This window comes from Motacilla alba, chromosome 22 (assembly GCF_015832195.1).
Source record: "Motacilla alba alba isolate MOTALB_02 chromosome 22, Motacilla_alba_V1.0_pri, whole genome shotgun sequence".
In the NCBI taxonomy this organism is placed as follows: domain Eukaryota; kingdom Metazoa; phylum Chordata; class Aves; order Passeriformes; family Motacillidae; genus Motacilla; species Motacilla alba.
Genome location: NC_052037.1, coordinates 1,166,637 through 1,400,382, shown reverse-complemented (window position 1 = coordinate 1,400,382; position 233,746 = coordinate 1,166,637). Strand labels below are relative to the sequence as shown.

The 233,746-nt window shown below is 43.6% G+C and overlaps 3 protein-coding genes across 8 annotated transcripts; 1 reads left to right on the top strand and 2 right to left on the bottom strand.

The window, feature by feature from the left end:
• Positions 1-26,885: 26,885 nt before the first annotated feature.
• On the bottom strand, positions 26,886-38,863 carry BNIP3L (BCL2 interacting protein 3 like). 3 transcript variants are annotated; one of them, XM_038160332.1, is made up of 7 exons: positions 38,676-38,863; positions 34,153-34,339; positions 33,583-33,655; positions 32,210-32,313; positions 31,265-31,414; positions 30,011-30,102; positions 26,886-27,256 (listed from the first exon to the last, which is right to left on the bottom strand). In XM_038160332.1, exons 1-6 carry the CDS (start codon positions 38,755-38,757, stop codon positions 30,054-30,056), a joined length of 645 nt encoding a protein of 214 aa, XP_038016260.1. In that variant the 5' UTR covers positions 38,758-38,863; the 3' UTR covers positions 26,886-27,256; positions 30,011-30,053. The 3 variants fall into 3 exon arrangements, with proteins under 3 accessions (XP_038016260.1, XP_038016259.1, XP_038016261.1); XM_038160331.1 differs by having other exon boundaries at positions 26,888-30,102; XM_038160333.1 differs by lacking the exon at positions 38,676-38,863 and adding an exon at positions 38,227-38,420 and having other exon boundaries at positions 26,888-30,102.
• Positions 38,864-44,715: 5,852 nt separating this feature from the next.
• On the bottom strand, positions 44,716-81,186 carry PPP2R2A (protein phosphatase 2 regulatory subunit Balpha). Of its 3 annotated transcripts, none has more exons than XM_038160264.1 (10): positions 80,754-81,186; positions 78,217-78,291; positions 52,689-52,786; positions 49,635-49,800; positions 49,060-49,172; positions 48,659-48,836; positions 47,871-48,035; positions 47,176-47,345; positions 46,580-46,671; positions 44,716-45,791 (listed from the first exon to the last, which is right to left on the bottom strand). In XM_038160264.1, the coding sequence occupies exons 1-10, from the start codon at positions 80,758-80,760 to the stop codon at positions 45,512-45,514; spliced, it is 1,344 nt and encodes a 447-aa protein (XP_038016192.1). In that variant the 5' UTR covers positions 80,761-81,186; the 3' UTR covers positions 44,716-45,511. The 3 variants fall into 3 exon arrangements, with proteins under 3 accessions (XP_038016192.1, XP_038016191.1, XP_038016193.1); XM_038160263.1 differs by lacking the exon at positions 80,754-81,186 and adding an exon at positions 78,924-79,047; XM_038160265.1 differs by lacking the exons at positions 78,217-78,291; positions 80,754-81,186 and adding an exon at positions 72,738-78,146.
• Positions 81,187-112,696: 31,510 nt separating this feature from the next.
• On the top strand, positions 112,697-233,395 carry EBF2 (EBF transcription factor 2). 2 transcript variants are annotated; one of them, XM_038160300.1, is made up of 16 exons: positions 112,697-113,286; positions 115,557-115,713; positions 116,691-116,754; positions 117,021-117,076; positions 117,446-117,519; positions 123,359-123,427; positions 202,879-202,960; positions 213,468-213,585; positions 215,329-215,459; positions 216,339-216,465; positions 221,719-221,807; positions 222,892-222,957; positions 223,241-223,418; positions 224,799-224,984; positions 226,677-226,844; positions 232,703-233,395. In XM_038160300.1, exons 1-16 carry the CDS (start codon positions 113,156-113,158, stop codon positions 232,720-232,722), a joined length of 1,716 nt encoding a protein of 571 aa, XP_038016228.1. In that variant the 5' UTR covers positions 112,697-113,155; the 3' UTR covers positions 232,723-233,395. The 2 variants fall into 2 exon arrangements, with proteins under 2 accessions (XP_038016228.1, XP_038016227.1); XM_038160299.1 differs by having other exon boundaries at positions 232,598-233,395.
• Positions 233,396-233,746: the final 351 nt, after the last annotated feature.

Sequence of the window (233,746 nt, the reverse complement as noted above, 5' to 3'; positions counted from 1 at the left end):
TCCAGAGGAGGAGACAGAGCAGCCCCGCGCGCTCCTGCCCCTGGTGACAGCGACCCTGCGACAGGGGCGAGGGGAGGTGGGGGAGATGGGGACAAAGGGGACATGGGGGCAGAGGGCAGGGAAGCGAAAGGGAGATGGGGGCAGAAGGGAGATGGGAGCAGAGGAACGCCGGGAAGAAAGGAGAGATGGGGTAGAGAGAAGATGAGGGCAGGGGGGAGATGGGCAAAGGGGAGGTGGGGGCAGAGAGGAGATGGGGGACAAAGGGGAAATGGGGGATGGAGAGCAGATGAGGGCAGAGCGAGGGTGGGGAGCAGAGCGGAGATAGAGGGTGAGGAGAGATGTAGCGCAGAGGAGATGGGGAGGAGGGAAGATGGGGGCAAGGGAGAGGGGATGAGGTTAAGGGAGAGACGGGGGACCCGGTTGGTCCCGGCTCGGCCACCGGTGCTGTCCCTTCAGCACCACCCAGAGCCCGCCGGACTCTCGCAGCCCCTTCGCTGCTGGGCTCCAACCCAGCTCCTGCTGTGCATGTCTGGCATCACCTGGGACTTACTCCCCGGGGTTTGTACCCAAACGAGCCGCTCACAAGGTGGAGGGAGGTCTGGGGTCATTCCCGAAGGGCTGGTTCAAGCAGAGTCCACCAGACCCTGTGAGCCGGGGAGACCCCTCGGAGACCCTGGGGACTGGGAGCAGAGCCCGTCTGATCACAAAGGTAAGAAGTGCAGTGCACAATAGGTCGAACATGGCCGTCTCCACCTGATAATACGTTTTTCATGTGTGATTTGGGGCCTTTAGGATAATCCATATGCAATATTTGTGCGGGCCAAACCCAATGGCCAGGCTGCTTATTCCCATGCATTATTCATTGTAGGCATCTTTGCACACGCATGCATTAACTGTTAATTGAGAAGCATCTGTGTCCAAATGGCTACCAAGCACCTTTGCAAGATTTAAAAAAAAAAACAAACCTAAAAACCACTAAAATAAATAAATCAAGGTGTATTTAAAAATAATAATCCCAGAGCCATCTCTCCCTGCAAACCACACCCAAATCAAGGCATTTGTATCCAAAAGGTGGAAAACCACCAAAGCCAAGGTCACAGCTGAGCAAAGCCCAGTAATAAATGCACAGTGAGGTGATAAAAGACTCCAGACTAAAAGGAAAAAAAAAAAAAAAAGAAAAAAAAAAGCCTGCAGCTTGGCCCTGAAGGATGAGGATGATGTGCTCTGGTAACTAATGAAGGAGGGGGGAATCCAAAGTCAGGGGCTTTCCAGGGAAACAGCCCCACCTCCTTCCCCTCCTGGGATCATCCCTGAGGACCCAGCAGGGTTACAGCCATGCTGATCTCAGGTGCTTGGTTGGGGACTGGAGCCCAACAGATGGTCCCTCAGGTACACACAAGTGCTGTTTTATTTAAAGTTTATAAATATTAATTGCCAGACCACTGCTGATCAGGCAGCACTGGAGCTGCAGTGAGTGTTGGTGGAGGCTCCAGCGAGAGGAAAGCCTTGGAGTGATTGTGTTGACACGTTCTGCAGTTTGCTGAGATGAAGGTAGTGGCTTTCAAGGACAGCCTGGAATCCCGCTCATTCACCCCTTGGCACAGCCCTGGAAGAAGCTCAGATGGCCACAGGCACAGGCTCTGTGGAAGGGTGGGAAGGATCTGTCAGGAAAGCCCGAGGCTTCGTTTCCCTGGGCAGGGATCCAGATGGGAATGAAATCCTGCAGACAGGACTAAACCTCCAAATGTCTCAGAGCTGGTAAAAGTCACTTCCAAAGGCTGAGTTTTCCTGCTGTACAGATCTGACTCTTTTACAATAACCCCACCACATACAGATAACCTCACACTGAATATCCATCTCCAAGTGCTTCTCCTTTCCACAGACACTTGAGGACACACTCAGCAGAATTTCAGTTATTTGGGGTTTGTATTTCCAGCTGGGCTTATGGCAACTCTGTCGAAGACCTCACCCGTGTCTATCGATCTGCTGAGACTCTGGCTGGTTTCTCGTATCAAACCAAAGATGGTTTGGTCACCCAGAGGAAATTCAGGCATTCAAAAAAATTACTGAACTGCTAAAAGACATCCTCCTTTGGCTTTATTGGCTTTATTCTCCTTTTTGGGTATTTCACAGTGTCTGTCTACTAATTCTGTTTTTATGGTCCTTTCATGGACACTGGAAAAAAAAAAAAAGGAGGCAATTTTAAAAAGTATCACAGTCTGGCTTGCTGTGGTCCCTAATCTGGCTCGGCTGGGGGAAGCATGGCATAAAATAGAGGAATGGGTACAATGAACTTACCCAAAATTAAAGATATTTAATGGCAAAGTAACAAATGCAGAAACCACATCATTTGAGGGGCAAGATCCAAAGAGCCAGGGGCGTGGCAAACACAACCAGGTATAGGGATCTTTGGGGGCAAGGGTCCAATCACGAACTCAGAACCTTATATGTACCAGAACCAACTGAGAACAAGAACTAGAAGCCTGAACAAATACAGGATAGTTCCATTAGCATCCTGGCTCCCATGACCCCACTCCTCTCACCGTGACCTGGCTAGGTGTCCCCCCTCAGTATCCTGTTTCCCATGCCCTCAGGTTGATGCCTTCTGTAAATGCTGCTGAGGCAAAGGTTCCAGCTGGATGCAATTCCATAAAAAAAGCTTTTATTTCCACCTATGAAACCCAAGTATCAGATCTTGCAAAACTCCCAACTGTAGCAAATTCTATTTATTCTGTTACACTTGAACTGAAACACTTAAATGTGTCTACATCATTCCACAGCTTTATTCCTCAAATATTTCTTTCTCCAGGAAAAGTCTTAGCATGAGTAAAGATGCACAAGCCAGGGCAGTGAGAACTCAGACCCACAAAATCACTCTGAGTGTGGGACCAGACACAGAAATTATTGCCTACATGAGTCCCATTAAACCTCTATTATACCTGACACACAAGTCTTGTTTAAGATTCCAGAATTCCCAGTCAGGTATTATCAGATTTCCATCAACTTTGTTATCCTAAAGAGAATATGGGATGATGGGAATTTATATTTCAATTTGAGTTCACAGCTACATAACACAGAACAATTCCTGAGTAGTAACATATTAAACCAGCAACTGAATATGCCCATGCTCTAAGCATGGAAATACCAATGTTTTACTGAAAAATCACTGGGAGCTGATAATCCATGGGTTTGATAATCCCATAGGGTTTCTATTTTTACTGAGAACCACATGAATTACTTTGAGAATGACACTGACTCTCATTTGAATTTCATAAACCTGGCGTCAATATGAAAATTCCTCAGAAAACTGCTCATACTTGGCCCTTCAAAGGTGGGGAAACACTGGAGAAACCTAAACACAACCTTAGAAATTAATCAGAGCAGTTGGAATCACACCGGTAGCTTCAGTCTCCATGCAGCAGCTTTTTATTCTGCTCCTGTAATGAGCATTAATTAGTTCTTGCTATATCAGTTATAGGGGTGTGCAGAGCAGAATAAGCTGAATGCTTATTTGCAGATAAACCATTGAGCAGCACATGAAAATGGGTTAAATTTATAATATGGTATGTGGATACATTAATTGAAAAAAGGAACAAAAGAGGGAAACTAAGTAGAAACACATCTTCAGATTTTCTTAACATCCTAAAACTCTGGACACCTTGGAGCAAGAGACTTCCATCAGGAATAACACCCCAGAAAAGTGATGAACAGAGCGCTTCCCTGAAACAGCAGAGAAGAGCGGCAGAATTGGCCTAATTTAAGATCCTTTTATGCTCCTGCACAGAAGTCCTGAGTGCCATAAGTGCTCCCTGCCTTCAGCACTCAGCATCCCATGAGAGGAGACAATCCCCGTCTGGGGAGTTGCCTTGGCAGAGACAAGGAGAAGGATGTTATGAAGAGCCTGGATTGCACAATTTTCTTTTGCAAAAATAACTTTGCACTGAGAGAAAGGACATGTGAGCACAAAGATAGGCATTGGGCTAGCTCCTTGTCAAACAAGGGGAAAATTGTCTCTTTACTCTCATACTGAGACTTCCTTCATGCACAGAGCCCTGGAATCTGACTGGAAAAACTCAGGAGCACAGGAGTGATCCCTGTGTCACACCAGTGGTGATCAGCAATTTCTCATCTCCTGTTCCATCTGGCCAAGAAATCCCAGCTTTTACAAGAGCCTTGGAGTGACAGGACAAGGGAGAATGGCTTTAAACTGATAGAGAGCAGTTTTAGATTGGATATTAGGAAAAAATTCTTTTCTGTGAGGGTGGTGAGGGAGTGGACAGAATTCCAGAGCAGCTGTGGCTGCCCCTGGATCCCTGGAAGTGTTCAAGGACAGGTTGGACAGGGCCTGGAGCAACCTGGCGCAGTGGAAGGGGTCCCTGCCCGTGGCAGGGGGTGGGATTGGGTGGGATTTAAGGTCCCTTCTCACCCAAACTGTTCTGGGATTCTGTGATTCCACTCCCCATGAATAAAATGTTTAATGGTGCTTTATTCCACTTCATTTTCACAGTTACTTCCAAGGCTGAACAATCAAACTTGATTTGAATTAGAAACAAGGCAATATAAGCTCTATGTTGCTTTATTTGTCATCCATCCTTAGGTGAGATAATTGCTGCAAATCCAGATTTTTCTTCATTATTTAACAATTAAGAACCCAGACAGAAATTACAGCAGTATATTCCACCACTAAATTGCCATTATTAAACTGAATGACAGCAACTACTTCCAAATCTGGGGCTCCCCCTATTGCAATTAATTAATTATTAATACTTCCAGTGGGTGTAAGATTTATCAGGCAAAGCAGGATCCCAGTGAAATTTGGCTATTTGCAGAAGCAGAACTCTGTAACAGAACCCCACTGAGTAAATTCTCCCATGAAAATGTGCAAAGAAAGCCTGGAATGAGCCACTGTGGCAATTTAAGGGATGGCTTAGAGAGCCCCAGCCTAGATCTCTGTAGGGGATGATCTGTAAGGTCTCTTCCAACCCAAACCACTCTGATTCTCAAAGAGAAGCTCAACAAAGCTTGAATGTAAATCAACAAGGTTTTAGGGATGCTCAGAGCAAGGATCTGTTTTAGGCTGTGCTGAACTCTGCAAACAGCACTGCTTACAAAATTATTCAGCCCTTAAAAGCATCAACTTGTTGCATGTGCCATTGCAGTAATAATCCCCCTGCCTGGCCAGGAAAGCCACCTCCCCTCTTTCTGGGTGTTGCCTCACCCACTGCTGCTCCCCGCATCCCACCCTGGCATTTGAATTTTCTAAGGCACAGGCTCATGATCAAGAGGTGGCACTGAATAACTGCCCTTTCCAGAATATTCCTTGAGTATTAAAAATCCAACCAAATCCTAAAATGCTTCATTGGATTGGAAATTGTTCTGGCAGAGCACAAAATCTGAAAGACCGAGTTGTCCACAGAGAAATCATTAACCAACTTCCCTTTGGGATATGATAATTGCTGGAGTGGCTGACAGCTTTTCTTGGCGGTGAGCACTCAAAGACGAGACACATTATTTCAGGAACATTAAAGACCAGCAGAAATTCTTTTGATAAATGAATACAGTCCATTCAAATGCTGAGACAAAGATCTTTTTTTTTCCACAGTCCTTTTTATTTCTGTTTATCCTATGCCTCACTTTTCCTTTATGTTTTTTTCCTCAGTGACCTTAGCTAACATAAAGTAGCCGTAGCAAATTTCTGCCACCCAGGTTTTGTTGCCAGTGTGTTTTAGTCCATGCAAACAGTTTTGATCCATGCAATAGTACAAATATTGAGTCAATTACCAGAGAATTTTCCAAAGGCTGAAATGGAAATGAGGCCCACAATTCTCAGTGACTTCCAGAGGGAGAGGAGAGGCTCATTGCTACCAAAATCTCACTAATCCAGCATGTAAAAGGCACCAGCTCACCCTAAAATCAGATTTTTCTCAGCTATTCCCAGGATGATCATGGACAGAAGCAACAGGAATCTCTCAGAAGTGTTCAGTATTTAAGACAGAATTTCCAAAATTGTTGATTTCCTTGAGATCTGTAAGTGTCCTGTGACATTTGAAAGCCCCACCACAGCTGAATTACAGCTGATGACTGAGATATGCTTCTTCCAGACAGTGTCATTAAGAGAACTCACCCATCTAACCACAAAAAGGCAACATTAAATATTAACATTTCCTCTGAACTCCTCTCTCAGAATATGACAGCTTCTGGCTCACCATCACTGACATTTGTGTGGAGCTGGTACTGGGCAGGAAATAGCCATTGATTTGGGGACTGGAAATTATCTGAAGTTTTTCCAGCATCGTCTCAAAAGAACACAGAATTGATAATGGCAACCTTAGAATCTGACCTTCTAAGGCAGGGAGCTCTGTCCCAAAAGTAAAGAGGAGTGAATGAATATCAGTTCATGTCCTGTAACTGGGATCTCCTGACTGCTCCCCATCTCCCCAGATAAGGTCTTCCCATTGCAGACATGACAGAGCTGTGATCCATGTGACTTCACACACTTTCCAAGTACTACTTTAATAAATAATGATGTCAAAAATAATAGCAAAAGGGTCAGAAAGCACAGCTTGGCCTGTGATTCACCTGCTTGACATTGAGTGCTGGCTCCCTGGGTTCCTCTGAGACAGGGCACAACAGCACTAAAAATAAAAATCAGATGTAAATTCAACAGGAGGAGAAGCCCAGGCTCATGAAAACTAATTTCTTCTTGGAGTACCATATTGCAACTGCATCAGGGGTGAAGCCCAGCTTCACCTTTCCTTTCAGCTGCTCTAGAATTGCTCTCTCCTGTCCCTGCCCTTCCCTAGCAATTCTAGAGAAGCACTTCCCATTCAGTGAAACCACCTAGCCTTTTACAGGAATAAAAGTACTTAAATATAACATAATGATATCCTGGGACATCACCTGCCATGTGATACCAACATTACAGGATGCTGGCCTCAGGGAAGGCTTTCTTGGGCACTGGAGCCAGTTTTGAGAACCTAGAGGCAGCGACAGAATCCACACTTGGTTCAGAGCTGAGAATCTTCATGACACATTCACACAGGCACATCCCACCAGAACAGAAACCCTTCCCCTCTGTCTTGTAAGGAATTCACTGTGCACTGCTCCACAAGTTGAAAGAAAAGAGGGGGAGGGCCCATCAGGCCTCAGGGAGGAAGGGATGCTGGATGGAAAGGCCCAGGTGAGCTCAGGAGGTGTTGCTTGTGCTGATGGTTCTGTTTATGAGCTTCACTGGCTGGAATCTCTACCAGTTCATAGTGCGAAAGCATCTTACCATTAAGCTGCATTAAGCAGCTTCACCTCCTGTTTGGGGATGTCTTTAGAGCCTATTTTAAACACGGGGCACCTGTCTGCACAGGTAGGCTCTGAAAAACAGCTCTGAATGCCCTGCTGGCTTACATGCACACAATCACTGACCTGGTGAACCCAGGTGAAGGAAAGGAAAAATGTCTTGAGTCCATCAATAGAAGTAAACAGACTGTCCTGCTTCATTCTGCAATAAAAATGCCAACCAGAGGCAGTAATAGAGAAGAAAGAACTGCTACACTGGAAATCCAATGGCTATGGCTAAACAGGGCCATAGTGCCAGATAGGTATGTTTTTTCCAACTGGAAAAAAATGGGAAATAACTACACAAAACAGATTTTCAAGCAGTGCAACATTTTCAAGTGAAACAGAAAGAACTAAAGCTTCATTTATGCTTCACATTATTATTGCAGCAGGTCATGAGCTGTATAATATTTCAAACATACCCAGAAGCAGCAGCCTTTTCCAAAGGTGTCAATCAAATATTTTCTTGATGATCAGAGTTCCCAGGGAACTGGGATTTGGTTCAATATCAGAAAGAAGAACAGAGATGGCAAACAGTTAAACAAAAACTTCATGCTGAAAATTTCGTGCTGTAAATATCAAAGCAAAAATCAAACCAAGTCATTAAACCCCATAAAAGGAAAAACTTCCCTTTTCTCTCTTGTTTGCACAAAGATTTCTCTCCTCTCCACTTGTGATGTCTGGGAGAGCCAATGCTAACTGGAAAGATATCTAGTGTTGCTGAATTTTAATATGAAGCTAAGAAGAAGCTTCAAGCTTCAGTTTCAAGCAGTGATGGGCCCTGGGCTGTCTCTGCACTGCTCAGGTTCTTCATTTTGCTGACACAGCTTGAAAACCCAATCAGGCCACGCTGCCCAGCAGGAGAGCCCAGGCCCCTCTGAAAAGCCTTCATCCCAGCACTCGCACACAGCCCCGAAAACCATTTGTCATTTCTGAAAATCTCATCTCATTACAATTTAAACAGTCCCACAGACAAAGGCAGCATTATTGGCCTCACTGTACACATGGGAAATGAGGCATAGAAATTCAAATTCACCTCCAACTACAGCAACAGCCTGGGACAGGGGAAGACACTGGGCCAGGCTCCTGTTGTGTGCAGCCAGCCCTGTTTGGGGATCCTCCTCCACCACTGCTCTGCCCTCACAGTTTCCAGCCCTATTTCCAGGAAGGAACAGCATCAGTGGTAAGAAAAGGGGCTAAGCAGACTAACAGCCCTGAAGCCTCAGATCTCTTTGTGCTGCTGTGCACAACGCCTGGGGCATTGCTGTTGCTGCAGCAATGAACCAACGTCCTCATGTTGCACTTATTAAATAAATTTAATCTTATTAAATTTCATTACAAGCTTTTATTTCATAAATCTGTTTGCTTCCCAGATCACCCGGAGAGTTAACTCCTGCCTGGGCTCTGCTTTCCTCTCCATAACCTTGCAGATGGCACTCCTGACAAACCAGATATCCCTGTGATTCCATTGCTGCCAAGCTGGAGCACTTGGAATGGGCCACAGGGAGGATGGGAGTATCCAGGATGCTGCCTTAGCATCCCATAAACTTGGTACCAGTGTTTAAAAAGAGTACAAGTTGCTTGCATATTCCCTTCAATATGTGCTTTATAAATGGAAATGTTTGTTTAAAATCACCCAAACCCCTGTTGAAATGAAAACACGGAGTATCGCTAGCTCTTGGAGGGGAGCGGTACCAGGAGATGCAGAATTTCTGTTACATTTTGGGCAAGACAGCCTTTCCTGACCTGGTGGGCTGCGATTTTGTTTTAAAGATCTGAGGTCAACTCTAAACAATTTGTTAAATAAAAGTGAGTGAATCAAAATGTAAAGTTTCAGGTTTCCATCTGATAGGGATCATCTCCTCTGGAGGCCAAGCAGGTTGAATTGTAGTTTTGTAGGATCAAAGGAAATGTTAGCAGAGAAAGTTCTTACTTCAAAAGTAAGAGCTGCAGTTTAATAATTACTTAATTACCTGCAAAGATAATTTGAATAAATATTTTATAAATATTTGAATAACTTGAGCAAATTGATACATTGATATTTTAATTCATTAATTCTTTAGTGGTTAGAAAATTAGATGTGGGGATTAAAGACAAAAAGACATAAAAACAAAATTAATTGCTTAAGATGTCTACTGCATTAGGCACTAATTAATCAGCATCTCAAAAATCAGATTTAAGAAATATTAGTGCTAAGACAAGCAGTTATTTACTAATAATAACATGTACACAACTCAGCACCAACAGAATTACCTGAAATATCATCAACATCAGAAAATCCATGAAAGTTCAGTCAATTTGGTGGAGCAGGATTTTAAAGCACATAATTTTTCAGTGTATCTCTCTCGTTCAACTCAAGGCAAGACACATTCCCTGAGCCCAAAATATATTCCCGCTCTCTAACTTTAACAGCAGTAGAAACTGAGTTAAGGCAAATATTGAAGAATGTTTCACCAGTACCTGAGGGGAATAAATGATCAGGTCTGACAGAAAAGATGCTCTGACTGAGGATAAATTGCAGGGCACTGGGAGGAAACAGTCACCACTATCTCTAGGAATAATTAAGATGGGAAGCTGGGTTTGATCCCTTAGGAGAACACAAGGAACGTGGTCACTGGAAACCTGTCCCCTCCTTGGAGATGATTCAGTGTCTCTCACCTGTGACTTCCCCTCCCATCATGGTTCTTTTGGGAGTCCCTCTGTGTGTGCAGCCTCTAGCACTGGGTCATTTTCAAGGTAATTTGAGTTCTGTCCTAAACAAAGACCATTAATGTGGCAGCAAGGGCCAATTTCTGAGCTCCTTCCCCAGTTCTGGAGGAGTCTCTCCTCCTTTAACTTGAACAAGCCTCGTGCTGTCGGTGTTCCTTCAGTGGGACATGTCTGTTAAATGGCACGGATAACATCGACCCTCTGCTCTCACAGTTACAGGACAGACCATCCCTGATCTCTGATGTTTTCCATGGCAGCAGCAGCTCCCAGAGGGAGAGCAGTGCTGGCAGAAGGAAAAGAGCTGCATTGTGTCTGGAGAGGGGATGTCTGCACAGTGATAAAGGAGCACAAAGTCAGTCTCCAGAGCGCTGGCAGCTGCTGAGCCTACTGGCCCTAGTTCATCCTGCAAAAACTCCACTGTAAGCTGCTCCCTCCCTAGAATGCCACCAGCATTCTCTCCTGCAAAGATCCAACTGTACAAAGCTCCCAAATTTCCCCTCTTTGTGTGCTGTGGACATACGGTTCATTGTGGAGTGTGCAGGAGACAAAGGAAGAAAGCACAAGCTCACAAAGGAACACCCGGCTAAAAAGCACTGTGCACTCAGGGGTTAAAAAGGAAAGCGAGCTGTGAGGATGTTTGGAACAGCAGGGCATCAGCTGGAGCCTGCATGGAGGCTTTCCCACTGCCATTCATAACAAAATCAGGAGGCAGAAAGTTACTATAGCAATGGCAGCAGAATGCAGTTCTTCAGAGGCTAGAGAGCTCCTGCAGACGTCGGGGCTCTGTGTCCCCATTCTGCAGGGCTGTGAGCTCCCATCAGCTCCACTGCACCAACACACCCTCCTCTCCATGCAATTCTCACTGTAGATCACTGAATTTAGCTTAAACCTCACTAAAACAAGGCCCAGCTAAAGACAAAGCACAACCCTCCACCCCCTCACTCTCCACGTGCTGAAGCAGCCCTGAAGTCACCCATTCCTGCACAATAAAAATATTAGGCTCACTTTATATGATGAAAAGCACTGGGCAGTAAAACCATTCGTGGGTACAGACTCGTCCCCAATGCCTTTTTCCGGGCAGTTTATCAGTTGTGGATTAACCCACTTCCAGCAGGTTAAAGCTGTGCTGGTGGTGGCGTGTTATCCCACTGGCCAGCAGTGTGACAAAGGTGTGACAAGGGATTCTCAGGTGTCCAGGACCAGCTCCAAACCTGGCCATGAGGTTCCTGCAGAGCTGTACTGGGTCTGTGACTCAGCCTCTGGACCTGGGTTTGACACAACTTCAGCAGCACCTGGATGGGGCTCGTGTGAAATGAATTCAGCATTGTTGGGTCAGCTCCAGGGGTCACAGTTTCCATATGTGCTGGTGCAAAACTGAGCCCATCTCCCAGGAGATCTGATTGTCCCCACACAAACACGGGAAAGCCCTGGGGAATGTTGATCCAGAAGGACTGGCTGGGACAGAGAGCAACCCCCCGCAACTGTAAGAAACTCCAAAGCTAAGGTCTGGTTCAGATACATCCATACAAGATAATCTCCCTACTCCACAGACCATTCCCTAAAAGCCCAACATCACAACTTCTGTATTGACCAGGAGAGATGCTGAAGGGATATTCAGTGAAAAGAAAGATATGATCAGCCAAAGAATATCACAGTGTGAATGTAAATTAAAGCAGCCACAATACCTATTTACCCCCGGGGCTTTTAAAAGATGATGGGAATACAAAAATGTCTTAAAACACTCCTTGTGTCTCCTGCCTGTTTATCCCCATGTCCAATTGAGCGATTCAAATCAGACCCAGAGGAATTTTCCCATTCAGGGAAGGCTTTGGGTACATTTCTCCCCTCTATTAATAAACAGTTGCTGTCTGAGTTCTGCCAAAGATTCACAGTGTAAAAACAGAGCAGACTGGGACCACTTTAGCCAAAAATCTTGCAATCTCTTTTTTCATTTCTGGATTAGCAGAATCACACTCTTTCACCACTTGTGAAGCAATGACCCCATCAGCAATGACCATCCAGCCCCACCTTGTACAGCTCCCACACAGCTCCACTGACACCCTGCCTGATGATTTTGTCTGCCTCAGATGTCTCACCTTGTCTTCCCTAATTTTTAATGCTGACCATTCTGCACACAAAATGGGGGGCTGCTGCAAGCACTGATTTCCATCAGGCCACGTTGCCTTGGTTACCCATTGCCAAACCTCTCCTGAAATCGGCCTTTGCCTTGGATTGGTTCTGTTTTCTGTGTTACTGAGGAATTTCTGCTCTCAGACAGCTGGACTTACAGGAATCAATTAAATAAATAAAAAACCTGAGGGAAATGCCCTTGAATGTGCACCATTTATGAAGTCTTGTACAAATCCCCATCAGAAACAACAAAACCAGCATCACAGGATGCACTGCTGTATCACTTTGGCCACAAAGTAGGTTTCAGAGCACTCTAGGCTCAGCCTATGTCCCCCTCCTGAGGATCTGGAGCTGACACAACTCTGCTGTCCATTAGAGGGGAGACAGAACTAAAACTAGGGCATTACTGGTGCCGCCTGTGCCCAAAGCCTTTGGCTGCCCCTGCCCCAAAGCCCAAATCTCCACAGTCCACAGAAGGCAAGGGAGGAAAAAACCCGTCTGTGCCAACTTTACAGAGGGAGAACAGCAGGATTTTCAGGATTGTCAGATTTTAGGGTTACAAGCAGGTCTCCAGAAAGGGGTGGGGGGTGTTTGGCACAGGGACTCACACCAGGGTGGGTTCAGGGTGCTGAACACTCATCAACACAGCACAGACCAAAATTACTCACAGAGGTTCATCACAGGCTGCTTTTGATAAACAGACACATTGAGAAAAACTTGGATGTGTCACTGGGTAAATCCAAAGAAGAAGACACAGCCAAATCCAACAAAAGCAGTGCTCACAGTTTCTGTTCACTATCCTCCTGTTCCTAGAAATTAGCTATTTTATGAAGCCACAGTTAAAAATAACACCTGATTTAAATTTTCAACACTGTCTGGGAGAATTGAATCAGAGCTCACTACAATGTTAATATTTACTGAGAAAAGTCTCTTCATTCTTCTATGTAGAGAGCAAGTTATATTTGGGTAATCTCATTTTTAGAAAGTACAGGCAACATTTTCAGCACTGTAAACCAAAGGGTTATTCCTGTCTATGTTTATGATATTTCTAATTGTGATATCTAGTGAAAATTATTTAAGAATGTGAAATAAATAAGATATCCTGCAGCACTCCTGCTCCACCTATATTGAGTTGTAAAGGCCACCTCTAAGGCTTTCAGTTGAATCTTAATTGGATCTTCCAAACAGAAACAATCCACTCCTCACATAGGAGTTCCAGTAAGGAGAAAGAAAAAGAACAAGGAATTTTAATTGCACTGCAATTCTTCCTTCTTGCAAACACCACATTGCAGGGACCTAACAGACTAGAACCAAACGCAAAATTCGCTGGGAACCTCTTAAAAGAAAACACATTAAAATCCATTCATAGATGGATCTTCAGGCATTCGGCCATGCTGTTGTTTAAGGTAGGAAGTAATATAAATTAAACCATTTGTCACTCCTAACAGAAAGGAAAAAGGAGAACCAGCCAAATTGTCAGCAGATTTTGCCTTCATCATAATTGCTGTATCCATCTTTGCTGCCTCTCCATGGCCCACCACAGGCCCTGCTCCAATCTGCCAGCAGTTCTCACGCTCAGCTTTTTTGCTGGGAAAACATTTCATTCTATAGTTCATATATCTTGATGAGAGGCCTATAAATATACCCCATTTTCTACCCTTGTTCCTGAGCTGTATCCATCACCCTGAACAGCAAAATTACCTTTCAGCACTGCATTAAGTCACTGGGTCTCCACTGCAGAGCACAGATGTCGATGGGGGAAGAGCCCACTGAGCCACCCTGCACACTAAAACAGCCTGCAGCTCATCAGTTCCATCAGGAATGGTCCCAATCTCTACAGAATAGTCAAAGTTGACAACAGGCTGCCAACCCAAATTCCTGACGATTCACACAAAGATTTGCCAAGAGGATTTGAGATCCAGCTCCCATTTGGTCTGTGCTGCACCAGGCAGTGCTCTGCTGGGCATGAAGGTGAGTTGGGAGGATGGGGATTAGGGTGGCATTCCTAGGGAGTTATTGGACTCTGGTATTACCCACTGCCCAGACCCTGTCAGAACCTCCTACCCAAATTAAGTTTGGCAGAACTATATTCCAAGCCTGGGCTATGGACTTGTGTCCATTCACGTCATGGAGTCACAGAATGGTTTGGATTGGAAAGGACATTAAAGATCAACCCGTTCCACCCTCTGCCATGGGCAAGGATGCCTTCCAGTATCCCAGGGTGCTCCAAGTCCCCAACCTTGGACACTTCCAGGGATCCAGGGACAGCCACAGCTTCTCTGGAAATTCCATCCCTGGCCCTCCCTACCCTCACAGGGAGGAATTCCTTCCCAATATCCCATCTAACCCTTCTCTCTGGCAGTGGGAAGCCATTCCCTCTTGTCCTGGCACTCCAGGCCCTTGGAAAGACTCTCTCTATCTTTCTTTTAGGTTCCTTCAGTCACTGGAAGGCCACAATGAGGCCATCCCAAACCTTCCTATCTCCAGGCTGAAGAATCCCAACTCCCTCAGCCTTTCCTCCCAGCAGAGCTGCTCCATCCCTCTGATCATCCTGGTGCCTCCTCTGGACTCTCCACACCTGCTCCTTCATGGGGCTGTGGAGAGGACTCCCAACTCTTCCCTCAGCTTTAAAGCAAATTTTACAAGCATCTTTTATTTGTGACCATCACAATGTCAGAGTAAAAGTCCCAATAATTCCCAAGGCAGGGTCCTGACAGCCCTTCTGCAGGGCAGCCAGGCCTAGGTGGAGCAGTTTAGCTGTGCTGCTCCTCCAGGTTGCAGGATAGGATGCCTTGGGACTTCAAAGGGGTTTTGTATGTGAGGGTATTTTGCAACCCTTGTGAAAATCAAATTGCATGTGTTCCTTGTGCTTGTCCCTGATTGCCCCAGTTAATGAGTTTTTAGTGCACTGAACCCTACTTAATACATTGTCTAATAAAATGAGAGTAATTAATCAATTATCCAAAAGGGCCAGTTTTTGATCGTTCTTACGCACTTATCACAGCAGCCAGGGTCCTTTCCCCACCCTCCTCAGCATCATAAACTTCCCCTTTTTGATGATGTCCTGGACACAAGGAAGGGCCTCTCTGGTGGGGTAACCTGGCTGCTGGCCACGCTTTGTCCCTGCTGTGTGGACAAACACTTGGCCTTGCTGCCACTTGTCCCTTGCCCAGCTGCTCTCAAGTCTCCAGCCAGGACCACGCTGGAGAATGCAGTTATCGTGAAATCACAGACTTGTTTGTGTGGGAAGAGACCTTAAAATCATCCAGTGCCACTCCCTGCCAGGGGCAGGGATACCTTCCACTCTCCCAGGTTGCTCCAAGCCCCATCCAGCCTGGCCTTGGACGCTTCCAGGGACCCAGGGGCAGCCACAGCTGTTCTGTGCCAGGGCCTCCCCACAATTATTCATATACACTGACTGAGGACATATCTTCTCCACCAAAACTAAGCCCTGCTGAGCTCTCTGTGCTACCACCAGTTTGATATTCACACTTTCATTGCAGCTGTTTGTGCTCTCCATGGGAAGTGCAAACCCATGGCATGTGGGGTGACAGTCCCCACAGTCAGGCTGCGCCTGCTCCAAACGCACCCCTTGAAACACCGTTTGCTCCAGTTCATGGGACAGCCACTGCAGATGGAGCTCCAGGAGTGTCTGCAGTTCCCACATGGCGCTTTCCTCAGACTGTCTCGGGCTGCTGTGCTGACCTTGACAGATGCCAAGTTTCTCCTCCTATTTTAGTCCACTGAAGCTTCTGACCTTCTTTTATGTTCCCTCCTTAACTTAGGCTGCCCCCCTCTCATGGCAGCACAGCAGTACAACCCTTGGAAGTCATCCCAAAAGAGGAACTACTGCAAACAGCCATACTTCGCTATTTACTCCTCACAGCTGAGGAAAAAAGTATCTTCCTTTATTGTAGAACTAAGAAAAAGAACTAATGCTCCTGCAGGAGCCGATCTGTGAGGAAAGAAGGATTTCTTCCACCTTAGTGACAAATGCTATTTCATTTCTACTGGAGAAAGAAAAGGAGAAATCCTAAGCAAGCTCCAAAATCATCTTCCCAAGGCTTTTCTACACCTCACAACATATTTATTTCCAAAACACTTTGGGGGTTGATGCTCTCTACTGAACTCCACAGTGAACAGCTGAAGGTATATGTGTTTTGCCTGGGATTTTGTGGATGCTGAAAACATGCAGGTTTCATTTATGTTTTAATTTTTTTGGGTTTTTTTTTTTTTTTTGGTGGAAAGATAAAACAGCACCTGTATGGCCCTCCAACCTTAAAACTTGGAAGGGAGGAAGGGAATAAGCCTTGGATAAAGTAAAGGAACAGAAGGGACTTAAATATCAGACTTCCACTGAAAGAAACCTCACTGTAATTTGGATAAAGATCATCACAGGAGTCCAGACCATTCCATTTCATTCAGCTATGCCTGGATAAACCTGAATACATCAGGGTCAGGCCCTGCCAGAACAATTCATCCAGACTGAGTCATTCTGCAGTGCCCTCCTTCCACTTGCTCACAGACACAGAGCAGAGGCTCTGAGATGGACCAGTCCTGTCAGCTCAGCTCCATCAGGAGATTGGGAGGCTCAGAAACCTTCAGGTCTAGATAATTCCACTGGATTCTGAACAAAATAATCCTTCACCCCTGAATTAACACCTAAGCACAGATAAACTCAAGAGGAGCCCAGCCCCCGACACAAGCCTGGTCAGGGAGCAGCAAGCCAGTGCAAACAGCCTCACATTCCAGACTGGGTGGATCCCCTGGCGTTTGGAAATACTGGGTCTGATAGTCCGGCTGCAGTGCTTGAGGGCAGTACCTTCCTGCCAGCCTGCTTGTTTATCTTGGGATGTCTGGATCAGCACACTCAGGCAGCTGACCCTAGAAATAACAGCTGAGAGCAGCCCAGCACTCACCACCACTGTCAGGAAGGGCTCTTCTGAAGATCCTGATGTTAAAGGGAGGGCGCAGAACAGAAATCCACTGGCCAGATGCCCATCCTGACAGGAAAAACCCTGAAGTGTTTACAGCAAGGGTTTCAAAAGGGCTTAGCAATTAAGATTCCCAACTTGAGACGTCTTACAGAGGCCCAAATTCTTGGTGTGCCTGCCTCCTGCAGGCTGTGCATCCAATTTCCTGGCACATGTGAACTGAGACATGCTCCACGGCAAGGAAATAGCGGTGTGATCCAGGGAAGGAAGAAGGTTCTGCTTTTCAATTTTTCTTTGTTTCCTCATCCTCCTATTGGAGGGATGGAGCAGCTCTGCTGTGAGGAAAGATTGAGAGAATTGGGATTGTCCAGCCTGGAGAAGAGAAGCTTCAGGGTGACCTAACTGGGGCATTCCAGTACCTAAAGGGGCTGACAAGAAAATGGAGAGAGACAATTTACAAGGCATGGAGTGCCAGGACAAGGAGGAATGGCTTCAAACTGCCAGAGGGAAGGGTTAGATGGAATATTGGGAAGAAATTCCTCCCTGTGAGTGTGATGAGGCCCTGGCACAAGTTGCTCTGAGAAGCTGTGGCTGTCCCTGGATCCCTGGAAGTGTCCAAAGCCAGGTTGGATGAGGATTGGAGCAACCTGGGAGAGTGGAAGGTGTCCCTGCCATGCACTGGATGATCTTTAAGGTCTCTTCCAACCTAACACATTCTATGATTTGTCAGACAGACCCTGATAGAGGGAAGAAGAAGCCACTAAAGAGGGGGCTCAGCTGCAGGAACTTTAAGCCCTGAGAGACCCTCAGGCAGGGGGGCAAAGCCTGGATTGCTCTGCTGAAACTGAGAGCAGAGAAGCTCAAGTGCTGGCACGGCTCTGCTACAGCCACCTCAAGGAGTTCACCTTCCTCAGCAAACTCAGGGCATAACAGATTCTAATCTATCAGAATATATCTGCAATTTTCCCTATAAATTCTTGGAAAATGATCTTTCTGAAACAGAGCTATTTTAGCAGCCAGCCAGTGAAAGAACAGCCCACGGCAAGCTCAGGGAAGTAATTGACTCTGAGGAGCTAGGAGATGCTGCTCATTGGTTAAAGCCTGGGGACTCCACATCCCTCTTGGAACAAAGCTTGGAGTGGCAGAGGTGGGAGGATAAATACAGCTGCAATCCAGGGGAAGCAACAGCGATCCCTTTGGCAATGCAAACATTTTGGGTGATTGCTCCCTGGCCAGGGAAAATCAAACGGAGGCAGAAGTAACATAGGTCAGAATATTTAAGCATCTACCAGCACCCTGAAAGAGACCAAAGCTCAGCACAGACGGCTGTGACAAACTCTATATTCAATTGATGTATAAATGGCCTTATAAAAGTCTGTGTTGTCCCACCCTACAGTGTTTATAGAGGAAAAATACAGCTAGAAAAACCAGGACCTAATGAGTAACACACAAGGCTATCCAGGCTGCTGTGATTAAATGCTTTACAGAAGCATCTTTAGGCCAAATTCTATTCCTTACTTCCCTGTCTGAGCCTAATGCTACAAATGTGTATCACACCTTCTTTGCTCCAACAACCTTGCAAAGAGATACAGATTTTACTCATTTTATGCCTCTTCATCTTGAAGCAAATCTCCTTCTTCTTATCCTCAAAGTGAAACACAATATAGTCTATGCATTGAGGGAAATTTTCTTTTATCTCAAAGTATCCCCCATCATAGGAAAAGGAAAAAATCACCACTAGAATTGCAGACTTCCCTTGAAGCATTTCAAACAGGAACACTAAAATATCTCCACAGCTCTGAAAAAAAGCAGTGTCAGTTTTCCCAAGTTATAGGTGATTTTTTTTTAAATAAAAGCTTTTAAAAACAATAAATTGCCACTAGTTACAAGCCAAATGTCGTCTTTTCTTCACATTACCCAGAATCAACACATGCAAAGGTCATATGATGAAGAATCAGTGTTGATTGATTGACATTTTCTTTTAAAAATCAAGCTGGGATGAGAGAAAGTGTGGTTTTCCAGGGAAGTTGCTGCTTTATCAGGAAGGGCTGCAGCAGCTCCTGGTTAATCAAGCTGCTGAAAGGTTAATTATCTGTCAGAACACACATGGGGTGGGGGAAAATCCCTGTGAGCAGTTGCCAGGGAGTAGAGGTTCCAGGAACAAAAGGCAAATGTGTGCTTGGGGCAGGAAATCTCCATCCCTGGATTAGGGCTGGCTAGGGATGCACTTGTAGGGTTGGGAACCAGCAAGGCCACGACCCTGAGCATGTGTAGGGCCAGGACTGGACTCGATGATCCCTGTGCGTCCTTCCAGCTGAGAATATTCCATGATTTTGAGATTACCTGCAGGCAGAGCTGGACTAAGAGCTCCCTGTGCCAGACCCAGCAAATCCCACTCCAGGCTGGAACTGCGGAGCACAAACAAGACACAGGAGGAACAATAGCTGCCAGTTCAGCCTCCACGGCTCTGTCCCTCCCTGTGACTGCTCTGTCCCTCACCCAATGCCTGCACTGGGACAGTGGGAGCTCGCCCTGCCCTGCTCCAGGCTCTGTGCATGGCCATCACAACCCCGGGGGTCACGGGGGTTGGAGGAGGGCTCGGTGTGCACTTCAGCAGGCTCTGACTGAGCTCCAGAGAGCAGGCCTGGGCAGCTTCAGGTTCCACAAAGGACAGACTGTGCACAGGGAACCTGAGCCATGTCCCTTATCAGTGCAGCTGCTGATATTTCACACACACCTCCGGCAGAAAGAAGCCTTAGCTTGGTGCTGCTGAATTTGCAGCTCCCAGTGAAGAGTGAGCTGTAGCACAAACTGGGCTTACTGGGACTCTAACCCAGCCTGTCCAGGAGCCTCAGCTTCTCTTCCTCATGCTTTAAACCAGTTGTCTTCTGACAGGTGCTGATGCTGGAAAGCATCCTCTGCTCCTTCAGGACCCTTAGAGAAGCCTGGTTTGTGACCCAGCTCGAGGACATTGTCACAGGGAGCCCTCTGGCAGCACAGTGATGTCCCAGCCTACAGAGAGCAGCCAACACATGAGAAAGTTCAGCTCTCCTGTATGAGGCAACTCATCCATCCAAAAGCTAGTGTGCCAGGCTGTCAGCAAATTCAGGCAGAGATGGGAAAAAACAACTCTTTAGGCAGATTTTAACAGGCTGACCAAAAACCCATAGAAACTCCCTTCAGGAAAAAGGAAAAACAGCTGCTGGTTGAATATGATGGAAGCTCTAAGGAAGAAAGCAGCCCATTGCATGTGAATATTAGTCAAGCTCCATTCCTCTTCAAGTCAAAACATGAAGGTATTCACTGGTGTGTTGGAGAAAAGCCTTCAGGAGGTTTAAATTATCCTGTCCAACCCATATTCTAATGGCTCTGCCTGACCTCCAGAGATCATCACTGAGTTTCCGGCTCACTGCCCCGCTGCATGTGATAAAAGCATGTGGGGCTTACCAGCGAGGTTTTCACTGCTTTCCGCGGGAGGCCTGGGAAGGCCAAGGGATTTTGCCTGGAAAACAATGTACATTTCCCTGCTGATAAGAATGCTGAGGGACAGATTTGATACCAAGCTCTGTGCGTGCGCTGAGAAAGCATCAGAACATGGCAGCATCACTCATCCTGCTTGGAATCACTCGCACCCCGTGCACAGAGATGTCCAAGGCTCCACCTCTCCTGCACAGCAGAATTTGGCACAATCCCAGTTTGGTTCACACCAACAAGTTGGTATCACAGACCCACTGCTCTCCAGCGAGGCTCCACAATATCAAATCACTGCAGAAATGATGCAATGGATTTTCAGATCCTGACCCTCATGGCACAGCTCATGCAGCATTCCCCTTGCCTAATCCCACTGAATAAACATAGTGTTGTACTAGAGAGAAATGTGAAATACTAATTTTATCAAAAACAGAGATTAAAAATATGCTCACTGGCTCAGCATGCTGACACATCCAGTTCAGTAATTTAAGACTAAAGACCATCACCTCATTATCGCTGTAAGATATGGCCCAGAAAACCAGCCCTTCAGAAATCATGGAACTCCACACAAATTTGAGTCTCATAGGAAGATTCTTCTATAGGAATATAAATTCAGTAATTGCTTCATGGGTCATTAAATCTGGTTTTATAAACTAAGACAGACATAGCATATAATCCAAAACAAATCACACCAGAACAGGTCAGAGAGCAGACATTAGCATGCAATTGGCTGACACTGAAATTATCTACACTGGCTGGGAATTTGGAAAAAATATCCTTGGTATTTGGGATCATTACATGAAAGGATTATAGAAATCCTTTGCTTTTAACTAAGGTCATTAACATCTTTCCACAGCACGTTAATATTTCCATTTTACAGAGGACTGAGTCACAAAGGCTTTCCTACAGCCAGTATCAAATCAGTGGCATAAAGGCAACTGCTGCTTCAAGTACTCATCCTGGAAAACAAACACACAATTCCTATTTCCAGCTTAATTAAAAAAAAAAAAAAAAAAAAAACAAAACAAAACAAAAAAACCCACAAAACCAAAAAGACCCCAAAACATCCTGAACACTTGAAGAAGATCAAATTCAGCAGAAAGGGCTGGAGAGCAAATAAACTGGTAAGAGAAAGGGGAAGTTGTGCAGCCTGTGTGATTTTGGCTGGCAGCAGCTGTGCCAATTATACAGATTATGCAAATGTGATGCTCAGCTAGGTGTGTACAGCAGCAACAACATACAAGTGCTTTGGGGTAAGAAACACATGTTCCCATGTTTTGAGCATTAAGTATCACAAATCCCACTCAGAGAGTTCTGACAGACAGGGGCTGGGACGAAATATTTTCTTTTCTGCCTTTTCTCCTTATTTTCTTACATTTATTCTATTATCTATTCCCAAATGCTCCCAACTGACCCAATCCTTCCCGTGCCACTGCCTCTCCCTTCATCGTGCATTCAGCAGCGCAAGGCTTTCCGCAGCTCCCTGCCGCTCGCCACAAACCCGAAACTCTGCACAAGCGCTGAGATCCAATTCCACCCCCTCTAATTTCACGTTAACTTCGCTCCGAATGCACTGCTGGGAGGAGCACTGGGGATGGGAGGCAGCACTTTCAGCATCACTCTTTTCTCTTTTTTTCTCTCAGACCGTTCTGCCGGGAAAGAAAAGCCCCCGAAGAGTCTGGTGCGGAGGCTGCCAGGGTGACATCACCGATGGTGCCACCGCAGGAGCGACCAATTGGGGAGGGCTCTCTCGCTGCCGGCCCTCTCACCTAGCACAGGAGCCTATAGGAGAATGTTCCACACGGGAAACACTCAATCCTGTTCAGTCGATGCTTGTTCTGCAACTCCTCCCCTCTCTCCCCTTCCCACTCGCACGTACATCCTCAGCAGAGCGCAGCCGAGGCCAAAGAGCCGCGCACAGCGAAATCCCGGGCTCTGAGCGCAGACTCCAGGAAGCGATTCACATCAGAGCTTCCTGCTGCTGCGGGACAGTCGTACTCTTGTTCAGGGATTTCAGTGGGAGGAAGAACCTTCCTCCTCCTAGTCACCGGTGCTTTTACTTGTTGTTATAACAATGCAGCCAACAGACTTTGGGTTTCTCTCCTAAATGCGATAAAAGCAATTCAACTCCGGCCAGAGAGCCCAGCCAGGCCTGTGGCCTTTCAACACTGTGAAAACACAGCACAGAATTGAAAGGTGGGGCTCAATAGCCTTGAGCTGTGCCAGGGGAGGCTCAGCTTGGACATCAGCAGGAATTTCCTCCTGGAAAGGGTGGTCAGGCCTTGGCAGGGGCTGCCCAGGGAGGTTTGGAGCCCTGGAGGTGTCCTAGGAAGGCCTGGATGTGGCACTCGGTGCTCTGGGCTGGGGACAAGGTGTGGATCGGGCACAGCTTGGACTTGATATCTTGAAGGGCTTTTCCAACCTCAGTGATTCTGTGTTCTGCCTTTCCCTGGATACCTGTGAACTTAACAAGACCTAATTTTTAGCACACGGAAACAGAGCCCAGCATCAGACTGGGGCAAACTGCAGTGCTTGCAAGTACACCCCGTTTATACCAGAGATCATCACTGCAGCTCCCGTCTACCAGGAAATGGGCGCATAAAGCTGTTTATGAGCTGAAGCTATTAAAGCAATTTGTTGAAACCCCAGAGATCTCTTCTATCTGTCAGACAGTGCTCTTAAAGCAGCGGCTGTCATTGTCTGCTGCTTCTCACTCTGAAATGAAATGACAATTGGCACATTGTGGGAGCAAGTCTGGGGCGTCTCCTGGTAGCGGTGCAGCCTTCTCATGTGAGAGGCGAGCAGCCAGGCTCTCTGCAAGAATCCTAAAGAAGACTATTGTACTCCAGGCACACAACTGCAAACCCAACTAACTCGCAGCACCTAAAAGTCTTGCGAGTACAAAGAGATTTTTATGTCCCATTCTTTGCAATAAATATCTGAGCACTGCTTCAGCTCTGGCCAACCCTCACACACTACGAGGCTTTAATTCTGACTTTGCAAAGATGAAGCTGAAAAATCCAGCTCTGTGTATCCATGTCTGACTCTGGCAGGAACTTTGTTCCCATCTTACCAGTACTTATAAAAGTAGCTGTATTTTTACAAAGAATCCTGTAACTGGAGCTGGCTTGATGAGCCCAGGAGCAGAAATGGTCTGACCTTGCCAGGCCTGGGCAGCAGACAGACCCTGCCCAGCCCAGTAGAGCAGAGTCTGCAGCTCCTTCTGACCTCCCATCTGTAGGAAACTGCACCGAGAGGAATCGTATCTTACCCAGCACCACTGGGAGTAAACACTGGTCACAAAGCATTCTCCAGGCCTTCAGGAGGAATTCTCAGACAGAAAAATCCAGAATAGTTCCAAATTTGGAGCTGAATACTGGTTTAGTGTGCATCCCTCTCTTACCTATAAACATGATAGACCACTTCATAGAATCCTGGAAGGGGCATTAAAGACCATCCCATTCCACCCCTTGCCATGGGCAGAGACATCTTGCACTATCCCAGGGTGCTCCAAGCATACCCAACCTGACCTTGGACACTCACAGGGATGGGGCAGCCACAGCTTCTTTTGGCAACCTGTGCCAGGGCTTCCCCGCCCTCACAGAGAAGAATTTCCTCTGTATATCTCACTTAAGTTTCCCCTCTTTCTGTGGTGGGAATAGAGTCTGAGAAATGTGTAAAAAGCAGTTTTACCCCCAAAGAGTTGCAGCCAGGCCAATTATCCAAGATGAGAGACAGGCTTGGCTCACAGCTGTGACCAATACGAAGAACAGTCCTATAGGACAGGGAGAACTGGGACCCAGAGGCAGCTGCTGGCTGGGCTTTGAAGGAGAAGGAGCAGTGTTGAGAAGAACTACCCGTGAGAAATCACCGAGAAGGTGTGGGACTCTTGCAATAAGATAACAACACTTTTACACTGAGAACACAACATCTTTCAGTCTGGACCCATTAGTCCTTGTCCTGGCACTGCAGTTCCTGATAAAACTGTAAATTTCCTTTATATCCCCACCTCCTTGGAGGTGAAAACAAAGCAGTGGCCCCTGAACATCCCCGTCCTAGGCCGTGATAGCTCCAGTTACATACATCAACCATTAAGTAACAGTGTGCAAGACCTGGAGCTCTGCCAGCATCCACACTCCTACCTGATGGAACTGCAGGCTCATGGAACCAGGAAATCCACACAAAACAGGGCAATATTTTGTCTCAGTGTCATCAAAACTCCCCCTGACAGAGCTGTGGACTCAAAGAGGCTTGAGGTGTTTGAGCAGAATGGAGAAGCAGTGTGAAAACATCAGGAAATTAATGTTTCCCAGAGCCTGGGAGAGCACAGGAATGCAGCCAAGTAGGATGAGAATACCCCATCAATGACCTTCACAGTGAGTAATGGCAATAATGCAGAAGCAGAAGAGCATTTCAACCAGCAGCAAAGTGCAGAGGAGGTGTTTTTGTTGTTCCAGCTGCAAAATGAGAATGGTCCCACAAAGCTCTTCCCAGCACCTGGGGACAAGGACCCTGCCTGCTCCTGCCACAGAATGAGCTGGAAGAACCAGGGGTGCAGTTTGTGTCTGAAATTTCACCATGCACTGTTTACACCTTGTTGGCTCATAAGCTCATGCAGCACTGTTGAAATGAGGAATTACTATTTTTCATAAGGAAATGAGAAGCAAGGAACATGTTTCACTCAAAATTTTGCATATGAAGTTTTTTCTGTTGATAATTGACAGTCTCCCAGCTTGTATTTAGATGCAGGTTACATGCCAGAAGTAAAAGGCTGTGAGAAGATTGGTCTTAAAACAGAGTTTTTAATTAAAATGCTTACTTAGAAGACAAAGGAAAATGCACTTGAGAGTCAGAGACTCCTTGATCTACCATAGAAAGGCATTCCAGGATCCAGGGGCTGAAATTTAAACTTCAAAGTAAGATGGAAGTTAAAGACTGGAACAGCTCAAGATGTAGGTTCTGCACACTGTAGGTTTCACACACTGACAGCTTTGCAAGGATGTGTCCTCTTGTGACCCAAATTATACACCTTAATACACTAAAAGAACTTCAACAGCTGGAGGACTATTCTTTTTTTTTATAAATACCAGAATAAAGCATTTTCTGGCCTTAAAATCCACTATTCATTCAGATAACAAACAGCAAATTTGTTGCAATGAGTTACGCAAACTGCACCACTAAAAAAAAAAAAATCTTGAAACAAACTTCCCAGTTTTATCAGAAAAGCGTTAGGAAATAGTTTAAAATAGAAAAATGCATGTTTCCGCACTCTAAATTCTCCGGCAGCAGCTCAGAAAGTTGTCGTGTTTACTTTCCTTCCTGGAAAAGCACCCCTCGCTCTCCCCCTAATGTCAGCACTGCCTGTGCAGGGAGCACAGCCTGGCTGAGTCAGCTCAGCTCACACTGGGCAGGGCACAAAGAGGGACCTAATGAAGTGGAAACTAATTGAGCTTTCTCTTTTTCATGGGGATGCTGGATCCAGCACGAGGTTTTTCAGGAGTCCCTCCAGGTTTTTGTTTTGTTTTGAAAGTGCTGGTTGAACTACAGGGCATAGTTCAGGAATCCTGGTGGTTTATTTTGGTTTTCAAGGCCCAAACCACAAAGGAGTCTTCATAAATCATAAACACAAGGCAAAGATCCTACAAACGCTTGCAGGGAATCAGGGCTTCACCTTCAGATGGTGAAATGCATACTTTACAGGTATGCATACACACAAAAGTGTAAATAATGTTTTTATAGCAAACTTTGCCATTAAACAATTCAAATTCGAAGCTTTTCATTTGTGTACAGTGAAGCCTGAATCCAGTGTAAGGAAGACTCAACATCCCACCACTGAACTCAACCTGGAGATTCCCTCAGGTCACAGGAGAAGGGAACTTTCCCAGAATCTGATATTCCTGGACAAGAATGAAAAGAAACTTGAAGACAGTCCTCAACTCCATCAAAATGTGATTTACCCCAGAATAATCCCAGAGCAAAGAAAGTGTTGCCTTATGCAAGATAATCTTGTATTTATTCTTGCATTATAACTAAAAAGGTTTTGAAGCAATTCAAAAGTTCAGGCCCAAGTTTCACTGTGAGACCCAGAGAGAGAAACTTCCTGAAAGTAGGGTTTATAATTTTCTCTTATTCCTCTGGAAAAATAAAATCCCATTTACACAAAGTTCTGGATTTACAGATTAAAAATATAGAAAAGAATAACTAAAATGAGTGGTACCAGTAATCAGAATGGTGCCACTTCCACCTAGAATGAACTGTCCTCTTGATAAACAGAAATAACCTGTGCTCTTGAACCAAGAACATGGAGGCAGATTAACAATTAGGGTTTATGTCCCTTACTCTTTAATCTGCAAACCCAATTAGGAAACAGACAAGAAATACAAGGAATACAATAGAGTTGACCAATCATACAAAATCTCAGCAATTCTACTTTACATTTAATATGCTACCACATTATTTTCCTTCCAGAGTTTTTCCTGGACAAGGTACACAAAGCCACCCAGGGGGAGTATTTTCATTAGGTGCTTCAGGAAATGAAGCGGATGATCCCATGTCACTAAAAAACAAAACAAAAACAAACCCAAGCAATCTTTCAAAAAAATTATTCCAGTCTATAAACAGCAGCTTCAATGTCCGTGTCACCCAGAACAAAACAGTTCCATGAAACATCTTAAAAAGCAGACCTGTAAAAAAAGGGAAAGAGAAGAAAGACAAAAGAAAGGCGCAGCATGAAGTAATTTCAGACAACCAGTTTTGTGAGAGCTTTAATGGCACAAAATGTTTATAAGCTACAACTTATACATGTAAACTGTATATAATGTTACAAAGTGCTAACTAATTTATGAAGAATGCATAATCACTTTGGCTCAGTTAACTCCAATATTTCAACAAATGTCAATTAAAAAATTTGAATTTCTAACAATCTTCAGCTTTCACTTTTGAAAACAGTAAGTAAATATGCATTTGCTGCAGTTAGGTCAGCCTGCATCTTTAATGTGCGAGTTTATGCATTTTTTCTTGATCCTATTTACAAGTCTAGGCCAGTTTTCACTGAATATAAGAAAAATGAAGCCTACACTTTTTTTTTTCCAAAACTGTAAACAGGTATAAAGCTTTTTAAACAACATTTATCTTAACAAAACTTCAACTCTCAATAATTGAAACCCCTTTGTGAATGATACAACACTCTGTTCCTGTTCATTGTAAAAGTGGAAGTGGCAGATTTTCCTCCAAAGCTTAGAAGAGGGTCTCAATAAATACTGCATTGTATCCCAGCCTGTGTTACACTGACCACGGGCCGTTCCTCAGCTCTGCGTTTCACAGGCTTTACTCCAAATGTCATTAGTGGTCTTGACACTCCAGCCACAAGTTTGAACTGTTACTTATCAGATATTCTGAAGAATTACCTTTTAATTTAGAAAGGTGTAATTTACTAGGTTTTCCTCTTTAAAAAGTATTCCCTACTTAGTAAAAATCTCTTTTTCCACTGCTCCAATTTCATACAAAACAAGGTGCTGTGCTAGAAGTGAAAGTGGTCCAGCCTTTCGCCCGTCCCCTCACATTTTAGGGCTGTAAAATGAAGTATTTGATGCTCTCTAAAACGCCCTCCACCAGGTCCCCCTGCCCACCCCCACCTCTGGGTGAAACCCAATATCCACACCCAAAACAAACCTGCACTTGTGGGCAGCTCAAGTGCCACTAAGTACTCACAACTAAAAGGAAAAAAAGCAGATTACTCAGGAGGATTTGCTGCTCACCCTGAAAGCATTCTGACAGCATTCAGAAGCAGAGAATGAAAATAAATACAGTTTAGCAGTGGATTCATACTTAACTTTTTCACTTCCTGGGAGCCAACCGAAGTCTTTTTAACCCAAATCTCAGCTGGGATTTAGCTTCTGTGCATCAACTGGTTCATGCAATCACTGCTCTATCAAATAATCAACTTTACAAAGTCTGATGCAAGCCAACAATTACAGGTAGCTGTTTTCTCCAAATGGCTGACTAGATTTTCTTATTTTCTACAAGTCAGCCAACTAAAGTTTTTATTTAAATGAGATTTTTGCTAGTCTAAAAATTAGCATTGGTTCCCTAAATACTTAGTATTAAAGTCTATATCATATATATATATATATTCATATATATATATATATATATAAAAGGAGTTTTCTATCCTTCAGAGTTCATGCTACATGTTCTGACATCCAATAAAATCTATTTAGGGACAAGACTGTCCCGATGCTTTGTAACAATTTGGTACTAAAGCTTCACATTTTGAAAAGAAGCATCACTGAAGGAGGACAAGGCCTAATGTTCCCTAAGATAAAAGTTCAACAACATCAGTGAGAAATCTACCCTAACATGAGACATCACAAGTGACTTTCAGGTTCCAAGTATCCCCAAAAAGGAGATTGTACAGTAAACAATGAGAGAGAGGAATATTGAAAATTCATTTGCAGAAGACATTTCAGAGCTTTTACAATTTCTGAACCTTTATGCACCTGCAAGATTGTCCCCCTTAAGGATGAGTCAAACGCTTTTCCTGCCGAAATTGCCGGATCTTCAGAGATGTAAATGGGTCCACCACAAACAGAATAATTTCCTTTTACACAGAGCCTACCTACACTACAGCTGCTGGGTTTCTCCTTAATTTAGAACTACTGTGAAAAGGAAAATTTCACATTGAAAATTTCCCTTAAGGTAAAGAAAAAAAAAAAAAAGCTTCTTCACATGCAAACAATGCAATTTTTCTAATATTTCCTAGGTATCAGACAGGTTTTCCTAGAAGGAATAAGGAGCTGACTTCATAGAAAAGACAAGATTACAACAATTACCTAGTATTAAAATATGCTGATGGATTTAGTTATCCTACTTTAAAATTTATGCAGTCTTTGCCTCCTGCAATTCAAATGGTGCTCATTAGCCAATACAAGGGGCCGAGTGAATTCCCCCTGAAAGCAGATTTAAACTGGATCTTTATTGCCAGTGATTTCTTAGTTTATTCCACAACCAGCTTCTTTTTTACAAAAGAAAAACTCTTTCCTACTTCAATCAGTAATTTCCTTCCAAAGAGAATGTTTTATCACCACCATGCAGTCAACACTTAGACCATGCACAAGTGCAACTGAAGCCAGGTTGCACTAAGGAGGCAACGGCATCACTGATAAAATTAAACTTGCTGGTGGCATTTTGCATTGAGAGAAGCCCTTGCAACATAGAGACAGTTGTAAACTCCATCCAGCAACTCTGACGTGTCTTGCAGGCCAAGAGGCAGGGGAATGGGAGAGAGGGAAAGAATGTGGATAGCCAAACACCTCAACAGAGTTCCAACACAATACTGAATTCCAGAGTTAGCAAAAACCTGGATATGGAAGGAAAGGGTGAAGTCAGGGTCATGCTTAAAATGGTCTCAAGTCAAATGTACTAAATGAGACAGTAACACCTTCACAGGTCACATGGGGTCCAGGTTTGCCCTCCATGGCTTCAGTAAGTGCTGGCTGAAGGTGTGGTCAGGCGTTTCCCAATGTAGATGCTGAAATAGAAAGTATAAGGATATCGTAATTGCACAGGAATACTCCCTGCTTTCCCACAGTCCCCACACACCTAGCTGCTCTAATCCCTCTCTCAAGTCTGAGATCCATCCACAGACTTCACTTCTCCTCTATAAAACTATTTACAGTGAGGTTTTGCATGAGTCTGGAAGGATCAATGCTCTCAGTACTCACCCAAAGTGGGCTTTCCTCCAGTCCCAGGCTCATCTGAAAACCCCAATTCAAAAGCTTTTGTGTTTTTTTTTTTGAGTACCTGACACAGCAACACTCCCAGACAACTGAGGTAAAACATATCAAGTGCTGCCTATAGGGAGAGGGTGAGCTTTAAAACTCTGAGCATTGGGGATCTATGCAAACACTGACCACAAGCAAGATTTCAATCACTGCAGAAATGCACAAGTTTGCTGTAGTACAAATATTTCGCAGTACATCCTCACATATTCTATCCTAATTTATTTGAAAGCTAACAAGAATTTAAAGAGACACTTGAACTACATCCACAAAACCAAACACAAAGCTAAATAAAACCATGTTTTGAGTACGTGCCTTTGTCTCATCCCAGAATTTAAGGTGGATAAACAGAATGTAAGGATTTAGGCAAAGTGAGAGATTATATTGGATTACACAGGCAATAAAACACTGCTGAGCAGAGACACGGCTGATCTTGAAGGACACATACAAGTTTTCATCTCTCTTTCTCTAAGTACTCAAACTTTGACTTTCAGTAACACCACCATGCAGCATTAACTGGAAATTACAGAGTTTGTCCCAAACACACCACCTCAGCACCATTATTTGTACAGTGTCATTTCATACTGGTCAGTAGAAGTTATCTTTCATCTATTCTGATTTTCCCCCTTATAACCTGAAGTGTTTAAACAGAAGGCACATAATCAAATTGTATATGTTATAATTGCAAAGGTTATTTGCAAACTCATCCATGCATATTCAATATAACTTGATTTATTCTAGAAATAAAGCACATTAAAGGCTGCAAAGTTCTAATTGCTGCAAAGTTTTCCTGCTTTTGTGAAAGTACACCAAGTTTGAGTGACGGACAAAAATCATTACTCTAGAAAAAGACCCGACATTCAAGCAAAGTGGAAAGGCAAAAGCTGAAGTGAGAATTAGGTTAATACTTACCCTAGTCCCAGAGCCAAAACATGAGATATGAACAGGGATGGAATGAAAACTTTAAGAAATTCTGCAGAGAAAATGCCACCTTTTTTCATTGCTCCACTTTTTCTCATACTTAGAGACACTGAACGTTTAGGATGTCTGAAATGGAATTCCCTGGAAGAAGAGGGGGAGGGGGGAAAATTCAACAAGACTTTTTTATTTCTTTTTTGTTTCTTTTTTTTTTTTTTTTTTTTTTTTTTTGCACACAAATGCACAGATCTCTGTAGGAATTTTTTTTTAAGTACAAAGATCAAAGAGATCAAAGCCCAAGATCCCTTACACAGAGTAAGGAATCAAAGATAATAAGAGGAGGGATTGTGCAGAGACCACTTACACAGACAGTATAGACACAAAGGGAGCAGGAGCTGCAGAGAGAGGTAGGTCCAAGAGAGGGAATTTCAGGATGTGATTTGTTAGCAAGAGGCCTCATTTTTTGTTCCAAACACAGATACAGAAGTCTGCCAGATTTAGACAGCATCCTCTATTTTAATAAAAATGCTTTGCATTCAAGGATCTCAAGGTTTCCCCTTCCGTGGATGAACATTACATATTTTACATAGAAAGAAAAAAAGGGACAGAGAATTTAGGAGACTTGCTCAACACTCTTCCATTCAATAAGCCAAGACTAAATCCCATGAATCCCAGCTCCAAGTACCCAGCTCTCACACTAATTATAATTTTGTCAAGAAACCTTGCAATCAGCTTTCTGTGGCTTTTCATTACCTTCAAGTCATTCTGTTGCTATTTTGATTTTCACAGTTCATTGTTTTGACCTTTTTAGCCTCCCCACAGAGAAATCAATCTCTTCCTAAGATGAACTTATTTTGATTGTGAGACTGTGACGATCCTTTCCTTTATCTATTCATTAAAATACATTAATATTCATGAAAAACGCAGAGTTGAACTCACTTGGGAGGAATGTTTTCAGGCCTACTTGACCAGTCTGACACCCAGTCTGCACTTTTCTTCAAAACTTCCAATTCTTTTTCTCCTTCTACTGCTTCTTCTTCCGACTGAAACACACAGGGGACAAGCCTTGTAACACACAATTAGCTCCTCCTTAGGGTGTTAAACTGAGAGTGACAACAGTGGCGACACGATAAGCACCAAATGGTGGCACCTGATAAACGAGTCAGTGTTCTTGGACTGCTGATTATTTCAAAGAGATTTGATTTTGCCAGCAGAAGTCAGGAAACCACAAATTCTATTACTATAGACAGGATTTCCACATTATTGCAAGCTGTTTGGGTTTTTTTTTTAACTAACAAAAACCAAATTATTATTTTACTCCTAAATGGAATAAACCAGAACTGTGCAAAAATTATTTACAAATGGAAAAAAACATTAGGTTGATGGCGTTCCATTTTAAGACCACAGAATATGACTAAAAGCATGGCAAGACAAATAAAAAGGCTTCAAAACCAGTATTTTGACTTTTTAAAGGTGTTATTAGTCATTTAAAATTTACATTACTTGCAACTAGTAGCTTCTACTGGGTGAATCCCAGATGCAAGAGGGAAAAGCAAGCACTCACTCTAATTGTATATAAAGATTTAACTTCACATCAACAGATGTTACCATAGAAGAAAATAAATGAATTAGGAAGAGTAGAGAACACCACTGACTTTAACTCCTACTTAGTATTAAAACATCCTCCTGAGTGACTCTTATTAAAATAAGATAAGCCACTTACAACATTAAGTGAGAACCACAGCAAACCCGGGGTAATCAAATAGCACAGTCGCAAGTGAGATGCAGAGCTCACCAACACCTTCATTCAGAACCTTTTGGTTCTCAGGGCAGAACTGCAACAGTCCCAGGTCTTTGACAAAATTAAATGCAAGGTTTCATTCTTCCAGGAATGCTTTTTATTTATACTGCTGAAGACAGCAAATTTTATTAAATGATCAAACTATGAGTTCAGCATTAGTATCCTCTCAGTTTGTGTTATGGAGATTACTCACTGTCATGTGAGTGTCTGCACAGCAATCACTGAACACCCTGAAGTCTTGTGCAGAAATATGAACATTTAAACCCAGCTCTGACAGCCAGTGCCAGCCGGGGTACACGGTAACATGACTGCCAGGAAAGAAGCATTTCTCAGCTGCACAGATGGAGACTCGTTTTTCCCTCACCCCAACACTATTAATCTCTCAGTCAAATTTCAATTAATAGAGAATATAAGTCTTTTGACATCACAAAGAGTATGTTCTACCCCTCATGCCTAGATCAAATATCCATAACTTACAAATGTATATTTTAAAATTTAAGGAAGAAAATACCTGAGAACTACTGTCTTTACTTGTGTGCATTTCCACATCAAAAGTTATCTGTCCATCATCTTGAGGTGACGGGCTAAAGAAAAATTGATATCATAATGTCATTTTGTCAACTAAAGAATCATCAGTGTAGGTAAATCTCAGCCGAATCATTTCCTCATGCACTCCTGGACATTATTCAGCTGAGTTACAGACTGCACCACCCTTCAGATCCCAAATACCAGCATTACAAAGTCTTCCCAACCCCCCCGCCTTTTCAATTTTTTTAGATTTATAATCCTACCGTTCTCGGCAGAGTTCACAGCTGCTCCCGAAAGCAAAGAAAGCACTGCCCAAAAGTTCAGCTGCTACAGAAAAGATGCAACTCCCTTTGTTCTTGTAGGGAGCACTACCAGTACTGTGAATTACATGTGTTTTTGTATCATTACAAGTGGAAGCATCACACAGTTACCACGAGCCAGCAACTACTCCAAATACTGGAGCACAACAGACTTTTCCCTGACAAAAAGCTTTACCCATCCACAGGACATAAGGGGCAATAAATCACAGGCAGAGTAGCCAAGAGTCCTTTACCTGTCACAGTGGGAACTACCTCTTGAACTGCTCTGTCCTGACTCGTGCTGCGCATCCAGGAGGATTTTTTCCATGTCTCCATTGTGGATGGAGGAGGAGGATGGGACGTGCTCCAGGCCCCCGTTCTTGCTGTTGCTGTTGTCGTTGCTGTTGCCATTGCCATTCATCTGCAGCTCCACCCAGGAACCTGTAGGGCAGCCACACGTCACGCCACGGACACCCCAGCACTGAACACACCTTCGGTTTATCAACTGCACCCAGAGGGAAACACCAGCGTGCTGGGTTCAGATAACACTCACTGACCTGAGAGAGCTCATAAACAGGGCTAGAGACAACAGCGACAGGGTCCTTCTTCTTCCAGCAACACAAACACTCCTGAAAGCTGCATTGCTGCTCCCTAACTCTGGAGCTGGTCAATAAGATGTCTCCTTTCTCCCCAACTGTTAATACTTTAATCAGCCACATGTCTCTGCAGTTTGGAGCTTCAATTAACTACAGATCACTCCATTACACCTCACCCTGTTCTACATTCCTTTCTCAAACAGAAGTTTCATCCCTATGCCCCTACTACAAAACTCCCCCTGTGCAGCTTTATATTCTTCTTTCCTTTACTTCCAAGGGCCTTGGATCAATCCTCGATTTTTCTATACCTCAGGCAGGCTGCCATTCTCAGGTCTCATTCAGCTTGCTTTGCCCTGGCACAAACATCTCCCATAAAGCTCTGATTTACTGTTTTCTCCCCATTTTTCTGGTAGTTTTACCTATGGGACATCTACACGGGCACTAAGATTCAACAAAGAGCAAGAGTGTACTCTGGATGACAAGAGCAGCTGCTAAAAAGTTCACACACTGTGTAGATAAAGAGAGGATTTTTATTTTAAAACGCATTTCACTTATATTTTATGTGCAGATTAACTAAATATGAGAGTGTATGTTCTGATACATTCTTTAGTGATATGTTCCAACCGGTGACATATAGAGATACGTGTCACCACAACTCCTGCGTAATTTAGTTCCTCCTGAAGGTAGGAGCTTTCAGGGTTCTTTTTGTATTTGGTTAACTATTTTTTAAAGTTTGGACATCATCCCCCAGGAGGTAAAAATATCCAAGTAAGAAAAGCAAGTCTGAAGCTAAAAATACAACATTTTGAGCCTTATTTGTACAAGTCCTGCATTTTAACAGTGATTTTTGATTTCTGAAATGCACCTGGGAGTGCCTGCACTTATTTTTTGTAGCATAGTTTTGTCTCTGGGAGCTCCATCAGTGACACAGAAAGGGATGTTTAATAATGAGCCTGTTTTCAACTTGATTTTGTGAAGAATTCTCTTTCAGTACCAATTATTCACGATGCCATGACAGTGATGTCCATGAAAGCATCATGCTCTGGTGCTTCCCAGCCTAGTCTCCACAGGCTGGATACACAAACAGGGAATTTTGGGAGTGCACAGGCACCAGCTCAGCACTGCACATTCGGCTTTTCAGACAATCAGGTGTTAACTGGGAAGAGGCAGCTTTGCTCCGTCAGCATCAGACAGAGACTGTGTTATTCCACACTGGTGATTGCTGGTGTCTGAACTCCTAAATAAAATGGCCAAACTATTAAGAGCTTCATCAGGAAGGTTGTTCTGCCTTGCAGCAGCAAGAGACCACACCTGCAAAAAAGCAGGTGGCAAATGCAGTTAGCAAGTGGTCAAAAGTTAGGTAAAAAAAGCTTTATATTCCCCAACAACCGCTTTTGGCTATTGGAAAAATCAGGATCTGCAAAGCCATCTAGGATCAAAAAAATCAGCAGAGGACAAAAGCGTGAGGGGAATGCGTTCCTCTGACACTAGAACACCCAGAGGATGGTGAGCGCATCTCCTTACTCCGACACACAGCTCTAAACCCGCTGTCACAAATAAAGCTTTTACTGATTTACCTCGGGCTGCCAAATTCTGTATTTATCTAAAAGACACCATGGCTGTAGTAGGAAGAAATCCCAAATTCTCCTGTGAGTAAAGAGTCCCTGGGAGCTGAGTAGGAGTTGACATGAGGAGCAGCACGTTCCCAGCTGACCTCACCGGGAATGACTCAAAATGCATTCAAGGAAGCACAATCTGCCATCAAGCTCCTGCACGCTACCAGGGAACAGGGAACATGACTGGGTTCAGAGACTGACAGAGGAACATAAATCTCTGTTTCTTTAAAGAGATGGACGGGAAGGTATTGGAGAATAAACTGCCCAAAGAACAGAGAATGGGATTTGCCCCGAGCTTTTCTGTACATTAATCACTGCTTGAGAACTTTTAATTTCACCGTATTTCTACTTGAAGGTAAAACAGGAAATGTGGCAAAACGAAGAGCAGTAGAATTAAGAGTAATACAATTAAGAAATGGGGCAGCATCTCCTCCCTTCACAAATCACATAATACACACTCTTCAGAGAAAAAAACCCCAAACAACAGTTCATGTGAATGGTGTTTTTCTCCAAAACTGTTTGAATTTTAGCTTTGCTATATGGCTAATTATTTCACTACGAATTTATATACACTGACTTTAATTCTATGTTTTCCCATAACTGAGTGAACTGTTTAAACAGCAAGAGTTAAACATGTTGGGGAAGACTGGTCTCATTTCATTTATTCCCTCTGATTTCAGATCGGTGCATGAAGTGGAGATATCAAAAGCAATATATAAATTAAATACCTGTATACATTTTATAGATATAAAAATACTCCAAGCTGCTACCAACTCAGTAGCTCACAAGTAGTCTGAGACATGATCAACCTGAATAAACTAATAAATATCACTTTTACAATAAAGTACAACATTAACAACAACAAAACAAAAAAGGTAAAGAAAGCCAACCAGATTCCCACAATGGTAATTATTAAGCAGATTTTCATGACAGAGCTAGACAGGCTCTTGCATAAGGTAGGATTTTTTTGTCAATCTGTAACAGAGCTTTATAATAATTAAAATATAAGAAGCATCCAGAATTCCCAAAGCAACCAACTTGGGTTTTTTTATCTCTTTGAACCCAACAAAACATAGGTTGCTGGTTTTATTCCCAGCTCTTCTGACTTCCAAGTGCTAAGAGACCTTTGAATAAAAGGCCCTAGACACGCACAAATGACACACAGAACACCATGAATAGGTGTCTCAGCTCATCAGCCTGAAAAGTTCACTGAAAAGTTGAGAGAATGGCAGAAGAGGCACCTCTCCCACCAAAGCATTGTGCAGGGGCTGAACATCTGAAAGCAGCACTAAGCCTGTGGGGAACCGACTGGGTGCATTTGTTTTGTTGCTGGAGCACAGAGTGTCAAACATTTCCTCTCCTCCCTTGTGCTCAGCTCCTCCAGCAATCTCTGAGCTCGCTGAGCCTCTACGTGCTGCCCCAGCAGCAACATCTCCGTGGGCAGATCCAGCCCTGGCTTACAGAGCTCTCAACTCTTATCGCTCTGATCACCCAGCAGATTAGTGAGTCCCAGAGCTACTACATTGCCAGAAATGAAAAATAAAATATACAGGCATCAAATATGGCCATTTCTGAAGTAAGTATCGAGTCGGGCACCCAGCATGTCACAACTTTGACAGCCTAATTGTTATTTAAGTATAACAGGCCTCAATAATTTGCCAAGATTATTGACTCAGGTAGCATTGTTTAAGGTGCCACAGTTATCACACGATGCAGCGTTACCACAACACAATAGCAGCGCTATGGAAAGGACACAATTTATTCTTCCTTTCGTACAACTTCCATTGAGTTATGGAAAAGCAACCAACGAGTTTATTTTGTGGTCAGCTAAACTGCATCGTAAACCACGGAGGTTACAGTTAATCGTTAATGCAATTTATTCACCCCTTCTATCCTTAAAATTCAGAGATTAAAAGACACACCGAAGGAGCTGTTTGGCATTGGCCAAGTAAGTATCAGAGCCTACATGATGTGCCTTACTAGTGTTATCCCAGGAACAAAAGGATGCAGCAAAGCAGCTGACAGAGATGCCGGATATAGAGGGAAATAGCTCACGTCAGTGCTATTGACTCAGCCACTGAATAAACTCATTCCCACAGCCACGCTCCTCCCCTACCCCGCTGTATCCCCATCGTCGCCGTTCGGGTAAACTCCGTGTAACCACGCAACGAGCTCGGGCCGTTCCTCGGGGGACTCGATCGTCCTCAGCCCCCTGCGAAAGGAGGAAGGTCGGGTCCCGCCAGGCGCCGCGCTCTCACAGCACCCGGGGCCCGTTTTACCCACCCCGGCAGTGCCGCGCGGCCCGTCGGCTCTCCCGGCCGCACTCCCGGCCGCGCTCCCGGCCGCTCACGCAGCCCCCCGGCGGCGGCCGGCCCCTCACGCAGCCCTCCGCGGCCGCTGCCGGGCCATTTATACCCGCTCCGCCCCGGCCATTGGCCGCCGGCGGCCCGCGCGCCACGTCCTACGCCAATGGCGGCCCGGAGCGGCGCGCGGGGGTCGCGGCCCCCGGGGCCCCTTCAGGGCCCCCCGCGCATTCCCCGCCCGCGCCCCCGCGGCCGCACTCACTGTTGAGGCCGGGCTCGCCGTGCGTCCCGTCCGCCGGCGGGTTGTTGTTGTTGTGCTGCGGCTGTTCCTGAGGGCTGGACATGGCGACGGCGGCGCAGCTGAGGCGACCGAGAAGCCGCTGGGGCAAAAACAACAAACCCGGACTCCGTTCCGGGCCCGGCCGTCCCGCCCCGCCCCGCCGCCCTGCGCAGGCGCGGCACGCGCTGCTCCCGCCCTCCGCCTCCATGGCGCGACCCGCGCCCGCGCACGTCCCGCGCGTGCGCAGGGCGGGGGATGAGGGAGCGGCAGCGGCGGAACGGAGAGGGGACACCGGGAGAGGGAGTGACACCGGGAACGGGAGTGACACCGGGAGAGGGGGTTACGCCGGGAGAGGGGGTGACACCGGGAGAGGGGGTGACACCGGGAACGGGAGTGACACCGGGAGAGGGGGTGACACCGGGAGAGGGGGTGACGCCGGGAACGGGAGTGACACCGGGAGAGGGGGTGACACCGGGAACGGGAGTGACACCGGGAGAGGGGGTGACGCCGGGAGAGGGGGTGACACCGGGAGAGGGGATGACGCCGGGAACGGGAGTGACACCGGGAGAGGGGGTGACAGGGAACGGGAGTGACACGGGGACAGAGAGTGACGCAGGGACCGGGAGTGACACAGGGAACGGGAGTGACACGGCCCGTCAGGCTGGGAGAGCCCTCCCAGACCGCCGAGTCCGAGCCGTGACCGATCGCCACCCTGTCCCCAGCCCAGAGCTCTGAGTGCCACATCCAGCCCTTCCTGGGACCCCTCCAGGCATGGGCACTCCAAACCCCCCTGGGCACTTCCAGGGCCTGAGCCCCCTTTCCATGGGGACATTCCTGCTGTGCCCACCCTGAGCCCCCTTTCCATGGGGACATTGCTGCTGTGCCCACCCTGAGCCCCCTTTCCATGGGGACATTGCTGCTGTGCCCACCCTGAGCCCCCTTTCCATGGGGACATTGCTGCTGTGCCCACCCTGAGCCCCCTTTCCATGGGGACATTCCTGCTGGGCCCACCCTGAGCCCCCTTTCCATGGGGACATTGCTGCTGTGCCCACCCTGAGCCCCCTTTCCATGGGGACATTCCTGCTGGGCCCACCCTGAGCCCCCTTTCCATGGGGACATTCCTGCTGTGCCCACCCTGAGCCCCTTTCCATGGGGACATTCCTGCTGTGCCCACCCTGAGCCCCCTTTCCATGGGGACATTCCTGCTGTGCCCACCCTGAGCTGCCCTGGCCCAGCCTGAGGCCGTTCCCTCTGCTCCTGTCCCTGTTCCTGGAGCACAGCCCGACCCCCCGGCTGTCCCCCCCTGGCAGGAGCTGTGCAGAGCCACAAGGTTCCCTCCCCCCCACCCCCCACCTGATTTTCATCTTGTTCTCTTCATTCTGTTTTGACATCACTTCAAGATTTATTTGGAGCCTGGACTCCTTTTGGTGTAATTTTGTGACTTCAGTCTCCTCTCTCTCACACGCATATCTACATTTATAAGCATTTTGCTTACCAAAAGTTATAAAGGAGCCTTGTACACCATAAAGTCCTCCCAAGCCACAAGAGTATAAATCGTGGTTTTTTCATTACTGTACTCACTGAAGATGTTCAGTAACAGCAGCACCATCAGAGTGAAGCCACGCAGACACAACTCCAGCAGTGTTCTTTGCTCCCCATTACAAATGTGAAGAAATCACTCATTTCTGTGTCAGAACTATTTTTAGCTAGAGAAAAAGCTTGTATGCACACGTGTCACAATCATCCTGTACTGCAGTACCTGTTATAAGTATTTTTTGTCTTCTATTCATCTACACTAATGCTGGAGGTTTGAAATGTACCTTTTGTAACACCAACACTTCTCCTGAATTTGACTGCAGGCCTTGCGTGACTGTACCGAATGTCTGACCCTGTGGAAAATCTGGATGTCTCTGGGATAGCACGGGGAGAGAATTAGCCATGTTAATAGTAAAAAGAAAGCAGCAATTGAATTGATTTGATAAAACATCTGTTTACAGGTGGAGGGGCTGCAGAAACATTTGAGATTGAAATCGGAACAATGAGCTACTTGTGATTTTGAATAAAAAACCTGCCCAGGTAACCTAATACTCCTTTGTAACCCTCAAATCACAGGCTAACATGAGCATTTGTCACCACCCTCATTCAGGAAGCATTTGCCACAACACTTGTGGCATTAATATTTATCAGTCAAGTGGGACTATTAACATTTCTGAGTCAGAAATAAATTGATCAAGATTATAGAGTGAGTCAATGCCGAGCCAGAAATAGCATTCACAAGGCCTGACTTCCAGCCCTGTGCTCGAACCACTGCACAGGTTCCTTGAGGCACTCGAATGATGTAATTAACGTTTGCAATTTGAATCCTCGGATGGAAAATGCTGTGACAATGGCAGCGTTGGATGGACACAAAACCACATATTAATAGAAGAGAAACAATGGCCACAGATTCCTGGGAAAAGCTTTTTGTACTGGAGTGCAATACAAAGGTTTATCTTCCAGGAAAAAAAAAAAAAAAAAGCCTTTAAGTCAATTGAAATCAAACAATTAACATGACCTGTGCCAAGATAATCCCACTGGTTTATCTCATGGTTCCAAGGTATTCTAAATGTTTGAAACAAGTAAAGAAGGAGAGTTCTGTCTGCCCCCGGATCCCTGGAAGTGTCAGAGGCCAGGTTGGATGGGGCTTGGAACACCCTGGGACAGTGAAAGGTGTCCGTGCCCCTGGCAGGGGGTGGCACTGGATGGGATTTAAGGTCCTTTCCAACCCAAACCATTGCATGATTCTCAGGTCTAAAACATGCCATGATTACTTTTATTTTCTTTGTTTAGTATTTCTTTTCCCCAAAGCTGAAAAAGTGCCCTTTCCTGAGCGGGACACACCCAGTGTCCCCAACACGAGGGCTCATCGCCCTGCACACCGCGGCTGAACTCTTTGTACTGCAGTAATCCACTCTGGAAACGCTTTTATAGCGTTTCATATTTAGCAACAATTGATCACTGTTGATTCCGGAGGTGGCTTCGAGGGATGGTGACCACACCTCGCCGTGACCGCTCGCCGTTCCGAAGCCTCCACGGCCTCACGGTAACGTTTGCCTCCTAGTGGAGAGCCCGGCTCAGAAAAGCCTTATGAAAACCAGCCAGGGCTGTTCTCCTGTTTCCAAAGGTAGAGACTTAAAATTGGATGGTAAAATTCACTGTGTAGAGAAATTGAATTCACAGTTTTTATTCTCTCAGCTGTGAAACAAACACTGGTTTTAGTCCACGGTTTATATTTACAATCCCGAACTAAGTTAAATAAGATGTTGGCTGCAGGCACACAAACAGATCCAGACACCCGCAGTCATTACACAGCAGCCTCACTCCCAGCACAGCTCGATCCAAGACACCAGTCCTTCCCTTTACAACAGCCAATTCCGTGGGAAAGGGCAAAAGGAGGCACCTTTTATTCAATAAAAGGAGTGTTTGATGGGAGCCAGGATGTTTTACACCTCTACAGCCCGAGGGGAAGAGCAGAAGAGCGGCACAAAGGAAATTGCTTCCTAGCTCTGCTGTGCCTAAGAGGATGACAATAAAAATCTCTATTAAAATATTGGTATTCCATCATCCATAGCGCCTCTCCAGAAGGGGAAATCCCACAGGTTTCTGCTTGTCAGCTCCACCTGAGCTTTTTCCAATCAGGCTGATAATAAAAGGATCTGTAGTTAAGCAATAAATGATCCTGTCCTCCCTGAAGAGAGCAGGAGGGGAGCAGGTGCTACTGCATATCCAGGGTGTTTTCCAGGCAGCAGCTACATCCTAGCAGGGAAGTGACAAAGGACTTGAGGCACAGGGCTCTCCTGCACTTCGGCATGGTGTCAGCTGGATAAACACCTCGCTCTGAACAGTAACTGGAGGCACGAGTGACACTGCGGTTGTCACGGGTGGCTGGTGGCACTTTGGTACCATCAGTGGCATAAGGACGAGTGTGGGGAGGAGAATGCCTTCCCCTTGTTCAGTCTGGCGTTCAGGGACTGGGAATCGCAGATTTGCACTGGTTTTACTGGGCACTGAGGATGCCGTGCGATTGGAGCAGCTGAAGGCAGTGACCAGCACCATCCAGGCTAGGACAGGGATGGGGGCACAGCTCCCCAGGCACAGGGAAGAGACCCCTCATTCAAAAATACCTGCCAATGCAGAAAAGGGTAGGGGCAGGAAAGAGCATAAAAAGCATCCTGACAAAGTGTATTCTCTGTGTACTTTTATTAATAAAATATATGATTTACAGCATGTATCAGTGGACAGTGTGCTTAGAGAATTCTCCAATGGATAGTGTGACAGCACAGGCAGGAGCTGGGTTTGGTGAGGACAAGTTAAACCTCAGATGAATGACATCTCAAGGATCATCATAACCAGCAAACACAAACCCTTCCCCAAGGCAAGCTTTAACCCATGCCAGCAGGCCCAGGTGTGGCCCAAGAGGAAGCTGTACTGGAGTATTGCTCTGGGTGACAGCACCCGCTCACTCTGTGCCATCTCCACAGGCTCAGCTCCACGTGGGCTGAGCTAAGCACCTTCAGTGCACCCCTGGGCTCTGGGTGGCACAGGAACAGCAGCCTCAAGACCGTGGCCCTCATCTTCCCAATCCAGCATCATTAAAGCTGCACCATCACAAAACATGATTTTACCAGCTCCACAGCAGAAGCATCTCATCACCTCAGTGCCCTCACGGTAAGATAAAGAATAAGCTTTGGCCCTGGAAACAGCTGCACACGTGATTAACACCACTCAACAAGCTGTTTCTTGAACTGTTGGAAAGTCTGGCTGCTGGAGTAAAATTAGTCACATGCTACTAAATAGGAGTAGGGCCCACTCATTTATTCACTCGCTGGAAAACAGCTGCTGTCCCTGGGGCAGTTCATTTGTTTTACAAGGCTAACAGGTTAAAAAAAAAAAAAAAGGTGAAAAAAATCCTTACAAAGGCTCATGGTCACGCATGCATGGTACAAGACAAATACTGTATTTAGGAGAACTGGATTAATAAATATTCGAATTTTTACATTTTCACACCACTGCAGAAGGACTTAAAAAAAACTGTACAGTGATTGCAATAATAACCTTGTTAATAACCTCTAACCCAGCCAAAATTTTACAGCAGAAACAGTATCTCAGTTGATCAAACCATGTTATTTCAATAACTACTCTAAGCCACAGAAATAATTAAATACAGGTAACTCGAAAGCAAAAATTCTCCCAGTCAAGGTAAATTCACCATGAATTCAAACTTCACTGAACATTTCCATGAAGGAGGAAGAAAACCTAAAAGCACATTTAGCAAAATACTGGAAGTAAAAACTCATGAGCCTTATAAAGCATCAATATCTAGTTAATCTTTGGATAAGCCTTATGTGCTGAGGAGTTGAAATCTCTCACATCACTATGAACACTTATTTCATGCAGCTTCTGTACTCCACGTTTGGCTCCTGGCACCAGTGAACATTTCTGTAAGTGCAGGAACTTTGCAAAGCCAAAAGCCAGAAGAAAACATTTGCATGGTTAAAACTACATTTCCAGTTAGCAATAAATACAGAAAATAGAGCAGCAGAACGCAGTGCAGTCATTAGCTACGGAACCATGGTGCTGGCTGGTACTACAGAACACCACACAGGAGCCTGGACAATTTCTCACAAAGCCACAGGGGACTTGGTGCTCTAAACAAGGCATTAAAGGTACTTTATCCTCAAACAAGGCATTGAAGAAACCAGGATGAAACTAAACATTAAGACATCAGTCCCAAAAAATGGAATTTAAAACCTGAAGATTCTATTCCCTTTCCGATTAAAGCAACAGGTTAAAAAGAGGAGCATTCCAGGGCACAGGAAGTGACTGCTCAGATTAAAACCTGCCAGCAGTTGTGGCGCCGAGATGGAAGCGGTCATACACTGGCTGGTGCCCAGGGCACTCAGGAGCGAATGCATGTACCTGTGAAATCCCTCCCTCTCTTCATTCCCATGAAAAATAATTAATACTGGTTAAAATCATTACAAAAAACATAATTTTATTTTCATGCATCTAAGGTAAAACACAGAGTATTTGCATAAAGAGGTAGATTAAAAAAAAAAAAAGAAAACAGATTCTCCATTCTTTGTCACTTTTATTCAGTAGTTTGTTTTTTTCCTTATTTTCTCTTTTTTTTGGTGCCAGACATGGCAAGGAGTGATTACAGTCAACTGTTTATTAAAACATTTGTTGCAACACAGACCCCCTTTACCACTGACCCCAAACGGACCCATTTTATGTGCTTTATTTTGTTTATTTTTTTTCATACACCACCACCGAGGCAAGGTGGAGGGGGGACAAAGGGGGAAGGGGGAGTCCAGGAGGCCAGAAGGAGGAGGAATGCTACAAGCCACAGCAAGAATGAGCTGTATTTAATAAAAAAAGGGGGCCACAAATGATACAGTAATGAGGTTACACAATTAAATCCCATAGCATGATTGAAGGCTTTCCCTGTGTCTGACGTCATCACAATGGAAGGCATAAAAAGTGGAGTAAACCGATGTTGAGACAGTCCAGTCTAGTCCATTAGGCAAGATGGTGCAAGTAGTCATTTAAATTAAAAAGTGCCCTATCCTCACCTAAATGGCTAGCAGGTACGGAGACAACAGAGCCACAGAGCCTTCTCCATGGAGCTATAAAAGTGTGTTGTCATATGGCACATTTTTAAACACTGGAAAGGGGTGCCATAATGGACCTCTCACTTGCTTTTGTTACAGGTACAAATGCTAGATTCAACTATTTCAACTATGCAGGAAGTGACTCTTCAGTTAGGAATGCCAACCCTAATTCATCTTGTCTTGAAATATATACAAGTTGTTTGTGGTAGCTACAGCAATGATGTTCTCCTTAGGGTGCCAGGCTGTGTGCAGGATCTTCTTGTTGAAGTCTAAGCTGTCGACACTGATCTCATCCTTCTTCCTCTTGCCACTGGCGCACACCTTCCGCGGCTTCAGCACCGTGCGGGGCTTGTTGTTCTCCCGGGACGCCTCCAAGGTGATGTCTCGCTTCGTGTTTCTGTCAAACATCCTGAAGAAGTTGTTGTAAGACCCTGTCATGACAATGCTGCGCAGGGGGGAAGGAAGAAAGGTGTCAGTTAGGAATTCCTTCTCCTCTTAGCAAGTGGAGGGTCTCAACTGAGATCATGCAAATGGAAGGGAGGTGGTCTCACCCACGCCTGCTACAGCTAAAGGGAAGCAGGTACTGCCCTCCCAAAAATACCCTTTTACCTTCCCTGGGCCCTTTGAGGTATTTTGTTATCAAAGCACCTCGAATGTCATTATTTAATTTGCTTTTCACACACGCAGAGGAGAGATCCAACACGTGGATTTTTAGCGTCACACGAGTTGTGCAAATTTAGGTACTAAGCAGCACACCTAGCTTGTGAAAATCCCTTACAGCCCCTGATTCTGCATCAGCTGTTCAGAACAAAAAATACACTTACAAGTTTCCCTGTCCTTCCTTTGCCTTAAAAAGTATTTGAGCAGACAGATGCCAGATTTAAAAAAAAAAAAGAAAAAGGAAAAAAAAAGGCGCACCACGTCTGACAGCATTGACAGGGAACCAATGGGCTGCTTTAAATGCTGCAATAAGCAGTTCATGGCATGATCAGCACAGAAGCAAGAGCTGTCCCAGGTGGTGTTACTGACAGGTCACTACCATAGCAAATCACTGCAGAAAGAACCTTCCTGGAAGGTTTCCCCACGGGCTCCCCTGGAGGTCTGGTGCAGGTTGTTACAGTTAATAATGCACATTACAGTCTACTGCAGTACTGCTGCGCTGTCCAAAAGCAGGTACTGGAGGTCCACTGCCCATCCAAAGAATAAGTGCACAGGGATAAGAATTCCACTTGCCTGTCTGATCCATTCCAACAGCATTCAAACTTGTCAAAAATGCAATCATTCTCATACAGTGAGCAGAGTTTACTTCTGAGGTATTCATGCACCTGGAAAAGAGGGATCAGAGAAACTGAGTGAGCATTAGACTCATACACCTGTAGAACAGCCTTCCCAGACTGTTCCAAATCAAGGAACCTGAGACTGCTCACAAGAGCTCTTGCTTATAACAAAACCAGCAATTTTCAGTGGCAGCTACAAACATTTTTTTATGAAAAGGAAATGTTTCACCTCCTGTTTTCTTCAGGATATAACACAGAACATAAAGACAGCCAAAGACTTGTCATGGTTCTCATGGCTGGAGATCATCTCTCCACCTCCCAAATTCCCACTGGGTAAGAGGGAGGCTTTTTCAGCCCCAAACACAGGTTTGGGTTCTGCCACCACCCTGCAAATACCACAATCTTTCAGCAGGAGCGTGGAATCCCCAAACCTCAGGGATGCTCTGCCTGAATCTACAGACAACACTGTAACTGCCACATCAAGACCATCAGAAAGATTCAGCCTCTGTGCAGGTTTTTTAATTTCCAACCCACATGATTTTCAGCCAATACCTGGTATGTTTCCACAGGTCTATTTTCCATATTTAAATCCCAGATCTTTACTGACAGATAATCTCTAGTCATCATATATCGACCACTGTGGCTGAATTTGACATCTGATATGGAAGAGATGATTTCAGAGAAAAATGATCTGTTGCTAGGATCTTCTGGTTCTTCAAACACTGCCAGAAAATAAGACAAGCATTTCAAGAGTCAGTTTGTATCTCTTTGATACAAGATACACCTGAATTACTTTAACATTGTCTCGATAAGCTTTCTACCTTGTGTTACTCTGTGTTATATAAAATAACTTTTAAGGAGAAACACTTGTAATACAGTTGCCATACCCTCTTATGGTTGTAGCAAGCCAAGGTCAGCTTCTTAATAAATGAATGCTTTGGTAATATGTGAAGTCTTGATTCACACACGCACCAGATTTCCAGCACCAAGTACAGGCCAAATTGCCTTTAACCACCTGAAGTCTGCAAAAAGCCATTCCTGGTGTCCAAACAGAAGCTGCTACTCAGTTTATTCACTACTTTTACTCCAGAAAAATATAAATATAAAATTGATTTAGATTTTAGGCTTTAGATCTGTTCAATATACAACAGGAATCCTACACAAATCCACACAGACAATTCAGTGTTTGATATACTCTAACAGCAAACGTCCTCTGGCACAGGGAGACACTAAAGTGCAGCACTCACACTTTGAATGTCTGTCACAGAGGGCTGATGCCCTCATGTCACACAGGCGAATTGTGCCTTTGCTGCTGCTGTACACAAACGTGCTGCAGCTGTTGGGGTGGAACTCTGCAGCGGTGATCACCTCTGTCAGCTCCTCCATGTTGGCAGGCTTGATATCTACAATATCTGCAGCAGCTCTTTAAGGAATTGCCTCCAGCTGAATGGGTTTTTCCCAAGGTATTTTTTAGTTTTAGACACTTTCAGAAATGCTCCTTCAGGCTTGTGGGACCCAGGCCCAAGCCAGGTAAGAGTTAAAATCAAGCCACACAATTTGTCTACAAAGCAAGGTGGTAACATCACATTCTGAATCAGTTTCAGGATAATTCTCACAGTAGCAAAAACCTGCCTCAGTCTTGCTCCACACTCCAGTAGTAATTAGTTCTATACTACAAATTCTCTCTCAAATATTTAATATAGAACTTTATTTTGCTTAAATTCTAATTATACTGCTACGTTCTAAAATGCTATTTTGTATTAAAAACTTCACACAGGCGTGGCTGCTCTATCCCTGGAAGTATCCAAGGCCAGGTTGGAGCAATTCAATTTCTGGTCCTGCCCACCTGGATGAGCTTTAATGTCCCTTCCAAACCAAACCATTCCTTCTCCAGAAGTAAAAGCCCTCACAATTACTAGGGAGAAATGACCAGGATTAATGGAGATTAATTCTCTGTGTATATACTAAACACTTCCATGAAAAAAACCCAACTGTTTTCCTGCTCCCATCCCACAGAACAATGGCAAAAGGATACTGAAACTTCTGTCTGTGATTTCTAGGTGCCACAGGTTGATCCGCAGGTCGTCTGCGGACAGGTACGTCTCATAGTCACTATTGATGGAGATGGAATTGATGTGATACGTGTGGGCATTGGCAAATATCCTTCGTGGGCTGGCTTCCACCATGAGGTCCATAGGCCTGAACACTGGCACCTGCAACACACAGAGCAGGGCAAGACTGACATCCAAACCTACCACAGACACCAGCACTGCTCAGCACAGTCCTTCAACCTCCCGAGCTGGATCAAATATCTTAAAAGTCAGTATTTCTGCCAAGTGACATCACAGGAAAGATTAAATTAATGACGTGATGGGGCGGTTCCTCCTGGAGCTGTGGGCTGGGAGAAGAGGAATTAGCTTATGGTGAGCTACTCACCCGTAGTGTTGTAACTGTAGTAGGATCCCTATACCGTCCATCCTCCTCCTTTAAATTATAACCCTCGGGTCTTTTGTCCCTTTCACTGATTTTCCATAACTTTATTGTTTTATCTGCAATGAAACAGCCACAGTTTAAAATCAGAGCTGTGGACAGACACCAGTCATCACTGCTGATGCCTTCAAACAAGACAAGGCCGCCCACGTGCACCAAAAAAGACAAAAATGCAGCTTGGGGAAAACAAGACAAGATAAAAAGCATTAAAAAACCTCCTCCACAGTTTGTTCTTTTATAAGAGTTAGAGCAAGTTTCGGTCAGGACAGGGATTGCTATGAATGATTACTGTAAGCTCTGACACAGGGACTCACATACACACGAGGGTCTCACATGGGCAATACACACGGGCTGTTCAGCAGCTAAATCCCAAATACCCCACCCTGTGCCCAGGGAAGCCAGAACCACATCCCCAGATCCCTGCAGTTAAACCCTGCTTGATTCCAGCCTTTTGGAGAGGATTTAGACCAAATCCTAATAGCAAACCTACATAATAACATGTTATGGTGCAAAATACTTACCATTTGTAGACAATAAAAACTGAGCAGCATTTTTCTGGGGTAACCACCTAATTTTGTTGATCTTCTCTTCGATTTCTAAACTTTTCAAGTAGTCAAACTCTGGTTCATGGCTTTGAAAGGTACTGTAAACATTGTATTCTCCCCTACTGTGAGACTGCGTTTTGTTCTAAAAAGAGAATTAAATGATCAAGACACATATACAAGGTACATCGGGGTACAACATGCTTGATTTTCATGATCCTGTCAACCAAGTAAGATGAGCATCATCTCTGTTGCAAGAAATTTATTAAAGCTTCTACTATTTTGGCTAAGAAAACATCAGAGAAGAGACAGTTTATGCAGCAGCTTAAGTTTCCAGAAACTCCCCACAAATGTGAATAACATCTCCAACAAGTTTTCACGTTAATGCTGAGCAGCTGAACAAACTAATATTTTAGCTATTAAAAAAAACCCCGAAAACAAACTACAACTTCTTTCATCTTCAGTCTTTCCATCTTTGCTGTTTAAAGGGAATATTCCTTCCCCTGCAACACAGACGAACAAATGGCAAATCTACTCTGCAAGTACATTCAGCTTTCCAGGCACACTATGGAAATCCCATATGGCACCTCTAAATTTATGCCAGCAGCTCCACTATTCTGATTTATAATTTCCAAGTCCCCTGAGAGCTTCTGAATTGCTTAAGCAGCTTTTTCTTCCTCATTCTAGAAGGGTAAAACGCTCATCACCTCTGCTCTGGCATTACAGTCACCCCTGCAGTTAAGTTACCTGACCAGGTGGAAATGTTTGCAAAACTGAAAAATCTGCACAACTCCTCTTTCCAGAAGCTGTGTCTGAGGCACCAAAATATTGCACTGCATAGACTGAACCTTGAATTTCATCCACTGGGTGCAGAAAATAGGATCCATTTCTGGTGCAGTACTCCCCATGTTCACCTGTAGTGGTTTCAAGCTGAATTTTGTGATTTATTCCTGTCCCACTGACTCCAGAGGTTGCACCATCAGATGCCTTTGCTGTGATATGTTCCTGGCTGGGGACTTTGCTCCTTCCTTCTCTGGTGTCTCATGTCCACGGGCTCATTTAATCCCTCAGTACCTCACTAAAACACATCTGATACAACCCTTGCTGGCCCACATTTGTCTCATTCCTTGCATCATTTTCTCGTGCTTCACACCCTGCGAGCTGGCAGGAATTCTTGCACTTTAAAACAAGCTGGGCGCAGAGAAGGGATAAGGGGGCAAAATGCTTAGAAATCACATCTGGCACCAGAATTCTCTACCACACCTGCCCCTTACACTGCTTTTCCCACCCTGGAGAATGGAAGGGACTTTGTTCTAAGCCTCAGCCAGAACTAACAAGCGAAGCTGGGTCACTGCATGAACAACTTGGAAAGGAAATCTATTGTGCTGTAGGAAATGCCTTAGGAAATTCAGGGAACTGGGAACTTTCCTTCAATTCCAAACTTACCATAATGACTGAGGCTTAAATATTCCATGTGTGTATTCTAGTAAAACTTTACAGGACCAGAATAATACATAAACCCAGTAATTTGTGAAATCCATCCTTGGGATAAAAGCAAAATTTAAACTCTCAGTCTCATGGTGCTCAAAGAAAACAAAAAATTCCAAACAAGGAGAGGTGTTGGCCCAAGCACCTGATATTAAATTCCAGTTTAGGTAATTGCACCGTGCCTACGCAAATTCCTCCTCAGTTTCTATGAGATGCAGGATTCACTTCCTGCCTGGCACTGAGCTGATGTCACTGGCTGCCACATTCCAGCCCGGAGGTGGCAGCAGCTTGGCAGTGGGTGAAGCCACACAGGTTTGCACAGCTCTTCAACAGCCCTTGTCAGTGTTTCTCTTCCTGTAGGTGTGGTCTGCAAAACTCTCCAGTGCAGTGCGGCAGAAAGGGGCACAGAATTCCAGATAAAACACTTATATTTTGTAAACTTTCACATATAAAATCTGGTATAGACAGTTTGTTGGAACAACCAACTAGCAGTATATCAGGGAAGTAAGGCCCTAAACACAAATCATTCCCTAAACACAGAGAAGTCAAAAAATGCCAAAACCAATTCTGTGAAATTTCATCTGACAACCCAGCTGTTCTTCCAGCCCCTGGATCCCGGCTCCTAAGGATGCGAGCTTGGATTATGCTCCAAAAACCAAGGAGTCATTTAAATACAGCTCACCAGAGAGCAGACAAGGAACTGCTGCAACTTTAAGCTACACAAGAGGATTCTTAAAAGCATCAAGCTATAACTCAAGAATTAAAAAAGAAATAAAAGGAAAACAATAAAAAGCCACCAAATACCCCAAGAGATGGTGCCACGCAGCCCCACTAGATGTCCCCACTGACCGAGGGGAGCTGCTGGCACAGGCATGGTGCCTTGCCCAGAGATCAGCCCTCTGGTCTGGGAACCAGAAATCCCAAGCTTTGGGAGATTTAAAATGGAAATTGAAGGAAAAACTAAACAAAAACTATCAGTGGCATCTCTAGGCAGTGAGGTGACATCTCTCTGAAATACATTTTAACCACAGCAACTCCCAACTACAGCCTCGGTTAAAATCGGGCCCTGCAGCTCAGCTGCCCACTGACGTGGAGGCAGAGCCAAAAGACCAGAAAACAAGGATAAAGGGAGAAAAGATACCTCTGCTGTGGGGATTCTGTGGTTTTACTTGATTGATGTGGAAAAGGACATCTGAGGTCACAGTCACACACTTACTTAAGGGCAACTTTTAATATCCCCAGTTAGAGTGAAATCTGAAATCACCGTCACAGCCAAGAAGAGTCATTGTGCAAAAATCAACTTCAGCTCCCTCAAGGGTCTTTTGTGTCCCACCTCTTTTTGGTCTTCCCTTTCAACATTCTTTACACCACAACCAAAGAGTGTTTAAAATAACTTCTATCACGAAGTTCTCGTTAAATTTCAGTACTGCAATCACTTATCACACAGGCATGCACTTTGTGTAAGGGGTTTTATAAAAACACGCTCCTTGTCTTTAAAAAGGAAATAGAAAGAACATGTAATAAGTGTAATCAGACAGCACTCACCTCCTGCTCCTGTTGAAAGATGACAACTCTCCCTCCCTTGTCTCCTGTTGCTAACAACTCTCCAGAATGGTTAAATTCTACTGTAGAAATTATATCCGCTGCAGAACAACAAAAATAAATCCCACAGATTAATCATTCTTCTAAATACCAAGTGGCCAAGAAAGCCACAATTAAAAAAAAAAACATTAAAAAAATCATACTTTAGTTAAAGGACATCTATAAAATGCAAGGAGAAGTTACTTCCAACAAATAACAGTAGTTTTTAAGCTGTACATTTGAGAAGCATTTCTAGATCACCACACCAGAGCTACAAGCATGGAATTGTGCACTACTTTGTTCTTAAAGGTTTAATATCCTCAACTTCTTAGAACTGATTTTTCTACTCTGACTTTACTTTAGATAATACAGACTGTACCTTCCAAGAGCAGCTGTGTACCTTTATTTTCTCAATTTTTCCTAATGCATGATTTAGATACAATCACTATCCATATGATCTCAAAGCATCTTTTTTTTTTTTTTTTAAGGACTCAGTACACATTTGAGAAGGCAAAAGATATCAGGGGAGAAAAGTTCAGATATCCACATTTAAGGAATGCAAGGAATAAACAACTGCAGAAAACCAGGAAAAAACCTCAACAGTCTCCAAAACACCCGAGTGCCTCTTCTGGATGAAGAAGGTTTACATTATCACAAGTGTTTTTATAGGGAGTGCCAAAATAAATTGTGAATATACACTGACAAGAATAGTAATCCCTAGTATCAACCTGAGCTTCATGCATGAGAAAGGACAAATTAAAACTGAAGCTCAAGCCCACCCATTCACATTTCCAAAGGTTCAAATGCTCCCAAATAGTTGAATCAGAAGCCAAATAATTTGTGAAACACCAAACTGAAAGACAACTCTATAAATCTAATTTTCTGCTGGAGAAACTACTTGAGAGTTTTACATACACAAGTCTCATTTCACTTTCATGCCAGTCAGCTGTAGATAAACAGTATTTTCTGTGGGATGGTTTCTTTTTTCTCCATTGCATTCATAACATTTTAGACTTAAACAAGATCAATACCTGCTTGACTCAGAGCCAAACACCAGCTCCACAGAGTTTTGTATTCCTCAGCACAAACTGCCCTAGAGATCCCCCCAGCAACTTCCCTGCCACTGTCACCTGGCACTGCTTATACTGGCTGGAACATCTCCAGACAGAGTTAAGGACAGAAATACAACTGCAGCCTGTATCTCACTGAGCCAGGATCCAGATCGCACACAAAAAAACTTTCACTCCAGTGCTCATTATTTTTTCATCCCAGAAGGCAGCAGTTACTTCAGGCAGTCATTCTTCTATTTGTAACCAAGATTTCGTGATTTATCTCATATCTGTAAGGCTTAAGATGCAAAGCACCGAGCTGCAGATCTGGTATTGAACAGGCACCTCTCCCAGGTGAGGGGGCATGAGATAAGAAACAATTCACCAATGTGCAGAAAGAGGGAGGTGCAAACAAAGCAGTCCTATTTTGACTTGTTCACACAATGCAAAGCACACGATTGTACTCCTCCAATAGGAAAAGACCTTAAGAAGTTATCAATTAATTGAAGAAAAACACACTAACATATCTCAGCAGTGAGAAGTACACAGAATAATTACTGTTGAGAAAAACAAAGACTCAACACTCCAAGCTCTGACAGTCTTGAAACTGGTAAGACAATACAGTGAATTATTAGCAAAGTGAACGTGTCCATGTATGTGAAAAGAGGAGAGCAGATAAAAAATTGCCTTAGAAGTCTCATATATCCATCTAAGAACAGATGGATAAATTCATCAAAGTACTTATTCCATGAAAGTCACTGGAAAGTTTAGAACAGGCAGCAACAGCAGCCAGAAAAACCTTTGTTTAAGGATAAAAATCTCTATTTTCCTAGGTCTGATGATGCTGTATATTGTATTTAATAATAATACAAATCTCACATAGCAGAACGACAACCACTTTTCTGTAGATCCCAGACATTCTTGCCTTTTTTTTTTTTAAATTTTCAGGAGAATCCAAGCTTTCCCCCAGTAATTTCCAAGCTGATACAGATCCTGCTTTATCACAGACTCAAGTGCACAAACAAACTTTCAGCACCCATATCCCACACCTCCAAGGAGTCCAGCAGGCTCAGGCAGTGGTGACAAGGTACTGAAAACTCTCCAGTGCCTGACTGACACCAAGCAGATCATTCCAATTATTGGATCAGTTTTAAATGAAAACCAAATACATTCCTTAGCAGCACTCGCAATGGAAAAATATTAATTCGTTTTAAAACTCAAGATATATCAATAAATCCAATGTGCCTTGCACAGTGTAATCTTGGACTGTTCCCTCTCCAAAGGAAAAAAAAGGTGCTAAAAACGTGACAGAAAAAAAGTGGTGATTTCTGCTTAAGTAATCCCAAAGCAGGGCCTAGATAAAGATTTTACAAAGAAATCTGTAGTAGAAAGCAAACAAGCAGTTGTACATGCAAAGCCAGTAATGCCCTGTTTGGAATTCCACATTCCCACACCTTCGTCAAAGCAAGAGCCAGACAGAGCACTGGTGCTGACCTGGGGGGATTTAAAGGTGTTGGAGAAATGACAGAGGCAGCTTCTCAACCTCCCCAGGGCTTGGATTCGCTCGTGGATTCTCATCTGTGTTAACATCCTCATTGCCCAAAACATGTACCCATCTTATCCTTCTTTTTTCCAATGGTAATTCTAATTCCTTGATAATTTTAGCCCTTCAGCACCACAAGAGAGTATCCCCAACCCGTGGTGTTTTCCCTCCTCTCCCTAGGTGGGTGCCTGCAAACACAGAGCTGCTCCTGCTGGCCACATGCTGGGAATGATCCTTTCCCAGTGCCAGGAGCACTTCCAAGGGATATTTCAAGGAGAAGCAGATGTGTAGTGCCCTGCTGTCACCACACTGATGCCTGCTGGAAACAGGATGCAATTCAGTGCCCTTTTCTTGCAGCACAATGTCAGAGATAAACAACCACTGACCCCTTATCTGATACCCAAACCCCTCCTAGGCCGCAGCGTTATCTACTGTCACACCGTGAGCTGGACATCAGATTTGTCTTCTCCTCCCCTCAAGCATCTCAGGACATCTCTGACACCACGATGCAGTGTGACGTTGCCAGTGCTGAGGGTTTAAAACACCACATGGCAGCATCAATCACAAGAGATAAAGACACGAATGTGACAAAGACAGATCAGGACACAGCAAGGTACACCCACATTCCTGCAGGGCACCTGCAATACCAGCACCAAGTAAACCAGGTTTCTCCTTCTTGCACAACTTGGGACAAAGAATTCAGAGGTTATTACATCATTTACAAGTGTTTCTCTGCACAGATCTATACAGATCCTTTAGTTCCATTCAATATCCCTTCACAGACACTTATTGTTGTAGAAACACTTCTGAGACTGCTAAGTGCTTTCAAATAATGTTTTTTAGTGACCTGAAAGCAAAGGGGTAGTGGGGTAGGAATCACCTACATAACCTGAAATCTATTTATGAATGAAAATGTTCTGCAGCAGGTTGAGCAAAATACTGTGGAAACACAAAGCTCCCGCACAGTTGTATCTCCACCTCAGAGATATAAAACTCTATAGCCAAACCAAGCCACTGGTCACAAAAATCTCAAACTAAAGAGAGGTTTTGGTCCCTGATCCACCAGCACACGGAGACAGGGCAGAGTCTGCTTCCCTCAGAGCCATATAAAGCTTCCTACAGCTCTCCCACATCCAGCAGCTACGATCTGGCAAAACGTTCCTCTCCTACTGCACATCATCTTTATTTTCACAACCTGCTTTCTCGAACAAAAATCAAAACCGCCAGCAAGTTCTGACTGGATTCAAGCAGGACTAAATTCTCCCATGGCAGACAAGGAGACAGAAACCACAGGAGCCAATAAAAAAAAAAAAATCAAAACATGGTGTTTGACTTTGACAGGGAATAGGAAAAGGATAACACATTTCAGAGCTTCAGGTAAGGCTCTGAGGCCACTGGACCAATGAACTGCTCTGGAAGGAGAACCAGCTCAAATTAAAAAGAAGAATAAAGGAATCCAACAGATCTCAAATGCCTTTTCCCCTGTTAAAAACAGTGTTTTGAACAAGAAAAACTCAGTGACAAATACTTAAACACACTTTCCCACTCTGGGGGCCCTCCACATGTTGCAGTGAATGCAGAAATGTGCACTGTCACCATCACGTTTCCCGAAACTTTAAAGAAAGGATTGTGATGAAGTTTTACCACTGTCCAAATGTCTGTGGAAAAAAGGAATAAGCCAGCTTCATCAATCCAAACCAGCAAAAGAAAACTGTAATCTAATGACTTCATTCCAGAAGGCCCCTCACAAACCTGAAAAGCAATTCTGTATCAACTTTGTTTCCAATAATATAATAAAGAGGATTTTATTAGCAGAGAAGAGGCTATCTGTTTTAATGTTCCATGAACTTTATATAAACTCTGCTTGGAAAACATGCTTGGTAGGCAAAACATGTCACCTACTCTGCAGCAGCGAGTCAATCATGGCAGGAACAAAGAGAGTCTTTATTTCACCAGACCCAAAAGGTTTCTGTGCAAGTTTTTGGAATCACGTTGATCTGCTGCCTAAGCAGAGAGCAAGTAAATCAGAGTATTTACACAAGTGGAGCAATCTCTTGATGTTTCCAAGGACTGAACAAAGAATTGGAACATTTAAAAAGCATTCTAAAATTATTTAGAAAGTATTGTTTATATACCTTCCCAGTGGCTCAAAATACTGTTTCTGGAATTTCCCAAAGGAGCAACTCAAAATAATCTTAAAAAAATTATAAAAATCCATAAAGCAGAGCAGATTGTTTACAGGTTGGCAATTCTGTCCTGGCAAGTGAAAACCGAATTTGCTGACCTAATGTGGAGACCACATCCTCAGTTTATCAGGCTGGAAAAGCTATTTTCATCAAACTAAACATCAATCAATCATTCCAAGGATACTTCAGAAACGGTCTCAAAAGAAAAACATTAAGAAACCAACTTTTAGGATTAGTATTAAAACCCATGGAAGCTCAGACAGCCTCAAACTGAGGAAGCAGCAGAGGAGTGGATAAACATAATGAGAGATAAAGACAGTGAAATATTTGAATTCGATGCACAATTGCTGAATATTCCTGAGCCATTCTTCCTCGAGAGAGCAAGAGTATCTGTCCAGCAGAACCTGCAGATGTTAAGTGTCTGGAAATCACTTCTGGGTTGTTTGGTCTTTTCCAAGCCAGGGTGAGGCAAAACCTCCCTGCTTCAAACTACTGAACAGATGCAACTTCCAGAAACTCCAGCTCAAGTCACAGCTAATGACAGAAATTTACAGCTTTTGACTGGACTTTCCAATAATGGTTTTGTTTTGGAATTATGTACTTCATCATTGGGAACAAACCCCAGTCAAACAATGAAAGACACTGGAGAGAAAACAAAAGCTCTTCCAAGGCTTCAAATATTTTAAGTAGCTCCACAATGCACTGAGTCATCCCACCAACACCCCCCTGTTTGTGATTTGGATATACTCCTTTATCCAGAGTCCTGATCTATTGTGTATTTACCTCTGAAGGTGGATAGTGAAGTGTTAATCCCAAAGTGAACAGGAAGGCTGTTTAAACAAGGTTAAGGCAGGGTGACCACACATCTGTATGCAGAAAAGAGCTCCCAACACAGGGTACCACAACTTCACACCCCAGGAAAAGAGAGCAAAATGCCATGAACTGTTTAGTGCTGCTGGTGTAAAAGAAAACACCCTCTGCATTCCAGCCTCATCCCTAATTTAAGTCTGTGGAGAGGGGAAAGGGAACACAAGGATTTTATGCTCTTAAGTTACCATGACCAGTTTTACCATTGACTTCATTTCCCTCTTCTTCATTCACTTGCCTGAAGGACTCCCTGCATTCATTCCATCTCCAGGAAGGGACTAGGTAACAAATCCAAAGGCAGTTGGCAGAAGGCATTCTTACTGATCAATTTACTACTTGAGACTCGTTCCAGAAGTCCTTTAAATAGATATCTTCTCTACTAGAGAGGGCACTAAAAATATATTAATTCCTTAAAATATGGGGACAGGAAGAAATGCACATAGACATAGAAAAGCCAGAAAGGGGTTATTGCCCTTTGTGGCAAGAATCCTCCCTCCGTGCCATGCATCTCTGCCAAAGCCAGCTGGTTCCTTGTTCTCTCCCAAGTACCAGCTCTGGAATTTTGCAGCACAAAGCCGCCCTACTTCCCAGGGAGGGGAATTTGTCAGATGGCCAACTTGCTTCTCAGTGCTGTTGGCCCTGCCGGGGCAGACACAAACACACAGGAGCCCAGGGTGCAGCTCCAGCAGACAGTAATTAGGCTGGGTTTGCTGGGTTTTGCTTTGCAAACGTGGGAGCTGTACAGAGAGGAGGAAGATTTACAAAGTGCTCCCTGCCCTGCACATTCACTCCAAGTGAGTGAAATCACTTGAACGGCCCTGGGAGGCTGACAATTAAAAACATGACCATGACAAAGTCATCATTCTCCTGCTGATGCCAAAAGCATTTAGTGCTGTTTGGTGAAGATGCACTTCAGTGCTGAGACTCACCCAGTCCTGTTTACATCCCTACCCACGTGTACCATACACAAGATACCAGTGGCCAAACAGGGAATACACACAGTATTCCACAGCATAAATTACTAACCTAAGTAAAATAATCAAATATAAACCTTGTCAAGCAGGCCTAAGCCACCATAACTTTGCTCTAATTTCTGGGACTCCTCTATATTCCCATTTCTTTTCTTTTATTCACCCTTTCTTCTCCCCTTCCTTCTCCAACTCTGCCAATCCTTTGAGGAAAGATACACCAGGGAAGTTCTAGTACAACAATGAGCTCAACTTTGAATTAGAAAGCCATTATTTTTACTCATTATTATTACTACTACACATTTAATTTTGAACTTTTTATTCAGCTCCCTAAAATAAAAGTTTGATACCGCTTGATTAAGCTTTTCCTGTTACTTCCTAAGTCACATCAGCACGCCCCATGCCTGCCCTGCTCACTGTGGGCTCCCAGGCAAGCAGGACTCTACTCCGGCATGACAAAGCACAGCCCAGTGTGCCACATCCTCCTGAGATCACATGTTGTGCTGTCAAATCCATGAACCAGCAATAACATCCAGAACATTCTGTTATCACCAGTCTTCAGAAGCAGGAGCTGGAATTAGTAACTTTTTTTTAATGGGAGGTGGAGCTGGAGGCAAGGGGAAGAATCAGTACTCCAAGATTCCGTAGGATTTGTGTGTATGAGGACAGCTTAGAACTCGCAGCTGCATTTGTAACACTTTGATAGTCTAGAGATAATGCAACTTAATACTCAAGTACAAAACAATGCTATCTTGGTGGTTTTGCAAATTCATGCAAATAACTTTTGTTAAGCCTCGTGGCTTCCTAGAAAACACAACAGCAAACTTCCACCCCGTCCCACAGCAGAACAGCGGCACCAGCCCTAATCTTGCTGCCGTTAGTTTTATGTAAGGCCAGTAATGCTCCTAAACAGCTTTCCTGGGCTCAGCACTGACCAGAACAACTCCAAATCCATCTGTCCCATGCACCAGAAGCTGCTCCTCCTGCAAAGCCAAAGTGAGAGGATGGCTTTGGAACTGCAGAGAACAGCATTATCACAGAAGCGACTCAAAAGCTTCTACAAGTTGGGATAGGAACAAATGTGTAGATGAGGTGCTTTACAAGGTAAGACTAAAGCAGAGAACAGAATCACCATCTGCTAATCTCTCACCTGGAACAGCAGCTTCTTATGCATTCAGAAATCTTTACGTTAACCGTGGCATCCAAATGACATCCTCATTTAAAGAGAATTCATAGAAAGCACCAGCTATGATCAACGTTACAATCCAGGCTGCATAGGCAGCAGCACACTGAATGTTTTAACTCTTGTGTTCGGCACACACTTGTGCCTCACTTGAGCAACTGCTTCAACATCTCCACTCAGGGCAAGTTCCCACCACTAAATTTACCATTATTTTCTCCCACAGTCCATTCCTGGGCCAAGGCAAGAGACCAACAAAGAACTGTGCAAACTCAGCAACTCTCAGAAGGAGCAGAAATCACTACAGGGAACACTTATAATAATCTTCCACAGGCACTGCTGCCATCTCAAACATCTGTGAACAATGGTAACACATTTCATTTCTGTTCGACAATTTGTCTTTTGCTAAGCTAACAGTTCACTGAGACTGAGCTGAAGGCATCAGACAAGCAAATTTGCTGTGGGGGAAAGCAAGGAACACACTCAGGAGCAACCACATCTCCAGCTAGCACAGCTGGATTTACAAATGCCATCGAGCCCACATCCAAAATGCCAATTAAATGCATTTCTGTATGCAGCCTCCATGAGCTTCCATCTACAACAAGGCCAGAATCTAGCTTTGCTAGAACAGAAAGAAAACTTATTTAAAGCTCAGCCCCCTGGCTTCCTGTCTCCATCTATAGTAGGAAAATCAAGTCTCCAGTACACAGGACTCCAAGACACCTGTGGTGGCAGGGGAAAAACAGAGATGACAAACAGCAGCACGTCAAAGCACTCTGAAAACAGATGTGTCAGATACTGATGTGTCCCTGCTTCCTACCACTGAAAACGACATGAAATTGCGCTGAAATTTTATCTTTGTGAAAAGAAAGCATTCACACTTAAAAATAATACCATGAGCTTTAGGAAGGAACTTTTACACCTTAAATTGATTTAGAACTGCGATCCACTGGGCAATACCTGTACCACACTCACTGTAATCACTGGGCTGTAGGTTTTATTTCTGCTCACCAAGTCTGCCACTGCACTCTGGAACTCCTCTCAAGTCAACTTCTCTGCAAACCTACAGAAGAAAGAAACCCTATGGGGTGAGGATTTCTTATCGGGAAACAGTCCTGAACTTGGACCCTTGAAACCATTTCATCTGATGAGAGAATTTAATAGTTTTGGGGTTTTTAACCCCAAATAAGTTTTTATTAGTAAGTATTTCAAAAATTACTGTGAATAATCCTCTCCTGGTACAACAACAGCAGACAGAAGAATGTTCTCTCTATACAAACAAATGCAAAACTGTTTGGTTTCTGGATAGAAACCATTAACCCTCATCAATCTGATTAATTGCTTTCTATTTTTAAACTTTAAGACATGACTGCAGTTCTCTTCAGAACACATGCATAGGAGATCAAGAGGAAAATTCCCTCCTTCCACCAAACAAAAGAGTATCAATTGAATTAATTTAGTTCAAAAGATGCTGCAAATCAGAGTTCCCAGTACTTGCATTGCCACTTGGCTGGACGTGATCTAGTTGGGAGAACAGAAGAAGGCACAAGCAGCCTGATCACATGCAGAGAAGCAGGAAAATAAATACATTTACAACAGACCAGACAAATAAACACCGCAAAAAACTCCAGCTAACTGGGCTGCCCACACCCAGGCACTGCATATTTAACAGGCAAGGGCTAACGTGGGTCCAGCAGTAGTTGATGTGATGTGAAAAATGTAACGCCCAGCAAAATCAGCAAAACCAGGAGCTGTGGCCCTCGCTGCAGTTCCCAAGTCCTTGGGAGCTGCTTCTACCTCTGAGGATGTATTTTACAGGCACACCCAAAGCGATCTACCTACAGTCCTTCCCATCCTGGAAGTGATGGGGTGTGTGTCTGAAGCTTCTTCCAGAGCTCCACAGCTCTGGGAGATTGCTGCTGTCCCAGTAACTCCATGTGAACGCTACTGCAAAGTGGGAACCTTACCTGTTCAAGACAGAGCCATTTTTCAACTCAACATGAGCTACATCAGCTCATGAAAATACTCCAGACTCAATAATAAAGGATTATTTAATACCTGACAAGAATTCCCTGGAGGCTCTAAAGGCATCTTCTGCCTGGAAAGCACACGGAGCAGTTCCAGCTCTCTGTGAAAGGCAGCTCAACCTCGAGATGAGCTGAGGCATCACTCCATTATTTCACTTCATCCTAACAGTTTCTAGTCTTTGCAAGAGGCCTCCAAGTTTTCATTCCAGGAATAAATGCGATTAGGAAAGCAATAACTAAATTAATTCCCCCTTTTAAATCTTCATTACGCAGGTATTGAGTTTTTCCCCCAAAGAATATCCTAAATAATGTATTCAAACAGGGGATTCCACCTTACGTTATCAGCACTGTAAACATATTTAGGAAGGTAACAGAAATCCACATACACAGGGAACAATTTGCTGGGGACAAAGAGCAAGTGATGAGCGTTTAGTTCACATGTCTTAATAAACACGTTTCCCAAACTCAAATATTCCTTCAAATATGACAGGAAGTGCCTATTTGCTTTTCCTATTCATACTAATTCAGGTCTATTGTTGGCTGAAACAAAGGTCTTTCAACCTGCAGAAACCGTTCCCAGGACATTTGACACCAGTTTATTAATATCATAAACAGGAGAGGCCGGAGTGGCAGAAACCCAGCCTCACTGCTGGTACCCAGCCGAAATCACCTCAGAAAGGAGGGTGAGTGGTTCAGTTTGTGGAACTACAACATTTATCCAGGACCAGGAACGAGCAGTTGAAGGTCACAGTGTCTCCTCGTGCCTTTTCTTTGCAGCTACTGCAATATTACAGAACAATAATATTTTTTTTTAAAAGGGCTCAATCCGTCCACAAGCTTTCCTCCTTCCAAGTAGAATTGTTCTGCTTTTAAACAAAAAAGTAATCAGCAGTAAATCCAGCATTTCAGCATTTTTAAATACCAGGCACCTGTTGGATGGAAAAGCTACTGTGGGGTTCAGTTTCCTAACATCACAAAATTCAGCTGCTGAGAGCTTCCAGCTCCTGAAGCTTAAATCTATTTTCAGGCAGGGAAGAGGAAAAGAAGAGTGGCCCTCCTACTGAGGATGTGAGACACTCAGTGTTGCATCAATCCCCCTTCAATTACAGTGAAAACTCCTCTTCACTCACAGTCTAGGATTACCAAAGAAAGCCTGGGAACAGTAGTTATGCAGAGGTTAGATAACACCACAATCAGGGGCTATGCACCCCTAAGCACTCCATGAGAAATGATGAGTTTGATAGGAAATAGGAAAAAAAACCAAAAGCAGACACACGAAATATAAAAAATATCCTACCTAAGCAACATTTGTGTTAAATGCATTATAATTCTTAAGTCACTTTTTTTCAAAACTTCATCTGCCATAAAAACCCATCTGACATCCTGGGTACCTGGCCTAGGCTTGCTCGTGCCCTGCTGCTATCACAGGCCACGTCAATTACACCTAATCTGGAGAAATTGTGTCCCTGCTTTGAGGCAAAGCAGCCCAGAGCTTCAAGCTTCCATCAAGCACCACAGAATTCTGGGAACCAACAAAGTTTTTAACAGCCCACAAGAGTCATAGAACCAAACCTTCCTTGAATGCACTGAAAAAATGAGCATGTACATGTTCTTTGGTGCTGCAGCAATACAACTCTACCTAAAATCAAATTTCTTTTATTCCCAAGTGAAATATTTGCTAAAAGGCAAGAATATAAAATTTATGGTTTGTTCGAAGGGGGACTGGCAGTGTCAGGGTACTCTGCTTCTACAGTTTTGAATACAGATAAAACATTAGGTATTACTGCAACATAGAGATAGTTTGGCTAAGATACACAAGAAAGAGCTTCCTTTCCTTGGAATTTTCCTGTTTCAACCACACCTTATCCCTTTAAACGAAGTAGCTGCACTAAGTGCCACACACAATCCATACCAGCTCTAGTTCTTTCAGAAGCACTTTCAGCTACCAAAACCTACACTGATTTCTGAGGCAAAGATGACAGAATGGTTTAGTTATATTTGTATTGTGTAGAATTTAGTTTGAGAATTACTCATAATTTCTGTCCTTTGTACAACTGCATCCAGATCATACATATCTAATTATAGGCGAACAAAATTAACTCCAGCAGGAACCAACTTCATGCCCACAATTGCTTCATCTGAGATCCCCTCAGATGCCTGAACATTTTGCCACTATCACTCACAAAACTGGGATTTGTTGAGCAATAGAAGGAGAACTGAGACAAAAAATGTATAAATAACAGATTTGATTATTTATCCTCTAACACAGCATTTGCCTGGTTTTAATACTCTGGTACATGACTTGTTCCAACATCTTTTCTGCCTGAAGAGCTTTAACTTACAACCTATCATTAACAAAGTTGCAGCAAAACTGCATATCTATTTCCAAGAGGGTGACAACTCAATTTTAGCACTGCTGAAGACAAAAATTCATGTTCACTGATTTTCCAGAATAAACTTCATGATGAAACAAAGAAATTAAATGTCTATTTATGACATTTGTGAGCTGTAGAAAACACCCTTGCAGACCTGGAGATGAAGTGCATCCTAGGAATCTACGAAGATTCAGGAGACCCCAACTCCATCTCAAGCCACCACTCCCTGGAAAACTTGTATGCACAGAGCTACGTCACAGTTCATTCTCTCAAGGCTCCTCAGGGTTTATCCTAATGCTCACACAAGTGCTCCATAATTCTCCTAAGGCATGCTTTGAAATGCAAGTTATACAGAGTATAAGGATTCCCCAAAAGCATTAGAAGTATTTGACTGAGTCTTATTGAAGCTTTAAGGCTTTATTCCTTCTCTCTGTGATAAATATGTTGGCAATGTATCTGTTTTGCAAACCCAGGCTAATTACCCCTCGGTAGCAGAAGAGCTTCGCTGAGTGCAGAGCTGCTTTATTTATACTTCCTAGTTTCTCAGGGAGCTACTCTCAATGTGCCTACAAAGAATGAAAAAGAATGTTCATGAAATAAAAAAATGTGAACAAGCTCAGAAATACCACCTAGGCATTCAAAAAGAAACAGCAGTTCAGCTGTTCTGCCCATCAAGGAAAATGGAGAGGGACTATTTACAAGGGCCTGGAGAGACAGGACAAGAGGGAACGGGTTCAAATGGAAAGAGAGCAGGTCAAGATGGGATATTGGGAAGAAAATCCTCCCCGTGAGAGTGCTGAGGGGCTGAGATTGAATTCCCAAGGAAGCTGTGGATGCCCTAGACCTGGAAGTGCCCAAGGTCAGACTGGACAGGGCTTGGAGCACCCTGGGATAGTGGAAGGTGTCCCTGCCCACGGCAAGGGGTGGCACTGGATGGGATTTAAGGTCCTTTCCAATCCAAACCATTCCAGGATTCTGTGACTCCAAGTTTTCCCAGTTCTCAGCACAAAGTCAGTGCCTCAGAGCTGATTTCCATTCCAGCCTCGTGGGCACCCCACACCCAGCACCGGTGCTCCTTCAGCAGAGGCCACTTCACACACACCAAGGCTCTGGGCAGCGAAGATCTCAGAGACCCTTCTGACACTGCCCAGGGGCCACAGCTGAAGGTTTGAATAAACACCCAAGAGGAGCAGGAGGTACAGCTGAGAGATCTGCATTGAGACGATGTCCCAGCGATCTCTTGTGGGCTGTCCTCAGTGATCCTCACTGACACCTGATAAACACATTTGCTGTGATAACCAGGGGTTAAGGACACTCCAGAGTCCCCATTCTGAGCAGGGATTTCTCAAATGCCAAAGTTATTTTTATGCTCTTTGATTGCTTTTAAAAGGGGATTTATTCTTTCTTGGGAAAAAAGTTTGTGAGCAACAGGAGCAGAGGAGAATCAGCCCTGTGACCCAGGCAAAACACACAAGTATTTATTAATCTCTTTGCTAATTCACAGAATGTTTACAAGTTTCTCCTCAAGACTACAAATTACTTAAGACAGCTTACACCAATTATAACTGAATATTCCATAAAATATTACTGTATTACTTATACAGGTGGGTGTTTATCTACACAGCACTGAAAAATACAGCCCATTTCCTAGTGCAGGTATTAATTCACATAACAAACATCCAATCAGCACAAATTTTGATGTCTGTTCATGGAAAGAATAAATAATTTTAATTTCAAGTTGCATTTACTTGAACCCTAACCTAATGCTTAGTTATTACCTAATAGTTTTTATTTTAAAAAATGCAGAAAGAGAATTTACTTGCTTCTGCTCATATTTATTAATTTTTATTATCCTTTTTCCCCCCTATTCTCAAGACAGGTGATTTGTGAGTCCTTGGATGTAATTTGATTGGTAATTATTTACTTTTTAATTCCTGCTGACAGCCCCTACATAACCCTATAGAAAAATTCCTCACATCCACCATAATATCTGCCCTGAAGTACACACTAATAACAGGCTAAACAGTCCCTACACAGACCTTACTTCAGATCTTTTCAGGGTTTGTTTGTGTTCCCAAGTAGTACAGAGCTATTTATGGAAAAATCTCTGCTGGAATCACAGCCAGAATTTCAATAGGCTGCACAGCACAGTGCAGCCAGGAGCTGCTGGTCTGTTTGCAAATAACAATATATTTGGAAATAACATACTGGGCCATTGTTCTGCAGACAGAGAAAAGAAGCCTTCAGGCAATGCCTTTGTCACTGAGAAAGCTACAGACAGAGCTCTGCAATAGCTTCATTTTTTTCTTTTTACTGAAGCCAATCCAGAACACACACCGCAGGTTAAAATTTAGTAATAGTATTATTACAGAAAAAAATAATACTTTAGCAATGCCTTTCAAATTTAGAACTCTGTGACTTGGTGTGCATTCCTGTTGTAGATATAAAAAAACCAACTCCTCCAAACTACCCTGCTGTTTCAGACTCTCTTAACACGCTCTTTGACTAAAGGATTTATTTCAGGTGCAAAACTCAGGCCAAACATTTGGAGGCTTTTAATCTTGGCGTGTAGAATGCAGGAGGCTGTTGTGGCTCAGACAATGCATGAAGTGCCTCCTTCTACGCAAGAAAAATGAAATCAGAAATTCCTCTTGCCTCCATGAAAGGCAGGGAGGGAGGGCAGGAGGAAGGGCCGCTCTCCAGCTGCATTTCAGGCAGCCTGCCGGGGAGCACGGGGCCTGTGAAGGTCACAGGCACAACTGAAGTTTCCAGCAGAGATAAATACACAGATCTGTGAAGTGACTAGAAAATCAAAACTTCTCATTACTTCCCTCACTCTGGCCACTCATTCAGCTATCAGTTCCCTTTAATACCTAATGCATCTTCAGTGGCACTTGGAACCCTAGAGAACATCTTCCTTTGCCCAGTTGCCTTTTCTTCCCCCGCCCCCCAACTTGGCAAGTGTTTTCCTGTGTTTCTATTCTGGCCCAAGCATACATGCCTCAGCTTCTTTAAAAAAATCATTATTAAACAGAAGCCAATTCTAATTTCTGGCCTGGACTTTGAGAATCCTAACACATGGAATCTTGACAACTCCGAGGCATATTTATAACACCTCTTAAAATTATATATATAGTCTACTAATCAAAGCAAAATACCAACCTTTATTTTTAGCCGTTTGTTTCAAATATGTCTGTTTATAGATCAGGACCTTTTCTGTGGGTTTTGGAAGAGTTGTATAACAGATTTTATATATATATATATATATATATATATATATATATATACATGATTTGTTTATATATGTTGTACATATGTTTTATATATAAAAAGGTAGAGAGTATTTTGGTAGTGCTACTGTCCTGCAAGGATGTCAAAGATCATTACAAAAAAACTATCAAAGGCTTTGGAGCCTTATTTTAAGAAACACCACACAGGTCTCACAAGTAGGGAAAATAAAGCAGGGAAGGGTTAAAATTACTCCAAAGAAAACAACTGCAAATAATTACTTTCAGTTATCGCCATTTCTAATTCTCCATTAGTCTCCCCACTATGGCCTGGGACAATGACATTTAAATTCAAACTTTTAAGCTGGCAAAAAGCAAAAGAGTAATAAGAGCTCGGTAAGAAAATGGACCTCAGATCGAAGACCCTGGCTAGAACAAACACTGGAAGATGCCAAACAACTTCCAGCTGAATGCAACATAAAATCCCTGGAAAAAGAATTTCAGTGCATACATTAAAAAGTTTACAGGCACAAAGAAAAGTTTATCTTGACAACTCCTTCAGAAGGACAGTGAGCAAGTAGCAGGAAGGAAATGCAGGATACAACCCTACCAAGGTGTTTTTCTAACACAGACGTGCTCCTAACCAGGGTGGAGAAACACCTTGCACCAGCGCTGTGCCAGCACTGCACCGTAACCTGGCTGCACAGCTGCTGATGCCAATTCAGAGCCAGCAGAACGATGAGCATCCTCCAGAAACTGGCAGATGTTTGGTACTCCCAGGCTTGGGATGAGCTTCCTCAGGTCACACCAAGCAAAAGCATCCCCAAGCTGCAGGGAGCCAAAACCTCACGTGCAGAATACCCAAGGGATTTTGTTTTGTTTCAAATGCTCTTTGTCTTCCTCCTGCTCTTTCCTCTGAGGCATCTCATTACTGTGAGACAAAAAAGAGCTGGGTTAAGCACAGCACGTGTCCTGCTGCAGGAACACAACCCTGCTGTCAGCTCCTGCTGCTTTCCAGAGCAGGTTACCACTTCCAGAAGGATCTGGAATAAAATGAAAGACCTTAGATACTTCTTTAACACGCACACACACCAAAAAAAGGATTGCAGGATTTAGCTTAAACAAACAAACAAATAAAACTAAACTAAAACCATGACATGAAGCTGTGAGGAGAACTGACTGAAAAAAGGCAGAAAGGATTATACAGAAAGTTTTAAACTTCTGGGCAAAAAGCCATTCCTGCCAGTTCCACATTCCAGTAAAACAGCTTATGAATGTTTGACTATTACCTCTATAAACAGTGACATTTTCTCACTGCTGAGCTATATAATGAACACTGCAGGCTTCAACTTCAGCTGCTGTTTGTTCATATTGATCTATGAGAAGAAATGTCCTCAAATACAAATCTCGGTGCACTGAAAGCTGAGTTTTCATGTGAAAGGCAGACTATGAACAAGCAGGGATCAACTGTGAACGTGAAAAGGCTGAGGAGGAGGCTGAATTGTTCCCAATTCCAGAGTTTCCCATGTTGCCTTAGAACCACTACCAACTCTCCAAGAGAAGCAATCCATCCCTTCACCTCTCATCCCATTCCTGTAGAACTACCACCTATCCCACCACAAACACTTGCTAAAAGCTGGACAAATTAATTCCGGAGAAGCTGATGTGGAATAAAATGAATCCAAAAGGAATCCAAGAGACGTAATTTTCATTTGGGTTGGTTTCCCCAAGTGACCACTCTGGAGCTCAGGGATCACCTGGCTCAGCCCAAGGCAGTGACAGGCAGAGGCACTAGGAAGGACCATTTCTCTCAGCAGCAGCTACTCAAAGTGACAACAAACCTACAGGCAGGCCGGGGTGTAATTTGAATTCTAATTCCTCTTCCCACACCAAGGTCACACTTCAAAAAAAGCCACACTGCGTAATTATTAAAAAATAATCCAAGTTTTTCTTTATTATCTTTAATTATTTCTATATATTATTCCCTACTCTATGCACCAAAAGCAGTACCAGAAACGTCAGGGGTTTGTTAGGCAATTCCACCGGAAAATAGCCCAAGAACTCTCAAACAAGTGTCTTTGAGAGTCATGGTATTTTTATAAAAGTCAGAACTTTATTTCGGTATGTAGTTCTTGTCCACTGGACCAACTCACTCCCAAGTCATTGGAAAATAAAGCCAGACCTTCAGACTACATTTAGAAGCACTACACACAAACATAGCTCATGACTGCTCAAATCACCATTTAACAATAGCACAAATGACAGCTAAAAGAACTGAGTTTAAGGATCAAAGAATGATCTCTGAATTACTTTTTATTGTCGTTGAAAAAAAATGGGAAAATACAGTTACTGGCATTCAACAAACACGAATATATTAGAAACTACACCGTATTTACCATATTTTAAATAAGCAACTAGAATATGAAGTCTCAATTACCTCAACTGTTCCTGAATTCACGCAATTATCTTTTCTCAGGTTCTCAAAGCCAGAGTGCCAACTGTGTATGTTTGGAGCTCAAATTAATACCCAGAGCATTAATTTAAGAACTGCAATTGAAAATGCAAAAGGAAACATTTCCACACAAAACACCTTCTATATATTTGGGAAAATCCATCTTTCTTACAATACAACTCTTCTAAACCCTTTTTTCCTGACCCTAAAATTTTCTTCCAAAATGAGATGCAAACAGAACTGCCTCAGGGGCTTCAGATGTGACCTAAATATGCTGGTTCCCTTCATGGTGCTATCACTTGTGGATTGCTGAGAGGAAAATACATTTTGATAAAGAATGGCTGACCAAATTAATAGCTTCTCCTCCAGTGCCTAATAAAAGAGTGATAAGTTAGGAGTGGAAAGCAAGAAGCTTCCAGCCACTCCTGTTTCTCTCACTGGATTACAATCATGCAGAGAAGCCTCAAATAATTGTTTGCAATAATATCAGCGCACAGTAGCAGAACCTGATGGTGGTACTTAATTTCAAAGGAAAATTAACAACCCAAAACCTTCCAGTCACTAAAGACCCAGGCGAGAGCACACTCATGGAACACTGCCTGCTGCCCAGAGCAGCGTTCCACAGCAGGCCTGTGTGGGAAGCCAGAAAGTGAGCAACACTATGCTCAATGAAGGAAATCCTGCTACATAAAATATTAATAAGTGTGCACACACAAGGTATCAATATTTTACCTCTTAAGACTTTTTTTAATGCTTTCCCCATTTTCAAAGGTATAGAAGAAGGCAATGTCCCATCTATTTCCAGCTCACAGACACACTGACCTTACAAAAGCAGCATTTAGAGGGTTCATGTTGCAAGAGCATAATTGAGCAGTGGCAATGTAACAAAGCTATAATTACATGTGTTCCACTCAAATTTAAAGCCCAGAAAACTGTCCCTGCATTGTTATTTTGACTGCAAGATCTACCACTGCTTCTTGAAAGAGATTACTCCAAATTGGTTTGGATTAATTAATACTTCCTGCATTTATCTGCTTTCATCTTCATTCGAACAGGGTAACTGTTCACATTCACAACCTAAACATCAACCTAAGCCAAGGCTTTTTATTCCTTTCAGTAACTTCTCTGAGTGCAAACCACAGTTTCACGTGATTACTGAACTCTGATTTGTTCTGCTAAACTTTTCACTCCATACTAAAAATACTATAGACACGGTTATGCTGCTGCATACCACAAAGCATTGAAAACAGGAAAAAAGGCCTGGGAAATACCCTTAAGGCAGTTATTAAAACATCTTATATAATGAAATTATTGTGGGAGCACAGTGTTTCCTACAGATGAAAGGACAAACTACAGCCTTAACTCGGTACCATCAGTAATTGATGTTTTTGCTCCATGAGGCACACACAGAGCAGATTTAATTGAACACACACTTTAACAGCAACTAAAACAAAGGCAGTCTAATTCTGCAGCATTTTATGCAAGATAATACATCAATTTAGGTGAAGATGAAACCCCAAAGAAGGGATCCATTTTTCAAATCATATTAAGACTGATAAGACACGACAAGAGAAGATCATCACTTGTCAGATTATCTTTTTTAAGTGCTTTACAATAAAGCAATCAGTAATAATCCACCTCCCATTCAACTGGTATTATTTCCTACAACAACTTCAAAGAAACTAACTTGCACTGATATTAACAAGCTCATTTTACTAACAGAGCTCGAAACAACACCGAATAAATTCCATTTCCACAGACTGCTCATGTGGACACAGCAGAAAACCCACTCCATGTTACTACAAAAAAATCCACCCCCAAAATAATTCTGATACTGTCACTGATTTTATTGCTGGCCTGCAGATAGCACACGTTCAAAGTATGGATCTTGAACAGCAAAGGTTTAAAGTCCTTTTTAGCAGCTGATTTTACCCTTCATAGCACTCAGAGCTCAATCAGGGTCTTGCACTGCCTTTACATAAAGTCCTACAAAGAGACCAATCTTCTTCCAGAGTTCCTCCTGCTCCTCTGAGCCACTCGATCACTCTCCACACTGGCATGAGCACATGCAGAGCTCTGAGAATCACATCAGGGTTCAATTCAGCCAAAAAATAATCCAGTGAAAAACCACAATTTTACCAATTTTTCAGCTGGATCAGCTTCTCCAACAAGTTCACTGTCCTCTTAGGTGAACACCCATGCCAGGGAGTGGGAAGGAGTGCCTCTTTAAGCAGAAATGCTGCCAAACATGCAGCTGTGGCCTAAATAGGCAAGTCAGGGAGAACAGAAAGAAGGGGGGGGAACCAGAGAGTACAGCTTGGAACACCCAGCTTTTAACTCTTCCTTCAGCTCCACATCCACTGGGAGCTTTGGTCTTCATTTTAGCTCTTCAAAAATACATTCTGTGAAGCTGCAGCTATCACAGAACTCCATTCCTACAGCAGAAATAGCCAAACCAGAAGCATTTAGGTAGCACCTATAAAATGAAAAGCTAAAAAGTTTCACAAAGCTGATCCACAGCTGTAATCCATCTAGATTGCTGCTAACAGCCCAGCCTGCACTCATGTGTGCTGTGGAGTCTGATGGCTCGATCACTCTAGCAGTGCATTTCCAACACAAAAGCCTTTTTTATAACTAATTTTTAATTTAAGACAGAGATTCCAAGAACAGCAACACCTCACAGAAGGGACAGAAAAATCCCTGACTGACAAGCTGAAGTGCCCCAGCTCCCAAACCCATGCAAGAAAGAGGACTGAATTACTGCTGGGGAGCTGAACAGCCACTGCCTATTTATCTGTCTGCTCAATGCTCTTTGTTTGCAGGGACTGCACACTTTAAATGCGCACTCTAGTCCATCCAGAGCAGCAGTTCCTAGAACACAGTAGCCTATTTATCTCTCTAGATACAGACATCCTCTGAGCAGCTGAAGAGCTAAACACAAAAGCAGACTCAGGAATACAGAACAGGACTATAACCTTGGGTCTTTTTTTTTTCTTTCCATCTACAGCATATTTCAAACTACCTCTTAAAAACAAGCCTATTACTAGGCCTTGCTCCTTGTAAATGATGTTACCTCATGAGCATAGAGAACATAACCACAGCCCTCAAAAGCCCAAATTAGCTTCCCTCCCACAACTATATCCTAATCTTTCCTCAGCAATATTACTGCAACCTCACTGTCATTCTTATTCTTTGAGAGTTTTTTCTCCTCTCCAATTCCATCAATCCTCATAAAAAACAAACCAACCAAACAAAAAACAACCACCAAACAAACAAAAAACCAAACCAAAACAAAAAAACCACCCAAAAGCAAAAACAACCAAACCAAAGCAACCAAAAAAACGCAGATTGCGGTTAACAGCCTTTTTATAGCCATCCTTACTCCTGCCTTCACTTCTCTTTATTCAGAAATAACACTTTTCATGCATTCAAGACAAACTACCATTGCTGAAGCAACATCAGTCCCCATTGCTGCTCTGCAATTCTGAAACCTGTCAGAAGTCAGTATCAAACTACATTTGACAGACATAACACACCTAGAACCCAACAGGGAAAGCATTCCTGAACCAGGGAAATGTCCACTTTAGTTTCAATCTTTGACCACACACAAGCCAGGGACAGAATTTTATCTGTTCATCGTTTTCACTCTAAAACAGACACAGCCATGTTTGGTTCTTAGAGGAGACATGAAGCAAATCACAGATAATTAACAAAGCATCACAGAAAGCCTAAGCACTAAGTATTAAGCATAAATAAAGTCAGTAATTAGCAACCACAGCAGATATTCAAACGCTTCTTTCAGAGACAATTTGGGCACTAAACAGTTAAACAACTTGTCCAAGACGAGCAGTAATCACTCAGGGTTAAAGCTTAGGACATAAGTTCCTGGCTCCCAGCCTTGGACCCGGACTATCAGACTTTTACATATCTTTGAATTACACGTGAAAGAACACTGAGATAGAGCTGCTTGACGCTTCTCCTTCTGTTGAGCAATTACACAAATTGACTGAATTTGTTCTGAAGTACAAACTCGCTCCATTAAGCAAGTGTGTAGTTTCCAGAGCCAGTTTAAACTCACAACTCTTAGCTGCTCCCAACTGCAGTTGCTATTATGCCACATTCTGAAGAACAGCAAAAGAGTTTAACCAACAAAACTGCTGCTGCAAATCTTTGTAATCCTCTTCTATAATTATCCCCACAAAGGAAGCTTCCAGTAAGAAAACACCGGAGTATTTCTGGGCAATTAAGTCTCACTTGTACCAAAACCGTGATGGCACAAAAGAAAGAAATCTGCGCATTACAGACACTTTTGATAACCCGATCACTGAACTTATCACAAACAAGCACTCTGCATTCTCCACCCCAGAAGACCTCTCTGTGAAATTACAAAAATATGAAACTAAGTAGGGAGGAAAGCTATTTCAGAAAGAGAGGCAGCACAAACTACAACAACCTTTGTCCTCATACAAGAGACTGATAAATCACTAGAATCAATTAAAATTAAGGACCAGAGTTATAATGAAGCTGACACTAAGATTTCAATTTATAACCTGACTTCTGTGCTTAACTGTGATCTGACGCAGCCAGGCCACAGCTTACAAGCAAGGGTAAATTCCATACACACCAAGGGAAGAGAGGCTACTTCTGCTACATTCACATTTTCAGTAGAAAAGCTTTGCCACAGCAGTGACCCAGGAAGGCCCCACATACAAGTTCAGTGCCATCTTTCCCCAGGCTTTAGTGACACAATTTGCCCCCCTTCCCCTTACATGTCACATCCATCCATCACACAGCGGCTGGAAAGACAGAAAATTAAAAACTCTGATACAGAGTTCATGTTTCAGCCACCAAAGCCACCAAATATTGACTTTGTAACAACCAGCCAGCCTAGTCCAAGCATCTAAAGAATTATAGGTTATACGTGTGATGGGAAGGCTGGCGGTCAGGTCCGACCTTAAATATACTGGAAGCTACACAACAGCATTCTTGACAGGCTTTTTAAAGTTGTTACAACTGTTACTGTATTGGAAGTGTTACTGTCCAGAATGTTATTCTCCAAGGACCTGTTTTATAGACAAAAACACCGCAGGGAGACCACTGGGTTTGTATCCCATTGATGAATGCAATTCAATGATGTAGTCTTCCTGGTTATCACTGCTTTAGCTAGTTCAAGACAGCTTTCCAATATAAGTGTTGCAACACTAACTTACCAACAGAAAGAAAACAGAAAGTAAAACTCCCAATTGAAATTTCAGCATTCCACAACAAACTGCTATTTAGATTTTGAGCTCTGCAGCCGTTCAAAAATCAGATCTTCACAGCCTTGTACTCCTTGTACACAAACTAGCACTGTGCTCACCACAGGCATGACTGGAGTGCAGACCTGTTCTCTGGCAGACCACAGCGGTTAAAGAGTCATTACAGCTTGAGACAGTAAGATTTCCTTGAGCTTTCACTGGGGGCGTGCCCCAAGAAAGCAGAAGGAAAGGCAGGGAACAAAAAAGGTCCTCAGACCGCACTTGGACTCACTGTCCATTTGTCACTGGGTATTCCAAAAGACCCGAAGCCGCTGCTCCAGCTGGTGCAAGAACCACACAAGGCTCCGTGTCTGTGTGAAGTGAACCATGAAGTAAAACCTTAAAGCCACAAATATTGCTAGGAAATGGAGAAATGCAACCATCCTGATACATAATGCTTCCAACAGAATTACAGCGAGACACTGATGTATAACAAGAAATCAATATAAACAACTGCTTCCACCAACTTCCAGTACGGATTGTGGGAGCCAAATACACGGGAACAGGAGAGAATTTCAGCTCAACACACTGATTACAACCAAGCACAACATCAATATTACTTGGGATCTCTCCTTAGGCAGCTCAGTTTCACAACATCTTGCAGCAGAATATACTTTGGACCTCAAGACTCATCCTAAGGCAGGTATAACTGACAATGAAACAAAATTTCTCTTCACTCCTTGGGTCACAGGATCAGAAGGCTACACTGTCTATAAACCAAAAAATTGACATTCTTACAGTGTTTTGGAAACCAAGCTGCCTGGCTTGCTGAAACTGAAGCCAGTTAATTCTCTCAAAGGCTTCCCTAAAGTCCACCCCAGGATTCCAGCAGTGCTCAGGGCAGCTCCCAGCCTGGCAGGAGGCACAAGGCTGGCAAGGCACCTTTTCCTAACACTAAGTGCAACACTTGAAACAGCTCAGTCTGTCCTTCCTTCCTATTTCCTCACTTCTGCATTTCCAGATCCCTGTGAAGGCTACTTTTCCATACCTATATATAAGTTCATTACTGCTAGAAGCATATCAACATCTATTTCAATGAAGAATTATTTGCAAGCACCACAACTTCACCACAACCACAACTTCTTCAATACTTACACTTATTAAGGATTTAGCTTGATACATAAATAAAACAAAGGTTACAGAATTTTGAATCTGTCAGGGAAAAAATTATACCACATTTATCAGCACCTTTCAGTTCAAGCTTTAAAATCTACTTCCCAAAGAATTTAAAATTAAACTTGAAATTGTTACAGCTCTCTCATTTCCAAAAAACATATTCCAGCTTGCAAACAACAGAAGCCTCAGTGCACTGTTTGCCACATGCTGCAGCTACTAAATAAAAACAACTCAGTTATGTTTGTACCGATCTTTTCTTTTGGCCTTTGGAAGCTAATCTGAACCACATGTCAAGCAGGGAAATAATGGAAAATGTAGTTACTGCTTTTCTAAATATAACGTTAATACCACTTGTATGCCAGAGCATTCAAGATATGCAAGAAAAAGAAAAAAACAGGAATTACATAAGTGACAAGGCCAACTGCTTGCAAAAGACAACTTTTAACTCATGATCTTAAAGGCTGCTTTGTGCCAACAGGACTTTATGGCCAAAGAAATTCCTAAGTCAGGAGACCTTTCCTCGAGAACAACCACAGAAGAGATTTTGCTCTCCAGCACAGAGAAAAGCACCATTCCTCCAACGATCCGAAATCCAAGGGAAAAACAGTGCAGTTTTTGCAGTGAAATTCAGAGGCAGCCATCTTAGTGTAACATGACACTTGTCACTGCCAGCTCGCAAAAGTTTCAGACTTTTTGTACTGAATACAACTTCCAGTATTGATTCAAAGCCAAACCTGCTCCTTACGTACTAAGTAGGAATGCACTAATATTCAGATTTCTTCTGCCTCTTGTTAATAGAGCTAGAAAGATTGGGATGATTACTTCATCTAGTACTTCGTTCTTCAAAATGTACAAATATTAATTCTAACAACACCTCCTTGTGGAATTTAAGTATCACACTCCCCATTTTGCAGATTAAGAAAAAGCACAAATCAAAAGTCAAAAAATCAGAAAAAACGTAACAATCTCAGAAAACAATTCCAGAAAAAAAGTTAGGAAGCCTGAACTTTTTTACAAGAGTGTTGAATGACACTTTCAAACCACAGTTTAAACCTGAATCTGGATATGGGAATGCATATGCAATGTCCATTTGCTTTGCTCAATGTGTACTCAGCAGCACTGGGATACTTCACTGACTGCATCCACATCTCCCTACCTAAAGAATGGTTAAAAAGCTAGAAAACAGTAAAAAATATTACTCTTACCTTCTGCTACATCATCATCTACAGCGCCTTTCACCTGAGAAAAACACCACTGAATGTCATTTCCTCCTCCAGCTCCTAAAAAAACGAAAACAATTCAATTAAACGAGCCCCCCCAAGAGCAGCAGCACAAGCACACAATGGTTCCAGATTGCACATTTCAGAGCCTGTGCACGCCCACTTCCTCAGCAGTGCTGAGGCACAATCACACACCACCCTCCCCACCTTTTTCCTTTGGATATTGTTTCTGTCAGCCTTCAATGCAGTGTTTGTCAAAAACAGGGAAGCACAAGCAGTGTAAAAGCTTCACTCAACCAAAGCTTGCTGGACTAAGCAACATTAACTACGAATTTAAAATTCAAGTGCACTAACGGCTGTGTTTCACACAAAGCTTTTTCCTACTTGAGCAGTCAGAACCCCCTAAACACACACACACACACAAACAGCTTAAATATAAACTATCAGAGCTGTGCTTTTTTACAAAATTTCAACCTCCCATCCAACACAAACCAAGCACACAATTCATTTCCTCCTTTCACCAACCCACTGCACTGACCCTATGCACTCAAGGCTAAAGAAAAAGAATTTTACCACAATTTTAGAGTCTCTTCGCAGAAGTAATGAAAGCAATTATCAGCCTTAAAAAAAAAAAAGCAGCAAATCCGAGCAGAAAAGCAAACAAGGAATCGAAGAGGGACAAGTTCTACTACCATAGAAAACGGATCGGAGAGAAAACTTCAGGAACATTACTGCCTCAGCTGCAGGCAGTGATTCATTTGAACCGTGCCACCAAAACACACACCAAAAATCACCACCCATTTCTTTTGCATTTTATTCTGAGCAAATCACTGCAGGGCTGAGGACATACAGGAAGAGCCAGAAATGGGCTTGCCTCGGCTGGTTTTTTTTTTTTTTTTTCCTTTTGTTTTTTTACTCAAAAGCCACTGTCAAAATGGAACTTTTCCTCCACACAACTCAAACCGGCTGAGCAACAGATGGCATTTACACATTAATCCCGAGCTCTGGTAGGGCTTTGGAGATAACAAAGAACACAGGAGGAGACTCTTCCCAAGTTAAGGGGGTCAAAAAAACTCAAAGAGAAGGAAATCAGAAGCCTGAAAATTATCTTTCCAGAAAAGATGAAGCGCCTCAGAATAAGAAGTCCTGGAATAGAGTACAGCTTGCATTTTTCGCTTGCTTTAAATTCTTCCCTGAAGGATTACATCCAGCTGCATAACCCGAGGAAGCGAAGGCAAGCAACAGAACCGATTTATGGAGGAGATGGCAAAATGCTTTCCCTCCCCCCATCATTCCCCCAAAATCCTACAACCCATTTTCTTCAACTTCTTCATCTGTCATTTAGCAGCCAGCACCTTAGCAGCACTTAAAGGGAACAGCTTGGAGAGAATCACTGCTCCTGCTACTTCGAGCTAAAGTCCTCTTTTCCATACGATTTACTTGAACCAAGTTGGCACTTTTTCCTCCCCCTTTTGCCACGAAAACGGCAAAAGGAGGGTGGAGCATGTGCCTATGGTGTAGGGGGGAAAGCACAAGCCTCACAAAGCCTCCCATGCTTTGCTCCTCCACATGCAAAGCACTGAAAAGACAATTCATGTGCAGAGGAGGGGGATGAATAAATTTCCAAATGAAGAAATTGCCAGGAAAAGTAAGAGGGAAGAGATCCGCTCTGCACACACACTCCCAAGCCTACCAACAGTACTTCGGGATGTAAAATGGGGACCAAGCAGCGGAAGGAATGGGAAAGAAAACACAGCGAGACCTGTGCTGTTTAATTACACCCTGTGCCAAATTTTACTGGCATTTGCAGATGCTCAGAGGCTGCTCCCTACAGAAGGGTGCGACTGCAATCTGGACACCGCCTGCACCTGGAACCTCCCCGTGCACGGCAGCGCTTCTGAGAAATAACCACAAGCACCGACCCCAAAGCCTCAAGGGGGAAACTCTTTACCAGAGCGTGTAGTGACAGGACAGGGGAGAAATGGGTTCAAGCTGAAAGAGTAGGCTGAGCTGGGATATTGCGAAGTAATTCTTCTCGATGAGGGTGGAGAGGCCCTGGCACAGGGTGCCCAGAGCAGCAGTGGCCGTCCCTGGATCCCTGGAAGTGTCTAAGGCCAGGCTGGACGGGGCTTGGGGCACCCTGGGAGAGCAGAAAGTGTCCCTGCCATGCCAGGGTGCGGAACTGGATAGGTTTTAAGGTCCCTTCCCACCCAAATCATTCCTTGATTCTACGAAAAGGCAGCAGACCCACCCTGCCTGCAAGCTCCTCAACTCCAAAACACACCACTTCCCGCTCCACCTTGCTTCTTCCATCCTTTTTTTTCCCCCCCGGAGAACGGAGGGAAGGAGGGGTGGGTGGGAGCAAAGCACGAATTCCCATAAGGCAGGATAAAAAAAAAAAACCCACCCCACAACCAGCAAGGCGCAAGCGAGCCGGAATAGAAGAGGTGGCCGGGAGCCAGGGAGGCAGCGGGGAGAGCCCCCCGAGCCATGCTGGGGCGGGGGGGGCAGGCTGCCCTTACCTGCCATGTTGTGCTGGCGATAGCGGCCGCGGCGGGTCGGGCGGAGCGGGCGGCGCGGGCGGGGCGGGCGGCGCGGGGCGGGCGGCGGCGGCGGGCGGCGATGGCGGCGGATGGAGGAGGCGGCGGCGGCGCGGCCGCGGCGGGGCTGGGGCGGCCCCGCTCCGGCCCCCCCGGCGGTGAGCGTCCAAAATGGCGCCGGCAGAGCTGGCGGTGACGTCAGCGCGGGGCGGGAGCGAGCCGCCCTCAGGAGGGCGGGCGGCGCCACCACGTCCCTGCCCAGCTCCTGTCGGCCGCCATGGCGCGGGTGCCGCTCCTCCGCTCGGCATCGATCGGCCGCCCTCAGCCCGACTCCACCCGCCCTCTTGGCGGGGTTGCCGCCCTTCAGCCTAGCATCGACCACCCCCGTGACGAGGCTCTGTCCCTCATGGGGGGGCTACCGACGCTCGCTGAGCTCGGCCCCTGCCCGCCCTCATAGAGGGGTTGCCGCCCCTCGGCCCGGTATCGATCGGCCGCCTTCATGGCGAGGCTCCGTCCCTCGTGGCGGGGCTGCCGCCCCTCGGCTCGGCCCCTGCCCGCTCTCATGGAGAGGCTGCCGCCCCTCGGCCCGCCATGGCTCGCTCTCAGCCCCTCCGCGCTGCGGTGTCCGCCACCCACTACCCCCAGACTCCCCTGCAGGAAGCGCTTTCTTCCTTGACCCTTCTCCCGCAGGCTCGCCCTTCGTGAAGTCGAATATCCTGAATTGGAAGGGACCCACCAGGATCATCGATCTAGCTCCTGGCCCTGCACAGACACCACAAAATCCCACCCTGAGCATCCCTGGGAGCGTTGCTCAAATGCTCCTGGAGCTCTGGCAGCCTTGGGGCCGTGCCCATTCCCTGGGGACCTGTTCAGTACCCCACCGCCCTCGGGGGGAAGAATATTTCCCTGATAATCCCTTCGTGTCTCTTAGGGCATCTCCCTTTCATTTGTCCTTTGGTTTGGGGGATTTTTTTCTTCCCCCTTCCCTTTGCTCCCTTCTGCCATCTCCCCGTGCAGCAGCCACAGATAACCTGTTCGCTTGCGCATTTTCCACCCCCTTGGATGCTTTCCACAACGTCCAGGGCTCGGTCTCTGATTTCACTCCGTTCTCATTGCTATTCCCTGCATACACCAGCCGTGCTCCTGAGCCATTTTTAGCCTCCATCCACCTTTCACACTGACAGCCAGCAAGATCCACAAAGAAAGGCTTTCAGCCGAGCCCAGCTTGGCTCAGCTCCTGCTGGCTCAGAAGGGATGGAGGCTCCTTTTTAGCTTGCTGGGTCCCAGTTACAGTCTCATCTGTAGTTAACTACAGGACTGGGATAATTAATTCAGTACAATCTATTTAAGATCTTGTGAAAGTCATCAGTTTCCCTTAAAAGATGTTTGTGCAAACATTTTCTTCTCGGGCTGGGTAGATCTTGGTAATCCAGATTTCATTTGGACATTCATAAGCTCATCCTGCAAACCCAGCGCTGCCACAAACTTGAAATGTGACTTGAGATAAGCCTCCAAAACCATCCCATACACTGATTTCTACATTTCCAGGTCTAAACACCTAAGAGGATGCTTTTAGGCCATTGAATTGGCCTATTGAATTGCTTCTCAAGTCCAGCTTGAAACAGAGCTGTGGGAACTGGATGCCACTAATGAACACAAAAAGACAGACTCCCACCAAAAACCCACAACTGGCCCAAACTACAAGTTATTTTGGAATTCAGATTTGTCTCTGCATCCCCAATTAAAAAAAAATTGCACTGGCAAATAAATTAAGCTTGGAAAGAAAAATAACATTTGAAAGGACACTCAGCATGTATGGGATGTTCTAAAGAATTGTAACTTATCCAAGTCTGGAAATCTCCAAAACAAAGCGTTTTGCTTAGGTTGTTTTGAGAGCAACCCCAAAAACCTAAAAACAAAAACACTGCACATTTGGAAAAAATCACAACAAAGACAAACTCCCTGGTCCCAAACATCCCAGTCCACATTTCCCAGAGCTCAAGAGAAAATTCACTCAATTCTACAAATTTGTAGCCATGTTTACTTGATACCAAATTCAGCATGAAAGCTGGCATTCCTCTCTTTTCATAATTCCTTAAATTCTGAATTTAAATAATAAATAAAATTAATTCTTTAGACATACTCTTTTCAACCTGAGCAGAATTGTCCTGCAACTATTTAGCAGGAAAATTTGCAAATCTAGTCCAATTCATCCATTGCCTTCTGTATAATTACAGCAGAATTTGTCCTCATAGTAGAATAAGCATTGGTTCAAGAACCTTTGTTGCTAAATAAGGAAAAGAGACCTGCAATTAGCTCTGTAATAGAAATTAGTGAAGCCGTAGTACAAAGCTTATAATTAAAATAAAATTTCTCCTAGAAAAGATATCATGGTGCTAGGAGGATGGATTGTACTCCAATATTTCAGGTTTTTGTTGTGAACTAACTGAGCTACAGAAAATAATGGAGCGTAATAAATAAATAACATTAAATCACAGCCAGAGCAAGTAGCAAGACATCTTGGGAACCGCAACCTTTGCCTGGGTGTTCACTTTCTTGGTGGCTCAGAGCGTTCACACTACGAACGGTTGGTGTGAATGAGGCAGAGTGTGTTCCATAGCCCTGATCAAAGTTTGTGAGCACATACTTGGATTTCTCTGGAGCTGGAGCATTTGTTGAGGTGCTCTGGGGAGATTGTAACTGTATGATATTAAATTTATACACAGCCACCAACAGCACAAAGCTTTAATGAGCATTTATGTACTCTGATCATGCTTTAATGACTAATTCTTACTCTACACACAAACTCTTTCAGCTGAGACTGAAGAACACCTCTGGGAAGTGGGAGGGACTTACAGGAACAAGGACTCACAAAACAGCATTTCTGGATCTGTTTGCTGTGATATTTGTCAGAAAACTACATAAAGAGAGGTCAGCTGACAGCAGCCTAGACCAGGAGCTGTGGAAGTTAGAACAACCTAAAAATCAAAGTGTAACCTGTGACCAGCAACCAATGAAAATATATAATAATGTAAAATGACTGATCAAACAACTGAGGCTCCAAAGAAGAGCACTATCGGCAACTCATTTTGTATCTGCTTTAGTTTTCTAGTAATTTGACCTGTTAGACAAGACTGTAATGAATTACAACAATCCAGTTTAGAAATAAAGGGAACAATTATCAGCAGAATTTTCATTGGAGTTTAGTAATAGCTGAGCCATCTGAGGCCATATGCACGTTGACATCAGAGCAGTGTAATTCCCTACTCTCTGTACTTTATTCTGTTCAGCTTCAAGTGTCTCACTGAGAGGTTACCATTGTGTTTTTGCAGAGCATTTCAGAGAATAACTGCCTTAACTCCTTGAAAATATTTGCTAACGTTCACCCCCCATTTCCCACTCTTAATTTCACATAAACAGCTATCATCAAACCAGCACTGAGTCACATCTTGGTGCTGCTGCCGGAAAGCTGAACAAAAGGTCAGGCAGACCCTGGTTCTGCAATGAGTCTCAAGCAAAATTACCTGTGGGACAAGTCCCAACCCATCCACTCTCTTCACCTCTTACACCAACCTGGCTCAGGCAGCTGGGTTCCTGCTGCTGTTTTTGGTGCCAGCTGCCAGCCTAGGGCCTCTTCTATGGGCACACAGAATTTCATTTGCTTTTTTTTTGGCTTTACTCAACCCAATTTCATCTTAACCAGGTTCCATCTGCAAACCCTCAACTGCCAGTGGCCACAATTTTTCGGCTAAAACCAAAGTGTGAATAAAAGTTTAAGCATTTCCAGTTCCTGCCACACTGTGTCCTAAACCTAAACACTATAAAGATATTTCTTGTACTCTATATCACTGGGGCATTTCCAAAGTCACTGGGTTTTATTTTTGGAAAGGGAAATGTTGAAATTAAAGTTTCTTGCATGACTGAGCATCTGTACTGTTGGGGAAATCATGGAAGGCTTTGGGATGGAGGGGACCTTAATGACCATTTACGTCCATCCCCTGGGCATAAAATATAATCTGATCAGTCACTAGGCAGTTTAGTTTAAGTCTTATTAATGATAAAAAGTTGAAGAGGATAATACATATCTTGCAGCTGCCAGGAATTTTTTAGAGACCCAGTTCCCAGAAAACCCAACCTAACAACCATCCAATGATTCTGGAATTGAGTGCTCCGAACTACTCCTCATTGAGCAAACCTCTGCCATGGAAACTCTCTAATTCTGGTAACAAGCAGTTTGTGTCATCCCAGAATGTAAAGTTCATTGGATTAAAGCCCTGCTATTACAAGAGGAACCCTCAGCATTTTCCCCATACATTATTAAGACTTTTATTCTTAACTTTAGCCTGATACAAGCAAATAGAAGAGGTAATTAGGCTTGGAAAAACAATTCATATGTTCATTACAGTAGTAGTAGCTCGCAAGACAGATTTAAAACCAGTTTCAAATTTGATCTGTTTAGAGCAGGGCTAAGACACTGTTACTGAAATCACAATTTGCAACCCATTACTTTCATTGATTATTTAAGCACATTTTGTAGAGGATTCATGCACCTGAATTTTATTTTAAAACAAATGCAAAAATACAGGGAAAAATAAAGGGGAAGCGAAGCTTTGGGAAAAGAAGGGAAAAGGTGTTAGAGGTAGTCAGGAAGCACCTGTCTGGAGGGAAGAAAACAAGTATTTTTCAGCTTGGAGGGCTTGTTGGTGATGGCAGGCATGTCCCAGTATTTCAGGATTAAAAATTAAGAGAAGAGGGGTAAATTGAGGTTTATAGAAAAATTTCATTCTTATTTCTATGTATTTTACTATTGGGTTTTTTGGTTGGTTGGTTTGGTTTTGTGTTATGGTTTTTTTGGTTTTTTGTTTTTTTTGGTGGGTTTTTTTGGGGTGTTTTTTTGTTTGTTTGTTTGTTTTGTTTTTGTTTTACAAGCTGTAGTTAGTTCTGTGGAAAGATAAGCCCAACCAAAAAATAAGAGAACTGATATGGGATGCTAATAGTCCTATTGAAACTAAGAGAGGAGCCATAGGAGAAGATAAGAAGTTCATGAGGCATATGTTTAACCCTCCCTAAAAAGAAGTAGCTACAATTAAATGTTTGGTTAGGGATAACCTGGCACTTGGAGTCTTCAAACTCAGGATAATTTGGACATAACTTGGAACTCTGAAAGCTAAAACACTAGGAAAACAGCAACGTCAATGAAACAAAATGAGAGTAGTCATCCCAAACTCCACACCATAAAGACAACATAAGGCCCTCACAAAGTGGTTTTATTCTAACAAAAGTGACTAAATTCTGAAATACATTGCCAGAAAATACTTACAGCACATCCACTACAAGGCACTCTTGAGAGCAGATTCCCTTCCTGGGAATAGGCTAAGTAGAGCTTCTTCCTGCATAAGGGTGAGGGATACTGCTTTAGTCCTTTCCAGTCCCAATTTCACCACCCAACAGAGAAACAGATTCTGCAGTTGAGAACACAGGCTCTTTGTACCAGTGACAAAATCAAGTTACACCAAAACCAATAAATCCTTACTCAGAGAATCCTTTTAAAGCTATTAAATTCTCCTCCTATTCAGTCTTTAGAAACAGGATAATGAATACTTCTTGACTCTGAGTACATATAGATCAATGAAAGGAACATAACAGAAATAAAAACAATAATAAGAAAAAGTTACCTTGGGGGAATGCCACCCCTTGATGCACAGCCCTACCAGAGAGCTTGGTGCATTACTCAGGAGCACAGGTAACTCTGAGATGAGAGGTGCCTCAGTCATCCCCACCACCTTTAGGAGGCACTTTTCAGGAAGGGGAGGAGCTAGTAGACACAACTCCAAAAGCCTTGAGGAATTTTCATTCAGCGTTGGGTTATTTTTGCTTTTTAAGCCTTCAAACTCTCATGGCCTATACACAGAAATGTTTCTTCTTTTGGGTGAAGGATTGCAGGGTCATTGAGGGAAAAGAAGTATTAATTTTATCTTACTAATAAACCTGCCTAGGGGATCTAAATAAGTGAAAGAAAAACCTCAGAGACTTTCATGGAACATTTTTGTTTAACAAAAGCAGGAAGCTGAAAAGCAGCATGTTAAAAACACTGCTGTCCATAGGATTTCCCTGTTATTTTTAACAGTGAGCTTTAACATCTTGTATTTTAGATTCTTACTAAGGCAAAGTGCTTTTACACATTAATTGAGTTTACAAGCTATTTATTGTACTTCAGTAGAAGCTCAAAAAATTACACCTGTGCAGGTGTATTTCAAAAGGGTGATGTAACTACAAGGCTTAGCTCAGGCCCTGTAGTTATCTTGTATGTGTAACTGAAGCTGCTGTTACTAAAACACGTCTAAAAAGCCAACTGATCTAGAAGGAGCAGGATCAGCTCCTTGGAATCATGTTTTTGCACTTTGAAGAAGCCTGTAATTTCAGTAGCATTTTGCAGTAAGAAGTTAATTGGTAGCTCTTAGTGGTGCTAGCAGGGAGTATGAACTTATCATGTCAAAGATCCCACTTTGCCAGAAGAAATGCTCCTTAAAAACCATGGATTGTGGGGAATGATGATTAAATATATAATTTGGGCTAAAATGTCACCTTAGGCTTTGAGCTGAGGCATTCTCGCTCTTGATCCCAGGCTATCAGCTTGGTGTTACCAAGTTCCCATGGTATTTGAAGGGTGCGAATGCACTGATGTCCTAAGCCCTGGAATCACAGAAAGGCATGAGAAATTTTCAGATGATATTTTTCCAGGAGCTTTTAGCTCTTAATTCCAGGAAATGTGAAAATGTGACTTAAAAAAAAAAGAAAAAAAAAAAGAAGAAAGAAAGAAAAGCAAAGGTATTGTCTCTTTAAAACTCTGTTGATAGTAACTTACTCTGAGTAGTAACACTATCGCTCTAGTGTTGCTCAAGTCATGTGTACAAAAAACCACATGTGCAGGTAACTACCATGATTAGTCATTCATTAACTTACTCCTTGGTTTAGGAGCTCATTTACCTTTTGGTTTCATTTTTCATTAACAAGAGCACCACATTTTGAGGGTATTTCTAAAGTGTTTCAAACTTCTTTAAGCAAACAAGTATATAAATCAAAATTCAAGTATTTGCAGCCGAAACATTTGTTCTGAAATGTTCTTTTCTTGCTTTGCTTTGTCCCACAGTGCTCCTGGTACCATATTTGCAAGAACCTGAAGGTAATGCCAGGAATGAACTGAGAAGGGAAGGAAGGGAGGCCAAAATAGCAGAATTAATTGTTCCATTCACATGGCTTTTCTGCTTGGGAATAAGTTCACATTGTAAACAGGAGAGAGGTGTGGTTTGCAGATAGGACAGGAAATCCTTAGTTCTAATCCTTGCCGTGTTGTTAGTTCCCTTGGAGACCTTCAGCAAATGCATTCTGTCCCTGGATTTTTAATTGGAAATAAACTGGGGATGAAAGCCCTTAACGAGCTCAGAGGAGCAGCCTTTCACTTTCATAAACATTGATAATGTGTGTGAAAACAGCTCATGGCACTTAGGCTTGAAATCAACTCATCTCCTGCTCTGAGGGTAGCTCCTTACCCTGTCTGCTTTGAGGACCAGGGGCCTTTGGGGCTGGAGTCACCAGAGCACACACGGGGCTGTGTTTCTCTCACTCATTCCGGTGCAAAGCAGATGCTTCACTGGGGACAGAAGGAAATGTGACCTCCTATTGTCCGGTGTGATTTTCTCTGTCATCCTCTGGGCCAAGTGCAATCACATTTCTTACCTTTTTCACCTTGGATTGCATGCCTGTGAGTGAGGGTATGTTGGGGGGAGATCTCACAGAGGAAAGTGCCTTTGAAGGAGGGTGTCTGACCCTCCTTAGAAGCCTCAGCTCTGGCTGCTGACGGTGTGGCAGTGCCCTGTCCTCTGGAGCCCCACACCCCTGAGGCAGCTGCCTGGCAAGAGTTCAGCCATGTCTGATGGAAAGGGTCCTGGAACAGCAGAGGATGGTGCTGGGAATCCTGCAGGAGCACAGAGCCTAGAGGTGTGACAGTCCTGCTTGGAGTCAGGGCAGAGATTCTCATTTTTGTTAGTGTAGATTCTCTGTATTGAGGTAAATGATGGTGTAATTGGTGAATCAGGCTTACAGGCTTGTCATCCTGCTTTAGTTAGGAACTGCAGTGACAGAGTGTGCTAATAGTAGCATGAAAAGGCTGAAGTTCAGGCTCCTGGAAAGTGTCCGTACGTCAGGTTCCTCACTTTTGTTTCTCTCTTGCTGCTTACAGACACAATTTCAGAGCTACTGAGGACACACAGCTCGTGCTACTCCAGAAGAGTCATGGAAAAATATCTAGAACTGAGTGACAATTTTCTTCCATCACATAATTAGAGGAGGAAAACTCGCTAAACTCGCTAAAGAGTTGTCTGTTACTTACCAAACCTTGTTGGCTTTTCATTTGACTGCAAACATTTTGAATTGTCAAAACTCTAAACTGTTGCTGAAATTTAGACAACTTTCTCAGTGCTTGTTTGTGACTACTGGTATTTAAAAACACATTTCGTCCTTGCCCTGAAAAGCTTAATTAACTAGGCTAAATCTGAAAAACAACATTGAGAGCCTAAAGAAACTTGGTTTTGATTTGTAAATCATTTGTCCTGAGCCTGGTATGATGTCCTGAATTTAACCATGAAGTTTTATATGTGTAGAACCCTATTCTCTTTTATTGCTAAGCTATAAGAATTGTAGAATCAGATTCATAAAATAGTCTGGGTTGGAAAGGACTTCAAAGGGAAGGGAAGGAAGGCAGGGAAAACTTCCACTATCCCAGGTTGCTCTGAGCCCCATCCAACATGGCACTGGACACTTCCAGGGATAGAGCAGCCACAGCTACTCTGGGCAACCTTTGCCAGGTCCTCGCCACCCTCACGAGGAAGAGTTTCTCCCCAGTATCCCATCTAACCCTTCCCTCTGGCAGTGGGAAGCCATTCCCCCTTCTCCTGTCACTCCAGGCCTTTGTAAATAGTTTCTCTCCATCTTTTCTGTTGGCTCCTTCAGGTACTGGAAGGTCCAATTAGATCACCCTGAAGCTTCTCTTCTCCAGGCTAGACAATTCCAAGTCTCCAAGCCTTTTCTCCCAGCAGAGTGTTCCAGCCCTCTGATATTCCTGGTGCCTCTTCTGGACTCTCTCCAGCACCACCATGTCCTCCCTGTGCTGGGAGCCCAGGGCTGGAAGCAGCTCTGCAGGGGAGGTCTCAAGAGAGCAGAGTACCCACCTGACTGTCAAAAAGCATTGTTTGCATGATCTGTTCTTCCTATGCTTTTCCATTCCTTCTTCTGTATTTTCCAAATGTTCCCCTACTTCACTTCCTCCCCTTCCCCTTCAAAATCCAAACCTTTGTATGTCAAAGAAGCGAATCCAGGACAAAAGTTCCAGCAAGCCCAGACATTTTCTTTTCATTTTGACTGCACTGTGCTAGTTCCTCTGCAGGGAAGGGCCAGTACATGCAGAAGGCAAGGCCAAGTAACTCCTGTACGGTTTCCAAGATCAGAACTCTGATCACTGAATTATGTGCTCGTGCTTCAGACAGCGTCTTCTCAACTTGGCAAATGGGAAGCTAATTATAAGACACCAATGAAAGACACAGTTATTTGTAATTAAGCCTGGCAATACATCACAATGGTACTGCCACAGCCAAGTGCTGCCATGAAGGAGAAAAAGGTATCCCTTTCTTCAAGGAGAACTGCAATGTATTCATGATCTGCAGCAGAAGATACAGCTCAAAAGAGCAGTGAAGGGAAGACCCCTGAGAAACAGGAAAAGGGCAAGTTGTTTAATGTGATCCTTAGTTGACCAAACCTAGATACTGTTTGAAAATCATAGGCAAGAGGAAGCCCTGAATTACTTTCCTTATTGACCTTTTCTCCTTTCCCTTTCTGTGCCTGTATCATCTTTGCACTTCATTATGTGGAATAGAATAAATTTTCCTTTGAGGTTCCCTGTACATACTGGTTGGATGTGATCCTGCTTCTTGCTTTGCCCATCAACAGAGAGACCTGGGTACTTATATCCCAGGGGAAAAAGCCATTTATTTTTTAAACTGAAAGTTACTTTATAAAAAGACTCCAAGAGGGACGGAGGGATAGAAAATAAAAACTCCTTTACTGATACTTAACTATCAATTCATTCAAACCATTCTCGGGCAAACGCAAGTGTGCAGAATGCCAGAATTAGGTATCCAGGGGTCTTTGAAGAGAGCCATCCCTATAAACCAGGTGGAATTTAGAATGTGGTCACACAAGGCCACAAGATCCAGCTGACAATGTCTAACAAGCACAGCACCGAGCTGCAATAATTAGTCATAGAACATCTGCCCAGCCCGCTGCATGCAAAGAGAAATTAATTCATCTGAGCCACTAGTGCAAGTTTTAACTATTAAAAAGTGGTTCCGGTTGTCTTCTTTCACTTTGCTTAACAGCAGATGAGAGTTTTCATGGAGTTCCAAATGTTATTCCCAGTCTTGAGCCAGACCACTGGATAAAGCTATATTTCTGTAGTGTCATTGTTTTTATTTTGTAGTCACTGAGATTAAAAGTAAACTTCTCCTATCTCCATTGCTTCAACCAACATGAGGCGTACATGGTCATGGTCACTATCTCTATAGATAAATTCCTATTTCTCTATTTCCACATAGGAACTTTTGACTCAATTATCCATTCCAATTAAATTTTATAGTAATGGATGTTCCAAGAATATTCAGCTGCTTACAGCGTCAAGAAAATTAAATTGAATTTTTGCCTGCACAGTGAATTTTGGCCTGGTAAACTCCAGAGAATATACACTGGAAAAGTTGTATTAAAATTATTTATCTGTGGAAAACACCCTAATCAAAGTTTGCATCCTTCTGGACAGCAGAGAATCCAACTATGAAGAATGTGTATCTCTGAAAAATATGTCTTAGTGACCAGACTTGCCAAGTCCTCCTGCTTCCCAAGCTGCTCATTTCTGCTTTTTGTGTAGAACCCTCTCCTCTTGGTGACATTGAATCCTAGGATGAGCAACGTGATGGACAAAACCACAAGGTTAGAATAAGTCAGTTTTCACATTCGATATTTTAACACAGTTGCAAGAAGTGATAAGAAAGTGGGTGGCAAATGAGAGTTGCTCTTTGAAAGTACAGAGCTGTTCTCTGGAAAAGTCTGAGCCACGAGAGAATGCACATAAATATTCAGTGGCAGAAAATTACCCTCTACCCAAAAAGCAAAAGTATTTCTGGTTTGAGAGAAACTTCTTTCCAAAACTGGACAAAACTAGGAATATTTCCCAGAATCTGGAAGTTCCCTGGACTCTGCAGGGACTCTGGGAAACCAAGAAGTTGATCAGTTGTGTTCCTGGTGGTTATACAAGAAAGGCTGCAGGAACAATCAATCAGTTACAGGCAAAATGTGAAAGTTTAAGAACTTGCAGTGCTTCAAATGGAACATCTGGGGCTCAGCAAAACAGTGTTTGGTTTCTCAGAGTGTGTTTGAGCAGCTCTTGTCAATATTGTGAGCACAATAGTAAGTTTAATCAAGCACATTGACAGCAGCTATATTGTACCGTACGTGGATGTTGCAGCCAAAATAGCTGGTGGTAAAGTCCAGGGTAAGGAAGCAAAAGAGGCCCTTGCACAGTATCCACAGATGTTTAATTCAGCCGTGTGGTAAGATGTTCAGGGTCCCAAGGCAAGAATCGTGGGGCGAGTCCAGGTTTCTGTGTCTCAAGAGGTCGGGGCTGAACAGTGGCATGGGGCAGTACCCAGGTGAGGGCCAACAGGGGACTAGCAAGGGAGTGGCTGAGGTACACAGGAACAAGGGGAAGGAGCCAACGGGCTCTAACAGCTTTCCTTGTGTCTCCCTAACTCAGGGAATGCCTCTCAAGGTCTCCACACCTGGAGACAAAGCTAATTATAACATGCTATTTAAAGAAAGGCTGTGATCTCAATGAAATGGTCCAAGATAAGAGGGGGAGGTAGAGTGTTTTGGTTTTTTCTAGCAAGGGTTTCCCATACACAAGAGGGTCAATTTAAATTCTTGTTCTGCTTGATTCTGCCCAAGTTCTTAAACTTAGTCTGTCACACTGCAAACCAGTGCCCTAGTTAAATTTGTTGCTGGCCATCATCAGCAAAAGCTGAATCTCTTTCTCTGTACTTTGCCAAGTAACAACAAAAGGGTTTTAAAAGGCCTTAGTTTTTCTACATTGTAGGGGAAAAAAAAAAAAAGTACATTTCAAAGCTTGGAAAACTTCCCGGCATAAAAATAAAACGTAAAACTTACAAAATCCTCTCTGCCTGCTCTTACCCAACACTGTGGAAACAGACAGATTCTTCAGGGATCCTCAGCAACAAAGTAGTTGTTGCAATCAAAACTTTGGTTTACTTGGACCCTCTAAAAATCAGGTCATTTTGAAAGCCAAACATCTAAACCCCTCTTCATAGCAGGTTACTTGAACACATTAACCATAACTTCAGTTTAAAGCACACTTAAAATCGTCTGTCCGAAGGAACCAGCCACTAGTGAGGGACCACAGCCCTGACACTTTGCTTCTGCTCTCCTGCTCAAAAAGAGCCTTTTATCCCTTAAGTCACATACATGTCCACTCTTATTTCCCTGCTTTCTCATTTTTTTGGCCATGTTTTTGCTCAGAGCTCCTCTTCTTGCATCAGCTGGGATAAGGACGCAATTATTTTCTCAAAGCACTATATTTCTATTGTTCTCTTGCAATAGTGAGGAGACAACTGGACTTTGGCTCTGCCACGAGAAACCAGAAGCTGCAGTGTTCATTTTGCAGCAGCCTGAAATAGCTCCTTCCTCTGCCTGCTGCTCCTCCTGGCTTCCCTGTGCAGTGCCAGCATCAGCAGAGCTGTTGCAAACAGCCTGGCTGTAGGACCAGTTTCATCCAGCGTTGCCAAATGTGCAGCTCCCAGAGCCTGCCCACTCCTTCCCCCCAAACTGGTGGCATGATTGCCATCCTCACAGCTTCTGCAGAGTGCTCCAGATCGAATGGGGCTCCTCTGGAATGAGCACCTGGCTTTTACTTTCCTGGGAATGGGTGGTTGTTTTACCAGGAGAGCCCTGTGAAATCTGAAATGTGTTAAATTGTGGATTCATTGCCACATTCCTCCAGAGCTGGAAAGGGACATTCCCGTGAGGGGGAGGCTGGAGAAGCAATAAACAGGGCATTGGAAAACACCATCCACAGGGCCCAACCTGACATCCCTAACTCTGCATGAACCTGGAGGATGTTTATCCAGCACTACTCCCTGCATTTGGAAAAGTGGTTTTGGCCACGAGACAACTCAAACTGAGAGCTCTGTGAGGAGCATTCCAGTACACCTAGGACTTCTGTTAACAGCAGTAATAAACTATCAAACCTTTGTTTTCCCAGTCTCTGATATTGCCAGGACTCCTAAAGAGGGTACAGCGATGTGCACTGTTAAATATTGTTCTTCCCCATTTTGTTCTGATCCACACCAACAGAATAATCCAGGCAAGTCTTTTCACTTGCATCATGTCAAAAATCTCCGGAGCTGAATGTGAAGATAAAAAAAGTTTACTGTACTTGGAAACAAGCTTTATTCCCTAGAAATCAGCAAACCCAATGATTCTATCATGGTTTCAAGCTGAAACTGCCCTTTTTGCTTTACAAATTTCAGTTGTATCTATTGTAGGAGCTGCTTCATGTTGCGCTGAAATGCAGCCACTTCTGGGGTAGGTTTTGAAATCTGTTTGGCGAAAAAGATCGCAGCATGGATCAAAAAGAAACTGATCCCATAATTTTATTTTACAGAAATGAAGGGTAAGTTCTTCATTAGAAGATTGACAAGAAGCTTAAGTGATCTAGATTTTGTTCTCTGTTGTGTTTCATGTTTGTTGTGCCAGCTAAGCAAATAATCTCATTTCTTCCTTCCTTTTTTTCTAAAAGAAGGAACAATAATGGCTTCTTTAGCCAGATCCATGCATTTGGACATCTTACTGCACCTAGCATTCAGGCGCCTGACTTCTTATTGCCACATGAATGTCTAGAATCGCTATTTACTAAGAAAGACTTGAAACTCTTTTGGATCTATGTGTAAAATAAATTCTTTGTTAAGATTTTATGTGATCTCAGAAAAAATTATAAAAGAACACAAGATGAAAACATAAAATGAAGAAGGTCAGGTTTAGATGAAATATTAGGATGCAGTTATTGCTTGTGAGGGTAGTGGAGGGCTGGGATGGAATTTGCAGAGAAGCTGTGGTTCCCACAGCCCTGGAAGTGTCCAATGGATGGGGCTTGAGGCTGGGACTGGGAGGTCCCTGCCCATGACAGGGGGTGGCACTGGATGGCATTTAAGGTCCCTTCCAACACAAACTATTCCACGATTCCGTGATTCTACGTGAAACTGGGAAACTGAAGGCAGGGAACAATGACCCTTGGTAGAATTCAGCTAAGAACAATGAAAATAACACGCTGAAAAATATGTATAGCTATAAAAACCTCTTAAAAAACACTAAGCAGGTGAAGGAAAATGAAGTCATCATCCCTTTAAATGTATATACAAGGCTCTTGGTTTTTTGTTTCCCATCTGGGAAGGTGTTGAGTTTCCAGGACCGTGCCAAGCACTAGGACGTGCTGCTGGATGCCCCCAGGCTGAGGGGACACTTGCTGGGTTATTTTTGGCCACATGAGTACATCACTCAATGCTGCCACTGTTTGCAGCTGTGACAAAGAGAGGCCTCTGTGTCATAAAATTCGAGTGGATGCATGGAGGAGGGGAGGAGAAAATGAGGAAGGCATGACCCAGACCATGTTTTGCTAACAGCATTAATTCCTTGTTTAATTAAATAGTTAAATAAATTCAATCTGCGTAGTAGATAGAATAATTAATCGCAGGCTAGTTGCATTTTTCAATTTCTTTAAAGAAAACAAAAATAAATTCATCATCATCACTCCCCTGGATTTTGTTTACCTCCCAGATCACGGATCTGATTGATGTAACAGAAAGTGCCCTTTCTAGTAATTGTGGGTCATGGCAGAAGAGATTCCCATGCTTTAGGGAGATTATTCAGAAAACACTGGGAAAATGTTCTAAAACAGGAATGGAAGCTTGTTTTGGTCTGTTTTTAATACAAAGAATTTCAGTAATAGTTGAAGAGGGGAGGAGACTATGGAGAAGAGCTTTGCTGGAGAAAGGTGTTGGAGAGTAATGAGAACAAACAAAAAATCAGATTTTTAAGTTTTATGAATATCTAAAGAACAAATGCAAACTTTCCTTATTTTAAGTGGGAATGGGTGCTGTTTTGTTAAAATGCTGTGAAAGAGGAGGGAAACCTAGAGAAAATACCACTAGTTTTCAGATCTTTGTAGTAAAACTATTGTCAAAATGAGAATTTATGTGAGATTTTCAGTTACTGGGTTGTTTTTTTGGTTTGTTTTTTTTTTTTTTTTTTTTGTAGGTAGGAGCTAGGAGCCCCAAAATGCTCCAAATCAAAACTGAAATGGGAACACCCTCAGCCCCCAACTGTGAAATTTGTTTTGGATCCCTTCAAAAAGAAACCCTGGACAGACTTGGTTAGGTCCCTCTCATTTGTGTTCACTATGTGGAATTTAGTGTCATCCAGGAACACTTCCAGGGTCTTCAGGGCAACTCAGGGCATTTGTCCTTGAAGGTTAACATTTGGAGTGGGTACAGTGTCGGCTGTGGCAGGAGGTTTGAGGTGGGATTTCACAAATCCTGGATAATTTCTGTTCCAAGTTTCCATTGTCAATGTGGTTTGTAGAACAGGGAATGTCTTCAGCCTCCTCTAAAAGGATTGGTTTATACTTTTGCCTTTTCCTCCTTACTTTTGGAGATGAAATCAGCTAGAAGAGGGGAGCAAAAGCATAAGTGGTGGCGGCAGCTGTGACACAGCAGCAGAGAGATGCCAGGCAGCTTCCTTTGGGACATTTCTGTACCAGTGTCCTAAAAAGAGATGAGAAAAGGGAAGGAGGAATTCTGAATCACATGCACATTATGAAGCTGATTAAGCAGCTGAGGAAAATCAGCTTCTGGAGGCTTCTGCTCCTCCTGTGGGGTTGGTGGTGGGACTCTGACTTTGGAAATTACCTTGTAAATGAGCCTCTGTTTGGGGTAACCCCCCTTATTCTGCCTCTGAAAGTAAAAGCCGAGTTTATTGATAATTATAGGTCTGTTAATAGCCATAAATTATCAATCCAGCCATAAATTATCAATCAATTATCATTATTAAGCCTTGTTTGGCTGGAATTCCTTGCCCTTCATTTCTGTAAAACAAAACTATAGGATCAGTTTCTTTTTGATTCATGCTGTGATCTTTTCCACCAAAAAGATTTCAAAACTTACCCCAGAAATGGCTGCATTTCATAACTGGATTTTAAAGTGCATTGCCTAGCTTTGTATGGCAGCCTGGTCTGGGTGACAGCACTACAGAAATAAAGTAATTATTTCGTAGAAGGTTTTTTCCATAAGGGAGATTCCTGCTGGTGCTGAAGCACCATCCTGCTCATCTGGATTTCTCCGTAAAATCCTGCGGTAATGCTGCCACCTATGGAAGATTCCCCAGCCCCGACCTTTGCAATCTGCCCGATGTGTTCACAGCTGTGAAAACAGGAGCTGAGTGTGCTCCTCTGATCTGCTGATAAAACTCCCTGTTTTCTATTGGATATTTAATCCTGACATGAAGAGGCACAAATTTGCTTCCTCACAAATAAATCAGTTTTGAAATTGAAATTGCTTCAGGAAATTGGCTCTTAAGACAATATTTTTGCTTGACAGTGACAGCTCAAGGTCCCAATGCAAAATATCATTTTAAGTGCTGCAAAAATACCTCAAAAAGCTGGGCAGCGTTTCTAGTTCTTTTTTTTTTTTTAATGATACCGCTAAGGAAGGTTTCACAAAAAAAATTCCTTCTTCAGGGATATACTTTAACTTGCTGAGTGTATATAATATATTTTCTATGGTGTACATGATGGGGAAGTTCATGTGGAATTGGGGCCTTTTCCCTTAAACTTGTGTCATTTTGGGTATCAAAATGGAAACCTGTCAGGAAATTTGCACATTAGGTCTTGGAAGAGGCCACATTTTTGGAGTTAGGAGAAAGGGGAATGTGCTTGACCACCGCTACAGGTTCTACAGTCAAAAACAGTCTCTTGGCATTAGTGCCTGTTTTCCACCCTGGGACTCACAAGGTAAAAGTCAAGATGCTTAAAAAGTTCAAGAAGTGTTTAACAAATGCTGAAAATGTGTTTTTCTCTCTTTACCAGGTGCTGTAGAAACCAACCCCAAAGGCTTGAGGTAAAGCTCTGTCTGCAAGTACCTTTTTCTTGGAGGAAAGCACAGCTTTGACCACCCCCCACCTTGTACATGGCCCCAGAACAGAAAATTGTGATTAAAAACTGATCAAAGCATTCATATTTCTCTGCTGGTGGGGAAGAAAGGGAAATACTAGGAGAAAGGGAAGGGGCAAGTTAGCTTTAAAGGCTGTAGGGGGAGGATGAGAAAAGTTCCATCAGGTGTGATCTGTGCCAGGTGTTTCCTCTGAAGTGCTGATGACTGAGGGTGTGCTGAGGGGGCTGCAGAGCTTTCCAGAACTGGGGGGCAGCCCCTGGCTCCTGAGGTGTTGAGTCCTCCTCTCCCAGACCACAACTCTGCCTGTCTGGGGAAGAAGGGGGGGGGGGGGGAGGGAAGGAAGGTTCTCTGGTGGAAAAACAACTGTTTGAGAATGTTCTCCATGGAGGAGCTGATTTAATTTGCTGCAGCAGGGTGGTAGGATGGGGTTATGCCTGTATGTGGTGCTGGAAGTGGGTTTTTTCCCTTTGGTTGTGGCTGATTTGCAGCTTCCCGTGATCCTGCCCAGATGGTGCTGTTTACTTTTGAGCTTCTGGAAAGTTTTGGGAAGGGCTAGGCTGCCCCTTCTTTTCTGTAAAATGGTTCTTCAGCTTTCTTGTGGTGTTCTTGGGTTGTTTCCAGTTCAGTGGGGTTTACTGTAATTGGTATACTGAAATGAAACAAGGAGTAGTAAAACTTCTCCAGAATGTTGGTGGGGTTCCTTGAGGTGAAGCACCAAGGCCAGCAGAAAGAGGAGTTTATAAATACTCACAAGTGGTTTTGTTCTTTTGTTCAGTCCTACTTTCTCTCCATAAATATAACAAATGGAAGATGCTGTTACTGTGGGATGAAATGTGGGCAGGAACACTACAAAGTCCAGGGGTAAATGAGAGCATTGCTGTTGCACCTTTCAGCAGGAAGGGACAAATTTTCAAATACTCAGATGCTGCTTATAAGACAAAGTTCAATGATCACTACCATAATGGGGCACTCATTTGCTGCAGATAAGATTGGAGACTTTCCTGTGTTTATGATCACCTCCAACTCCCCGAGATGTGATTTTCCTTTCCCTGAGAGTTTTGAATATGCACAAAAATACTAAAAATACAAGTTTTTAGCAAAATTCAGACATGCTGTTATCTGTGTTGCATTTGATAAAGCATTTCCTGCTGACTCCTTGCTCTGCCAGCTATTTACAATGCCTGTAAATCAAATTCAAGCCCTAGACCATAAGGTTACTTTTTTCCTATATATGTGTTTTTTATACTAATAACTGTGGAAATGCCTGTTGGTGATGAGGATCCTGTTGTCTGGAGTGTACTAAGAGGGCTGTAAAGAGGCTATAGAGTTTGTAATTTAGATTAAGAGGTTTAAATATAGCATGTGAATGTAGCAAATGCCAGTGGGATTTAGCGGGAAGACTTTAGGGGCTAAAACTTTAAAAGAGAACCAAGGGAATAAGGTGCTCAATTGCCTACAGAGATTGGACCCTAGAGCTTGTCTGAGCAAGGAAAATGACAGGAATGACTCCATAACTGTTCCTAATCACTCCCAAAGCAGATGTTTCCAGTCCAAGATCCTGGCTTAGATCAAAGATCCCGGTCTCGCTCTGCTTTAGAGAAAATGAGAGCCCTTGTAAAAGGCTGATTCTGTAATAAACTGTTCCAGCCACCCTTCCCCATGGAGCGTGGCCTCTGTTGTTTCACTGACAGAGCTCTGAAGCTGCTCAGCTGAGATGTGAAAGAAGCAGCAAGGTAAAGGAAGAGAAAGGTAGTAGCTTTCAATGTTTTTGGAATAAGTTTGACGATGATGTAAGACTCTTTGAGGTCCATGACTGTTTGGCAAGTGTAAATTGGAACAATGGAATTAAAAAATTAGCTGGTAAAAGAAGTATAAAACTGGCAAGGGGGTGCTTTTGTCCAAGAGCTGCCATAAAAACAGAGGATATAATCCTCTGAGGAGGATGCTGCAGGCTGACAATGTGCTGTTCTTGGCTCTGATGTTACCCTGAATCAGTTCTGTGTTGATCAGAGCAGGAAAAATTGTTGTCAATGCTTTTGTGCACTGGAAAGCAGTCTGGGCTTACATCGTACAGGATGTCTTGACTATATCAGTCAAAGATATCCAAAGTATTTTTATGTCTTTATGGCAGCTTCAGATAGGCTTTTTCTTCTTAGGATTTTGCAATAAATGGTCATGTGGCCAAACATGAGAATTTTGATATCCACTTTTTTTTTGTTTTTGCCTGTCACCTGAGAGTCTTTAGTCACACTGCAAAGGCACAACTCCTTAGCAAACCTGGGATTGTTAATCCTCCATTTGATCTGTGTAGGCACTGAAAGCTGGATCTAATCCAGAAGGAAATCCACCTTTATGCAGAACTGCTCTGGAGTGGGGGGGCCAGCTCTTTTCTTTCCTTCTGTATAGAGCATCCCTTCAAGCTGTGCTGCCATTTGTGCTTGGGGGACAAAAGCCTGGTGTGGAGGAAGGCTTCTTGTATCCTGGCCTCTGTGGAACCTGGTTTAGATTGAGGCCATCATGTCTCAACAAATTTCACTGAGTAGGGCTGTAAAATCGGGCTCCTGCTCCAGTGACCTGCAGGGCGAGTTACTATCCCAGAGAAACTGCCTGGTGGAGATGATCTCGTGCTTGAAACAGGCAGCATGTCCAAAACAGCCAAAAGATGTGCTTCGAATCCATCAGAGAGGCTGCCACTAACTCGCAGGACAGTAATTTGTATGTGGTTTGTTTAGGTTGTTGTTTGAGTTTTGGGTTTTTTTTCTATGGCCAGCAGCTATCCAAGTGTTCCCTTATCTTTCTAGGTGATGCCTGACTAGCAGGTGGTGGCACCAGGGTACTGTGACAGGAAGAAGTCAGGCTTGAGGTTAAAATATTTCCATTTTGGTGAGGACTGACTTTTGTGGTGCTGCTTCTCTGACTCTGCTGCCACTGCTAAAGTAATTCCATAGTTTCAAAGTCATTCTCCTGTGTGTGCCTGGGCCACATGGCAGGAAAGGTTCCATCCTCTTGGAGAGCAGACAGTACTGATAATCCGTAATTCCAGGCAGTAAAATAGTGACAGAACACGGAGTTTCTGCTCTGGACACAAAGAGCAAGCAAACATTTCTATGAAGTGTCACTTGAGAAGCAAAATATGTACCTGCACTGCTCAAAGTGGTGAGTGGCAAGACTTTATGGGGATCAGTTTGACCTCAAGATGCTGTAAGGAAAAAGAAAAGTTTGTATGGGAAAGCCTGTTGGAATAGAATATGGTTCAGAAGAGAGAAAAGGAATTCATGCTGGACTAACAGTACAAAAAAGGCCTTCTTTCAGGGTTACATGAATAGGAGGTGTTGTGCTCACTAAGTGTAACTTTGCGTTGAGAACAGGTATTAATTTGTACTAACAATGGCTAAATAATAGTATTTCATTAAATTGCATCAGTGGCACCCTGATGGGGCTGTTCAGCAGTGGAGTTTGAGCAAAGCTCCCTCAAAAGAGAGCAGCCAACAGCTGCATGTTCAGTCCCAGTTGAAGGCGTCAGGATTGGAGCGAAGAGTTGCTGTGCAGACCACAAGGTGGTGGCATTGTCCAGGTAAATGTTGCGTGAAATATCATGATTTTAATATTTCTGTGTGTTTGAACTGCAGGTTTGTCTTCTGTACCAGCATTATTATGGGAAAAGAAATACCATTTAAAATATTTGACTCTGTTGCATAATTAATCAGGAATGTAAAATACTTTTCTTGATGCTAGGGACTTTTATTTTCTCTTTTAGAACATTTTCTTCTCCAGCTTTCCCAATACTAAGCAATTTGAATAACATGTAGCTGTGCTACAAAGGGACTGAGAGCAGTTGTGCTCTGAAAGACAGCTCTGGAAAGTGGGAGAGTAGGGCTGAGTTCTTTTGTTCCTGTATTTTTTCAGGCAAGTGGCTTAAATTTCATGGACCCCTGTTTCTGATCTGTAAATTGGGAATGTACCTCTCCTCCTTCTGTTCTTCATGTCATGTGCAGGTGCTGCCTCCCTCACTAACACCCTCTCCTTTCTTGAGTGTTTAAAGTGTAATCCTTGCAGAATCAAGAGCCAGAACATCTTTCATGTGGTTGTTGTTCATAAATTTGCACAAATGAGTTGTGTTGAGGTTCAGTGCTAGGAGCAGCCTGTGCTGAGAGGGTGCTGAGCCCAATTCCTGGACCCGTGCACTTGAAACATGAATAAGCCTCAAAACTCACAATTTAATAATATTTTAAAGATCTGAGTTTTGTCTTTCTGCCTGAATTTCCCATCTTGGGCTGTAGGACAGGGATGTGCTGCCCCTGTGGTCGTGTTGGCAGTGCTCCCCATGTTTATGGTACTACTGAGGGGGATCAATTTAGGTTGTTGGTTCAGCCACACTGCCTCCTTCTACTGTTCCCTAATCCATCCTTTCCCAAGATCTTTCCATAGCCTCTTTCAGGGGCTTTGCCCAATGCTGTCAGAGCTGCTGCCTTATCAGCCTGTTTACCATCACCTTTCAGCTCACCCCTTCCTCCTGCAACATCTGTCAGTGCCTGAGGAGAAAGGTGCCTGACAAACTCTTCAGACTTTTCAAAGTTTCAAACGAGATTGGTGATCTTCTCCCTTTCCTTTTCTAGGAGTTCTCTAGATCTGAAGGCGAGTTTTGTAGTAGGATATGGGGAAAAAGCAGATCAGAATTCATCTGCTTTGTTCTGAAAAGCTTTAAAACTGTGTTATACAGATTAAATCACAGAATTGTGATTTTATATTGCTTGTTTGGATTCTGTCAACTGAATGGACTTCTGCTTTTGTACTAACTGCTCTTTTACTCTCAACCTGCAGACATATCCTTTTTACTTCCTCTAACCTGTATTTCTTGAGTTGGACACAGATTCGGAACTCCTGGATATTTGGAGTTTCTGGGCCACACTGCACAGCACAAGAGAAATTTGGTCTGGTGCTGGGGATTTCCCTGTGACAAAGGACAAGTCTGGGCTGTGTTGTGAAGTCAGGGATCCAAGTGCAGCTTTGCTGTCGCTGAAACTGAGGGTGAAACTTCACCAGCCCATCAGATCCCTGATTCTCACCTGTTATACTCATGAACAACAAAGGTACCCGAGATCTGGGGACAGGACGTCAGTGCAGGTGTTAAAACACCTCAGATGAACCAATATTTAGTTCCTATCTTACCAAATAATTAGGCCAGGTGTAAAACAGGAGTTCTGCAAACTCTCAAGGCTTGTAGATCATATTTCCTATTTTACAAACGGTGTGGTAGTGGAAACCTTCCAACCCTTGAGAGAACATTTTATCAATAGCTGAAGGTTTACCTGTAGTGGCAAGCTAAACTTTATAGTTTTATGTTAGAGATGTACATATGTTATACATGCATACCATGAATATGTAAGAGTGTGGAAGTGCAGTAAATTCAAGTTTTTAGATGATGCTGTCGATCCAAGTGAATGCCATTGGCTCATTTAACCAGCCTTTGGTGGAAAGGCAGAGGTTGTTTTGTTCCCAGCCCACAAGGATGTTCCTTAAAACAAATGTTTGTGTTTTGGCTGTCTTTGGTACTTTTTCAATGTTGTTATTTTGCAGGGTATTCGGCAAATGTGCCAATAATTGAGCCCTGGGGACATGTTTGCACATGTCCATGGATGGCATTGTCCCAGGATTCAGGAGCTCCTGAAACCCATTTCCATCCCTGCCATTGACCTGCAGCAGCTTTGACTTCCCTGTGTTCCCACTTTGTGTGGGACAGGAATGATGCAGCAGCATCTACCTACAGCAGATGCTAAGCAACAGGGCTTGGTGTTCACTGAAGCGTGGTTTGTCAGCTTGTGTCTGGATGATGAGGAAACAACCCATTTGACTCTTACTGGATTTTATAATTTTATTGAAACTACAGTGGTCAACAAAGCCAGGGAAAAAGAATCAAGAAATGAAAACCTAAGGGAAAATAGGAAGAATCTAACTGTGTCAGTTCTCCCAAACTGGACTAGTCACTGAAGAAAACTTCTTTCTTTTATGGTTTGGAGCTTAGAAGTGTTTCTTAATATGATTTATTAGTTAATACAAAGTATTTTGCCTGATTGGTAATGCTGCTTATCCTAGATGTTTAAAAAAATAAAAATAAAATAAAAAAAAAAAAAAATAATAGCAGTGGAAATGGTAGAATGTGGGTTTTTTGCTTCAAAATGCAGGTTGTTGCCACTTGGCCAAATCTGCTCAAGCTTAATCTGCAATAAGCTTAAGCAGGACTAATAATGCCCAGAAAATTCTACTTTCTTACTTATTTCATCCTGTAGTGTTATTTCTTCTCACACTCGAGTTCTCATTGGAACTCTTTACAAATTCCAATGAACAACTTAGCACTGGGGACCTCTGGATTGTTGGTCTGAGCCTTCATGTGCTGTTTGGACAAAGGATGATAATAAAAGTAGGGATTTTTTTCATTGGCTTCCCAACCTATGTTCTTGTTTGGAGCCTTGGCAGCTGAATACGTGAATAATAACAATTTCCTTATTCATTAGAAATATATATTAAAAACTGGGGCAGGTATGTGTGAAACACAAATTTCTTCCTTTCTGGTTTTCGGAGGATTTTTTGAAAAATGATGATATAATACATTTTTCTCTCTGTTTTCTCGCTGGAAACTAGTAAGGCCATGTAATTCCTAATGGCCACTGGTCCTAGGCTGGAGTAGGAAGTGCTGGCTGGCTGTGGCAGCTGGCAGGGAGCCAAAGCTAAGTTTGGAGCTGTTTGATACCTGCCAAGGCCTTTTATTGCCTGTAGGCTCTGTCCCCATTAACATTATTCATGTTCTGCACCAGGAAAAATCAGATGCCATAAAGCCTCCTGAGGGATGGCCTTCCCCTCTGGAGGCTGCGCGTGCTGTGCTGTTCTCCAGCCTGGCCTTCCCTGTGTGTGTCCCACTGCCTGGTCACCTTCGAGGTCCGTGGAGAAAATCTGGGGCCTGGGGGTGCCTGTGCACAGCTCAGGGCAAAATCCAGTGCTGAGAGGTTTTATCCTGGACTACAACCCTTGAGCATCTCAAATTTTGTAGCTCAAATATCAAGCCTTGGGGCTCCAAGCCCTTCAAACATCAAGTGCTTTCTGGGTTTGATCCAGGGCTGTCCCTCCTGTGGGGTGATGTCCTCTTTCCTCCTGTCCTGTGGGTACTTGGATGCTGCTCTGACCAAACAGGACTGCAGGGAAGGGGAAAGTCAATGAACATCAAGTCCTTTAGTTGCTTGCTGATGATATTGTGTCATCCTAAGTGTTCTGAGGTTGTGTTTTCTCCTCCTGGCTTTCCTGGCTGCGCCTCTGCCCCATCTTCATTGCCCTCATTGTTTCTTCTAAAGTCTGGATTGTGAACAGTGCAGTGAAGGAGCTTTATCTCACCTGGGTTAGACCTTGGATACTAGGGTGGTATAAAAGCACAAAGTCAATTGAAAGCATGATAATTTGGTGCTTTGGCCTCCAAAGTGAGGTATCAGTGGAGGCAGAGGGCAGATACAAAATCTTAAAGGTGTGTGAGATGTCTTGAAGAGGTGTGACATGCATCTGACCAAGCAAATGGTTCAGTCCATCCATAGCAAAGGTCACTGAACACTTTCCTGATACTCACATGCCTCAAGATGATGCTGAAGACAAAAGGTAACCTTGGCTGATTCCAAGTCCACAGGACATCAATGACAACAGAACAGATGAGCACGTTCAGAGGGTTTCAGAGCATCCTGAGCAGACACAGCTTTGTGGTCCACATGCATTCTTTGGCCTTAGGGAAGGAAAACACCCTCTGTTGTTTTCAGGAGCACGTGTTCAGAGCATTTGAAGGCTGGAATATGTTGAAGCATATGGCATATAATTTCCTTTCTTCCATTCACAGCCTGCAGCAAGATCAGTCCTGGTAAGAACAAGCTCCAAGCTTTCATTTGAAGATATTTCTGTATCCATTTCTGTCTAGCAAGCAGAGCTTCCTCTTGAAATTCAGAAATAGAATCATGTTATTTAGTAAAAGATATTATTTTACTCACTTCACTGATGAAAAGGTGATGGTTTACAATCAGGCTGAACAAATTCTTTTAAGTATCAAAACCGTTTAGGTGTGAGAAACTTTCAAAGCATTGCTGTTTAGCCTGTTAAAATCAGTGATGAAAGAAACAGTTCAAATGGTAAACTGTAATTAAATAGTGCAGGAGGCCTAAAACTCTGGAAAGATTTCTTTCCTTCTGGAAGATAATGTTTAGACTAACCTAGATTCTGATGACTTAAATTTTGAGCTTTTGTTTTTGGTGTTTTTACTGGAAGTAAACATGGAAAGATCTGATGAGAGGAGCTGGTGTCACATAAAATCAGCTTCCCTGCTTCTGATACAAGGGCAAATCTTCTCGGGATCAGAATCTGGCTGTGTGATTTGGCAGCTTTTGAAGTGCAGTGTACTGAGATCCTGTTGGCTTTCTGGAGTGAGGTGTGTTAGTAGTTCTGTTCCACAAAACAACCTGAAGTTTCTTTGTTTAATGTGCTTCCAAGAAGAGCTGAGCTGTCTCTCTCCAAGGTTGTAGAGCTCTAATTGTAGAATATTGGGCTTTTTAAAGCCTCTTTCTTTTAGCTTTTGGAAAGAATGTAGGAATAGTCAGATTAGATTAGATTTTTTTTTTGTGTGTGTGTGTTTTATTTTAGCTTCTGTTACCAGACGCTTTAAAAGAAGGCAGAGGACACTTTAAAAGAGGGAGATGTTATGATTTTTGACCATCCAAGTGATTTTCCTAATCCTAATGTGCCCCACCTTTTCTACCAATCAAGGGCAAAACTGGCAAATTTGGAATTAAACACAATTTGCATATTCCTGCTACAATACTAGTTTGCATCAGAGTAGTTTTATATCCCTGTCACTTGAGAGTATTCTTGTTTAAATGTTAGGTTGTACTTCGTGGAAGAACTACAGAAATCTGCAATTCTTATATTTTTAAATACTTTTTAAAAGAAGGGGTTTTGTCTAGCAAGTTGCTTAAGGTTTGCTGACTTTTGAGCTGGCAAAGCGTCCCTGTGGCATCACTTGAGAGTGACTATTCATGTAATTAAAGTGAGACACCTGTTTAAGGCAGAGCTGCATTCAGCTGAGTTAAGAAATAAAAATTAGGCCCTCGCTGTGCAGATGTTTGAGCGTGATGTTAAGCATGTCTGTATTGTCAAGTAATTCTTGTAAGACCACTTGAGTGACTGTAGTAGGTTAAGTGCCACTGTAACAATGTTTGTGATTCTAGGGACCACTTTTATTTGGTTCATATGTTAATGAATTAATTGAATTCTGGTCTTCTGTATGTCTGCATTTATGCAGTTGCTTGTGAAGACTCTGTTTGACAGCTGGGGTTGGATCCTAAGCACACACCTGGAACTGGAAAGCCTGTGACAACCTAAACTCCTTCCTGCTGAATATTTCAGATAGTTTATACACAAATACATATTGAAAAGTTTCTTTTGATTGCTTTCCATAAAGTGCAAAATGAGGCAGAGGATCCCAGCACAAATATTCACCCGCTTCAAGTGTTTTTCCTGAGTGTGGTTGTTGCTTCAAGCTTCCATGTGGTTACAAAAACAAACTTCAGTGCTACAACTCCTCAAATCTGCATTATAAAATAAAATGGAACACACACTCCCCATGGTAAAATATTATTTGCTAATGTGTTCCAAAACTATGCTAGGCAAAAGGCAGTAAAAGTATCTTTTAAAATAAAAAAAAAAAGTTGGATATAAAATGTAGCAGATGTGTTTTTCTATTCTAGTGAAAAGAAAAACACCTACTTATTGGAATGAACAGGATACTCAGCAGTGGATCTGATGGAGACAATGTTTTCTCTCTTTTGGGAAAGATGAGGCGGGGAAGGCGTTATTAAATGTTTACTTATGCATTTGTAAGTTTGAAAGCATTCCTTTGTTCACTGCTTATAAATATGATCGGAGAAATCTCTGCAACTGGCAGTTTGTGAGGGCTGGTGAGTGTGGAGAGCTGCCTCAGTAAATAGTGCCTTTATGGTGCTAGAGGGAAGGGGGAGAGAAAGAGGCAGAGACCAGGTAGGGTTCACAATTTTACAGCTATAAACCCATGTTTATGCTTATTTACTGATGGTGTGGGGAGGCTGTGATGAGGATCTATTGTTTTATACTTGGGCGCTCAACTTTTTCTAGTAATCAGATGGAGAGTTCTCTTCTCAGAAGGGTGGTGATTGTATAAAACCAGGTTTATAACACATCTAACGGAAAGCACTGCAACACTTTGGACTCTGTTTTGCAGTTTTCACAGTTAAGAACTCAAGTTGCTTTCAGGATTTAGTTGCACCCACCTGAACCACTTTAAACCTCCCCTGTTAAGAAGGGTTTTTTCATTTTGTATGTGGTTTTTTGTAGTTAAATGGAGAGTCTTGTAAATCCAGAGTAGTCTTGCATCAGTTGGAGCAGTTTTCTAGTCCGGTTCTGTATGCAGTGCCCTGACTGCCCTCCTCACACTCGTCACTCCACGGCTTAGGACTCAGCCTGCTCCTGTTTTTTGTAGCCACATTTCTGTCGCAAGCTGCAAGCTATCCCATGCAAGTAAATATTTTGTTTATGCTGATGTTCGGCACTTGAAAGTTATTTTCGGGGACTGCTTTGTTTGTTAAATACCGTTACTATATTGCCAAAAGTGCAACTGATGTGTGCTTGAATGCATGACTCAGAACTTGAAGCTGTTACCAGCTTAAGAAAACATTTATTTTTCTGGTACAGGTGTACTGGAAAAATGAACCTTCCAGTGAGATTAGTGGATAAAGAGGGAAATATATTAGTTGTCCTTCTCCGTTCTGACGCTCATAATTTTAACCTACAATTCGTTCCCTTGAGGCACCTGAAGGTTGGTGAATTCTCACAAATGAATAGGAACAAGAATTAAATGTTTCCTTCCAAGTGTCGTCTTTAGGATTAGTTTACTTTTTTTTTTTTCTTCTTTTGACATTCACCCCTTAAACGTGAGAGGAAACAATAGTAGTTGAAGGTTATGCTTTTAAATGGGTTAAATATTATCTTCTATCCATCTTTCTTTCTGCTGGGAGTTGCTGAGATGTGCCGAGGAGTTAAAGTTGACTCCTGTGTATGAAACGACACTGCTAAAAACCTGCTAACAAAGACGAGCGTCTCCACCACGTCAAATCTGCCTCACCTGTCATTTGGACCCCTGCACGTGGAAACGAGTGCGGCAATCTGGAGGGGAATAACTCTTCCTGCAGAAGGAAATGATCAGCACTCACCGAACCAGTTGCTTTCCACCTTCTCACACGCCCCCCCACCCACCCCGCGCTTTCTCTTTTAGTCCGGGGAAGAAAATCGCTGAAGGGATTGGCAGAATGAGCCCCGCTGGATGGAAAGCTGTGGGGATTCGGGGGCGGCCGGGAGGGACCCCCGATTCCGGGGGATGCGGGGAGTGCCCGGCCCGACGCCCTTCCCCTCCCTCCGCCCGGAGAGCCGCGGAGTCGGAGCCCCTCCCGGCGCCCCTTGGCTCCGGAGCCCCTTCCCAAACCTGCGGCTCCCATTTGTATCTGTAATTGTATGTACGGCAGGGCAGAGGCTCTGCTGGACGCTCTCCTCGCTTTCCTGGGGTCTGGAAGGTCGGTTTGGGGTTGTTTTCCCTCCCGGAGTTCCGCGGTGCCATTTACCTGCCGCTGGATCCGGCTCCCCGAGCCGAACTGCGGAAACCTCTTAAGGGCAAATCCAGATTTATCGGCGTTTGCGCGGGTATAAACATTGGTGGGGTTTTTTTTTTTTTTTGGTTTTTTGTTTTGGTTTTTTTTTGTTGTTGTTGTTGTGGGTTTTTTTGGTTGATTTTTTTTTTTTTTGTTGGTTGGTTGTTGGGTTGTTTTTTTTTTTTTCTGAGTGTATTCGCATCAGAAGAGTCTGAGCGAAGGATTTTTCGCTTGATTTAAATACAGTTTGGGCTTGAAATGGGGAGTGTAGATCAGCAGTCTATACTTTCAGAAGTATTCAAGGACTCCTCTGCTTTTGCAGCGTGTCTTAAAGGCGACGAACTTGGTTGGGGGACCAAATTCTGTCCCCGAAAGCGCTTCCCCTGCCTGCAGCGGTGCAGCTCCCCCGCCATTACCCAAGCCCCCCGCGATCGTGGGGAGGGGGCACCCCACGGCCCCAGCTCCCGCGGGGCCAGGAGGGGACGATGTTCCCCGCATCTGCGCCTCGGGTGCCGAATTCTGGTGGCAGCTGTTTGGGGCGAAGGGAGCGCTGCTCCCCTGACCTGCGGTGGTGCCCTCTGACCCGCCCCAATCCCTAAAAGCGGGGTCCCCCGGGGCCGCGGCACACGGCTCCCCTTTGTTCGCGGCGCGGGCCAGGCGGGGCTGGAGCCGCCGGCCTGGGGCTGCCACAGCGGCTGCTTGGACCCGACCTGCGGGGACAGGCTCGGCTTTATCGCCAGGGAGAGGGGCTCGGGGAATCGTGGAGCTCTCTCTCCTCGCGAACGCACCGGCCAAGGTTGCAGCGAGAGGGGATTGCGCCCCCTCCCCTCCCCTCCCCTGCCCGGGGTTTAGGAACAAACGTAGGGACGGTCGGAGCGGTATTGCCAGAAATTATCTTAGTACAAAGAGGGGGCTTTTATTCGAGGAAATGTCCCCAAGCCTACTGCGAAATGGTAAAAAAGCCCCACTACAATATGCCTTACCATCGCCCGTATATTTATCTTACATGCTCTGGCTTTTCACTTTTTTAGAGTATTTTTTTCTTAAATATCTTGCCCTGTTCGGGCTTTTAAATACACAGAAATTGCAATTCAGAGATGCTAAGATCATATCTTGAAAGATCAACCTCCACCCTCTAGCTCTGTCAAACTGCTGCTGCTTTTCTCTAATGTTAAAGTAACGCCAGCCTTGCCTTTTGCTAACCTGGCAAAATCATTTCCTGCATATTTATCAATTTGGGGAGGTGGGTTAGCATGGCGAATTTCCTCGAACAAAGATTGGGTGAGATGTATTAGTTCATCCAATACCATGTCTGTCACTTATGTAGACAGAATAAATCTGAGTCCTGGCTTTGCCCTCGATCGTGCCTGAATTAAGGAAACATTTTAATGAAAGTTTCATGGGAAGATTTTAATTTGAGATTCTTTTTGGAGAGAACTGTATAAAACTCCGTGAAAATAATCTTGCATTTAATAGGTGGCATTTTGAATCGCGGCTGAACGTGGATGGAAGGAGTTCCGATTTCTTCGGAAATGGAAATTATAGTTCGATCCCGTTAAAAAAAAAAAATAAGTAGGGTAAAGAGAGGAGCTGCACATAATGAGTCAAGGAAATCCTTGAATCCTTGCGCTGTGCCTTTAACTACCGAACATCTGATTCCCTCATCTGGCAGATGGTCTCTGAGCACAGATTTGCATTCATTGTCTTGAAATCTGTTTTCGCGTTGGTGTTATATAGATTTCAGAGGCAGATCTATACACAGATCAGAATACAAAAGGGCCGGGAGGAAAATATCTCCAAGGCAGAGCAGTTTTAACAAATAAACTGAAATAAATGCAGACGTAGGTATGGTCCCGGGTCACCGCGGGCCGGGCTGGGAAGAGCTCCGGTTTCCTGTAGTGGGAAATGTTGCCTGCACGGGATGTTATAAAAAGTTTTAAGGTGAGACCTGACAGCTCTCAGCGTGTAACTTTGGGGTCTGCTGGCTCTTGCTCGGCAGGCAGCCTCTGCCTACACCCTCCCCCAGACCCATTTCTCTCCCTCTGAGCAATTTTTAATTTTAAATCCCGCGCCTGAGAGAGAAGCGGCCACTGCCCGTGCGGCGGCTTCGGCAGCGCAGCGCGGTCAGACGGACAGAGATCGCCGCTTTCGGCGCAGTTTGGCCGTTCTGGGGCAGGCCAGGCCGGGCTGAGGCTGCCGGGACACCACGATGAACACGCGCGTCCCGTGCCCGGCTCCGGCCGTCCCGGGACGGGCGCGCTCCTCCCGCTCCGGCCGCTCGGTTTCAGCGCGCTCTGTGCGGCCCGGGGCAGCGCCGCTCGGTGTGAGGCTGCCGGTCCCCGGCCATGACCCATCGCGATAAACCGTCACGATAAACCCGCCGTTACCCCGTCCAGACTTCGGCAGCCGCGAGGCGGGCGGCGGGCGGGCTCCTTCCAGCCCGGTCCCGCGGCTTTGGTACAGTTTGTACGTTCTGGGGCAGCACCGTTTGGTGCGGAGCTGTCGGGCAGTGGCGATAAACCCATCGCGATAAACTCGCGGTTCCCCTGCCCGTGTTCCAGCTGCGCCAGCCAGGGCGTGCGGCGGGCGCGCTGTTTCCACCCCGGTCCCGCTGCTTTAGCACAGTTCGTGCGGTCTGGGGCAGCACCGCCGGGCTGTGACCATAACCCGTGCCCGGACCTCGATCGCGACATCCCTGTCGCGACATCCCTGTCGCGACAGCCCCGCGCTCCCCCGGCCCCGCGCGCGCCCTCCGCCGCAGCCCCGCGGGGGGCGGAGCGCGGCCTCGCCTCTCAGCCAATCGCGAGGCGATATGCAAACGAGATGTCCTTATGCGGCGCGGGGCCCCGCCCCCCGCGTACCCCGCTCGTGGCGCGCGGCCGCCGCGGGGTCCGGTCCGCTCGTGGCGCCGCAGCCCCGGCCGCGCCTCGCTGCCGCCGCTCCCCCGCGCCCGCCGGCTTTTCCCTCCTTCCTTCCTTCCTTCCTTCTTCCTGGATGAGGCAGCAATCAATCCTGCTCCCCGCCTGGCTGCTTGAGGAACAGGTGATCCTCGTTAGCGGCGGTCGGTTTCTGGATGCGGCTCCCTCGTCTGCGTGTGAAGGATGATGATACCGGGCAAGACTGAATCAGCGTAACTTCTACTTGGCAAGAGGAAAAACTTTCTTCCCCGTTTGAAGGCGTTAAAAACACGTAGCGTTAAAAAGCAGAAGAAGTTGGTTTTAAAGCTGAACTTCACTTTCCTGGGATTTGTGTGTCAGATTCAAAGGCTGCGTCGTTTTTTTTTCTTTTTTTTTTCCTTCTCCCTTATCTCCCAAAAGGAAACTGTTGCTAGTTGGCATAGACTTTTTAAATGTTTGGAATTCAAGATACTTTAGGAAGAGGACCAATTCTGAAAGATAAATCTCTAGGTTCTGAGATGGATTCCGTCAGGTCCTGGGTCAGAAACGTTGGGGTTGTGGATGCAAACGTAGCAGCACAAAGGTAACCGTGACTATTTCTCTCCCACTTTCCCCCTGCTTGTTTTTGGGTTTTTTTAAAGCAAATATTTCCATTATGCCCCGTTGTTTGCATTTGATATTAAATTTATTTTTTTCCTCTCTGTCCCCCTCCCGGTCTCCTCCAGTCAGTGAAAAGTGAAGGTTGGAGCTAGAGCTAGGCAGCAGCGCTCCAAAACCGGAGAGTATCAGGAGTCCTAAAAGCCGGTGCGGGGCTCAGATGACAGCGAGACGCGATCACCCTTTTATTTTCTGCCCCAGGAAGATGTGTGGGGCCCTGGATTGGTCGTTCCCAGCGATCCAGGGTACTCCTCCCTGCTTGCTGGGCCAGACAGCCGAACAGAAGAGGACCAAGTTAGAATTAACTCAAATGCAGATGTCAAACCCGAGCTCCCCCGACCCATCTTGTTTTGCTTAATTCATGGTGGGCATCGCCGAAATCTTCACCCGCGGTTTCAGGGCAGGCAGAGCAGGGTATGAGGGAGCAGGGGACGGCACAGACACAGCGGATCCCCGCGGGCATCCCGCAACCTGCGGCCATCCCGTGCCTGCCCGCCTGGAGCACCTGCCCGAGCGTCCGAGAGGTCTCTGCTGAGCTGAAACGGCTCTGAACATCCCGAAATTGGGGCCTGCCTGTTTGCTTTCTGCTTGTTCGGGCGGGTTATCACCCTTTACGCCCCCTTTTTATTTTCTCTTCCCAGCCAAGTCGGCACAGGACTGTTATCCCAGTCTCTTCCCGTTAGGACTAAGATGATAAAAACTCTTTTGGATATTTTTTTCCTTGCTCTCTGGATAGCTTAAAAAAAAAAAAGTTTAAAAAGAAGGTAGTAGTGTTGGGGAAGGCCAAATTGGGAACCCCGGGAGTAAGCCGGATTTTATTTCGTATGAGAGACAAGGTGAAAGGCGTGAAACAGCAGAGGGGACTTCAGCTGAAACAGATGTTTTAGAAATAGTACATCCATGCCCCCACCCACGGCCTGATCTGGCAGCAAGGTTTTCCAAGAGCCATGGGAGGAGTTATCAGAGTTTTATGAATGTCGATAGAGCGTTTAATAAATACGGTTGAGGGGGAAGAGGTTTATCCTTGAGAAAACTGAAAGTAAAAGGAAACAGCTCCTGACAAGACTCCAATTCACGGGAGCGGTGGAGGTGCAGCCGCGTTGTGCTGCCTGCTGGCATCGCCAGGTTTCTCTCCCAGATATTCCTAACAAGCCAACAAATCCCAATTTTTACACGCAGAATGAGAGGAATCCCCAAGCTAGGTGCAGTAGCGGTGGATGTGGTGAGTTCACACCGTACCTCATTGGCAAGGAAAACACAAGGAAACATCTGTAGTTGTCTGAAAGAGTCAAATACTTTTGCCAGTGCTGTGGAACTAAATTTTGGGGACTAAAACCCAAAGATGTCCAACTTCCAACTAGCCTGGCACATAGACTTAATCTGTCTATTAAGTAATTTGGAGGTGCTCATGTGCACCTATTTTCTTCTCAGTAAGTAGAAATTGGCTTTAGGGGGAGGGAACTGCAACTAATTTCACAAAGAAATAAAGCTGCAGTCAGGGATATCGTGGGTAAACAGAAGCATTTGAATCTTTCGAAGCCGGGAGATGCGTGGGAAACATCACAACGTTTTCTGCAGTCAGGGACAAGATTTTCTCAAGGGCTAGTTAACCCGAGACTAAATTCTTTCAGTTTAAATCAGAGTTTTAGTTCGCAGGAATCAGTTCAAGTAAGTCAGCGACTAAAGTCAAACTTCGCTGCCGAGGGAAGTGGCTGCCCTGCTCGAAAGTCGTTGTCTCTGACCAAAACGGAGGTGTCCCCGAGTTGACGTCCTGCCCGTAGGAAAGATTTTTAGGGTCACTAGTTTTCTCCTACAGGAGAAGAGACCAGGACCAGGATGTGCAAAAAGCCTTTCCAGACCCTCTGCCGCGTTCCGGCCGCTGCCCACCCTGCTGCGTTCCAGCAAGGAGCGGTGACAGGCAGGGGAATGAGCGGAGGAAGGGAAACACGCGCTGCCTTTAGCGCGAACCCCGCTCTGTGGATCCGCGCTGTCCTCGGGGTGTGCAGGGAGCGGGGCCACGCCGAAATTCGGGTTCCGGTGACCTCGCCCCGTCCCGGCCGGCTGCAGCCCGGCGGTGCCCAGGGACAGTCCGGACGTGCTCTGCCTGTGCTGTTGTTGTTTTGCCGTTACTGCTGCACAACCTGGTAATGTCTTTGTCTCTCCCCCCTCACCCCATCCCGTGTGTTTCCTCCACAGCGGAGTAGCTTTGTCCAGAGCCCACTTTGAAAAGCAGCCACCTTCCAACTTGAGGAAATCCAATTTCTTTCACTTTGTTCTGGCTCTCTACGACAGACAGGGGCAGCCCGTGGAAATAGAGAGGACAGCTTTTGTGGACTTTGTAGAAAATGATAAAGTAAGGCTCCTTACTCTTCTTCTTCCTCTTTTCCTCTCCAATTTTGATCTTCCCCCCTCGCTGAGCTGCCAGCTTCTAATACCTGTTGTCCCTAAAAAACACACAGCCGTGGTTTGGTCAGGGTTCAGGTGCTGTGGTAGAGCTGTAACCCTGTGTGTGCTGCTGTAGTTAAAAAGGGTTGGAAGCCTCTGCTCTGTATCGCAAATTTCATTCACCCACTAAAACCAAAATAAATCAAATTCATGGAGGATAAATGCACTTAGCTTTTTTTACCTACCACATCTGCCAGGTTCTATTAGTACCCAAACAGAAGAGGAATCTGACCTGTAAATATGTCAGATTGTCGTTGAGTGTGATTATATGGATTTCCTAAGGCTCTAAAGTCAATGGCAGGGCTTGAAAAGCATTTGCTTTTGGATTTTAATTCCATGTCTTGACCACTTTGCATTTTTTCAATTATTTTCTTAGCCACGAACAAGGTTTTTTTGAACTGTGAATCATAAATAATTATCTTACAGGAAATTACACTTAAAAAAGCATGTAAGAAACATCCCTGTAACACAACCTTCAGGAAATAAATATAAATTTTGACTCAAAGTAACACTATTGAAAAGCAATGATCACAGTAAAATCACAAGCCATTGTGTTTTCCTGGTGTCAATCTGCTTTATATTAAATTATTTGAAATGCACAAATTCTTCTCAATGTATTCCCTTGAAAAATTTGAGAGCATAATGGCAAATGAGAGAGGGAAAGAAGTTCTTGAACTCCTACAGGAAAAGATGTCAGGAGTATTTTGTAGTTTGTCCTGGGTCACTCGGAAGGTTAATACATCGCAATCAGTGGATTCACCTCTTAGAATTTTAATCAACTTTGTTGTCACTTCCATCACGATTATCAGCTCTTGCATTTTAAACGTGCCAAGTGTAAGTTCTGGAAGGATTTTTCCCCCCTCCTTTTTTCAAATTCCCTTTCAGGAGCAAGGCAACGAGAAGACGAACAACGGCACACACTACAAACTCCAGCTCCTCTACAGCAACGGTGAGCGCCCTTCCCTGGCACCTCCTGGGGGCTGTGCAGCAAGGCAGGGTCTGCCTGTAGGTGCTGTGGTTCCTAAAATACACTGAAATTCCCTTGCACGAGGCCCCTTCAGTGCAGGGATGGGCCCTGGAGTTTGCATGGGCTTGGGGAACAGAGCTGCCTGGGATGCCGAGGGAGTCTGATATGGCACTGGCTGGGTTTGTCCTGCTGCTCTTGGGGCAAGATGCCTGTAGAATGTTATTTATCCCTGTTCTCCCTCGCTCTAGGTGTCAGGACAGAACAGGATCTCTATGTGAGGCTCATTGATTCTGTCACCAAGCAGGTGAGCAGGGCTGATCGGTGCCATGCTGTCCTGTCCCACCTCATCTTTCCTGTTTGTCCAATGTTTCCTTGACTGTTTTTTCCTCCTCTGCTTCATTTTGGTCTCTTGCTCAGCTGTATTGCAGACCTATTTTGGAGAGTAATTGAAAATTGTGCTCTTAAGTCTCCTTTTTTCCTCTGTGGACTGTTGGTTTTTATCCACCTTGTAGTGATATTTATGTACAGCTGTTTCCCCTGCACATAAATGGGAAGGTGCTTATTTGCAGGCAATGGTGAGCAGTGGTAAAATCCCTTCCCCTCACATCTGAATAGTCTAAGGAATAAATAACCCCTGATGCTCCTGGCTTACCCCTTCTCTTTATTTTCATAGCCTATAACCTACGAAGGCCAGAACAAGAACCCTGAGATGTGCAGAGTCTTGCTCACCCACGAAGTCATGTGCAGGTAAGATGACTTTATTAACACATCATTTGTGAGCTTTGCTTCCCAAAATGCTGGAAGAGCCTCTCCAAGGAAATTTTAAGTAGGGAGACTTTGATTTTTTTGTTTGTTCATTTTGTTGTTGGCTCAGAGAGGGTCTTTGTGTAGGAAGACTTTCTCTTTACGTGGGTAATGCTTGCTTGGATTCAAAACAGATATTTAGGGGAGGTTTCCTATTTTTTTGCTATTAATTTTTCCTGTAGGAGATTCAGCAACCACAGCTGCACTATTTTTGTTTAAAGTAGGCCTTTGCATATGTTGTTTAAATCAAGACTTCTATATGCTTATTGCTCATAAAACTTCTGCTCACCTTATGGGAATGAGAAGTTTAATTTATGTATTTTTGCCCGGAAACTGCAGGATGTTCATTATGCAATTTCCTTTGGTGAAATATTTTCATTTTCTCAATTAAAGTGGCATCATTACTGTTCTTTATTTTGGGCAGTTCTACCCCACAAGAAAAAACCCTCAAACCCTTCCTTTCTCTACATGTGAACAATATTTAGGGGCCTTCTAATTTTTAATTAAAACAAAAAAAAGGACGTTATTTTTAGCATTAAAATTTATGAATTAGAGGGTGAAATGACGTGAGGATGTTTTTAATAACTTTTGTATAAGTCTGAACTTACATGTACCTTATGTATGTATGTCGTGCTTCCATGGTAACTTATTACTTTTCCTGTTCTCAGGTAATTAAATTTTTTTTCAATACATATAATAATGCAAACAGTCAATGTTCTTGTATTAAAATGTGCTAAAATGTGCATAGAACGTTCATAAAACAAGAGGCAAAACCCATTCATGACCTTTATTATACACAGTTTGTGATTTATTGTATCAGCGGGAGAGGGTTAAGCTGGTGGACTCAATGTTGCTTCTTTTAACGGCTCAGCTTGCTACTTGATTGTTGTTTTTCTTTAATTAAAGTGGACTTTTTAAGTTAATGTAGCACTGAGAGAAGCCTATTTGGGCATAATTTTTATCAAGGGGAAGTCGTAGTTTCAGTTCTTAATTACGTGAACAATTCCGTTACTGTTTAATACAATATGACTCGGGTGTTCAGTGTGAAACAAATGCATTGTTTCTCTGCTGTGCATAGCTCTCATTAATTAAGTAAATTAGCTTTTGACCAGTATTTTCATATTTACGCCCAAACACAATGCATATCACATATGAGGGGTGCACTGGGTGGGCTTTACAAGGGCCTGGTGATGTCGTGGCAAAGATCAAGGTGTACAAGGGACTTTCTGGCACATCTAGAACCCACGTATATAATTAGGTATTTATATACGCAAGTATGCATCCACGCTGTTGAAAGGTTTCCGTATAACCAGTGAAAATCAGAGAAGAAAAGTCTGATTTCTTGTGCAATTGGCTGTGGTTTGTGATAACATAGGAGCAGTGAGCCCATTTCTTGGCTCCACTCACCCTGCACAGAGTGCAGTTCTGGTTTGGAAGTTCAAGTATTTCAGCACCTTCTCATCCAAATGGACGTGTTTGATTTAAAATTACCTTGGGCTTTCCCCCTGCTTCCTCTCCCTGCCTTTATGGTATCAAATGCTCGCTCAGCTTTGATATTTCTGAGCTCCAGTGATGCCTGCAAACCTCCTCTGTGCTTGATTTAAGGTAGTGTTGCACAAATCTAAGCTATTATTCTGATTATTCTCAGCTCTGCTGCTTGATAGATTAACCAAGGAAGAATTACAACTCAGGGATGTCCTTCCCATGTAAAACACAGATTAGTGAAGGGAATCAAAAGCACTCTGTAACCTAATGAAGACATTTGATTTTAAATGTCGTGTTTTCCTGAAGTATCTCTGAGCAGGACGCTATGTATTCTGAAGAGGCATTACACACATCACTTTGAATAATGCCAGGGGAATGGCTCCAACTCTAGTTAAACTTGACATTTTATTTTATTTCTTTTAAGTACAATAATCAAATCTTCCTCATTGTGTGCTGCTTAAGTGGCAGCATCAATTTTTAAAGCCTCTAGTTTAGTTTGCATTAGGAACAGTACATAAAATTTTAATGCACTGTACCCACTCTGCTGTCGAAATTGATGCCTACTGCTTCTGAAAAGGAAAACAAGAAGGGTCTGTCTGTCTTTCTGCTCCTCTTCCTCCCTAGTTGAAGGCAGGGTTTTTAGGGGGGATTTTTCTGTACATAACCGCATATGAAGATATTTTTTGCTGTGTGGAGACAAGCTCCTCTGAAAGTGCCTGTCTCTCCCTCAGACAGTGACAGATGCCTGCTTAGCAGGAAAGTTGTCTAAATATTGATACGGCTGCACCAATCTGTCATAGCCATTGAAAGTTCAGCTCTCAATAATTAGTGCTTTCAGGGCTTCCATGCGACGCTCGATTTATTCATTTCCAATCGGAATTTTTTTCCATTTGCTTCTTATGGCCTAATAGGAACAGTTCCTATTACGTGTGTTTGTGTAGAATAACACAATCCCGAGGGCTGGAAATCAAGGTAAAACACCTTCCTCTCCTGGAATAACTTCCCCCCCCCCCATCTTCTTCCTTTTCTTCCAATTATCCACTAAGAGGAAACTCGTTGTTATGCTGCTGCCAGCAACCCCCTCCGCCCTCAATGCTCAGAGGGTTAAAAGGTATTATAATTCGAACAGAAGTAGTCTCAGGGTCTACAGCTGGCTAATAACAGAGTTGTATTGAGTGGAGTGAGCCCCACAGCTGTGACTTTCGCCACAAGGCTCAGACTAGACGGGAGCTCTAATCAGCTGGGCCAGGCGGCCACTGGGGCCCGTGTCTTTATCGGCCAGATGGTGTGAATTTAGACACTTTTGTTATGCAATTGCAGGGAGGAGTTGGGCAGAAGAAAACAAAACAAAGGCCACCATGCTGTGAGCTTATTTGAGTTTGAAATTAGAGACAGATTTTTTTTTTAATTTTTTTTTTTTATTTTGGTGTTGGGGTGAGGGGAGGGAAGTTGAGGGATGAATTTTAAAACCATTTTAGTCAAGTACGAGAAGGGGAAAGGATGGAAGTTTGGCTTTGGCATGAGGCTTCTGGGGTGCTCAGTTTGTAGGGCTGGGGTTGTCTCTGAGAACTTTCTGAGTTTGGTTTTAGTTTTTTCTGGATCATTCTTTACATAAACCATCATTTTCACCAAGTAGATCTCACTAGAGGAGAAAGTATAGCAACAAAAGATGTAGAAAATCATCTTAAGCCTTGATATTCTTGTCTTAAGCAAATGAGCATCTCTAAAAGTGTGTTCTCTAAAAGTGTGTTCCCAGCCCAACACTGTAGCAGAAATGCCAATGTTGGTGAAATCATGCCAATAACTTGCTTGAAGAGAATGTTGAAGGCTTGATCCTGGACAATCAGTTTGGGGGTTTTGGCTTGACTGAAATTGGAACCAGTCAATTCTGTTACAGACAGCACTTGTGAAACCAACCAGGTGGAAATGTTACTGCTTGGATATGGGGTGAAACTCTTGGAAATGGGGATTTAAAGATTTAAGAAGTATTTTTGCTATAATGTTGGGCTGAAGCATCCTCAGTCCCACTCTGGTTTATGTGCAAACAGTAATTCCTTCACTGGAAGTGGCTCTTCTCCCTCATCAGGATTTTTTTTTTCATATATTTGGGCTCAGAAAATACCACGGTCAAAGGGGAAGACGTCTATCACCTACAAAGATCCTTCCCCATCTGTGATAGGCATGCAGGTATCAGTAAAATATATGGAGAACTTTAGCTGCAAGCCACAGTTTTAGAGGGAAAATATTTGAATATTACAAACATGAAGTTCAGAACTGCAATAATAGTGGAAATAGAAATAAACCAAGATGCACTTGTTTCTGAACCCAGCCACACTGTGCTCAGTCTGACAGAATTCATCCTAAAATGCTCTGTCAAGAAGTGGCACCATCCCTGGAATCACTACAGAAATATATTTTTTTATGCTTTGTTATAATGGCCTGTAAAGCAGCAAAGATTTTATTCCAAATGTTATTTTCCATGTGTTGCTATAGTGGACATGTCAAAGTACATCCCAAAGTGATGTCCCTTTGAGAGGATTTTCTGCTTTTTTCAGGGGTTTATTATAATTTTCTCCTTAGAAAGCATCTCCCATCTTGGCTCCTGGTATAAAAACACTTCATTCTTTCTTAACTCTGATTAGGCAGTGAAATCCATAAAAGATGCACTTAAAATGAAGTTGGGAGAAGGAGGGAGGGTGATGTTGTGTGCTGGTGTGAATTACCAGAGCTGCACTGAAGTCAATGGAGCCATGACAATTTACAGCAGCTACAGGGACTGCCCCAGGGATTTTTAAATATTTAGTGTATCCTTTTATTTTAAAAGGAGTAGCATCGATGAATAAGTGCAGGTTTGAAGCAAGGGGAATGTAGGAATGTTGAAACAGTTGGAGCTGTTACTCAAATAGATCTGCTCCTTCCAGCTCTTCTGGCTGGGCAATTCCAGCCCCAGAGCAGGAACTCCCCCAAAACTGGAGGAAATGTTGGGATTTTTCATAGCTGAAAGAGGGTTTTTTGTCTAAATGCTCATTTTAGGCATTTATAATTAAATATTAGGCATATCAAGAAAAAAAAAATCCCCACTTTAATATTTTATCTGCCCTTAATGAATTCAAGTATTTTATTTATTTCTTCTTTTAATATTTATTTATTACTTAAAAAAAAGGTCTTTATTTTATTCTGCTTGGAATTGCTGCCCACTTGGAAAGCTCTCGTACTCAGAGTGCCTGAGAATTCTGCAGATGTATTCAGTACCCCTGTACAAAAATCCACCAAAATTTCTTCATCCCATGTGTGTAAATTTGAACAGAAACCGCTGCAAAATATGGAAAATATCTTCTAGAAAGGTGTCTGATCTGGAAACTTGTGAGGAATGTGGGATTTCTGATAGAGACTTTTCAAACTTTTGGGTGCCTCCATCCTCCCTGTCCCATGTTGGCTTTGACTGGAACAAAAAACCTGAGCATGAAAACAGCTGAAATCTTCTCTGTTGCTTCAGATGATTAAAAGTGAGGATTTCAGACTGAGGACTGTTTTTAAAGTCTGTTGAACTCCTGGTACTCATCTACAGTGTGTGCAGGAGCATCACCCATGTCAATGATGATATCAATGGAAATAATGAACTGTCTCTCGATTTTTACATTTTTATTATTATTTAATATAATTAATATTATCATTGAATGTGTATAAATTAATACTCAGTCTTAAGGGTTTATCACTAAAACAATTACAAAGGGATTGCAAAAGCCAGCCTGAAAAACATCTCTTCAGATCCTTTGTAGGATCTAAATATGTTCAGTTTCTGGCTTTTCACAGAGTGCTGAAGTCTTCAGTCACCATATAAAACTTAGATATTTATTAACAAAAAAATACAGTAATATAAAAACATGTTATTGGAATACACCAAACCATTAGGTTGCTTATAGTCAGTTCTAACACCTTTTGATGGACTTTTAACCCCACATAACCCATTTGGTCCTGCCTGTAATGACATTATGGCATCTGTTAATCACTTATTAGACCTTTATAAATATCACCTCAGTCTCAAGTGTGGCCATATTGCTGTTCATTTTTGGCAGGGTAATTCAGAATAGATTACAGGGAGCGAAGTGCCAGAATCCAGCTGGAACCAGCCAGGACTTAGGCACCCAATTCCCTTCATTTTTCCTTCTGGAAAGTAGAATTTTTATCCTTCCAGGCATGTATCGACTGCTGAAGGTTTTCTGACAGACTTTGAGCTGGTTCTTTGCTCTCAATTGTCCCAGTGGTTCTTTAATTTTGGTTTTCTTTCCTTCTCCAGTCGGTGCTGTGAGAAGAAAAGTTGTGGCAACAGAAATGAGACTCCATCTGACCCTGTGATCATTGACAGGTAGGAAATGAATTCTCATTTTCCAGCAAAAGCATCCCAAAATTGTTGCTTTTCACTTTGAATCACCAGAGATTGTTGTTTCTCACTGGTTATCTGTTGATGTCTGCCATTTGAGGACCTTGACCAAATTGATGTTTATTTTTAAAATGAAATTCTGTTTTTATTGGGACCAAATATTCCATGTGTGCACCTGGAACGTTCTCTCCTCACCAGGGATGGGATCCAACTGGATTACTGAGACAGATAAAGCTCTGGGCAGCCTGGCAGCTTCACTAATGTTCTTTAACAAAAGAGCAATATTTTTGTAGAAATGTGGGGGGAAAGGGAGGGGTAGAAAGGCAAAAATGCAACATTAAATCTGACAGATTTGGGATTGTGAGCAATTTTATGTAGAACAGCTTTGTGTATTACTCAGTTTCAGGTTTAGGTTCTTTTGCCTGTTTTTAGGTCAATAACATAAATGGGGAGAACAGCAGCTTGTTAAACCATGAAGTGGCACTGTAAAAATTGTGTGTATTTGGGGGAGCTTAGAAAACTTCCTCGTGGAACTCAATGACATGGAAGGGTTTGAAATCTGGAGTTCAGCAAGGCTCAGACAGGGAAAGTAAAACCAGGCAGAGCTGCTTCAGAAAGGAGCACACACACAAGGGCTCCAGAATGGGAACAGTAAATAAGAAAAAGCAAGGAAGAAAATGTTTTCACCCAGATTATTCTGTAGTAACTGTCAAAGGGTTCCTTTTCCCTGAAGCAGATGCTACAAGAGAGCTGATGCTGGGGTGGATTTATTTTAGAGCCAGTTTTTATGTCTATCTGTGTCTGGCCTGTTCTAGCTCCTTTCTAATAAGCTTTATTTGTCATAGTGTTTCTTGTGGACTTGTTTTGGCATTCAGAGCAGTAAAGCTGGATCTGCAATAATTTCCTTATTTTTTTAAATCACAGAGTTAATCTAAATAATTTTGGAACTCTGAGGTGATGAGCTCTCCTTCTCCCTTTACCCCATGGTTTTCCCTTTCAATTCTGTGCTCACAAGCTGTGGCTGGGGCCAGAGCAATCCAGAGCAATGAAATGGGCTCTTTGGGGAGCAGAAGTCCTGGATGTGCCATCTTGACCTTTCCTATGAAATTTCGAGCTTATTTTTGGCTGTGTTGATGCTTGGTATGAATGTGCTTTTGGGAACTTTCCAGCCCGAAGTCTCAATTTGCTGGGAAGCAGCTTGGGATGGAAAGCCCTGGATTTGCCTCTGGATTGAGACCTTGACAGGGACAGTTCCTACCCCAGTTGAATTTGTAATCCTGAGCCAGCTGCTTATCCTCATGCAAAGTGAAGATTCTGATGCTTCCTGGGGGGCTTTGGGATCTGCTGATGTAAAATGAAATGGAAGCTATGAGAAAGGACAGGGTTTTTCTTTCGAACAACTGTGTGTAAAATGTGCCTCACAAATCATCTGTTGTGCTCAGTGAGTCCCAACCTTTTCTACTTTGCTTTAAGACCTCTCCTAACTTAGTCTAGACCTCTCCTGATTTGTTCTGAGCCCAGAGCCCCTTTCCTGCCTGCCCTGCAAACAGCAATAGACATTCTCTTGGCATGGAAGCATCCTCCAGGCTCAGTCTGGCAGCTCCTTTTTGTGTGTTGGTTCTTCCCTTTCTCTCTCTGTGTGTGTGTGTGTGTGTGTCTCCATTCCAGGTGAACTCTGGAGCTCAGTGAGGGTAGATGAGAGAAATATATCCAGGGTGCAGCCTGATAAAGTTGCTCCATTCAGTGTTAAAGGCAGTCACTAAATCAGATTTAGGCCGCAGAGAGAATTTATCCCAGCTCTGCCCTGCTGTGTGGAAGAGGCTTGGCTTGGTGAAAGATGCAAAACTCAAAGCTAAATATTTTTCTTTTTTCTACCACTAACTGGTGGTGCAGCATCAAGAGAGTAACTCCTCCTTCCGGCAGAGTTATTTCTGCACAGTTATTTCTGTTCCGCCTCCTCACCCAGCGAAGCAGGGCCTGAGGAGTGAGGGATAATCCTGTGTGCTACATCTCTATCAACACATGTAATGCAAATAAAGTCACAGAGTTGTGCTGTGCCTGTCTGTGCACAGAAAAATCCTTGGCTTGTCTGTCATCCTCACACACCTCCACAGCACCGAAGTACAACAGCTCAGGAGTTTAACTGCACACTCCACTCACCTAAAATGCACCCTGTGGGGTAATTTTTTATTGTCTTTCAAATAAGGAGAGTCCTGTGTGCTCTGGACTAGCTGGGCAGCAGTGCTGTGATTTATTTAGGGGGTCTTTCTATAGCTTCTTTAAAGGAAAACACCTCTGCTTAGGGACTTGGCAGCAGGTGGAATGTAATTTCTGACGTGCACCTTGCAGCCATGTGGATCAATAAATATGGTGATATTTTCAGCTCAGTGATGCCTTCATGGTGGGTTGCTGTTAATTTAAAATGAACTACAGGTTTTCTTTAAATAGTGATTGAAATACAGGTGTTTTTCCCTGGTGTGAAATGATAGGTCAATGTGAAAATCTGCCATGTACCAACCCAGCTGTAACATTGTCTCATGTCTCTGGAGAAGGGAAAGAAGGAAAATGGAGAGAGGAGAATTGCAAAAACACCCTTGTGTTATACAGAGCTCTGCCTAAGCAGTGTGGGCAAAGTGAAACAGAAATTGCATGGAATAAAATTCCAGAATCTTGGAGATTGGAAAGGTCCCCAAGGCCACTGAGTTCAACTGTAACACCATCATCAATATAGTGATTTCCCCTTTATTTGTTTCTCTCCCCACTTTTTTACCTGCTGTGTGCTGGAGGGAGGCACGGTTCACTGGTGTTCACCAAGTCCTGGGGACTTGAATCCCTGTTTAAAAAGGAAGAAATAGTTCAGTGGGAAAAAAATGTCAGCCCTGTTGTTGTTGTTGTTGGGCTTTTTCTTCTCCTTGAAAGAATTCCAAAAGTTCTGATGCTGAATAAAACATTTTTGCAGTGACCTTTGCCCTGGGGACTGGATTTAGATCCGAAGGCCCTTGCAGTTATTTTTCCACTCCCTGTTGGAAATGAGAATGTTTCCATATGAAAGGGAACTTCTCCACTGAAACGTAGTTTGTGCCCTCTCCTGCTGGCAGAGATCTGCAGGATACATTGGAATATTTTGGTTCCTGTGATGTTCTGAGCCAGAATTCCAGTGTAACTCTGGGCAGAATTGGATTTCAGAGTGACGCCTCTGATTTAACGGGGATGGCAGAGCTCAGATCCTGCAGTGCTGCTATTACAGGAGTCCACAATTGGGAATTCCACTGGAGCACAGGGCTGGAAGGGCCCGGGATTGCATTTTTAATCCAGAAGCACTTGCACTCCAAGGTTTTGGACAAGATGAGCCACAATCAGTTCTCAAAATGTCACAGCAAGCTTTAACTTTGTGTGCACAACCAGAATTAGTGAGAGCTAAGTTGGTTCTGATGTTCCTGTGGTGGATCCCAGCAGTTCTGGTGGATTCATCCTGGATTTCTGATTGCTTTTTGAAGTTGGTATCTGTGGAATTGATTGGTTTTAGAGACATCAAATATGTAAATATTATCTTTTTTTCCCCTTCTCTCATGGCGGAAATGCTGGCTCTTGATGTTCCTGGTAGCTCCTAGAGATTGGAGAGTGAACTTTGTGCTTCCTTTACGGAAATCACAGGCAGGGATATGAGGTGCAGGTGCTGGGGAACTTTTGGATGGAAGGGTGGAAGCTCATTCCTTTGAGGATGGCACTTCCAGCTGAAGACTGTCTTTTGTTACACCTGTGCTGGTATTACTCAGTTTGTTGCCGTTTCTACCCTGCTTATGCAAATAAAAAGAACCTTGGTATTAGGATTAAGAGGTCGTGGAAGATGCAAATTAATTTAATTAATCACTTTGCTGCAGATTTTCTCTCTCATTGTAGGTGAGTTGTGTAATTTTGGATATAAATTCATCAAATGGCAATAATGTTTGGATTTTTTTAGTTTTCTTTGTGTTGTTGAAGATTCAAGCTCTTTAGAGGAGGTTATTTTGTGTACTTGTTGCTCTTAATGCTTTACTGAGTTTACTGAAGCTGTGGTTTAATTGAAGCTTCTGTGGTACAGGGGAAAATTGGTGTGACCTTTTTAGTTGAAAAATTTGCTTTTTTGGTTTTTCACCCTTCCCCTCCTCCTTTTCTAATAGAGAGAACCAGTCAAAAGAAATTTTCATGTAATTCAAATGAAACCTCTTAAAGAGTCAAAAGAAATTTTTATGTCATTAAAATGAACATCTTAACTCAATTAAAAATGCAGTGTCACTAGGGTGGGACAGAATTTTTTGTTCCTACTAGGGAAACTCCTCAGAACAGCACGAAAGCCTGGGAGCACAAACCCTGTGCTGTTTGTAGCTGCTGCCTCCACGGTTCTCTGCTCCCTTTGGGCTCGTGGAACGAGGTCTTTTAGCTCAGGTTCTTTTAGAATCCGAGATACTGGGTCCAGTTTCTTCTACTTTTAACTAAACTCCTTTTCCTAAACTGTTCCTAAGTGTCCTGGGAAGGGTCTGGTGTGTGTTGCATGTTTTATTAGTTTATTTATTGTGATTGTTGCTGGGGAGGGAACAGAGGGGATTGGAGTGGATTGTTGGGATGGAGACCAGTGTCCGGTGTCTCCAGCCGGGCCAGCATCCAGTGGCACCAGCTAAGCACAGGGCACTGTTTGGTGGGTGGTGAAGGGCAGCATGGATCAGCTGCCACATGCTGCAAGAGAAAAAATGAAGCTTTTGTAGTTGTTCTTTAACAAAAAGCTGAGGCCTGAGCACAGCTGGCAACTTGTCAGCCTCTCTGGGAAGGAGCAGCAGAGCCTGGATTACATCCCTGTGCCATGGGGGTCCATCCCTTCACATGGAATTGGGGTGCAGGGATGGAGGTTCCCATCCCTGCTGGTGCCCTGCCCTCCCTGCTGCAGGGACAGAGGGCTGAGCTCTCCCACATGCACTAAAAATCACTTCAGGGTTAATAGGGATGGGCTTTACATCTTCTGTGTGTGTGTGTGAGTCCCTCCCTGCCACCCCACTTCCCTCCCTGCCCACTTCCCTCTCCCTAAGAACCGCAAAAGAACACATAGATTAATTTTAATTTTGAAGGATCTAACTTCAAATAAGTGCAGACTTCTGACTGGGTTTTTTTCTTTTTCTTTTTTTTTTTTTTTTCTTTCTTTTCTCTTTTTCTCCCTTTTCTCTTAATCTCAGCCATCTGAAAAGGACTTATTCCCTTACACCTCCCTTTGGGGTGATTCCAAAACCCACTGGATAACACAAGGATGTTTCCTCATGCTCAGAGGCAGAACAGATGGACCGGAGAGGCCTGGATTAAATTCCCACTTACAGCGGGTTACCCCGTCACCTTAAGTGACATAAGTCCGTGCCTCAGTTTCCTCCTTAATACAAAGCATTAGCAACTACCTGCCTGTGGAAAGTGGTTTCAGATCCCTGAATAGGAGTTTTTTGGGGTTTATTTTTCACATTCCTGGTGCCAGCAGGATTTAATCTGCAAGGCAGAGTTTGATTGCTCCTGTTCTGCCTGTTCTCTGTGGCTCTTGTGGGTCTGCCAAGGCAAAATGAACGTCTGGGATCTGTTGCTGCTGTGGGGTGAACCCAGGACTCTTGACAGCTCCCTGTGTGCCCCAGTCCCCCCTTCCAAGCCCCCAAAAGCTACAATGATCTCTCCCCTTGTCCTAGGGAGTCAAAGTCCTTTGTTCACTGCTAAACCCTGCTCTCCTGCAAAGAGCTGCTGTTGTGCCATCTGTCTCTTTATGAATTTTTTAGTAGACTGGATGTTTGTGGGGAGTCAGTAACTTAAAATTGCACTATCCCAGCCATTTGACAAGTGGTTCTCTTAGTGCCTAATTTGTTTGTTTCTTTTTATTTTCCCCTCTCTTTCAGACAAAAAGAAAATTCTTTACTAGTTCGCTGTCCAAAACATCTTGAAATCTTTGATGTGTGCAAACACTTAAAGCTTGTAAACAGACTAAACTGGAGAGTAGCTTGTGTCATTTAATCTTTTTCATTTAATGTTGACAGACAACAGATTTTCCAGCAAGCTGGTGAGTCAGAAGACACTTAAATATCTTTCTGAGTGTGCTGGAAAAATGGAGAATGGATTGGTTGGGCCCATGGAAGTCCTGGGTTCTGCTCCTTTCTCCCCATTGCAGTCCCTGTGTTTTTGTAGCCATTCCCAGGGTCTGTGTTTAACTATAAACTATGTATGTGATTTTCTGACTTTCCCTGATAACACCAAGACACAGTTGCTGAGAACTGACGTGTGGAAATACTCAGGTGATGTGCAGTCTTTAAAGTTTCTCTCCCCCAGGACTGTTGGTTGCTGCTGCCTGGGCTGGAGGTGCTGCTCCTCCTGGAATGGAGCAAGAAATGAGATGGGTTTAAATCACTGCTGGTTTCAAGCACAGATTGTTGGGGAATTAAACAGAGTTGGAACCTTATTTCCACCTGTTTCCATTTCTGTTTTGTGCAGATTTTCTCCTGCCATGTGCTGTCACTGTGGGCATCTCTGCCCTCCAAAGAGAAGATGCCTTTGGGGATGTGTTAGAGGGAACACGTGTGTGGGAGTGCCCACCAATATTGATCACTTCAGTTCCATTAAATCTGTAACTGGAACAGTTAGCTCATGTCCTGATCTGAGAACTGTGAGGGAAACATGGCTGAGCCTAAGCAAGGGCATATTATATAACTTAAAGAAATAAAATCTAACTATTGCTGCTGCTGCCTGGAAGCCTTAAGAAAATAAGTTCAGTGAAGGCAAGACCCAAAGGATTTTAGCAGTTCTGCATAAATCAGATAAACTTTCCTGATGCTCTAGAGTGTCTTGGACACAAGCATGGATGGATTCCAGTCTTGTTAGATTAGTTGAGATAAAAGCATTGATGGTGCTCAGGCTAAAGCCTGCATGAGCAATGCAAAGATGGGAATTAAGTTTACACATGGTGTAGGAGAATCCTTGTTTCTTTTTAAATTGAGGCTTTCCCTTGTAAATAGGGAGAATTTGGTCCAGTTCGTGCTCATAAACAGTGAGTGAGGAGGTTAAGGGGCTGCTGACCTCAGAAGGACAGAGAGCAGACTAAGGAGCCATTGGAGTCAATGGGGTTGGTAGTAGTGGAAAGGGGAATGGAAAACAAGTTTCCCATGGACTAAAGCACCTCTGGGAATAGAAGCTGAGGATAAATTCACTGTGCAAACAGCACAGAAGAAATTCCGGGTATGTAGAGCAGCAGTGTGTGACATGGAATCTCCACAGCTCCACTCCTTGGCTCTGTGTTTGCCTGGCTCCATCTGCACTCATCAATAAAAATGCCAATATTTCAGAGTATTTGCATCCTAATGAAAGCATCCTCTGTGTATTTATGACCTGAAATACTCTTCTCACTTTTGCACTCCTCTCGGCCTCTGTCTAGACCTGGTTTTATGGACTTGTCACTTCATCTGCCCTAAGCTTTTTAGTTAGTGCCTCTTGCTTTCCTTTTGAACCTTTTGTTTTTCTCTTCATCCCTTCCCTGTGTGTTCCTTTCACCATCTGTTTCTGATGGGATCTCCCATATTTTCTGCCCTGTAAACATCCCAGAGTTTCAGCCTCTCTGAACTGATTTCTTCACCTCAAAGTTCTCCCAATTACTGTGTTCCTGCTTTCAGATGGGATATGAAACAATTTATCCTGCTTGGAACATCACCCCAAATTCTTGTGAAGTGAAGAAAAGATTGAGACTGAAAGTAATAATGTGCATCTGAAGCTTAAATCAGTTGGAGATGTGATTTTCAGGCTGTGTTTTGCCCAAGAGGATGTAGGAGACAAGTTGTAGGATACACTCCACATGAAGGAGTGGAACCCAAGTCTTGTATTCCAGGCTGGATCATGTAAGCATGTCCTGGAACAACATTTCCCCTCTGCAGTTATGATTCACATTCCCATCTTTCTCCCGGGCTTGGATCTTAGTAGGCTGCTGTCATCATAGCCATCCTTCTTTTTCCTCCTTATTATTTTTCTTTTTTCTCCCCATCTCCTCTGCTACTTTTCCTCACAAATAAATGCTGATGTCTCCATGGGCATCCCACTCACAGCTCCACATTTCGTGGCTTTTCCTCCAAGTGGAGTCCATCGAGCTTGTAAATTGTGTTGGATCAGTGAACCCATAATGAGGCTTCCAAGTCCAAACAGTGCAAGTCTGCTAGGATTTTATTGTTCATAAAGCTCCTTCCCTGGGGAGTGATAGAGCCATTAGGTGTGTGCTGTGTTTAATATTTGGTCATGACAGGAAGCAATAATTTTCTATCTTTTACTGTGGCTCCTGAGTTGTTTTTAAGCAGTCAGCTTATTTAGTCTCAGTGGCTGTGAACCCATTAGGCAAACAGCTCTTCCCTCCACGAGTTTGTATCTTCCTACAAAGGCTTGTTTCAAGGAAATAAAATCAAGTGGCAACTGGTTGCCCTGTGGTGCCTTTTAATTCCTTGCCCTTCTCAGTGGCTGTCACTGACAGGAGTTGTCACAAGGCTGGTTTCACCAGAAAATGGCATTTTTTTCATGCTGAATGAGATTTTGCTTAAAAAAAAATTCCAGCAGAGAATAACCACCAAAGCTCCCATGTGCATGGTGTGTTATGGGTTTGGGTATTTCTCTTGTGCAAATCCAATATTTATTTCAGTGGAAGCAGGAGGAAGGTTGTATTTAAGTATTCCAGAAGTGGTTTTATATCTATATAAACAGAAAAAAAGAAATGAAAGCAGTAGTTTTGGGTGTAGCCTGTAGGAAGCTTCTCTTCTGACCGTCCTTCCCCTGCATTCCCAATGCTTCTCTCAAAGAAGCAGGCAACTTGTGTGAGGAATTCTGCACATTCTGTGTTCTGATTGTACTGCCAGGCTGCTTTTCAGCCTGATTATTGCAGGTGCTCCCTTGCTCTCTGCTTAGGTCTCTTCCTTTGCTCCAGGGGAAAAGCTTTCCACTTCTTCATTTCCCCTCTTGGTCCTTCTCGTGGATCTCGCCGCTCAGTGGGAGAGGTTTGTATCAGGAAGGGAAAGAGCACTTGGCTGGCTCTGTATCCCAGAGCTGTTGTGGGGGCACAGAAGCACGGGGTGGGTTTACATTAACCAGGAACACACAGGCTCTTTTTCCAAACCAAACCCAAGAGGGAGATCCTGGAGTGTTTGGGAAGAGGGAGGGCAATTCCAGAGGTGCTTAAAGCATTTGAAAACAGCACACAACAAACACATGAAACCAGCTCATGGCATAAAGAAATTAAAGCTGATGTCTTACAAATTATATTTAGTTAATTTTTAAGAGATGTGCTTAGGTTTTCCTATCATAAAAGTTAAATGGATCCTGGTTCAGCAAAGCAATTAACACTTTCTATTATCTAGCATCAGCATCAAGGGTGTTTGTAAATAATTTAAATGAAGTAAGTACTGAAAAGAAAAGTGAAACTGAAAAGATTGATACTTGAGATCCTTCTTTCTTTCACAGTCACAACACCTCTGTAAGAAGATTCAGATCTTGAAGTTGCCTTTTTTGAAAAGATGAAACTTGAGGTTCTCGTGTTTGCATGACTCTAAACCACAAAATGCAGTTTGGGGTGGCTGATAAAGCTGAGTTCTGCCTCCTTCTACACCCATTTACATTTAGTTTTAACTGTGGAAATGATCCTGGAATATATGGCTGCTAGAAAGTTCCCTGGGTCTTCAAACTTGCATGTACTAGATTGTAATCTGGATTAGGAGTGTTTAAACGTAAATGTAATTTGTGTTAGGAGTGCTGGAATTTGGTTTTCCAAATCTCTGCTCTCTTTGGGAACATGGGTGCTCAGGGCCTGGAAGAAAAGTGACCACAGCTTTTCCAGCTGAATCCCTGCCAGTATAAATCCTTGCCCTTGTTGCTGACAAAGTATCTGCTCAGTCAAAATTGCTCTGCAAAAGAGGGGAGAAAAAGCTGTACAGTGTTGTGTCAGTGTCCCACAGAGCCTCAAAAAGCTCCCCATCCTCTGGGATGTTTTGGATGTTTTGGTTCCCCCCCCCCCCCCTTTCCTCTTTATCTGAAACCTTTCCCAGCATTCCTTCAGGGACATCTGGTTCTCTCTTTTTCCAGCTTTCCTTTGGCACCTTCGAAAAGTGTCACTGTCAGTTCTTTCTCTTCAGCTAAACAGCACAGGCAGGACACTGGTTCTGCCCAGGAACTTGCCTAAAATGTAGCTGCCCTCCAGAAGCAGAGACTGAAACCATTTCTGGGATGGGTGTGTACCCCTTTGGTTTATTTTTTACAGGGAAATATATATATATATATATATCTAAAAATATGCATACAATACAATATATTTAAAATAGTTACCCTATATATTATGTGTTGTTATTCTATATTAAATTATCTATGTTAAATTATTAGATTAGATTTTTTACAGACAAATATAACATCTTCATGAAGTTCAGACTTTTTTTGGCCCTCATAAGTGGATGGTTCTTTAGAATAATAAAATATCATAATGGAGTGCGGGGTTCTGTTAGATATTTCAAAGAGGATTTAATTTAGAGTTATTTCTTTCGTCCTAATTCTAGCATTCTGTAACCCTGAATGAGTTTTTATGAGGAATATTCCTGTACTTCAGATCTTTGGTGTGTGACAGATTTCCCTTTAACATTGCTGCAGCCACAGGAGGGTATGAGGTTTGATCTTTCTGCAAGCTTTAGTAAGAGTGTTAACAACAATAATAACAATCATAATAATAATAATTCTTCCATGTACTTTACTTTTCTCTCTATCTAAGAAACCTAGAGCTGTTTCAGAGCTGTTGTGGGGCAGTGCAAGCATTGGCAGAGCAGCGCAGTGGTGGTTTTTAACACTCCAGTTCCACATCACAGTACAAGAGCCTGCAGCACAACCGAGCTCATTCCAGGTACCAAACCTCCAGGATTGTACCGAAACTCCCAGAGTTTTGCTCAGGTCATGATTTGAGCCTCTCTGCCACCACCACCTCCTCTCCCAGACACAATATCTCAGATCCTTTGTGCCCCTGAGCAGTGAAGTTAAACCAAGACATGAACTGGATTTGAGTTTCAGCCCCTTCCCCTCTGAGACACGGAGCTGAACTTGGAAAATTCCCTGAGCCGCTTTCTCCCTGCAGCTGCTTCCAGCCCGCTCCGAAGCCCTGGGCAGGAGTCTGCAGCAGGGAGGGAGCCGGGCAGCTCCCTGCTGGAGCAGCGCAGGCTCCAGGAGGGAGGGATGGCTGTGGATCATGCACTGGTGTGTCCAGCCCCCGGGGGACTGGAAATGGGAAGTGGAGCCCACTCCCTTCTCCTGTCACTCGTGGTATGTCAAGTCCCCTGGATGCAAAGGGCAGGCAGCTCTCAGTGACATAAATCTTCAGTTTTCAGTCCTAAGGATTCATCCCCCTTTGTCTCCAAAGGCCTGTGTGAGATATTTCATCCCTGCCACGATCCCTGTCCCTTTGACACAGGGTGATGGCAGCACACCCTCTCTGTGTGTGCAGACCCACCTTGGAGCAGCGCTTTATCCCTTTCTTGCATTCCTTAGACCCTTTCTTGTATCTTTCTTGCATTTCCCAGTGTAAAAATGTCCCTTTCTGAAGGTTTGGCACTGTTGCAGATGTTTTTTATTGAGATTTTTGTGTTTGGGTGGGGAAAAGGGCTCTGCACTCTCGTGCTCTGTGTCTCTTTGTGTCACTGACACCGGCTGTCACCTTGTGCGGGTTGGTTTTTCCTCTGGAGGAACTGTCAGTAGATGAAGGGTTGTATTCCCATCTCTGCCTGAGCCCCATCCAGCGCCTGGTGTCAGAGGAATATTGGAAGTCGTGTCCTGTTGTCTGTATGAACTCTGCTGTGTGCTGTCTCCTGCAAAAAAAGGTCTGATGCAAAATTTATTTAATGGAGAATTAGTCTGCAGAGCACTGTGCTGCAGGAATATTTTGTAATACATTTAAAAGGAGAGTGTACTCAGTTAGTGACTAAAAAAAAAAAATCAAGATCCAGCTTGTATGCTGTGCATCCTCTGCACTTCATTGACTGCATTAAAAGCCTCACATTTGGCTCTTGCTTATATTAATTTAAATATCTCTTTTAGGGTCCTCATATTTTAGGGCTGTCCAGGACAACTGTCCTGTTTTTCTTGTGTTTCAGCTATTCTTTCTCTATCCTTTCTCTCTGGGAAACTCTGGAATGCAGAGGGTTTGTACTGTGCCTGAAGAATTGGGATCCCGCTCCAGACTGAGTCTGTAGCTGCTTCTTAAATAATGCAATAATTTCAACTTGCCCCTAATAATGGCTACTGCTGTACATGGAAATGTGTTTGTTTATTAAATGGACTCAAACAAAATGTTTATTTTCTCCCCGCACCGCAGCTGTTTGAACCATTGTGTGTAAAATAATTCACAAAACTGAATAACCGTTTAAATATTTTTGGAAGTTTCTTAAAAATTGTATTCTGGAATTCTTCATAATTTTTTTGTATAACTGGCAAAACATTTCAGTAGATTTTGTCACTTGTTGAGACTCTTTGAAAATAAGTTTTTCTTTATAAAACCTGGTTCTATACTCAGCATGCTCATGTAGCATTCCAATTGTCTCACCACGATAAAGTAATCTCAAATTAAAAAGTAGGGATAAAATACTTAATGAAAATTATTCTAGTCTTATGCCCCAAATAATCCTTGCTAACGATGGGGTCTCTTGTTTCCAGACTGCTGGTTCTAATTGATGTCATTTGATCTGATCTGTTTGCTGGGCACTGAGTGGCAACTGGAACATGAGATGGGTTTTGAAGGGTCTGTGTGAAAAAAATTTACTGCTACGGTGGTGTCACTGCAGGGTTCCTGGCTGTGGAGGGAATTCCTGTTGTGGCCAGACACAAAAGCTGGCTTTTAGTCCATTTTTGTTCGGCCCAGGTCTCGTATCACCAGATATTTGCTGTAAATGGCAGTAACATCATTGCAGAGGGCCCAGGTGGGACACGTGAGCGTTCTCCTGCACTCAGGGATTCTGTGGGATCAGTGATTCCATGTCACCCTGAAAATCCACATGGAAAACTTCCCCTTATCTTGTTATATAAAAAAAACCCTCCTCCCTTATACCACTGAAAATTTCCCCTGTTCCAAAGTCCCATCTCTGTCTCCTAAGCCATGTTTCCTCCTGGAGTTCACCATTGTTTTGGCAGCCCACCCCTCACAAAGCAGAGGTCACATCCACACGACCTCTTTGCTGGTACGAGGAGGCTGCTAAATAATTCACGTGGCCAACTTGATTTCGGGGTCCACATTTGTTTTTTCCACTCTCCTAATCAAGATGCTCATTTAATTCTATTCCAGCACCTGTTCAGCAATTAACACCCTACAATTTGCATCTTACCCTGACATTTGCTATCTTTCCAATTAGTTTTTATATCAGTATAATTAGGTAGGGTTATTACAGTGCATCAAGCAGGGTCGAGGATATTCCCAAGCCTTTAAGCTCTTTCCCAGATTTGTTTAGGGAAGCCACTAAGGGTAAACGGTTGATTAGGATCACTGTTTTTCTTCTTCATTCAGATCAGGCGAAAACTGTTTCCCCATGTGGCCCATGAAAGATCAGGGAAATATGTCAGTCTGTAAGAACTAATATTATGTAGTTCGTGACTTTTTGGGTGAATTTACAGGGGATTAGGGGTAAGGGTCAGGCTGTGCAGTCCCTTGCAGCAGGATTCACCAGTAGCCTTCATTATGCTCTTGCTTTATGTTAAGCTGAGCAACTTGCAACAATTATTTTAATTTTTAAAACAATTTTTTTTTTTGAGTTGACATGCGGGTGGGTGAAAAATCCAAATTAAAGGGTGACCTGACCATATTGAACACTCGGCTTAATTGATAAAGACTCTGGGAGTGAAATGACTACTCTTAACACCTTTTAATTTAAATTGCACAGAAGGAAGGTCTTGCTGTTCAGCTGTGACTGGTTTGGGTTGTGGGCTCCTTGAATCAAAAATGGTCCTGCAGCCAGTGTGGCAGGAGAGTGGACCTTCCTAAACTTGCTGAACTCCAGCTGATCCCCCCTCAGTACCCAGCGCTGACAGAAGGGAGAGAGATGTGCGTGTGGGGAAGTGGGACATGAGGAGGGGAGCTCTATAGTATAGATCAGAGGGGAGAGGATTTTTTTCATACCTCACACCACTCAGCTCTGCATGTTCTCCTTTTTTCAAGGTTCAGTTTGAAATCATCTCCCTGCAGCCCCCAAATTCCCCTGCATGTCTCTTCATTCTGGAGGGGCACACAAAGGCTGGTATTATCAAGAGGCAACATTGCCCGTGGCAAGATTGCAGTGAAGGGTGGGATTGGAGGAAGATTCACATTGTGCTGGGGAAAGTGAAGAGCTGGATTAAAAAACCCCAAAACTGCCACATTTCATGTCTGAATCTGGGTGTTATTCTGAGATTTTCTGCAATGAGCCTTAATGATGCTCTCCAGGCCTTGGCAGGGGCCTGCTGGGACCCCAAAGGAGGGACCAACCCAAATTCCCCTGCCTGGAAAGGCTGGAGAGAAGCAGAGCTCTCCTGTGCTGGGTTGGTACAAGAAGTTCCAATGTTTGTAAGTCTGCAGTACATTCACCCTTGCTCAATATTATTGACTATAATGAGCTTCATGTCCCCCCATTCTGTTGGGGCTTTTAATCTCCAGTTGTCTTATATTGGTATCTGAACAGGCTTAGAAAAATAGCAGGGTGAAATACCCTGGGGACCTGGGGCAGCAAGGAAGAAGTGAGAGGTTGTTTCATGGAGGGGGAGGAAGGGGTTGGATGTAAAGAAGGCAAAGCAGGACACAGAGATAGTGGAATTCACTCCCTCTGCCAGTGCACAGAACTAGCCTGGCTCATCTCCCTCCTTAGTCTGTGAGAGCAGAATCTGACTCAAAACCCCAAAATATTCCTGTTTATTGCTTGGAACTTTGGGTCAGACTGTACTGGTAGAAGGTATCTCCTCAAATTACTAGAGTTAAAAAGGAGAGCAATAAAAAAAAAAAAAAAAAAAAAAGGGACAAATTTTTGTGAGGGTAAATGCTCCACTTGCAGAGAGCAGAATTGACAGAAGCCCCTCAGTGGATGCTGTGCCCAGCAGATTTCAGAGCTCCTGCTGTGAGCAGGCAAAGCTGCTTACCTGTGCTGACAGGAACTGTGGGGCGTCCTTTTCCCCAGGTTTTGTCTCAGCCAGGATCCTTGTTTTTGGGCTGAGCTGTCTGGATAAGAATGGCCTCTTCATACATTAAGTCCTACACATGAATGGCTGTAATTGTGCTCTGAGAAATGGGGACAGACAACTTGTATAAATCTGATTTAAAAGGAGGAAGGGTCTATATTGAGGAGACTTTTAAAGAGATTTTTCAAGCTCTTCTGCTTAGCTGGATGCTCATCTAAGCTAAAGCCTGAGCAGCAGAAGTTTTCCCTGATGTTTACCCCTGTATGTTCTCTTGAAATCTGGAGCCTCGTGTACTGGGTGGGTAGGTGGAGGAGAAAGTCACCAAACAATTCTATTTGACATAACCATGCCCTGTGTTGTGCAGGATGATGTCATTATCTGATCAACTTATCCACACTGCAATCTCACACTTGGTCCTTTCCCCTTCATAGATTTCAACTTGGAATGTAAAAGCACTTTGTCACGGGTGGGTAAACTGGGTAGCACAGAGCCTGGTTACTGTGGGCCAGCAAGACTTTGTAACCATCCTTCATGTAGGAGTTCTAAAAGGCTACAGGAATGTCTGATGGAGTGGCAGGACGTCTTCTTACAGTGACATCGGGACAGGTTCTGGTGACAGCACTGAAGGCCTGAATTTTACCATTGCTAGTGGCAGACTGTGTCTTAACCAGCAGTTGGGAACCTTCTCTGAAGCTCACCTGCTTATTTGCCAAGGTCTTGGACTTCAAAAATTGAGTATTTAGCTCCCCCATCACTATTTAGACCAGATCTGCCATGCTGCCTAGGAGTTTAAAACAGTAATTATAATCCAAATCTAATGACTGGCTTGGAAAAATCAGCCTAAAGGCAGCAGTTAATGTTATAGAAATTGCTGGCTCTTAAGAACTTTTGAAAATGAAGCCCTCTCCAGCATATTGCTTTTGAATTTAAGGATTCTGATCTAGATCATTATATCTAATGTACATAACGTGAGTGGCCTTGTTCCAGGAGAGAGAGATGCACCTTTTATCAGCGTCCAAAGAGAAAATGGAACCTGCAGTGTCCAGAATGGGCTTGTGGTGTCTTTCTCTGGGAGTCCTTCAGTTTTGGGTGGCTTTGTGAGTGGAATCAGAGTTATAAAAGCTGGGCCTTTTCCATCTGGATTAGGTCATCCTGTGCACTCCCTGGCGTGGTCCTGCTCAAGAATTTCTTGCTGTATTTTATTAATAATCTGCTGCCTGGAGAGTTGCTTCCCTGACGGCAGGTGTCCAGCATTGATGGGAGTTGCATCCACTGGCCCAGGGATGTGTCAGAGCCTTGATGCACTGTACCCAGGAATAGGAGAAGAAAGAGCTCAATGAAGTAAATGAATAATCACATTAATGATGTTTGCTAAATCTCTCATCCAGTGCACCAGCCAGTGTAATTGCTTCAGAGCTTTGTGTGAAAGCCAGCAGGCTGATGGAGAAATATAAACAAAATTATTCCCTTCCCTTTACCCCAAACAAGAATTTACCCATTAATAAGGGCTCTTTGTTTCCTAAAAGTCTAAAAATAGAAGCATGATGTGTGAGCAGGCAAGGTTTGTGTGTGTAATCAGTACTGGCTGCACTGCCAACTGTATTGAATTTCCTCTGTTTGGGGGGATCTTCCAGGGCTTTTGCAGTTCATAGAAATGAAGTTTCTCTGCATCAACATCGGAATATTTGTGTTTGAGAACCAGCAGTGATCAGTTTTGAGCTGTTTTTCCAACCCCAGATTTATCAACATTCTATTAAACCGAAACAATGCAAAACTCTGCAAATCCCTTTTTAACCTTTAAAAGCAAATTTGAGGGAAACAATAATAATAAAGGCTTATGTGTTCAAAGTTGAAAGCCAAGTTTAAAACAAGACAGGAATCCCACAGGTTAGGTACCATCAGCTCCTGGGTGTTTGACTTCTCAGTTTTCTTCCGTACATCTCCTTGGGTGAGCTCAGTGCTTGTGAGTTGTCAGGTACAGAAGGAGGTGGCTGCTGTTTGGAAATAAATAAATTTGTAGGATGAAAGGTCACACAGAATATTTGGGAGTTCTGCAGCTGGCACTGGGAGCAGCTGCCTGGATTGCCTCCTCAAGGTGTTGCTGTGTTATTCTGGGGGATGTTTAGGGGGGAAAGGGACAGGGAAGGGGGAACCTGGTGAGTGTTTTGCAGCCGGGAGCAGGTGACCAAATTGATGAGTTGCTTCTGTGTTCTGTGTGAGGAGGGGTCACGGAGGGAAAAAAACAACAAACCGAGTGCAGGGAAGGCTCTGCATTTTAACACCTTCCCTGCTAAGCAGGAGGCCGGCTCGGGGTGCTAAATTCCTGTCTGTGAAATAAATCCGAGTGTTGTGCAGGCCCGAGCTGTCAGCAGCGCTTTGCAGTGATGGGCTTTGGAGAGGTTTGCTCCGGCTCCCGGAGCAGCCGCAACCACTAGGGAGCTGTCTTTAGCTCGGATTTCAGAGTTAGCTCATTAGACCAATAACAGCAGACGCTCACTGGCTTTTTCTTCAAGAATTTGTCAAGCCGGGATGTATTTATAGAGTTATGACTTGACAACAATAATGTTACACCTCCCTTTACCTGTTGCAATGGTTTTCTCACAGAAATCAGCTTTCCCATTATTCCTGCATGCTTCTCTCTGTGCTCACCTCATATTGGAAAAGGAGATTGAGATTGCTGAATTCTTTGGCTCTTCTCAGATTTGGGAGTTTGGCCTTCGATTTTGAACAATAAGGATCGAAATGGGAAAATATTACACCATCACCCCAGCCATTCAGAAAATCTATCCTGTAGGATATGAAGAGATGAGACAGCCCTGCTAATTATGATGCAGGAAAAGATATGGAATTACCAGAAAAGCAGAAGCCAGTGACTCCAGTTTTGATTAATATCTGATACACTTCCACTTAACCAAGTAATTTAATGTCTTTACTTCCATTTTAGCAGACCTGACTGGTTTGGGTAGGAAATCCTCAGTTACATTCCATAAATAAGAGGGAGAAAACTGTGAAAGAAAAATAATAGAAAAATTAATATTTTTCAGTTTCAGCTCTGGTATGGGAAAATTGTGACTTGCAGCTTTTGAGCCTGGTCTAAGTCATCACAAACATCAGCCTGGCTCGTTACCAATGACATTTGGGATTGTTAAAGCAGAGCTGTGGTACCACGGCTCAAAGTGGGAGTAAAGAAAGTCTGGAAATGTGCTGTGCAATCCTGCCTGGAACTTGCAGAGTGCTTGGAGTAGGTGGGAATGCTGTGGCAGAGGAGGCAGGATAGGATCTGAGGAGGAAGGATGTGAATGCACTGTGACCTCCCAGTGTAAAATGTCAACACCCAGTGCTTGGCTGTGACTGGGGACCCAGGGATGGACATCAGGGATGTGTCTGCTCTCTCTTCCAAAGGAGAAATTGCTCAATCTGTCCCCTTGTTCCCAGGCACCTGATGGGTTTAGGACTGGAGTAGCGAGAGGAAAGCTGGAAGCTGAGGGGAGCTAGAGGTGAATATCTATTTAGATAGAAGGTGACAGTGTTGGAAATTCAATGGTGCCTTTCATGCCTTTTAAACAAGAAAGGAAAACCCCTGAACTGAGCTAATGCAAGTCTTATTTCTGCTCCATCAAAATACTCTCCCAGCTTTGGATCTCAGCCCAAAATTTGTCCAGCTGGTATATCTCTGTATGGGAAATAGTCCAAATAGGACTGACAGGCAACTGGTGTCCAAATTTATTTTACCAGAGTAACATAACCATAAATAAGTTTGAAAAAAGTAATGCAATGTCAAGTTGGTTAGGAGAACATGATAGTGGTGGCCTTTCCTTATCAAACAGAAGATTAGGGATTCCCTTGCTGACCCTTTGGCTTCTAATTTGCACTTGTTTTCCTGAGGAAAAGTGAGTTTGAATCTGGTTCTGCAGCTGGAGCTGACACCAGAAATGATTCATTTGTCACAGCACCTCCTAAATTCTGTGCTGTGCTCCGGAAAATCTGTGAGTTTCTCTATGCTGCACTGGAGGCACCAGTGTCCAGTTGGCATTTGGGTTCATTCCCTGCAGGAGCCATGAGATGAGCGAGCCCAACGCAGCCATATCTGGCAAAAAAGCACTGGCAAACTGAGTATTAATTAAACAGCTGATAAAGTTTCATTTGGTTCATTTTCCCTGCAATAAACCACTAATTATGTCAGAATGGGAATGTTTCCTGAGCACAGCAGCAGGATGGGGTTGAAATGGCCGTGACGGTTGTGAGTGCAAAGCCACCCACACTCTGCTGCTCTGGGAAGAGCACAACAATTCCAGAGCCAAGGGATGAAGTCAGGAGGAAGTGGTGGGTTCTGATGGTCAAATCTTTCACTGAATCTCTCTGGTTTCAGCACACAGCTCAGCATCTTTCTGCTTAAGCTGACAGGAGGAAACTTCCACTCAGATGGTTGATAAGTAAAATGGGTTGGAGGCTCTTTGGAACTCTGTGTTTGCATAATAACTCTAAAAAGTAAGAGTGACAAAATTTTCCTCTCTTAGCAAGAAACTCTCGGAAGTTGTAAGTGTATTTTCAAATATTGCAGAGAAAAAAAATAACATTTTTTCAACCAGTAAATGCCCCAAAAAGATGATGAAGTGTTGCACTGCAATTCTTCTTGAATCCTGAAAGGAGCATAACTAATAATGCAGATAATTTATTATGACTGTTGAAGATTACTTTTGGTAGATAGTTTGTTTTTTCCTTCAGATCCCCAAGCCCTTTTCAAAGATGAAGTTGCAGGATGTGGACTAGGATTGATTAGCAGTATTTCTGAATTATTAAAACTGATACCTTCTGTAGTAATAAAAATATTTTTCAGTTAATGTTTCCCTTATCAGCTTCCCATTTTGGTGATTGGTGCTAATTTCAGGACAATTTTCCTAATAAGAACTACTTCTTTTGCAATTTTCAAATTGGGTTAATGGATTTTGCTTTTGAAAGTGTAAAATAGCCCCCTCCAAGTGTCCAAATTAATCTGTGATTGGGACTTTGTTATGTGTTTGAAATATGAGCATGTGGCATGTGAGACTCTATGATAGGGCTGATGTTTAGGGAAAGATCCATAATCCCATCTTGAAAGAGTTACAAAATTTTTGGTAGGAAGTTTGGACAATGTTGTTGTCTGAGCCCAGGCCTGAAGGCAGAAGAACAAACTGATGTCCCTTCAAGGTCTCTCTCGGTGTTATTTTTTACAGATTGAGGGTGATGTAGCCTAATTTCCTCCAAAAAACAACAACTCTGAGTGTTCCTGGAAATTAAGCTTTTTGGGATCCATCTGGCAGCCTGTGTTCCAGGCAAGGTATTCCCAGATGCTCCCAGATGTGTGGTAGTTTCATGCATGATTTTCTGTAAGGCAAACCACGTTTTTGGGCTGAGTCTCATCTTCTCTCCTCCCCCATCCTCATCTGGTTGTTTCTCCTCTGAGGTTAAACTACAGTCAGAGAGAATAAAATAATTAATGCAATGAGGAGAAGAAGCTGGGGTTTCTTTTCAGCATTTTGGTCTTATTTCTTTCAAATGACACTTGAGGAACTGAAGCCTGTTAAAGCTCTCTCCAAGGAGCAAGGTTTCTTTTGAGAGGAGAACCACAGGGAAATGCAGCAGCAACAACAAAAGTGCACCAGAACCCCTCAGACCTGGGTGTTCTCCAAAGAGCTCTGCCTGTCGTAATTCACACACCTTGCCTAATTCAGAGCACATGTCTCAGCTACAAGAGGCATTCAGTAGACATGCTGCTGTCTTCCTCGCAGTGGGCCTGCTGTGAGTTTGTCAGCAGTGCTGTTAACAATGACAAAGTAGTTCATCAATGTATTTCTTTCTTTCTTTTTTTTTTTTTTTAACACCAATATCCCAGAAGCAGCGAAAATCTCCTGTGTTGTTCCTGTGCTGTAGCCTTAGGGAGAAACTCAGCAGCAATAGAGCTGCTGCTGCTGGGTGCTGAAAGCCTGTTCTTTAATCAAGGAATTGGCAGTTTGTCCTTTAATATCCCTGTCTGAGGGCCGTTCTTGTATCCAGGTGGGATTCCTCGGGCTGCTGGTTGTGTTGGCACAGAGCTCACAAATGCTGCTGGGCCAAGGGCTGTCCAGCTCTGGGAGCATTAAATGCATTCCAGGCAGAACCACCTGTGCTCCTGCATCACTATTTTCCAGCTCTGCTGGGTTTGGAAGGGCTTGGAAGGGTCCAGCCTTTGGGCCTGAGCCTGCTCTGTGTCTTCTGTGTGGAGCACAACCAAGTTAGCAAATACCCATGGATCCAGAAAAGCTTGGAAATGTAATGTGGAGAGATGTCTGAGCTGGCTCTGCAGGAAATCCAGCTGGATTATTCAATTTCCTGGTGATTTTCATGCCACTGCCATACCCTGAATGGCACTTTATAATCCAAAAATCACCACTTGCACTTACCCGTGGGCCTCTAATCTGCCCCAAAATGACCACTTCCCCTTTCCCTAGTCCTTTAATATGCCCCAAAATCATCACTTCTCCATGGACTTTTAAGCTGCCTGTTTGCCTCTGTGGGTCTGATGGGAACTGAATAGAAATTTGTTGAAATTAAAGACTGATAACCCAACAACAAAATCAAATTGAACTGGTGAAAATTTCTGGAAGTCCTTTTAGGAGTAAGTTCTGGAAATAGATGAGAGAGTAGATAAAGAGTAAGTAGGAGTGGGAAAGCCAGTCCAGAGCTGGGAGCCGTGGATTTCACTGTGTTTCAGTATGAAAGTGTTATCTAAGGTTTATCTTCATCTCAGGCTGCACTGAACCCAGGAGACACCAGGTACTGACCCTGAGGACTTAGGCACCCACTAGAAAGTTTATCGTCAATAAAAAAATGAACTCCACCATTTTCATGCTGATTTAATGAATTCCTTAGTAGTCCTCAGTCTTGAGCTGCCTGATGGGACTTTTTGAGGGGGAGTATCTGTACTGGGGTTTGGAATGGGGAGTCTGGGAACTGACCCCTCTTAGCTGATAAAGGAACCTTCCCCTCTCCCCCTCCCCACAGCTCAAGGAGCTTGGTCTGACTCATGTCTGGCATCTACAACATGTGGTAAGAGTTAAGAGAAAGAAAAAAAGGGAAAAAAAGAAAAAAAAAGTGGGGGAAGGGTAGGACGAGAGGGTTCCACTGAATTTAGTAAGAGTCCTTAGAATTTATGCTAAAATCCTACAGGGAAAGTGCACACACAAACACACACAATATTTCTGCAAGTTTAGAGCCAAGAGATGTAAAATTTGGGTGGAGGTGTTCAGAAAAGACACAGGGCTTGCAGGTAGAAAAAAAATGAAGAAAGAGATGTTAAAATGAACATGAAGTTAGACCCTGGGCTTGCTGGAAATAGTCCTAAAGCCGTTGAATTCCCACTCCATTGGATACCAGCTGGGGGTCTGTTCTTCTCCCAGAGAATGTTTGGGAAGAACTGGTGGAACTTGCCTTTGGCTGCAGTGTTGGGTGAGTGTTTAAGGAAATAAAATGGATGCTGTTCAAGCCAAAGTTGCAGAATCCATGTTTCCTTAATCCCATCTGTATTTTTTTCATCCCCATGGAAAGTGGTTTGGAATAATTTCTGAGTGAAAAGATTTGTAGAGCTCAGCTGCAGAAGTCTCAGGCCTGGGTTTGCTTCATGCCCAGCTTTCCCACTGCCTTGATCCCAAACTGTGGGAATTGCTCTTGAGTCAGGTCTTCATGCAGATCCTACAGGGAGAGTTTGTGCTTCCCTGCAATATCTTAAGGCTGCATTTGTTGTGTTACCTCTGTGTGGGCTTTTTGGCTGCCCGTGCACTAATTTGTTGACATAAGAATAGAACTATATTTTCAAGCAGCATCTGCTTGTCTTTCTTCCATGAGTTCTGCATATTTTCTGCTCTGTTTTTCCAAAAACTGTTGGGCGTACATCCAGTAACCTCTCCCCAGCTCTTCCAAAAGTTGATTCCTGCAATTGCTCAAGGGCCTGAATAAGAATGAGAAAAAAAATAGGTTATCTGCATGAGAATGATAGATAGATAGATAGACAGACAGACAGACAGATAGATAGTAAGAGCACAATAAAATTGGAAAAGCAAAGTCCTCCCTCCCCAGGAAAATGTGTATCCATGGAGTCCACAGCCATGGAGTTTTAAAAGCAAGGCCTTGGGGTGTAGTTTGAGCAGTGCCATAAAATCAGTTTGAAATCTGCTCACTTAGGGCTTTGATTTGTGTTTATTTACAGTACGTTAGCTCAGATGGTGCCTCTTCCCCACTGCAGAGCTGGGGGAGTGAATCACAGAATCCCAGAATATTTTGGGTTGCGAGGGCCTTAAATCCCATCCAGTGCCACCCCCTGCCTTGGGCACGGACACCTTCCATTATCCCAGGTTGCTCCAAGCCCCATCCAGCCTGGCCTTGGACACTTCCAGGGATCCAGGGGCAGCTGGACCCAACTGATGTGCCTGAATTTCACTCACATTATGGACAGAGATGTGGCTCAAACTGCAGCTGAGCTGGGTTTAAGCCAAGCTTAGTTCCTTTTACAGGCAGGTAAATACTGTTTGTTTCCCTCTGCAACTCTGCTCTGAGAGGAGTAACCCCCAAAAATCAGAATTATGAACTGCTGAGGGCAGAAACTTCTTTCAGCCCTCCCAGGTGGGTGTGTGAGGACATCTCTCAGCTGTTCCTGGTGCAAGTCTAGTGATAAAAACCAACTGAACAACACAAAAAGTGCGTAGAGGATGAACTTGTGGGCCACCCTTGTGCTCCATGAGTTGTGAATGTGGATCATCAGCTCCTCTGGAAAGGAGATGAGCCTTGTCATGCAGTGCCAGCTACAGCTCTTAATTGCCCTGTGGTTATGTGCTATTCCTTTGCTAATAGTTTGAGTTATTTCTTTGTTAACCTTTACACAGCCAATAACAAATTAAACATCATTATCTGAGTTTAAAATCGGCTGTAAATCTTGAAGCTCTGCTTGGTTCTCAGGTGCTTCTAACGAGGGAGCAATAAAAGGGCATTTATGGCACTCCCAAACACAATGTGGGAAGTGTTACAAGCAAAAGGGAGGAAAACAGGGCAGTTCTGAAGTGTCCATGGGAAGATTGGTTTGCATAAATGATTGATGGAAACATGGTGCTGATCAAAGTAAGGAGCTTTTAAAGTTGAGGGCAGGTAACGTGGTTCCAACACTCCGAATGGTTTTGATTAAGCAAAATTAAAGGCCTATAGGAACATTTGCCACAAAGTCACTCAAATAACTGCCTGCCTCATCCCTGGAAGCATCCAAGGCCAGGCTGAATGGGGCTTGGAGCAACCTGGGCTAGTGGAAAGTGTCCCTGCCTGTGGCAAGGTGTGGAATTAGATGAAATTTAAGGTCCCTTCCAACCGAAACCACACTGGTGTTCTGTGAAATGCTGTGGGCTAAATATCCCAGTGCTTCCAGACTAGGAGGTGGTAGGAGAAGGGTGGGGAGGGATGAGTTTGGAAGGTGATTTCCCTCTTGTGTAGAGAGAATGCTTCCTGCTCAGATGTGCAGGAAAAGCCCTCCCAGACCATCGTGTCCAAGCCATGCCCAATCCCCACCTTGTCCCCTGCCCAGAGCACGGAGTGCCACATCCAGGCTTCCTCGGACACCTCCAGGGATGGGGACTCCACAAGAGTCTTCTCCTCTCCCCTGCAAAAAGCACCTGTAAAAAACCTCAGAAACGACTTGTAAACCATCCACTGATATGCAGAAATGCGGCGACAGAGAACCTCGGTGTGCCACGGCATTTGTCTGGCTGTGGCCTCTCCTGTACCAAATAATTCAGAATAAATAAGGACCAACCACCGTCTGTTTCTCTCAGCATTTCATTCACTCACTAAATCTGGGAACAAGAGGGTTAACAGAGATTTGGCCGCATCCTGGGGTTGCAGAGCAAGTGTCTGTGGGATTGTGCACCAGCTAGATATTTTTTACTTGTTTGGAGCACACCCCTTACAATTTTTGGCCAGTCGGCAAAACCTTTTGGTCTTGTTTTTATTGTGCCTCAGGGGTGGGGACCTGGAGCATGGCCTTCTCTGTGCTGGGAGGCTCCCAGTTCCCATCATCTCCAGCCCTGCTCATCCACAGGAAGCTGCTTTCCCCTGGGAAGATGGATTAGTGGGATTTATCCTTTTACATGCGATCACCTGGAAGAGAGTTTTCAATGGGATTTAATGAGAGAATCTGTCCAAGTTGAGGATGGAGGGCTGTGTGAAGAAAAACTCTTCCTAGCTGAGTCCATTTCTTGGTGTTTTAAATATTTTTTAAATTATTACAATTACTAATTGTAATTTATCCCTTTTGGGGCATCAAGTCTGTCCTCCTGCCACCTGACATAACCCAACAGAAAGGTAAGTTTCCTTCCTGCAACACAGAATTACTTTGGTTTCAGGCTCAGAAATTTTCTCACCTAAGGGACAAACCCATTCACAGGAGAAGAGCTAGGCTGGGGAAGACGTGATAGAAAAGCAAGCACAGATTTTCAATAGTTTAACAAAATATCTTCACATATATTTATGCTCCATCCCTGGAAGTGTCCAAGGCCAGGCTGGGCGGGCCTCGAGCAACCCAAAATCATGGAAGATGATTTTAAGTTCCTTCCGACCACCTAAACCATTCCATGATTATATAATTTATATATTATGATGACAGAATGCTGTTACTTTGCTTGTTGCTTTGATTACTCCCTGGCACAGCCAGCTGCGAATGGTGCTCAGGGTTTTGAGGATCTGAGCTGTGGGATTGGTTCCCTTGGCCAGGTTGGGACTCTGTGGCTGTTAATGGAAATTGGCATTTCTGAGTTGTAATATTTTCCTTCAGCCACCTCACTGTGGCATCTTCTCCCTGGTACTTCACCCTCGTGGTAGCAGCTGTAAATCAGAATTACTGCTGTCTAAGCCTGTTTTGCCTGCTGTAGAACTGTGTTGCTGCTGAGCTGCAGCCAAATCATAAGTCGTGTCTGTACAGAGCCCCAGAAGCTGAATCTTAAATATTTTCTTCAGCAAAATCCAGGATCAGACATCAGGAACAATCTTGCCTGGGACATTTCCAGGCTGGGCATGTCCCACATTTGTGTTGCAAAGGGAAATCCCACCAGCTCCCACCCCAGTTCTGGATGGGTGGAGTTGGCTGACTTGGTGGAGGACAGATTTCAAGCAGATTGGATCTTTTCCTTACCTTTCCAGAAGACCAGAGTGTGTTAAACCCTATTTTATTTCTATTCTATGATGAAAATACATTGTGGCATTACAATACTGTGATGGTTTGCTTTGGAAGGGGAATTGTTGGTCCTAATGTCCTTGGGGCAGACCCTATTTTGGGCACTGGGTCATCCCATTCTACCTGTGATTCCTGATGAAGTTCTTCACTAGCATTTGTCCTCTGTGCTGTGACCTATACAAGGCTATAATTCCTGCTGGCACTACTTGGATCAATTCTTCTGTCAAAGTTTCTTTACAACCTGTGATAGAAGGTGTTGTGTGCTGGGCTTGGCTTGGGAGGGGAATTAGAAACTGTTTTTCTTTCTGTTTTCTGCTCTCGGTGGCTTTGGCTTCCACTAGCCTAAGCCAAAGATGACAAAAAATGTCAGGGAGGCCAGACCTGGAGTTGCTCCTAGCTGAGGCATGGACAGCTCCCCTGACCTCCTGCAGCTCTGCAGGAAACATTTGCTGGGTTGTGCCTACAGACAGGACTTTTATTGATTTCATTTTTAAATTTATTTCTTTGTCAAGGTGCTAATTCAGCTTTTGAAATGTTTAACACCTGTTCCCTCTTATTGCTGCTTGAACTGGAAATGCTTTTAGAATATAGGTATATATATATAAGTTAGTTTTTGAGATTTGTGCTAATAATATGGAGTTTGCTTTTTTTAACTGGAACAAAACCTACACAGAGGTTGCTGTGGTTTGGAGATGAGTGACAAGACCTGAACATCTGAGCTCTGATGTCCCTTTGAGGGGCCAGGAGCAGCTTTTGGAGAGGCTCCTCGCTGCTGCCCTGTCTATTTTTGCACTTGGAGAGACTCTGGAAAGTTTATGGTGCTCGGGGAGGGGGCAGCAGGACCTGGAGAAGGAGCCGGGCTGTCATTAGAGGTGTCAGAGGTCGGCGATCCTAGAACCGACAGACTTGCCCCATTTCCCTGCCCCGCCCGGGACAATTCCCGAGGGGCCAGCGCAGGGGGCTGGGAGCTGCAGCCGCAGCCCTGCCCTCCCCTGGGGTGGATAATTCGGTATTTATGGCCCTTCTCTCCAACAAGGTCTATGGCACCTCGGGGACCCATTGGGGAAAGAATGCTGATTCCCTTTATGAATTTTTGATGGGGGAGGAGGAGCAAGGGAGGCCACAGGGGGAACTTGTGAAATGTTAATATTTTTTTCTTTTTTAGCGGTGCTGTGAACATCCCCTCTGATTATGTTTGCTAGGATAAACTTCCCTGAATGTCTCTTCTCTTCATTTCCCCCCTTCCTGCCTCCAAAGCAAGAAACAATAGCCAGAAACTCTTATTTCCATTCCACAACTTCAGTAATGACAGAACATTCAGCTGCTGTCCTCCTCCAAAAAATCGAGATGCTCAGTAAACAGGATATTTTCCTTGAATGTGCTCTAAATGAGCCTCCTTTGTTCAGCTTTATTTTGGTGGTCCATGGGGGTGGCACTCCTGGGACTGGGAGTGTCTGAGTGTGCTTCACTGCAGAGGAGGAAATGAAGGGTTTGCTTTTATTAGAGTGTATGAATGCACATTACTCAGCTGTAATTTTTATTCTTCCCATCATCAGCACAAACAAATGTTCACCCCTGCCTTCTTTTTGCAGGTGAAATGTTCCCCCAGTGTGACCTTAACCACAGCTTTAATCACAGAGGGGGTCCTGAGGGGTTTTTTGTGAGGTGTTTTTTTGGCGTGTTTCCTTTTTTCTTATTTGTAATTTAATCAAAGCTTTGCAGAAGTAAATCTGATTTTGTGCCTTTCTCTTCTGATTTTGGTTTTGTATTTAATTATAACTTTCTTTGGTTTAGAGTGATTCAAGATCTATGTTGTAACAAAGAGGAATCAGTTATGCTTAATTTTTGTAAGGGACCATCAGACAAGGGTTAAACAGGGCAAATGGATCCAAAGTTTCATTGATAAGAAAAGACAGAGTTAGATGTGGTGAAAGAAGGTAAATGATGACACAAGTGTTCAGATAATGATTTTGGGGGGAAGAATATCTTTGATTTTTAGATGAAAAATGTGTGCCTCAGAAAGGAGGTTTGACGTGATTTTCCAGAGGTGCCGTATCCTTGTGGAGGCAGGGAGTGGATGAAATAAATGCTGTATTCCTGATTGTGCGAGCAGCTCCCTGTCTGAGTGGCCAGGGCACGTTTCCCCTCCCATCTTCCCCTCCCCGTGGGGGTTTCAGAGGGTGCGGGGCAGTGCCCTGGCTTTGGCTGGGGCCTCCTGCTGCTGCTGCAGCACCCCCAGAGCCATGGGGCTGTGCTCAGCTGAATCCAGGGCCATTTTGGACTGCAGCCTTCAGGCCGGGTGTTGCTGCACTCCTTTCGCTCCTGTGAACATGAGGATCTGTGATGATGGCACTGCAAGATGCGGGGCCAGGATGCAGCTTTAGGAACAGGCACAGCAGCATCTGCTCTGCTCCCTGGGAGGCTGCAGGACACGGGACATGCTCTGCCTCTGTCCTCTCTCCTGCAATCCCTGCACCTGGGCTGGCTCCACCCTCAGTCTGAGGGCAGTTTGGGCTCTGGCAGTTGTGTTTCCCCCTCTCCCTTCCTGTTCTGAGGGCAGGGTGTCAGGCAGGGCAGTTCGTGTGATGCTTTTTTGGGTGCAGCAGGTTGGCAGGTAGAGCTGGTTTCTAACAGCACAGCTCACCTGGGGAATTCCTGGCTGTGTGGTTTCACGAGGGCCTGAGCACTTTGCATTACACAAGACTTTTCATGGTAGAAGAAGGAATAAAAAGGAAATAAAATTTAAAAATAGAATAAAATAATCAGATAAAATAATCAAATGAAAAGGAAAAAGAAACCATCTCCTCCCCATTTGGAGCTGGCTGCTCATTCTGGTTTAATTTGTGTTCTGCTTTCATTCACATTCTGCTTCTTCGTACCTTGAATTAGGATTCTGTGTGTGCTTGAGAGTGCTATTTCTGTCCCCAGAACCTTTATCCGCTTTTTTCTTCCTTTCATGAGAATCAGAGCTGCCCTCCCCAAGCTGTGAAGACTCTGAGATGATGCAAAATGATGTTACAGAGCTCTCTGTCAAAAGCTTTGCATGGTGTGGTGAGTTGAGCCTCCTTCCCAGTGCAAGGTGATACGAATACTGCTCTGATCAGTCAGGAAACTCCAAATGCCAGTAGGACATTGAGATTTTGAGATTCTTATTGAGATTTTTGATCTTATTATGGGCTTTTAACTTTGGGTGGGGCAGGTAATAAATCTAACATCTGCCATGTTTTGCTTTTCCTATCGATTGATTCCCAAAGCAATGTGAAAGCAGAGGCGATTCCCAATGCAGCCTCGATGCTGGAGATGCTGGAAACGTGTGTTCAGCTTTGCTCTGGTGAGCAGTCCTGGGGAATCAGCCAGGGCCTGCACCTTGGGGGTCTTGACCTGCTAGATCAGGAAAGGGGGAATCAGAGCTGCTGGTGTCCTGCCCCGCTCTGAGGGGTGGAGGTCGTCTGGGAGTGGGATGAAGAAAAGGGCATCAGGGAATACAGAAGGTCTGCTCTGTTTTTGACTTCAGAGGAGTCAAAAAAAACCGAAGGGGAAAAAAAACAAGAGAGAGAAAAAGAGAGGTCTGGACCTCTGCCTTGAATTTCCCATCTGTCCCCATCTGAAAGATTAAGATACTTTCTCTGCCTCTCATCAGGGTGTAAAACTTAATGGATTACATTGGCTGCCTTTTGATGGCACCTGTTAGGTACTGTATTTTCAAGACTGGTGGGTGCTCTGTTCCCTTCTGTGAAATCTTTATCCTCGCTGCTTTTTGCAAAGTCAGGACAACTTTATTTTTGAGTTAATTTTCTCTTCTCAGACTGGTCCTCCACAATTTGACTTTGTTTCAGTGTTTTCCTTCTCTAAACCAATCCTCAGATATTTTTTCTTTGTCGTGTTTCTCATGCTCCCTGCTTCCCTTCATGGTCAATGCTTTGCAGCAGCCTTGCAAGGTAAATTTGACTTTTATTCTGATAATGATGTCAGATTATTTTCTAAGAAGTTTTAGTGCTCCATTATCTTCAAGAATCACAGGCTCAAGGTGAATCATTATTTCATAATTCCTTTTTGCTGCACCAGGACCCATTTCTTACTTCTCCCCTGTTGTTGTCCATTCCAGACCTCTTCATGAGGTTTTGTTTTTTTTTTTTTCCCAAGTAGTTAAAAGCCTTTGGGAACTTAGAAAAGATCTCCCAGACTCTTCTATAAAATCACTTTTAGCACTAACTTTTGTGATGATCCACTTTGTGATGATCCATCTCTGCCTTCCTTATTTCTTCTGGAGTGTGCTGCAGTTTGTGTAGGAAACCCAATGGACAGGCAGTGTTTGTGCAAGGCATTGCCAAACTCACTGAAACTTCTGCCAGTTCTTTGCAAATATTTGTTTCCTTACGTGGAAGTCTTGTTGGGAACAGCTCTATGGATGTGGAAAGCTTTTAGTATCAGGAGGGCCAGGGACAACAACTCTTCTACTCCGTTATAGCAGCAGAATAGAAAAAGCCTTCACACAAATGTGTTAAAAGGAGGCTGTTAGGACCTCTTAAATAAAGCCTCCAATATAATTAGAGTGAAGTAGGCTGTTAAAAACATTCATTCCCATCATGATGAAAGTGGGCTTATGCAAACATTGGTACAACCCCTTCTGTCACACAAGCAGAGAGTCCTGCAAAGCCCTGCAGGAACCTCCCCATGCCCACAAACGTCCAGCAGACCGCCAGCATTTCACAGGAGCCTTGCTCACCATAATGAAAGCAAACTAGGCAGGCAAATACCACAGGCATCTGTCAGTAGAATCCCTGATCTATTTTGAGTAACTTGGAGCATCTTGGTTCCCAACAGTCATTTTGACATGTGGCTGCACCATAAACTGCTTGGGGAAAAAGCCAGGCATTTAGCAGTTGTAAAAGAAAAGGCTTCCTGCTGCTGCTGGGAAGGCTTTGCTGCTCCCCACACTCCATTTCCATGCTCCTGCAGCAGCTCAGCTTCCTGCTGAGCTGCAGGTAAGCCTGTCTCAGCTTTGCTGGCACGCCTGTCTGTCTGTCTGCCTGTCAGTGTTCCTTTCAAGGAGTGCAGCTCCTGACTCTGGTTTCCATGGCATGACAAGGCTTCAGTGACGCTTGCGATGTCACCAGCCTGTGACAATGGGCTTTGCTGCTGGATGGGGTTTGTGTTGCTTCATCCGCTCCTTCTAAAGTGACTAGGGTAATTTTTCTGAAGTGACCAGGAAAAGGGCAGGTCAATGAGGATGAGAGGAGAGAGGGAGATTCACTCCTGGTTCCTCTTTCCTGGTTGTCTTCTGGTGGCTTCCTCCACCCATCACTCATGGAGACAAAGTGCCACAAGTGTTGGGACCTTGGCAACTCCTAAACAGGTTTGACATTCAGTTTCCAAAGCAAGAGCAAAAATTCCCCTTTCCTGTCCCAGCACATCATAGGAAATCCTTTATAACTTAGCAAAACTGGTAGCAAAGTACTCATCCAATTAGGGAGTAAGACAATTCTTCAGTTTTGATCCTGCAGGTACAGCTCCTGTTTGGTTTGGTGGCAGTGAGGCATAGAGCAAAACCAGACACCTGCCCTGCATCCCCAGCCCCTCACAAGGGGTTTGTGTCCCCTCTACACCCTCCTCCTGTTCCACAGGAATTATAAATTATTATATCTGCGTAAGTTAATGGGCTCCTTCATGCTAAAATTGCTGGTGGGTGGCAGGAAAGCACTGCCTGAGGTGTTATACCAGTCCCTGTGTGTTGTATTAACTGATTGGAGAGAAACAGTGTGTTCCAGTGGTTATCACAGGACAATACTTGTTCTACCGGGACCCTTAATTTTATCTGGTGTGGAAGAGGAAAAGAGGGAGGAAGTTAAGACGTAATGCTTAAAAGTGGCCTGCTTTCAATTGTGAATTTTGCCCTGAGCTTCCTTGGTGACTTGGGGTGACTCAGTTCCACAAAAACTTGGTTTTCCTGTTCAGGAAATGGTTTCTGTAGCCTTTTCTTACAACTCCTCCTTGTCTGAGATTCTGGGGTTCAGTACTCATGGTGTTTCATGTATGAGGAAGATCCTAAACGGGCTGAAAGTTGATGATTTAGTGCAAATATTTCCCACAGCTTGCTTTGAAGATGATTCAGTGGCTGGAACGCTGCTCCTGTTCTGTTGGGCAATTATTTTGGAGGAGCTGTTGCTGTTCAGGATCTCATCTCTTTCCAGTGTAACTCCTTGTGAGTAAACAGCGAGCATCGACTGCTGCTGGTGGTTATCAGTGAGTTACTGCTCTGGGTTGTTTTGTTCAGCTCCAGCTTTGGAAATGCCTTTTTTCTCTATTCCCTAATTGGATATCAGTCAGAAAACAACCCAGCCTTGGGAACATGAGATTTTAATGTGCAGTGAAAAAGTACCTTGAGACTGAAGCCTGTCACTAGAACTCATCTGGAATTGCTTACCATGGAGTAAATTTACTAGAAGCTGTGCTTAATACTGGAGTTTAAAAGGTGGCACCCAAAGAAATCCTCTTAATGTCTCAACAAGCTGATGTTGACAAGTTCTTTGCATTAAGGACTTATGGCAAAGTCCAAACCCCTCCTCGGTGCGTTAGACAAATAATTATAGGGAATTTTTATCTGGATTCTTTGCTCTGAGGTATCCATTCATAAAATATTTACAGTAACCACAGAGAAAGCAACAATCAGTTTGAGGGTTTTTTTTCCTTCCTTTCTTTTTCTTCTCTCTTCTCAGAACTGTAGGAATGAAACCTAGGCTTTAAGTTTTTAGCAGAGACATTTCCTAGGAGAAATTGAATTTTTTTCCCCTGTAAACTTTAATAAATGCAAGAAAATATGGGGAATCATACCCAAGTAATCACTGTGCTCAGAGGGTATTTTTTGCAGCTCGTTCCCACTTTGTGTCATTTTCCAAAGTCTCATGCCCAGAATGTTATGAGAGGTCCTAAAGATGTCAAGTGACCACTCAGCACCTACCGGGGCCCACAAACCTTTATGGAAGTCAGCAAGTTCAGCACTTGGCTGGGCTTTAAGAGCAGCCTGTGATGGGAGATTGCCAAATTGGCCAAATTATCCTGATTTTGAGTCCGAAGTGGGGAAATAACATGGAAAAAGTGCCTGCGGTTTGGAGGAGCTCTGTTCAATAATGATTTAACCATTTTAACCACATCCTATTTAAAAAAAAATTAATTTCTTTGTGTGAAGCGCAGGATGCAATGTTTCATCTCCTGAACATCTCCATCAGAATCATAAATTACTCATAATTTGTATTATTTAGAAATCTTTGCATGGTTGTCTGTTTTTAAATTGAATATTGGTTTAAACACTATTTAAGAATCTGGAAAAGATTTAAGCCAGTAGCATCAATTAATTTTCTGGCTTTAAATTTTTACTTTTCACTGGTAGCTACATAAACTCTGACAAACATTTCTGAGAAACCATTGCTATTTAAATACAGTTCTATGGCCTCTTGGTGTTTTTCAAATACACATTAAATTTGTATGGTGCCTAATTCTCTGTTTTGAAAAACAACATTGATGTAAAGCAGTTGAATGCTTGGGGTGCTTTTTAATTATTTTGGATATTATTTTGCGATGAAAGTAACAACATATTTTGAAAACTGCTATTTAGATAAATATAAAAACATGCATTGAGTGTCTCTTCTCAGTTGTTTTGCATTGGAAGTTTAAAGTGCAGATAGAGATGGAATACATAAATCACATGATTTAATTAGGGAACATATTGAAGGAACGCACAACTACATGTGTTAGAGAATGGAAACACTGACTCTGATCTGGATTCTTCGCTGAGGTATGCAAACAATTCCTTATGATAAAAAGGAGGAAAATTTGCTCTTCTACCTATTTGCTCAATTTTTTTAATTTTTCCCAGCAAATTATTTTGCTACCTAATTCATCAAGCAAATGCTGTTAGTTTATAGCCAGGAATGAGGGAATCAATGTGAAGAATGACAATAATAATAACAGTAATAATTAATGATAATAATTATAATGATGGTGGATGTCACCCTGATTTTCTAAGACTTTGCTAAGCCTTCTGATGTTTGCATTCTTGTAACAAACTTTCTCACATACAGTTCTGTAAACAACTTATGTTTTGCATTCTTTCATGGAGGAGGAGAGAATTGATAGACTCTTGGTCTGTCCAGTGTCATTGGAGAGGTGGCACTGTCACCCTCCAATCCACTGTCACTTTTGGAAAACTATAAATGTTGGAGTCAGAAAATAAAGGTACCTCTTTATTGTTCACCTGGAGAGCAGCAGTGTCCGTGTCGTCTTTTCGTGTCGTATTGCGACAGGCGATAATGATAATGTTGGACTTGGTGGTTTGAATTTTTCACAGGACCAGAGGTTAATTTAGCTACTACTGGATTTCCCAAACACGAGTGTCTTTGTTCCAGGTGTTTTCAGAATGGCCCAGAGAAAAGGTCCTTCCTGTCCCAGGGCACTTCCAAGAGTTTCTAATTTTACATGATATAAACCCATAAAAAAGCAGAAATTCTGCCCCAGCTCAGCTCCCAGAAGTGCCCCTTTGGCCTGGAGTTACTTTGAGCTGGATATAAACTTTCATTTGTATTTTTTGGAGGGTAGATGTTGGGTTATGACTTAAAAGAATGAAAGCGCTGAGGGAAGGGGTCATCCCCAATTAATCTTGTGCCTCTGGGTTTCCCACTGCTCGTGGCTGTGGCCATTCCTGTCCCCCAGTGGCAGCCCGGTAACGAGGGGGGAGGCACAGCCGGGAGCTTGATTGTTCTGGATGAACTCTCAGCCATCCACTGGGAATTCTGGTACCTTGACCTCTCTGACCCCCAAAGTGCTGAGTGTGGAAAATGGGAAGTCTCCACGGACCTCAATATGCACAAGATGTCAGAAAAAAATGCAGTTCTTGGAAAACTGTACCTTTTTTTTTAAACATTGCATCATTGTGCTAACATTACAAGTTTTCCTCCTTTTCGTTTGGTTTTGTCCCCAAATGCGTGTTTTCGGGGTTTGTTGTTGTTGTTGTTGTTGTTGTTTTGTATCCTTTCAGTAATGTTCACATTTTTATTGCATTTTTGGATGTTTGCAGCTGTCTTAAGAAATGAAAAAAAAAAAAGTGAGAGAGGATTTTTAAACACATTTACATCGCAAAATTGTGTAGTGCTCCTTCTCCTTCCTTCACCACGGCGCTGGGATCTCTTTTAATAATCTCTTCCCCACATTCAGCCAAAAAATCTCTGCTGAACTTGAGTAAACTTCCTACAGCTCCTTTTGGGCTCATTAAGGGCTGAGCTATATTTCAATTTTGATATTTGGGTGTTTCCTTGGCAACAGTTTTTTTTCATTTGGACGCGGGGCAGGTTATGGATCCTTCACTTGCTGCTCTGAATTCCCAGGGATTGTTCGGGATGGGGGAGCTCAGGCTGGGGCTGGACAATAACAGGGCTGATTGCAGAGGGGCTGCTTGGCACTGGTGTTGCAATTTCTGGCTTCATAAGAGCTTCCAGATCTTTTCTGCCAATATCCAGAGATGTGTATGGTGAGCAGACAACTCGCAGAAAGTTTAGTCAACGGTTTAAGATTTCAGTTCTTGAGCCAAGGTTTAATTTCTTTCACCTCCCCCTCCTCTTTGGAGGACAGAAGGGTGTATTTGATTTACAGTTTCTATAGTGCACTTCTTCAGGGCTTGGGTTTGTGGTTTTTTTGGGTTTTTTATCTAATTATATATTTTTCTGATGAACACACCTGCCCTCCCTCTTACTTCACTGCAAGTGTATTCTCCCCCTTTTCCCAACATGATCCGTAATTCTGGGCATGGACTGAAGAGTTGAGAATAAAAGTTCAGCTTAGGCTGGCTTGAATAAATTACCTTTTCACTGTCTGTGCTTTGGTTTCTGTATCTTGAAGGAAAACCCTCAGATGTTTAGGAGGAACTGAGACTGGATTTTGCAGGAGTTTAAATGATTTGCTGTTGCAAATGAGCCCCTTATCTCAGTACAGATGCTGAGGCAGCAGCCAGGCCAGGCATTGTTCGGGGTTTGCTAAATTATTATCAACATTCCCTGGCTCTTGATGGGATTTCATTACTGGAGCATCTTAATAGAGAAGGTGCACTGGCTTTTTAATTTGAATACTCTTGACATGGATGATGGGGTTTGGTTTTTTTAAGATGCTGTTCTTGATGGGGTGTAATCGTTTAGACATGCCAAAAAATTCTTAATTAACAGAAGAAATCAGCAGACATAACTAATATAGTTAAAATATATGTACTGTATATGCAAAATCCTAATCTTTTATTCTTGAAACAGGAATGATTCTTTCTGTGTCTCGTCTGCTACTTGAAAATAAAAATATAGAAGGATGCTGAAGACTAACACCCCTTTAAGGGATACAGGAAAAACAAAAGGGCTTCCTTCTTTACCATGGTCACTTTTGACTTTGTGAAAGTTTAAATCAAAACTGCCTCTGTTTTTCAGCCACTTCAGTATTGTCAAAGCATCGAGGCCCTAACAGAGAAAAATCAGGTTTATCGTGCTCCACTAGAAAAATAAAAAAATACATTCACTACTTTATCAAATGAGCCTTAAAAAAAAAAAAAAAGAATTCTTTATTCATGCAGACTAAATCCTTATTTACCTGAGAGACCAAACATCTCCAGTGGTGGTTTTCTGGTCTTCAAGGTAAATAATGAACCCTTTACAGAAGTGCTTACTTAATATCCTTAGCTGAGGTCCCTCCCAGCTCCCTGGCGTAAATTATGTGTTTTATGAGGCTGCTAAGAATTAAATACACAAACCAACATTTAAATAACATAGGGAGGGTTATGAGAGTGTCCTTGCACTCCCATCTGTGCACAAGTGGGCCTGAGCCTAAAGATGAAAAGTTCTGGCAGGAATTATTTATAGCTCAGATCATTTTGTCTTTGCCTTTTCTTTTCCCTACAAGTCAGAATTTGTTACTATCAGCCTTAACTTTCAATTTCCTGAGCTTTGTCAGCTTAAGCCAGACACTTAACCTCATTCAAAAACTTTTTTATTTATTTAACTTTTTTTCAGATTTTATGAAAATTTGAAAAAAAAAGGCTTGGCTCAAAATATGTTAAAGAGCAAAGTTATTTTTCATTTTCTTGAAACAAAGGGAAGGTGAAAAATGCTGGTTTTTTTACCACTACTCCCCCAGAGAAAAAGGGGAGGTTGAGGCAGGAAAATGGCCTGGCTGTGTTTGAGTTTGCAAACACAATTCCAAAATCCAGACGTATAATGAAAGTCAGTGAGTCAGAAAACTGTAAATATTGCAGTAGACTTCAGCAGCACGAAGGGTGTTTATCTGGGGCTCAGAGGCTGCAACAAAGACAAGATGAGGGTATTTTTTTGGTTCAGGAATCTTCAGCAAGTGTGGCACACACACAAACTTATCAATTTTAGTGAGACATTTAAAATGCCAACCACCATTTGCCTGCAATCATTTTTCTTGCAAACTGCTCCTTCTGGACTTTGCTACAATATCATTGAGGGTTCATAAATCAATACCCAGAGCCACCAGTGGTGTTTGCATCCTGCCCTGGCATGTTCCTGGGGGTTTTCTCTCAGGAACCCTTTTTGGAGAGGTGTGAAGTTTCCAACTCCCTGCTCTTCCTGCATTTCAAATACCTCAAGAGAATGCAACCAGTAAGTTATGGAATAATTCGGGTTGGGAAAGATCTTAAAGTCCATCTTTTTCCATCCCTTGCCATGGGCAGGGACACCTTCCACTAGCCCAGGCTGCTCCATCCAAACCATGATGGGTTCTTCAGTTGAGCTGAAGTATTTCAGGAAGCTTCTGATCAGCTTTTCATAAATATTGGTAAATCTGGAGAAATGGCAAATTAAATCAATTGTGGGCATGGAGCAGTTTTTACACCACTGGAATATGCTGGTGCAGGAGAATGTCTGTGGTGAAAAAAACCCTGATTATACATGGACTGTAATTGCCAGAGGTTCTTGGAATAAAGAATGGGGAGAGCAGCCGTGGAGACAACGCAGTTTTAGAGACAGCTCTGGATTCAGGGACACCTTCTAGGCTATTTTTATGGCTCTGAAAATCTGAGGTATCTGAGGATGTGCGTAGAGTCCAGAAAGATTTTTTTATAAAAATGACTAAATAAGCTGGGTTAGAAAAGCCCAGCCTTTGCCTCGTGCACCTCAGTTCCCCACGTATGGATCCTACTACCTTGGCATGGAGAAATACAAATATTCCTGCAGACAGTGAGGAGAAATACAAATATTCCTACAGATTCTGAGGAGAAATGGACAAATGATGACTTCTTTTTTAGCAGATTAATGGTGTTCTTTCCACTGCAGTGCTCCCAACACTCCATTCTGGCTGGAAGGGTTGAGGCAGTGGGGACTACGCTTCCTCAGGAGTTTGCAGGATTCAGAGGTTCACAGCAGGATCCTGCCTTCTGATGAGGGATTTTCCAAGCCACAAACTCAGACGAGGCCAAACCAATTCCCCCAATCCTTTCCTGAGAATGGAAAACCGTTCCCAGTCTGTGCATTCCAAGGAGGCGTGAAAGCATGGGAGAAGTGACCCAGGAGCGGCTCTGTTTGTTGTGGGATCTTTTACTGGGGGAAGGAAAGCAACTCTTCCAGTTTGCAAGTCTGAGGAGAGCTTAATTAAACTGATTTTCTGTTATTTAAAGTACCCCTCCACCTGCTTCTGTGGGACTCGGAGACGCTCCTGCTCCCAGAAGGCCGGGGCAGATGGGGGAAACTGGCAGGAGAAAGTCAGATTTGGTTTTTATTCATCCAGGCTCCTGAGCCTTCAGATGCTGTGTTTAGATTTAAATATAGAGAAATAAAAGTGGAATTTAGGTGACTTTCATGGGGAAAATTCCCAAATATAAGCAAATTCTGTATGTGTTAAAAAAATATTTCTTATCCAATAACACCTTAGATTTTTCAAAATGCTGTGTTTGCTGTTTAGTTATTCACAGATTTTTAAAAGAGTAGCCAGAGAATTATTTTTAATTTGTTTTATTTTGTTTTATTTTGTTTTATTTTGTTTTATTTTGTTTTATTTTATTTTATTTTATTTTATTTTATTTTATTTTATTTTATTTTATTCTTTTATACTAGGATCTTTATATGGAAAAATTGATTTTCGAGAAGAAGACAGAAAAAGGAACAAAAATTTAATAAAGCACTGTCTTTCTCCCTCTTGCTCGATCACAGGAAAAATGTGGGAGAGGGTACCCTCCACAAGTTTGTTCATTTAAATGAAAAAAAATAGTATTTCACCAGCTCTGATAGTAGAATAAATTATTCCTTGTACAGCCCAATCTTCTGACGGAATTTTGGTGTCATGATGCAACGTGATAAGCATTATAAATAAGTATTGTATAGTATTTATTGATTATAATGGTGTAATAATAACTCGGGGAGCGTGTGGCACAGGTGATTGAAGCCACCTGGTGCGATGCTGAGGAACTGCAACCGGTGCGATCCTGATCCTCAGCATCCTGGTGACCCCAGGAAATCATGGAATTCTGCTGGAGAGGTCAAGGAAAGGGCTGGCCTTGGTCTGCTCTTCCCATTCCCAGCTTGAGGGGAGGCGGAAGGAAGTTCTGGATTCATTCCCCAGAGTCTGGGTTGACTCCAGGAAGGAAAGGATTTCCCAGAGGATCTGTGGGTGAGGAGATGCTGCTTTGGGACCCCTGGAAACTGGTCTAGCCCCTCTGGCACAGTCCCTGAGGATTTACAGGGTTGGCCACCAGCCAAACCAGCACCCAGGGCAAGCTGCCCTGACTCTGATGGAGTCTCGTTTATCTGCTGCATCACCACACCCTGCCATAAACTGTTAACTACTCGAAAAGCTCATTAACATGAGTAGTTCCATGTAAAACTGGTGAAGATGCAAATGCTGCCTTCATGCAAAATATTTGCAAGGCAGTGTCCCAATATCGAATTGTCTCACTGGTTCCTGTCCTGCCTCTTTAAAGCAAATGTTTCTCTTGGTTGGGGGATGTGTGAAAATTTGGGGTGATTTCTTTCTCTTTTTTTAAAGTTCCTTTCCTATAGTGCTGTGGCGTCTTTGTCTTCTCCTCGGTTCAGCCTCCGCAGCAGATTCCCAGGCTCCTCGTTCCCCCTCTGTTCTCAGCAGTGATTTAATAAATACATTTCAAAATCACTTTTTTCCTTTCTCCTCCACCCAGCTGCCAACTCCCACCCCCAGAACGTGCATCTGAATGTGAACTGAATTCATGTCCACAGGCACTGATAGCTCTGATTCCACCAGAACTTGAGATGATCTGGACTTCTTTATTTTGAACTAGTTCCTTTTTTATTTCTCTTTTCCCTTCTCCCACTGCCTGTGTATTTTGGATCTGGGGTGAAAGTACATCTGACAGTTAGAATGTGAATTAAATATGAGACTGTGGAGAAAGGGAAAATCAGGGTGACCAGGTCACAATTACCACCAGATACTGTGCTGATTCTTTTGCCAAAGCCTGCTGGCACTCAGCAGAATTCCCTAAATTCCCTAACCAAATTTGCTCAGTGGTACAGTAAATATTTCAGTTCTTGTTGGTTAACACTTAGCAGCAGGATGCTCAAACACTGTGGGACTGCCTGATGTGTGTGTGCAGCTCTGCTTTCCAGTGCTTGGATATTTATGGGAATTTTCTGCTTCTGAGACCTCAAATTCAATTTCCACTGGCACTGATCTGTGGCAATTCCCACGGATTTGGGTGGCACTTACAGCATGGAATCTCTGAACATTTCAGTGGAGCACTGGAGGACAGGGTCTCTGCTTTCCTTCCACTGTCCCAGGTTACTCCAACCTGCCTTTGGACATTTTCAGGAATGGGGCAGCCACAGCTTCTCTGGGAATTCCAACCCGTCACAGGGAGGAATTCCTTCCCAATATCTAATCAAGCTGCACCACTAGGCTGCAATCCTCAAATTTCCCTCTCCCTGGACTGCTTTATCTAGCATTATCTTATCTTTACTTTAAACTTCCTTTCGCTTCTTGTATGCAATAAATTTAGATCCAATTAATGCGTAACAAGGAATTAAATAGCAAAGTTCTTGTCTTCTGTTCATTCATCCCCGTGGCTGTAATGAGTGCAATAAAAATTCATGAAAAGGAGGGAGTGGTTTGCTCTGAATAAACTCGGGACAGAACATGGCCCCAAGATTCCTGCATTTAATGTACTTTAAAACCTGCATTTCTGAGCTGGTCCTGCTGCCCTATTGCTAAAAAGCAAAAGCATTAAAGACCTGAATATAAGTGAAGTAATGCAAGACAAGATCTGTCAGCACAGGCTTTAATGTTGCTTAACAAAATATGTTACAGTAAATCTTTATAGACTGTATAAGTACGTCGAGTTCCAACTAAGTAAACCAAAGTAAACATTTCTCTTATGGGAAATTGAATTCCATGTGGTTAGTGCAGAGCCATGATTAATTCAGAGGCAATGAGAATATAGTAAAGTTATTGACTGTGTCTGAAAAACAATTTAACATCAGCGAGAAAAAGGGGGAGAAAAATACAAAGTTTAAATACCAGATAGTAGGAGGGGAAAATAGAAGTGGAGTTTCTGATCTTTAATTATAAATGAAAGCATGGATGCTGTAGGTATTAAAGGGGCATCAATTATTGATAATGAGCTCACTGCAGTAGTAGGGAGGAATTCTTTGCACTGAAGATCCCCCTCTGAGGGGTGGGTGTGTGTGTGAGCACACGAGTGTGAATTCCCTCCCTGCCTTCCCCAGGAACAGTGAGACTCTGAAGGCTCTTGGACAGCAGCCTCAGCCCCAGTGCTCAGCTTCATGATGTTCGTTTTAACTTTAAATGATTTTTAATATTCCACATATGGTTTCATGGTTTTAAGCCTCCTCACTGGGAATGAACAAGGCTGTGGTATTATGATGAATAGTGGATCAAGTCCAGGAACACCCACTTGCTTCCCTACATATCAAACATGTGGCGCTCCCATTAAATATGGGAATCTCCCTGGGGATTAGGGTTGTCCTATCTAATCCAGTCCTATTTTGTTCCCCTGACCCGAATTGAGTAGGATGCATTGTTCCCATACATTCTTCTTTTAATTAAATGCAGTAGATATGTCATGTCAATGAAATATTCCAGGTCTGTTTTTACATCTGTAGCCATTTTCTCCTCCTGCACTTCCATTTGCCTTCTTGGAAAGAAACTCTCCATTAAATACAGCCTTGGATTAGTTGATTGGCTATGTGTGTGTGCTGCCAGAACAGTTCAAATAAAAACCTTAATGTTGTTTTTTTATATTTTTTTTATTTTTTTGCCTATGTAAAACTAGACCATAATGTCATAGAGACACTGCTCCTCTGAGAAGCTGGAGAAAACTCAACCTCCAAATTACCTGTGTTTGTTTTGCCAAGTGGATGGGGTTTGCAGCAATAGCACTGAGCCTTTTCCACCTTGTTCCTGCTCTAATCCCTGCAGGAATTAGCATGATGGACACTGAACTGAGCTTGTTTTGTAGATTTGCTGCAATATTTTGGTAACTGATCCATTGGATACAAAGATGCACCGTTATTTAAAATAAAAACCCTCTCTGAGTATATGCCACATGGATTATCCAGGTTTGGAAAGTGATCTCCTTTTAAGAACCCAGTGTTCAATTATTATTTTTAAAATGCTGGATTACAGCTACGAATTCTCTGGAGGTTAAGCCAGAGCCTTATTATAAGGGGAACTACAAGTAAACATTATTAATTATAAAAAAAAAAATAAATTGCTTAAATTAGGTTTTTTTCACACCTGCTTCTTTCTTAATTAGCTCGTAGTCCACATATTTCAGTCAGTTGAACTCTTTAGTATTTATTCAAGCATACTTGACATTAACATACTGTTTGATGTTTGATATCCCGAGTTTTTAATTTACCACATGACAACAAATGGTATTTATGAAATATCAGTGAGCTGGAAAAATATCCTGTGTTGCAGTCGTGTGCTGGAGTGAGCTGAAAGCTGCTTCCTCTCAGAGGTTTGAAAAGGGCTTAAATGCACAGGGGGGAATTTGTGCCTCGTGCTGATACCCCTGGTTTTTATCCTTAGCAAGATTTCCAGGCTGCAGGGGGTGCAGAGCTGCCAAGAGGGAAGCAGACTTGATCTGGGAGGGTGGAAGAACCACCAAAATACTTTCAAAATGATGTCATAACTTGGAGGTTTCTTACAAAACGGGAATTTGTTCTGACATACGAGTCACCAGCAAAATATGTGGCATCTATTTGTCTGGGTTTATTCACGTTGTTGCATTTATTTGGATTATGCTTTCCCCATCTTCTGATAATTTACAGTGATATTTACAGTTATCTGCATCAAAATTTACCAGTTTGTGTCCCAGCAGTGCTGGGAGCTGGCCTGGCTCTGTTGGGTGCTGTTCAGCACAGCCCCTGTCAGAGAGAGAACTCGCTTTCAAACCAGATTGCACAAACACAGAGCCCAGAAACCACAGCAGCCCCTGGAACAACTTCCTGAGGATTTCACAGCAGGGCAGTGGCAGCACCAGGATTAGTGTATATTCCCTAGATCCCAGTCTGTTGTGACAGCATTTTACCACGGTTTATTTATTTGTTTGTTTGTTTATTTTTAAAGAGGGCAAGCTGAGGCATACAGGGCCCAGCTGGATTTTTTTGGTGTTGGGGACAAGCCCCAGTCCCTCCACTGGTCCTTGGGTGCAGTGCTGGCTTGGGGCTGGCTGAGCCCCTCTGTCTCTGAGTGAAAAAATCTCCCATTTGTAATTCTTGAGATCCCGGCCAAAGATGACAGTGCTGAGCACTGGCCAGTGTTAAACTTGCAAAAATTATTGCCAAAATCTTGATACCTGCTGTGCTGTGCTTCGTGTGTCATCTCTGCAAGGTTACAGGGGCTGGCTGGGCTGGAGGTGAGGCTTTCAGTGAAGGGTGGGGAGATGTGAGTAATTTGTTAAATCTGCTGCAGATTCTCTTGTGCAAGTCTTGTCCTCCTCAGGCTCTTTCCTCTCTGCAAAGTTTTCTTGTTTTGCAGAATGGCTCTTACATTAAGCAGAACTTGGTGTTTCCCGCAGAGGTGTGCTGTTGATAAATTTCTAGGTTTATTCACTAAAATATTTCAGAGGTCCCGAATGAAAAGTTTTGAAATACTAAAGATGGAAATTTCAAGCCAATTTAAGATTAGAACTTTTCATGATTTTGAGTCTAAAAACTAAATTCTGTCTTAAAATCAAGTTCTTTATTTTAAAAGGTGATAATAAAATATTTTTGCAGTCTTAATGCCTTTGGTCCCTGTGAAAAGTGTAACACATGGTAAACCTCCTTTTGTTTTTGTCACACTGAAACTTGAGGTGTATTGAAACTGTATTTGTAAAAACTCTGTTAATCATGATGATGACCTTTTTAGGTTTTTTCCTAAGCCATGTGGTTAGAAGATTAAAAATGCAAAATTTTTGAGGATAAATATGCATCACTTTTGTGACCCTTACTTCTGGGTCAGCAGGAATGACCAGAATTCCAGCAGGAATATCCTTCTAGCTAGGAGAAAGCTGGTATAACACCCTAGCTTCATGATAATACTTGTTTTTTTCAAAAAAGGCTTGCTGGTTGTTTTAGCAGACACAAGTTCACATTGATCTTGAGCACCTGTAAATCACTTTATCTCCAGTCAGGTGGCGGTGAGAACACACCTGTGTTATTGCTGCCTGGCTGCTGCTCCAGTTTGATGGCAGGGACTGGCTCTTTCTGTGCCATTTAAATGCTGGTAATCAATAAAAGGAGGCAATAAAAGAATATTTGTGCTTGCAACTCCTATCTCAATGCCCCACACCAGGAGATACTGCTGGGGTGGGCTCAGGCTGGGCTGAGTGACAGAGGAAGCATGTAAAGAAATATTAAACACAGAGGTTGGAGAAAATCCCTCATGTTAGAGGAATGTTCTAAACTGAGGACAATATCTTCATAAGAATAAATGGGAGACAGATGCATGGATTGCGAGGGGCAGGATAAATGGAGTGGAGAGGAAGCTCAGGTTCAATGTTCACACTTGTTAGCAGGTCAAGATAACAGGAGAGGGGACGAAGCTTCATTCAGAGTCACTGGAGCTCATTCATACAAAGCTGCATTCTCTTTGCTGGGATCTGCACTCTGCATCCTAATTAACATGGGATAAGGATGCAGGTAGCTGGAATTGGGACTTCTGAAAAGAAATTATGTCAGTAGAAGCCTTTCACTAACCTTGACTGACTGGGTCTGGAATGTGGGGTTGGAAGCTCTGTCAGAGTGCCATTGACACACCAATGTGGGTAAAAAACTGTGGGTTTAGGGATTTGGAATAGAATAATTTAGGAATAGAATAGTTGCTATGATGAGTTCCCAGTCCAAACTGAGAGAAGAACGAGTACTGACCTTGAGGAGGAGGTGGCAGCATTGCAGGAGAGATGAGCAGGAGAGCTCAAACCAGTCCTGGGGTGTTGCTGTGGTTCGTGAAACCCACACTGCACTTCACACCCTGTTGGACTGTCTGGTTCAGAGACACACAGAGAAAACAGTTTTTCCAAGGCTTACTCTTATCCCTGGCCTGCCAGGCTGTGTCACTCCCTGTCTGGAAGCTGAAACCTCACTTTATTCTCCTCATAATTACAATTTGTCTCTGGCAGGTGGACTTGGCCACACAACTGTTGCCTTTGGGCAAAGCTTGTGGAAGAGCTGTGAGAGGCAGTGTCAGCCCCCAGCACTGCTGAAAAATGAGGAAACAGGACCAGAACTGTGAAAAACCACGTTGCTTTTAAAATTAACTATCATTACTTTGAATAGAGCAAATAAGTCAATTAATAAAAAGGCAACGTCATGAGGTTTGCAACACCTTTGTGCCATAAAAGCTTCCAAGGAGGCAAAACTGCCTTTGAAAGGCTGAGCTTGAACAGAGAGCAGCTCCAGCCAGGGACAGGGAATGTACTGGAGCACAATGCACACTCAGGGCCTGAAATTTTTATCTGTGTCTGGGCGTGTTTTGAACCTAAGTGTTGCTTGAGTTCTCTCTCTCTCACAGGGAGGTCAGTGAGAAGCTTAAGGGACAGAGTGGGATTCTGCCAGCTGCAAAACCCAGCAGCTCCCAGCAAAGTGAAGGTCTCCCTCAGAATCAGATCCTCTACTATCTGAAAAGGAGAAGCAATATTTGAATAATGGTAGTTCACTGTCCAAAGTTCAGATCTGCAGCTGTTAGGTTAAAGGGAAAGGCCCAAATCTAAGAAGGGGTGAAGGTTTGAAAGCTGCAGGTTGAAATTCTGAACTACACCAGAGGGGAAAGAACAGAAGGACCTAATTCTGCCATTACTTCTTGGGTGCAGGAGTTATTTTGGAGAGGGGGTGCTGCAAATAGTGATGCCAGGGATATTAATGTAAGTTTAAAAGTCCTGAATAAAATTGCTTATGGAGTGGTCAGCTCTCATAAGAGCGGCAAAGACTTAGAGAGGGGTGGAGACGTTTGTGAGGATGCTTTGAAGTGGGAGTCCAAGAAAATGTATTGGGATTGCTGCAATGAGCTCACCTGGAGCAAGGAGGTGTTGAGAAGCTGATCTAGAAGAAGACGTGATGATTATGGAAGAAAGGCACCAAGCCCAGCAGTCAGGAAGGGAATAGCCAGCCTTTTCCATTTGCAGCTTGAGGGAAACATTTCCCCTGTAACCCTGGTTTGTTTTACCTCAGTTTTGGGACCTTTCCCTGATCCTCTGTGACCTGTTGGTGCCTGACACCTGCTCAGGGTGAGTGGCAGCACTGGGACTCTGTTTCCCATTTATTAACAGCATTTTCTTTATGTGTGAAAAGGGGAGAGACTTTTTGCAACCCACCCCCAGAATAATTCTGTATAATTTAGAACCTGGAAAGTTCTTTTACTCTGGACAGTTTTAGTGAGAACTTCAGTTCTGCTGCAGTTCAGCTTTTGGGCTTCACCTGCATGAAACACACCCTTAAATGAACACTGAGAAGATGATTTTTCTTTAAAGACCACAATCCTAATGCCAGATTATTCCACATGTCCAGAGTTAGATCAACAGACTGTGTAAACAAGACACCACAGACTCTCTACTTTATTTTTTTTTATTTTTTATTTTCAGCCATTGGAAAAAAAAAAAAGTATAAAGAGGCTACTTCAGATTCTGCAGAAGTAATAATAAAACCAGACCTAATGGGTCACCATATGTGGAGAGGAGTTCTCTTGGGTCTTAGGATATACACTTAGAGAGTGAAGTAAAGAAAAGGAAAAAAGCAGTAATATTGGCAACTGTTGTTAGGTAGTATAAACAATAGCCAGCCATTGGCTTGGAGCAGAGGATCAAGTTCCAATAGCACTCAATAGGGAGCCTTCCTTAAAAAATTAGAAGAAGCTGGGTTGGAGCTGGTCCATGCTGGGAATGGCAGAAGAAGCAAAAACAAGAGTAAATGAATGGAAATTAAGCAGCAGGAAATGGGGATTTGGCACAAGGTTGGAATTTGAAACTGCAGAGAGGTGTCAGTGATAAAGGTTGGATAGAGTTTCTGGCCAAAAACAGAAAGAAAGAATGCAGATGTGTTCATTGAATAAAGTACAGATGTAGAAACAGGGAGAGGGGGGCTGATGGGGAGAGAGGAATAAAGAAAAGAAAAAAAAAAAAAGAAAAAACTGAGGGGAAATAATGCTGAAAGTAGGTGCATTCATGTTTAATGGTTTTTTTGAACAATTTCTCTCTGAGTCTGTAGAGAACAACAGGTCTGGGCTCAGCTCGAGCATTGCATTCTACAGGGAGCAGATTTTTACATTTAACTTCTTCTTGCCCCTTGTGTGTTTTGGCCCCACATTCCTTTGGACTGTGCACTGTTCCACATCGAGGTGTGAGGTGGGACTGGGGATCTGTTCATTTATCATCTGACAGAATCTCTTCAGGAAGAGGAGCTGATGTCATTGCTGGGACTACACAGTTTATGTTCTGGACCTCTCATAAAGAGCCTGAGATGTAAAGTCTTCTGTGCAGGTTTTTATTGGTGTTATAATTTTCTCAATTGTTTTTGTTCCTTCCTACCTCTCTACAGTGGAGTATTTATGCCTAACTCCAGGCATATGGCAGCACAATCAAAATTTATCTTGTATTATTTAAATGAGCCCACATTGTGGCAATTGACAGTGGGTATGTTCTTGCTAATTACAAAGTAGGCTGATTTGCTTAAACTGTTGTGAGTATGAGCCCGTTTCCCCCTGCAGTTGGGCAGGCTAATGACAGTTTTCCTTCCCTTTCTGCACTTCGTCTGATGAGTGATGCTGTTGTGTTCTTTCCCCAAAGTCCTTTTATGGCCCTCTCTGCAGTTGCTTCTGATTTCTGGTGTGGAGATCTGGCTTCTCACTGCTCCAGTGATGTGGGGAAGTGCTGTCACTCCTGCTGAACACCCAGTAAACTCAAAGCTGGGAGCTTTGGAGGCACTCAGCCATTTGTCTCCTATTGATCTGAGCCCACAAGATAAGAAACATGATGTTAGCAACTTGCCAAATAATCCCATAGCCTGGAGCAGAGCTCAGGGGAGGATCTGGACTTTCTAAACTTAGGCTGGGCTTCAGCTGTTGAGCCAGTTCCTTCAATGCTGTGCTCACAGAACTGGAGCTCAGGGAATAACCACTCCAGGGATCAGGCTGTGTCCTCTTTGTAGGGGAGCTGCCTCACGCTGGAGATCCTACCACGGTAATTGCTCTTAATTGATGCTTCATGCCTTGAACTCACAAGTTAAATCGGTGTAAATATAAAATCTGTTACAAATGTTGTGGTGGGTTTCTGGAGGGCCTGATTCCCCGCTGACCCCTGTCCTGTGTATCATTTGCCAAGCAGCAAGCTGGTATTTTGTGTCTGCCCCGCAGTTAATATTAGTAAATGACCTGTAGGGCTGCATGAGGCCAGAGCTCCCTGCAAACAGCAGCCAAAATGAATGGCAGCCTTTGAGTAATGTTGGACCAAACAATTCCGTGGCTTTTGGATTTGTGGTGTTAGACCCTCATCTTATCATTCAATCTGTCCCAGGCCCTGTTGACTTTAAAGAGCCTGTCCAGGAAAATTGTTTCCCTACCCAAGGCAGTTGCAAAACCTACCAACTGATGTTTTAGGCCTTTCCATGTGTGAAGATGGATAACCCCTACAAAGGACTGGTCATTCGACTTTTAAATTCAGTGCAAAGTTCACAAAGAGGACTTCGTGCATTATTGTGGCAGGTGAGGGAAAAAAGATACAGAGAAGTTGAGTAAAAAGCAAGGCGTGGAGAGATTGAAAGGAAAACAAAACATGAAGAGGTTAAACAACTGCTTTGATAAAGATGACAGGAAGCTTAATGGAAAAACAGAGATTTAATAAGAGAACTACTTGTATGGATTTAAATCTGTTCCCTCCCCCTAACCCTCCTACCAAGAAAGATGCAATTCATCAGTTACATTGATTAATAAAAAGAAAGCTGTGAAGAGACATTAAAGCTCCCATTTCAAGGCTTTATGATGAACTTTCTTGCTGCCTTTCTTCCGAAATAGCTCCTGGTGCTGGCTCAGGTCAGAGGCCAAGTTTGAGGTTAAAGGGCCCAGTGTTACTATAAAAGAACATGGAACAAGGTAGGATTGGACGTGATGTGCCAATCCCTGTGTTTCCTGGTTATTTGTGTTTTTATGTAACCACTGGACAATTTTCTGATTAAACCCCCTGGCCTCTTGCTGGTGCTCAGTGGAACCAACCCAACCTCCCTGCATTTTTTTGGACTGACCCTTGAAAATCTGTGGCTGGATTGTCCTGATGAAAACTCTGGCAGGTACTGTCAGCCTCAAAGGCTTGGATCAGGGAGGTGAGGCCAAAATATGGACAATTGGATTGTCTCTGAGCTCTGTCCTAGATCTCTGTGCTTTGTGATATCAGTTTCTACAAAATATTCCAATATTGTTACCTGAGACTTCATGAGAGCTTAGATCCCATGATATGGCAATTAACGAGCCTGGTTTTACAGAAAGGAAGACCTTAATTAATCTAAATCAATAATAATAAATAAAAACTTCCATATTACTTATACGATATTCACTTTACCTATTAATAAACTCATTGTAGGTTGTTTGCTATTTTACTTCTAATATTTGCAGTCTGGGACTTGGCCATCTGACTCTGGATTTTATTTTTTATTAAACAGAAAATAAATGATATTTTGGCATCTAAGCATCATTTGATATTTAGCTCAAGTAGCTTCACTCCAGAAAGTCTTTCTTGTCTTTTGAGCTCTAGAAGGAATTTGTAGCCTTTTCACAGCTGTTGTTTTGCTCTTAACTATGACTAGTGGTTGCACAACATTTCCTTTATGTTTCAGGGTATTGTTTAAAAAAATAAACCTGCAAAATGAAATGTGTTTTTAACGGATACAAAATTTAAAGGAGTGTTATCCCAGGTTTTTAAGCAGCATCTGGCCACCTTCTTTATTCTATTTCTCCATTTCTGCTTCATATCTCATCCCCTCTCCCCCCATCCTTCCTTTTACGGTATCTCTTAAGTGTAGATGCTACTTACATGCCTAAACAGCTGTAAAACTACCAGTGCAAACCCCCTGGAAATGCTGAACAGATGTGCAGGGGTGGGATACACATGTCACCACATGGGAGCCTGGACCCTGCACCTTTTCCCTCACTGGGAGGGCAGAGTGAAAAAGGGCTCTGCTCGAAGGTTTAGCTCCTTTTGCCGAAGCTTTTCACTGGGCAGACTGGGAAGGGAATTTATGCTCATGGAATCATGGGATGGTTCAGGTGGAAGGGACCCTAAAGCCCATCTAGTCCCACCCCTGCCATGAGCATGGACACCTCCCACTACCCCAGGGTGCTCCAAGCCCCATCCAGCCTGGCCTTGAAACTTCAGGATTCTGTGATAGGGTCTGATCCTAGCCCTGGATTAAAACTTGGACCAGATGAAAGTAACACAGGAGAAATCCTGTAGGATTGTGAGTGACAAAACTCTGTGTGAACACAAGGCAGAGATGCCAGATGATGTAAAATTAATGCTTAAACCCCCTCAAACCCTGAGGCTGGGGTTGATGAGATTATCTTGAAGTACAGAAACATCTTTGAAAAAAAAAAGGCAAGAAAAAAGCTCAAGAAAGCAAGACACAAAAAGGTGAGAAATAAGAAAGGTGTAGAGGGTTTACGTTTGGTGATTGTTTATCAAATGCTTTGAAAAACTGCATCTGAAGACACATGTCTGCTGCTGGGAACATATGACCACACTAATAGTGACCTATGGATTATAGTATTTGGCACACGTCACCCCAAAAATGTTTCCAGGAGAGTCACAGGCCCATGGAAATGCAGCCAGCCCGAGAGTGGGGGAGAGCAATCAGACAGGCAAGAGCTGTCACGTGAGGGCAAAAATAACTCCTCAAGAGAGCACCAAACCCTTCCCAGCTCCACCAAAAATTCACCCCATGAATACCAAAGTTAATGCTGGGCAGACAGGCCTTTCCATCTCTTTCCATCCGCTCGGAATGTGGTGGGATTGTTGGGGGTGTCCTGTGCAGGACTTTGATGATCCTTCCAACATATTGGATGATTCCACGATTACACCCAGCCTTTCCACCCCTGTGTGCTGTTTCCACACCCTGCGTGGAGCACAGGAGGGCAGGTCAAAGGAAGGAGATGAAGAGTGAAGAGAAGCAGCAATTTATTGGAAAATAAAGAGGAAAGGGGAATAGTCTTTGCAGATAGAATAGGCCTGGAAAAATCCACCTTCTGATTCATGCTGGCAGGGAACAGATGTGGGATGAGGGTGCTCTTGGATGTGGTTGGCGTTGCCATCTCTTCTGCGAATCCCCTCCTCAGTGCCCACTGCTCTCTTGTGCCTCTCTGTGCCCACTGTGATGAGGTTGGGTTGTGTTCCCTAACTAAAAGCCCTGCCCCAGTGAATTCCTGACTCATTCCCTTTCCACAGACTGTATCCCACACCAAAAATGAGTCAGCTCTTGCATGACACCTCTTCCTAATCACCCACTTTACAATAAAAAACCCCTTTGCTGCCAAGCAGTAGTTGTCAAGAATCAACCTGTTAATTTATCTGAGAATGCTGGATGGAATCTGTATCAGTGACCGAAAGGTTTTATCATCCACTGGAATCAGAAATGTTTCCACAGCTCACATCTTGCTCTGTTATGTGCAACTCTGGCTGTGACAAAATTGACCTCAGTTTTAAAACTCCAGATCTTTGCAATGTGCTCAAAATGGTCTGATTGAATTTGGGCAGTTGTCTGAGCTGTCTTTGTGTGTGATGGGATTCCCATTTAAGCCTGAATCATTCACTGGTTTGATGGGTACCCAGTTTTTGGGGACATCCAACTTTCCTGACTTAAACCTTTGAGATTGTTACCCATAGGATAAACGGGACATGGTGGGACTCACCTCTCATCAAGGTTCTGGGCAGTTTTATTCTATTAACAATGGAGGGAGGTAAAATTCCCAACCTCTGCTTTAAGGCACACATAAAATTCTTTAAATCCTATATTTTGTGTAAGATGGGAGACTAGCAGGGCGACGACTGGAGAAGAAAGATGGTGCATTTCCACACTCAAAAATAGGACCAGATTTGCAAATAAGGTTGAGAGGACTTCCTGACCTGCGGGGGTGGCTAATGGGGCTGTTTTTGTGTTGAAACTATGTGAAAACTGCAGTTATGAATAAGGATGTGTCTGAGCCACAAGGTTTGGATTAATTTCCAGATTCACAGGCATGGGCGTTGGGATGTGAGGTTGCAGTCTGAGCTACTCCTTGGGTTGGATCCAGTCTAGATCCTTGTGTTTTTCTTTTTGAGCTTGTTTTGTTCCCTTCAATTTGCAGCCTAAACTGGTGGAGGTTTGCAGCCCTTGAATTTCCAGCGTGTTGTCAGGGAGAGCAGAATTGTGCTGGAGCAAAGGAATCGTAAATGTCCTTCTGAGGAGGGGCGTGGGTCCAACGTGGAGATCTCACGTGCCTGATGAAATATTTGTAGCTTGGATGTTAAAGCAGCAATGCTTCGACTGGGCATGGGGCTTGCATTAAAATTGGAATAATTGCTCCCTGCCTCGCCTCTGCGTGATCCTTGCACATTTCCCAGATTTTGGATTGCAGTGTGCAAATTGCAATTCCTGCTGCAGGGAAGCTCTGTGCAGCCTCCCAGCTCAGCAGCTCTCTGCTGAGGCCGAAGTTCTGTGCAAACCATTACTGCCCCAAACAGATCCCTGGAAATGAGCCTGCCTGCAGCAGGGAAGTGGGATTTGCTTCTTCCCCCAAACTGCAGCTCCATCACATCCCCCTGATTTCAGTAGTTTGGCCAAATGTTTAATTACTGCAATTACAAAAGGGCATCGTGCTGCATGTCAATCATCCTGCTTGGCAAATATTTGCACATAACCAAGATTGAGAAGAAAACAAATACACAGGATGTGCATATGTTCAAATTTCAATGTGAAATACTAATCTTGGAGCCTGTTAATGTGCAGCAAGATTGGAGCAGCACTTACAGAGACTCCCTCTGAACTGGCTGAGAGCTCCAAGCTGGGATGAGCATCCTTTTGTTAGGAATGTTAAATATGAGTTCCGTGACTTTTTTGGAAAAAAAGCTCCTTTCTCCAAGTATTTTGACACTTCTGTGAACGTATCTCTAAATTTTGCATCAATGTGATTTAATTCACCAGAGTAGTAGCTGGAAAAAATATTTATTTTTTCCCCTCTTGGAATTCTACTGAGTAAATATCCATAGGATCCTACATGCTAAATTATGATAGAACCATATGGTTTATTCCCAACTGAATATAGGACTTCTGAAAAGGAGGATGGTGGCATAAATTTTTTTTCAGTACAACCATCATTGTCTATTTACATCAGTTTCACAAGTATATGTGAGGAAATGAAGCTGTTAAAATATTCCATTTTCTGTTTTTTGTGGTTTTTTTTCAAGGGCCACTGTGGGATGGTGGGAGTGGATTTTGATTCTAAGAGAGATGTTTCTGACAGTCAAGTGTGTGAAGAAATATGGAAGAAAAATCTAGAAATGCGTGACTTTTTTTTGTTGGCTGATATTTGATTCTCTGTCCTATCTAATTTTTTTTCTAATCAAGAGACTTCTTCCTGTGCAACTGTTGAAAAATCATCTCTGGGCAGTGACACAGTTGCACTCCCACTCCTGTGGCTTTTTCCTCCATTAAAAACCAGATGATGTCATTAGGATTTCCTTCCTAATTTAAATTTCTTTCAGGTATTTATTTGGTTCTTTTTAGCTAAAGCTCTCCAAGATACATCTGGATCTGTAAAATTTTGCACAAGGTTAAGATAGGAGGCATCTCGGTGTATTTTAAGCCAGGCAGACTTTTTAATAGCCATGTAGCTAAACTGATTCATTTTTTTTTCTTTCTCCTTAATTTCTTTTGACTCTTGGGGGGGGGGGGGGGGGTGGGCAGGGACAGGCAGGGGAATAAGCAGAGAGGAAAGAGGAAAAAAAATAACATTAACACAAAGGAGCACTTCTTCTTAAGAGTAGGTGGGTAAAGGCATTGGAAAAATAATACCTCAAGATGCATTGAAACATTTTAGGGAATTAGGGAATTCTGATCTCCTGCAAAAGAAAAAAAAAAGGAAGGGGGGGAGAAAATTAATATTAAAGACAAGCTGTGAGTTTCCATCTGGCCTTGCCGCTTTCGACTAACGCTTCCATGACGGAATTCATCTGTCCATCAACTGTCAAAAATTCTCCTGTCAGTAAATCCCTGGGTACTCTTTCTCCAGCCCACCCCACTTAAAAATATTCCAAGCCACAGAGTCGTCCGAGTTCTGAACGGCCCCCCTGGCTCCCTCCCTTCCCCACTCTGCTCCCGCTGCTCCCAGAGTTGCAGGGCCCAGTTGTTTGTTTGTTTGTTTGTTTGTTTGTTTACGCCTATCCTCCTCCTTGGAACCAGGGTTCGGGGGGGAGAGGGGTGGGAGGAGAATGGGGGAGCCCTCAATCATCTGGAGGTTAAATTCCCACCAAGAGCCGCCGTAGTCTCCCTCTCGCAGCTGACAGCAGACAGCCCACATCTGTTTTAAAGCACTGAGTGGTTGTGAAGTGTGAGCTCCCCACTGTTTAATGTAACTACATGACTATTTAATGTACACAGTGGTAGAGCAGCCCCGAATGCCAAACTGTTGTGACATGCCTGAAGGACATATATAAACATAATATACGGTGGTTTATTGTGACAAAGTGCATCTCCACCACAACCAGAGAGGTATTGCTTTGCTCCTGAGTGGAGTCAAAGGGGAGCAGAATACCATTCACCACGGGTTGTTTCATGGTTTGCTTTTTTTTCATTGCAGGCATAAGACAAATATATATGAAACTTATGTTCCTTAAATTGTGTGGAGTCTATTGAAATTCTCCACAGGAAATTTTTTTTTTTTTTTTAGTTGAGGATTCATCCAAATTTGTGCGTTCTATACTGTTATTTATTGTGGGAATAGGAGGGAAGGAAGCAGGTAGGGAATTTGGACATCTCCTGTAGGGCTCCATCACATCACATGGCCCAAAAATCCTATTTCATAGTCATGATTACAGGGGTTACAACTCCCAAAAATTTGTGGCTACTCTAATCTTAACTAGAGTATTGATTTTTTTTCTTTTATTACATTGTATTTTTTTTGACTGAAAACTCAACTGCCTTTGAAACAGCTGCCTGTTGGGGGGGGGGGGGGAAGAAAAGTGGGAGAAACATAAAATCTTTAAAACTACGTTTTATTTCAGTGTTTTCCCTTCAAAAAAGTGTTGGTTACTTGTGGCTTCTGACACCTCATTAATCAAATGATCAGAATTCTGTATTTTACAGCAGCAAACCCAATTAACCTTTGCTAGCTACATAGCAGCCAAAAATAATTTCCAATTGTCAAAGGGGGAAAAAACCCTTACCCCAAACACTGCACCTCTGAAGCATATAAAGATTTTAAAAAAGTGAGATTTTTCTTTTATTTTCCAAGCATTTAATCAGAGAGGAATTCTAAACTCTGCATACGTGGGTTTCTTTTTTGAACTTCTAAAAAGAATGAAGAAATGTTGCAGTGGGGAAGGTTCAAAGGTTTGACTCTGCTCGTTGCAGAGGGCCAGCCCGGAACGTCCCCAAATCCCTTCGGATGCGGGCCGGGGCTCCCCTTCCCGGAACCTCGAGATGCTGTTGGCTAAAAACCCTCCCTTTCACAGCGAGGATGTTGCTGGGAGACAAAAGATGATGGGAGAGTCTCCGCTCAGACCGCTGAACTTGGGTGAAAATTCCATTTTAGCCTGTCCAGCGCTCTCTGCGGCGCTGCTCCCCCTGGCAAGGAGTTCCCATCCTGCAGAATCCCGGCAGGAGCATCGGTGGCAGGTCCTCGTGGCTCTCAGGGAGGGAGTTCTGTCAGCTGCGCTGCTCTGAGCGCAGCTCCCGACCTGAAGGGTTCCTATTACACCCGAATATCACCACTCAGGGGTACTTTTCACTCCTGCGCTCCTCAAAATTAATCAATTTTCAGTTACGGGCTGTATTTATTGTTCGCAGGGAAATTGCAGTTTTAGAGGCAATCAGAACTAAGCATTCTCTTGGGCAGCTTTAGATTTTGAGTGAAGATTATCTTAAAATGTCTTTTAAATATTAATGGAGGGGAAGGATACTGTGATAAGTTTTTTGTAGAGGCGAAAAGTTATCCAAATGGTCCTTATTTTCTTGTTATTATTTCTCAAGAGTAAGGATAAAGATTTTGTCAAAATTCCATTGTGGATCTTCAGGTACACCCAATTAACCAGTTTTGAAGGAGGGACCCCCAGCATGCGACCTGCTTGTCTACCACACAGCCATCTCCTGCTTATTTCTCCCTCCTCATTTCTCTATTATTTTTAGGCTTTTTTTTTTTTTTTTTTAATTTAGGCTATCAGATCTGACTGCAAAGTCACGCTGAAGTTCAAATTCTGTATGAGCTTATTAATGAGAGTTCTATTGCAAGCTTTTAGTTAATGTGATGAAATTTGCAGTCAAAATAGAGCTCAGCTTGTAAATATTTTCATTTATTCCTGCCGCTTAGTATGATTTTTTTTTTTTTAGAGAATGGTAACTTTCACTTTTTTAATATGGTAACTTTCATTTTTTTAATATGGTAACTTTCACTTTTTTAATATGGTAACTTTCATTTTTTTAATACGGAAACTTTAATTTTTCTCATACATTTATTACGACCCAAAATTTGATTCGGGCATTCGAATCAAATTTTCAAACGTGTGGACTTACCTTTAAGAAGCATTTCCCATTCTAGGTATTTTTTCCCTGTGAGTTAGATTTCACCAGCCACGCTTTTCATTACAAGCACGGCATCTGCATCCCCACCTCGGCCACAAAGTGCATCCCCAAACTGTGTCTCGGGGAGGACCTGTGAGCCTGGCGGTGGCTTTCTTTTATTGTGTTTTATTTTTTCCCCTCCTCTCCCTGTTCCCCTTCTCCCCCTGCCGGGGTTGCTAGAGCCCTCGCAAGCAGAGGGGGTCACCCACACCGGTGCGTACGCGGCAGCCAGACAAATCGCCTTCCTGCGGGGTGGGTGCCATGTGTCGCCCCTGCCGGGGCGGAACAAGGGAGGCAGAGCGCTCAGACAAAGCGGGGCGGGCCGGCCCCGCCCGGGCAGCGCTGACCCACACGCGGGGCTCGGCGCGGCAGCTGCCGCCGCTCATTGTTCCCCGCGCCGCTCCCGCCGCCCCGACAACAGCCACTGCCGCTGGCATCCCACCCCGACATCTGCTCGGCTTTATTGATGCTCTCCTGGAGGAATTCCCAGTGTAAACAGGGAATTCTCCACGGGAACCCCGTGTTGTAAAAGGGATGAGCTGCATAATGCAAAGATTTAACCACTATTTAAAGGTGTGACACTTGATTGAGAGTGACTTGATTTTTTTTTTTCTCTCTCCCCCTCTCCCCAAGCACCCTTGACTGTATTTGGCACAAAATGTCTGGGTTGACTCTTTTTAATTTTTTTTTTTAATTTTTAAATTTTGGGTAGGATTTCTCCTCCTCCTCTTCCTTTCTCCCCCTCCTCCCTTCTTTTGTTCCATTGTCGGGATGAATGAAAACTAGAAAAGGGAGAACACCAAAATTGGAAGATGAAGCAAAAAAATTGCAAAGGTGTGAGAGAAAAACCTGGTTTGCATGGAGAGGAGTCTGGTTACTCCTCTAAAAGCTGTCAAAGCCCACCTACTCCTAGGACTGACAACAAATGGCTTGAAGATCTTTGTGTCTCTCTACTGAGAATTCCTTCTGAGGGGGCTGGAAACTGGGACACTGTGTTCAACATCCACAGTAATAGGAGTGAAAATCATGTACTGAGCCATAAACCCTCTTTATTCCTATCCTTTCTCCCAGTCCTTTAAAAGGGAATCCTTGTGCTTCCATTGTGCCTTGGCTTTCCCCACGAGCAGCAGCAGATCTGCTCCTGTGGAAAATACTCCGCTGGATTTTGGCACCCAAAGAGCTGATCCAAAATCCACGGCAGCTGATGAGGATCAGCCCATGGCCTGGAACTGGCTCTGGGGCGGGAGATGGGATGCTGAGGTGGCTGGAGCAGCACGAGGGGCTGGGAATTGCTGTGTGTTCTCATCCAGGGAGCACCACGAGGAGACCGGAGCTGGCAGTGCTTGGACTGCCTGATTTGTTTAAATTGATATGTGACAATAAACAGGGAAGCTGGAGATGCAAACAGGAGGTTCTCTGCTAATCAGATCAAGCAAAAACGTACTAAAAAAATCACTCTACAAAAGTCCTCTAGAATTTTAACAGGATGCAAACTGATTATTATTTTGCTGGAAATGCTCTAGAAAGCATTGTGTCTCAGGCTGGAGATCCAGCTGAGGTTCCCCAAGCCCAAACACATGGTTATTTAAATGAACTCTGGATCTGGCCTATAAATCCTCATTCTTTGTTCAATTCTGGTGTATTTCATTGTTTTAAGTTGTGTGTTAGGTATAAAAATTTCTGTTATTGGATGACACACAGGTAGAAGAACAAGCCCCCAAACAGTGAAGTGTAATAAGAGACACCAAACCTACACTAAAAATTACACAGAAGGAAATCAAATGTCATAAATGTTTAAGGAACAGGAAGAAGGGCTTCAGTAAAGAGAAATCTCTGAAGTCTGAAAATGTTCTACTTAAAATCAATTCAAGGTTCGACTGTGTTAGGCATGGAGAATACTCTGCAGTTATTTTGGTTCTTCCTGGGATATAATCTTCCAGGCTGAGTTTTTATTAAGTTTATGGCATCACTGGGATGAATAAAGTAATCTCAAACTCGTAGCAGAAATGCACAGTCTGCATTGGTTTGGATTAATAAAAATTTCTGAGGTGGTTGTTACGAGGAAAAGTCTTAATGAAATGACAACATGAAATTTTACTGGATTGTCTATAGAATTTCAGTTGTGGTTTTATTCCATAATTCCATTGGATTGTTTAAAAAAATCGCAAATCTACTGATAGCATCTAATTTTTAAATTAAATTTAAATTTAAATTGGAGGGATCTTCTTAAATTGTAGGAATTTCTTTTGGGAATCTCTGGCTAAGTTATATTAGTGCCTTTTGGAATTCTTTCCAAGAAGGGGGATAAATGTCTGAGTTTGTTAAAAAGGAAAAAAAATCCAGAAACATCCTCCTTCCCTCAAAGCCAGTGGCCAACTGAACATCTTTTTGTGGAGCTGATAGGAAATGTGTGTTGGCAAAGATGATCTTCAAGGTCCTTCCAACTGGAACCAGTCTGGGATTCTGTGAAATGAGGGGTCTCAGTGACCAGAGGGATCATCCTGTGCCAGCATTAAGTCCTTAGCAAAAAGAGACAGAGCTCCCAGAAAAGTCAGAGCAAGATCAGTTCCTGGAGATGATTTTGAAACTAAACCCAGGATTGTAGGGAAAGAAGCAGGAGACTCCTAATGAAGTTAGAGAGAGGCGGCTTTGATGGCATTAGTAGGAGTGTCTCTAATTAGAATGTGTCATTTCCCCCCTCACTTCTGCTTCCCCCTGCTCCTGGTGGTGGAAAATCAGGAATACAAACACCAGGGGCGTTGATGGATGGCCAAAGTCGTGGCCAAATCCCACTTTGTGCTTCCTGTACAGCTCAAACTCAAACACAAAGAGAAGTTGCTACTGGAATTCTCCTCAGCAGTCAATCAAGACCACATTTACAGTGGAAAATTCAGCTTCCCCTCAGAACAAACCACTGAAAGATTTAAGGGTGTAAACAATTCCCTTGTAAGATTTCTTTGGAGCATGAAGTGATCACTGTTTCATTAGAACCTGCCTCCTGCCGGTGTCCTGAAATGCAGCTTTTCTCCCCTACTAGGTGTAAATATTTGGGGAAAATAGTTTTTTTTCCTAAAAAAAGTTAGCAAACATTCTGTGTATTTGTCCTAATGTGGGAAAAGTGACAGAAATAGTATGTTTATACACTTAATAAATGTGTGTATAGCACCTATATGTGTATGAATGCATATTTGCACAAATCTATTTGCATCCAGGTCAAATAACAGCTGTTATTTTTAAGTTCCGCTTTTATTATCAATTTGTTGGTAGATTCAGGCACTATTTAAAACCAAAAAAACCCTCCAAACCAGAAATCCACATCTGAGCTTTTTCCTAATCAGTTCCCTCATTTTGCTAATATTCTAACGACTGTCAATTTACTTCAGTGGTGCCATTTGCAGAATTTTCCAATTAGCAGGAAACCTGTTCCACCTTCTCCCGTAATTACAGGGGACTCGCTTCAGATCAGCTGTGGCCAGACAGCATCTGATGCACTTGCCAAAATCTGTGCTCTGTGGGCTTTTGTGTGTGTGTGTGTGTGTGTGTGTGTGTGTGTGTGTGTAATTTTTTTTTAACCTTTGCATGAGCTGGCACAGATTTCACATCTCTGTTGTAGGCAGAGATGTCCCTCACTAGTGGCATGTGTCAAAATATCCCAGTAATTCCTGATAAACACACCACAGTGAGAACACAAATACCAGTCTAGCCGTGCTTCGCTGGGGTGTGATGGATGCTTAGTGCCTTGTACTGACACGTCTGTGCACAGCTATGAAAATCAGGTAAATATTCACTCTCGGCTGTGTTCCACCCGCACCAGATAATTTTATTCAAAAAAACATTTATTTGGTCACTTTTTGTCACCTTCATCTGCCGGTGTCTATCACACAATGTCCTGACACTGATATTACCCCAGCTGATCAAAAAGCAATCAACCCCTTTTTTTAGAGCTGCTTAACCAGCTGATATCACAGCCTTAACAATGGAGCGGCAATAACTATTATTGTTACATGAAAAGAAAATATATTTAATAATAAGCTCATTGATTTTTAACAGCATCTCTGTGTTGCCTAATTGATGGGAAGTTGTATGTTTGTGTAGCCAACGGGGGTTATGAATTAAATATGGTCGTCGTTCCTTGAGGGATGCATGTCAATGCAAGAAGGATGGAGGATCTACATCTCCCCCAAGCTAAACAATCCCCTTGTAAAAGACATAGGAAAGCCTGGAATGGGAGGAAGGGGGTGGGTGGGGGAAAGGGAATAAAAAGCATCCATCACTGTTTATTAAGTGCTGCTACTTGAAGGTAAAAGGGGTATTGAACTGTTTTCAAACTGGAAGAAATGTAGCTAAACAAAACAGTGATGGTGATATTAGTCTGGTGACAAATTTTATTCATTTGTCCACATTTATTACAGCAGCAGTTTGGAATGATTTATGCCTCTTGCCCCTCTGAGCCTCTCTGCATATGCACACTCACCAAAATTCGGTGTCTTCGAGTAAGAAAACAAAACTCTTTTGGTGGCAGCCATGAAAATATTGGGTAAAAGCATCTGGAAATGTTGGATTTTAAATTTAAGACACTGAAGAGGCTGGTGAGAAGTCTTGGTAAAAAATAGGCTCATCTAAAGATGTCTCAAAGTGGGCACTTGATAGAGAATCTCTGGGCACTTGAGCAGACCTAGGCCAGACTGTGCTTAGTTCAGAGGGACGTGGGCAGTGCTGGGGGATGCCAAGGACTGGAGTAGGTTATTTTTTTTGAGATTTTAAAGATGCTAAGCTCACCAAGAAGCCCAAGTTCCCCAGGTCTTGAGCCTGAACTGTAAATTAAAGGGAAGCTCTGAGCTCATGACACTTCTGACGAGCAGTGGTAAACAGATCATGGTTCAGTGCTTGTATGAGCCATCTCCAGCGTCTCACTCATGTGTGTACAGTCTGTCATAGGACCTAAAAACCCCCAAAATGCCCTCCCATGCATTTATTGGCATGCTTTCCTCAGGAGTATTCTGCAGACGGTACATTTCTCCCCTGAGGTGGCAATTCTTGGTCTGGAGTGAACGTGATGCTTGTTACCTGCCACTTTTAAAGTCCCTCTTGCCCGGGTTTTATCTCCTTCCCCCACTGTAGGATGATTTTCTGCCTATTCAGAAGTTCAACTTGGCCAAAGAGGGCAAAGTTTGGTGGGTATCAGTGGGCAGTAACTATTTGACCATAAAATGCACATGGGAGGGTAATAACAGCACAAACTTTACTGTCCCCAAGGAAGTTCTGAGGGCTGCTGGACCATCCAAGTCTGGGTAGGGCTTTGTCAAAAATTCCTGTTACAAGGTCTCTGAATCATAAATGCCATTCTGTTTTCTTCTGTCTGCTGCTGTCCCATGGTCAGATCTATGATTTTGCTGTGATTAATGGGGATAATGTGATGCAGAGCAAAGTTTGGGGAGATCCTGTGTGTGTAGGGCATGGAGTTTGCAAGTATGACTCCGACTGCAGTAGAATATTAATTCTTCATCATCACAGAATTCCTGCTAACTTTTGGTAAGAAATGGAGCTGGAGTGTTTGTCAGAGCAGGATTTGCTCTTGGTAACAGCTAGGACAAAAACAAAACCAGCACCACTGGGCTGGTAATTAAATGGGTAGGTTGCCACCAAGGCTGAGACAGGCAGTTTGAGACATTTAGCCCAAAGTTTAGCCTGAGCAGGGAGTTCCCCACAGGATGCTACAGGAAAATGAAAATCACTCTCCCACCCAGAAAAGGAACAAAATGCTCATGGTGGGAGGATCAGTTCTGAGAAAGCAGGAGGGTTTGTTAACCAGGAGAGTCACAGTTTTGAATAATTTCTTATTGTCAGCTTCACCTCCCACTTCAGACACTGAGGTGGGAGCAGTCATTGGTAAAACAAAACTTCTGCTGGATGCAAGCGAGGCTTTGAGGCTGATTTCCCCTCATTGCTGGATCCTTAGAGGCTCAGGAAAGGGACTGTTCTGTCTCCTGCTTTGTTGTAACTGCTGGGACAGTGAGGCCCTGATCCTTCTTTAAAGGTTTTGGAGAGTCTTTTAGTAAAAATAATTCCTGTCACTGAGAGGGAAAGATGTTCACAAGTCCCCAAGCATGGCCAGCCCAGGCAGTCACAGCCACACGGAGCCAAACCAAACTATGGCAGGGAATGGGAGAGGAAAAGCCACACAGAAAAACAATTTCACCTTTTCCCAGAGTTTTGTCCTTTTCTAAGCTCCATCACAAACAGTGCCAAGCATAATAACTGCCTATTATTTTTGCTCAGGTGCTCAGGAATATGAGCTTACTCAACACAGAAAGAAAATGAGCAGGCTTTTATTTTATTAGAAAGAAATGCTCTGTTGTGTGTAAAAGACACTTTTCCCCTAATATTTTACTTGCTAATGGGTAAGTACAAAGTAATTATGTAGGACAGATTAAATGGCTTCTAATGCCTCATTTCAAGAATTGTAGTGAATGTTTTCCTAAGCTGTCCTCCAAATTGGTAGTCTAATTAAGCAACAAAAAAATAAGTTGGCATTCACTGAATTATTACAAAACCAGAATTTAGACTGAAACAGTTCATTTTTTTTTTTTTAATTTTTTTTTGGTGGAAGGTAGAGAGGAAAAAGAGGACTGGAGAAGGGAGGGATTTGGGATCTATTATTAGAGGAACTGATTAATTGTCTAAAATTTTTGAAGTGTCCTGGCAGAGATCAGAGTTTTTGCCTTGGCATTCCTTGGTTTGATGATTTCTTGTGACTGTGATCAATAGATTTAAACCCCAAGAGCGTCAGAGCTGTGGCACCTTCTTGTAGGACAAGTATTAAGACGTGCAAATCCTTCAGTTCATCTATATTAAATCCTCATCTTCTGGAAAGAGATGTAAGGTTCTGGTTCTGGGTCCCCAGAAAAACGCATTTTGCCATAATTAATGTCTGTGAAATCACTTAACCCTAAATCTCTGTATTGAACTGAATTTTTGGAGGTAAGGTCTCACGAGGCAAATGTTGCTGAAATTGTCCTACTAAAAAATGATGCACAACTTCCTACAGAGACCCTTTAGAAGCATCTCCAGGCACTGCCAGTGCAAACCCAGCTCAGGCTGGGCTTCTGGGGGCTGTTTGAGTCCACAGCTTTCACCAGAGCTGGAATTGTACACTTAGGCACGAAGTAACCTCGCAGAGTTCATTTTCTTGGTAGCAAAAAACACATTTGAAAATCTCTGGTCTTTTATGGAGCATTTTCCCTCTCCTGCTGGCTCCTTTTAAGATGGATTTTGGGCCCAGTGGACCATAACTCCTGTAAAATTGCTGTTCCACACATACTCCAGGAGATACTTCCTAACAACTCCAAAGGAGCCTTTACAAGGGATTACATCATGATGTGGAGTCATGGAAATCTTTCTGCATACTGGGGGAAACCTCAGTTGTGCAATGGAGCGGAGAGGGACTAGACAGGAGCTGATTTCATGGAGAAAAGACTTTACCTGCTCCAAATAATTAGAGCTGAACAATTGTTGTGTGACTTTACATTGCTGAGAGTATTTCAGAAAATCAGGGAGAAAACTGTAAGAAATAGTAGAAAGTTCAATCATCACAAGGCTGTCATCATTCTCAGTTACAGCAGTAGAATTTGAGGAGTGATTTTTAAAAATCAATTTATCAAAGCTACTTCAGACCTGCATATTGTGCTGCTTCCTCTTACTGACTTGACTTCAGTGAGGTTACGGTTGGTTTTTAGGAGGTTCAAACTGAAACAAAATGAGAGTTTAACAACAGAGGGAAAAATTAGAACAGCAAATTCCAGTGCTTTGAGTAGAACCCACATTCCCTCAGACTGAAAGTTTCACTGTCAATCCTTAAACCTTAAATCAAAGCAACCCTACTTAGGCTTAAGTCAAGCAACAACTGCAGCATTTCATTTGGGAGCCTCAGAAACCACCCCTGCTGTTCGATGAGCTTAGGGAGAGGGTCTATACGGCGGAGAAATGGGAATATTCATTTTTTAAATCTATTTTTTAAATCAAACCATATGAAGAAACAGAAGCTTCTACAATGGCAATGCTCAGGATCTATTTTCCCTCACAAGTTTTGTGCAGTTTGTGTCAAACCTTGCCCAGCATCTCTCTTAGTGTCAGGGATTGCACTGATTTAATGTTTTCCAACAAGCTGCACTCCTTCCTTCCCCTAACCCATCCTGACAGGGCAGGGACTGAGTCCTGATCCAGTGTCTCATCCTACAAGTTCTCCCTAATGGCAGCGCGACTCCCATTAGCCTTCCTTGATGTCTATTTACCATAGCAGCTTCTCAATTATTTAAAATGTAAACATCTGGATTAAATAAATGAAGAAAACATCCAGTAAATGTTTCAGGCACTTGAAAACTTTTCTCCAAGAATTATGGCTGCAGTAGAACTTGGGAAGGGAAAAAAAAAATCCAAAATTCACTGCACACATCAGGCTCTTGTCACACCAGGGATGTGGGCAGGAAGTCCTAAGGTTGGGAACTGCCAAGAGACCTTTTTCCAGTGAAGAGCACATTGTGATGATGCATCTGGAACGGTACCTTGTTATTTAAGGCATCTAAACAGGAGGATTTTCCAGTCAAGAAGCCAACTGTCGGCTGGCAATCTGTGCTCTTGTGGATGTGTGTGTGCCTGCACATAAAACATGTAGTACATATGCACAGAAATTTATTGGACATCTCCAAGAGATAAAGGAGGTTGGCTTTTCTCCTTGAGAAGTCTTTCAAGAGCAGTCAAGTGTGGGTTTGTGTCCAGTTTTGTCACTGCCAGACTCTTGACAGAGCCTCATCTCTGACTTTTGAAACACCTCCATCAGCACCAACCTCAGTCCCTGGGATCTCCAGGGGAGGAAAGGGCAGGAACATCAGGATTTGAAGTGAGTGAAGAATGTGTTTGGAGACGTCTGGAGCCCTTACACGAGCTCATTAGTCTGGTCATAAAGCAGAGTCTTGCAGAAGTCTTCCCTTAATGGAATTAACACCAACCCCAAACAACCCCCTGTGGGATTGACCAGCTCTTGGTTACTTTGGGAGGCTGTTGGGGATTTGGGGTCCTTGTCCATCACTGGATGCAGTTGTGTGATCAGAAACTGGCTGGGGATAGAAAGCTTGGTCACTCAGCTTGTCCCAAACTACCCACGGTGTTCAGCCTCCTGCAATTCCCCTCAAGGAGATGCAGAACCACGGAATATCCTGAGCTGGAAGGGACCCACTGGCATCATCCAGCCCAGCCCCTAGCCCTGCGCAGACACCCCAAAATCCCACCCTGGGCATCCCTGGAGCGCTGTCCAAACTCTCCTGGAGCTCTGGCAGCCTCGGGGCCGTGCCCACTCCCTGGCGAGCCTGGGCAGGGCCAGCAGCCTCTGAGGGAAAAACATTTCCCTAAAATCCATCCTGATCCTCCCTGACACAGGTCCAGCCATTCCCTGGGTCCTGTCCCTGTCACAGAGAACAGAGAGGAGCAGCAGACCCTGATGACTCTCCCCTCAGCCTCCTCTTCTCCAGCTGAACCGTCCAAAGCCCTCAGCTGCTCCTCCCGTGGCCCCTCCAGACCCTTCCCCACCTTTGGAGCCCCCTTTGGATATTTTGAGTCCAAAGCCAGGTCTGTAACCACCATGCAAAAGGGGCCCAGTAATGGGATATATTTGCATTTGGTGCAAAAAAAAATCTGCACTTTCAGTGGGTGGAAGGTCAGGAGCTGAAATTACCAAGTGTTAACTTAGGGTCTCTCCCAGCAGCCCTGGGAGCGCTCTTGGTTCCAGCCAGAGGGAAAGGCTCTGTAGCTGAACACAAAAACTTCATGAATATACAACAGATATGCTGGCCTGATCAAGGGGGAAATCAAAGCTGTGACCATCCCCACAAAGCCTGTGCCGAAGGAGCAGTTCCCTCAGCAGAATTCCGTGTCCTGGAGGGGCATTCCTGCTAAAGCCAGCTCTGCACGTGTGAGCGCTGTGGCTCAGGTGAGCAGCAGGTTCTGCATTGTGTGCAGCCATGGGGAAGTGCCACAAATCCACACCAAAATGAAAGCAATCTCATGCTTCAGGGTGTAAATTGATCACTGAAGGTCAGGAAGCAATTTTTCTCTGCTGTTAACATCACTGCACAGTGTGGGGTGGGTGTGGGTGTGTGTGCACACGTGAAGGAGAGCGATGGAAGGGAAGCAATTTCTCCCATAGCATGAAGTATTGGCCAGGGGCAAAATAACTTCCTGCAGCCAGGAGTTTCCAGCAAAGGGACTGCCCCAGTGCTTGGATTTTACCTCACTGGGATTTCTGGGTGCCTGATTTAAAGCACCTCTAAGGAGTGTGGTTTTGGTGATGTATTTCAGGAATACTTGGGCTGTTTTGGAGTTGAGACTTGGCACTTGTATTTGCTCCTCTTGCATTAAACCCATTCTTAGGACTTGTCCTGGTCTTTCCCACAACCTCCTGCCCTTTCCTACAGCCCCATATTAAGATCCTGAAAAAACCATATCAGCTTTCTCCACTGGTACGTCACCTGTTTGCCAGTTAACAGTTTGTACCCAAAAATCCTGCTGCTTTTTGGTCTCTGTATGTGCTACATCAAAGGGTACTGAAAAGGTTAAATAAATTTGGAAGCCAGTACCCAGGGATGAATGAAGTGATTGCAGTACAGGGTGGGATCACTTTAAATGTACTAATATTTTTACAGCATGGAAGGTATTTTCTTGCTCTTCATAAACTCAAGATGGTGCATATGTGTCTAAAATACTAAGTCTCTGGAAAACAAGTGGATTTCTGAGGATATTTGTTAAAATATAGGAAAAGGTGGGGTTCAGAATTCAGACTTTTTCTCTTTAAAGTTAGATTGCATCTCCATACACAGGCAGATGTGCACACGTGCAATCTTTATCAGGAGTTGAAACAACAAAAAAGTGAAAAATTATTTCAGCTATGGAAGATTCCATGGCCAAAGAACTGGGAAATGGTGGGAAGCCCCGGACATCAGAAATCTGAAAGATGTGGGTGCTGATATTTAGGGTTGGCCTCATGCTGTCGCTGCGAAATCTCTTCTCCTGACAAAACTGGAATAGCTTGAAAGAATGTCAGGGACCATGCTCGTGTAGCAGAACCACGGCTCTGGAGATACAGATTCTATTTCTGCCTCAGCCATGCGACCTATGCGTCTTTGGGCCAGCTCATCCATGGTTTAAAAAAAACCCAATAAGTGCAGGCAGAAACGTGGAGGGAAAAATACAGGCCTAATCCTGACTTTTTTTTTTATTATAACTCATTACATCTTTTCTGTCTGCTGAGTTGGGATATTGGTAGATAAGAAATGGAGATGGATGAGGCAGAGAGATGTTTTCTTTGTTCCTCTTTAACTTCCTTTGTCATCTGGTGTATGTCCAGTGGCTGTTAAGAAAACAACATCCATTGGGACTGTCTGTAAATTTATAACACGGAATTGTTAGAGCTGTTCCATGTGCAGTCCTTCAGTCCCATGATGATTTCATGATATTGCTGTGCTTTGGGAGTGGACAGGATTCCAAGAGTGCAATTTTTCTGTATTTTTAATTTCAAGATTGTGTTTCTTCCCCCAAAGAGAGACCTTTGTTCAACACATGCCATTCAAAGCACCTCTGCTCTGAGGAGGTTCTGATGAGTTCAAGCACAGCAGAATAATTTCCTGTCTTCCTTGGGCCAAAAAGTTATTTGGTTTGATTTTTGTTTTTAAAAAAGACTGATTTCCTATGGACTGTCCAGTAGGAAATACTAGAAAGAGGCTTGGTTGGCACATAGTGCCAAGAACTTATTCTGTTTAAGTTTTATGTTTTCTGCTTATGCAGAACCTCGGTCAATTTAAGTGATATATTTATCTGAAGAAGGGCACTTGTCCAAGTTAATAAAAATAACAGAAACTTCAGGCAGAAGTGCCTGATGAGGATGTTATAAGCATTGTTTGGAGCAGACAAGCCACACTCAAAGACTTGAAGTGGTTCAGCAATTTCCTCAGATAAGAATTAATTTTTTTCTTGCTTCCTTTGTTGGGAATCAGGAGGTCTTGTCACAGATTTTGCTTACTCACAATTGAGGCAAACACAGGGTGGTGTTGGTGGTGGTGAATTTGAGGAGGGTGGAGGGGAAGACAAAACAAGGAGCAGTAGAGCTGAAATACTACATCCCAAAGCAGGTAAATAAGTACAGGGAGTGGGGCTCCAGGCAGTGTTTGTAAATAAAGGACAGATATATTGTGGGCACCCTTGTTTGCACAATACTTTGTGTTGTTTTGGATCTCCCTCTTTCCTTGCATGATTATTTTAGGAAGATATATTTAAGATCTTAAGCCTGGGCTGTTTTAAGCATAAGGATTCTTTGTGCATCAGTTTGTGGCCTCTAACCCAGCCCGTTTAAACCTGCTCTGGCACGTGCCCTTCTCTGCTGCCCAGCTCTCCGACATGAAAACCCCTTCATTTTAATCAGCAAAGAGTGAATCCAGTGCTAATAGCACTTAATTGTTTCTCTAAAATGCTCTCGGTTGGTTTTGGCAGCCAGGATGAAAACAATTCCAAATCCCATCAAAGGAGCTGATCCACACCCGGCATGTCCAGGGCGAGGGGTTGAGAGCCAGCGTGGGGTGGCATCAGATCCTACACTGGGTTCTGTCTCCTGCCCTGCTCACTCCATGATCTCGGAAGGTCCAAAGGGTAAAAGGAAAAAAAAAAAAAAGGAATAAAACAGACACAGAAAATCTTGATCCATGCCCCTGAAAATAATGTGCTGACGGTCTCTTCAAGCACACACCTCTATTAATCTTGACTTTCTTGAAGCCTGCCCGCTAGTTTGAATTTGTATGCGACATCAAACATACCTTTTCACATATGTTCTTTCCAGATTTTTTTTAACAGTTACTTAGCAGTTTATAGAAGGAAGTGAATGATCTCATCAAGCTGCTTAGAAATTAAAAAAAATCTGTGCTTATTAATTATGCAGGATTAGTCTAATTATAATTCAGCAAATTAATTAGCGACAGAAGGTGTTCTGAAACATTGGAGTACATTTGCATGTTAAATGGAGAGGCTAGTCTGTAATATATGTAAATTTATGCATGGCTTCATAGTTTAATTTAAAAATTTGCAGCTGCATATGGTATGGGAGCAGGTGAAAAGTCAGTTTTAGTTTAATGATGCTAACAAACATTGGATGCTGTCCTGTCTTAGGGAAGGAATGCACTGAATGCACCCCTATCTGCCAATCCATAAATCTGTCATAGGAATATAATGTTACACTCGGATTCAAGGTCATCTGTGCCTAGACCCAGAAGTACAATAGGTGCAAATCTACCCTCTGAATAGCCCTGGAGAAGGGAGGAGGCAGAATGTGCCTTGATCCTGAGCTGCTGGGATGTAAATCTGCCTCTTTAGCAAATGAATGCACGTTTATTCCGCACAAACCCAGTTTGGGGACAGATCCCTTCACAAATGAGTGGGAGCTCTGACCTGAATGACATCCACTCTGGCAGGTGTAAAATGGAATCCCAACCTCGGTTCCATCCCTAATGTTCACATCAGCGCAGCTCTGTGATCTCCTGCAGTTGCTGGGAAGTTATTTCCAAGTTCTGCATTAACTGCAGGGTCGGGAGGTTTTGTGTGCCGGGCTCTGCCATCTGGCAGCAACAGTAAAAACCAGCAGAGCCAGCAGAGAGAGGCCACTGGTGTAATTGGTGCTCACTGCTCAGCCTAGCATGGCTCAGCAGACTGAGGTTTTGGAGAGAGATGGGCTGGGAGGATGGAAGAGTCGCAAGAGAAAGGAATTGTAGGTTTCTCTCAGAATGGAAAAAAAAAAGAGCGGGGACTGGGGTCTGTGCTCATTTAACACCTCTGTCAGCCTTTCTGGGATCTGCAGGGTTTGCAAAGTAGATCTGGCGATAAATTTGCACCTGTGCAGAGCTCTGAGGATGAAGTGATACCAAAAATGACTGGATCTAAGCAGGACTGCAGTGTCCTTGGGCCCGTGTCTGGTGACACGGCCCAGCTCCAAATCTTGTGTGTGCTGCTGGTGCTGACAGGAGTGTAAAGAACGAGACTTTGGCCATGTTTTCCAAATCCTGCTGGGTGTTATGTGTGGAGGCAATGAGCTCTATGACATTTGTGTCACTGTTAAAAGGAACCAGTAAAATCCCAAGCGTGGACTTGCAGGAATGGGATGTGGCTGTTGCCTGAAAAAGCAGCTGGCTCTGTGCGACAGGGCAGGCTCTGAGTTTCTCTGTGCCTCGACTGCCCCGTCCCTGAGATGCACAAAAGCGTTTCCTCCCTGCTGTCCTTTGTGCCTCCCCTCCTCAGGAACAATTGCACAACGTGGCTGAGCCGTGCCCAGCACGGTTGGAGCCCACAGACACTGTGAGAAACCAGGGGTATTATCTGAAGGTCCCCTTCAGCAGCCCGTCAGCCCAATCCTCTCCTCCATTACCTCCCTGCCTATTGACTTTTGATTATGCTCTGGCGTTTGGGCCCGTGCCAAATGGCATGAATAATATGGATCTTACAGGATAAATAAGCTTTTACCCATTGTCTTGGAAGTTACTGGAAAGTTTTGGTGTGGGAGGAAAGGGGAAAGCCCAAAGGATAAAGGGGAAACTGCTCAAATTGCAAAGAGTCCTCCAAAGACTTTTTGGAGAACAATTGCAATTACAAGCACGCTGTTAGAGTTGTGTTTCATTTTCAATTTGAGCCCATAGAGTTCAATTATTATTTTCATTAATGGTGTCAGGTTTTCATCAGAGTGCACAAACAAGGAGGTTTTCCTTGGAGATTTTGCTTTTTTCCCCCCCTAGCAAATGTGGCCATGGGAAAGAAGAACATTGAGCAGCGAGAAATGACTGCCTGGGTACCTGGCAGGGCACTCTCCCCCAGCCCTTTTTTCTTGAAAATGGGATCATTTTGCAACAGAAGAAGCATTTATTTACCCCAAAGAGTGTGAATTGCAGTTGTGGGGGTGTGTCCCTGCTCTGGACGAGGGGGACACAATCTGCTTCAGAGATGAAAATTGCAAAACTTATAGAAAATCCACAGAAAAAAATATCAAGTTTTCTGGCACGTTTGGAGGTTGGGTGACACATTGAAGATTTATATTTGGTTATTATTGGTTTGAAACTAAGCTTTTAAAAAAAACCAAACAAACTCACTAGATAAAGGGTGGAGACAAATATGTTGCTCCAGGCTGCAGAGAGAGGAGATATTTGAGGAGGAATTTTTTTTGTGGCTGAGGAAAAGGACTGGAAGTTGGACATGGATCCATTGCTGTGGACTAGTGTGCAATGTTCTCTCTTGATCCATCTGAAATACAGGATATTTTCACCCCATGTCTTCTTTAACCCATTGCAGAGAGTGTTACCCACCCACGTGTGAGCAGGACATTTTGGCACAGCAAAAAAAATTTAATTAGAGGCAGTTTTAAGATGGGTGCTGCCATGCTGCAGCTTCAAGGTTGTTTTTTAAGTTGGTCAGATCTCTTGGACTCCCTTAGCTGACTCCCTAACCTCGTTTTTGTTCCTTTTTCACACCTGTCTCCAACATTGGCTTTTTTGAGCTCAGGACCACAGGAAATCAGACACTTCTGCCTTCCCCCAGGTGGCATTTCAGGGATTAGGTCTTAGATAATATTCCCACATCAAAACGTAAACTTTAAACCTAAAATATCAATTGGAGGGAGTGACTGCAAGAAAAGTCACTTAGAAAAAAGTCTAACCAGACTGAAGAAATTACTTTGAATCAAGGCAAGAGGATGGAGAAGTGTTTCTGGTTTGTCCCATCAGGAAAAGATGTTTCTGTTGGGTGTAGGAATAACAGGCATGGTGTTAATCTGCTTTCTGATTTGTTTAGTTGGTTTTTTGGGTTTGTTTTGTTTGGGTTTTGTGTGTGTGTGGTTTTAGTTGGTTTTATTTTTGGTTGGTTGGTTGGTTTGTTGGGTTTTTTTGTGCAACTGGAGTCTTTCTATGAAAAAAAACCCAAGCGACAAATGAGCAGCCAACTCCTCTTCTCCTGGCCTGGGCTTGGGATCTCATCATCTGACTCCTGCTCCCTTCTCTCCCAGCGAATCTCTGACAGACTCAGAAAAGTCTCCTGACCTACATATGTTGGTTTTCACGTTTGTTAAACTGGGTTCACACGTTGTGCACAGGAGTTTTGTGAAGATTAATTAGCTGCTGTTTGTGGAGTATCATATAAATACTCTGGCTCACTGCAATAACCCCACTCATTTCTCACACAGTGGAAAGTGTACTTTCATTTAAAGTGCCTTTGTGCACTGCCTGATCCCACACTGACTGTAACTCCTGCAAAAAAATGGGAAATTTTCTCATCAGCTCCCTAATAACACACTCTGACATAATAGATCGAAATTACTCCAGAGATAAATATTCAGATTACAAAGAAACCTTCCACTGTGATACTCATTAAAATCGGGATGGTGATATCAAATAAATGCAATTAATTGATTTGAAACAGTGACCTGCAAACCTGGCCCTTTGAAAGGAAGGAATTCGAGGTTGTGTGGGGCACTGGCTAGGGTCACTTGTCACACTCTTCTCAGAGGTTGCCATGCCAAGACACACACAGGTGAGCTGAGGGGAGGATCTGACCTGATCCAGAATTCCCTTTTCTGATGGAGTAGGAGTCAGGCCCTCGCTGCAAGAATAACACTTTCGCAGTTCACAGTATATGTTAATTTAATATTGGTACACTGATACTCATTGTAACAACTTCTGGTTTTTCTTTGTTCCCTTTGTGATGTTTTGGAAGCACTGAATTATTTAAGCAGAATTGCACCATAATCTTTATATTTTCATTAGGTTTTGGGACCCAATTTCTGATTATTATTAATTTTTTTGGGACCTAATTTTCTGATTATGCCTACCAGCAGGATTTGCTGGTAAGCATAATCAGAATTATCCTAGATGGCAGGCATGTTCTCATGCCAAAAAATGACGGAGGCCACGACTCCAAATTCCACAGCAACCACAAAATCCAGAATTATTGGCTTTACAAGGGAGAGTTTTTAGTTGTGTCCAGAATTTTAGGTGTACCCAGAGGCTGTTCCGAACATTCAGCCAATGTCGAACCTCTTGATTCTGTACCTCTATTTTGATGAAGCATAAAAGGTGGATGGGGGATAAAAATTATTAATTAATTAATTATTTTTAAAAAAATTACACCTTCTACTGCACGTGGGACTGAGCTTTAGGGCTTCTGCCTAGTGCTGCCGAAGTCCCCAGGAAGATTTTTCCAGCTCCAGCAGGATTTGATTAAGGTCAGTTTGATTCTTCTCACTCGTCTGAGGTGGATAAACATCCTCACAGGTGTGGAACATAGGTTCCAGTCCTAGCCAGGTACAGAACCAGATTACTTGGGCATGGACAGGCAAGATGGGATTGTGGGTCAAAAACTGCTTGGGAAACAGTTGAACTGATGCAAGGCCTGGCTTCATTTGCCCTCACCTTTTCTCCATGTCCATGCACCCCTCAGCTGTGTTAGGAGTTCTCCTGGTGCTTCCCCACCAAGGATTGCTCAAGGTATTGCCAAAAAATAGTTGAGATAACACAGCTGACTTTGTACTGCAGAGGAAAAGGGCACTTGAGCCGTTCCTCAGCTGAGCTCCTGGGTTTGGTGGGAGCTCCCAGCAGGAGGAGCAGTAACTTTTAAAACAGCTCTAAGAAGAGGGAGGCAGATCTAAGGTGACATTTTGGAGACCTCTCAAGTGCATCAATCTGTACCCAGTGAGGTCAACAACAAGAGAGAGCAACAGGAACAGAAGTCTGTACTTATATCTTAATTATTTTATGTCTGTGCATTAAGTCAATCAGCTTTTCCATAGCAATGCCAGAGCTTTCAGGGGTAGTTATTGAAATGTGTTTAGATTTTCCCCCACCGCCCTGCAATAGTGAGAGGATGGGCCAAGGTCTCTTTGCTTGGCTGGAGCCAGAGTCACCTGCTAAACTCCCACCTAATTTTGTCCTTAGCAAGGCTAAAGATTGGCCAGAAGCATGAAAATCAGCTATTTTTTTATAATTCTGTTTTTAAAAAATTATTATTACTTTTCATTTATATATGTGTTAAGGCCAAAAACTGGCTAAAGTGTCACATTTAAAGAAATTAATAAAATCTTTCTGCAATTCTCCTGTTACCCCTAAATCAGCTCCATTTAGTGCTAAACCTTCCCTCCTCTTTGCTCCCCCCAAGTCATTTTTATTCTAATGCTGCAATAAATATTAATGCCTTTCCAGATACAACATCTTAAAAAAAAACCCCCACATTTATACACACACATACACGCATATATATGTATATGGAGATATATATATATGTGTGTGTGTGTATATATATATATATATATATATATATATATATATATATATGTATGTATATACAACGACCTTCCAAATACTTCCTACAGATGCCCACTTGCAGCTCAGATGTGACTGGAGGAACTCTGAAAAAGAGAAAAAGAAAGGTGTGGTTCAACTGGGGGAAAAAAAAAAAAGAAAGAAAAAATATAAAAATCCTTGTGTGGGCAGCTAAATGAAATTAAATCTAAATTTTGGGGTGATAGGAGGGAAACTGTCATAGTGCAGCATATTCAGTGATCTCCAACAAACATCTTAGCAAAATAAATATCAATTCTGCCACAATGTTTAAGTAGTAAAAGAAAGCCCAGCGCTTTCTGAATTTTGTGATATCCTGAAGCAGCAAAAATTTCAGCATTTTGAGCTGTCCATGAAAGTCCAGGTGCCCCTAAGCCCCCTCCGTGGATCCCCGGACTGCCAGGGTTAAACACTCAGGCTGAGCCCCATGCCCCGTGGGCTGGGATGTGTTTGGTGCAGAGCAGTCGGGGAGGATTGGGCACCTTCAGTGCTGCCCGGCTCAGGGAGGGGGAAGTTTCGTTTTCTGTGGTTTTTTAATGGCCATCGCCCCCCTCGGCACGGATCAGCCTGGGTTTAGTTGGAATCCAGCTTCATTTTCAAGTGTGCTGTTGGTTTGTGTTTGCGTGGGGTCTGAACCCTGGTTTTCTGTAGGCATTTAGCAGAAAAAGGGGATTTTTGTTCCTTGCCACTCTCCGTGTGGCAGAGGTTGCTTGCAGATGCTGCTAAATGTACATTTGGAATTTTTGCTTCTCTGCATCTGCCTTTTAGGGGTTGTGTCACTGACAGTCCCCCAGGATCTGTCCTCTTCCCAAAACCAGCCCAGCTGACAGCAAGTGTCTCCCACTTTTCCCTGCTCATTTTCTTCATTCTTTGGTTCATGTTGATAATTTTTCTCATCTCTATCAAAAAGGATGTAAGCATTCAAAAAATTATAAAATAAGCCGGCCATTTTCCTGCTTAATTTATTTTATATTTCCTTAGAAGTAACAACTTGTGGTTTTGGGGTTTTTTTTTTTTTTGGTGGTTTTGTGCAGAATGATCAGCCAGCAGCTCATTGATTTTCATATTAAAGTTCCTTGTCTTGGTTCATTTCATAGTTTGGTTTCATTCTGGAATTTTCCTTTGCACAGACACATCTCCTATAAGCTGTTTATGCAGATATTCTTTTTTATATCTCTAAGAGGAGGGAAAGAGAAAAAGGAGTGTTTGTGAGTAACATTTATGCCTGACATTATCCTGTGAGTCTCTGGTAGTGCCGGTGTGCAGGGGATTTTTCCTTCTGAAAACGTTTTAACCGATAAAATCTCACCAAATCTTTCGTATAGAAGAGATCACAGGTTTTAGCATGGACTTGACAGGACTTATTTAATAAAATATATTCAGTGCTGCTCCCAGGGCATGAAATTCTGTAGGATTTTTAGTTTGGAAGCCGCGGAGGTGCCTGGAGCTCTGCTGGCAGAAGTTGCCCTCTGAGACCTAAGCACTGACACCTCTTTCCTGCTGAACCTCAATGTCCTGCTGAAGGGAGATCTGAAATGAGAAGGAAATATGGAGAAAATAAGAGTCTCACCTTGAGAAAATAAACATTTTTAAAATATCTAATATATTTGTGAGCTGTTTAAGGGAATGATAGTTAAAAAGAGGACATTTTAATTGGAAACGGTCCCTGGCCAGGGTGGATTTTGGGCAGTGGTTTTACACAGTCTATGTCTTTTTTGTGAGTGAGGTTTTCGGAGGGGTTTTGTTTGTTCGAGCAACACACAAATGGATCCAACCCGTGGCTTTTTCTGTACATTTTGGGCAGATGGAGGAGAAATCTTGTGGTGGGAGTAGTGCAGAGAAAGTGGCACTAACAAGGGGGAGCAGATTTCTGTGTTATTGTCTTGTGCTGGGGCTGGTTTGGAGGGTGTTGTTGGTAAACCCAGGAAATATCCATCTTTCTCCTTTAAAGTTCTAATTCAAGGCATGAATGTGTGAGTTCTGAAGGGACTTAGGGACTGCGGTAAAAAATCGTTGTCATAGTAACAGAAAGGGAAATAGGCCTGGCTCACCTGGGACTTTAACTTACTGCAAAAGCAGATTTATTTTTTTTTAAAGGCAAGCACTCAGCAAGAGAAATAAATAAATAACTTGTTCTTTGTATTCAAAATCAATTCTTCAACTATTTATTTTTTCTTGTATATGACTCTTTTTCTTTCTAAATCTATCTCAAAGTCTTTGATTTATTTTTTTAATTATAATTGTTGCGGTTAAACCCATCTTGTCTGACAAATAGAAATGGAAAGAATCACAGAGAATATTTTCACTTGCAACAGAGGATGCCAAAATATTTCTTGCTTATGCCTAAATTTTGAAGACTTGTCTGTTTTGTTTTTAATCCAACAACTGTGGCTTTTTGCACAATTTCTTCACCTCTGAAATGTCCAGATTCAATCAGAAAACAAAGGGGTGAATCCTTTCGTCCGTGGATGTGAGACAAAATTCGGTGGAATAGCTTGGGGGAAAATTCCTGCTTAATATTTCTAAACTCTAAAATCTCCACGCAGTATTGGGTGAGTCACCAAACAGGCTGGAGATTCAGCTTGGGTACATGACAAGCTAAACTCTACAGAATAATAAACCACATGAAGATGGGTGTATGTGACAGAGCAGAAATAATTGGCACGAGAACTTTGTGGGATATTAATGGGTTTATCTGCTCGGACAGCGTGAGCTGTCATGTTTCACTTGAGCCGGTGTTTTCCTTATCCTCCCTCAAAACCTAGGTAGGAACAATCTGGGCTTTTGGCAGTTCTGTTCCTCTGCTTTTGTGACAGGAATCTTCATCAGGAAAAAATATCATCAGGATGAAACCTCATCAAATGCTTCTCTGAGCTGTGTTTGCTCCTGGGTTTTTCATACATTCCAAGTCATTCCAAGGCTTATCTGCCTCGGAGTTGTCCTGTTGGTTTTGTGGTTTCCACAATATCATTATCCTTCTACATTGTTTCGTGGGAAGTCCCTCCAGACAGCCAAAGAAAGACCTTGAATGTGAGGGAGAGATAAGAAAGAGACTAAAATTGTGTGGTCAAACCTGTGGAGAGGGAGTGGGTGTAGATCAGAGGAACTGTGTTCTCTTGCACCACGGTGGATTTCAGTCGCACTCACTATACCTGTACTTTTTGGAAATTCCATTTATTAGAGTTTGGTTTGTTTGGGTTTTGATAAATTCTTGTAGTCCTGTAAGATCCACTACCATGCAAATCACTTCATGTATATTTTAAACCAGAATATAACAACACCTTTTGCTGTGGTTAATAGGAGTGATGTGGTTCTTTCTCTTTACAGATTCTTCCTAAAATTTTTTCTGAAGTGCAATCAGAATTGCTTGAAAACAGCAGGAAACCCAAGAGATATGAGACGGTTCCAGGTAAGTCTTATGAGGCTCAGCATTAACCTGTGTGTCTCTGTTCTTTTCCTTTCCCGTCTCCTCTCTCCCACACTGCTCCTAACAAACATGACGACAATCTTGAAAAGCCGAATCAGGCAGTGTTAAAGTTTTTCTCCATTTGTTGTGTTTAAACCTTTTTTTCCCTTTTTCTTTTTTTTCCCTTCCCTCTTTTTCCACCCTGAATCCCCAAGGGGAAGTGCTGTACTGTACCAACCAGCAGTGGATATTTGATTTGACACCCTCGGGCAAAGCACTCGCACATACAGCTGCCCACAGCAGGGATCGTGCTTGTGATATTTAGATGCTTCAGAATGTTTCAAAGTAGCTCTGTACGTGCTACACAAGCAACCTCCTCATTTCCTACCTCTTCACCTGTTTGGGTTTTTTTGCTTTCTTACACTCTCACATCCTCCCTTCAGCTTCTTTATAAAACAACAACAACAAACCAAGAAGCCAAAATAGTGATGGTCACTTTAAGATCTCACAGCAAAGGTGACAAGCCCAGGGGGACTGTGACCCTGCTGCTGTGCAGCACAGTCTGCCCCTGGGCTGGGAGCTCCAGCTCCCAGGAACCCCGCAGGAGATGGAGATGGAGATGGAGATGGAGATGGAGATGGAGATGGAGATGGAGATGGAGATGGAGATGGAGGAGGAGATGGAGGAGGAGATGGAGATGGAGATGGAGGAGGAGATGGAGATGGAGATGGAGATGGAGATAGATGGAGATGGAGATGGAGATGGAGATGGAGGTGGAGATGGAGGTGGAGGTGGAGATGGAGATGGAGATGGAGATGGAGATGGAGATGGAGATGGAGATGGAGGTGGAGGTGGAGATGGAGGTGGAGGTGGAGGTGGAGGTGGAGATGGAGATGGAGGTGGAAGAGGAGATGGAGATGGAGATGGAGATGGAGATGGAGATGGAGATGGAGATGGAGATGGAGATGGAGGTGGAGATGGAGATGGAGATGGAGATGGAGATGGAGATGGAGATGGAGGTGGAGGTGGAGATGGAGGTGGAGGTGGAGGTGGAGGTGGAGATGGAGGTGGAGGTGGAGGTGGAGGTGGAGGAGAGGAGAGGAGAGAAGTGGCTCTCGTGCCCTCCCCTTTCAGGAGCTCTGTGTAATAAAGAGGAGTTTCACCGGTAGCTCAGCCCCTGGTACAGCGGCAGAGGAATGGTGCAGCTCTGGCAGCCTGGATGTGCCGTCAGCTCCCCTGGGAAGGGGCAGGAAAGGGGCTGGAGCTGGCTCTGGGGCAAGGCTGAGCCACAGCCATGGAATCAGGTGGCTGGGCTGCACCCCAGCTTCTCCGGGTGACCTTTGATGAGCCATTTTCCCTCTCTTTTCATCTCTGATTCCAAATGGGGTTGCTTATGTGAGCTTCCTCATTTATAAACTCCGCAGGAGTTTACAGACTTGCTTCAGACTTTCCATCAAAATGTGTTCTCATAGAAAAAATTATTTTTATTTCTCTTCCGCTTCTGCTAGCAATGAAAAATGTAATGATTTTTTTAAAAAGTTTCAACTTTTATGAGAAATCCTACAAAACAAAATCTTCTGAAAGCTCAGAAAAATTAAAGAAATGCAGCCAAAAAAAAAAAAAAAAGAAGAATAACGTTTTATTAGCTTTTTGTTTGGAGCATGAAGAAATTTAAAGAAAAATTCCTGACCAACCTAATTTTTTTCACCAGTAAGTTTAAAGAGACTTCAGTGACTTCTTCACTCTGTGTTTCTAGAGATGATAAGACATGAGAAAAAAAGAGGTGCTCATTGTTAGGGAATTTATACTGAGTTTTTTTTCAAGTGGCAATTCCCATAAAGAAAAGAACCAGCAATTAGTTATCATCTGCCAAGAATGCTAAAAATCTGGGAAGCAAAAGAAAACCTCTTTTACAGCATGTAAACACATCTTGTTGGCTTTTGGAGCCAGCAAGAAGAACTGATTGTGGAATGTCAGGAAACATAAATAATCTCCTTTTGGGGGCGGGTTTGTTCTGAGTTTGTAAAAAAATCGTGCCCAGGGCTCTCCTGATTAACACCTGGGGACCTGAGGCACTGCCATAATACACAGAATATTGGTTGTAGCTGCCAAAAGAGAAATTCTGGACCCAAACACATCAGAATACTGGAGAAATTCAGCTCTGATTTCAAACCCATACTGGCTACTCCCAAAAAAATCCTCAAATCCTTGATTTCCATCAGATGCCGAGCTGAAGGAGGAGTTTGGATCCAACTTTTTTTTTGGGGGGGGGGGGGAGGGGCAGAAATCTCTTTGTGGTCTCAGCATTGTTCTTGGTGTCAGCTCACCCTAATGGGAATGTGACAGAGCCCAAAAGCCTCAGATGTCCAGGGAAGCCTTAAATAGGGGAACAGAACCCAATCCTGCAGGGTCACATGGATGAGGATGGAATTCCTTCATTCCTCAGCCCTTCCACCTGGCAGCTCTCCTGCATGGGAGAGAGCCTGGCCTTGCTTTTGATCTCTGTACCAAAACCAGCACTTCCTTGAGGAGAACGAGCTGAGACCGACTCCTCAGCTGGGCTTTCTGCCTCCAAACATGCCAAGCTGGGAAAACAGAGCCAAGTGAAACTCCAGGGTTCTGTTTCTCTGGGATAACTTCAACTCCTGCTGCACATTCAGTCCATGGGAGTTTGTCCCCTTTGAGTCTCAGTGTGAGAGTTCAGTTCAGGCCCCCAAATTAATCAAGATCAGGCTTTACCACCACTAAGTTCAGTTTAGTTTTTATCAACTCCCCCAGAAATGCCAGCCTTTTCTCTGAGTTACAGAATGAAAACTTTTGAGACAAATTGCAGAATTCTTGAGGTTTTGAGTGAGAGCAGGATCTTCATTCAGGCTGTTTCAAAGCTGGACACATGGGTTGCTGAGGTTTGTTCTGGGCTGCAGAGGTCAGTGTGGATAAAAAAAGATACAAAAAGTGGCTCAAATTGCTAAAATTTGACGCCTTGGGAATAACAAAGCTCCGTGTTCCAAAGCAAATTAGCCATGATGAACAGTAAGGACAATGAGCAAAGACAGCTTGTTTTCTGTCTAAGGATATCATCATTACTTCCCTGAATATAACCAAAGTTAGGAGTGCTCTTAAACATTCCAGTGGCTTCTGGAGACTTTTTTTTTTGTGTGTGTGTGTTTGTTTTCTGTTTTAAAATTTTGATAAATTCTTTTTGCCTGCTGCTTGTTGGACATGGCCTGTCAGCAACCCTTAAAGTTAAAAGTGGGGAAAAAATGACTTTAAAATATTCGTGGTCTGTGTGCACACTTGGGACATGTTAATTTTAATTTTAATTGTTAAGATATTCACCAGGCAAAATAATGAGTGTGCAGAGTTGTCTGTTAGGTTTGAAAGGGTAGTTGTGCATCCTTCCAGTGCAGAAACCTGTGAGCAGAGTAAAAGCAGGCTCAAAAAATACAGTGCAGTAGAGTGGTTTATTCATTTCATTATTTAATTCATTATGTTTCAGTCTTGGGCCATATCTAAGACTTCTGCTGGTTTTCCCCCAATAAATTATTTGTACAGCTGTTGTTATTAAGTCCCTTCTTTTCCAGACACTTCCAAGCACTTGGCTTTCCTTATGCAAACAGAATTCTGCAGCAACGCTCATCTAAGTGTGTTTAAATTCCTATCTGTGTTCTTCTGTAGAACCAAACATTTTCGTTTTCAATGGAGTAGTGCTTGTCAGACCTCCAGGAGACATCAGGATACTCCTTTTCTTCTGTGGTTATTAAACAAAACAGCAGAGAAGATCCTTCTATCAAAGTTCACATTTAAATCACTACTGAAACCTGGGCCTGCAGGGGTCTCATCAACACTGTTTCTGCTCTTTAATGGAGCCTGAATGAAAGCCCAAACCTGAGGCTTTGCTGATGAGACACAAGTACAAATATGAGACATGGAAATAGTGCCTTACAGTGCATCCCACTGAGTTTTCCAGCACAGAGCAATGGTTGCTCATGACTGGAAAAGCATCAAACTAATGCTTCTGATTAAAGCTGGGTGTGAAGCTGCAGTTTGGGCTTGGTTTGGCTCATCCCCAAAGCTCCAAGGCACTGGGATCCAGTGTCCAAGCCTGGCCCCAGCTTCGCTTCCAGAGCCATTACAAGATTTACATATTTCATACTGTACTAGTGATATATTAAGATAAATTAAATGTTAGGTTTCATGTATATCGTTAAAAAAGGGGGGGGTGGGGAGAGAAGGGGGAGGAAAGGTTGCATTAACATTGTGTTGTAAATTTAATGCAGCTCCAGATGCCTGAAGAGTTGTGGGTTTTTTACTATAATTCTTTAGTTTGGAAAGCAACACCAGCTGCTTTGTGATCCTCTTGCCTTCCTTTTTTAACCAAATGCAATGATTTTGTGCTGTTGAAAACTGTGTTTTACATCAGAAGTTAAGGAATGTGTGATCATTATTTTAGTGAGGTTCTTTCCCCCCTGTAGTAACATGATTTTATTGTGAATCACTCCTTCAATGTCTGTCAGTGGCTAAAGCAGGGAAAAAGACTCTTTCTAGAACTAAAGGAAAGGGAATATTTTTAGAACTCAGGGGTACTTTCATAGTTACTTGACGGCTGCCCAAAACCCACAGAGATCAACCAGTATGTCCTTGTGAATTTAACTGAAACAAATATTGGTTATTTGTAAATTAAAATATTTCCAAATAAAGCTGGTGGGTGGAAAACTGCGGCAAAAATCATCCTAAAATCACTTATTTAAACACTGGGTTTGAGTTCAGCTCCTCTGCAAATTGAATTTACATGTGTATTTAGTCAGGGCTGCGTTCTTAGCGAGGGATTCTCCCAGGAATGAAACTTAAAATAAAAATAAAACCCCCAAAAGCTATGCCCTCCATTTAATGAGGAATTCTCCTGCAGAACTTGATTGAAGCCCAGTGATACTTTAATGGTAATGACCAGTGTGTAAAGGGGGACAATAATTCTGTAGAAATAAGATGAGGCTCTTCAGCTGAGATGCATCAGCATCAGACACATTAGGCTCCTGTAGATTGGGAATTCTGTTTCCTCCAGGAGCACAGGGATTAACCAGGTCCTGCAGTGCCAGGGAGGGGTACGAGGCAGCAGACATTGGTTCTAACAGTGGTCAGCTTTGAACCAATGTCCTTTCTTTAGGAGCAAATTGAGAAAGGTCAGTAATTGCCCTCTGTTTTCAGCAGAAAACATGACATGGAATGTTTCCTGGCAGGTACCCCCCCTCCTCTAGATGCTCTAGGGAGAAAGAGAAAGGAAAAATAACAAGGTGCACCCCTGGGGATGTTTCCTTCCTGACCTCGGAGTGGTTGGATCAGTTCATCATCAGGCACGTGAGCAAAGCTGGCTGGGGCTGGGATTTCACCCAGCTCGCTCTAATCCAGAGCTCTGAGGGCTCTGTGTCACTCAGGGAAATGGAAAATTATTAAGAGGGGTGGGATGATATTGGGAGTTAGGAATGTAGGCCGAAGGAAGCAAAAAGGATGGCAAGGATAAAACATAACTGCTCTAAATCGGAACCCTGTTCAGGCTGATGGGGAAGGAATGTGCCAGACACCCCTGTGGTCAGGCTGGGATATGGATAGGGATCACTGAACTGCTGGTAGAGGTGAATACTGCATGGAATAATCATGATGGGGGACTAATTTCCCAGGTAGAGGTTGCAAAACAAATGCAGCTGGTGTCTGCAGAGCCTGGGCCTGTTACTGGAGAGGGCAGATTTCCTCATCGGGCACTGACTGACCCAACAAAAGGTGATGTTATTTTATATTCTGTGTGAGTAAGGGAAGGACTGACTCAATTGCAAGAGAAAAAGTACTCAAGGAGCTTAATGTGCTCAGATCTGAAGGCCAAATATCCATGGGGAAAGAGAGTTCCCAGAGTGATGTCTCATCCACTGAAAACAAACCACAGATGAGACTCAGACTGAGACTGCCAGCAGAAAGGAGGCAGATTTGTTGTGTTGGGCCCCTCTGATTTCTTGTTTGGGTGCAATACACTGGATTAACTACAGTCAAAGGAGAGCAAAATGACATTGGAACAGGTGCAGGAATGGGTCATTAAGGGGACAGGGGCTGGACAAGAGCTTGGCTCAAATACTTGCACTGGGGAGGGGTGGAACTGCTCTCTGAAATTACCCTCAGGAAGGTCAGGAAGGGAAATAATAATTTTAAAGCTAATGTTAAATACAAACTGACTAGGAATAAATTTAGGCTGTAAGCCATAAATTCCCTCATCACCAGGTTTTAAAACAAGACGAGTGTCAAAGGCAGAAGGTGGAAATGGTTGCAAATGATTTTAGGAAAGCAGCTCCATGGTTTGTCTGTGGATAACAGCAGGAGACAAGGTGTCAGTGACCCAAGAGTGGTGCCCAGCCCCTGTGTCCCAAGAACCTTCAGATTCCCTGGGGTGAAGGCTGAGTGCCCAGTTTGCTGCCAGCCCCCAGTCTGCAGGCTCAGGGTCCTGGAGAGGATTTCCCAAAGAATTCCATGGAAGTTTTGAGCAGAGTGAGACTGCTGCCATTTTTCACATTGTTTATCTTATTCCTAATCCAACTCTGAGGCAAACCCATCATATCCAGGCTCTCCTCCTGTGTTACTCAACCAAAATTCCTGTTGACATCAATGGGAGCCCTGTCCAAGTCCAGGCAGCAGGATGAGGCCTGACATCTTTCCTTCCACTCAGCTGGAAAATAATAATAATAATAATAATAATAATAATAATAATAATAATAATAATAAATCCTCATAGCAGGGTTTTTTTTTAAAGTTAAAATAACATGGTGCTGTGACTAGAGAGTTACAAGGGAAAGTGCATCAGGAATGCAATATTGTTTCCAGATGTACAATGTCATAAAGAATTTTTTCCACACATGGAATGGTAACAGGAATTTTTTGAGAGAGATCATTTACACAGTGATGAGATATGTTACATGTAAGTAAATGCCTGGAATGTTTGTACCATATGTCTAAATAGGTGTCTGTGACTGATACAGATTTTATATCTGGGGATGTGAATGGATTTGCATATCTGTGATTTGAAGAGCAGCGCACTTTAGAATATAAAAATACTGATATAACATAGTTGGAGGAGGGAAATTTGTAGTACCCAGGTGAAGGTTTGTAGAGAAACACAACCCCCTGAGCTGTGCAGGGAGGTGAAAGAGGGGCAGTAGAGCTCAGAGAAGCCGAGTTTAAAGTGCTAAAGACACTTTGGCTGGATGTCACGGGAGGTGAGCCCTCCCTGTGGGTTCTCAGCGAGGATTGCATTACAGAAATCCACCTTGGAAACAAAAATAATGTGGAGATCCAGCTCCGGCATTTCTCCAGGACTGCTGGGGAATCACTGCCTTGTGGCTGTGGCCTCTCAGCTGATAAGGCCTTTGCAGATTGGCAGGGAGAACCTCAAGGAGTGTGAAAACAGCTTAGAATCCTGTCATTCCCCCAGCGTTCTGAGGGAGATGGGATCTGTGTTTGGAAGGGTGAAGGAGTAACACATTGCCCTCTCTACTTCTTTCTTGCTTCCTGTGCTCTGAAACCTCAGCAGAGGTGACAATTCGGTCCAGCTTTTGGGTGGCACAAAATCTTAAGTTTTTATGCTGTCTGTGCCTAAAATTTGGCCCTCAGCCTCACTCACCAGAATCCATGGCCTACCTGACCTATTTTGTTGTTCTCAGATCATTCCCTTTAGATTAAATTTTGAATTAACAAATGGTGTTGGGTAAAAGATCATCCACTGAGAATAGGCAAAGAAGCCAAATTATCATTCACAAGAAGTGGTGCCATCAGGGCAGGAAAAGAAAAACTCACCAGAGCCATTTGCCAGCACTGTGGGCACAAGTCAGAATTTACACCTCCAGGGAAGTTTGCACATCACCTTTCATCAGCACTAAATACAGGGGTTTTTAGAAAGGGCTTGGACTATTTTACGACGTTGGGAGAACAAGTGTTGTTGATAAATACGTGTTCAGGAGGGTATTGGCAAAAGTGCATAGAAATGGTTAACAAGGTAATGGTAAGAAATGTTGACCTTGATTTGTTTAGCTAAGATGTAAAGATTTTTGAAGGTCAAAGGTGTTCTTGTGTAGTGTTTTGGAGTCTAACTGTGTCTGACCCTCTAACATTAAGCTGCTGTGGCCTGCAGTTTTGAAGAGTGAAGCAAACCAGGGGGAAAGAGGGAAGGGGGAGAGAACAGGAAATGGAGTGAGGTGTTTCAGGAAGTTGTCAGGAATTGACTGATTGATTCCAGATGGAAAGGGTCACCCTTCATGACCCAGGAAATACTCACTGGGGGAAAGCAGTTGGCTTGTGAAAGGGAAGGGCCTGGGAGTTAGAGACCATGGTGGAATGCACATTCCTCTTCCTTTTATCCATAAAACATTGGTTTTTAGTCTCCAGAATAAAACAATTGTATTGTGATCTCCATCAGGCAAGAGGGAACAGCTGGGGCAAAGTGAAGAAATTCAGTCATTTTGGTGTCCATGTTCTCATGTGTCCTTTCTCCACACCATGGATGAGGATTTGGGTGGTGGTGGTGTAGCAATGACAAAGCTCTCTGCTGAAATTCAGGTTACAGCAAAAAAGGTCCCAAACTTTGGGAAGGTTTTGCTCCAGATCTGAACGTTGCATCTCATCCTGTCTGTGAGAATGCACTGTTTATTCACCCTGGGTCCCAGCCTGTGGCAGGCCAAGAGGCTCTGGCCCTCCTGTCGTGGATGGGAGAGGTGGATGAAAATGGAACCACACATGGAGAGAGGTCTGGAAGTGCATCTTCCATTTCTGCTGGCTCAGGGAGCAGAGCACTTGTCTTCTGGACTGGTTCTTGCCATTACTCTGCCATTGCTGTGGGGGTCTCTAAATCTCCTACCAAAATGTGGCTCTTGTGTTGTGCACAACTCAAATGGTGATTCCAAAACTGACCTCTGCTCTGGGACAGGGACAGGAGCCAGGGAACGGCTGGAGCTGTGCCAGGGAGGGTCAGGCTGGAGATCAAGGAAAGGTTGGACATCAGAGAAAGGCTCTTCCCCCAGAGGCTGCTGGCACTGCCCAGGCTCCCCAGGGAATGGGCACGGCCCCGAGGCTGCCAGAGCTCCAGGAGAGTTTGGACAGTGCTCCAGGGATGCCCAGGGTGGGATTTTAGGGTGTCTGTGCAGGGCTGGCGTTGGATCATTGATCCCAGTGGGTCCCTTTTCCACTCAGGACATTCCATGATTGTATTTTATGTGTGAACACTTGAAGCCTGCCTCTGTTCTCTCTCCCGGGGAGCAGGTGGGTGTGTATTTATCCCACTCGTGTAAGTGAGTTCAGACATGTCTCTCTTCCACAGTGTAACTGTATATACAAGACACACTTTTTATTTACATTTGGTTGCAATTTAAACACTTGTCGTAAATATTTCAGACACTGGAATAATTCAGGCCTATTCCCCTTTGCCACAGTGTATTCTGGGCTGGCCAGTGAGAGACTAAAATTTATTTCCATTGTTTAAGGGAAAATAATGAAGTGCATCTGAGTGGGCTCAGCTATGTCATGCGGGAAGCGTTCCCTTTGGATGGAGTCACACCCCACCCTAATGGGAATGAGGAAATCAGTTGGCACACAAAAGCAACACATTCTGTGACAAGAATGCTTGAGAAGTATAAGAGTACAGGATGACAAGAGCCTTTTGGAACGAATTAGAGTTGTCTCAAGAAAGAAAGTATTCTTTAAGCTCGCCTGAGCCTGGGGAGGGCAAGGTCTCTCCTGCTCTGTGCTGGATAGAGTTTTATCAACAATTAGAGCTTGACATTCTCTTACCTCAGCTGTGACATCTGAGGCTGTGAAAATCCATGAACACATGCAGGGTTTGACTCTCCATGGCTGTACATTACTGTAGGTGTGGCAGTGGGATGGAATTAAGCTCATTTACGCCAACTAATGGTCAAAACCACTCAGTCAGAGGGCATCTTCTTTCAGGAGTTAAAACACTATTTGCTTTTCCCAAAACTTTGTGGTTTGAAGTCACACATCTTTATCTGTATTGATGGGATTTAGAGCTTTGGATACTGTAATAACTAAAGTGGGATTAATTAATATATACAGTTATTTCCTCTAAGAATTCAGACTGGAGCTCAGTCATGGAGGTTGAGGTTCAAAACCTGCTGCTTGGTTTGGGATGCTCAGGCTCAGGTGATTTTTCAGGAGGCACCATGCACTCACATATCAAAGCCAGGCATGATATTAGGTCCTGTTTTCATGGAGTTTCCATCCTGCAGGAGCTGGGTCATTTTACGGTGAGGCTTCTATACAGCCTGCAGGATGCTGTGTTAAATGCAATCAATGCACTGAATGAAGGCTGAAAATATTTTCTCCCCTTCTTAAACCTCTGCAGGGTGTGCTGCCATTTTACAAAGCAAGGATTTACCTGAACGGAATAATTAATCCTTAACAAGTTGAATTTCAAATAATTTGTTTACCTGGCTGTTTTTTCCTTCTCCTTCTAAATATCCAGGTGGTGCTATCGACAACAGTGAATGTGGATGGGCATGTGCTGGCAGTGTCTGACAACATGTTCGTGCACAACAACTCCAAGCACGGGCGGAGAGCAAGAAGACTCGACCCCTCGGAAGGTGGGAGTTTTGTCTGGAGAGCAGAGCAGAAATTACCCATTCTTCCATTTCTGTTTGTTTTCAGGAGGGAAGGAGAGCTAAGGGGGAATTGCAGAGCCTCAGGGGGTTTGGGGAAGGCAGAGGCAGGAAAACAGTGTCTACTGCATGCAAAATGCGATCCTCCTCACATCTAAGGGACTGACTCCCCATCCCCCTGCAATTTATTAATTAGTATGTACTGCAAAGATGAAAAACACAGAAACACCAAGTATTATCTAAATTTCAGCCCTCTCATTCAGCTGGGATAGATTTGATTTCAGGCAAATTAGGCAAGATGACATCTTAGTTAAACAGAGCCGTTCCAGCACAAGATGTGTATGAAAAAGTGTCACTGGTTCCCTTAAACAAACTGTGCACGAAGCCTAACGATGCGCAGAGGGAGCTGACACTAATTGATGTGAGTTTGTTTGGCTAAGCCAGACTCATGGCCAGCTCCAGGATGGGTTGGGGACTGTATTCAAGCAATTACAAATTCTTGTATCTGTTAAGTTTCAAAACGTTCAGCCCCTCCTCTCCCTCTTCATTCCCAAAACATTCCACCTCCCTCACGCAGACAGGGCTCAAAAACGACTGGAAAATGCTGGAAAGTGCTATCAGTGCCTGCTTTTCCCTCTCCTGCAGCCACTGAAAGTGAGAAGAGCTGGTGATGTTAGTAGAAAAGACAAGCAAGGATATTATTTCATTATAATGTTTTGCTGCCCCACTTCTTAACTGTGCCCTGTATCAACCTAAAAGAAGAATTAATGAACTGGAAGAAAATGATTGAATCAGTAAAGAATTCGGAGTGGTGTTAATTCTCCCCCAGCGGGCAGTGAAATGGTAGAAGGAAAATCCCAGGATTCCTAGCCTAGGAAGCCATCCAGTTTTTCCTTGACTGATTGGATGTGATTGACTGGCTGTTCAAAGGAGTCTCATGTTTTTGGAGCACTGCCAAAGTTCCCCTCCACCTCTGACCCTGTCAACATTGGGAATGGAGTGATGGATTGACTTTGGTTATGGCCTGGAAACCATATTGGGTTCCTGATGGGATGCATAGTCCATAGGCCTTGAACATATGGAAGAGAGAAATAAAAAAAAAAAGGCTCTATAAAATCAAGAAAAATTATTAGAAATTATCTCCTGATATGAATTGGAGGAGACATTTGATATTCCCATATCTTCTTTCACCCATTGACAAATGTAATGAATGTGACTCTACCTTTTTTCCCACAGGGTTTGTGTCTGTGGGATCATATACTAATCACTGGGCGTTATTTTGTTTTTTTTAAGCAGTCTCTGCACAATCATTTAAGCATTTCATTTTTACACCCACTGCAGTTGGCCTAGTAGGCTTTAATGACACGATGCTAAGTGCCAGTAATGAATAGGCAAGTAATTAACACTTGCAAGGCAGAAAACACTCCTTTATTTATTTATTTATTTATTTATTTATTTATCAACATCCTGGGGTTTGTGGAGTGGTGAGAAGCTTTCATGGGTGAATGGCTGGAAGGGACTTGTCCTGGGCCTCTGCTAGCTGTGGGAATTCAGGAATTCCCAGGTGTGGATGGGTGGACCTGCTCTCAGCTGCAGTTGCTGCATCACTTGGGATGTTTGATGCTCACAGGAATTGCTCCAGGGATTTACACCCAAGCCTCAAAGCTGTTGGGGGGATGAAAAAAGACACCTTGAAGAGCTGTTTTGATGGTTTTTTGTTCTGTGCAGCCACGCCCTGCATCAAAGCCATCAGCCCAAGCGAGGGGTGGACCACGGGGGGAGCCATGGTGATCATCATCGGGGACAACTTCTTCGATGGGCTGCAGGTGGTGTTTGGGACCATGCTGGTGTGGAGTGAGGTGGGTACAGCTGCCCCTCTGCCCCTGAGCTGAGGAGGAACGGGGTTAATTCCTGTTCCCGTTCCATGTTGCTGTGTGAGGTGGGACACAGAAACCTGTGTGAAGGGCATTTATGGAATGTGTTTTCCTTGCTCTGTGCTATTATTGAATGATACCCAGAATGGAACTGAACAATTCTGGGTGTCTATAAAATCAAAGAAATTATTAGAAATTGTCTCCTGATATGAGCTGGAGGAGACATTTGATATTCCCATATATTTTTTTTACCCACTGATGAACTTAATGAATGTGTCTCTACCAATTTTTCCACGGGGTTTATTATTTACACAGGTTTATTTACCTAAGCAAAGGTAGAGAAATAAAGAAAGGGTTTAAGTTTGGGAAGGAGAAAAAAAAATCCATCTGGGCCCAGGAATAAGCCATCAGTTAACCAATGGGATTAACAGTACAAGTTTCTTGATGACAATTCATCCTAAAATTTTTGATCCTCTCCCTGGAGGCTAGGATCTAACCCAGGTGCATCTCTCTGCTGATCTGTAGTGATAATTTTTTAAAGAAAGACTTTTTACTGAGGACTGTGATGGCAGGACAAGGGGGAATGGTTTTAAAGTGAACAAGGGTAGAATTGGAGATGAGGATGACATTTTTTTATGGTGAAGCCCTGGTACAGGTAGCCCAGAGAAGCTGTGGCTGCTCCATCCCTGGAAGTGTCCAAGGTTGAACAGGACTTGGAGAAATCTGGGATAGAAAAAGGTGTTCACTGGGGGTGGGACTGGATGGTCTTTAGGGTCCTTCCAACCCAAACTTTTCTGTAACTTACTCGTGAAGTAAAAGGATAGAACAGAGCCCTGATGGTGCCTGTCCTGTTGCTGTTCCCAGCTGATCACACCTCACGCCATCCGTGTCCAGACGCCTCCCCGGCACATTCCCGGTGTGGTGGAGGTGACATTGTCCTACAAATCCAAACAGTTCTGCAAAGGAGCACCAGGCAGGTTCATTTACACAGGTGGGTGCCTGGCATTTGGGCTGCTGGAGCTGCGTCGGTGATTGGTATTGACAGCCCGTGGTTTGATTAATTAATTCATTCATTCATTTACCCTGTTGCTCGTCCAAGGCCACTCGGGCAGTGGTGACATCTGGGGGTGTAAGGAGGAGGTTTCATAAGGCTTTTTTACTCCACATTAATATTTTTCCCAACTGCTGTCACAACATGGGTCTGCCTACAGAATATACAACCAAATATTTACATTCAACCTGATTATATTTGAGCTTTTCTTTTTTTTTTTTTTTTTTTCTTTTTTTTGGAAAGAGTCACGCAAAGATTGGAAAGATTAATATAAAAATTAGCTATACATTTCAAGGGTGAATCTAACTGGCACAGTGAGGCTGTTGTGGGAGCTCCTCTGTGTCCTGTAATGTGTCTTTATGTCGGGCTTCTGCAAAGTGTGCTGTGCTGGCACTGCTGCACCTCTGGGGCTCTCAGTGTTTCCACTCCCAAGTGCTCTCACTCAGGGGTGCTGCAACCCAGCCATCAGCCTCTCTCCTCATCAAAATGGGACGTGTGGACTTTTCCATAAGGTTCCCACATGGAAAACTTCCTGTCAGAGTGAAGACAGCAGGATTCTGTAGACATGTAACGATGTGCTGGAGAGTGCAGCAAAACCCCAGACAAATGGCTCGCTGGAGGGAAATGGCAGTGGCTGAACCAACTTTAGCAGCTGAAGTATGAGATTAAATACTTCAAATGAGAGATAAAAGCCTGTTTTTAAATCACCACAGGAGGGGTTTGGAAGCTCGCTGTGATCTCCTTGCTCGGCTTGGCTGGGAGAAGCTGGCTAACAGTGAGGAACGGGAGCGATGGACTAGCCCCGAAAATAAAACTTTAATAATGAGAATGAGAAAAGGTGATGACCACCGGTTACAGAGGCTAGATTCCATGGACTCGTGGGCAGGGCAAACACAGCCAGGCATCTGAGGGCAAAAGCCCCATCCCGAATGTGATCTCAGAACATGACCTTATAAGATAAAGGTCCTGAACCAACAGAGAAAAAGAACTAGAGACTTGACCAAATATAGCACAGTCCTGTTAGCATACTGGCTCCCAAGAGCTCACAGTTCCCACTGTGACCCAACTAGGTGCCCCCCCCCCCAGTATACTGTCCACCACAGCCTGAGGTCAAAACCCTCTCTAGAAGCATCTGAGGTAAAAATCTCAACAGGATGAGATCCCACAGCCACACCCCAGTACTTAATCCCTGTGTGTGCCTTCATCTGGTGAGGATACAGGTTGCACACACATCCCTGTTCTGAATTGCTTTCCTTTCATCAGCTACTCCTGGAATAAAAAGACATTTGTTCTCTGCTGCTAATCTTACTGTAGCCTCATATTCTGCTTTTAATACGACACGAATTCAAATTCTCTGCTGCTGTAAGTGGTTCTATTACAGTCCCCTTGGCTTTAATAACACACCAGTTTATGCCAGCTGAGGGCACGTCTGTAGGCTTTCCGAGTTCAGCTTTGCTCACAGCTCTGCGTTTACTTTGTCGCAGAGATGCTAACCTGGAAATGTGTATATCAGGGAGATTTGGAACATAATTTTCCTTGCTGAGCAGAAATCCTCCAGGGGTTACCTTGTCAGAGCAAAGCAATATAAAATCATCTGTGGGAGAGGCTGGGCTCTGGCTTGTGCTGTTTCTGCCGGGATCCAGAGATGGGAAGGTGCTGGTTTGCTAAATCTTGTAAGGAGATTGGAGCTCTTGTTTTCTGCTTGTGAGAAACAACACTTACGAGGATGCAGAGAGCTCTATAAATTGGAAGAGTGAGTTCCCTTGGACAGAAAAAGCTGAGGTGACAAAGCATTTCCTGCTGTCACTGCTTTAGCCTGTGAGAGACATGGGGAAATAGAGAATTCCAGGACCTGAGGTGGCTGACAGGAAAACCAGAGAGGGACCCTTCATCAAGATCTGTAGTGACAGGACAAGGAATAATGGGTTCGAACTGAAAGAGGGGAAATTTAGGTGAGATTTACGGAAGAAATTCCTCCCAGTGGGAGTGGTGAGGACCTGGCACAGGTTGCCCAGAGAAGCTATGCCTGCCCCATCCCTGGAAGTGTCCAATGCCAGGTTGGACGGGGCTTGGAGCATCCAGGACTAGTGGAAGGTGTGACCACCCATGGCAGCAGGGTAGAACAAGATGATTTTTAAGGTTCCTTCCAATCCAAACCATTCCATGAATCAAATTTTGATGCCACAGGTGTCTTTTCTCTGTTAACACCTTGAAGGTTGGGCAGCCCACTGCAAAAACTGCTCTCCCTCTGCCGCAGCTTTATGGGTTCAGGATATTTCCAGAGATACCCAGGCTTTGATTCTCCTGTTTTTCCTGTGCTGTGCTTTGTGGGGTAAGTCCAAGGTGAGCTGCAGAGCTGTGCTGAGGCCCTTGGACGTGGCCCTTTCCCACATCTCCCAGGGTGACACCAGCAGGAGCTGCTGCCACTCCTCCTGCAGCAGTCTGGCATGCTGTGCTGGGTGGGGGGACAGTGAACCCTTCCAGGGTCAGCACTCTGCTGGGAGGGTGTCACAGCTGGGCCTGCAGAGAGGGGCTGAGCTGCTGCTGCAGCTCTGCAGATGCAGCCAAGTGTCATGGAAGAACTTGCTCAGCTGGGAGAATTCTTCTTCCCCTCCTGTTCCGGCAAGTCAGAAGAGCTGTGTTTGAGATAAAAAGAAGGTTTTGAGGGGTAAAGAACATCAAAGAGGAAGCACTGTCCCGACTCTGAGCCTCACATAAATAAAGTCAGGTAGTTGGTGACACATTTAGATCCATCCCTACTCTTATACAGCAAATTTGTTGCTGAAACAGCCGTGCTAGGGAGACGTTTACAGGCTCACTGATAATTTAGCTTATTCCCTAGGTGGCTTCTTTTTTTTTGTGCATAAATTATATCATGCCATGTCCATTCCTTTAAACTATTTTGGGAAGTTAAAGAGACCCCTTAAGCCTGAAACCCTGGATTTGAGGGTTGCCGAAGGGATTTTGTATCTGAGTCCATCTTCTGAGGAGTTTCATTTCAGATACCTGATTTCTAGGAAACAATAAACAGCCTGCTTGTGTGTCAGACCCTTTGATGGTCTCTGAATCCATGAACCCAAAGCATTTGGATATAATTCCGGCATATTTCTAGGTAACACACAGATAAATCACTCCTGACCCAGCAGCTCTTTCCTCAGTGGAAGTGGGATTGTTGGGAAGCTGCTTAAACTTGCTGGTGGATCCTTCATCTTTTGCCTCCACTTGGGAAGGTGTCGTTTACTCCTCCAAATACTTGGTACTGGTTTTTCACAGGACTTCACAACAGAGATATTTTTGTTCCATTAATGAGTAAAACCAGTAGTGGGCAATTTTGTTGCAGGCTGTACAGAAAACCTTCGTGCTGAAAGATATAATGTGCACATTGATTCAGGATGACTGAGCCCTGTGAACAATTCAGCGTTGTTGGGAAATGATTTGCTGCTGTTGATCTATCAGGATGAAACTGTCCATGTCAATCCATTGGAAAAATGTTTGTTGAATAGTAGCCAGCTTCTTCTTCCTGAATTAGCATATTGCATTCCCACTAGCTATTTTTAGTAACTTTATATATATTTGAATCCCTATATATTTCACATGTTTGAATTCCTATATATTTCACATTTCTTTAGCTTTAGATATATCACTGAAATGAATAGATTTGTGATCAAGAAGAGAAATACCACATAATGAAGTTTAGGCTCTTGAGAGAATTGGCCTCTAATTCTCAGGATTATTGGCAAAATAGCCCACCCCCCAAAAAACTCCTCTTCCCAAACGGGATGTAGATTCTGTGGCAGTTGAAATGTGTATTATTAAACTCCTTGAGCAAACCAGAATGGCTCCCAGTGGAGAGCAAAGACATTCTAAGTATAGCCAAGACTAAATTCTCAGGTCTGGGTTTTCTCTGCTCAATTCCCACTTGATTATCTCCTGTAATATTTAAACTTCATGCCATGCCATAATTATTTAATAAAAAGTAAATACAAAATGTATCTCAGTGGAGAATGTGACCTTTTACCTTCATGTTGTTATACCAAAGGCAGACAGGGATAAACAGGGAACAGGGATAAACAGGGAACCTGGATCAGTGTAAAAGTCTGTCTCACGTGCTGGGTTCTTCTTCTGGTGCAGAAGATGGTTCTCCTGTGAGGGGCTCAGGATATTTTGGATCATTCAATGAGAACCATCAGCATCTCTTGTAATCAGGGGTTTTCAGCTGTGCCAGTGCTAGTGCCAGTTATTTTAAAAAATAAAGGTTTTTTTTCCCTCCCAAAAGAACCACAAATGGTACAAGAAGGTCTAAGCCAGCACTGAGGGCAGTGCTAAAGGACTTACATATGCTACTTATTAAATATGTCATGAAATTCTTCGCAGAATCCTCAGCATGAATGTGTCATTTGTGTTAAAATGTGCGTTCTGAAGAATAAGGGAATTAAAAAAAAACATCTCTGTGACTGTGCTGGTGCTCAGTGGCACTGCTGAGGTGTTGGGGGCAGGCAAAGCCCAAGCACACAGAATGCTGCAAGCTGACTTTTGGGTTCTGCACCAATTTAAATTGGAGTTTGAATAATCAGGAATTCGAGTATCATTGCTGCGATTTCCTAGCAGAGGAATCGCAGAGGAAAGTGTCTGAAGTTTTTTGAAATCATCAACGATGCCAGTAGGGCTCTGCCAGCTATTGCTAACTGAGGATCTGGGTCAAAATATCCTGGTTTATCCACCAGAGATTAAGATCATTACCGGGAAGTGGCAGCGTATGCAGAACACACAACTGGGGAAGGGAATGTGTCTAATGAATAGCTGTGCCCTACTTCAGGACTGCAAAACATTGGGGGCGTGTGTGGAATGTGTTTATTAGAGGAGCAAACGCGGCTGTCTGATTTCTGGCTGTGTAACCAGCAGGAGAAGACCTGTTCTGGTGTGTGCTTGTCTCATAATTTGCTTTATTGCAGTCATGGTTTTGTCCAGAGTGAAACATTCATCCTTAAAGGAGTACTTTGTGACAGTGCTGCTGCATCTTGCAGACTATTAATTCAGCCTTTGATAGAGGATGAGAAGTCAGCCAGGGAAACAGGAGCAGTTTTAAGTGCAGAAGTTGTGATTTCTTTGTTGCCCTATTGAGACAGAGCCATATAAAATTACATGTTTAGATACAGTCATATAATGTGGTGGGGTTTGATGTTTTCCCTCCAGCTTTAAATGAACCTACCATAGATTACGGCTTCCAAAGGCTGCAGAAGGTCATCCCAAGACATCCTGGGGACCCTGAAAGATTAGCTAAGGTAAAATAATTTTAAGCATTTCACTCAGCCCACCAAATGTATTTTTACACAATTATATCTTAAATGACAATCACATCAGAATTCACCAATTAGTTGTAAATCTGGCAAGAACGGGACTGTGTAGAACCCACAGTGATTTTTGTATGTGAGCGTTCAAACAGTCTCTGTGCAATTTTGCTGCTAAATTGAGTCCAGTGAATGTTCCCAGTTCATTGTCCTTGTGCTCTGCCCTGTCCCTGGTGGCACATCCCTGAGCCCAGATGCCGTGTCCATGCAAAGGAATGTACTGAATCCCACCCGCGTTCGTGTGTCCGTGCAAAAGGATCCATTGAAACCCCCGGGGAGCGGGGACCTCTGGGATTTGTCTCCGTTTTCGGAGCCGCTGAGGGGGAGCAGGTTCAGGACTCTGGAGAGCTCCGGGTCACGGAGGAGCCCCGGACTCCGCACGGCCGAGCCGGGGATCAGCCCCCGCGGGCTCCGAAGGGACTCGTGGTTTGGGGGGGCTGCTCTGACCCACTGGGAGGGCTTAAATTCCTCGGGTACCTGGCAAATAACACCTGAACACAGCACCTGAACGCACCCGGGCTTCCGAGTGACCACACACAAATACCACAGCCACTTGAGAGAATACCAGCTCATGGTTTTATTTATTTAATTGTTCTATTCTGTTCTATTCTATTCTATTCTATTCTATTCTATTCTATTCTATTCTATTCGTCTCTTTATTGTATTTATTAATTTTAGGGTAGTCTAGTCTATTCTGTCTTATTCAATTTATTATTTCATTTGTTTTGTCCTGTTCAATTTTATTTTACCATTTTATTGTGTTTATTGCATTTAGTTATTAGTTTGTATTTTATTTATTACATATTTTTTATTTAATTGTATTTCGTATTTATTTTTATTATATATTTTATTATATTTTACTGTTACTTGGTTTATATTTTTATTTCGTTTATTATATTTAATTTATTTTTATTTTTGTTTATTTATTTTCTTTATTTATTATACATTTATTTCACTTCATTTTATTGACCAGAGCTATTTTCTGCCATTAAAACACCTCTTTCCCTGCGCCCCGCAGGAGATGCTGCTGAAAAGAGCCGCTGACCTGGTCGAGGCCCTGTACGGGACGCCCCACAACAACCAGGTCAGGCTGCCGGGGTGGGGCGGTGCGGCCCGGCCCCGGGAGGTGCCTGGGAGGTCCCCGGGAGTCCCGGGAGGTGCCCGGGTGGTTCCCTGGAGGTTCCCGGGAGTCCCCGGGCGGTCCCCGGGCGGTCCCCGGGCGGTCCCCGGGCGGTCCCCGGGCGGTCCCCGGGCGGTCCCCGGGCGGTCCCCGGGCGGTCCCCGGGCGGTCCCCGTCGCTCCGTTCCGCGCCTGAGCGGTGCCGTTCTCGCTCCGTTCCGTGCCTGAGCGGTGCCGTTCGTTCGCAGGAGCTGATCCTGAAGCGTGCTGCAGACATCGCCGAGGCGCTGTACAGCGTGCCCCGCAACCCCGCGCAGATCCCCGCGCTGCCCAGCTCCCCTGCCCACAGCTCCATGATGGGCATCAACTCCTACGGCAGCCAGCTGGGCGTCAGCATCTCCGAGTCGGCGCAGGGCAACAACCAGGGTGAGCCCCGGAGGTTCCCCGGGCTCCGGAAAGCCCAGCCCAGTCACCTTCCCGACCGCTTTCCCCGGGTCTGATTGCCAGCCGCTCCGCGTGGCCAGCGGTGGCTTCACCTCTGGGCACCCCAAAGGCTGGCGCTGCCCCTGTGTCTTATCTGAAATAATTTTTGATTACTTTCGATACCAACTCACCCCTGAGCTCCCTCCTGTCACCCTCAAAATATCCTTTTTTTTTTTATTATATCTCTGTTTTCACAAACAGCAATGGCAGCAGCTGGAAAAAAACCTCACACAGAGGTGGGAAATTTTCCTTTTTTTTTTTTTTTTTTTTGTTTTTAAGGCAGCTGCTTCAGTGTTACTTTTACCAACATTCATATATTGTATGTATTACATTTAGTCCAGATGCACTATTGATCGTGAGGAAAACAACCCGTGGAACAATGTATTAACATTGAAAGAATTACCAGCTTTCCTGCATCCTGGATATTTTGATTTTTAACATACACAGTCTGTGGTTGATCTCAATAATTGGCTGTGTTTAACACTATAAGGCAGCAAACATGGGTTGTTTAAAGTTAATTTTCTATTTGCCCAGTTAAAATCCATCATGAAGATAATTTTGCTCATTTTTTCAAGGTCTTACCAGCCCTGAATTAGAACCTCATAACAGAAATCAACTGACTTGATATACCTAGATATTATATCTAAATACTGACTACTCTTAATGTAACTATTGTATCAGTCTCTCTAATGAAAGTTTTTTCATGGAAAGACCCTTTTGCAGCTGGAATAATGATTTTGTCCTTTTATGCTGATAGCTATCATTTTAAACTCTCTTTTTGGAGTAAAAAAAGGCCAAATTTTGGCTCTCAAATATTTGTTAGCATTTTTTAATACAATAAAAATGGGTTTTACTTATCCAGTTTATTCTTTCTCCCAAGTAGAGGAAATTAAAAGTTAAACTACAAACTTTATATGGGTTATGGTTTCCCCTTAGTAATGTACTTGCTTTATCTGTAATTTATCTGTAATTCTGTAATTTAACAATTCAACGATAATTTGAAGAGCAAAACCTCCCCCATTCAATGGCAGAAAATCCTGTATATTATAAATTGTGCCCCAGGTAAACACAAGCACGCACACTGTTGTCCAGGGACAACCGTGAAAATTTTGAATTAATTTAAAATTTTAGTAAATTTTATTGGGGAAATGTACATTGGATCACGTTGGTTCAGAACTTTAACTGCAGGAAAAACCACTGAATTTATTGGTGTTGCCTAAAGGTTTTAAACAATCTGGATTCCAATGGCATTTATTAAAGCAGGGGATGCGCAGCAGGGAGTTTTCTGCCACGGGGACGTTCTGAAACGCGCTTCATTTCCAGGTTACATCCGTAACACCAGCAGCATCTCCCCCCGGGGCTACTCGTCCAGTTCCACCCCGCAGCAGTCCAACTACAGCACGTCCAGCAGCAGCATGAACGGCTACAGCAACGTGCCCATGGGCAACCTGGGCGTGCCCGGCTCCCCCGGCTTCATCAACGGCTCCCCGACGGGATCGCCCTACGGACGTACGGCCTGCCCCTGCCCCCTGTTGTGATGCACTAGAGAGTTACTTGGATGCTGCACTGGGTGTTGTGTTGCATGAATGGTTCCCCTTTCCCTCGGGTGGTCTGTTCCCTTGGTAAGGTGATCTGTCCCTTGTAGCTCCTGCCTTCTCCCCTCCTCACTGGTGTCCCCTTGGCTGCGGCCCTCCGTCCCCGCCTCCCATTCTGCGGGTATAAATGTCCCTTGGGATTGGAATTCGGCCTCTTTTTTCACCTGGATGGTCTCTGGTGCAGATGTCCCTTCCCAGCTAATAAAACAGGACATTGGAACCATGTGGAGAAAGGGCGCTTCTCATCCTTTGCTTCGTCCATGTAGGATCCGTGCTGGCCTAAATCCCAAACTAGCCGGGGGGATTTACAGCCCGAAACCCACGGATCCCTCACCCCCATGAGCCCCCGGCCCAGCAACCAGCACACGGCTCCAGGGCACACCCAGCCAAGGCTTTCCTTGGCCTTGGGTGTCCTTGGTATCAACCAGAGAAGGCTCCCATTAGCCGAGTGTTGAACTTCTTTGTTTTCCTCCATTTTTTGTATCCTTATGCAGATTCCTGAGTGGCAAAGCCACCGTGGGAAATGAGGTGCAATTTGCGGCTTTATTAAGCGCGTAGCCACTGCTTTTAGCACAGAGGCTTGGCAAATCCTGGGTGAAAGCCACTTTGAAATAATCTTTATGAGTTTGAAGGCATTATCAATACCTGAGAGCTGAACTGAGGATTAATTTCCTGTGAAACCATATTAACTTCATAACCGGAAATATATAATAGATTTATTCTCTCAATTTCTGCTTGTTTTACCATGAACAGCCACTTTTCCTTCCATGCCTTGATTTCCCATTGTGTAGGGAATGTGTGAAAAACAACAAAACAAAAATGTGTACACCACTAGCTATGGTGTAAGTAAATAATTAAATACATGTTATATATATATATATTTATATTATTTATATATATATATATATATATATATATATATATATATATATATATATATATAAACAGGATGAGGAGTTAAACTTCTTCTTCTTCTTCCTCTTCTTCTTCTTCTTCTCCCCTCTTCTGGAGCTTTCCGTAAAGAAAGAACCAGGTCTCTCTTGTGTTATTGTGCTTTCAAACTAATACTACCAAGAGACCTTGGGATTCACACGAAATATTGTTATTTATTCCTCCTTTTGCAGAGGAATGGCTGATATTGTTCTGGAAGCTCAGCAAACAGCTCCTGGACAAGTTATTGCAGATAGTGAGGGGGTTTTTATTGCAAGGCACTTCTTTAAAAAGTAGCCAATTTAGAGTAAAATCTAAGCAGCAGCTTGAAACCAAGGAAAATTAATTTTTAAAAAACTGGGGAAGACTCAGGATTTGCCAACCTTTCCAAATTCCAAGGACACTGAGTGGGCAGCACATTACAGTTCCTCTTGACTCTGCTTTTCCCTTAATGGTTTTCAATTTTCTGGCACCCTCGCCCTTAATTTTGAAAGAATTAAGCACTGTTTTTTCTGAACTGTTCAGTTTAACTCCCTCTCTACTTCAGACTTACTCTAATTATACTCACCAAGAGAACGAGACCTCCTTTGAGAGGTAACACAAAGAATCAAAAAATGGATTCTTGAAACAGTTTTACCAAATTTCTGACGAGAAATTCCTTTTTTCCCTTTGGCAGTGATGTCTTCGAGTCCAACAGTCGGCTCCTCCAGCGCTTCTTCCATCCTCCCGTTCTCCTCCTCGGTGTTCCCTGCAGTCAAACAGAAGAGTGCCTTCGCTCCTGTCATCAGACCCCAAGGGTCCCCCTCTCCCGCCTGCTCCAGCGGCAACGGGAACGGCTTCCGAGGTGAGCGATGTGCTCCTGCTCGTTCACAGGAAAGCTTCCACTCGGGAAGCGGCAGCCACCCCTGAGCGCCCCCGGTCCCCACCCCGAGTGGCCTCGCATGGCTGCTGCCGGCTCAGGAGTGGGAACCTGCCCCAGCCCTGCTGCAGCAAAGGATTGCTCCGAGCTTGTGGCTTCAGAGCAGGGGCCAGGCACTGATTGCCACAGCAAGGTTCTGATGGGTTTGAACCTCAGAATGGTTTGGGCTGGGAAAGGACCTTAAAGATCCAGTTCCAACCCCCAGCACAGGCAGGGACACCTTTCCCTGGAATAGAGGGGAATATCAGCTCTTTTGTGGGGAACGACTTCTCCTCAGGCTTGGGGGACTTGTTAAACAGAGCAGAGTTAATCCCCAGCTCTGTCCAGAACACAAACCTGCTGCAAGATTTAGGCTCAGCCCGGGAATTGAGCCCCACAGCCCATTTACAGCCCTTTTAAAGGTGATCTGTGAAACAAATGTGAGCAGTAAGATAAGAATGGAAACCTGTACCAAATTCTTGCTTTTAACAGGCTGGGGGGGTGTGTGCAGCACATAAATATGCTCCAAGTCTCCATAAAAAGTGCCTTTATAGGGCCTGGGAAGTCATCTGGCTCCTTCAGACTTTGCTAGAGATAGCCTAGGAAACACAGTTCTGGGAATTGAGCCGTGCCAAGAGGCAGTGGTAATTCCAAATGAGCCCCACAAACAGCACCTGTTTGGCTGGGTGTGATATGAACCCTTAGCTGGGCCACAGGAACTTGCAGAAAGTGTGATTATTCTATGTAATAAGGAAATTCTAAGTGTGCTGAACAAAAACAGTAAAATTTTTAAAAGCTAACTCAGAGAATTCTGAAACAGCTTCTTCCCCTGCCCCAATTACAAGAAAATCCACGCTTTCCTAAGGTAATTTTCTTCCCATGAAGGGCTAGATCCATTGATCTCACTATGTGAATGCACAGATTTAAGTCTGCTTTAAACTTGTCTGTTATGTAAAGAAGGCCTAAATATTAAGCCTAAATATTAAGGAGTTACCTGAGGTGATGCTAAACACAAATCAGAGAGAAAACCACTCAGGCTGCTTCTGGGAGACAGAAAAAGGACTGATTAAGAAATTACTGAAATATTTAAATTAATAATTTTCCTTAAGGTAACACTCAATGCTCTGCTTAGAAAGAGTTTATCTCTCTTTAAACCTATAAAGAAATAAAGTACTAGAGACCAGCTGGTGCCATCTATGCCATTTGGTGTTCACAATGTATTTTATCCAGTCTATAAATCAGTAGTCAATGAAAGATTCTAAAAATTGAGCTTTAATATTAAACAAAACAAAATCTCGAAGCTAAAAGCTGGTATTCATCCATTTCTACTGACCAAAGTCCAGTCCTGAGCTGGTCAGGATTAATCCATGAGTTAAGGTTGTGAATAATTGCTGAATTAGCAAAATCAGAGATAAATGGACACAGAACTTATTAACCACATCCATTTCTTTGTGGGATTTCTACATCAACACAAACATAAGTGTACTCATAAATTTAAGTATCCAATAAAGCAGGATGGTCAGTGCCACTGCAAGAAGAAACAAGGTTTGTTACACCAGGTCTTGGTAACTATTGAACTCTTTCAGCCATGGATGCAAATTCCAGCTGAAATATTTAAATTGATGCAAGCTGGGGAGCACATGCTTTGGAAAAGATCCAGGTACACTCAGCCTGATATCCAAATTAACGTTCCCACAGTGCTGACAGACAGATGTGGCCAAAAAGTCAACAGGAGGCTCCCAAAGAGGCTTCTTGCCTGGACTGAGGCAGTGGGAGATGGATAATGCCCTCTGCCACGCCACCCCCTGGAGCTGGAAACCAGGGACAGGTGTGCTGGGCATGGAATTTAGGATTTATTTACTTATTTATCAAACTTAGGTATCCAAAATGCTGCTGGGGAGAGAATAGCAAAAGCACAGGGCAAGCAGTGAATATGTGCAGGCCCCTTTCCAAAGCCCATTAACTCTGAATTTCCCCACCCATAACATGTGGAAAACATCTCCTCAAAATACAATAACAATATATATATTATAGAATCATATATCTACATTTAGAGAATGATAATCTTCTTCTTCTCCTTCTCATTCTTCTTTACCAGCCCCTCAGAGCATGCCACTCTCCTCACAGGCAGCAATGAAAATCTAGATTAGAGCTTCCAGCTCTGTTAACCACAGCAGTATTTAGGCCTGGATTAAAACCAGTCTAAACAGGAGCAGCTGTGCAATCTTCACCCTCAGATTTGTATTCCCATTGCTCCAGCAGTTTACAGGGAGTGTTTTTTTCCCAAGAATGTATTTTAGGAGGATTTGCTCCCTGTGAGGGCGGTGAGGGGCTCAGATGGAATTCCCAGGGAAGCTGGGGCTGCCCCAGCCCTGGAAATGTCCAAGGCCAGGCTGGAGCACCCTGGGACACTGGGAGGTGTCCCTGCCCATGGCAGGGGGTGGGTGAAATCAGCTGTAATGTCCCAAACCATTCCATGATCCTGGAGTTCAGCACTAATCCCCTTCCCAGTTCTCACGTTTGAATCGCAGCGAGTCCTTTTCCACTCCAAGACAGTTTTCCAAAGGCCACTTGTACTCACCAGGCTTGTGATCATTATTAATTACACCCATTAAAGGTGCCTATCACCAGATCATCTGGGTGCTACCCATCTTTGATTATTTATTTATTAAAAAAATCTCCAACCTTGTGACAATTTTAATCAAGTGTTTCAGTTGATAATTGCAAGCTGTCAAGGTTAATACAATAAGGCTCATCTCTAATTCTTTTTCCATTTCCCTCCAAGAGAAAAAAAAAAAAGACCCTCTGGGATAATGACTGGTGGTTGCTATATTCCCAACTCATCAGGGAGTGTCCTGCATTGAACCACCTTTATTGAAAAGTTACATCGATTCAATATATAGTAATACAGGCAAAAATAATTACAGCTTTGCTAGCAGTGTAAGACCTTAATCCAAACCTCCCAAACATTCAATAAAAAGCGATCCAGGCTGGGAATAGGCTTTTGACAGTGCAGCCCCAGTGGGGAGTGGAGGTGGGGTGGAAATGGGCAGAGCAGGGTGTGTGAAAGGAGCGAGAAGCCGAGAGATGAGCTGGGGAAAACCAGGTGAGAATTCCAGCCAATATTCCTCCATCAACTCATTCTTTGTTGCAGGAGGAGGTGAGACTGAGAATGAAATGCCAGTGACACAAATGAGGCCTTGCTTGTATTTCCTGTGTTATAGAACTTGCTGTATCAGATCATGGAATCACAAAATCCCAGGATCATTTGGATTGGGAGGGACATTAGAACCCATCCAGTCCCACTCCATGACAGGGGCAGGGACAGCTTCCCAGGCTGCTCCAAGCCCCATCCAAGCTGGCCTTGGACACTTCCAGGGATGGAGAAGCCACAGCTTCTCTAGTAACCTGTTCATTCCAATACATATATTACTTTATTATTAATACCTCTAATCCTACAGTAAAAAATGTGCTTTCATTTAAAGTTAAGCAACTTCCCAAAATGATGCAGCTACAAGTTTTCTCAAAATATTTTCGAAGAGACATGGCAGAAACTCAGGTTTAAGCTTTGCTTTGCTGGAAGTTTTCCTTGATTAAAAGAAGTGAAAATACTCTTAATAAAAATAGCATCACAAAAAAAGCATCTGTGCTGCTATGGGCTGACTCTCTTGGGAACAGAGCTGAAGCTACACTGGCACCAGCCCCTGAATGGCTGAAACTGAGCTGTGCTGAGCTGTTCCAGGGGTGCAGCGCCTGTGCCCAGACATGCAGCAGCCAGGAAAGGTCATCCCAGGTGGGGACAAGCCAGGCCCCGTCTGTGCAGGTGCTCCTTTCCTTGCTTCAGGCAGAGACCCAGCCAGGACACCTCAGACAAACGCTTTAAACTCCTGGAGGCAGCCTGGATGGTTCTGCCTGGAGCAGAGCACGAGGATCTGCTCCCCTGGGACACCTGGTGGGATGGAGCCAGCGCGGAGGGCACGTGCTCCCCTCTTCCTGCAGCCCAGCAGAGCCTGGAGCAGGGCAGAGATCCGAGGCTAAATCAAATTTTCCTTTCTAGGGACAAAAAGGCGGGCATGGGGTCGATACCCAGCTCTCCATGTCACTCTGGGACACCACCAGTAGGATTGTTTTGGGGGTTTAGGGGTGAGGAGAAGGAATGGAGCAGCATCCTTGGCGTCATCAGAAAATCTCTCTTCTAATGCACTCACACATTTCCCAAAAACCAGCATGAAAGTGTTCACCTGCTTTATTTAGGTTTGAAAATATGAGGAAAACCATCAAATTCCAAAGCAATTACAAAAGGTATCTGTTTGACTTCGGGCTGTTTGGTTTCACTTTCCCTTTCAGCTATCTGCTAAAATTGGCAGGGACTTTAGCCCCAGTCAGTAAGAAAATATGAAAATATTTATTTTCCTATTGTATTAAATCACAGACCATATCCACAGTTGTTTAAAAACACAGCTCCAGTAACATACTTGTGTTAGCTCAGGAACTTGCCCAAAGCACTTTTTTAAACCCTCTCAAGGAAAGGGTGAAATGAAATCTCAGTGGGACGGGCCTTTAAACACACCAATGATTCCACAAATTTCAGTGAACATAAATCTTAGCAGGATTAGGACCTCGCACTGCACCGAGGCCCCTTTGAAAACGTGACTCACTCATTTGTTACATAAATACATCTAAACTCAATTTACCCCTCACAACCTTGGGGAGCAGCACCGGTCCCAGGCAGCTCCAAATGCTGCTGCTGTTGGTTATGAGGAGTAGAGCTGCAATTAAAGGCAGGAGAGTGACTAATAAATAATTTACATAAGCCCAGTGTTCTGGGAGTGTGCCAGGTAGGGCTGCAGTGACTCAGGCACGTGGGGGACACAAAGTGAGGACGTGAGGCTGTTTCCCCTGGAGCCAGACCGGCAAAGCCCAGCCCTGGGCCTTGGCCCGTGACTCAGGGCTTGGAATTCCCTGGCTCGCTCTTGTCAGCAGCACAGGGGGAGCTCCCTTTGCTTCCACACTTTTCTCTGCTGCCAGCCCTTCCAAGCAGATGAGCAGGGTGGGTGGGGAGCACAGACCCTCCTCAGTTTTGGGTTTTGAGGATGGTTTTGAGTGTTCAGCTTGGGAAATCTGAATTTGAGGACAGTTCTAAGCAATGTCCACCTCCAAGGACTCCAGAGATAAGAACCCAAAAATGGGAAAGTTTTTCTGCAAATGCACATGAATTGAATTAATCCTCTCCCTTTTTCATCCATTTAGTAACCCTGGTGGGCCTGGGCTTTTCACAGAATCAGAAAACCATGGAGTGGTTGAGGAAGGGACCTTAAATCCCATCCAGTGCCACCCCTGCCCTGGCAGGGACACCTCCCACTGTCTCAGGGGGCTCCAGCCTGGCCTTGGGCACTGCCAGGGATCCAGGGGCAGCCCCAGCTCCCTGGGAATTCCATCCCAGCCCCTCCCCACCCTCCCAGGAAGAAATGTATTCCTTTTTACCCTTGAGTAGCCCTTTGCCCATTGCCTGTGCCACAGTCAGTCCTCACAGATCTCACTAAAGCACCAAAAGATTTAAAGACTCAAAAACTCTAATTTGACCTCAGATCAGGCCCTTCCTGTGATTCCTGACTGTTCACAGGAGGGTGAAGGGCTCAAATATATTTTGTTCCATAACATTTTGCCACAATTTCATCTTTTTCACTTTTCTTTTTCAGCCATGACTGGTCTTGTCATTCCCCCGATGTAAGGAAGGGGCAGCTTTGCTGCTCTCCCTCCCTTTTCCCTTTTTTCCTCCTTTTTTTTTCATTTTTCTTTTACAGCACAAAACTACTTATTGTGATGGACCACTATAAAGAAAAAAAATAGCACTACAAGCTCTTTTTTGGGGAAAAGCCAGGCCCAGGAAAAAAAAGGAACATTTTTTATGGATTGGACGAGATAGAAGTCTGCATCATTAACCTGTTTCATATTTCTGACACAACCACATCAACTCCTCAAACATTGGGAATGAAGAATCAGCAGGAGCCAGGAGGAACAAGAGTTGGCAGAATGGAATTAGAAATGCAAAGTCTTTCCTGGAAGACACGAAAACCTTCCCAAGATTTGTAAAATATTCAAAGGAAAAAAAAAGAAATTGGCAAAACAATTCAAGGTTGATATTTTGGATACAATTTGTTTTACTTTGTAGGGGTAAAAAAGTTGAAGTTTCTATTTTCTATGGAGCCTTTCAGATATCGATTTAGTTTATGCAGAAAAACAATTCAACAAAACAGGGTACCAGCATGAAAGAATTTCTAGGACAAACTGACACGAATGATGGAACTTTGGTGTATGTGTGTATTTGCTTATAGTTTAACCTCTTTAAAAAATGTAAGATGTTTTACAATTATTTAAATAAATAAACTTGTAACTTATTGTATGTAGAGGTAGGAATTAAACCCTGTTTTGGATTTTTTCCTCCAGTTGTACAATGAAGACGGATGATGCAAAAATGTAGTGATAAGTTTGAGATATATTATTACTGCTGCAATTGCTCCTCACTTCCCCCCCTTACTGAATTCATGTGCAAGGATGTATAGGATTCTTTCTGATTAACGAAACTCTCAGAAACTTTTACCTACGTTGTGGTAAACAGCTCATGTAGGAATTTTTTCACCCTCCTCCTCTTTCCCCCCTTTCCATTTTTTGCTTCAATTAAAATATTCAGGTACTAAGATTAACTGCTAAGTCTCAAAGACCCAGCTGACGAGTGAGTGGCACTTAGGGATTCGAGTGAATCGGATTTTTCATGAGGTACTGAGTTTATTTTATAGATTCAATGTATAAATTAGGAGGGAAAGGGTTCTCTGGGGTTTTCCATGTAG

Bases quoted from the DNA above. Each gene is read 5' to 3' on its own strand.
- BNIP3L (XM_038160332.1), bottom strand. From the start codon at position 38,757: ATGTCCAGCCCTCAGGAACAGCCGCAGCACAACAACAACAACCCGCCG. The intron at 32,314-33,582 runs GTATTTTCTTCC...TGTGTGTTTCAG, and splicing joins GTAAAGACAGTAGTTCTCAG to TCGGAAGAAGAAGCAGTAGA. The intron at 30,103-31,264 runs GTAAGTATTAAC...TTTCTATTTCAG, and splicing joins GTTTTGGCTCTGGGACTAGG to CATCTACATTGGGAAACGCC.
- PPP2R2A (XM_038160263.1), bottom strand. From the start codon at position 79,032: ATGGGTGGTGATTTTTGGTGTGTGTTTTGGTGGCACGGTTCAAATGAA. The intron at 47,346-47,870 runs GTGAGTGCTGCA...ATTTTCTGGCAG, and splicing joins CTGTGACAGACATTCAAAGT to TGTTTGAAGAACCAGAAGAT. The intron at 46,672-47,175 runs GTATTGGCTGAA...CCTCTTTTCCAG, and splicing joins GACCTGTGGAAACATACCAG to GTGCATGAATACCTCAGAAG.
- EBF2 (XM_038160299.1), top strand. From the start codon at position 113,156: ATGTTTGGAATTCAAGATACTTTAGGAAGAGGACCAATTCTGAAAGAT. The intron at 216,466-221,718 runs GTGGGTGCCTGG...TTTTCCCTCCAG, and splicing joins AGGCAGGTTCATTTACACAG to CTTTAAATGAACCTACCATA. The intron at 226,845-232,597 runs GTGAGCGATGTG...TTTCTTTTTCAG, and splicing joins CAACGGGAACGGCTTCCGAG to CCATGACTGGTCTTGTCATT.